General features: G+C 39.9%; 2 protein-coding genes across 2 annotated transcripts; one reads left to right on the top strand and one right to left on the bottom strand.

The window, feature by feature from the left end:
- Positions 1 to 10,547: 10,547 nt before the first annotated feature.
- On the top strand, positions 10,548 to 56,038 carry Dhx36 (DEAH-box helicase 36). Its single transcript, XM_036190134.1, has 25 exons — positions 10,548 to 10,881; positions 13,798 to 13,922; positions 14,844 to 15,078; positions 18,409 to 18,447; positions 19,640 to 19,810; positions 20,968 to 21,047; positions 21,989 to 22,063; positions 22,421 to 22,587; positions 23,821 to 23,902; positions 27,872 to 28,012; positions 28,260 to 28,362; positions 28,711 to 28,798; positions 29,980 to 30,035; positions 33,023 to 33,087; positions 33,811 to 33,954; positions 36,915 to 37,032; positions 37,760 to 37,858; positions 39,122 to 39,295; positions 39,438 to 39,524; positions 46,627 to 46,710; positions 49,286 to 49,385; positions 49,522 to 49,612; positions 51,964 to 52,084; positions 52,670 to 52,822; positions 53,327 to 56,038. Exons 1-25 carry the CDS (start codon positions 10,654 to 10,656, stop codon positions 53,510 to 53,512), a joined length of 3,012 nt encoding a protein of 1,003 aa, XP_036046027.1. The 5' UTR covers positions 10,548 to 10,653; the 3' UTR covers positions 53,513 to 56,038.
- A 6,190-nt stretch (positions 56,039 to 62,228) lies between these two features.
- Positions 62,229 to 176,559, bottom strand: Arhgef26 (Rho guanine nucleotide exchange factor 26). The gene is made up of 14 exons (XM_036190071.1): positions 174,914 to 176,559; positions 174,007 to 174,046; positions 170,220 to 170,365; positions 153,111 to 153,167; positions 150,073 to 150,233; positions 106,713 to 106,865; positions 103,368 to 103,497; positions 100,435 to 100,509; positions 98,106 to 98,195; positions 94,435 to 94,589; positions 75,037 to 75,246; positions 66,428 to 66,495; positions 65,059 to 65,163; positions 62,229 to 64,219 (listed from the first exon to the last, which is right to left on the bottom strand). The coding sequence occupies exons 1-14, from the start codon at positions 175,988 to 175,990 to the stop codon at positions 64,077 to 64,079; spliced, it is 2,610 nt and encodes an 869-aa protein (XP_036045964.1). The 5' UTR covers positions 175,991 to 176,559; the 3' UTR covers positions 62,229 to 64,076.
- Between the last annotated feature and the right edge of the window lie 68,084 nt (positions 176,560 to 244,643).

Raw genomic sequence — 244,643 nt, 5'->3', positions numbered from 1 at the left:
GGTTTATGTTTCATTATACTGAGTCAAAACTCTTAAAGTTACTTTATGGAAGCTTTTATATTGTTACATTCTCCAGAGAGTATTTGTCATCAAGAAAATATACTTTGAAAATGAGTACCTCAAAATAAGTAAGTAAATAAATAAATACATAAATAAATGGTAGTTGTGATGGCTCATGCCTAAATTTCTAGTACTTAGGAGAAACCAGAGGAGAGATGCAAGTTTGAGCAAGCCTGGACTCTACAGTGAGTTTCAGGCACCTAGACTATCAAGTAAGACCCTGCCTAAAAAGAAACATAAAATATTGCAAGAACAACAATAAAATTCTAATAAATGACCTCAATGAAATTTTTCCATCTCTCATAACTACTCAATATCTCATTATCTAAATTTAAGGAAAGGTAATGTCACTATTAATGTTTTTAAAAGCAAACCTATAATAAGGCATAGCATATAAATTTAAACTTACAGGAATTCTCATTATAATTATATATATATATATTGGTGAACATTCTTCACCAAAGTGGAGAGTTATTGAACACAATGATGGTTGGGCAAATCTGCTTAGCATGCAGCTGCATTGACAGTCAGTCTTTCCAAGTATGCACCAGGCGTTGAAGGTCATCATCTACTTCCTGGAGTTTGAAGCCAACTTTGTATACAGGAGATCCTGTGTCCAAAGAAAGAAGTTTTCATAAAAAAGACAAATCGAGCTGGGTGTGGTGACAAACACCTTTAATCCCAAAATACCAGAGTCAGGCAGAATTCTAGGCCAGTCTGGTCTACAGAGCAAGTTCCAGGCCAGCCTGGGTTACATAATGAGACCCCATGTCCAAAAGAAAAAAAATAAGAAAGAAGGAAAGGAGGGGAGGAAGCAAGCAAGATCAAACTGAACATTCCAATGGTGCTTCCTAGGAGATCATTTTTGGTAAATCTAGACGTCTCATTTTCTTTTTTGTTGTTGGTTTGTTTTTTGTTTTGTTTTGTTTTTGAGACAGGGTTTTCCTGTGTAGCTTTTCGCCTTTCCTGGAACTCACTTGGTAGCCCAGGCTGGCCTCGAACTCACAGAGATCTGCCTGCCTCTGCCTCCTGAATGCTGGGATTACAGGTGTGTGCCGCCGCCGCCGCCGCCACCACCACCACCACCACCCAGCTCATTTTCTTAAAAAGTGATACGGCTATCTTAAATGTAACTTCTGGCTGTAAGGAAACTTAAAAAAGAACACAATAAAGATTTGAATGCAAATAAACCCTTTTTGATAGGATGGGAGGCCTTTAATGAGATGATGGAAATCAAGGTTTAAGAGATTAGAAGACAGTATATTCAGATTTCTGACTATCTTCCATTTTTTCTTTTCACTGACTAAGCCTAGGCTGGAAGAACGAAAAAGTAAAAAATCAAGTATATCCTCACTTAACTACCCTTGGTTCTTAGGCTATACAGAGGATATACTTCAAAACATTCTCTGTGTTAAAGAGTACTGGGATTAATTATCTGAGACATAATTTAAAAGGCTACTAGGGATTATGTTAAAAATGTGTAACACATTGGCTGGAGAAACGGAGCAGCGATGAGAGCATTGGGTTGGAATCTCAGCACACACATCCAGTCCTAGGAGATCTGATGCTGACTTTTGACTTCTTCAGATACTGCATGCACGTGGCGCAGAGCCGTACATACAGGTGAAACACCCATACACATTAAATTAAACTCAATTTAAAAATAAATTGTGACAGACACAGCATTCTTAGCCATCTGTGTTGAATTGAGGAAAAAACACAAATGTGGCCATGCAGAAGCATAAATGTCACCTCCAAATCCTTGTGATTAATTACACTGGCCAACTCAAGTTCATTTACTCTTTAGAATGACTGTAATCATGAAACCCTCTTTTGACACAGGAAGTATCTTGCTATTTTGTACTATATTTAAATGTCTTAACTTATTCTTGTAAGATAAAGTTATAAAATTCTCATTAGTAATGGACAGTAAATTAGACATAGCTTATCTGTCTATAAACAGATACACCTGAAGATAAAAACTGGTTCATTGTTGGTGTCACCATCTGGTGGTGACTCCTACCAACTGCAGACACACAATGCCTGTAAAAATTAAATTAAATTTAAACACATACTATATAACCCCTAATACTTTGGACAGCTGGTCTTGACTGAGGCAACTCATTCTAAAGCAGAAAAGCATGTTGTATTTCTTAGAGCACAAAGGGAACTTGGTTGTGCATTATTTTGAAGCTCTTCTGATAAATTTCTCTGATATTAGATTTCATAAGCAGATTTTCTCTGACTCACATCTTTCAGCTTATTTTATTCATTTTTCATTATAATTGGTCACTATTATATAGAATAAAATTTTCTAAGTACGTGGGATTAAAACTGCAAATAAAACAAAACACATATACAAGTATACATATGACAATTTAAGCCCAGTATAAAGCTAGTGGATAGAGTCCACACAACATTGCCTTACCCCCAACACCAATTTTTACATTCCAAAGATTCTCTGAATTACTCTCAGTTCCCACAGTTCATCAGACACTCATATGATGCATAGATATCTTCTATTACTTATATCTCTTTGCCTCCCTCTTCAAAGGTCCTGAACAAACCAGACAGTAAGAAACTGATTTGTAGTGAGAGCTTTTGGGTCTTCTCATATCAACTTGACCACCTGAGGGACTGGAAACTTGTATCTGTCACCTGAACGGCCTATCAGTCCTGACTCTCTTCTTCCTATGGTGGGGCCCCAACAAGCATTCAAATCAGCTTTCCCTGCGTGGGTGCGTGCGTGTTGTCACACATAGAAAAGGAATACTGTCCATGACTCCATGGGAAAAGCACAATAACAGTTCCACACTTGCAACTTTTCCTGGAGTTTGCTCTACTCATTTCTTCCCCTAGCTGATTCTCCTTATATATTTTTTCCTGTTTTAATTTTCATCCTACTTTTAAAATTTATAATTAATTATTTGAAAATTTCATACATGGGCATAGCAAATCTTGTTCATAACCACCTTCAATTTCCCCATCCCATTTTCCTCTACGATCCATGAAGGTTGTTTGAGTTCAGAAAAACAGAATCTGCAATACGTGATCAGAAAACATGTAAATAAACGTCAGTAAGCACGTACTAAATTTTAACAGAGCAGCCCTTCCCCAGAACTTTCTTGGGACAGACTAATTTAAACACAATGTTCTGACATCCAATAAGAATAAACATGTTTTATAAGTTGAATGTCAACGTTCGTCACAGGAGACAACTAGCACGAATCTTTAAAGATCTTATTAATAAAATCAAACCTGGAGTCAGGTATTGGGGTGAATGCTGAAAGATCAGAAAAGCAGAACAAGCCACAGCCACTTCACCTTGCCAATTCCTCAGCTGATCCTGTTTCCTCAGACTGGAAGCTTCTGAGTCCTCATCCAAATAGATCTCAGCTGAACTGCTGCTCAAAAGCCTAAAAGCTTAACTAGGCCCAGTTCCTCATCTTCACACCTTAAATACCTTTCTGCTTCTTGCTATTACTTCCTGGGATTAAAGACTCTTGTTACGACATCTGTCTGTTTCCAGTGTGGCTTTGAACTCACAGAGATCCAGATGATCTCTGCCTCTGGAATGCTAGGATTAAAGGCATGTGTGCCACCATTTTCTGGCCTCTGTATCTAGTGGCTGTTCTGTTCTCTGACCCCAGGTAAGTTTATTAGGGTGCACAATATTTTGGGGAACACAATATCACCACAGAGACATGATATCACATCCAAGAACAATCCAGGGAACAAAGTACACCTGAGGTAAAAGCCCTCTGCCTTTCCTCCCCCTCTGAAGCCTCTCTCACAGTTCCACTAAGGTTAGATAAGGCAACTGGGAAGGAGGAATGGGTCCCCAAATCAGACAACAGAGTCAGAGACATTTCCCACTCTCAATGCGAGGAGTCCCACAGGAAGACCAAGTCACACAAGTGTAACATATATGCAGAGAACCTAGGTCGGTCCTATGCATGCTTCCTGATTGTCAGTTCAGTCACTATGAGCCCCTATGAGCTCATGTTAGTTGGTTCTGTGGGTTTTCTTGTGGTGCCCTTGACAACACTGGGTCCTATAGCCCTTCCTTCCTCTCTTCTGCAGGATTTCTCCAGCTCCACCTAATGTTTGGCTGTGGGTTTCTGCATCCGTTTCCATCAGCTTCTTGGTGAAGCCTTTCTGATAACAGTTGGGTTAAACACCAATCTCTGACTATAGCAGAATATCATTAGGAGTTATTTCATTGATTTTTTTTTTGCCATTCCTGTTTGGTTCTATACTAGGTCTCTGAGGCATCCCACTTCTGGGTCCTGACCCTAAGTAGGGAGCTCCCTCTTGGGGTATAGGGTCTCCAACTATACCAGTCATCAGTTGGTCACTCCATTTCTGTGCCATCTTTACCCCAGCACATCTTGTAGGCAGGACAAATTACAGGCTGAAGAGTTTATGTCTGGGTAGGTGTCCCAATCCCTTCACTGGAAGTCTTGCCTGGTTATAGGAGATGGCTGGTTCAGGCTTCAGATCCACTAATGCTAGGAGTCTTAGCTAGGGTCACCCTCATAGTTTCCTGGGAGTTTCCATTGCTCTAGGTTTCTAGCTCATCTTAGAGATACTCCCAGATTCCACTTGTCTCTCCCAGTACTCTCTCCCTTGTCCTCCCCTACCTGATTCCTACTATTTCCATCCCCATTCTCCCTTCCTGATCCCTCCTCCAATTCACTGGCAATGTCCATTCTATTTCCCTTTTACTATGAGCTTCATGCATCCTCCCTTTACCTTTCCTTGTTACTTAGCTTCTCTGGGTCTATGGGTTGCAGCATGGTCCCCCTTTACATTATAGCTAATATTCATTTATGAATGAGTAAATACCGTGTTTGTCTTTCTGGATCTGGGTTATTTCACTCAGGATGATCTTTTCTAGTTCCATCCACTTGCCAGCAAGTTTCCTGATGCCATTGTTTTTTAACAGCTGAGTAATATTCCATTGTATAAATGTACCACATTTTCTTTATCCATTCTTCAGATGAGGGACATCTAGGTTGTTTCCAGTTTCTGGCAATTAGGAATAAACCAGCCTATTTTCTTATAGCACCCAGGATCACCAACCCAGGGATGGCATCACCCACAATTGGCTGGATTCTCTCATATCAATCATCAATCAAGAAAATGCCTCCTCACAGTCTTGCCTTCTGGCCAATCTGAAGAGGGCATTTTCTCAATTGAGGTTCCTACTTCCCAAATGACTCTAGCTTGAATCAACTTTACACAAAACTCCCCAGTACAAATTGTAATAACACTACAAAACTTCCCTCAACTCTTAAATAGTTCAGAAAGGGTGTGGATGCTCCTCTCTAGTACACAAGAGGTAAAGAGGCAATAGATGATGGTTGGTGGCACAAGGATTACTGGGATAGAGCCAAGTATCCATATGGCTGAAGTCAAGTGAAATTTCTGCCAATAAGCCAACAAAGAATGGCAGCCATCAGAACACCAGTTGCGGAAACAAGGTTGAATTAGCTGGACATATTCACTAGACTCTGATAGTCAAGGATTCATTAGCATAGATTTTTGTTAATGAGCCCAAATATGACATAAAGCCAGCAACTTTTAGAAGGAGAACACACATGCAAGGACTATTTTCTACAGTAACATATCTTCCAGATTTCTTGCATAACGCCTTATCTTAAAAAAGGAGGAAAAGCCTAACAGAGTAAAATCTCATAAGGACCTGAAAGAAGAAAATGAAGGGTTCTGATTCTCAAGGAGAATGTTAACAAGACCTACTTCCAGGCCTTCATATCAACCTGCAAATGGGGCAGTGTATTGATATAAAGACTATAGAGCATACCAGATTTCTTGATACCAACTAAACTATGTAGTGTCTATTTTTACTACATTCTGTGATTCTATGTGGCTCACTCTTGCTACATTCTAATTGGTGAGTAGAGTAAAGGATGGGGCAGTTGGATGTTTGTGGAAGTGGGCACCAAATATTGTCATTTTGAACACAATATGCATTCATGTTCTAGCCTGTGAACAGTAAAGACAGCATTTGAGAAGGATAGTATTGTAAGCTGTTGAATGCATAGCACTGTAACATTCTCTCTCCCAACCAGTAGTCTGGATTCCAAATTTTACTTATTACTAATTATGTTTTTCTGTAACATCTCATAGTTATTCAAAAGGAAAACATTCCTTAATCTTCTTTGTTCAGTATCTGAGGACATACAGATTAAAGTGACAAAATGGATAAACAACATTAAAGATACACATAATTGGATCACATATAAACTTAGAGGGGAAAAAAGAGACTTGAGGTGAGTAGAATTTGAGACATTGACCATTGTGCTCCCTTATTTGTGTGTGATATGTTCTAAAATACCCATGGATGCCTGCCACCCCAGATATCACTGAACCTTTATAAACTGTTATTTCCCACTCGAATTTTCCATAATAAAGTTTAATTAATAAACTGGGCCCAGTAAGAGATTACTATCAATAACCAACAAAACCTTCTAAAAGTATGTGAATGTGGGGACTGGTGAGATGGTTCAGTGGATAAACATGCTTGTTGCCAAGACTGACAACATGAGTTCCATCTCCTGACTCCACGTGATGGAAGGAGAGAACTGACCCCAGGTCGTCCTCTGACTTCCACTCATGTACACACACACACCACATAGATAAAGTGTAATTATTTTTTTATGTGAATGTGTTTTGCCCTTTCTTTCCTTCTTTTCTCCGAATAGCTTCCCCAGCTGTGCCCACCCTTCTAACGATGACAAGGAAAGGGTGGCTCAGTGCTTTTGGCACATTACATTCTTGTCAATCAGAACATGTTTTCTGTTCCTGTCTTCCTTATTTAAATGTGATGCCTTTTCATCTTAATTAAGAGTTTATCTTGTATTGTGTACATAACATATCAACTTGAAGTACAACAGCAAAATTATTTTGATTGTTTTTACTTCTTCACAATTTTACATAGATTCCTATTTATCATTTATCTTAGTAATCTCTGCATATAATTTTCTTTCTTATAAAACTAAGGACCTTCACCATTTCTTTTAAATTAAACACTTCAAGCCTTCCTTTTTGTACATATTATTACCACAATTACTATGGTAATAATCAAGGGAAGGAGTCCTTATTAAGTTAAATAATGGTTACTTGAACACAAACACTGCAAAGCCATCATACCTGTTCTGAAGAACTAAGAGACACAGGAAGTAAAGGACAGGAAGCTTGTTGCACAGTCTCTTAAACCTTTTCCATTCACAATCCTTTTTTGCTCAGGAAATGTTTTTGTAATTTTGGGTATATAGGTATACAGAGTATTGGACACCACTAAGAAATAATAAAGAAATTTATCTTAAAACAATTCCTTGATTTGTGCATGGTAGTACATGTTGGGAGGTGATGACAGGAGGATCAAGAGCTCAAAGACATTCTCTGGCTCTATGACAAGTTCCAGACAGGTCTGGGCTATATGAGACATTGTCTCAAGAAAACAAGACAAGCCAGGAAGTGGTGGCATATGCCTTTAATCCCAGCACTTGGGAGGCAGAGGCAGGCGGATCTCTGTGAATTCGAGGCCAGCCTGATCTACAGAGCAAGATCCAGGACAGGCACCAAAACTACACTGAGAAACCCTATCTAGAAAAAAAAAAAAAAAAGAAAAAGAAAAGAAAAAAAAGAAAGAAAGAGAAAAAGAAAATAAGACAAAACAGCCAATTCTTTGCAATAATATACTTTTACCATTTATTAATGACAAAATCAAGTATGTATACAGATGAGGTTGGTGTGCTAGTTTACTTTTACATAAATAAAACTTCACTGCTGGATGTACAGCATTATCAGTAATTTCTACAGTTATCAATGTTTTGACTTTATAAACACTATTTCACATAAATACAAAGCACAAGATGGCAGAAGTATATTTAGAATTATTTCCAAAATTGTTGGAAATTCCATGTCATCTCAAGCCAAATTCATTAATTGTTTTTTATGAAACTCAGATTGGCAATTGAAACAGAAATTTTAAAAATCAAACATTCTAGCACATTACAGTCCAAAGATATAATAATGTGGTAATTAATGCTAAGGAATGATGTAGTGGGTAGCCATCCCAGCATTGGCCTGGAAGTTCCAACCCCCATCGAGGCTTCGGTAATGGTCATGCCCACAAGGCGGGGTGGAGGAGGAAGCAGAAGACCCAGGATTGAGAGGAGGTCTCTCTTGGTTCTGGGACCCTGGACACTGGAGGTAGACCAAGCGGAGTTCTCCAGAGAACACCGCCGGACTGCACCATACCTTTCCCAGACCCTACAACCTATCCCTTCATTTGTAAGTTACCCCACAAAATAAACCTCCCTTTTAACTACGTGGAGTGGCCTTAATAATTTTACCAATAGAATGAAAATAGCAAGCATTGTTTTTCTACAATTAAACCATCATTTTTCTATACAGCAGTTTACTTTTATGTATTTTAAGAACACTACAGTTCATAGCATACAATAGTCTTGACTGAACCCAGGTATTTCAGATAATGTTTACCACACTGCATAGTGATTGTATGCCCATCACAGTGTGTGCAAGTTGACGTTCCAAATCAAAGCTACAGTGAAGCTGCATAATGTAACATGGGCTCGTGTAACAAAAATACCTTGCCTTAATTACACGCTTGATTTCATATTAATTTTGTTTTGTTTTTGTCTTTTCAAGACAGGGGTTCTCTATGTAGCTTTGCACCTTTCCAGGAACTCAACAGGGTTTCTCTGTGTAGCTTTGAGCCTTTCCTGGAACTCACTCTGTAGACCAGGCTGGCCTCAAACTCACAGAGATCCGCCTGCCTCTGCCTCCCGAGTGCTGGGATTAAAGGTGTGCACCACCACTGCCTGGCTTCATATTAATTTTTTAAGTGTTGCATGATCAGAAAACTTTCTTTGTTGCCAAAGTTTTCACAGCCCTAACATTCAGTTACATGACCTCGGATGGGGTTACAAACTTGAGTTTGGGAAGCTGGGGCCCACAGAACATAGATACAATGAACAAAGAGATGATTTAAGTACCATGCAGAACACAAACAACCACAACATTTCATCCCACTAAGTAGAACAATACACAATTTAAAACATACGAATTCATTCTGTAATTTTCTACTTAACAGTTTGGGAGTATAATTGACTTTGGGTAGCCAAAAGTATGGAAGTGAAGACAGAGGACAGGGTTATATACTACCTAAAGGGAGAACAAGGACATTTATGGAGAACACAGAGATGATAAAGGCATCCTTATACTAGAGAGGAGATGTGGATGTTTTGTGACAAAGTCTGTGTAGGTGCGTTGCTGACTTCCAATCTCCAGTGATGAATCAGTCTTCCCTGGCTTTTCTAGGAAAATTAGAACAAAATTCTTTGGGAGGTTCTGCCTTTTCATAATAAGAGATTTCAGGAACTCAAATGCACTTAGTCAAAAAACTTTCAGGCTACAGTGGATTATTCTGTATTACTTCCTGTTAGTATAGCATTTCTCTTTCTAAGTTAATTGTGTGTGTGTATATTCTTCCCTTCAAGGAAAACAACCACGCAATTAAAAACTCATATATATCTGCCATTTTGTGTTTTTTTTTTGGTTTTGGCCAAGTATCTCTGTCACCTTTAACTCAAAGGTCTAAACAAATTAGAGAATCTTTGGTGATAATTAAGACCTCATGGCTCATTCACTTCATTACTTTGTAATAGGTGGCACAAAGCACTGACTAGCCTTGTTAATAAGCAGCATATGGCTTCAAATCAAATTGTGAATCTTCAGCTGTGATTCACATTTCTCAAGAGTTCTGCCTTGACTCCAAAGACATATGCTTATTTTATGCTATAGGTAAGATAGTAAATAATAACTATAATTATTACTCATTATTAGACATAGGTATCCTAGGCTGGCCTCAAATTAATTATGTAGACAAGGATGACATGAACTTCCGGCCTCTTTGTTTCCATCTCCTGATTGCTGAGACTACAGGTCTGGATCACAACACCATTTAGACTGTGTTTGGGATTGAAACCAGGGAGGGCTTCCTGCATGCCAAGCAAACACTCTTACCAACTAAGCTGACACCCCAGTTCCGGTAATGAAGATTCTTTAAAGAGGGCAGATTCGCGTGTAGACTTATATGACTGAACAAGGTGCCGGGCAGTTTCTAAGACCATGACGAACTTCTTTGGTCTTAGAGGAGAGTACACATTGGCCCATGATTTTGTTAGGTATGTATTTAGTATAAACGGCTTTGCAAACAAATTCTACGTTTTACCAACGGAATGAAAGTTCACTCAAACTGCCACACTTTTTCAGGCCAAGTTAAAAACGCTGCCGTCCTCTCCCCGCCCTCCCCGCATCTAAGCAGCCAAGGCGAACCAGTACACAAACTTGCACGTGAGCCGCACAATCCGCCTCATCCGTTCGTGACGTCGCCGGAAATGCCTGCTTGTGACACTCAACGGCCCGCCCTCTCGCGCTGGGCGCCGGAAGCAAAGCAGACGCGAATGTGCGCCCGCTTCCGGGCCCGGACGCCATTTTCAGCGGTTTCGTCTGGCCCGGCCTGGTGCTCTACCCGGGACAATGAGCTACGACTACCATCAGAGCTGGAGCCGCGACGCCGGGCCGCGAGGCTCCGGCCAGGGCTCTGGCGGCGGCGGCGGAGGCGGCCGGGGCCCGGGCGGCGGCGGCGGAGGAGGAGGAGGCCGCGGGGGCCGGGGACGGCATCCCGGACACCTCAAGGGTCGCGAGATCGGCCTGTGGTACGCCAAGAAGCAGACGCAGAAGAACAAGGAGGCCGAGAGGCAGGAGGTATGGAGGTCGAGGTGGGACGTGTTTGCCGGTTGCCCCCGCCGCCCCTGACCCTTCGCTGGCGTTTGCTCGAGCTAGGGGCAGCCTCTGCCGAGCCTCCGGTAACCGGTGTCCGGTTGGTTGCTCGACCGGCTGCGCTTCCTAACCCAAGCCATCCCTGCTGCAGCCCCGGTGCATGCTCTGCCTAAGTACTTGAGAACTGGGGGTAAATGCTGAATTCAGATTGCAGCCGAAGCAGACTTCATGAGGGATGCCCCTCGTTTCCTTTAGAAAACTTACTGTCACTTTTAAGTTCTTTGCCTGGAGCAGCCAACAAAAGCAGTAGCGCACTGTCTTAAAATGTAGATCTTTGAGAAAGTTAGTTTAGCTAATGGTATTAGCGTTAAAGTGAGTCACATGCTTGTGTTTTTCCTCCTCCCGTTCGTTTCTGTATCTGAATTTTCTGTTGATAAGTAGCTCCTCTTTTAAGACGGAGACTTTCCGACCCTAAAAGAAGATTCTGTAGGGGCAGTATTTGGCCAGTCTCATCAGGGGCTTGTCAGTTTGACTTGTATCGTGAAGATCTCTAGTATAGGAAGCATGTTTTTTTGAATGACCTGTTCTAATAAAATATAAATAAGTCATTGCACAGAAGCATTTGGGATGGCATTTTAGTGACGTAATGAGAAGTGCCTTTTATAATAGATACGTAGGTAATTAAATAGATAGGTAATTAAAACAACCCATTTTATTCATTTTCCCCTTAACCGTCTCGTTCTCATAGAAGCTTTCTTGGGGCTTTTAAAATTTATCTTAATACTTTATTACATTCTTTCTGGAAAAACTTTTTTTTTGACCCTTTTTCATACGCGATTTTTGAATGCTGCTATAGGGAGCTGAACACCTTTGCAATTTAATAGGGGGAAAGAAACACCTAAACAAATAAGTTCAATAAGAGAAAGTTATTTTTTTCCTTATGTATGTAAAGTGTGCACTTAACTAGTGCACTGGATTTTAATGCTATAAAGTGCAGGTTGACCCAAGTGCTGGCATTTCATGTGTGTGTACCTCAGGGCTGGGCTTTTATTAGTGGAACTCTTGACTCCAGCCGCATCGCCAAATTTCCATTTTAGCAAATGTCAGTGCCATTTATTCTATTGAGCATTGACTTTCTCATTGGTTTTGGCAAATCTGTTTGCTCTACTTTCTTGCTTATCTCTACAGCAATTATGGGTCCAACCCAGTATTTGTTTTCTTTCCATAGCCTCTAAACTACTCTTTGAATTATAGTTGCGCACCACCCCCCTCCATGTTTTGTCTCTTAAAAGGGATCTTTAGATCGTTTTATTCTTTACTTCCCAACTTAGTCATTGAAGCCACGCTCATTGGTCTTTTCCGGAAATCATGGGAATATGGGTTTAACATACCTCCTTGAGTTGATCATTCTGATCTGAAGCTCTGAGTCTGATACAATCATGGTCAACATTAACATCTTTTATTTCTGCTCTTTAAATTATTTTTCAGTTGTGTAATTCTTCCTTTCTCCACTTTCAGCTTGTTATGGTTGTACCCTAGAATTTCCATTGCTTTTACATTAAAAAATAAAAATAAAGGCTTGTACTTTCAAAATGAAAGTACTGCAATGGTCCTTCATTGTTCTTTCAACGGAGATGTATGGAAAACTTAATTTTTATGAGCTGGTGTCTTAGTCATTATGTTCATAATATGTGGTACCTAATTTACAGAGATAAATGTTCTAGGTGCCATAGACAGAATACAGTGTTATTATATAAAGTATATAGACTGTTTATTCAAATGAAAGAATCCTAAAAGATTGATATTGGACATGTAAGTGAGGATTTCAGGATGGCTCTGATAAGGTAGAACAGTGGTTCTCAACCTTCCTAATGCTTCAACCCTTTAGTACAGTTCCTCATGTTGTGACCCCCCCCAACCATAAAATTATTTTCGTTGCTACTTCATAACTAATTTTGTTACTGTTAGGAATCGTAATATAAATATTTGTGTGTTTGGTCTTGGATGACCTCTGTGAAAGGTTTTTTTGACTCCAAGAGGTCGTGGCACGTTGGTTGAGAACCACTGACCTAGAGAAATCTTTGACTAGAGTTAGCATTTGGTAGTGCAAGGGCCCATGGGTATTATTGAAGTGAGGGTACATAATGGAAAGAACGCCTATTTCTGAAGTCCACATGTGGTGTTTCTCAAACTTGAATATGCATGGGATTCACCTGATACCTTGTTAAAGTATGTGACTGAGATGGGGCCTGAGAGAGGCTACTTTGCTAACAGGCTTGTTGTGCTACTGGTCTGTAAAATGTGCATCACTGAGAATTAGAGGAAGAGAAGGCTGGAAAAAAAAAAATCAAAGGTGGAATATCTAGAGGTGGGAAGAAGAGTATATAAATTGATAGTGGCAGGCACCCATGATTGGGTGTCAAAAAGATCTTATGAAAGCCAACTCTGGAGATGGCTGTCAAGAAATGGTAGAATGAAGAAATGGAGCATTTGCCAGTAGGTTTCTTGGGAAGAAAGAAAACTAGAACATTTGCTTTAGGGGTGAGGAAATTGAAGGGATGCTTTTACTTCATATGCTTGGTGAAGAAATTGGACATTAATGACCACTTATTTTCTGTTTGAGGCCTGAGAGCATAAGACAAACATGCTCTCCTTGCTGGCCGTCGTTAGAGCTGATTTTATAGACATGTGGTAAGCAAAAAGGTCTAGAAGGGCACACAAAAATGTTGCCATGAATTTGTCCTAGGAAGTGAGATTAGGTTAGAAGGTAAGTGTGGGTAACTGTGACTTTCTTATATGTATTTGAGTATAACATTACTTTCCTTAAATTTTCATTTTAGATGTAAAGTAACATATGCATGTTTGTATTAATAGATACGATTTTTCTTTTTGACAAAATAGAGAGCTGTAGTACACATGGATGAACGGCGAGAAGAGCAAATTGTGCAGCTGCTGAATTCTGTCCAAGCTAAGAATGATAAAGATTCAGAAGCACAGATATCCTGGTTTGCTCCTGAGGATCATGGGTAAAATAAAATAAAAAATGTTCTCATAAAGAATAGTAAAGAGTACAAAATTTTGTTATAGCTTTGGCTAGACAAAGCAAAAGCAAAAAAAGACAAAGCTATCATCTTTAGTCTTTTCACTAAATTAAATTTATTATTCAAGAGTCTTTAAGTGTGGCGTAATAGATTTGAAGAAAGAAAACATTTATTTAATTTTTTGAGACAGTATTTTTTTCTGTGTGGCCCCTGGCTGTCTGGAACTCACTCTGTAGACCAGGGTAGCCTTGAACTCAGAGATTGCCTGCCTCTTCCTCCTGAGTGCTGGGATTAAAGGTGTGTGCCACCACACCTGACTCCAAGAAAGGAAAATTTCAGATAGTATACTCTTTTTTTTTTTCAGATAGCATATTCTATAAATGTCAGGAGTGGGCATTGGGTGTGAGATATTACTTGTGTTTCCTACCTATCATTTTCTGTTCCCAAAATTCTCTTATTGGGCTGGAGTATATAAAGTTAAATTGCTGCTATTTCAGGAGGTTGCAAAAACCATATTATTTATAGGGAAAATTAGAAGTATTTTGGGGACTGTGCAATGTAGGTTTCCATTTACATCTCAGAAAGGATAACAGGCAGAAAAAAGTTGTAAAATAAACCAAATCCTCGACACGAAAAGCAAAACAGTAGAAATGACTGCAAAGGATGAATGATTATTGTGTGGGTTTTAATTTAAGTACCTCGGGGAATTAATTTTCTGGTTATAGTTCATGTAAAAATAGGGAAAAGTCTGAATGTGTTGTAAGAATCCAAGCATATTTCATAATTGCATTGTACTGCTTTAGTGTTGGAGGTTTTGAAATATTTGGAGAATATAATGCCTTGTTTTGTTCTAGGCCCTGAGTAGCTCTTCATTTGGTCCTTTTGCTCTTTATTGTGTGCTTATAGGTATGGTACTGAAGTGTCTAAGGAGAAAAAAATTAACTCAGAGAAGAAATTGGACAACCAGGAAAAGAAATCGCTGAACCAAGAAAAAAAGACATTTAGGATCACAGACAAATCATACATTGACCGAGATTCTGAGTACTTATTGCAAGAAAATGAGCCAAATGTAGGCTTAGACCAGCAATTAATGGAAGATTTACAAAAGAAAAAAACGGACCCTCGGTATATAGAGATGCAGGTAATGGAAAGCAAATGGTAGAGAATTAGTCATTCTCGTCCCTCCCTTGAGAGAAGTGTGTAGCTCGAAATGTAATAGGTCTTTTAATAAAAAACTTGGAGTGAAATATTGAGGTAAATGCTGAAAGATCAGAGAAACAAAGGAACAAACTACAGCCACCTCTCACCTCTAGGACTCCTCAGCCTGAAAAGGCTTTAGCTGACAAAAGCTTCAGCTGAAAGAGCTCCAGCTGAAAAGGGATGGTTCCTGTCTCCTCACGCCTTATATACCTTTTTCAGCCCAGCCATATCACTTCTTCTTAGTGCTGGGATTAAAGGCATGTGATTCCCAAGTGGTGTGCCACCACTGCCTGGCTCTGTTTCTCTCCTAGACTGAGGGTGGATTTGAACTCAGAGATTCAGAAGGATCTCCACCCCTGAGTGCTAAGATTAAATGTGTGTGTCACCATTGCCTGGCATCTGTGTTTAGTGTAGTGGCTTGTTATGTTCTATGATCTTCAGGCAAATTTTATTAGGGTACACAATATATCACCACAGAAGTGGGTTTATGATCGAAGGTTAAGTGCTTGGTACGGTTGAGTGTGATTACTCAATCAGACCCCTCTGTGGAAGGACTTTCTTTGGTGACAGAGAAAAGCAGGGTAGAAATTCCATACAACCTGTGGTGTTGTATCTTATTCACAGATGCATATGTGTTGAGACTGCTAATGCCATTGGGAACCCAGTTTTCTAGGCCAGTCTAGTGACAAATCCTGAGTCCAGACAAATAGAATTGTGAAGTTTCTTAGAACTCCTTCCTTTTATGGATGATAACATTTAAGTTTTCAAAAGTTAGATGATCCATTTTATGTTTGCCAGCATTTAAGTGTATAGCTGCAATGAGACTAAGGTTGTACAAATTATTATTTGTGTCAGACACACTATTTAAAGTCCCCCCTTCAGTCAAAATGTAAAATTGTATGATTTATGGGTGTTCTAGATATAGATGTGATAAAATCTTCACATGTGCATACATATTTAGAGAAATACCAAGGGTATTCTGATAATATGTGTTGCCATTTTTGAGAAGGCACACTATCAAATCCGTGAGAAAGTACTAACCCATAGGCTGCATTGATCAAGGTTGACTTTCCTATTAGAGTAGTTTAGATGAGGTTATCCAGGGTCCAAATTGCGTAGCTGTTTGATGCCCATGAAGAGCAATATGATTTGGACACTGGTGAGACTTATGAGGTGAATTAATTCAGAATCTTTTGGCTGAAAGAACTTTTACATTATGAATAAAAATCGGTTACTGTCTCTGCTTCTATAAGGCACAAAATTCAGATGGGTGACTGTTCTAGCCTAAAAAAAATAATCTTTCCCAGTCACTAATACATGTTATAATACATATAATATATTTCTATTAAATTTTTTGTTAATTTAAAATTCAGCTTTTTAGTTGGTTTGTGGGGGCGGATATGTACATATGGAAGCCAGAGGTGTCAGTACTTAGAAATCATCCACCTTGGATGTTTTGTTTTTTGAATAAGGGTCTTCCACTCTTTTGGAGTTCAACAAATAATTTAGGTTGGCTGGTCAGCAAGCCCAGTGACCTGCCTGTTCTGGCTTCCCCAATGCTAACACACCACAGCTGGCTCCTGTTTCAAATGTTGATTTTGGGGATTAAACTCAAGTCCTCATGCTGGCAAGGCAAACTTTTATCAGTATTGAAGTATTTATCAATATTTATCAATAGCAGAAATCTTCCTATTTCTAAAATGTTTTGAAGATTTATTATTTATTAGAGAGAGAGTGAGTAGGTGGTGGTGGAGGTGGAGGTGGAGGAGGAGGAGGAGGAGGTGGTGGTGGTAAAGGTAGAGGTAGAGGTAGAAGTAGTAGCAGAGATGGTGTAGTTAATGTGCTTGTGAGTGCAGGTGTCCGTGGAGGCTTAAAGAGGGCATTGTAGTCTCTTGAGTTGGAATGACAGGTAGCTGGTCAACAATGTGGGTGTGTGAAACTGAATTTAGGTCTCTGGAAGAGCAAGAAGCTTTCTTATTGGCTGAGTCATCTTTCAAACCTTACCCCTAAAAAGCAGTTTAATACTTTTTGGTGATGCAGAGTGTGTGTGTGTGTGTGTGTGTGTGTGTGTGTGTGTGTGTGTGTGTGTTGTATACAGGCATGCACTTGCAAAGGACAGATGTTGATGGACATTGGATTTCTTCTGTGTTAATTTCTGAAGCAGGGTTTCTGAATCTGAAGCTCATTCATCAAAAGGGATTGTGCATTCTAGTTTGCAAGGCAGTGTAATAGTTTATATGTTAGGGTGGCATTTGATGACATTGTGTATTAGTATTTTTTGATATTGTGAAATAATTTTTAAGTAATTTAAAAGTTTTCAAAAGAAAATTTTAAGTAATATGTAGTGGCTTTATAACTTCTAACCCTAAGCTCATGTTAATCCAACACATTGACATCTTATTTATGGTACTGAAAAAAAAAAAAAAATCTTACCACAAGTGTGGTAATACTGTCCTCGATTACTTAGAACAGTTCCAGTTGTAATTTGCATGTTTTAATACTAGTTTTTAAATTAAAAGTTGTTTTTCAAAAGAAGGATGTTAAAACTGCCTTGTTTCTATACTGCTGAAGATTCTTTTCATGTTACAGGATGTATTGAATATAAATTCTAGTACTTCTTAGTATGAGTATAGGGTTCCAGAATAGTTTTGAAAATTCACAAGAAAATTCACATCAATCAAATAATTTGTTCTTTTTGATATTCTACTTGCTATATAACAAATTATAAATTTGTCAAGAAGCTCTGTGTGTCAAAAACTGTTACTTTTATATATATATAAAGACTTATCAGTGAACTCTGTGCCAACCCTATGAAATAAAACCCATGAGGTGTTGACTAATAAAATATTATTAGACTAATAAATTGACTAATAGAAATTATAGTTCTGAAATGAAATACTAAATTTTCTATAAGCATTGGATCTGCTCCAGTGCCTATTGCATTAGTAAACCGTGTATGAATGAATAGAGGAAAGAATGATGTAGAAATCATCTATGCTGACCATGTAGGATAGAACTAGAATAAAGTGATACAAGAATTTATAGATTGTTACTATATTACTAGATGATGGGTCACATAGCATTTTCTAACCTTTAAGTAAATGTAAAACTAACCTCTAGTAAATATTTTGTAATTAATTCTGTTTAAGTCATGGTATTTCACATGCACTATAAAATAATGAAACTATTTGTCTAACACTTTTACCTATGATCTGTTCTGATTATAATTTGATGATGTTTATTCTGAGTATGGTTTTTGTTTAAATTTCAGTGTTTCAGAAAAAAGCTGCCTTCATATGGAATGCAAAAGGTAAAAAATGCTTTGTACTTTTGAATTTGATTTGTACAAAAGTTAGCCATTTTTTTTTTTTTTAAAGAAGCTCCACATTGAGAAGAAATAACAGTTACTGAACTTTCTCCCTTCAGGAAGTTAACTGAATGCTTTAGAGTTCTTAAAAAGATATGAACCAGTTTTCTGATTTTTTTTTTCCAAAGACTGTTAAATTCTTTGGAGTTTAAAAAGTAGAATATTCATATGTGTCTCTGGAAGATTGTGTTGCTTTTAGCTCAAGACCAAGCACATGAATTAAAATTGAGGAACTACCAAGAATAGTGTTCTAATGGATTGGCCCCATTTCATCACACACCTCCTACATAGAATAGCACAGTCCTTTATCTGGCTCTGTCCTCCCAGCCTTATTTCTTTTTCTTTGCTTTTCATGACACTTATTGCCACCTGACTTCTCTGTGTGTCCCCTCCTAGTCTAATGTAAGTTCCTGAGGTCAGGGTCTCTTTAGTTTATTCTGTATCTCTTAACTTGGAACAACACCTGCTGATACATTGGCAACCAGGAATTATTGGTTGAATGAATGAGTTATATTACACTGCTGAGCATAGTCCTCAGTATCTGTGGGGATTGTATTTGGGTACTACAACCCTCAGATATTCAAGTACTTTATATAAAATTGTGTTATATTTTCTTATAAGCTATAAACGTTCTGTATAGGTTAAATCATCTCTAGATTACCCACAATACCTCTAATTATGTAAATGCAGTATAGTTATGCACTGTATTGTTTAGGGAATTATGACAAGTTCAGTATAGGTATAATAGCTTCTTCAAAATCTGTGCTTTAGTTCTGCAGATGCAGAAGCTGTGGGTTTTGAGGATCAAATGTTTACCAGCTGTTTTAGTGTTCAAACATGAAACATGTTCTCATGATATACATTGTTAGACTAGATAGGAAAAATTTAAATGTACATTTTATATTCTTGAAGTAGCAGGGTGATGGTTTTGTTAATACAGTGAATTGTTAGTATGAACAATATTAGTATGTACCTAAAATTTTTAAAATGTTATTTCCTCTAAGATTTTCCTAGATACATGATTTACTATTTAATTTGTCTTTATTTACCTTCAGTTGGAGAGAACTTTAAATATTTTTTTTTGAGACTTAAGTCAGTATGTGCTGCTGTTCACTTACTTTCTCCTTTGAACTAGGAGCTGGTAAATTTAATCAATAACCATCAGGTAACAGTGGTAAGTGGTGAAACCGGCTGCGGCAAAACCACTCAGGTCACGCAGTTCATCTTGGATGACTACATAGAGAGAGGAAAAGGCTCTGCCTGCAGAATCGTGTGTACGCAGCCGAGAAGGATTAGTGCCATTTCAGTAAGTACACTCTCACTTGTGAATGTGTTCTCTCTCTCCTAAGGAATTATGATTGAACTTCACTGGCTTTTAAGTTTGCAATGATTCTTTATTATACTTAGGAATTGTCCTTAGGAGAGCAAATGCTTAATTGGCAAATGCTTGATAATGAATACCTAAAGAATGGATATCATCTCCTTCATCAATAGTAGATACTCACGAACTCAGGTTAGTTCCAACACAAATCTAAAAACTGAAAAGCCAGTAAAATGTTTATAAAACTGACGAGACGCTGAAACAGTCTTCCTCAAACCTGCTTTACCTTCCGCCACTAGGCTCACTCAGAGTAGTGGTGAAATAGGAAGCCTTGTTTTGTATTTGAGCCTGGAGTTCTATTGACCGAGTTTTGAATGAAGCTCCTCAGAGGAAGCATTAACATGAAAGTAAAACATTGTTTCAGACATCCCTTGTTAGCCCAACATTGCAGGAAGTGAAGGAAGTAGGCAGTGATTATAATTAAATTTCACTTCAGCCTTTGAAAACAACCAGCTAAGGACCAGGAGTTAGACACCAGTCTCAGCTACACATAGAAAATGATAAATAGAAATTATCAATGTGTACTTCATTTCTAATTACAATTTTCAAGTTTGGACTGTAGTCTTGAACTGTTGAAGACAAATCTAAAAGAAAGTAGTTAGTCAGAGAATTACATGAAAAGATGTTTTGAAAATAGTGATGAACTGAGATAGAATTTGGTCTTGAAGGTCTTTCTACAGATAAATAAGAAGTAAACAAAAGAAGCTGGTAGCATACCATGCTCAAAGAAAACACCACATGGTCTTAGGTATGTTAGACATTACTGAGGGTCTAGTTTCTAACCTCATTTGAAAATCAAATACTTTATTATTTATTTATTTGTTTGTTTATTTATTTATTTTTTTGAGACAGGGTTTCTGTGTATAGTTTTGGTGCCTGTCCTGGATCTCACTCTGTAGACCAGGCTGGCCTCAAACTCACAGTGATCCGCCTGGCTCTGACTCCCGAGTGCTGAGATTAAATATGTGCACCACCACTGCCTGGCCTCAAATACTTTTTAACAACTTCAGATTTTCATGACAGTTAAGTACATTTGTCGGAAGGAATTTGTATTTTATTTACCACTGTGTTTTCAATTAAAGGTTGCTGAGAGAGTAGCCGCAGAAAGGGCTGAGTCTTGTGGCAATGGTAATAGCACTGGATACCAGATTCGTCTTCAGAGGTAAACAGTGTTCACTTTGGTTCTCTTTTTGTATACAGGTAGATTTTAGTGAAACATTGGATGAGTTTTTCCCCCTCTTTTATGTTGATTCTTGTTATTAGAATTGAGATTTTACATATTTTAAGTTGTGTGTGTGTGTCTGTGTGTGTGTGTGTCTGTGTGTGTATGTGTATGGGAGAGAGAGATGACAACTTGGAGGCGTCAGTTCTGTCTTCCATCTAGGTCTTGGGGATTGTACTAGAGATCCACAGGCTTGAAGGCAAGGTCCACAGGCCCTTTTATAAGTTTTGAAGGACAAGCGAGCAGAATTAATTGAGAAGTAAAGAACCTGTTCCTTGTAGGTGGTAGAAGATTGGAAAATGAGCTCCCCTAGAATTAATGTTTAAAACACTTTCAGTATTAGTTGGCTTGCTATCATAAATGCATGTTAAACCCTAAAAGTACCATTTTTAAACATGTTCTTTCACATTAAGGAATGATTAGAAATAGTGTTTCAATAGTGGATCATTATTCTAGTTATATGAACTGGTGTCTTGTACCTTTTGATATCACTTGTCTACCGTTTGATAGATTCTATTTATTGATATTTATGTCATTAACTCTATTATCTGTCTCTGCTGAATTTCTTTGGCCCTTTCCTAGGACTCAAGTTGTTTGATCTGTTTAAATGCACAGAATTCTGTTTACCAAACTAGAAACTTAGGGTTTATAAGTTCATTCAAATCTTTGAATGTTAAAGGTTATACCTGTAAAAAAGAGATAATTTTAATATGAAAGTAAACTTAGGGTAGTATGCCCTATTACTTTATTGTGGTAGATGCTATTATAACTAACTATTATTATGAAAAATAAGTATAAAGATTTTTCTCAAACTTTTGTGGAACTCGATACTTTCTTGGAAAAGAAAACCAAGAATTAATAACTTGTATCTTTGTTCACAGTCGGTTGCCAAGGAAACAGGGTTCTATCTTATATTGCACAACAGGAATCATTCTTCAGTGGCTCCAGTCAGACTCGTGAGTATGTTTCAGTAAAGAAATAAAAAATAGGACTGGAGAGATTAAAGACTAGGCTCACAGCCAAAAATAGAAGAAATAAAAAATATTAGCAAGGAACTGAGTATGCTAGCTTAAGCTTGTGAACTGAGTATGCTAGTGTAAGCTTGTAACCCCAGCATTTGAGAGATGAAAGCAGGAGGCTCAGAAACTCTAGTCCGTCCTTGGCTATAGGAGACTCTTTCTCACTCCTCTCCAAAGTTACATAAACAAGCATTTCACAGATAGCCAAAGATGTAAGAACTAAACAGGACTGTGTTGTTAAGAGGGTCGTTTTCAGTTTTCAGCTCAGTTATACATTTTACACCTGTCTTCTAGGCGTTTGTCCAGTGTTAGCCATATTGTGCTTGATGAAATTCATGAAAGGAATCTACAGTCAGATGTTTTAATGACTGTCATTAAAGATCTTCTCAATTTTCGATCTGACCTGAAAGTAATACTGATGAGTGCAACATTGAATGCTGAAAAATTTTCAGAGTATTTTGGTGAGTAAAATTTGATAATTATGCTAAAAGAGGTATCAGAAAACCAGTAAATTTAACTTCAAAGCAAAATATATATATATATTACTGGATATAATAAAATTGAATGTCTACTAATTTGTTGTATTTTAACTGTGTTTTCTAGTTTCCTAGATAAAAACGCAAGCCTGTTTTTAAATGGTAGCATCACTTCTCCCACTCTGCAGATAGCTAGTTTGTTGTCACCAGACAGTGAGATAGCATCATTGAAATCAAACCACAGGAATGAGAATTTTTATAACCTTTTTTTTTTCTTTCTGTGCATGCAAATCTTCTGTAGCATTTATGTGCTGTCACAGGCTAGGTTGACAGTTTGCTAATGAAAATATCAGTGCTCACTTAGCGATTTCAGTGTGCCGGGTAGTAGTTAGCAGTCTGTCTTCACTATTTCTTGTAAAATCTTACAGGTAGGTACTGGTATTGCTTCAGTTTTCCAAATGACAATGCAGCCTCAGAACTGTTAAATAACTTGTCCAAGGTTATATAATTAACAGGGATTATCATTGCATAATTAACAAAGATTCTGAAACTAGATTTGACTGCTTGGAAAGGTACATTCTGAGAATTATTCTTCAGTGTCTTTCTTCCTTATAATAATAACAAATATTTGAGGGAAGGACGAGAAATTGAAATATGGTATCAGCATACTTAATTATTTTCAGTTTTTAAAAATGCCTATAAAATACATCCCAGTTCATTCTTCATAGCATTGTGATACAGTTGCCAAAGGTATTGTCTTTCTGATTGTTAATAAGGCACCTAGACTTGATATGAATAACTCAGTTTTATGCAGGTGAGATGCAGTGCGGGGACAGTAGCTCAGGTCCTCTGACCTCTGGTGCTGCTTGGGGTTTGTTTAGTGTGTGCTTGATTTGCTTGTTTTTTTTTTTTTTTTTATCTAGTTTATCAAACTAGGTAACCATCAGTTTTCAGTTTTGGGTAATAGATTTTTTAGTATATTTTGAGTTAAACATAATGGTTTTGTTTAGTACTCAATTGTGAGCATTTTATACAGCTTGTAGAAGTAAAATATCTATTTTTTTCTTTCTTTTTTTAAGTTGAGTGGGAAAAGTAGAAGATGTAGTACAGAATTGTTCCTTGGGTTAAGAATATTGTGCTGTCTAGTTGTAATGTGTTGATTTTTAATTTTGAACATTGAATACAAAGTCATGATTATGTTTTTATCTACCATTATAGGTAACTGTCCAATGATACATATACCTGGTTTTACTTTTCCAGTTGTGGAATATCTTTTGGAAGATATCATTGAAAAAATAAGGTAAACATTAGGCAATAAAATCAGTTAAAAAATACTAATACATCACTTTTCTCATGTCAGATTTATTCTTATAATTCATCATTGACAGAATCCTCCTAAATCCGTTTATCATGGATTGCTAAACTTGGCTGCAAATGAAAATAACTTGATGTCTTAAAAAAATCCAGATTTGTCCTTTATCCTCTCTATTTTACTTAATGATATTTTCAAGTTTGGGTGGGTAGCCAGGAAGTGGTATTTTTAGAGATCCTTGGGTAGCAGTGTCTGGTTTTCCGTTTGCACTGCCTCGCCCTCTCTTCTGTTCCATTCTTTCCTAGCTTCTGTTGTCTGCCTTTTAAACAAGGTTTCCTACTATGGTTCTTGTGCTTTTCCCAGGTGGTTTGTTGTTTCTTTCAACAGGGTCTTACTAGATAGCCTTGGCTAGCCTGGAATTCACTATGTGCACCAGGCTAACCTTGAACTCAGATTGTCTTGCCTTTCCCTCTTAGTGCTGGGATTAAAGGCATCTGATACCATGCCCAACTATTTCCAGTTTTTTTTTTTTGTTGTTGTTGTTGTTTTTCGAGACAGGGTTTCTCTGCGTAGCTTTGTACCTTTCCTGGAACTCGCCTTGTAGACCAGGAGATCCACCTGCCTCTGCCTCCCGAGTGCTGGGATTAAAGGTGTGTGCTACCACCGCCCAGCTCTGTTTCCAGTTTTTAATATTTTCATTGTATAATCTTGTCTGTCTGTCTGTCTGTCTGGCCATAGTTCCATATATTCTTTTGTCTGATTACTGTAGCTTGGAGACTAGCACTTCTAAACTCTAAATCAGTTCCTTAACCAGAAGCATTTCCATAAGACACCTTACATCCAGAGTTTTCAAGCCAAAACCATTGTCTTGTATTTGTTGACTGCCAGCTTTCCACCAGCACACGGAAAACAAAGAGTGTGTCTTGCCAAGTATCTTATGCTGAATGATAGTCTTCTACCTAGTTTTCTAGATTATAAATCTGAAAGTCTTTATCAAGCTGCATGGCAATAACTTACTTCTGTGCTGAGTGGCCGGCTGGCTTATGCCACATTTTGTACCTCCTCCCTGACACGGCCAGCTTCTGTGAGCCTTACCCTGTGTTTTCTCATTCTTGTGTACAAGTGGTTTACTGTCAGCTCTGTTGGAATGACTTTCGTTTGGGTGTTAGGATACTTTCTACTTTCTCTTCACAAGTCTTATGTGAATTCTTCCTCCCCCCCAAGAGAGATCTTTGCACTTGAAACTTCTCTTAAAAGAGTCTGAGTAGGTTGTACACCAGAGTGCCTCCAGTAGTGTATCTTTCATTGCCTCTCAGTACTGACTGAGAACCAGTACCAGCTTTGAAACTGCCGGCAGTGTCCTTTAGCAAGCTGAACACAATTGTATGTGTTCATTAATGCGAAAAGGCGAGGAAAGCCCAGGCTCCCAAATGCTTACTCATCCACAGCCTCTCTTTTAGTAGTATCTCCTTGTGATGTCTCCTGTAGTTTACTAAATGTACTGTTCCTGTTAGCCACTCCGGGCCTTTCTTCATGACCTTTTATTTTAGTATGTGCTGCTTCTTTCAGATCCCATTTGATACCTTCTTTGTAATTTTATCTGTAAACTCCTAAGTCAGAAAAACCCCAATTTCCTCCTGTCTCCCACTTTATAACACTTGCGTTCGCTGTCATGACTATAGTGTGTATTTGCCTCTTGCAGAAGATTTTTAAGTTTTTAAAGTCAATGATTTTGTCTTACTCATCTTGGTAACTTGTACATTACAGTGCCTAACTTAAAATACACACATGAATAAATAAGCAAATGACAGATGTAGAAACATTTGTAAATTTTTTGAAGACTTTATAGCCCACTTGTTAATTAAAACTAAAATTGATAGTGGGAAAGAAAGAGCAAAGATCTACAGTTTATTTTACATGGAGAGAAGTCAGCTAAATCTTGGCTAGACATTTATTTAACACATACATTAAACCTGTACTTCACATTAAAGAAAAGGGGAACACTTGGTGTATGTACACCCTTTCATTTTGTATCTTGACAGGGTAAAGCTGTTATATAAACTCCGGGCAGTGTTGTGTAAGAAATTAGCTGCCATATTGTGAGTAGATTAGACAGACAAGGGAAGCAGTGAAAGTTGGTAGGAAGTGAAAGTTTGGAGGAAGGAATGTTCTAAAGGAGACAGAATACAGTAGTCTGTGTTCCGGTTTTATAGTCGGCCATAAACTTTTTATGCGTTTAATTCTACTTTCAGTTCCTTGTTCTCTACTTACTTGCTTGTAATTTTTTAAGGTATCTTTTCTTTTTAATTCAGTGTCTATGAATGCTCTTATCTAAATGCTTGCCTTTATGCCAGAAGAGGGCATCAGATCCTACTGTAGATGGTTGTAAGCCACCATGTGGTTGCTGGGACTTGAACTCAGGACCTCTGGAAGAGCAGCCAGTGTTCTTAACCACTGAACCATCTCTCATGCTGTGTTTAGCATTACTTTGTAAGATAATGCACAACAAACAGCTGGACAGTGTTAAAATGATGGAGTATTGGCAATCTATATTTCATAATGAATTGCTTTCTTACGCTTGCTAGAAGACAGCAAAGGATGGAGGAACTCGAGGAAAGGGGACTGGTGTAACAAGAAGAAGGTTTTCGTGCAGTTCCCCATCCCCTGCCTAGCTTCAGGATGTGGGGAGCTGAAGGAGGATGGTCTTTGGGTAGAAAAGCCCCAGTTGCCTCCCTTGAGAAGGAAGCCCAGCAGGAAAATTGGAGGAAAGAAATACACTGGCTAGGTGAAGATAAGATAGGATGCGGAGGGTTGTGACTGTACTGTGAGTGACCACGGGGTAGTTAAAGCTTACCTCTGATTGTTTGATGCACTGGGAAGCGAGCCAGCTCTCTGCTTATGCTTCTAGTCAGGATCTTTGTCAGTCTCCCATTCCCATACTCAAGTTGGTGCCTTTTATGTATTAAAAACTTAGGGAGACTCTGGCCAATGGTACTGAATAGGAAAGGTGATTTCTACATTTTGGTATTTACTATATGCCAGGCACATAATAACTTTTTAGATTCTCATGCTAGTAATATGGTAAGAATATGGACTGTGCAAGTGTGTGACTAAAGCCTGGAAGGTTAATACCTTCTGCAAGACCACAACTAGTTAGTGGTGGAGCTGTGACATGATTTCCATCTGACTCCACTCACCCATTCCATCTAGATGCTATCCTCTGAACTCTGAGAGCCTTTGGGGTTAAAGTAGCTTCAGTTTTCCTTTGCCTCTTTCCACTCTCTGTTTCTCAGAGCTCACAATACAAATGAATAATTCTTGGACACATGTACTTCCTCGGTTTTGAAAACTCACTATAGTGCCATGGTCTCACTATAGCATGAAACAGGACACATACAACATAAATGCTACTTCTGGGGCTCCCCTTCACTGTAACTGTGACAGCAAGGCTGTGCAGTTTCTAGGATGAATCTGATAATCCTGGAGTTAATAATTCAAATCCTTGGGTTGAAATCATTGCTAACATTTAGGAGTCTTATTTTATATGCTCTACAAGGGATCTTATGTGCAGTTTGGTTTGGAAAAACTTTCAAAGTAAGTCCAAGTTATTCTCTTAAGCCATCATTAAGTCTTACTTTGGACCTTCTATTAAAAAAAAATATTTTGGAGCAAACTTAAGATTGAGGATAAAAGTTAACTGAGAAATCATTTTTCATTTAGATTGTTTAGATTGCATGCAGATCTTATGTGCTTTAGTAGGGAGTACTTTTTATCTTAAATGTGAAGTTTTAAATATTAACACTTAAAGTAAGTTAATATTTTGGGCAGCATTTGCTAGAAAGTATAGTGAAGATATTCTTTAGAATCTGTCTTGAAATCTCCAATGTAAAAAATCAGGCATACTTAAAGCCATACCGTTTCAAATATGGGAAGATACATAATACTTTTTTATTTTAGATATGTTCCAGAACAAAAAGAACGTAGATCCCAGTTCAAGAGGGGTTTCATGCAGGGTCATGTAAATAGACAAGAAAAAGAAGAAAAAGAGGCAATCTATAAAGAACGCTGGCCAGTCTATCTAAAGGAGCTGCGGACAAGGTGAGTGTGTGCTGGAGGCAAGAACATAGTGGCTGGATGACTGAACGGAGAATGTACTTGAAGGGAGAGAATCTCATTCCAGCTCAACGTGCTGATTTGGCTTACCTGTTATTTATTATCCCAGTAGTTTTAATTTTCTCTATAATTGTTTGGTCATATGTAGACTGAGTTCACTTTAGATTTTATAGGTGATTAAGCCACAGAAAACTTACCAAGCATTTCATGACTTTCTGTGTAATCTTGGTAGATACTCTGCAAGTACCGTAGATGTTTTGGAAAGGATGGATGATGATAAAGTTGATCTGAATTTGATTGCTGCCCTTATTCGATACATTGTTTTGGAAGAAGAGGTTAGTTTTGTTTAGTTTTTCTTCAAGTAATGCAGTTTTTAATTTTATTAACATGTCAAAGCCATGAAAAACTCACTTTCCTAAATGCCTTTTGAAAAGTGCACTGGAAGGAAATCTCAAAATACCATATTTAGGCATTTAACCTATAGAAAGAAAAGACTAAACAAATTATCTCTGGATTTTAAATCTGAGTCTTTAAGGGGCTCTGTATTCATTTACATAGTAACTAAAATTCAAAGCTACTTTAATTTTAGTGAGGATTTAGTGTGCATAGAATTGATTGTCAGTAATTACTGATGTTGTGATTATTGATGTGGTCCTCTTAATAGTGATTTCCTGTCTATATAGGATGGTGCAATACTGGTCTTTCTACCAGGTTGGGACAATATCAGCACTTTACATGATCTCCTGATGTCACAAGTGATGTTTAAATCAGGTATTATATAAATATATTGTAATTCCAAGATTGCTGCTTGAATTCATGTAGTATGTGTTATCCTCTCTCCTTTTTTAATTTGAAGAAATAGTTACTTATGGCGCTATATTAGTATAGGATTTTGACGGTATAAGGCCTGTTGGGTTTTTTACTTTAAGTTGAATGTTTCCTAGAAGTTCTGAGTCATAAGTGAAGATGGGACACACATTGTGAAGCTTTTTAGTTGTTTGTTTGGTTTTTCAAGACAGGGTTTTATCTTTGTAGTTTTGGTTCTGGATCTCGCTCTGTAGACTAGGCTGGCCTCGAACTCAGAGATTTGCCTGGCTCTGCCTCCCGAGTGCTGGGATTAAAGGCATGTACCACGACCACCCAGCTTGTGAAGCTTTTAGTTTTATGAGAGTATTATTTTACCCCTTCTCTGAACTTCCTTAGTAAGATTGAACTTTAAAATTAAAATATTGGTATTTAGGGACTTGCAATTTTTTCCCCTCTCATTGGTTTTGTTAATAGTCCAGATGGACTTTTATGGATGTGATTTAGAAAGATGACTCCCACCACTGTGAATTCTAAGAATTTGAGCAGGGGCTCAGTGGTTAAGAATGCTTGCTGCTCTTCTAGAGGATCCGAGTTCAGTTCCCAACACTGCACATCAAGTGGCTGACAGGTGCCTGTAACTCCAGTTCCAGGGCACCCATCTTAGTCTTCTGGCCTTCACTGGCACCCATACATGTGGCATATACACACAGAGAGACATATACATATTAATAGAAAAAAATGTTTTAATCTTGAAAAGAATTGATAAGCAATCAATATAAAATAGATTTTGTTTGTTTGTTTGTTTGTTTGTTTGTTTGTTTGAGACAGGGTTTCCCTGTGTAGCTTTGTGCCTTTCCTGGAACTCACTTGGTAGCCCAGGCTGTCCTGGAACTCACAGAGATCCATCTGGCTCTGCCTCTCGAGTGCTGGGATTAAAGGTATGCACCACCACCGCCTGGCGATATAAAATAGATTAACAAAGTAAAATGTTAACTGGAACTCAATTGGAGCACTCAGAAAACTATTGTAGAAAAACTCTGGTTGACTGTATGTAGAAATATAAATTAAAAACAGTATGATTCAACAGCTGAATGTGCCATATGTGTTTAATGGAGCTTTAATTTAATTTACTTTTTAATTTTCAGATAAGTTTCTTATTATACCTTTACATTCACTGATGCCTACAGTAAACCAGACACAGGTATGTGTTCTTAAATTTGTTTTCAGTCTCGGATTGAGGCAGACTTTACAACCACTTACTGTGTTTTGTTTATTTTTTTGAAATTAAAATGTACTTACATTGTTTCCCCCCTTCCCTTTCCTTCCTCCAACCCTTCCTGTATATGTGTACATACATTCTTAAGTCTATAAATAGGACCTGCTGAGTTCCTATAATGTTGCTTATATGTAACTGCTTGGTATTGGTTAATCAACTGGTGTGTGCTCTTCCCCGAGGAAGGCTATTTCTCCTGCACTCAGCATTCCTTAGGTGCCTACTTTAGTTCTCTTTCTAGGGTTGAGGCCTTTCCCCTTTCCATGTTAGTGTATCTGTTGATGTTGTCCTTGATCAGGTCTTGTTTGGGCAGTCATGTTGATGAGACTTGATAGGTGTAGCTTCTCTGACATTTCTAGGAGATGATATCTCACAGCAAACTTTCTGTTCCTCTGGCTCTTAAAATCTTTCCATCCCATCTTCTGCTATGCCCTCTGAGCCTTCGGTGCAAGAGTTGCCTTGTAGATGGAACAGTTGGGACTGCAATACACAGTCTCTTGTTCTCTGCCTTTACATTGGTTATGGCTTTTGGTAACAGTCTTCTGTTGCAAATAAATGTTTCTTTGATGAGGAGTGAGGCATATTGTATCACAAATCCTAATTGGTCTTAATAATAAAATCCCAGAGTCAGATATCATGGTGAAAGCTGAAAGATCAGTGAATCAGAGTAGCCAGCCACTAGAGAGATTTCTTACCTCTACCGAATCCTCAGCCTGAAAGGGAGGCAAGATCTTGTCTCCACAAATACTCAGACTAAATGCAACGAGCTCCTTCTTGCCTTATATTCCTCTCTTCACCCAGCGGTATCCACACCTCCCTAGTGCCGTGATTAAAGGCGTGAGATCCGAATTGCAGGGATTAAAGGTGTGTTCCACCATTGCCTGGCCTCTATGGCTAACTAGTGGCCAGCTCCACACTGTGATCTTCAGGCAAGCTTTATTTGTTAAAGCACAAACAAAATAGCAACATATCCTATACTTACCTGTGGGTATAAGGGTAAATATTTAGAATGTAGTTCAGAATTGTACTGTTTTAATAAGGTGGTAGTTGTAGCTTTTCTTCCAAGATCCATGACCTCACTGTTGTTGGATATTTGGCAGGCATGCTTTACCTATCGTTCAGTCATTAATTCCAATTAGAGTGATGTTTGTTGGGTACTACCGAGGTATGCCACACTGGTCACTATTTTAGTTTTATGAGCTTTATAGCTGGGAAGAACTATTGGTTTCTTTCCTCCCTCATATGCTTGATGGTGCCTTCTGGTACCGAGAAAGCTGGTTGTCAGGGAGGAGGCTTTCAGGTCCGAATCAGCTGTAATCCTCTGGGTTATGTGTCTGAAGTACTTTGTGTCTTCAGCAATAGGAACTTCAGTCTTTGAGAGACAGTCAAGGGCAATAGCAATAGCCTGTGTTTGGTGTGTGTGTGTGTGTGTGTGTGTGTGTGTGTGTGTGTGTGTGTGTGTGTGTCGGGAAGTCTCTTAGACAGCCTTGATCTGACCAGCAACTCAAAACAAAAAGGGGTTTTCTAATATCTGGTGTTGAAGTTTTCTATGGCTCTTTGCCGGGGCGGGGGGTGGGGGGCATTGTCATCCCAGATGATAAAATTTCATTTAAACTATCTATATGTTTTTACAGACTTATCTGTATTATATGTTATTTACCTTAAAAAAAAAAAACACTTTAAAGTTATGATCCATGTTAAAAAATACTTTATATAAAGAATCATTTCTTTGGAGAATGGTTTACAAAAACTTAACTAGGATAAATTGCCAATCATATTAGTTTTGTTAGTGTTAGGAACGTTTAAAGAATGGTTTCATCAGTAACTTGTTTAGGTTTCCTTAATCAAAGAAAAAAGTATGTAAATATCACTAAAAAACCCAACCTAGAAATTACTGTGACATAGTTTGAGACATGGTGTTTGAGATTTTGATTATCGCAGTTAGTATAGTAACAGGAGATTTCCTGTTTTACCAATAATGTGTTACAACTGTTCTGGCTCTCTCAGATCCAGGGTTTTCTTAGTAAGAATAATAGTTTCTGATACTACAATGTCTTCAGACCTTAGTAGAATGAAGTGAAGTGAGTCAGAATCTATCTTTCTTTCCAATTTTCTAAATTTTTTTAAATAAGAAAATACTGTGACTCTTTCAATCTGTTTGATATTTTGATGGAAGATTCAACCTGTTGTATAAAAAAAAAAAAGAATGCTATGTAGTGGAAGAGAATGGGGAAGAATGAACTTTTATTATTGAAGAATAGGTAAAAGTGTATTTAATGTGGAGGTTCTTCCATCTTTGACACCCTAACCTAGTAGAATATGCATACATTTGCTAGACAATATGTGCCTGCTACTTCCTGGTTGCTCTCTTTTGCAAATCAAGGATAAATGCATTCTTTTGAGTATGTGTATGCATTACAGCAGTGGTACTTGACTGCTTCTCTTCTTTCCACTGTGGTAGGGGTAGCATTATTTGTAGGATTTGGCATTTGAGTAGGATATTTTACTCCAGTCTAATCTCAAGCTAGTCTACCATGCTGCACTACTTGACACCATTCTGAGGGCAGGGTTTCTGCCTTGTTGGTTGATATTTCTTTGTTTAGCTTTGTAAATCCTGTACTTGATTAAGCTGTTTTCCTTCGCTTTTTACTCACCAACTTTTGTTAAGGATGCGCTTAAAAGTTGGAGTGACTGTTTGCCCCTTGTTTGTGATACACTTGTAACATCTGTGGGAGCTGATTTACCTACCAAAGGAGAATTTCACTATGTTGAAAATGTGTATGCTAATAATAGACTTATAAACAAAACCCATGTATTAATAAATAAACATAAATGCTAAAAATGATCAAAATATCTCAAGAAATAACATTGTAAAATATGTCAAATTTGTGTACTTGATATATTTATTCTTACAGGTATTTAAAAAAACTCCTCCCGGTGTTCGGAAAATAGTAATTGCTACCAACATTGCAGAGACTAGGTAAAAACTATTTAACTATCGGCTATTGGTGATTATATCAGCTTTGAGTCCCATACATTATTAACATAGCTAAACCTTTATGCTCTGTAAGATACTTGGTAATCCATTTAAAAAACATCACTTTTTGACATTAGTCATGGGTGGCAAATATAAACTATAGTTTTCCTTTTAAAGCTCTTCTGTTTTGTTTTGTTTTTTTCTCTTTTTCAAAGTAGACTTTTAAGAAGTTGGTTTTCAAAACTTCTCTAAAGAATCATGGAAGCTGATGTAGTCATTTTGTCTGTCTCCAATTAGAATTGGTATTATTTTAGAATTAATTACAGGCAGTCTTAAACATTTCTAATGTTCTTTTGGAGATATTTACAGCTCAGTTGCTGAACTAGATTATTTTATAGAAGTTGTTGTTAAACCATAGTCTTTAGAGCTCTCAGAGCTGTCATAGTTTAGTGGAAATACTACAAAGATGGCTGCGGGACATGAGAATGTAACATGTAATTGAATCATTTTACTCAGCTTACATACTGATGCTGCCTACTGTTAGGTGCTTGACTACTGTAAAACTGAGGCATGTGAGAAGTGTAATAAAAGTCATGAACTACTAAAATCTGTTTGATCCAGTAAAAAGTATTTTAAATAAATTTAAAAAATATTAAAAACCCATCTATAGGCTTGGTATAAGTTAGATGTACTTAAAACTATTATATGTATCTATTTTCCAAACAGCATCACCATAGATGATGTGGTTTATGTAATTGATGGAGGAAAAATTAAAGAGACACACTTTGACACACAGAACAACATCAGTACCATGTCTGCTGAGTGGGTCAGTAAAGCTAATGCCAAACAGAGGAAAGGAAGAGCGGGAAGGTAAGATGGAAACTCTCCAGAGCCTTGAGAACATGGGAAAAATAATGAGCAAATTATATTGTATAATATATGTATTATTACATATATAATATATGTAAATTATATGCTATATTGAACTTAACACTTTTTGGGCTGTCAATATTTGATTTTTTAATTGGCATATAAAATAATAAGTCTGTAAAATTTTTATACATTTGTATGATTATACTTCCTCCTTATCCTTTTCCTTTACTCAGATAGTTCCTCTTCCATGTAACATACACCCTCTTCTCTGTACGCCATGCCTCCTGTATTTAAACATCTTCCTTCCCACTCCTCATCCCTTTTGTATTTTCGTATGACCATCCACCTATCTATCCAACCATCACCTGTCTAACTCAATATATGAGTTTACACATAGATTCTGCATAGGAGAGAACATTTGGCATTTGCCTTTCTGAGTAGCTGACTTACCATTTTCTCGCAGATATCATAATTTCATCTTTACAACGGATAAAATTCTATTGTGTATGTGTACCATTTTCTCTTTATCAATTCCTTTGTGGGGGCAGTTAGTCTGATGGTGTATCTTGGCTATTGTTATTAAAGCAGCGCTCAGTGGGCTATTTGAGTACCTCTGTTGTATGCTGACTTAGATTCCTTTGGATATGTGTGTGTAGTAGTTTTTTGTAGTAGTCTACCAGTTTACATTACCACCATAAGTATCCTAAGTACTCCTTTTGCCCACATCTCCACTAACATCTCTTTTTTTGGTATTAGCTATGAAGAGATTAGAGGGGATCTTACACTTTCCCATGTCTACCTATTATATTACAACAACACATTTTTGTAGATGTAACCGGCTTGTTAAATAAGAAACACAGAACCAATTGTAGAGTTAAAAACCAGAGCGGAAAACCTTACCCTTCACTGCTTCTGCTGTTCTTCCTCTCCGCAAGAGAGCTACCTTTCTGTGTCCTATCTTTTTTATAGATTTTCTGTTCTGTTTTCTCATTGGTTGTAAACCCAGCCACATGACCTCCTCGGCACTGCCTGTTTGTACAGACCTCCAGGTCTTCTATGGTTGCTATTGAGATTAAAGGCGTGTGTCTGCCATGCTGGCTATGTCCTTGAACATACAGAGATCTACCTAGTTCTGCCTCCCAAGTGCTGGGATTAAAGGCGTGCACCACTACCACCCAGTTTCTGCTCTGGCTTGCTCTGACCTCAAGGCAACTTTATTAACATATAAATAAAATCACATTTCAATACAAATATCACTGTACATTTTTTAAATAAGAAAATAGGTTTTTTCATACTTTTTTGGAAAGTGTCTGCCCAGTTTTTTATTTTATGAATGTTTTCTCCAAAAACCTAGTCTAGTTAATTAAAATTAATAACCTATATTAGTTACATTACTTACAGTTTTGTTTCCGTGTCCTTAAAGTATGCACTACTTAATAAAAGCTGAGTGCCAGCACCTCTTCTGAATGCTTTATATGCTTAATTCTTACCTCATAGCTAAGGGATCAACTATGTGTTTTAAGAATAAGGGAATTGAGTTAATAGAGAAATTAAATTAACTCATTCAGAGTCCTAGAGTTTTGCACATAGCAGAGACAGAAGCAGCCTAGCTCCACAGTCTGGGTTTCTAGTTACTGTCTTTTTCAGCAGTACTGATTCTGACCATTCATTACCAGTAAAAGCACAAGGGAAGCACTTTTTCTCCATTGATGACAGAGTTGTATCTGGTGTTGCAAAAGAGTTTTTCCTTTACCTCTGAAAGGTGAACAAATAAATTAAGAGTCACTACTCTTACATGGAAAGGTTAAGAACTTTATTGGCCCTTATATCCTCCCTATGTTTAAATGTGTGCTGAATCTATAAAGCTCTGTCTTGTTTGCTACTACAGCCTTTATAGTTTGTCCCTCTTTAATCTAATTTCTAGACAGGTTCTTGTGAACTTGATACTTCACAAAGCCTGATTAGATTGATAGTTATTTTAGAGACCAGAAAACAAGCAAACAAACTGCTATATCATGTGGTCCCTTCTGGAAATGTGGTTAGTTTCTTTGAGGTGATAGATAGTATTAGGTCTGTAACACTAGAGAGATGTTAGATAATAGATACTGAATCTTTGTAGACTTAGGCAAAAAAAAGCAAACAACTAAAAAAACCTGAAAATTTTAGAACTTTTATTCTACAGTGGCCAGAGCTTTTGAACTATTATTCTGTTTAGAAATACGTGAATTCTGTCATTAGTTGTGGCATTAAATTATAAACATAAAAAAGTTTCCAATGTCTGAGAGCTCACTAAGTAGAATACATTTAAATATGTTCCTTAATTAATAAATACGGGTTAGCTTATAGCAGAGTTTGTTATAAAGTGTGCTTATAAGGTAAATTGATTGTTGCAACTCTAACTCTGATGAGAGTAGATTGCTGCAATTTGAGCAAGGTCAGGAATTTCAGACATAGGGAACTGAATTGTGGATGCGATTGTCTTTCATTGCTTTCTAAAACTGGAGCACGGAAGCTGCCAAAGACATGGGAGTGTGTTCTGGCATGCTGTAGTACTGAAAGACAGCTGTCTTTCAGAGTTGATACTTTACCAGGACCAAGAGAGGTGCTAGGAGGCTTATATAACAAAATAAGGATATACAAATAGACTGATCTAATTAATGCACATATATATTCAAATGTATTACACTGTACTTAAAATTATTAATATGTTAATTGAAAGAAAAATTGTTTAAAACAGCAAAGAAACCAGAAGTACAAAAACAAAAGTAAAATTTGGACATTGGGTTAGGGTCTGTCCAAATAGATAGGAAGGAAATAGAGTTTCACAGACATGGAATAATAATTATGTGTGTAACAGGCTTGTGAGAAATGGGTACTGGGTACTTTCCCTTCCTGTTCTTTCTTTGGTATTCTAAAAGTCATGCTCTTGTTAATTTTTTTTCTCTTTTTCTTTTAAGAGTTCAGCCTGGTCATTGTTATCATCTGTATAATGGCCTTAGAGCAAGTCTTCTAGATGACTACCAACTACCAGAAATTTTGAGAACTCCTTTGGAAGAACTTTGTTTGCAAATAAAGGTATATTAGTTGGGAAGACTAACAAACTAAATGGAGGATGGTATTATAGTTTTCAGCGTTTTTAATAGGAGAACGTATAGTATGACTCTACAAAAAGGGACTGTTTATGAACTTCATTTTGCTTGTGTAAGGAAACTACTGAACTTCTTCTGATGTATATTGAACAGTTGTTACTGTTAGGATCAAGGTACCTGTGTTTGATTCTCACTTCCTACCTGGAAACTTTGTTCTGCTTCATTGAGCAATTTTTTTTTAACTTAAAATTCCTGTATGAAATTCTTAAAACAGTGTTGGACATATAATAGTCAGTACTGTTACTTAATTTTTGTGGTTTAGAGAATAGAAGGCAAGCTGTCTACCACTTAACCAACTGCATTCTCACAGCCCCCCTCCTCTTTTTTTGGCTTTGAGATGGTCTCAGTAATTGGCTCAAGCTGACCTTGATCATCCTGCCTCAGCCTCCTGAGTAGCTGGTATTATAGTCCTTGCCATCAGGTCTGGCTAGCTGTTGTTGTATCTTCAAATGTTATACCTTGTGTGTGTGTGTGTGTGTGTGTGTGTGTGTGCTCAACTAACCCTATTTCTAAGGTAATCAGTAGTCAACTTGTTGAGATTTTTAATCTGATAACTTTCCTCACTAATTTGCTCTTAGAGAGTGTTATATAAGCTTTTGAGTTAATGTTTTTATGTCTTTTTGATTCATATTTAATTATATTTATCTCCACAGATTTTAAGGCTAGGTGGAATTGCTTATTTTCTGAGTAGATTAATGGATCCACCATCAAATGAGGCAGTATTGCTCTCCATAAAGCACCTAATGGAACTGGTAAATTTGATTCTTTTTTAAAAAAGTATAACTTGTATTTAGCATGTTACAGCATGTACACTGCCTGCTTAAAAGCTTTTATTACTCCAGAGTAGAGCATTGTCGTATTTGATGACACTTTTCTTGTGTTTTTAAGATACAAGTCTTCATGCGTTTTGTTCATTGCAAGACTGATATAAAATTACATGAAATCTTGAAGTTTTCTTTAGTGGTCTTCACATCCGTATTCTTGAACTGGGTTGGCTTATTTTACTTTTTCTGATTACCATAATGTTCTCTTGTCAAATTCAAGTAGTTTAATGGTAATATAGACATTTGACAGAGGCAACCCGTATTTATGTATATATGTATACACATACAAGTGTTTTTTTTCCATGATGCTATAAAATTTTTGAACTGTCATTCACCATTATAACATTTCCATAGATTTTCTGGTTTTGTTGTTTTCTTTTTATGCTCTGAGAAACTCCTAAGTGACTGTAGTTACAGTCATTCCTCCATAGGACCATGTTGAGAGGTCTAGGACTGGCCATGAATTAATGTCCAGAGTAGTAAGAGAAGCACAGGAGATGAACAGTGCTGACTACTGTTGTTTGCAACTGTGTGTGCTGATTTAAATTATGAGTCAATTAGAAATTCATTACCTCAGTTGTACTTACACATATTGCTTTACAGCACCTCTCTGTACTGTACTGGACCATGGAGAGAAAGAACAGTTTTGTTTATCCATGGAGATAATTTTTAAGAATTTGGATTTTGTAGTACTGAGATAGGCTTTTAAACTAATAAACTGCTTAAAATAGCACTGTAAATTATGCAACCATATCCTTATATTTCCTTGGTGTCTTCAGGATACTTTTCTAGCTGTCCTTATTTGAACCAGATTACCCAGGGAATTGGAACAGAAGTCATTTCCATGTATGCCGCTTACCTCTTTTTTGCATTATAGCACCTAAACTAGACTGTAGGGACTGTGCATTTCACCCACATGTTGTCTTTTTTAACTGTTTTACCACAGGTGATTTTCTTTATTTCCAACGTAACATTTCCAAGTTGTAGATTAATTGTATTAGTTTGAATAAGTCACTAGCCTTTGCTGACATTAGAAATTAGTTTTTTGTTGAAGGCATCTAAAACAATGCTTGGGATATTTGGGACTTAAGAAGAGAGTGATTAGTGGCCTGTATGTTTACAGCTAACTATAGTAGCTTTTAGTGGAGTGCTTTGCTAGGCCTACTGTAAGAGCAGATTCTTTCCTTTCAGAGTGCTTTGGATAAACAAGAAGAATTGACACCCCTTGGCGTCCATTTAGCCCGATTACCTGTCGAGCCCCATATTGGAAAAATGATTCTTTTTGGAGCTTTATTCTGTTGCTTGGATCCAGTGCTCACTATTGCTGCCAGTCTCAGCTTTAAAGACCCCTTTGTCATTCCACTGGTAAGATAGACAGACAAGACTGGGCAGTTTTAGTGCTCTAATTAGTTACTGTTCACATGTGTTTCTCGCTAGATTTTCAGTAAAATACCCATCATGATTATAATGTCAGAAAAAATTTAAGTTACAGCTGTTACTTTTTTAGGGAAAAGAAAAGATTGCAGATGCAAGAAGAAAGGAATTGGCAAAGGAAACTAGAAGTGATCACCTGACAGTTGTGAATGCATTCGAGGTAAGAAAAAACCTTGTTCTGCTTATAGAAGATTATTTGGGAGCATGTTTTAAAATACTTTGAAGTGACCATATTTATATCTCAGGAATAAATGGCTGATAAATAGTTCAAATTTGGTGAACATTTTATAAAAATGAACTTTGTCTGTTATACAAGAGCTCATCTTTATCTTTTGGGGAAAGAAATATAAAAGTAAGACTGAAACAGATGACTACATTATCTTGTTTGTCATATATAATGCTTCTTGTGTCTTTATCTTCATGACAGTCTGTGTATTAATACTCTACTCTTAACAGCGATACAGCCTTTTGATAGAATAACAAAATCATGTACATTATGTGTATAGTGTATGTGTGTATGTATAAATAACTCGGGTCATATAATGTTGCTTGTATATATATATATTTTTATATATGATTATTAGTGCTGACCACTTGTATTTGATATCCAATTTGGGGACTTTTCACTGGAAGGACTATTTCTTCTCTCAGCATTTCTTAGTTCCCTGTAATTCTTTGCCTAGGGTTGAGGACCTGTGAGATTTACCCTTCCGTGTTAGTCAATGGGTGCTGTCCATGTTCAGTTCTTATTTAGGAAGCCTGTTGATGAGACTTCATGGGTATAGCTTCTCTGACATTTCTAGCAGATGAAATCTCACAGCAAATTTCCTGTTGGTATGGCTCTTAGAATCTTTCTCCCTCTCTTGCTATGATCTCTTAGCCTGAGGTGCAGGTATTGTGTTGTGGATTTATCAGTTGGGATTGGGCAGCACACTGTCCTTTGTTTTCTGTCTGTGGTTTTCTGTAATGGTCTCTGTTACAAGAGACATCTCTTTGTTGAGACCTATACTTCTTTAGAATGTAGCTGGAAATTATGTTGGAGAGGTGGTCGTAGGTTCTCCTCCAGGATCCATGACTTCACTGACTTGATTTCCAGTAGCAGGCATGTTTTCCCTCTTGTTGATCAGGCATTAAGCCCAATTAGAGAGCGTTAGTTACTGCCAAGCTATGCATGCCACTATTGCAACCTTAGGGATATGTACCGTGCTGGTCATTGTTTTAGTTCATAGGCATCATAGCTGGGTAGAATTCTTGGTTGCTTCTCTCCCTTGGAAACTTGCATAGTGCTTTGTGGTACTGTGAAAACTAGCCCTCAGGGAGGAGGCTTCCAAGCCAAAACTAGCTATAGTCTCCTGGGTTCTGTGTCTAAAGTACATGGTTGACCTTAGTAATAGGGCTTACTTTCAACCTCTAGGGACCACCCAGCAGTAGCCTGTCTTGAAATGTCTCTTGGACAACCTTAACCAACAACTCCTAAAGGGGCATTTCTTAAGCTGGGTGTTGGGGTTTTTGTTAGACTATGGCTCTTGAGGAAAATATTTGTTTTCCCAGATGAGAAATTTTATTTAAACTGTACATGTGTATGTTTACACAGGCTTACATATATGTAATTTTAGATAACAGGATTCCTTATGACCTTCTGACTGTTGTTATTACTGTTACTTTACCATTCTCTTTTATGAATAATTCAATTAAATATACCACACATATTTTTAAATTGTAATTTGTAACTTTATAATGTCCCACTTGTCAATTATTAGCCTCAGTTCCTGGACAAATAAGGTCCTATTCAGACAGTCCTTTCCGACACCTGTGTCTTGTAGGATGCCTATGTTTTCTTCCAGCAGTTTTAATGTTTCAGCTCTTTGATCCATTTAGAGTTAGAGTTTGTGCAAGGTGATAGATACAGGTCTAATTTCATGCCCATGGACATCCAGTCTGGTTTCTCAGCATCATTTGTTGAAGATGCTTTCTTTTCTCCAGCTTATGCTTTTGGCATCTCTGTCAAATATTAAATGGCAGAAGTTATATGTACTCATATTTGGGCCTTCGATTTTGTTCCCTTGGTCTACATGTCTTGTTTTGTGTTGGTACCATATTTAATTATTATGGCTCGGTAATATATCTATAAGATCTGGAATTGTAATCCCTATGACATTGTTCTTTTTTGCCCAGGCTTGTTTCAGCTATGTAGGGTCTTTTATGGCTCCATATGAAATTTTTTTTTTTTTTTATGTTGAGTGAGATAGGTATTGTAGTTGGGATTACATTGAATGTGTAAAAAGAATTTTTGGTAGAATAGTGATTTTTCACAATGTTAATTCTAATAATCTATGAGCACAGGATGTGTTTCCATTTTCTAGTGTCTTTCTCTTTTTTTGGAGACAGAAAGACTTAATTGTAGAAGTCCTTCACCTCCTTGGTTATTCCTAGGTATTTTATTTTCTTGGATGCTGTGGTGAATAGAAGTGTGTCCATGATCTCTTTCTCAGAATGTTTGTTGCTGTGTATAGGAAAGTTATTGAAAAGTTACTGGTTTTTGCTTATTGATTCTTCTTGATCCTGCCACATTGTTGAACTTGATTATTTCCAGAAGCTTCCTGGTATAATTTTTGGAAATAGTTATGCATAATATCCTGTCATTACAAATAGGGATAATTTGATTTACTGCTCTGTTTATATCTCTTTAATTTTCTTTTTGTTTATTGCTGTAGCTAGTGATTGAAGCACAATATTGAAAAGTGGGGAGTGAGGATAATAGGTCCTGTATTACTCCTAATTTTGGTGGAATTGCTAAAAGTCTCAATTTAGGATGATGTTGACTGTGAGTTTCTCATAGATTATATTATGTTTCCTCTAGTCCTACATTTGCTAGGACTTAATCGTGAAGACATGTTGGATTTTGTTAAAAGCTCTTTCTGATCTGTTGAGATGACAGTGTGACTTTTTATCACTAAGTTTTTGTTTTTTGTTTTTTTGTTTTTCGAGACAAGATTTCTCTGTGTAACAGCCCTGGCTGTCCTGGAACTAGTTCTTGTAAACCAGGCTGGCCTTGAACTCACAATGATCCACCTGCCTCTGCCTCCCAAGTGCTGGGATTAAAGGCGTGCGCCACCATCGCCCAGCTTATAGTTTATTATATTTATTGACTTATATATGTTGGATGGTCCCTGTATTTCAGGGATAAAGCCAACTTAGTCATAGTGTATAATCTTTTTGATACATGTCTTTATTTTGCTTGAAGTATTTTGCTGAGTATTTTTGAGTCTGTGTTCATCAGGTATATTGACCTGTAGTTTTCTTTGTTGTTGAGTCTTTACCTGGTTTGAGTATTACAGTGAAATTGGCTCTATAGGAGGAGTTTGGGGTGGTCACTTTGTTTCTGTATTGTTAATAGTTTAAGGGGGCTGTAGATTTTCTTTAGACGTCTAGTAGAAATCTGCTGTGAATCCATTGTAGCTTCAACTTTTTTCATTAGAAGGCTTTTTTATTACTATTTTTATATATCCTCATTTGTCACGGACCTGTTAAGGTTGTTGAGCTCTTAGGTTTTAATTTTGGTGGCTTGGTTGGATCTAGAAATGCTTTATTACTATTTTTTTTTTTTTTTTTTTTTTTTCAGATTTCCAATTGGTGGAATCAGGTTTCTGCACATTTCTTTATATAGTCTGACTTTCTTTGTTGTCTGTTATAATGCTTCTCTCTCCATTTCGGATTCTGTTCACTTTTGTCCTTGCTTTCTTTGATAGTTGGGCCAAGGATTGTTTAATTATCTTTTCAAATAGCCATCTCTTAGATTTGTTGATTCTTTGTTACTGCTTCATTATAATATTGGCTGTAATTCTTTTTTTTTTTCTTCTTGGCATTAACTGGGTTTGGTTCTTAATTTTTCAAATTTTGTGTTTTATCAGGTCACTTGATTGTGCTCAGATTTTTTTAAAGTTGGAGATGCAATTTTTTCTTGTAAGACTGCTTTTCACATGCCCAGAGGTTTTTGTTATATTGTGTTTTCATTTTCATTTAATTCTAGGAAATTTTTTATTCTTTGGACCCATGCATCATTCAGTCATGATTTGTTTGATCTTCGTGAGTTTGTCTCTTTGTTACAGATTAGTTTGAGTTGATTTTTAAATTTCATTATTTTGTGGTCAGATAGGATGCATGGAGTTATTTCAGTATTTCTGAGTTTGTTAAAATTTGTTTGGTGTCCTAGGATGTGGTCTGTTTTAGAGAAGCTTCCATGTGCTGCTAAGTAGAATGTGCATTCAATGGTGTTTGAGTGGAATATTCTTTCTGTTCAGTCCATTACTTAATTCTGATGGTTCTTTGCTTAGTTTTTTTGTCCAAATGACCTATCTATTGAGAAAAGTGGGTTATTGAAATCATCTATTATTGGATTAGTCTGTGTCTTTAATTCTAGTAGTAGAGCTCAATATTTAAGGTTATTATTGAAAGGTATGTGTTAATTACAGTTGCTTTTGATGGTTCTGTGCCCTTGATAGTATTTTCTGCTTCAGTGATTTCTCTTGACTGCGCTTACTTCTCAGAGTGCTTCCTGTATTTTCTTTGGTTTGCCTGCTCAGTATCATTTTTTCTTAGGCTGTGTTGTAGAAAGTTTTTCCTTCTTCAACCATGGTGATTAGCTTTGCTGGGTGTATTAGTCTAAATTTGCTGTCTTAATCTTTTAGAACTTAGACTATATTGCTCCAGACTTGTCTGACTTTCAAAGTTTCCACTGAGAAAATAACTGTTATTCTGATGGGTTTTCCTTTATGTGTGAAATCCATTTTCTTCTTCTGCTGCTTTTGATACACTTGCCTTGTTTTGCATACTTAGTGTTTTTAACTATGATATGCTGTAGGGATTTTCTTGTCTTGTCTTGTCTGTTTGGTGTTCTGTGTGCTTGTTGAATCTGTGTGGGTGTGTCTTTCCTTAGTTTGGGGAAGTTTTTTCTATGATCTTGCTGAGGATCTGGTCTTTGCAGCTGACCAGGGATGCTTCTTCCTTATCCTTTCCTGTAATTCCAAAGTTTGATCTTTTTAAGGTGTCATACATTTCCTGCATGTTCCTTTCTTGTACTTTAAAAAAAAAATTTTTTTTCATATTCTTTGTTTATTTGATGTAGATCCTACTTTATCTTCTGGCCCTGTATTCTGTTTTCTTCTTAATTCATTCTACTTGTCAGGCTCTCCTTTAAATTTGCTGGTTGGGTTATTGGGTTTTCAATTTTACCTTCATTTTAGCCCGAGTTATTGTTTCTGTCTCTTTGTTGAATACTGTTTTTAAGTCCTGGATTGTCTTTGTCATTTCCATCAGCCTTATGTTTCTGTTTTCTTAGTCACTCGGGTGTTTATTCTCTTTATGTTCATTGAGCTCTTTCCTTGTGTCTTCTTTAAGTTCCTTTAGTTCTTTGATATTTGTGATTGTTCTTTTAAATTCTGTGTTCTGGGGTTCATGGAGGTAATTCTCATGGGCAAATAGTTCTATAAGACTAGTAGATTTGTGGGGCAAGATACTGCCTTGATCTTTCATATTGTTTGTAATTTTTGTCATGTGATGTGGACTTCTTTTGTTGAATGTGTCTGATATGGGCAGAGCATATTGGGGCAATAAACAGGATGTGAAGGCTAGTTGGGGCCTAAAGCTTGCATATAGCTTAGGTGGAATGAAGTCAGGTTGACAATAGGAAACAGGGCTGGAGTACAGGATATGTGTCCCAACCCAAGCCTGGAGTTCTCGTGTAGATCTGGGGGTCAGAGAGGGTGTATGGAGGAAAGAATTGAGTAGACTCACAGACTAGACCCTGGCACATGATATGGGGTCTGTATGGAGCCTGAAGGTTGATGGTGGATGAGTATGTCAAGGCTGGAATCTAGAGGTTGGGAGGCTACACAGAGTGGTGGCCAAACAGGCCAGGGTACTGGGTTTGGCACCTGTGCTCAATCTAGGGGTTTGAGAAGGGTAATAGGGGGGACAAGGTCAGATGGGCTCTATAGTTGAACGATTTCCTGTGTCCTGCCTGGCCTGCAGTCAGGACAAATCTCTCACCCATAATCCCAAAGCCACTTATAAGATAATCACTCAGAGGCTTAATATTAATTACAAACTGTATGGCCTGTGGCTAAGAATTTTTGCTAGCTAGCTCTTTCATCTTAAATTAACCCATTTCTATTAATCTGTAAATTGCCACATGGCCTTGGTGTTACTGGTCTGCTGGCATGTTATTCCTTGGGTGGCAGGCTGCATCTCCTCTACCTCTGCCTTTCTTCTTCCTGTCTCTCTCTTGGATTTCCTGCCTGGCTATAACCTGACTCGCCAGAGCAGCTTCTTATTAACCAGTCATAGCAACACATATTCACAGCATATAGAAAGACATTCCACAGCAGGGCTCACCCAACTAGATTCTCATAAAGGATATGCAAGATCTGGCTTGTCCAGAACTCATTTAATCTATCTCTTTCTCTGTTTCCTTTTTCTCTTTTTAGCTTTTTTTTTGGGGGGGGGGTGATGTTGCTACACATGTCTCAGCATTCATATGGGGCAGTCAGAACAGTTTGTGTGAGTTTGATCTCCCCTTTCGCAATATAAGGATCAAAGGATCTAACTCTGGTTGTCAAACTTCTTGGATGAAGGGTCTTACCTATTAAGCATCTTGCTGACAACCCCTCCTCCCCTTTTCTCTCTCTTTCAACCCCCTTCCTTCCTTTTCTTTCTCCTCCTCTGTTTGTTTGTTTATTTATTTTATATGTATGAGTGCTCTATCTACACATATGCCTGCATGCCAGAAGAGGGCATCAGATCCCATTATAGATTGTTGTGAGCCACCATGTGGTTGCTGGGCATTGAACTTCTGGAAGAGCTACCAGTGTTCTTAACTGTTCCAGCCTCCCCCCTTTATTATTCTAGTTAAGAAAACCATGTTTTTGAAATTGAAAATGTATGCTAACATGGAAATTTATTTACTGATATTCTTTTCTGATGAATACTTGATATACAGTGGAAAGATTTTGTGTAAAATTCACAATATGTTTGTATAACTTACATTGATTTGTACATCAGTAGCAGTGTTACGTACTGGGATTGTAAGGAGCTTAGGGTTTTTGTTTTTGTTTTTTGTCAAAAGTTAAAGTTCTATGACATTTTCTCAGAGAATATGAGACATCAGTGAATTAGACTGTTAATAAAATGAAGATGGAAACTGCTAAGTAGTCTTTGGCGTAGAGAACCATGTAAGTGAGTTTTGTCATTTCTTTGTCCAATAGGGTTGGGAAGAAGCTAAGCGACGAGGTTTCAGATATGAAAAAGACTACTGCTGGGAATATTTTCTGTCTCCAAACACACTGCAGGTAACACTGGAAGATTTGATGTATACTAGATTAGGATATATGCAGATATTTTGTCCATTCATATCTGTAGTAAAATTAACTACATACAGAGTGTATGTGTGTGTCAAGAAATTGACATTCTAATTTTAAAAATGCCCAGTCATCAGCAGAGTGAAAAGAGACAGGACAATTCAGAAAGATACTACAGAAAGAAATACAAAGGATATATTTCAGTAGAAATACCTTAACAACTACTTCATAGTATATATAGGGTTACTGAAAAGATTATTCATTCAGTAAAAGAAAGAAAAGAAGGCAGTAAGAGCAAATTTTAGGCGAGTAGGGGATGGGGGGCTGCTAAGAAACCAAATTGAAAACCAAAGAGCACAACAAAACAGACTCCTAGAAAGCAAATTATTTGCATAAAGGAAAGCTTTAGGGATTCAGAATATGAATGCAGCTAAAAACCACAAAATTCTGCCTCCCGAGTGCTGGGATTAAAGGCAGATCTTTGAGTTCGAGGCCAGCCTGGTTTACAAAGTGAGTCCCAGGAAAGGCGCAAAGCTACACAGAGAAATCCTGTCTCAAAAAACCACAAAATTCGTGATAAATAAAAGTTAAGGACAGAACTGATTTCATTAGTGCTGGGAGTATTAATGTATAGGTATCATGTGTAGTGGAGACTTACCCAGACATGTATCAATGACAGTTCCCTGAAATGGAAAAATGAAATGTACTGTATTGTAGAAAGATGGCTAAATCCAAGTTGAGACATATGTCAAGTGTGTGACAGATGATGAGCACTCAGGGAATGCTGTTCTCTTGAATTCCTGAAAACAGTCACTGACTCGTGACAATTTCAGCGGTGGAGCTAGCATGCCCCATGATTGACAGTGCGTGCTGAAATTGTTTAGATATAAAAGGAGCACAAGGTAGTGAGGGAACTACACATGAGGACTGTACGTAGAGATGGTTTCCCTAAAATTACAATGCCATAATGACCAGGAGGAGGTGGTTATCAGACTCATTTAGAAGAATTACATGAAGAAACCCAAATTGTACCTTTTCTCAAAAGAAACACTTGCGGGGCTGGAAAGATGGCTCAGTGGTTAAGAGTACTGACTGCTCTTCCAGAGGTCCTGAGTTCAATTCCCAGCAACCACATGGTAGCTCAAAAACCACCTGTAAAAAGATCTGGTGCCCTCTTCTGGCCTGCAGGGACTCATGCATCATGCAGACAGAGCACTGTATACACAATAAATAAATAAATAAATAAATAAATAAATAAATAAATAAATAAATCTTTAAAAAAAGAAACACTTGCATGTAGCTAGTTTTATGTATTATAATCTCTTTGTTAAACTTGAAGGAATTTATTAGAAAACATTTCTGTGGTAATAAAAACAGATTCATTTCCATTTCTGTGGAACTTCTTTAATTTGAACTAAAGTTAGTTCCACTTTATAAAACCTTGTTTTTGAGACAGTCTTGCTTGCAGCCCAGGCTGTCCTCTCTCTTGGTCTCCCAAGTGGCTTAGATTACAGACTTGTATCATAATGCTTGGTGAAAAACAGCTTCTAATTCTAAAGGCTGATCTCAAGGTAGAAGTTGTATGACATGCCTGTAATCCTACCACTCAGGAGGCGAAGACAGGAAGAGGATCAGGAATTCAGGGCCAGCCTCAGCCACATAGTATGAGGCCAAACTGGGCTATATGAAATTCTGCTTCAAAAACCCAATAAGCAAAAGTAAGAAACAAAACACAATAGATCTCATCTTAAGCTATGCTTCTTTCTGATACTTCTGTTGGTGTGTATACACAGTAAGTGTCTACAGTATTAATGATTATGAAGATACTTTTCTTTCGCTGTACTGAGCCACCCATCATTTCTGCTTACCTCATGGTTTTTCTTAAGAAAAATACTTCTGTGTCAATATGTTAACAGTAGTTAGTTGATCTTGGTAATTGCTTTGTTGTTGTTGTTTCTGCTTGTTAAGAGCAATTCCAAAACTCATGTGTCTTTCAAAATGGATTAATTCTTTAAACATTAGTGGGTTTTTCCCCTTTTATTCATTATTTTTTTGCGGGTTTTCCCCACCCACCAAATAATAGTTTAGACTTGCTGGCTATGTATTTTAAAAAGCGTTCAGCTCTGTTATTAGAGTACAAAAACAATTAAAAAGAATAGACAATAGAATACAGTTATGTTCTAGTAAAATTTATTTACAGTTTTGTGATTTACCAATTCCCTCCTTAAATGATCACATTTAAGAGCTGAGCTGCAGAGATAACTCAGCAGTTAAAAGCTCTTGCTGCAGAGGACACAAGTTGGTTCCCAGCACATGTGTGTTGGTGGCTGTTAACCACCTGTAACTCTAGCTATAAGTGGTCTCAAGCCTTCAGGCCTCTGCAGGCATTCAGACTCACACAAAATATACACATATATAGCTAAAACTAAATCTTGTCTTGAATGTATCACATTTTTATACCAGGTTTTTGTAAAGCAGGAGAAGCAGAAAACTAAATTGAGTTGCTTCTGATTTATAGGCTTTGTGTGTGAAGGGTTTCTAGCTGTTTGTTACCATTACCCTCTAGATGCTGCATAACATGAAGGGACAATTTGCTGAGCATCTTCTTGGAGCTGGATTTGTAAGCAGCAGAAGTCCCAAAGATCCTAAAGCTAATATAAATTCAGGTAAAGCAAAGCAAAACACACACACACACACACACACACACACACACACACACACACACAGTGTAAATCACTTGCCAATGGTCCACTGTCTAAGTATTTTACTTTTTTTCCCCCTCTACTTTCCTACTCCCACTAGATAATGAGAAGATAATTAAAGCTGTCATCTGTGCTGGTTTATATCCCAAAGTTGCTAAAATCCGACTAAATCTGGGTAAAAAAAGAAAAATGTAAGCATTGAAGATTGTTATGAATGACTTGCAGCTCTTCCTTCAGCTTTGGAACCCTCCAATAGAAATGTATTCTCACTCTTGTTACTGGATTCTTGGCATATCTGATAATTTAGATGCATAGGAATTATTGAGCATAGGGAACTAACTGTTCGTACACACAGATTTAGTCACTCATATGATCGATCACCCATTTACAAAACAGGTTAGTAAAACATGGAACTTATGTAAACATTCAAGGCTGACCGAGCAGTATGAGAAGCAGATAGATAGATAGATAGATAGATAAATGAAATTCATTCTTTGGAGAAGTGGAATCTATGTCCACATAGCCTTAGTACCAGTTGGAGATAACAGGAATTTTCCTGCTTCATGGTGTACTCTGGTGAGGGTACTGAGAGTCAGAAGAGTCCAAGGGGTATTGAATTGTTACCCTTTGGAAGATGTTCAGTGAAGTAGTCATTGGCTTAGCTCAGTTCATTGATTAAATTCAGATTTTAATTTGAGTTTATCCGAAGGAATTGATTACACATACTTTTTAACAGGTGTATAGCAAATAGAATAGGTGTCTAGTAGCAGTGGGAAAATTGTGGTTTAAAACTGTGTGGTAACATGTGAAATATTAGGATTAATGTAAATGAAAATGCTGGGTATCTTGTGATTATAAAAATGGAAAATACAGACTGCCAAGAATGACCATCATTAGGATACTGTTCTAAGGCTGTGATTCTTAAATTGTGGAGCCCTTCCTTAGCTTGGCTTGTTTCTAGCCTCTTTTCTTAAATTATCCCATTTATCTTGTACCTCTGGGCTATTACCCTTTTCTATTTCTGTATATCTTCTTTTCCTTACTTACTCCATTGCTGGTTGTGAGGCTGGGTTGCTGGCCCCTCATGGTCTCCCCTCGTCCTTTTCTTGCTCTTTCTTTTTCCTTAATCTTCTTTTCCCCAGATCTCTCCTCCTATTTATTCTCTTTGCCTGCCAGCCCCACTTATTCTTTCCTGCCAAGCTATTGGTTGTTGAGCTCTTTATTAGACCAATCAGATGTTTTAGACAGGCAAAGTAACACAGCCTCACAGAGTTAAACAAATGCAACATTAAAGAATGCCACGTACCTTTGTATTACTAAACAAATGTTCCACAGTATAAACAAATGTAACAGATCTTAAAATAGTATTCCACAACACCCCACCCTGAAACTAACATCTTGATGGGAGAGAATGGTCCTAGTTGTCACCTTGTTGTCACACATGCACTCCTGCCCTACACAAAATAAACCACTGTAATAATAATTCAAAGAGTAAACTGCCAAAATGTATTATTTACAAATATACCTATTTTTGAAATTGAGAAACTTGAGTGAATGGAAGGCATTTAAAAACATTTTAAAGGGACTGAAGAGATGGCTCAGCAGGTAAGAGCACTGGCCGCTCTTCCATGGGACCCAGGTTCTTTTCCCAACACCCACATGGCCACTCAAAACTCTCTGTAACTCCAGTTTTAGGGGATCCAGTGCCCTCCTCTGACCTCTGGGCACCAAGCACACAAATGCTGCACATAGATACATGCAGGCAAAGCACTTAGGCACATAAAATGAATCTAAAAGAAATTTTAAAAATCAGTTTTTATCAAAAGTCTCTTTTTAACAAAATTTTAATTTTTAATTTTGTGGTCTTCTGGGAATACAGTTAACCACTGGAAGTTTTTAGTTGATTATTTCACAGTTACCATATAACTTGAAGGTGATGTTTATTATCTTGATGGTCATAGTAAAATGTAGACTCTTAAAACAAGCTCCTTCCTAATCATTTCTCATGTTCTCTTCTTTATCCTTTATTGTGTACTGTATACTAACACCATTAAGGAATAGTCTGTCACCTGTCTGCTGTGTTAAATTATTAAAACTGTAAGTGGATTCATTGTTATGATGTAGGATATTCATATTTTGCTTATGTACCTTTCATCTGTCCTTTATAAAATTCTACTTTCCTCAGGAGCTGATTTTGAGATGTATATATTGTAGACATATACTAAATTCATGTGTGGCACATTTTTTTATTTTGTTTTGTAATTTGATTTTACATATCAGCCACGGATTCCCCTGTCCTCCCTTCTCCCGCCCCCCTCTGCTCTTCCCCCTCCCCCCAGCCCACTGCCCATTTCCATCTCCTCCAGGGCAAGGACTCCCCTGGGGATTCAGCTCAGCCTTGTAGTGTGGTCCATTTTTAAAGATTGCTTCCTTTGTTTGATTTTTACTAAGCTACCTATTATTTTTTAAAGTAATTTTTTTTGTAGTAATGAGGGAAAACTTCCTTAAGACACTTATGAACTGTATTATAACTTTTTTAAAGGGTAAAAGTTCACACAAAGTCTGATGGTCTGGTTTCTATTCATCCTAAGTCTGTCAATGTGGAGCAAACAGACTTCCACTATAACTGGCTTATCTATCACCTGAAGATGAGGACAAGCAGTGTAAGTGAACATTCAACATAATTGTAAATCTGAATGTCAGTGTTATAGATTGATAATTTTCTACTTTCAAAATTCTACTTTTTCTGAAATAAATCATAGCTTTTTTCTATGAGTAATGTATTTTCATGAAGTATATCAGTTATTTGATTTATGTGGTTTTTCTTTAGAGCCTGCTTTCAAGATGTGCTGTCAGGAGTGTGCATTATGTAGAGATTTGTTGGCATGACAATATATCCATCTATATAATAAGTTAATAGGCTTAGTAGTGATCAGAATAGTAAGTGGATTCTATTTTTCTATGTTGATATAGAAATAAAATATTTTTAGCTTTATTTTTTTTCCATTAGTTTTTGACATTCAGAAAACATTCAAGGGAAATCATATGCTTCAGAACAAAAAAAATCTCAAGGAATTAAGAATGGTTTACTTAAAATGTTATTTCTTCAAAATTCATCTTCAAAATCACATTAGCAAGTTAATACCTATTTTGGAAAGAAGCTGGTCAACGCTTGTGATGTTGAATTGGTATGGTAGTAGTCCTTTCCTGCTTCCTCATGCATCTATTTATGTTAATGCTCTTTACAGATTTACTTGTACGACTGTACAGAAGTTTCACCATACTGCCTGTTGTTCTTTGGGGGAGATATTTCCATCCAGAAAGATAATGGTCAGGAAGTTATTGCTGTAGATGAATGGATTGTGTTTCAGTCTCCAGAAAGAATTGCCCATCTTGTTAAGGTGACTAATGAATGGTTGTCTGTAAGTTTGCATGCAAATGAATATGTGATCTTGGGGGCCACCAGAGGGCTAAGCATGTAAAGCAGCTCTCAGCTGAGCCTGAAACATTGTCCTTGATGCACACATGGTGGAAGTATATGTAACCGACTAATGAAAATTGTTCTCTGACCTCCATACACAGTCCATGGCACATATCATGTGGTCCTCAAGATAAATAAATGTTTTTAAAAAGAATGTTTCTTGCTCTATTGCAAAAGAGCTAGTAGTGTTGACTAATTTTAGTTTTCCAGATTCTTTTTGATGTAATAATATATTCTTCCAAAGACTTTTAAGGATAAAAGTTTGAATCTTTTAACCATACATTTAGTTGGTGCTCTACAGATAATTTTTTTGCCTTTCTTTCTAATAGCTTATAAAAATCCTTGTGCTACAGTCACATTTGTCTTTGATATTGTCTAAAAATCCATCTTCCCTGATGAGCCTGTCTGCTTCCTTCAACCTTAGGGGCTAAGAAAGGAACTGGATATCCTTCTGCAAGAGAAGATTGAATGCCCTCATCCTGTAGACTGGAATGATACTAAGTCCAGAGACTGTGCAGTACTGTCAGCTATTCTTGACTTGATCAAAACACAGGAAAAGGCTGTTCAAAGGAACTTGCCACCACGGTCACAGGAGGGATATTACAGCTGACAGCTTTCTGTGATGGCCTAAAACTCATCCTGATGTTCATGTTTCTCTCCTTTTTTTTTTTTTTCTTTTTTAGTTTTTGGCAAAATGTCAAGCCTTGGGTTCTGAATCGTTGTTGTGTGTAAGATAGAAACTTTAAGTAGGTAGTAAAGAGTTAATGTGCATGATTAAACAGTGTCATCTATAAAGACACTGGGAAAAGCAGTATGCTGTCTGATCATATACTCCATTGTAGATATGTCCACATTTCAGGAGTATTCTTCCATATATTAAGTGTTGTAACATTGACAAATTCCTTTATGCCATTATGCAAAATTAATTTTCTGTCCATAGTGACTGTCTAGAGACAGTAAAAATAGAATGTTTGGCCAAAAAGCAGTGTGAAGTAAGAATTTGAATACAACCACATTTTTTAAAATGAACTTCTATTACAAATAAATTTGTTGTAATAAAGCTCAGTATTTAATAAAATGTATAATGTGTAAATCTCAGCAAACTTCTTGGTTTGTTTTCTAGAGTTCGACCTATCTCTTGGCTCACTTAGTGTTATTTTTGTTTGTTTCTTTTGTTTTTAAAAAGTGTTCTTATACCAAATTCCTGCCCTGTGTAGCATAGTGTAGCAACTGAGCACATGTCTGAATGTGATGGCAGAGGTTCTGTCTCAGCTCAGCCTCTTTTCCTTATCTGAAGGGCAGGTAAACGTGTGAGGATTAAATGTGGTAATATTTGTGTAAAAGACCATAGACTAGTGTCTGATGCATATAATTCTCACATAGTCTTTGTTACTATTTGTCCATGAAATATTTTTTAACATTTAATAATCTATTTTACCATTTAATTTTTGTACGGAGGATCCTGGAGATGGTTGAGCCAAGGGCTTCACGCATGTTAGACAAAAGTGCTGGAATACTGAGCCACATCTCCAGCCTATACTACACCATTCTTCTGCTCCACTCTTGGTGGAGCGTGACAAAACATGGCTAATTTCAGGCTGGTTAGAGCTGTTGGTTTTTTAGTGTTTTGACTCTTTTCTTGGTTTCTTGTTCAAGTCACTAACTCTAGCTTAATGATGTTGGTTTTCTCGTTAAGATAATCAGGTTGTTCTTATTTCCCTCGTTTAGTGAGATGACCAGGGTATATGCATAATATGGCCATGGATTTGCTGACTGCACTGGTTCAGCTACTGCTCCCATGTCTGAGTGTATGTCACCTGGCACTGTGTACAAAGATTTGATTGTATTGCATTCTAATTTTGTTCTTTTGGATTGTCTCACCAAAACTGTTTGACTTTGAACTCTTAGAGTGATAGTGGTGTTGCAGTGCTATCGCTATTAGTTTTGACCCTGAAGTCAAGGTGTATTTCAGGCAAGTGTGTATTCTCCACAGCAATGAAAGCATATTCCAGAACTGCTTACAGATGAGCACTTCACAAAGATAAGCGTGGTATTGCCACTGCCTGTTGATGGCTCTGCCAAAGCCAACTAATAGGGGGAGGGTGAATTACAGGTGCTCTGAAGACTTTTTGCTTCTTTTGATTACAAACTAGGACTGCTAACTGGAAAGTGCATTCCAAGCCTCGAAATGACTTTTGTGATGTTCTTAAAAAATAGGTCATCAAGAATGAAAGCCTGTGTGCTTTATCCCTTTGCACAACAGAGAATAAGTTGGGAAAACACAAACAAACTTATGAGGAGAAATGAAATATATCACTGCATAATGCTTTAAGAGCGTTAAGTACATATGTATGATACCTTCCTAATTAACTGCCTGGGGGGAGCTCTAGATAATTTCAAGTGAATTAATTGCAAACTATATCTTACTGCATTTCTAAAACAAAATCTACTTTAAAATTATTTCAGTATCCGTGCACCTAGACTAAGTAAATGGTGGCACATTTCTTCCCATTCTCAACACTGAGTTTGTATTTATTAAGTAACTATAATTATGTTGTATATCCATATATTTGTAATCATCCTATTTGTTAAACAGCATTTTATTCTGATTTTTTTTAAATATCTTGACAATATTTGAAAATGTGTCCAGCAAAGTAAATCATGTTTCTATTATTAGTTTTTGATATATTCCCATACCTTCTTGGAGCTTTAAGGATTATATATAATTAGCCAATTTGAGTAGTTTCAGTGTATTTTATCTACTGTATAAAACATGTAGCTAACACCACCATCTTGATGTAGAACATTCCCATCAACTAAAATTTTCTCTTGTTGCTTTTGTAGGCAAAATTGCCCTTGCCTCACTTCTGCCCTGTGGCACCCAGTGATGAGCTTTTCATCAGTAGTTTTGTCTTTTCTAGGATTTCCAGTAATGAATTTCACACAATCTACATGACCAGCCCTTTTCACTTAATATGAAGCACCGAGATAACATATATACTTACTGTACATATTAGTAATTTTTATTGTTTAGTATTCTCTTATGGTTATGTCATTGTATCCATTTACCACTTGATGGACATCTCACGTATTTTCAGCATTTTTGCTGTTAATGAATAAAGCTGCTTTAAATGTGTACAGTTGTCATGTAGTTCCATGTTTTCACTTCCTGCGTAAATATCTTGGATTAAGATCATTTCATCAGATGGTAAAGTATGTATGTCTTTTTTTTTTAAGATTTTTAGTTTGATTTGTGTGTATATGTGCCTTTGTAAGTTATATGTACCACATATATTCAGATTTTCGTGGAGGCCAAAAGAAGGCATTGGATCCCCTGGAGCTGAAATTATAGGCATTGGGAGCTGCCTTGTGGATGCTGGGAACTGAGCTCAAGTCTTCTGTAAGGGTTCTTTACTCTTACTCAGATGACTGAGTCATCCCTCCAGCCACCTGGTACAGTTTGTTGGTTGGATTTAGCTCAGTGGTAGAGCGCTTGCCTGGCAAGAGCAAGGCCCTGGGTTCGATCCTCAGCTAAAAAAAAAAAAAAAAAAAAGAAACTACCAGACTACAACCCACAGAACCAGAGAGGCTATATAGCAGGGGAGAACCTAGGATGACTGTGGCTTATAAGTTTTGGTTTTACCCAATCACTAGGCAAGCCTCAATCAAACATTTCACTATTAGGATAAGAATTTATACTGCATCAAGCTGATAATAGGAAAAAAAAAAGACAGGCCTCTCAGTTCCTTCTCCAGCACCACATCTGCCTGCATGCCACCCTGTAGTACCATGCTGATAATGGACTGAACCTCAGAAAATGTAAGCCACCACCACAATGAAATGTTTTTTCCCCTTTTTTTTTTGTTTTTTTTTTTTGTTGTTGTTTTGTTTTGTTTTGGAGCTGAGGATCGAACCCCGGGCCTTGTGCTTGCTAGGCAAGCTCTCTACCACAAAGAAAGAAAGAGAGAGAGAGAGAGAGAGAGAGAGAGAGAGAGAGAGAGAGAGAGAGAGAAAGAAAGAGAGAAAAAAAGAAAAACAGCCAGGCGGTGATGGGCACACGCCTTTAATCCCAGCACTCGGGAGGCAGAGCCAGGCAGATCTCTTGAGTTCGAGGCCAACCTGGGCTACAGAGTGAGTTCCAGGATAGGTGCAAAGCTACACAGAAATCCTGTCTCTGAAAACCAAAAAACAACAAAAAAAAACTACCAAACTTTCCTCAAGTGGTTGTGCTACTTTTGCCTGCCTAATGGCTTGTTTGCACTTGATAATTTCCATTGGTTTTTCGTTTGATTTTTAACATTCAGTTAAGTGTTCTGTTTTATTTTGGCTTTTATGATTAGCGATGAGCATCTTTCCATGTGCTTAGTTGCTTCTTTGCCTAATTGACTTACACATAGAGTGTTTTGATTCTTCACCTCAGGTCAAATGATGGGTTTTAAAGTGTTTCTTTCTAGGGAGAAAATTAGTCACTAGATAGATATGCTGTTTCTTGACCTTGAAAATGGTCCAATGTGCTGCTTTTCACATGGAAAGCAAGTGCCAGGAGAAAATGGCACCAGTGAATGGTAGGGCATGAGATCAAAACTGGGTGTTGAGAACACCATGAGAGCAACTGTTTTGGAAGCATCACCCAACCAGTCTGCATTGTGAATGGCATCCAGCCAGTCTGGCTGAATGAGGGGACATCTTTTAAATTGTGACTTTCTCATTCTTAAATTTAATTCATGGGCTGGAGAGATGGCTCAGAGGTTAAGAGCACCGACTGCTCTTCCAGAGGTCCTGAGTTCAATTCCCAGCAACCACATCGTGGCTCACAACCATCTGTAATGAGGTCTGGTGCCCTCTTCTGTATACATAATAAATAAATCTTTTAAAAAATTTAATTCATGTCAGTAATTTTCAAGATAGAATGAATGCTGTCTTTATTGAAAACAAAGCATGGATAGGTGAATCATTCCATAGAGCTTTAGTGTAGTAGAATTTTGGGGGTATTTTTCTAAGCATTCTTATTGTATTGCTGACCCTTGAACAACATGGGTATGAAGAATTTGATAAATTTACTGACCCATCTTGGAGGGACAGGGGATCAAGAAGATTTGATTTGAAAAGGTTGTGCATTTTATGAACTAGAACTGAAAGTTTCATAAAAAGGTATGTCAATACATAAAATAGATGTATATAATTATCAAAATGTGTACAAATCTATTATAAAATTTAAAATTTACCAAAACTAAGATTTACCAAGACTAAGATTCCCAGAGTACAGAGAAATGTAAGCATTAAATCTAAGACTAGTAGGATCATGCTAGTATATAGTATAGTATGCTATACTATAGCAACCTTGCAGTCACTTCTGGTTGCTCTTGTATGAGCCTGCTTCCAGAACACCTAGACCATTAGTGCTTAAGGATTGAGGGTGTTAAAACTTCACTTTTCAACTAGAAAGGCTGCCCCATGGTGGTCTTAGGGTTACTATTGCTGTGATGAAACACCATGACCAAAAGCAAGTCTGGGAGGAAAGGGTTTATTTTGCTTGTGATTTCACCTTGTAGTCCATCTTTGAAGAAAGTCAGAACAAGAACTCAGGGCAGGATCCTGGAGGCAGGAGCTGATGCAGAGGCCAAGAAGGGAAGCTGCTTACTGCCTTGCGCCTTATGGCTTGTGCAGCCTGCTTTCTAATAGAGCCCAGAACCAGCAGCCCAGGGCCTCCCCGATCAATCACTAATTAAGAAAATGTCATACAGCAGGATCTTACAGTAGCATTTTCTCAACTGAGGTTCCCTTCTTTCAGATGACTCTAGCTTGTGTCAAGTTGATATAAAACTATCCAGAAGTGGCATTCAAGGGTCAACTATATTTTCCATATTTCTTTGCTTATTCTTTGCCGTGGCTTCCAGTCAGCCTCTCAGAACAGCCTTTTCTCTTTATTTTCAGTTATTCTTAGAAGCCAATTGTTTCCTTTGATTTTAAGATAAAAATGGATGGGTGCATAGCTTATCCAATCACCTACTGACACATCAAGTCTTGGTGATTGTGAAAACAGTTACTATAAACATACTCATTTTTATGTGTATGGACAGGTTTTCAACTCACTTGGATAAAACCCAAGGCCTGTGATTGTGGGGTCATATGGTAGGGATATTTAGTTCTGTCAGAAACTGCCAAACTGCCTTTCCAGGAGGTTACTGCGTTTTTGCCAGCAGTAAGAGTTCCTGTTTTTGTTTTCTCATCTTTTGTTTGGGGTTGTAAGGGACCTTGAACTCGGAGAATCTATCTCCATCAGCTTCTCCAGTGCTGAGACTGGGATTATAAGTTTCCCTCATATACTGCCCCCTTTTAGCCATTTCGTGTGCTGGCAATATTTAGTCTGCAGCTCTGACATTCCAGTGTCTTTTCATAGGCTTATGTTCTGTTTGAACTCTGGTGAGTTATCCAGATCTTTGTCATTGTTTAGAGCTGAGATTATTTCTGATCTTTGAGTTAAAGTCAGATGATATAGTTTTATTAAAGCCATTTTTAATGTTAAATATATTTTGATCATATTCTTCCCCTCCCAAAACCTTCCAGATCCTCTCCCCCTCCACACCCACCTAACTATAAGTTCTTTCTCAAAAAACAAAACAAAACACCAGTATACAAATATCCCCCCAAACAGATAACAGAATAAATCACCCCCTTCCAAACAAAATAAACAACAACAAAACACCAAACTGCAACAACACCCAAAAAACTGTGGAGTCCATTATATGTTTAACTACTGAACATGAGGCTTATCCTGGAGTGGTTGATACACAGTGTCACTCATTGGGGAAAACTTGTTTTCTTGTGTGACAGTGCAGTTCTTAACCTTTAGCCTAGTGGCTAGGTTTCCAATCATTCATTTCTTAAAAAAAAAAAGAAAAGAAAAAGAAAAAACATAAGATAAAAATTATCACATCAAATTTGGACAAGACAAACTAACAGAAAGCCCAGGAGAAGTCACAAGAATCAGAGATCCACTGGTTCCCATTGGAATCTCGCCAAAACAAACTGGAAGTTCATATGAGAACCTGGTGTAGACTTATGCATGCTGCTTCAGTCTCTTGAGTTCCTAAGAGCTTTCCTCCTATTGATTTAGAGGGCTTGTTTTCTTTATATTCTCTATCCCCTCTGGCTTTTTAGACACTTGCTGCCTTCTCTTCCATGGGGTTCCCTGAGCTCTGTGGGGGTGGGGAGATTTATCACCAAAACCAAACTCACCTAATGTTTCTTATATGACATCTGAAGAACTTAAAGTTTTACATTTTACATTTGGGTCTAAAAGTCAAATGGAATGTCCACTTGAAAGCATATGCTGAAATTTTTGCAGGATGTTATATTGTCATTGTCTGTGCTTGTATGGATCCTTTAATAAAATACTAAGATATGGTGGTGTAGTTTATGCTATATGTGGATTTATATTTCTCTAATTTTTATGTATGTTTTGAGACCGTATCATTGGGAGGATTTATATTTAAATTATTTTATTCTCTTGACTAAATTCAACCTTCATTGAAATTCAGACATTATCTTTAGGCAGACATTTTTTTTTTTATCATAAGGGTCACTTATCTAATGCTGATGTACACATTCTGAATGCTGTGACAGTCTGGCCTAAAGTCTTTATTCATGTGGGTCCTGAGAGTGTTTCTCAGTTGATAAAACTTCCTTTAGCTGTCTGTTCAGGACATGTGCTTGGCTGGAGGATCCCCTTTAGCCAAGATCACTCTCCATTTCTAGAGCAGCTTCCTTCCTAGACTGGTGGGACCACCTCGTATACACACACACACACACACACACACACACAGTCCTTCTCTAGGACTCCATTTAAACCCTTAGAATCTCCATGGCTATTGCCTCCATGATTCCTTGTACACTTTCTTCTAGCCTCTCTTCCAATTCCCTGGGATCTTGGTAACTGTGTAATCTGAGGGTCAACTATATAATTTCTGGTTGTTTTTCTTTCTGTTAAATTTCTGTAGTTACTAGATCGCTTCCATTTTCAAGTGTGGCATTACCTCTATGAAATAATGTTTACAAATACTGTTGTGGCCTTATGATTTTAGCATCCAGAGTCCCTGGGTTGGTTGTTTCTGTCACAGTGCCATGTTTGAGTCTTTGCTGAACCTACGAATATTTGATCATACAAATAACTGAGTTCAGTTGGTGTTTGCACCAGTGAGGTGTTAGTTTCCCTCTGCTAGGACATTAGAGTTGAGGGAGTATAGTCTTGAGTCTTTCAGGCTCACATTCCCACCCCAGAATAAGCCCTGAGGGATGTCTACAGAAGTTGTTACGACACATACTACACTCTGACCTGCATTCTTAAACTGCAGATCAAGGTGGCTCAGCTTCTCCGCGGCTTCCCAATGCTCCTGAGAAATGGAGCAGAGGATGTTGTATTTTGCTCCTTACTGGAAATGTCATACCTATCTCTTCATCTAACAAAAGCTTGAGTAGAAATATAACAAAGATGACTTTGACTGCTGAGCTGGAAGCAGACAGATCTTATGGGTATTTGCTGTCTCATGATATACTTAAGCTACAAGAAAGCTGGAAGTACTTAGCATTTCAAGGTTTTATGGTGGGTGATGGAGGCAGAATTTAAGATGGCTCTGCTGACTTCCACTTCTTTGTTGTTCACATCATGTATTATGTTGCACAGTCAAGGAATTGTTAGGTCTAACCGAGGACTAAAATTAGTTAAATCTGAAACATTTATTTGCCTACTTAAAAAAAAAAAAGTTAGTTTTGAGTTAACCATTGAGGAAATCATTCCATGAACCTAATTTAACCATGAATCCTTTAAAGAAGAGTTTCCTCCCTCCGAGGGCAGAACAGGGAGTTAAATTCCAAGTACCAGAATCGGCATTCTATTGCTGCCCTGAAGATAGAAGGATTGTGTGGCTGTTGCAGCCTCAGAGACAAGAGAACCCTAGTATCCACATACCCAGGACTTCGGCCTTTCCAGAGGGAGATTCTACACAGACAGTGATTATGGCTTCAAGTCACTCACGTTGTAGCGATCTTATGAACTAGTGGGAAAGTTACATAGAAGGGTTTGGATTTTTTCTTCTACCATGATTTACTAGATGATACAATTTCATAAGCACACAAACAGTAGGACCCAATTCTCAAAAGTGCCTGTTTGCTAGGACAGCCAATGCCAACACACACCCAAAAGACAAGATGAATCTTTTGTAATGCTAGCTATAGATGCCTTCTCAGCACATCTCTGATTTAACCACAAATTCCCCAAACCATAAACGTCACACTGTAAGTAAATTAAATCACACCAGCACAAAAAGACAAGTGTCTATAAAATCTTTATAAATTCACAAGCTTTGTTGAAAGTGGACAAGCAGGTTCAAATTATTGGAATGAAAGTAACATTTCTGTTTTGCAGGCATGAAGTTACTGTACATTTCAAAGAAGGAATTTTTAAAAAAGTAGGTTTGAAAAAAAGTGTTAAAAACAATCACAGTTGAAATGAAACACTGTGATTGTTAAATACCTGCTACACAGGGACACTTTAATAACGGTGTTCAGCTGCTTGACATACATATTTCCACAGTTTAACACTTATAAATTAATTCACAGGATCCATAGTGTTACTTTATAGCTCCAAATCGGTATTAGCAAAAATAATACAAAATGATTCCTCTTGCAAGCAACACCTTTTGTCCTAAGTAAAACATGACATAGATTAAACTATAATTTGTTAGCATTTCTTCTAAGAAGTTTGTGACATTGAAGAGGAGAGAGACTTCCTGTTTTATACTCTTGGGACACCTCTTGCTGTGGACCACGGCTATTGCTTCATTCCCATACTCACTCACACCTCAGAGAATGCAGGGCCTGGAATGTCTTTTGCAAGGAATACATAAACAGGCCAAAGGAAAGCAACCCAAAGGTGAGAAAGCCCCTGGGATCTCTATTCTGGCTTACTGCTGAGGTGGATGGGTTGCAGGGTATAAGCCAAGCACACCTACACACTGGACTTCTGGACCGTATGGCTTAGGCGCTGTATAGACAGAAGCATAGACACAGGATTAAGATCTGAGCCCTCCAATAATGTATACTTAGATTTTACTTGGTGAACAGAATAGAGGGGTTATAGCTACCAAATGAAAATAATTTTTCCTGTAAATCTTTTAAAACTTCATTACTGTTTAATGAACTCTAGTGTATTCTGTTATCTCTTTGTACGAGTGGAGAATAAAGTCCTATAGGAACTCATAGCTAAAAGAGACTCCAAACCAAGCCATTGGGTATTGAGTGCAACAAATTCCTGTTAAGGTCAAAATATTTCAAGCAAGTACCGTGTTGGCATCTTGATACTGTCTATGCTTAATTTTCTCTTCCTTAAGATTGTTAACATGTGTTCCAGCCACTTTCTACTTGAAAACAAGTGGAGCAGTCAGGAACCATGTGTTACTGAAGGCAAAGCAGTCTTATGTCAGCTCTTCAGCAGTTGACCCATACATAATATCCTGTCTTCCGGATGTCCTCACATATGTGAAGTGTAAAGCCCATGTCATTTTAGTAGCTTAGGTTTATTAAGCTAAAGTTATCTAAGACCAATATTGAATGAGATAGATTTTTAAAAATCCTCACTGGGTGGCTCCTCACTTTCCTTCTAATGAGGAAAATGGTAGCCAAGTTCAAGTGTCAATTTCCCTTTCGTAGAAAGAGGTGTACAAAACATGACAACTCACCTACTGAACTCTTATTAGTTCCTTTTGGAATTAACAGCGTTAGACTAAGACACAAAAAGTATTTACAAAGTGGACACTCCTTACAGACAAACTTGCTGATGCTGTGGGACCATACAAAGGAGAAAATTAAGGGGGAAGAGCAAGGTTCTAGGTGAGCTGAGGACCGAGAAGCCCCAATACAGCATCTTACAGAACAGTGGAAGAGGAAGGAGCCAGAGATTGTGGCTCTCCCTGAAGTAGACTGTTCAGTGGACTCAAGGAGGTTTTCAGGAGTGTCATTATGAAAAAAATGAGCTTTGTGGACTAACTGCATCTGGTAGCTGTTCTTCCGAGGGTACAGAACAACTTGGCAAGCTTACAGGCACGTGTTTCCGTGGTTTTAACTAAGCAGACTGTGATCGGGAACATTAGCCCCCATTCTGTTGGCCATCTGAGAGGTTACACATTGGTTTCCAGTCCTAACAAACGTCCCATCCTCTCCACGTTCTTATCAATAGTAGCTTGGCATGTTATCTCCTTTGCACATTCCGTTGGAAACCAGCCCCTTTCTCCATCTCGAAGTCGTTCCCCTTCATACCAGCCTGCAAGGAAAACCAGGTTGCATCAGGCAAGACATGTCTAGAGGAATCTTAACTGTGCCAGCTCACCCTGAAGAAGAGATGCCCATTCAGAGGTAGCTTTCTTCTGTGGGTTGGGTTACCATAGATAATAGGCAAGAAGAAACTTTAGTGCAACACATTCCTGTGAAGGTCAAAATACTTGAGGTGAAATAGGACCAGGTTTCAAGAGAGAGTGAGTGATGATGCACCAGAGATTGAATAGGAGCAAAAGCTCTGAAGGGAGGGGCTGAGAGGGTGTGAACTGGCTGGGGGCTGAGGTTGTGAACTGGCTGGGGAGTGATAGAGTGTGAACTGGCTGGGGGCTGAGGTTGTGAACTGGCTGGAGAGTGATAGAGTGTGAACTGGCTGGGGGCTGAGAGGATGTGAACTGGCTGGGGGCTATGAGGGTGTGAACTGCCTGGGGGCTGAGAGAGTGTGAACTGGCTGGGCTTGGAAAGGGAATTCTTTGGACATGAGGAGCAGGAAACCCTTTCCTTTTTAATTGAGGGAGCAGGGCCGAAAGCCTTCGGAGTTGAGAACTACATGACTGCAGGGTGGGGAAGAGAAGGAAACTTCATGGTGATGGCATCATGCTTCAAAAGTAAACATGGAGAGAAAACAGGATGCATGGGATCTGGGGGTGGGGGTGGGGTTTCAAATGGATCGCTTTGAAGCAATCATTAGGGCTCTGAGAAGCTTCTGGTTTGGGGCATGAATTGCCAGGAACATGGACTAAGGACTGGATGGAGGAGCTAAACTGGGTGGCCCTGAGGCTCTGTGAGTGCCAGTCCACCAGTGCCTATGAGAAGAATCCTACTCACCGTCGCCAACACTCTGGTAAATGAGGACCACATCCGCCACCTGTAGGGAGAGTTCATCTGGCTGCTTGGCAGTAAAAGATCTAATGATTTCCACCTGGGTCAGTGCTGCGGAGGAAAGGGGACACACTGAGCTTCCAGAGTCTGAAGAACAGAACTTGTACAAAGCAGCAGTATGCATTCCCTTCCTCAGCTCTGTGATTCCAGGACTGGCACTGGCAGACTGAGCCGGGCTCCTATGGGGAAGTTACTTTAAGAAGCCTCATGCTTGGTTATGAACTTTTTAATTTTTACAGTTGCCATCAAGAGGGTTCTTACGATGCATGAATATGCTCAGCAATAGCCTTGATCAGGAGTCCTTCACTGTATTACACATTGGAACTGCCAATAGCCATTGCACGCTGGGGACGGAGGCATGAGAGTAGGTCAAGATCCTATAACTGATAACATCCGCAGTTCCCAGATCTCTAACCACAGAGCAGTTGTCCTACCTGCAACTGGACATAAAGGCTGTGAAAAAGCTTGGGAAAAGTGGGAGCTGCAAGCAAATGCCTGCCAGACTAATTCGGAGTGTCCCAAAATGCTGATTTGCAACAAACAACACAACTTCAGCAGAACTGACTGGCATGGCTTCATTCCTTTTTTAAATATAAAATGCAGTGTCCCACCAACCACTTTTGCTTTGACTCTAAAAGCAGTGATCATTAGCTTCAGAAAACCATGTTTGCGACCTTCATTCTTCAGTCCTCCAACTGGCCATCCAGAAACCAGGCATTACAGTGAAAGGATACGCAGAATAGGGCACCAGAAGGATAAAGTACATTTTCTTGACATTGTCACTTACACTAAAAAGGATCAGGGGAAAAAATGTAATTTTCTTTAGACCAAAAACTTGTAATGAAACATGGTAGTCACACCCTGTCATCCTAGCATTCGGGAAGCTGAGGCAAAAGCCTGAGTCCAGTGCCAGTCTGGACTAGTGTGAAACCAGGCCAGGCAGAGCTACACAGCAAGTCTTTTCCTCAACACAATAAAAAGCAAACACACCCTCACACTTTTCTACGTCTATTCAAACCCATTAATAACAGCTAAGTGTAAACACTGAATGATTCCAGCAGGGTTTTGCCCTCTATAATTTACCATACTCCTCACAATAACCCATGGCTCACCCAATGTCTCTGTCTCACGGATGAAGAAACAAACTCAGGAAGGCTAAGCAGTGGTTGTTCATGTTTATCTAACAACTACATCTGGGAGGAACCTTGTAAAGCAGGTAGAGATGAAGGTAGCATGACCAGTCAGTAACCATGCTGGCCAGCAGAGGGCAGAACCCCTCCGTGTTCCAGGGGAGCCACCTCTCCTGGAAACTTACTGGTTCGATCTGGTGACTGCTTCCCACTGCTCTGTCCCAGGGCTGTGATCCAGCGGGCTCGCTCACTCCTAAACACAGAGAGCAGGTGCAATTCAGATTTGTCCCCCAGACACTGAAAGTAGTTTATCCCAGATAGCCAGTGCAAATCCATTCCCAAAACATATAAGGGATCCCGGAGGGTAGAGGACTGGCCTTTCAAACAGGGGAAGGGGTGATTTTTAAAAATGCAGAAGAGACGTCATTTTCAAGCAAATATAAATCTGGCTCCTTATTGGTTAAATGGGACTTCTCATATGACAGTTGGACATTTAATGAAGAGCTGATTATGCACATTACATCACAGAATATTTAGCACACGTCTGGTCTGAAGTTTAACAGTTCAAAGGATCAACTTCACCTGTAAGGCAAGCCTGTAAAGCAGGATCCCTTCCCTCACACACTCAGCCATTTTGGTAAAGCAGGCAGTGGGGCTGCCTGGTTAACTGGATTATCTCCAGAGCGCTGCTTAGTGAATAACAGGGGCTCAGTAAGCATCTGCTTACAAGAGAATCAAATTACTAATCACACACTGAACCTTGATCATTTATCAAGTTGTTTGCTTCTATAACCAGATCATAAACTCTGGCAGGGCAGGAATCAGGTCTCATTCTTGAATACATAGAAAACTGTCACAAGTTAAAGGTCACTCTAAGCTATACAATGAGATTGACTCAAAAAGCCAAAGATCAATAAATTGATATATGCTTAGAAGTAAAATAAACAGGCTAGGCAGTTAGGGTGAAATGGGTATGCTCAAACCATTTTTTTTAAAGAGTAAATCAAGGGGTTGAGGTGACTGCTAGGGGGTATAGCTCTTGCCATGCATGCATCTGGATCCCCAGAACCTATTAAAAGCCAAATGCTGTCCTGTGAGTACCTGTAATCCAAGCTGTCCTACAGGGACATGGGAGGCATAGACACCAGCATGTCAGGAAGCTTTGGGGCCACCTATCCTGGGGTACACAGTGGCACTAAAGTCCTAGCTCGGACATGAGGGATTACCACCGGGGATTGTCCTCTGACCCCCACACAATGGCATGTGCATGTTTACATCCACACACAGAGAATGAAGGAGACGAGGCTTCAGGCAGTAATGCATACAACTATTAGAAGCTGATGATACCATCTTGCTTTTGAAAACTTTGTCTCTCATACAAAGCAAAATGCTTTATTAGGAATAAGTAATATACAACTTCCTTTAAACCAGTTCCTAAGTAAATACTTTGAATTCTGCTGTTGATGGGAAAAGATACTTATTATGCCACAGGCTCAACTGGAATTTCCAAAGTACAATGCCAACTGAAAGCTAATGTCTAGCAGAAGATGACTGGTTCACCAAGAGCCATTCCCGCAGCTCAGGATCTGTGTCTCCTTGTGGTACCAAAGGCATGGCAGGTTTCCCCACTGTGTCTATCCTGCCCAAACTGCTGCCTTCCTGGAGCATTTTGGTACTGAATCTTTTACATAGGACTTCCCAGGCAAGGCCACTCTCCAGATCCAGCAGCTGTCCCCTGCCACTGAGTTGAGCAGTCCAGATGAAATCATTCCCTCCCGTGCCATGCTGTCTGGATACTAATGGCATCCTGTAGACAGTGTGGCCCCTTGCTGAGACTCTAGAGGACAGAACAAGACACTTGTTGTTGCCCTTGCTGAATGGAGCTGTTTCTTGAAAATGTTCCCATTGAGCCAGTCCCACCCCCTCTTAGAAGCTGTCAAACCACACCACTTCCCCTGGGGCTTCAAGTTCCTTGCCAAGGAGCTGGCCCCACCACAAAACTGGAAGGACCGTATCTCTAAGGCAGGCGCAGAGCACTCGCTTTAAGACAGAATCCTAAAGACAGGAAAACTATTATTAAAGCCCATGGCTCACTCTCATCTAGTCTCTCCAGTGACAGTATGATACAAGAGGAATATGCAACCTACCACACATGCAGTTCAGACTTTTCCCCCTGCTCAGAGTAACTGAGTAGGAAATGCTGGGCTAATGCAAACTCATACTCATGGAGTATCAAATTCCACAGCACAACCAACCCTTCCTCCAGCCAACCTTCACTGAGTGCACAGGCTCTGCATTCGGCTTGCAGTACAGAGTGAGTGGACAAAACAGCCCTTAATACAACGGAGCAGACAGAATGGATCATATTCAAACCCCAAAGTGGGCAATGTGCTGGGGAAAGACACTTCTTACACCACATGTGACCCCAGAGGAGAAAGAAAACTAAGTGGAGGAGAGACTTAACAGTCCTTCCATTACCACTCAGTCTTGTATGTGCGGCACTATAGTTGCCATGACAGTTCCAGCGCCATGAGACGCCATGACAGTTTCGGCACTATGAGACGCCATGACAGTTTCAGCACTATGAGACTCCATGACAGTTTCAGCACTATGAGACGCCATGACAGTGTCAGCACTATGAGACGCCATGACAGTGTCAGCACTATGAGACGCCATGACAGTTTCAGCACTATGAGACGCCATGACAGTTTCAGCACTATGAGACGCCATGACAGTTTCAGCACTATGAGACACCATGACAGTTTCAGCACTATAAGATGCCATGACAAGTTTTAGCACTATGAGATGCCATGACAGTTTCAGCACTATAGTTGCCATGACAGTTTCAGCACTATAAGATGCCATGACAGTGTCAGCACTATAGTTGCCATGACAGTGTCAGCACTATGAGACGCCATGACAGTTTCAGCACTATGAGACACCATGACAGTTTCAGCACTATGAGACGCCATGACAGTTTCAGCACTATGAGACGCCATGACAGTTTCAGCACTATGAGACGCCATGACAGTTTCCAGCGCTATTAAAATGCCATGAGGGATGTTATGTCATAGGGATGTTAGCAGCTGAGCACTTGTCCTATCCCTACCAGGTAGCAGGCACAGCAGGTTTAAACTTGATTGCAAAAAGGATACAGACACAAATCCAGTTTCTCACTGTATCTACTAAAGGCTAGATTGGTATTAAAAAGGAAGGCACATTGCATCCTCAGCACTGCCAGCAATCCTAGCACTAGGTTGAGGAGGGAGCATCACAAGTTTCAGGCTAGCATGTGCTACATAGTGAACTTGTCTCAAAAATAAACAAGTATTGAAAGGCAGTCTTATTTTTCCAACATTTTTAGAAGTGATTATTTAGAAAATAAGAGATATTAATTCAGACTTACAATTCTGACACATATACATCCCCCCACACACACCAAAAGTCAGGCCTGACTGTGAAGTTGTTAATATGCTTCATCTGATATGACAGTGTTCAATATAAGTGCCACCTGCTCAAGTATCAAATGAAGGCTTCCTTATTTTGGTCCTCCACCCAAGGAGGGCGTCATTGTTGTGTGCTATTAAAAATGTTCTGCCCATAGGGCTGGAGAGATGGCTCAGTGGTTAAGAGCACTGGCTGCTCTTCCAGAAGACCCGGGTTCAATTCCCAGCACCCACATGGCAGCTCACAGCTGTCTGTAACTCCAGTTCCAAGGGATCTGGCACCCTTACACAAACATGCAGGCAAAACACATAAAATAAAAAGAAGTACATCTTTAAAAAATGTTGGGTCCATTTCTACTTGAAATAATCTTGTTTGTTTACTAACAGTATCTTTAATAAACATGGCTATAATTTGGCTTAGAAAAGGAACAGGTTTTTTGAGAAGTACTATTCAAATGTGAAAGATCATGTTTGGAACTAGAATCTAGATTCAAGGAGGAAAAAATAATACTGTAACCTGAAATATATTTTTTCCATTCTAGACTGTCTACTTAATATTGTGATTTTCCTAAAGGAAAGAAGAATATGATTGACTCCAAGATACCATTTACAATTTTATTCCATTCTTTTACTTCCTGTTGTAATTAAATAATTACTGAAGCAGGAAGAGTGCAAAGCTCCCTGCAAACAATGCCTCTTTGTCAGTGGCCTAGCACCGGGTGGTCTGGATGGCTGACAGCACCAGCCACATTCATTAGACTCTCAGCTTTCTCTGTGAAAGAAATGCAAAGAAGGATCTTTGAGCATGCTTTATGATGATCCTGTCCTACAGTTACATGTAACAGATGAAGAAAGCTTGTACCTCTCACTGAACACATACTGGATGTCTCACCCGTACACACACCGGACATAAAGGACATCCAAATTCTACTGGAAATGCAGGAAGCCAAGGACATCACTTGCTACAGTCTGCTGCCTTTGGAAGCTGCAGCTGTCTGTGCTTCATTTTAATGGAAGCAGACAATGGGGACTCTCCATCTCCCACACTCTAAGTCTAGAGGGAAAAGACATGACAGTAGAACATTCTTCCCTTGTCTTTTCATGAAGAGTCACTCTTCATATTTTTCAGACTCTTGTCGGATTAGCAGTGCTGTGGGGATATATTGTGTACCTTGATAAGCTTGCCTGAGGATCAGAGGACAGAGCCAGTCACTAGATTAGACACAGAGCCAGGCAGTGGTGGCACACACCTTTAAACCCAGCACTTGAGGTCTCATGCCTTTGCTTGGGAAGCACACACGCCTTTAGTGCCGGGAAGTAATATGGCAGGGCAGAGAAAGGTATAGAAGGCGTGAGGAACAGGAACTCGCTCTCTTTAGGCTGAGGATTTCAGGGAGTAAGAACTGGTGGCTGGCTTTTCTGCTAGTCTTTCAGCTTTCACCCTGATACCTGGTTCTGGGTTTTGTTTTGTTTTTTATTAAAAGACCATCTAAGATTTGAACAATACAGTACAATGACTTAAGGTTTGTGACTGTCAAACAGATATAATATTGTATACACTACTAGCTGTACATCCTACAAAATGGTCAGCAGCGTCCTTAAGAACAAAGGTTGAAAACCAGGAGGAATTCACAGGGGGCGGGGGGAGTGGCTCTAGCAGCAATTCTTTAGATGTCAGGAAACCAGGAAGGAGCCAATGGGGAACGGGACATCATAACCGGAGGGAGACTAGTTAGCAGGACAAGAGAGTAGTGGTGGAGAAACAGGTGGGGTAGGGATTGGGAAAATGAAAGCATGAGGAAGGGTAGCTAAAGTGAAGAGTGTATGAAACAGCAACAAGGAAACTTACATTTTTATACGCATTTAAAAGTGTAAATTAAAATAAGTAAGAGTTAGAAGGGAGATATCCACTTAGCTAGATAATTCTGCTCCTAGAAGCAATGGTTATTAAATAGGTATCCCAGTATCACATGGGAAATCCCTCCTGTGAGTTTTTGGTCCCAAGGGACCACAGATAATGCAGGTTCTTGCTATTCTTCCTGGTTACCCACCAGAACTGGATGATAAGACATTATTACTGAAGACAACATGTCTCTTGACTGCAACACACAGAGAAATAAAGGCAGAACTGAGCAGAAAGCTTCTTCCCTGATGGCTAGCTTTCATAATGCCAGAGAATGCTCTATAGACTGCTGGAAAAGAAAGGGCATCAACTTTGAACCCTATGAACAAGAATACCAACCACTAGGCAAGAAGGGCCCACTGCTACAATAATGGTACAACCATTATAGGGGCAACCAATGTTCTATGACTGGATTTGGGCCTGTTCCACAAGAGGAAATTCATGGTTCATACTATGAGCCCAATCAAAAACCCATAACTGGGGAAAACATAGGCCATAAGAGGCAACTTACTGCTGATGTTTATACTGACATGAGTCAAACTGCTTTCTAAACACATATGTTTATACCCATAGACAAATTTTACTCTCATCCTTAAATAGAGAAGCTTCTCATTACAGCAAACTTTCATGAATGCAGAGGCGTTTGGTTGCTTGAGTAAGGGACAGTTGAATGTACAGCCCTACATGGGACATTTATACCACCCCCTTTAGGGCTCAGAAAATACTGAGGTAGAAGTGATGGAAAGAATATAAGAACCAGATGATAGGGCAGAGAAGAGCTACAAAATGGCATCTTCTAGACATGACACAGCCACTGTAAGCATGTACTCATAGCAGCTGTGGTTGCTTTTCACTGGGCTTGCACAAGGCTCAACCTGTCCACAGTTATAGACAGAAAAGGGGCTAATGGGGCACTACCCACCCTGCTGAACTATTGGCCATTGGTGGATTCTGGGTGAGAACCATTTGTCAGCCCACAAATCTAAGATGCAAAGAACACTCCTTACACTGACCCAAACTGATTATTCAAAACCAGATAGCCCACACCATAAAGAACTACTAAGTGTTTTTTTTTTTACAAGATAAATATATTTAAGTTGATTTAAACAGATCATAATGTGTACATTTTATAGTACTCAATTAGTATGTTCAGCTTTTATGTTTCCAGGTGTAAGTTTAAAATACAACAAAACAGAAGAGCCAGTAACTCATGACTGATCTAGTCCACTTGCAGGATGGAATAATTTGCTAGACATTTAAACAACTAATTGTGAGAGTGTATGTATGTTTTAAGGAAAGTGCATTTGGGAGTCATTTATTTTTATCTCTACCAGTGCTATTTTGTATCTTGCCAGCATCTGTCCATTTATTTATTTATCTTAAGAATTATTATTTTTACCTTATGTGTTTAAATGTTTTGCTTGTGCATATGTAGGAACACTGCAAACATGTCTGGTACCCCCAGAGACCAGAAGAGGGCACTCTGGATCCCTTACAAATGGTTGTAAGCCATCATGTGGGTGCTGGTAAGTGAACCCAGGATCTCCACATGAACAGCAAGTGCTCTAACCACTGAACCATCTCTCCAACCCCGTCTAGTCATTTATTTCTCAGCTGTAATTGAGGGCAGAAAAGGGAAGAGAAGAATGACAGTCACTCCTTCTGTTCCCAAAGAGAGACTTCTACCCCCTTGTCCCTTCTCAGATGTTCTCTTGCTATTAATGAAAGAACTATGAATATGAGTCATACTCATGGGTTTATGGGTGACATAACTAAATATTCTGAGAACATGTCTGGCTAAGAAAATGGGCAACTATTCAGTCCAAGGCAAATCAAAGGCAAGGGGGTAGAACAGATTCTACAGTCTTGGGAAAGATCGAGCCTTGGTATGAAAAGAGCAGGACATTGCCTTGGAATATTTATGAAACAAGAGATGGAGATTTCATAAATTATGGATGAGCCAGTCAGGAAAAGCTCTGTAGTACACTGGCAAAGCCTGAATGAAGAGAGCCAGCTGAATAAAAGAGGAAAACACAAGCAGAAGCAACCCTTTCTGCATTCCTAAGTACAGAGGGGGCATTTCCATGAATTTTCCAGAATGTCTGGGCAAGTATTAACCGCCAAAGAGTTTACGCTTTTCTTAAAGTTACACAGAATGCAGCCTATCAGTTCCATTTTTTAAAGAGGTTCCCTCACACAAAGGAAGGCTAGTTCTGCCTCTGCTACCCAACGACTTCTAGGGTTGAAGAGATGCCTTTCCTCAAGCCTAGCCCTGGGTGCGTCCCATGCTCGATCCTAGAAGCACAACCCCAAGGATGCTCTCAAAGGCAGCAGCCGTGGAAGGCAATGCTGGCTACTCTCACAGGCTTTTCTACAGCTCCTGGGCAAGAATTGCAGGACCTTAGAAAAAGACTTCTGTAAGAAAATACCTTTGCATAAAGTCTTAACTATGGTTGGGGCTGTTATTCACTGCTATCTGCTCATCTATTTGAACCACTCTATACAAGTGAATGCTAACAGATGATGGTAGGAAACATACAAGGACCTGAGAGGACACAGATTTAGGGAATTCCTTTTCCTCCATGGCTCTGTTCCCTGACCCAACATAGTACTTGGTCCATGATGATATCCAAGTGGTTTCTTGTTTCCAAACAAGTTGGTCAACAATGTCAAAATGAACCAAATCCCCAAGGTAGACTTGCAAATTAAGCCCTAATCCCAGCATTCAGTGTGAAAGTGGCCTGTGTACTAAGTGCGGATACAGCCACCCGTGCATGTAGAATGTCTGCTCTGTTTTCAGAGACTGGCTGGAAAGAGGAACCAGGAAATGCTTTCCTAAGTCAAGTATGTCTCTGAGAGTCCTTGTGCTCTGTTTGACTGAAGGCAGATGATTCAGAAATTACTTCAAATTCGATACCGAAGAAAGAAGAGTTTGCTTAGAATCGCTACCATTCCACCATTTTGCCTAAAGGAGATGAGCCCTTTTTCAGGGCTATAAGGAAGAGCGACTACAAGGCATCCATGTGAAATGTTAAGTGGTGTGTTCCAGCTTTTAGCATTAGAAGCAGAGTCTTAAGGGCTACAGAAAGTCAAGGACAGGTTGATGTAAAGCTACAGAATATTCCAAATGAACCCGGAGGAATAAGCAAAACAGCTTCATCCTAATGTTTTCGTTTATGAAAATGTCAGTATTTAAATAAATTTTTTATGATAAAATTCAAGTAAAATGCATCCATCAGGACTTATTAGGGCCCAAATAGCAAGATCCTTCCCTAGAAATACTGAGGAGATTATATCTGCTAAAAGCATCTGGATGCTGTCCTCAGCGCACAGTAGGTGCACAGCAGCGGAAATAAAGAGCAGCACTGTCTGTAGAGAGGAAGAGCAGAGGGGTAAAGCAGAGGGAGGTCAGATAACTCTGACCCTTTTGCCCGTGTGCACTTACTGGGTCTCAGCCCCGAGCAGCATGTCCACCTTCTCATTGGCATGGTTGCTGAGGACAGTCAGAGTAAAGAGGTGAGTGGCAGAGCTCTGTCTTGAGTAAAGCATTGTGGAAGTGTTCTTCCCTGGAGAAGAATTAAGCTCTTCATTGTCACAGGATTCCACCAACAGCTGATCCCTTAAGGAGTAATCATTGACGTTGTAACTTTCTTCACTAAAAGAGAGGGGGAAAGAATGTGTTAATCAGTAGCTATGACTGTGACACTGTCATATGTCAAGTCACACTTTTTTTTTTTTTTTTTTGAGAAGTAGGCAAGACATCCGGAGGAAGGAAAGAATGACCTGTTTTATAACATGAACTGGAATCTGAATTTTATCTGGGGAAGCACCAATACTATGTGTGTAGCACACTAAAGTACATTCTCAGATAAAAGAGCGATGTGTTTTTGAAAACACAGATCATTTCTTCCATAGACTTAAACATCAACACAAATCAAAGTTGGACACTTCTTGAATACAAACTATGAGAAATTTCTACCAAACATCCAACTATCTAGGTGGCAACACAGTTGAGACTTACACTGCCTTTTTAGGGACAACACACCAAGGTTAGAGCACTGAAAAGACGAAGCACTGAGTAATTAACCCAACACAGAGCTTCCGAGGCTACATTTGCCACTATGCAGTAACTACTATGATCAGTGAGACTTGCATGCATAGTGACTCATGAATGGTGCATCCCCCAGCTTTTACACCCACCTCCACCCCAGAATGAAGCTGTAAACACTTACCCATGCTCAGCTAGCTCAAGGCTTACCCCCTCCCCACTCCCCCAAGGAGAGAAGGAACACCCCAAAGGTCTGCTTGTAGAAACTGAACCTCAGGGATCCTGCTTATAAAGCAGAACCCCTGAGGAGGTCTGCTCGCTTTGGCAAAATGCCCAGTGTATCCTCTCCCACATGATGGCGTCCTGTTTCAGAAGCCACCAGGCTTAATCCTGCTGTGTTCCCATCCTTGCTTATCCACCCTCACACTGTGAACAAGGTTAATTCTCTCTCAGGACAATTTGTTCCTGAATGCCTCCCACTGTGCCCTTCTGGAGGGCCCTTCCTTAGGAAGTTCAGGAAAGCCTGAGGCCTCAACTTCGGAACTTTCCTCCACCTTCTAATCCATTACATTGTTTCTTCTAACAGAATCTTGGTCTCTCTCTAGAGGATGCTGTCCTCATTCCCCAACTGGCACTGCTCACTTCCAGAAAATGATCACTTCCTGCTCCTAAGAAGGCCTAGACTTTGGAGCTCATGCTATTCATCTCTGTCCTAATCACAGACTTTGGAGTCTCCCAGTGACTCCCAAGCTTATTGTCTCTCTCCAGCACTACTTTCTTCTTTGCATTACATGAACAACTTCTCTTGCTGTGGTTTCTCTCGGTTCTTTGATATCTCCAGTGGCTGTGGGCTCAGCCACCTACCCATGCTTATCATCACCATCAAACACAGCCTCTCATCTGTTCCAATATTAGCCAAGGCACACTGTGCTCTACCTGGCACCCATCTTTCTAGCTCACCAAATCCTCATCCCCAAAGTTATTTAACATACCAGTTCCTGCTCATTGACTCTATGACCTTTTCCTTTATTGATTAATTCCTCACGCCCCCGCCCTCATGCATGTCAAATTTCCCAGCCTGGATTCCTTGTACCTAGATAAAATCATTTACAAGCTCATCTACCTTGGCTACACTTGCCTGGCAAATTCCAAATCTACCTATATACAGCCCTCTGTTCTCTTCCATTCTTGTAGATAAACCTCAGCTGAACTGCTAAGTAAACAGATAACCTTACAATAAATTCTAATATACTCTAAGAACAATGCCATTCTCTCACTTAATAGCAAATAAAAATATATGAACTTAGAAGAGCTGAAAGAAAATCCCTGTGTCCAAGTCCAAATATACTAGAGGTTTTAGAACAAAACATTTTGTTCAAAAGTTCTAGGGCCTTCTTTATTCAGTAGTAAACATTCTGCCTAGTAACTGTCCTTGGAAAATGTTAGTCTTTTTTTTTTTTGAAGTTTAGTTTGATAGATTCTCCACTCAGAAAACAGCCTTCAGACCAAATCTGTGGTTAGGGTCATGTCTGTATTCACTAAAAGTTCCCATGGCAAGAAGATCTCCAAAGCTGTCCTGGGGCTGCCATACCCAGGAACATAAGGATGTTTTCACGTTTTGGTCAAAGGAAGAAGGCACAACAGAACACCTTACAATGGAACATGGTTGTATCTTTAAAGAATCTTGTTTACTAGAAACAAAGAAATCAATTGTTAGCAGGGCAGAAAATGTTTACAGTGTCAAGGCATCTCAGACGTAAATCTAACAGCCTGGGAGTCAAGATGTATACACACACACACACACACACACACACACACACACACACACACACACTGGGGGGGGGCAGGGGGCAGAAAGAGACCCCTCTAAGACAAAAAAAACCCAAAACATTAAAACAAAAGCAACATCTCAATAACAGTTAACAAAAACCAGGTAGTAAAGGATTCTAAGCACCTCCAGCTTCAGGTAGTTTTGCTCTTTAGGTTGTCCCTGATAGAACTCAAGGACTGTTTCCAGGAGATAAATGTAAGCTATAATGCTTAGTCTTTACTCCTCTTCAGTTTTAGAATTCATACCTTCCAGTGTTTACCTAAATATTAAAAAAAAAAAAAAAAAAAACTCCAGCTATCAAATTTTATTTCATCAATGCTTTGAATCTTTTTTAAAGATACTTATTTTAAAAAGAACAGACAAGCTTTGGTATTTCAAAAGCCAACAACTATCCATTACTAGGAAGTTAAACACCTTTCCCAGGGACCCAGAGTACAAAGCACAGGTCCCACCGGCTCAAGGTAGGAAAGAGGCAATGTGCAAACCAGCTGCAGGCAGGAGAACCACATCTTCCCAGGAAGGGTGGCCAGAGGACTGTGGGTGAGTTTTCATTTTTTAGGAATCATTAAAGCCAGAAGCAGATACATTTGTTGTTGTTGTTGTTGTTGTTTTGAGACAGAGTTTCTCTGTATAGCTTTGCACCTTTCCTGGAACTCACTCTGTAGCCCCGGCTGGCCTTGAACTCACAGAGATCCACCTGCCTCTGCACATCGAGTGCTGGGATTAAAGGTGTGCGCCACCACCGCCCGGCAGAAGCAGATACATGTGAAAAATGTTCATTAATTGTTCGTTTAAGGAACAAATACAGTGCCACTGATCACAAGCTAAGGGAGTTGCTTGACCCAGTTTAGAACAGTTAGCCCTTCAAATGTCCACCGTGGATGATAAAACTGGTCATCCTATTCAAAGCTATGGAACTTCACCTCCAGTGTTTGTCGGAATGAAGAACTTAGCTTCGTTTGGATATCCTGAACCAAAGCAGTCTCCAAGAAGGATGTTTTCTGTCTTTTAAGTGATTTTTGGTCACACATCCAAGAATTACTGTTAGTTAGATAGTAAACTTTTGCATTATATAATAATATAGAACCTAACACTTGACTACTTTTAAAAGTGGGCTTCATATGAAAAATACTTGGTATCATGTAACAGTAGTAAAATTAAGTTGGTTGCCTACCTTCAAACCCAGGGAAACAAAAACTGCAAAGTGGCTGGCTCATTTTCCTTCCTTCCTTCCTTCCTTCCTTCCTTCCTTCCTTTCTTTCTTTTTTCTTTTCTTTTCTTTTTTTTTTTTTTTTTTTTTTTTGTGTGTGTATGTGTGTTGGGAGGTGATTTTTGAGACAGGGTTTCTCTGTGTAGTCCTGGATGTTCTGGAACATGCTTTGTAGACCAGGCTTCAAACTCACAGAGATCTGCCTGCTTCTGCCTCCCAAAAGCTGGGATTAAAGCCGGCTTGCTTGCTCTTGGAAGATACTTCTGGTATGTTGTGGTAACATATTGTGTACTCTAATAAACTTGCCTGAGGGTCAGAGGACAGAGCCAGCCTCTAGACACAGAGCCAGGCAGTGGTGGCACACACCTTTAATCCCAGTACTTGAGAGCTCATGCCTCTGCTTGGGAAGCACACACGCCTTTAATCCTGGGAAGCAATATGGCAGGGCAGAGAAAGGTATATAAGGTGTGAGGAAACAGGAACTCACTCTCTTAGGCTGAGGATTTTGGGGAGGTAAGAACTAGTGGCTGGCTGTTCTCTGATCTTTCAGCTTTCACTCTGATACCTGGTTCTGGTTTTTTTTGTTTGTTTGTTTGTTTTGTTTTTGTTGTTGTTTCGTTTTCTTTTTTAATTAAAAGTCCATCTAAGACTCGGACAACAGTATGTTCTCTCATACACTCACATACAGATATTTAATCTCCCAAAGGTTCAGAATAAAGGCCATTACACCTCTGAACTTGCTGACTATTGCATGAAACTCACTCTTCTGTCAATCAGCACCTGCAATTTCTCCCCAGTTCAGGACAAGTGACCACAGTTGTTCTGGTGAAGGAAGAAAGAGAGCCTACTACCAGGCACCTCTAGTCCAGGCTTCCCCTTCCACTCCCTCAGGTCCCCAGCAGCTGAATGGAGTGGGAAAGAAGTTCCCGTTCCTCAGGGAAGTTGACTCTAATCAGACTTCCCCATGTTTGTCTCCATCATCCAACAAACATATGGTTGACACAGTTTCTGGAACAATTTGGCTCATGTAATTAGGAAGTCGAATTGCTCAGAAAAAGGCAGATGGAAAAGCCACCTTTCCTTGCTTGAACGAGTTTACAGGGAGACTTCCTTTCATTGTGCCACATGAGCTCTGCACTTGCAGCTGCTCACCACCCCCTACCCCCCCCCCCCCCCCCCGGGCTCTGTGCAAGCCACAGGGGCCCAATCAAGTCCACGGAGCTCTGTTGCTCTGTGTCTTAAACAACAATGAGTCTCCCTGTTGAAACCCACTGGAAGGCCTAGTAACCTCTATCCACACTCTCCTTCTTTAAATTATTATCTTAAACAACCACAAAATAACTATCCACAGAGAACAGGATATGATGCTAAACACCTATCACAGTTATTTTCCTTTCTGGAAAGAATGCTGTGTTCAGACATGCAGGCAATGCATGAATGTACATCCACATGGCTGTGGTGATATGACATAAGCCTGATTGTAAAGAGATCCTTTCAGCTATTTTGTGGAGCTGGGAATGGATCCAGGGGCTGCACACATGTTAGGTCAGCACTGAACCAATGATGAGCTCCGTCCTCGGCCCTCCCTTTATTAGGTGAGTCCTTATGGAGCACTTTTACTTCCTGTTCCTTAATTTCCACAAAGGTTGGCACACTTCTCATAATGGAAATTTATTTATTTATTTGAATATTATTTCTTTTAGATCAGAAAAACCTTTAAAGACCACATACAAAAAATTCATGTTTGAAATACCCCAAATGACAGATACTAGAAAACCTGCAGCACTGAGCACAGAAATAATCAGCCATTTCGGCCCAGTCAGTTTGGGAAGGGGAAGGCCAGCATGAGGGCAAAGGGATACTAATCTACAATCCTGTCCAACTTGGGGTTTCTTTTTGGTTTAAGAAGAAAGTGTCTAATGTTAAGTCCTGTGGCAAGTTTGGGCAAGGAGTCTGTTATATATATATGATGACTTTCTGAATATTTGACCTCTTTTAAAGTAAAAGTAGAAAGAAAATATGGTTTAAATCATAAGTGCATACATGTGAAGACTATCAGTATTCTCACCCCAGGTGTCTGTGGATGTCTAAGTGTGTGGCTCAATCAACTACTATGTAATGGGATGTCTTCCCTGTTTCACTAACTGCTGACTGTCTGTAGAATACATCACTAGCTGAAATATAACCACAAAGTGACTATGAAACTCAGTATGACTGAGAAAAGAACTCCAAATAATATCTCTTCTATATATTAATGATATCCAGTTAAATAATATGATCAATGAGGGCCAGTGAGATGGACTCTCTGAGGACATAAATTTGGTACCCAAGCCCATGGTAGTAGGGGAAAACTGAATCCTACAAGTTGTCTTTTGGCCTCTACACTCTACACACATGCTATGGTACTACACACACACATACACACACACACACAATAAATGAATAAATAAATAACTGTAATAAAGTTTAATGTGAAAATATAATTGTACCCATCTCATTTATAACATCAGAAAATCTTTAAAAATATTTATGATGAAGCTTATCAGAATTTTCTATATGAAGACAAACTTACTATAAAAAGGTATCTGTTATTTCTAATGTAACTTATAATCTTAATGCAATCGATCTAAATGCAAATCCAAAAACGGTTTTGTGGGGAGAGTTGAGAAGAGGGGTTAGATGCATTATCTTTAATCATGTGGGAAAACAGACATGCCAACTACACAGAACAAGACAAGAATGAACTGGCCTTTGGACATGCTAAGACATTTAGAAATCTATAGTAGTTCAAGGACCAGGACTGGGCAAGAGTTGACAGATGGACAGTAAAATAGACAGACGAATTCATAAACTGATTTAAACACATTTAGGGACTTAATGTATGATACAGATGGTTTTTCAAACCTGTGAGGAAGTGATAACCAATAAATAATTTTGGGAGATTTAGAGAAACATCTGACATTGCTTAAAATTTTGCATTCAAATCTCATTCCTTAAGGTGGGCTGAATCCTTAGACTGGGTATGTCCAGGTCAGTAGGAGTCCTGACGAAGTGGATGGTGGGTTGACAAGACAAGTCAGGCCTGCCCTATGTTAAGACAGAGGCTTTCAAATATGCACTGACCTTGTGGAAGAGTCTCACTTGGACCCTGATTAGCTATCATTCTAGATACTTGCTTTTGTTGGTCAGAAAAGGAGAAATCATGCTTGACCAAGATGGATCCATGGAGTGAAGGAAAGAAGTGTTGGCAGGGAAGGCCAAGGGTTAAACCACAAAGAGTAGCTTCCCTGCTGCTTTTAGCACCAGGAGAAGGCTTGCATACTGCACATACTGTCCTAAGAACTCTATTACATGGACCAAGGATGATTGATGGAAACCTAAGCAACACTTCCAATTTTCCTTTTTATAAAGAAGTTAAATTAAGAGAAAGAGGTGTTAACAGAGATTTATCCAAAACAGCACACTGACTCCCAGCATATATCCTCAGGGGAGTGGCAAAGTTTTTTGTTTTTTTTTAAACCTATTCAGTATGCCTTTTCCATAGGTTTTGTCTAAAACATTCATACAGCTTCTGCCCTAAAACTCAAACAACACCTGAGCACAAAGACAAATGATGTCTCTTGAGCCAGCAGTTTGCCTGTGCTTCCTCAGACAGCACGCATGGGCTAGGGAAATGGTTCCCAAGGTCACTATGGTCCAGCATCCCATGAAATACAGCGCTCGGGCGTTGGCACTGTTCTGCTGGATGTCAGCACAGAAGTCAGTGGTGGCATGCACCTGTGACATTCTGGAACGTTCTGTCTCCTAATGCCTCCCATGCCATTTCCCAGGCATTCTTCAGAACCATTCTTCCATAGCTACTTGATGTTCTCATAGGGATGTCATGGTTCTGCCACTCGCCCAGGAGTGCTGAGGCCAGCCAGGAGCATACAAGACTGCAATTAAGGAAAAGCACTTCTTTGTGTTTTCCTCCAGGGCTTGTACAAGAGCACTTCCTCTGCAGATTTCAACCTGTTCCCCTTGCTCATTCAGTAGTATGATTTCAAAATCCCTACATTTGCTTTTGTGCTTAACTGGCATTAAAATACTCCAGTCAAACACTGCTGAGACAGAGGACATTGAATAATGCTGGAATTTACTTTAAGTTAAGGGATGAAAGAACAAAACAAAACCAACCTGATGGAGACTGATTTCGTGTGTAAAGTGTGGCTTAGGACACATCTAACAAGTAATTTTGTGGACTTTTCAGAAGGAATGGATTTCAGCACAGCAGGAAGATTACAGAACTGACTCCAAAGGCCTGCTTAGAGGTAGCCCATCCATACCTCCTTTGTGAACTTGGACAGGGTCCCAATCCTCTCTCTGCTTCCCTGTGCTCATCTGTACGATGGTGGTAACAGTACCAAGGCACCGGGTTGTTGTGGGGATTAGGTGAGATAATATGTGGATTATCTCCTTGTCATGTATTGCCCTTCTAATCACTCCTAGATCATACCAAATGTTAGCTATCATTTTTCGTTTTTCTAATAGAACACCATCCATTGAAACTGCCTGAGAATTTTTTAAAGGCCTTGATAATTACATATACCCTGCAAATGGACAAGCAAACTAATAAGCAGGATTCGAATTAAATACTCAATCATGAGATTCACAATTTGCCCAGAGCTCTGACTAGCAAAGAGGCAATATTTACACTGAGACTGATTTCAAATAACCTTTCTTATTCAATTCCTCAAAATAGCTCTCAAGACTAACAAACATGCCCCACACTTCCTATCCATTGTCCGGAGAATAACAAAGGGTAGAAGTGACAGCAGGAAAAGCATCTGTTGTGATTAACTGCCACCAAAGGGGGTGGCCAGAGACTGCCGGATGGTCCGGAAGGTCTGGATGGTCCGCTTCCACAGCGCAGCGCTTGCAATGCCTATCATCCTTGACTAAGAAGAGGCAGGCATCTCTAAGAGCTGTGAGACCCTTGCTAGAGCTTCCTACCTGCAGTGATCGGGATGCAGCATGACCAGGGAGCAAGCAGACAGCCTCTCACATGGCTAACAAGGTTACCCCAGATTATAGGAATCACCCCCACTTTGGTTTAGGCTTACCATCATTGGATTTACACCACAAAGGTGAAAAATGCGCAGTTGGGTCGTTCTTTACTATCCTGAGGGGACTGGTCCCAGGAACTCTCAAACCTGTGAATAAATCACTTCTCTCCTTACAAAGCCACATATTTGCCTATAACCTTCACATATGACATTTTTATTTTTATTTTTGGTTTTTTGAGACAGGGTTTCTCTATGTAGCTTTGGCGCCTTTCCTGGAACTCATTCTGTAGCCCAGGATGGCCTCGAACTCGCAGAGATTCGCTTGCCTCTGCCTCCTGTGCGCTGGGATTAAAGGCATGCACCACCACTGCCTGGGTACATATCATCTTTTTAAATATGCTCTGAATGACCTATAATAACTGGCATACTATGAAAATAATTGCTATGCCATAGCATCTAAAGAATAACAATAGGAAAACATCTGTACAGCTGTGCAGTACAGCAACCCCCAGCCCTTGCTTTCCACCTACCACAGGCTGAATTCATGGAGTCTGTAGGAAGGAATGGTGATAGGAAAAATCACCTCCACCAAAGCACTCACTATTCACACCTCTTTGTGAAGAATGAGGATATGTCACTAATTATCTTTCCTTTGATGGCTGTGGTGGGAGAAACAGGCATCTACTCCTAAAGCACTCCAATTTCGAAGACCATAAATGCAGGCCTAGTCCTACTGTATGTCACAGCCTTCCGATGGGAAACATGGCATGAAGATTTTAGACTAGTTTTTTAAACAGGAAAATGTCGTGCAGGGGTAATCACTTGACTTGTGCCAAGAATTTTTAGAGAGATACACACAATACTGAATTAACGTCGACAGCATCAGTAACTTCATAGGGGTTACTGAAACTGCTAACACTCGTGTGCACTATCTTACAGAATTTAAACACATTCCACCATAAAGATGACGTTATTACTCCCACTTTACAGAGGCTGAGAGGCTGAAAACACCTTGTGCAAGGGCACATGACCAGGAACTGAACCTCACTCTTTCTGACCCCAGGCATTGATACACTGTGTGGCTCAGAGATGGTGCTTCAGGGAGTAGCAACATCAATTCTCCTTAGAGGCACAGAAGAGATACTTTGTGATGCTAGTGTAATAAAGAGTGTGGGGCAGCGAGGAAAATAAAGATGAAAACCATTCTTTCACTTCTTGCCCATCTCACTATCTTCAGTGTAGATGCTACAGTGATCAGCGGCACCCATGCTTAGGGTACCTGGAGCAAAAATGATTTGAATCAGGATTCTTGAAGGTGGATCTCCCAAGAATTTTTTTTTTTTTTTCTGCAGAGAAAAACAACTGATGTCAGGTGGTTTCAGTTTTCTATCCTAGGAAAGAACACTACCATGGAAAAACTTATGACAGGCTAGAACCAGGCCAGAACAGTTCCTGGGAGCCTACGCTGCCTGAAGCCCCTGGGCATTTAAAGCTACTAAGAACCGAGTTCTAGAGTAAGACCCTGATCTCATGATGGTGATCTGGTGGTCCCACTGCAGTGAATCCACCCTCTGAACCCCAGGGGCTTGTTACAGAGCTGAGTTATGTCTCCAAGACCCAGATGTAAGAAACAGACCCCAGGGAGAGAGATCGACAGGGGTGCTGTGAAGGAGAAAGCCCTCACACTGGCGGCTCCGGAACGGGAGTGTGGTGGGAAACCTGCAGACACGGCTCAGCACCAGTTTCTGTTTTCTCCGGTATAGAGATAGGGAAACTGGAAATCAAGAGAACAAAATGACCTAATTTCCAAACAGGAGCAAATGAAGAAAGAAAAATGGCTAAGAAATGTGTTGTGTTCAGCATCCCTAGTGGCTAGGGAAATGGAAAGTAAACTACTTTGAAATTTCATCTTAGCCTGGTCATAATGCTGAGATCAAATGAAGCTGATAACAAATGTGGTGGGGATGTGAGGAAAGGGAACCCTCACTGACTGCTGGTAGGACAGCAAAGTGGTGCAGCCACTCTGAATTCAGGGTGGAAAACTCCCAGAAAGCCGTAAGTAGCTCTACTGTATGGCCCAGCTTTACCACTCCTTGGCACATGCCAAAAGGACTTGATACTCCTCTACAGTAAAACTTGCCCAGCCATTCTCAGTCTTGCTTTATTTACAGTAGCTAGGAAATGCAAACAACCTACATGTCTCTAGACTAATGAAACGGTAGAGAAAATGTGGTACACATACACTATGGAATATAAAGAAAAATGAAATTTGCAGGTAAATGCAAGTTTATGATGCAATTTTGCATAAAACACAAATGCAGGAACTAAAAAATGTTGTACTGATTGAGGTAACCCAGACCCAGAAGGATGAATGTTGATGTCTTCTATTACTTGTGGATCCCAGCTCTGAATCTTTAGATGTGTATAACCTGGAGTAACCATAGAAACCAGGAAAACAGAAAGGGATCACGAAGGGTAGGAAGGAGCTTTAGAGAAGGGGTACTGGGATGCTCTGAAGAAGCCAAAGGAGAAAATGGGGAGAGGCTTTATTAGGGAGGACAGAGGAAGGGTAATGCAGAGGGGGATGGAGAAAAGGAAGATAACACTAAGGATGTTTTAAAAAGATGCACGGAAACACTTTATAAGCTTACTTAAATATGCATGCGTAATGTGTGTGCTTGTGTGTGGGTGGTTTAAATGGCAACAGATAACCTAAAAAAACCCTCCAGGGCTAAGCAAGGAAAACTTCCCTTTTAGTTGTTGGTCAGGGGGCTCCAAGAGACTCCCAAAACAATACAGGCTATTGCTGTTGCCTTTGCTTGCCTCCCAGAACTTGAAGGTAAAACTATTGTTGAGGACACTGCACACAGGACTTAAAGAGCTACAACTGACCCCTAAATTAAAGGAAACAGTACAAAAGAGGGGCAGAGAGACTGTAAGAGCCGGAGGCTGAGAATGCCCGCCTCAAGATAGTAGACATGGCCAGGGAAGCTGCACCCGTGAAGCTTCAACAACATGGCTGCCCAAATAAGACCTTCATATGGCAATATCAGTCACCATGCCAGTGTGGATTGGGGAAATGTCACAAGGCATCTAGTTCTCAATGACTGCAAAGGCAGGGGGAACCAGTTTTCTCCAGTTAGGAGCCTCCTGATAGGCTACCTAATCCCAAGAAGGCATCCCTAAACACACATACAGTCATGCAACACAAAATTAACTCAGTAGTTTGAAATATCATCTATTATTCGTATGTATAGCAACAGTAAAGAGAAAGTGGTCATGAATTGGTGAGAGTATGGGGTGGAGACACGGAAGGAGTTGGCCAGGGAAGAGAGATGGGTGGAAATTATATAAACACAGTACTCAGATCTGAAATTCTCAAAAGAATTTAAAAAATTTTACAGATTTCTAACACTACTTTTTCCTAGTGACAACAAAGAATGTGGGAAAATATTTTAGGAAAATGAAATCATGAATTAATGAAAACGAATTGAGCCTTAGGGATTAAAGAGACTTGGGCCACCAGGGCTCTGATGAAAAGACTTAAGAATGCATAGGTTGAGTGCACTGGGTCCAAACAGCATGGTCAGAAGTGTTTTAGAACTTAGAAGTTTTCATATTGAGAAGAGTAATTGCATATATTGAATGAGCTATTGGGGAGATGGTACTAAAGGCTGAACCAAAATTACTAATATCTCACATACACCTTAATACACAGCTGATGGTTTATATATAATCCTATCCCTTAGTTTTTATATTTTTAATTTATTCTTTAAGAATTTCATCAGCATACACAATGTATTTTGATCATTTCCACTCTCCAGTACCCTGTTCCATCTTTTACAGGACGTAAGTACCCACAGCTATACACTTTTCTCCTGGGCTGGTGACAGGGATCAATGTGTAAAGGTGCTTACTGCCAATCCTGGGACCCAAATGGTGATAGAACAGAGAACTGACTCCCGCAAATTGTTGTCAAAACAATACTCCCAACCATAGAGTGCACAAAGCATGTGTTTTCTGCTCACCAGCTCTCATAAAACTTTTGATTTTCTGTAGCATTTTAGATTTCTGAATGAGAGATACTCAGTTTTATATATTTTCATCAGTGTCGTTATCTGTAACATGACAGTGACTAGGTGACTGCGGTAATGGTGATTTTTGCACACACATTCAGAGTAGCGTGAACTGCAAGTAGCATGTACTGAACAACACATGCTTTGATCTGTGACCACTGATCTAACTAGAAGTAATATCTGAAAATAGCATGGCTCAAGGTGTAAGGGTAAAAAATTAAGAGATGAACTGAAAATAAATCAAGACGACGTAGGTTTTGGCATGCTTTTGGTATTACGCCTAACACTCTGTCTGACAAGGCCCATCTACCTGTCTGCCCTAAGTGTCTGGCAGATGCACCTGGGCTGCTGGGAACAAAGGAGCCCTGCCAGGCAGATACTCAGTGAGCCATAGATAAATGTTCAACGTTAGCGAAAGGACGTGAGTCTAAATCTTCTGTCACTGTCCCTCATCATCCATCTATCCTAAAGGCAAGGTGTTGGGACTTTCAAAGAACTCTTCTCATTCTTCCAGGCAACTTGTGTTACGTGGTTTCCTATTAGAAAGGGGTCCTGAGATGTGACTGTCTCTGTCTACTATCTAGACAGCTCTGGCTTCACTAAGCCAGCTCAAGGACATCACCCACCTGAACCAAGAAAAGCACAGCTCTTCCATTCCAGCTTGCTCTGGATAATGTCTGGGGAGTTTTCCCCAGCCAACACAAAAGGAGAAGCCAGTTAAGAAAAGCTGCCTTTGGTCAGCCTATTTCTACATAGCTTCCTATCACTGGCTGACACCCTCCTGCTGCAGACATCAGCAAGCATGAGATGTCGTCAAGTGTGTGTGTGGGGGTGATAATTCAGTATTTTTACTGCTTAAACCTTTTATATGAGGGCACATTTACTGGTAGCCTAAAACATTCGTCAATACTATAATACAAATCAGAAGCAAGTAAAAATTACCTCTGTGGAGTAGTTTTACAAATAGTCTTAGGTTTTGTGAATTGAAGCTATGTGGTGGCATTTACAGATGAGTGATGCTCCAGAAAATGTCAGAAGCCTTGTCACTAACAAGGCACAACTCTGTTTTTATCAAGATTAAGTTATTAGTGTTTATTTAGGAACTAGCTGAGTTGGTAGAGTGCCTGCCTACCCTGTAAAAAATCCTGGGTTCTATTCCCAGAAGCATATAAAACTGTGGTGATCCACATCCATAATCTCAACCCTCTGAAGGTGGGAGGCAGAAGGAACAGAAGCATAGTGTCATCCTTGGTGACAGGGTGAGTTAGAGGATAGCCTGTGATATGTGTTGAAAGAGAAGGTAGGAAGAGAAAGAGAAATACAAAAAGAGAATGAAAGTTTATTATTTATAAAGACAATACTCAAGACAAAGAAAGACATAAATATCCTTCCTGAAGTCTGAGCCAAAGCCAAAGTAAATGACAAAAATACACAAGGAAAGGCTCACAGAGACACACACAAAAAGACAAACCCACACATCAGCCACATCTCAACTGCCTAAGACACCCTAGCTGTGATTCAACTCACATACCCTCAGAAGGACCCCCAGAAGAAATAATCTGGATCATTGCCCCATCAACAATCTCCCTAGGAATACCAACTCCATGGTGAGAAAGACATAAGACAACTTATTCACATTCTGGAGGGCAAGGCCAGACCAAGACTCCAAGAAGTTCCAGACATGAGACAGAATGAACAGTGCCTCCACGTAATGGGGCTTCTGTTTGGTCACCTGTAGTGGTCTGGATGAAAATGGTCCTTACAGGCTCATAGGGAGCAGCACTATTTGAAAGGATATATGGCCTTGTTGGAGTAGGTGTGGCCTTACTGGAGGAACTGTGTCCTGCTGGTGGGCTTTAGGTTTTCAGAAACCCAAGCCAGGGCTAGTATCTCTCTCTCTGCCTGCCTGCTGTATGTGGAGCAGATGTGGAATCCTTAGTTCTTTCTCTCATACCATGTCTGCTTGCATGCTGCCATGCCCCTGCCATGACAACAATGGACTAAACCTCTGAAACTGTAAGCAAGCCCCATTCAAATTCTTTCCTGTGTAACTGCTGTGGTCATGGCATCTCTCCACAGCACTGAAACACTAAGACAGCATCAGTCTGACTGGTTCATCCTCAACAGAGGGGAAGTGCCTGGTGCCAGGTGGGTCTATCTTGTAAAAAGTGGAAAGGGTTGGCATAGGGCAGTGGTGATAGGAAAGAGAAGGCATTTCATGAGCTGCACTGAAGGCTGTGACGAATCACCTGTGGTAGCCAAGTAAACACAGACAGGAAGGTCATCTTTTAGGTCATTTTTTACCATAGCACCCAAAGGACAGAGGGACTGTTTACTAAGAAGGGAATGGATCCAGAAAAAGGTGACATTTGACGGAGAAAAACGGAATATGAGAGTAATCTGTGAAACCACCAAACAAAGAAGTTTAAGTCACATGACCATGGGAACACTCTGAAAACTATTCTAAAAAAATGGAATGATTTGGTGTAAAAGAAACAAGTGGCCCTGGAACTATCTGAGGCCATCACTGTGCATTTCTTAACTATGTTTAAGTACGGTGATGGCAAGTGGCCAAGAAGGATGGAGTCCTAACTCCCAACACTTTGCAAGTTGTCTTATTTAGAGATCCAGCCTTTGCAGGTGTAATGAAGTCATGGTGTACTGAAGTAGGCTCTGCATCCAAGAACTGAGTGATGAGAGGTGGGGGACTCAGAGACACACAGAGGCACAGCGGAGAAGCAGGTCATATGGAAACACAGGCAGACTGGAAAAAATGTTTGGAGCCATTGGGAGCTAGACGGGGCAGGGCTGGCCCTTCCGGACCCCTAAGCCACTCACTGTAGAACTATAATACAGCAGCTGTGAAGAGACCAACCCAGGGACACAGCATCTGCTCTCTGCTTCAGATAGAATTAGGAGAAAAGACCAGGCATATACAAGGCACTAAATGAAAAGACAGTAAACTGCCTCACAATCGTTGGGAGTTCTAACCAACTAAGGTCTTAGGAAATAGGACCAATCGTACTTAACCCCATAGGGCTGCACATGTGTGTAGAATTAAGAGCCAGCTTATTGTGTTATCATTGGCACATGTCAGCTACTATATGAGAGGACACACTAATCCACTACTATCTGGTACTATTACTGTTATGTCAAGGCATGCACTGACATGCACCAACGGTGCTTAGAAAGCAAAGCTGGCTTAGGGTCTGGGGTTGTTCTGAAGTGGCATTCTCCCGGGAAGGCAGGTGAAAACTCCTGGAGATGGTTTTGTTATCACACTGGGAAGAGGTGCTATTAGCAAACAATGGTGGAGAGAGACCAGAGAAACTTCTCAACACTACATCACAGGACCACCCGGAAGTAAAGGCGCACAGGCCCCATGGCAACGCTGCTGAGGTCGGGATCTAGTGGGGCCCAGGTGGCTCCCAGTCACAGCTTCAAACACCAAAGGATTCACTTTCCCATCAATAGTAGTCAAATTAGATGCATCCCTTTGAAATTTTGTAGAACAGAATAAACTATTAACAAAATGACTAACGAGCAACTTAGATCTGATAAAAAATTTTGTTTTCTTCTAATCTAAAAAAGTAAAAAAAAAAAAAAAAAAAAAAAAGAAAAAGAAAAAGGGAAAAAAAAAAAAACACTGTCTTTGAAGACACCCCCATGGGGCTAACTGCCAAGCCTGGCTCTGCAAACACCAGCTCTATGCTGAAGGGCCACACACTCAGCCAACTAGGAAATGTGTACAGTGCACTTTACTGCCAGTCTGGACTGGAGGAGGAAGAATAACGATCCTCCCATGGAGTCACTCTCAGCAGCTGGAAAGAAAGCCTCCTTATGCTAAAAACTACTGGCATCCCAGCAGCTAAGCTCCTTGCCTAAATCTTATAATTTCAGTCCGTCCATGGGTGGTTGGATCAGCCCTTGAGGGTTGGCACAGATAAGGATCCCTTATCTCTCCCTTGTAGACGCGTCTGAATCACTGCCTGACTAAAAGCGGTTCTATCTCCTTCGCTGCTGCCTCTGGCATGCCAGGCATCTGCAGTTGCCTCCTTGGAGCTACTGTGTAAATACAGCAGCACATACTGTACATTTCAAACCCAGCCTGTTTATCAAGCCTCTTTCCCACAGACGCACGTCATGAGCAAGCAGTCTCTGATGGTATTTCCTCAGTGGAGAGGGCTTTAGACACATGATGAACTTACGGATGGGGCAAGAAAATACCAGTCTTGACGAAAGTTAATTAGGTGCTCAGGTTGCCCTCTCCACTGGGAATATATTCCTTGCTCTTTCTGTCACGGAGATTACAATTTCAAAAAAAAAACGATTTGAGCACATGAATTTGGCATAACTGGATAAACATGAAATATAATGGCAAAGCCACCTGTGAAGAGCAAAATCAGCTGCTAAGTAAAATAACATCTGCCTTAATTCTGTATTTATTGACTAGTTCTGTGCAGATTCAAGAATAAAAGCTGCACTACCCTGGTTTTAGAACTGTCTTTAAAGATGATAACTTTCATCAGTTTGTCAGTCAACACAGTCAAAATGATGCTAATATTTAAAACTGGCACACTATTGTCAATCATTATTTTATCACTCAACTCAAACAACTAGTTCAAACTCTGAGTCCACTAAGACAGTGGGAAGATGTTAGAAGTCAAGAGTTCTGACACTTGAAGGGGCACACAGAATTGTGCTCCCTAAAACTTACCTTACGTTGAAAGCCAAGCATGGTAGTACACTGTGTAATCCCAGCATTAAATAAGCCAAGGCAGAAGTGATGGACAGAGGCCAACCTGGCTACACAGTGAGCTTCAGGCTAGCCTCAGCTAACCAGAGAAACTGTCTAAAACCCCAACAACTCTGAGGAAAAAAAATCTCTATAAAAGTCAAGAAAACATGATGTGCTTGCTAGGCCTTTGGGAAGAGGGAACCTCACCTAAGAAAATGCCTCTCCCCAACTGGCCTGTAGACCAGCTTGTGGGGGCATTTTCTTGATTAACAATTAATGTTGGTGGGTCCATCCTATGACAGGCAGTGTCATTCCTGGGCAGGTAGTACTGGGTGGTATAAGTATGCCTTGGCCTAGCCAGTAAGCAGCACTCCTCCATGGCCTTTGCATCAATTCCTGCCTCAAGGTCCCTGCCCTGACTTTTCTCTATGCTGAACAATTAGGTGGAAATGTAAAATAAAATAAACCCTTTCCTCCTGGACTTACTTTTGGGGGTAGACCATCAAAGTTCCTGTTCTACTATCCTAGGTATATGTGGTAGTTTGACTATAATTGGTCCCCATAAGCTCACAGGCAGTGGTACTATTAGGAGGTATGGCTTTGTTGGAGTAGGTATGGCTTTATTGGAGGAAGTGTGTTACTGTAGGGGTAGGCTTTGAGGTCTCATATGCTCAAGATATCACCCAGTGAGACACAGACCACACTCTCTGTTGCCTGCAAGATGTAGGACTCTCAGCTACTTCTCCAGCATCATGTCTGACTGCATGCTCCTGTGCTCCCTGCCATGATGAAAATGGACTGAACCTCTGAACTGTAAGCTGCCACCTCAATTAAATGTCTTCCTTTGTAAGAGCTGCTGTGGTTTCTTCACAGCAACAGAAATCCTAAGACAGTATACAACTGAATAATTCATAATATATTCTGATTAAATAAGAAGCTCAATCTCTGTTTTGTTTAATTTTGACTCATCAGTCAACAGTCAGCAACTCAGAACTAGTATTAGAATAAATATCCCATGATAATTTTGGAATTTATTTAATATTTTCATAGAAAGTCTATTTCTACTGTTGAAATTTTACTCTGTGAACTATCCATTCTATCGTATGCCATAAGTTCATCCCATTTCCTTCATACATGAAAATGACCCAGTTTTCCATTTTTATTTCCAGTCTATAGTCTAACAAAGATATAAAATGTATCTTATACCAAAAGCTGTATGTGAGTAATGTCATCATGTGATACATGTGACAGAAATTGCTCCCTGGAGAAAGGCAGAGATAAGGAGTGTGTGTGTGTGTGTGTGTGTGTGTGTGTGTGTGTGTGTGTGTGTGTGTTGGTGTGTCCTATGAATGGGAACTGTTTGAGATAACAAAAACTTTAAAGATAAGGCTTGTATGGCTTTCCTCCTGGTCATCTCCTCAAAGAAGGACATGAATGCAGAACAGAAAAGCAGAAGGAGAAAAAACACTTGCCAATCAGCTGAGGTACTTCATCCCCTGCAGGATGGGAGCACATTCAACACCTTTCCATTTAGGGGCACACTTCTTAGGTGAATAACCATTAAGGACATCTTTTAAATTAAGTCACAAAGCACACCCAAATGGCCCCTAGCATGTCCTTAACCGTTTATTTTGATAGAGTGCAGCTGCCTCAGGCATGCAGGAGAGCTGAGGGGTGTGGATCCATCAGATGCCCAGAGCACTGGCTTGAACCCGGTAAAAGCTCAATAGAGGGCGGCTGGGATTACGAGGGTCACAACGACGCATCTTAACTGCACTTGTACTTAGAGACAGTGAAGGACAGATGTGACTGTGACTCAGCACTTAGGATCTATCCGTCGACCACTCAGGCTTTTGGGGGATGGTGCCCTAACAGGCAACATGTGACCAGCTCACCTCTTCTTCTTCGTGATAATGAGCACATCGTTGAAGAGGAAGAAGTAGACTTGCTGTTTGGACATCCTCTTGGAGAACAGCACCGTGTCTTCCACGTAGGCTGTCAACTCCCCTCTTTTCACCAGCCACCGGGAAGAGGAGACGAGGGGAAAAGGCTAGAAAGAGAGGAAATCTCAGTGCCCACCTCCAAGTGAAGACCAGTAAGACATTATAATGAAAAGGCGCAAAATCATTATTTTATAGGCAGACAGTGGCAAAATGCAACTGGATATGGCTCCTTCTCCAGGAGAAAATACAGATTTATTTTTCAACATAAAAACTTATTAGCTTGTCCATACAAAATTGAAACCACAAGAAAATGTTATTGGGTCACAAAATTATGACTCTTCTATTAACTCTGAACTACAAAAGAAAACTGGAGTCACTTAAAATTTAAAAAAAAAAAACTTAGTGGTGAAATCTATAAGTTATTGTAAATATCTCAAAGAATAGAAACATATGGACATCTGTAGATACCTGTAGTTACCACAAGACATCTAAAAGTCTGTTTTCACTTTATGAACCACCAAAGGATTTTTCAAGAAGAAAAAAAACCCACAAAACGTATGTTTTGTCTACAGAAATCTACTCAGCCGTTTTCTTAAGAGCACCTGTTTTTAAGTTTATGGAGTTTACACTGTGTAAACACATCCCTGAAAACCTCACTCATTCCACTTTCTGGCTATGAAAGTAGAATTCTTCTAAGGAACTCCTGAGTCTCACATAAAAGGCTGCATCCAAGGAACTACATTTTCCTTTTCCTCTATTCAGTTTTGTACAAGCCAACTGGAAAACTCTCAAAACCACAGGATAATTTGTACCCTTTCGAGTTCTTTCTTTTTTCAAAAACAAAATAAGGTTACCAGAAATTCATACTGCCAAAAAATGTGATTTAATAACATATATCCATAAAATAGGCAAAAGCTCTTAGATACACAGAACACAAGCATGGTAACACAGTACAGCGGATGTCATCCTGTTAAGTGAAGAATGATTAAAAATGGCTAAAGGAAACTGAGGATATTAAGGAGGAAATGAAGAAGTTGAAAAAGGGTTTCATACTTTTCCAACATTAAAAAGGGCTTTTATTAGAAGGTTGTTCATCAGCTACGTACAAATTCAACAAGGAAGATGAAAGCTTATGGCTAAACCATACTTTGCATACTGGCTTTTAAGAGGGGTCCTGGGTTTCCAGCTCCTAAAATTGAATCACATAATTTTCTAACAGGAACAGCAGAGCCCTGTAGGGCAATAGAGAAATGATTGCTTACAAGAACTCTGACCAGTGTGCTTAAGAATTGCTACAAACACACACGTGTCAGGTTAGGTCCTGACTGTTGCACCTGCTGGAAGCACAAGGCCGCCCTGCCATTGCACATCAATCCTGAGTCCAAACGAAGGACAGTTAGGATGGTGTTCCACCATACATGTCACCCCATGACAATTCTTTGTTTAGGAACTAGGTAAAGAGTTTTTCATTGCTTTGTTGTTTTAAAGTAGATTGATTTTTGGAGTCCCTGTATTCCACTAAGAAATAGTAAAATTTCACTTATTTACCCAAAATTGAGAGTAGCTTTCAGAATGTCTTCTTCCTTTGAAAACAAAAATATGATGTGAAGTATTGTGTGAAAAGCCTCCTGCTCCCGCTCTTTCTCACCCACCCAGTTCCCACACACTGACTCCTGCCTCTACAGGATGCTAGATCTTTCCATGCCTCTCCAGAAATTTCTTTGGCAAAAACTACTTTTTTTTAACAACTTAAAAAAAAAAAACTCAATGATACATATGATTACTTTCATAGGTACCTAAAACCTCAATCATCTTTTGTTTCCCCCAAAGTTGAGTGGTTCTATTCTGCTTCATGTAGATGTAATCAATCTTCTATGATAAACAGCTGGATTGTTTCTGATCCTCTGCTAAAACAAATGCTATGTGAATAGCTAGAAAATCTTTATATTCACCAGTAGAGAATAAACTCCCAGAAGCAGAATCGCTGGTTTATAATAACTAGCTTTGTAAATCTGATAGTAAGCTCCAGGACTGTGACAATCATTTCTAGCAGTAGCCTGCAAAATGCTGATCCTATAACTTCACCAATACAAAGTCTTCTCACATTTCTGGATTGCTTGTGATCCTAATGCCCACTAGCAATTTCTTTCTGAATGAAATAAAGTCATCTTTAAAAACCTTAATCATCATTTGCCAAACCCACTCTGGCAGCGGCTCTCTAACTTGTCATTTCCAGTGTGTCCCCTCTCCTTTCCTCGACACTGTTTCCATGTGAGGTAAGGTATGAATACTGGATGAACAAGGCTGCAGCTACTCCTTCCCCTTCTGCAAGCTGCCTCTATTGTCTGTCTTTACTGTTCCTCTGTAATGAAAGGTTTATAGGTTTACACATTTTTACCTAATGAACTAGGCACTGTTTTCCCTTCATGACTCTAGATTGTTCTATGTTGGAAGACCTTCATTACACCACGGGTGTTTTCTTACCCAAGCACACCAGATTGTGTGCATAATTCTGGGACAAGTCACCCAACTTCTTTGAACTTCTAATTTTCTCATCTTTAAAATGAACTGAATAAAAATGTTTAGTATTATCCACCAAGACAATAAGGTATTTGTCTTATTATCCAACTTATAAGGTTGTAAGTTGTGCTAAATGACATTTCTAAGTGGTCTGAATTAGTCAATAATTTGTTTTATGAATATAAATCTGCATTTACATGACGGCAGTCAGGATCTTACAATGGAAGGGTTTACACCACCTATCAGTCAGGACACCTGGGGACCTAGCCTGATTTCACACTCATCGGGATGTTCACTACCACTAGTTGAGTGACTTTGTTGACAGCTTTTCTCTGGGGTTTGTTTTCTTTGCTTATACAATAAGAGGCTGTGGCTGTCCCATATCAGCGGTTCCCAAACTCTGTACCATGGCAGAGAGTGTGCCTTCTGCAGAATACCATGACCTGTTGATCATCAGGAAACTACTGTGAAAGAAAGTTTTGCTAGGAAAAATATAGGGCCATTTTAAATTGCCCCAAATGTGTGTGTTATATAACAAAATACAATTGCAGTTGTAAGCTTATTCATTATGAACTCCAAACAAAGAACGAGCCATGACCCAGGTTTGCCATTCACTGTCACTTTCTGCTTGTCTGCGCATCCTGATTATCTGCTCACGGGCAGTATCAGACAAGCAGCAGCAGGAGGCATGAATGCAAAACAGAGCTGTATGAGAACACATGCTTGAAGATAAAAGGTTCATTAACTATTTTTTCTGCAAAAGCAAAGTAGCATCTTCCTTGGTTTAGAATATCCTGATCCAGCCCAGGGGATACCATTATTTAGCAATACCTACTGACAACACTCGAGGACTCTCCTTTATCAACCATCAGCTTCAACTAGTTTAACTGTTCGGTGGTGTCCTGGGGAAAGCCATACTGTTGTGGCCTGGAGAAAAGCCTGGAGACTCCCCTAGGCATCTGGGAATTCCTCTGTCAATTGCTCTCTTCAACTGATAGTCCTTCTTTGAAAAGCTAGTTCCAGTTTACTTAGTTAGACTCAGCTTTCTCTGTTTAGGTAAGATTTAAGCAGCAGTAACACAACAAACACAGAGAGAAGGCTACCTTGATTTTAAATTCCAGCTGGGAATTAATGGTGTACATCATCTCCGTCCTTTCCATCTTCCGGGCTCCTTCATTGCACAGCCGCACCAACTGGAACACAGCACAGCAGGGTGAAGAAACAGGAAGAGACACCTCACTTTACTTTACTTTCTATGGCCCCTTCTCCCCAAGAAACCTCATTTTCAACTTCAGATCTCTCCCTGAAAATCATCTACTCTCTAGAAGTTCTGGGAACCATTTCTGATACAGAACAAACAGTGTCACCCAATTGGGACATTGTGCTCAGATATGGAGCAGGCAACCAGGAGTGAACAATGGGGTCTGGGGGTTGGCTAAAGGACTCTGAAGAGTTTCAGGGCTGTTTCCTCTGTGGCTCCACAACCACTACATGGGGGTTTCATCACAGACTCTAGGTCTCCATCTATTCTGCTCCTGTCCTCTGCCTAGCTTCATCTTTACCTATGAGAACCCCATTCCACTTCAGGGCAAGCTACCGCTCCTCTTTCCCAGACCAGACGGCAGGAAGCAGGCTACCAACTTCAAAGGCAAAATCTAAACACAGTGTTACACGTAAAGCATGGGACCACAAAGAGATGCTGGAAGAGGCAAGTCTAGGTAACAAGAACACCCAACTAAGGGTAGCTCTGTTCAATCAGGAATACTGGATTATCTGCAAAATGGATTCATGGTCCTTTGATGAACACTTAGTACATATTTGGGACTAACCCTAAATTTTGCAAACTGGCTTTCAAAAATAGGTAAGATAATGAGTGTATTTAAAGTCGATAAAAAGAAATAGTTCTTTATAATAAAGTGGAGTAAAGATCTTTCCCATTTGTGCAAGAAGCAAGCAAAAGGAGGTAACTAGGAAGTTTCTGGCACTCACAGTCTCCACTCATCTGTGCCCTGTTCATATGCCACCCACATGGGGGACCACACTTTTTTTTCTGCTTTCTCAGCTACCATGTGCCTAACTGCAACTAAATATACATTTTCTATCTTTAAATAAATATGACTTCCCTTTTAGCCACAACTCTTTCTCTTTCTATTCCAGGCCTGATTCCTGAAGTAGCCAGCCACCAGGGGCAGCTGATTGCACTATTGCACACTCCAGTCATTGCTCAACTTATTTCAATGAGGATGAACCCTGCAAATGGCTAAGTCATACTCGTCTCTTTCTCTCTCAGGAGCGTCCATGATCTAACTGTTTAGCCATTTTCTAGGCTGTTCTGTTTTCCTTTACTCTGGCATGTCTCATTTGTTTTTACGTCCTGTGCTGGTTACTTTCTTCCAAATAAGACTTCATATTGGTGTTCCCTGGTTTTTTGTTTGTTTGTTTGTTTTTTTAATCATGGGCTGCTGGATTTACCATTCTGCATCTTCATCCTAGGTAAACTCAAATGTCACCTATGCTGAGGGTCCCCGAACCCAGGTCTCCAATTTGTGTCTCTCCCCTGAGCTCTCATGCAGAACACAAGTTTAATAGGATCTGCATTATATGTTCAGAATGGGACTTGTCTTTCCATAGTAATAAAAACTGAAAATGTCCCAGTTTTCTAATCAAGGATTATATTTTCTTGATGCCTGTCCTTCAAAGTACTCACTAATTCCAAGTCTACTGCGCGCGCGCACACACACACACACACACACAATTTCTTTCCATCTTCTTACATGAATTCATAGCTTCATCCTCATCTTTGATTATAGTCCCCAACTCCCTAACATGTGTAACAGGTTCCTCCCATGTCCTTCCTCCCTCCCTTCCTCTTTCTGTCCTTCCGTCCCTCCTCCCTTTCTCCTTTCCTTACCTCCCTCCCTTCCTTCCCCTCTCTCCCTCTCTCAATGAGTTCTTCAAATTCTCCAACACCTACACTTGAGTTTCTACACACCCAAGACACTCCTTCCGCCTCCTGGCTCACAGTTATTTTTGCTGTAGACACATTAAAACATCATTCTGTACTTGCCTCCCATATCACTCACCACCCTTATTGTAATTCTATTTGATATATGTCTTTCTCTTTATTTTGCACATACCATGAATGCAATAACCACACCTGCATTGTCACCAAATATTCAGAGGCCAGTATTATTCCTGGTATAGTGGTTTATGTTCAATAAATATTTGTTGAAAGCGAGAATCAACAAACAGCTATTAACACACCAGACAAAATGAGATATGGATGAGCACGTAACACAAAACCATTCTGAAACAGCCAACACAGCAATTTATTTGAATACAACTGTGTGAACCTCAGTCTTTTTTAGCAAGCACAGACCGGTGAGATTCTTCCGAGCTTGCTACATGTTTTCTATCATGGTAAACAGTTACCTTGCTTACTTCCTTCAAGGCCCTTTTGCAGACTTCATACTTTGGAGAGTCCTTAGGTGTTTTCTGACATATAGTCTAAGAAGTAAAAGAAGTAAAACCAATTGGTTTGTCACATGAGGCAAAATAACTACTCAGCCATTTCCTCTTATTCAAACAAAGCATGGTTTTTGGACACAATATTGGGGATGAGGATATCAAAATGCAACTAACAGAACTAGAAAATATTCTTTAAATACATAAAGCCGAAATAAATCCAGCTAAAATAGAGAGAAGACTTCAGAGGTCAGCAGGTTAGGTGGCAAATCTCAGGCCTGCCTTATGCTAGCTATTTAACCGTGGGCAAGTGACTGGCCATAGATACACGTATTTTCCTTCTCTGTAAACTGCAGCAATGCCAGATACAATATAGGCTATTGCAAAGAGGCTGGTGCTTTGCCTCGTTTTGTTCCCTGTTCAGGGATCCAACCTGGCCTTGCCCATGCTGAACAGATGCTCTTCAGAGCCACCTCCCCAGCCCTGTTCCAAGAGTTAAGTGATGAATACATCTTATCTAAGTGCCTGGTGTATGCTTGTCTACCAACAAGAGTCCCAACTCTGATGAGCAATTAAAGATAAGCTGAAATGTGAATGTATGAAATATGAAAATCTAAAATCCTAAATCTTTAAAAATGCAAACCTTTTTGATTGTCAGAACACCGCAAATAGAAAATTCCACACCAAGAAACTGTTTCATGCACGATATTATTAGATACATATAACTGTCTTTAGAATATGTATACAAATTATGCTTGAAACACAAATGAATTTCATGTTTAGTCTTGGGCCCCATTCCCATGACACCTCATTATACATATGAAAATATTCCAAAAGTATTCAAAAATGTAAAACACATCTTACGGCAAGCTTTCTTAGTAAGGAACACTCAGCTTGTACATATAACTTTGAAAGCTCAAGGAACCAATCTAATTGTTTTAAAATGTCCATACACTTCAACACATTTAAGTAAATTTCTTAATGAAGTGAAATTTAAGAGACAGTGCTGGACTCTGCCTGGGTTCTCACATATGGGAAACAGATGAGGGCAACAGGCATCGGGCAGGGCAGAATATGGTTGAGAACTAGCAGGCCACTGTCCCTTGACTACCAATGAATGCAGTCTGTAAATCTGGAAGTCTGGCAGTGGGACTGTTGCATGAGAGAAGTGTAGAGTGCATCATGTGTGGGTTTATATTAGTGATTCTTCCTTTCAAATGCTGACCTATTATAAAGAATGCACTTATATTACAACCAGTTCCTATGTACACATAAATCAGAAAGGCTTCTAGGAACAATACTTAATCACATTATAAGTCATGTACATATCAAGTACTTCATATTCTGTTCTATTGCACTTTTAAAACTCTGTTCCTGGTTCCAAAATCAATTTCACACCCTTTAATGGATATAAAATCAATAGTAAAAAAAAATATTGGGTTACTTCCACGAGGGCAGACATACTTCACTGGAATTTCTATGATAAAAATGTACATAAAATTGTGTGCATACATTAATTATCTGAGAAGAAAGACTACAGCTTCACTCAGTATCTCAGGCAGGATTATGATACAAAAGCATAATGAACCCAGTATGTAACCATGCCATAAATATCCAACATTGTGTAGTTTGGTGTGTTAGAAATAGGAATACCATTCTGGTCTCCAAATTTGATTTTGCTTAATTAATTATTAATGCATTCTATGTTTAGATAGGATAGATACTGATCTAAAAAATCAATCGGATTTTTCGAAACTCCAAGTTACTCATTGGACCAACAATGAACCACATAGAAAACTTACAAGATTGTTTCTCCTAGGGATGCTGAGGTTGTATTAGTAGATACTATTAATTAATTAAATTCGGTGATACTACAAGGCACTGGCATTGCTAACCATGCTTTTCTCACAATGTTAACCAGCTGTGACTGTTTATGCAGGAAATAATTTCCTAAATTACGGGAGTAAACACAGTAGGCTGTGGTGACTAAGAGAGGACCAAGGAAGGGCTTATGAATTGGAACTCTGAAATAACTGAGAAAGTTGTGTAATCACACAACTGTGACATAGTAAAAGTGACCATCATGTGCACTTTCACTTTTGTGTGAGAGCATCTCAGCATTTCACAGTGGAATATGGAAAAAGGAACCTATTTTTGCAATTTTGCTCAGTTATGTATCTCTGATAAATTTTCATCCTGTGTTTTGGTCTGTAAGATCAAATACATAAAGTCTGATATGGTGCCAATATAACGACCAATTTTAAAGTACATCTGTGACAAACTGTCCTAGTTAGATCAAAAACTACACTACCTGCCCGCTGGCTAAGCAGGCCCTATCACAGGCCAGATGGTCTCCTTTCCCTGCCCTCAGCATGCCTTGCCATTATTCAAAGTCAAACTTTCACCTAATGTTATGACTGTCACCTAATACCAAAAGGATGGTGGCTCCCCCCTCCCCCACTTTACACAGTGCATGGTTGAGACTAGTTTATACCTTATCACATCAGGAGAAATTGGGCCCAAAGCATCTAGAAGTGTTCAAGACACGAGGGGTCTAAAACAAAGTGACTTGTCCAAGGTCTCATGCTTAGTGGCTCAGGCAGAAATGGAATCCCAGCCTCTTGACCTCAAAAAGCTAATATTATTCCCATTCCAAAAAGAAGAAAAAAAGTGGGTAATGTAAGTAAGTTTCACCAGAGGGACCACACAAGGCTAAACTAACAATAAACTCCAGTGATCTCAAACATAGACAGACTTTCCAACTGAACAACATCTTCTCAATTAAGGGGTTTTATAAAAGAGATATGCATCCATCAATTTAAGCAGAATAACAGTAAATTAGTTAGTCACATTTGTAGCGGCTAATATCCAGAGGACAAAGCCATCAAATCCTGCCTTACATCCATCAGCAGGGGAAGGCGAGTCACTCTCTGCATGGGGAGAATGAGGAAAGAGATCATGGGTAAGTTCCTGCAGTCTTCATGGGACTCAATCCGTGACAATACTTCCTTAAAGGAGGGGTTGGTGGCTCTGTGGGGAGAAAAGCAGGAAAAAAACCCTTCAAAATATTTCCTTTGCAAGCTCAAAAGCAAACAAAAACATATTGCCAAATACTGAGGTCAATTCTCACATTACCAATGATTCTTAATATAAGACAAACAGAAATCATAATACACTGGGAAACACTGTTGACTTTTCTGCCTTTTATATTTAATGCTGAAAATAAGATGTGGTGCCCCATAACAATATTAATAATAAAAAACATATGAAATAGATATTTATAAAATTGGGATGTAAACAAGATGACACAGTATTGTAACAGAGAGCATGTCAACTATGAGTTAGCATAAACAGATCAGATCTCATACTTGATCATGTACAAACACACTCCACCAGCACAATAATCATGCTTCATACCACTGTTCTGGCCCTGGGCAGACCCAAGAAAGAAATATCACTGAGCTAAGATTTTCAAGAGATGTTTGACCTTTCCAAAAATCCTCTTTCTAACAAAGAAAACTTTTTTTTTGTCTGTGTTTGCTTCATTGTTTGAGGGTTGCAGGTTTTTGGAGGGTGATACTCTTCAGGCTTGCCTCCAGCTTGAAGTCCTCCTGAGTCCTAGGATTACAGACACAGACGTCTAGCCAGGAAACCCTTTGGCCACATAAGCCAGAATATTTCTCTTCATCTCCCACTGAGTTGAAAATGGCCATGATACTGGCATGTATCCATGTAGTGCTGCCAGGTACTCAGACAGAATCTCAGTGGAGCTGTCTGTAGAACCTTAAAGGGGGGTGAGGAAGAGATTCCAAGAGAATGGTGCTCACAAGGATTATAATTGCCACAACTTAGCAAAAACAACAGAATGAAGTCAAATTGAAGTTTTCTGACTCTCAGTCCCACCCATTTCTCTCCTCACTTTGCTCCTATGGAAATCTGTAGCATTCACAGCCCTCTTCCAATGGGGTTTCAGAATAGTTCAGTTCTGGACTCTTCAGAACTGGGAAGGGCAGTGGCCATAATGACCATTTTATAAAAAAAAAAAAAAATGTGATTTGAAAATTGATGATGTGGTTCAAATCTACTAAAAATAAAGTGTGAAACATCCAGAATATCAAATTAAGAGAAATTACACAGAAATGTCTTATTTTTATTTTCTCACACTGATTACTTTTAAATATCCTATCCTCAAAAGTTTTAAAAAGATTTTTAGAAAATTAAAAACAAGCTTCATGTAGGTTGCACATTTAAGCCACACAGGTAGGTCTCAGGCTCCTCCCCACGCCCAAAGGGTTCTGATTAAGAAGTCTGGGGTGGACTTGAGCATCTTTGCTGACTGGGCTTTGAAGATTTCTGGGGTTTCTAACATACTGCTGAAGTGGGAAGTTACTGCCCCAACCTTGAATGCCCCTAAAGACACAAACACTAATTTCCAAGGGAAAGATCCTTCCCATGATGCTTTGATTAAGGTAATCTAGACAAAAATCTATTTTTGAGAGTCACATAATACATAGCAGTAACTAGTCACATATTTTTTAAAATCCTGCAAAACAAGATGAAAAACAATGTCCTCCCTAATTCAGGGCTTTGCTTTCAAGCATGAACTTGTATGTTCAGCTACAGGGGCCTAGCCAGGTTTGGGGTAAAGGAAAGAGAAAGGCCAGACAAATCTGGAGACATTTTTGGCATTAAGTGGGTAGAAGCCAGGTATTGGGCTAAATACTCTGCAATCCCTGAGAGGCCATCACAACAGACGTATCAGGCTTTGAAATCCCCAAAGTGCAAGATGAAAGATGCCAGCTGGGGTTTCTGCCATACCCATGAAGCAGGACATGGGGATGTGGCAGGGAGACAGCATTATCAGCCCTCCTTAGCAAGTTGGGAACAATCATTCTTATCAGGAAAACTGAGGCCACCTTTGGGTTATTAGTCTCACTAATAAAATAGTTTAAAAGTAGACTTGGAAGGAAGTTCAAGGGCAGTTGTTACTTTGAGAGAAAAATACCAGGGGTAGGCAAGTGGAGATCTTGGCAGGTACCTGGAGGACAGAGCTAGGGAAGAGGAAGACAGAGAGTCTTGCCTTTTGCAATGGCAGTTGACAAGGAGCTGAATGGAGAAAAGGTAAGCCCACTTCAAGTGCTGAGCCAAGGATGAGTTCAGAGGGCTCCTGATTCCAGGCTGGATGTATGCTTATAAACAGAAACACAAACAGCTCATTAAGAAAGGAAAAGTGCTTCCAAGGGTGGGAGTGGGCGAGAGGGAAAGTGTTGAGCCTCCAGGGGCATGATTCTTTTGTAGGATATTCATGTAACAGCAGCTTCACCCAAGTTTGTATCTGAAGAGCTGTTCTCACCCATGATGTTGGTCACAAGAAACCAAGGTGGGGGAAGTTTCCAGTCTTCCTCTGGAAAGTAGTGTTTTTTCCATATGTTAATCTTGATGTTTTGGTCTCTAGGTCCCCATTCTCCTAACACTTTGTCACCATTTCCTAAGCCTCTTCAAAGATCTCACACTGAGCCTGGACTGACTAAAGGCTAATGTCACTACTCAAAAAAAAAAAAAAAAAAAAAAATGAGAATAACAATAGCCAGGAAGTCCCAAACTGGGTTTAGGGTGGACAACAACAATACAAAATAGCTACTTATGACAACTGGGGCCTCTGAAAATAAAAGTGTATAACTACTCAAGAATAGTTGATTCTTCTGAACCTCACAGCCAAACTCTCATAAAGGAAAGAAGTGTGGAGAGTAACAGAATGCATGGCTCCTAATTGTGGCATAATTCAAATCTTCAAGCTTTTCTTTTTCTTCTCTACTTTTAAACTCCCCAGCGGTAACGCATCCCTATCTACCCAGAGAGAGGGAGGTGGACCCTACAATTCTCGTAAACAGCTTACAGAGGCTAGAATAGTAAGGGAAAGCCTGGATCCTAGAGTCTCGCTCTGGTCCACTTAAGAACCCCCTAGGCCTCTGGCAAACCACTTAATGGCCACTTACTTGCTTAGAAAAATGGGAGGTTGAGTTAGGATAAGTCAAGTCTCTGGACAACTAAGGGGAGGGGTGGGGGGACATAACTTCAGCATACTTTAATTTTCTAACTGTTTAAAAGAGAAATCTCTCCAGACTCTTACACATTTACTCAAAGAGGAAAGAGTCTACTAGGAGGCATGTCTATGTCTATGAGTAATTAATCTCTTATCAATGAGTTTTAATCAAAAGTAGGTTAGATGATCAAAGCCTGCTTACAACAACTTCTGTAGCGTTCTCTGTTGGTAGACTTCATTGGTGCAGTATTTCACATAGGGATCAAATGTGGATGCCGTGTGTTTTTCTACAATGTCACTTATATCATCTATGAAGATGTTATTCTGATGTCTTGCTTCTAACTCTGTAAAGAATCTGGAAAAAAAAAAGGAAAAGCATTTATATTTCTTCTTTAAACTTTAGGAAACAACAATTATCCTCATAGAGGGTTTAAAAATAATAACACTACACAGTGTTTAAATAAAAGCAATCCCCCTACAAAGAAAAAGCATTGAAAATTTTGTCTGAATTTAAATCTACTTTAGACATTATTGTCTTAAGCTTTGATCTTAAAACACTGATAATCCTGGATATTTTTCTGCCTTTGGGAACATTTTAAAAATAAACAGATATTCCTATATCTTAAGAACTCTCCCAATGGAGGAGGGAAGGTCAGGCTTACAGAGTGTCTTGCCGCTTACAGAAGTAGGGCCATGCATGTTTGTAATCCCGGCACTGGGTGGTAGAGGCAGGAAAATCAAGAGTGCAAATAGAACCTAGGCTGAGTAGCAGGTTTTATGGCCAGCCTCTGAAACACAGTGAGGCCCTGTCCCCAAAAGAGACAAGAGGAGGAAATGTACACACGCAAAGCACCCAAGTGAATGCTGACAAAATGAGTCTGAAAAGAACTCAATCTCACATGCCTTTGCAAAATAAAAATGTTATCTCAAATACATTAATATGCACAGTATTTAATATGTCCACAACTAAATTAGGCTGTAATTAAGAGTAATCAGATCTTGTATATGAGACAGATGGAACAGTAATTTAGGGTTGCCTGATTTAGTCACTACACATACACTTTACACACACGAGTATAAGCACTGGTTGGACAATCATAGTTGATGGTTCCTAAGGCCACCATAAATGAACAGTTACATATATATAACCATCTGCTTGAATCACTGTTTTCAAATCTTTGTGGGTATGAACTGGGAGAGTGGAATTCAATAGTAAGAGTGTACACCAAGACATGACCATGTACTACCAAGAACAAGCACAGAAGAATCTGGGTTATATGCCAGGGGAAATTAACTCACTAAATGAAAGCTGAGTAAAAAAAAAAATCAGTGGCTGATGGGAAGCACGGAGGCAATTACAATAAATCAGAGGTATGGTAGAATAAAGAAAAATAAAGACTTGGTTTTCTTCTTTTTTTTTTTTTTTTAAAAAATTTTCTACTCACTCCACATACTATCCATAGACCCCCCTCCTCCCTCCTCCCATCCCCCAGCCCTCTTTCCCAAGCCACCCCTCATCCCCACATCCTCCAAATCAAGGTCTCCCATGGAGAGTCAGCAGAGCCCAGCACACTGAGCCTAGGCAGGTCTAAGCCCCTTCCCACTGAACAAAGGCTGTGCAAGGTGTCACACCACAGGCACCAGGTTCCAGAAGCCTGCCCACAGGCCAGGGACAGATCCCAATCCCCCTGCCTAGGTGCCCCCCAAACAGTTTGAGCCAAACAACTGTCTTCCATATCCAAAGGGCTTAGACCAGTCCCATGGGGGCACCACAGCCACCAGTCCACAGTTTTTGGGCTTCCACTAGTACGGCTGGTCATCTCTGCACATCCTCCCATCATGATATTGACCTGCAGTATCTCTCCTCTCTCTCATCAGTTGGATCCCTGGAGCTTAGCCTGGTGCCTGGCTGTGGATCTCTGTATCTGCCTCCATCTGTCACTGGACAAAGGTTCTATGATGACAACTAGATTATTTGCTAGGCTGGTCCAGGCACCCTCTGGACCACTGCCAGCAGACCAAGGTGGGGTCAACCTTGTGGTTGATTCCTGAGAGTCTCCCCAGCACCCTGCCTCTTCCTATTCCCATGATGTCGTCATCTATCATGGTATCTTCTTCCCTGCCCTCCCATTCTGTCCCTGTTCCAGCTTGACCCTCCCATTTCCCTATGTTCTCATTTCCCACTCCTCACCCTCTGCCACCCCCCACAGACACCCAGTCCACTCATGTAGATCTCATCCACTTCTCCTTCACAGGGCCATCCATGTGTCCCTCCTAGGGTCTTTCCCTGTTAGCTAGCCTTTCTGGAGTTATGGATTGCAGTCTGGCCATCCATTCCCTCACATTTAGTATCCACTTATGAGTGAGTATACACTATGTTTGTCCTTCTGAGTCTGAGTTACCTCACTCAAGATGATATTTTCTAGTTCCATCCATTTGCCTGCAAATTTCATGATATCATTGTTTTTTACTGCTGAGTAGTACTCCATTGTGTATATGTACCATATTTTCTTTATCCATTCTTCAGGTGAGAGACATCTAGGTTGTTTCCAGGTTTTTGCTATTACGAATAAGGCTAATGTGAACATAAGTGAGCATGTGTCCTTGTGATAAGATTAAGTATTCCTTGGGTATATGCCCAAGAGTGGTATAACTGGGTCTTGAGGAAGACTTATTCCAAATTTTCTGAGAAACTGCCATACTGATTTCCAGAGTGGCTGTACAAGTTTGCATTCCCACCAGCAGTGGAGGAGAGTTCCCCTTGCTCCACATCCTCTCCAACATAAGCTGTCTACAGTGTTTTTGATCTTAGCCATTCTGACAGGTGTAAGATGGTATCTCAGAGTTGTTTTGATTTGCATTTCCCGGATAATTAGGGATGTTGAGCAATTCCTTAAATGCCTTTCAGCCATTTGAGATTCTTTTGTTGAGAATTCTCTGTTAAGCTCTGTAGCCCATTTTTAGATGTGTAGGTTTTTCAGTTCTTTATATATTTTGGAGATCAGCCCTCTGTCTGATGTGGGGTTAGTCTTTTCCCATTCTGTAGGTTGTCGTTTGTTCTTACTGACCGTGTCCTTTGCTCTACAAAAGCTTCTCAGTTTCAGGAGGTCCCATTTTTTTAATTGTTGCTCTCAGTGTCTGTGCTACTGGTGCTATATTTAGGAAATGGTCTCCTGTGCCAATTTGTTCCAGACTACTTCCTACTTTCTCTTCTATCAAGTTCAATGTAACTGGATTTATGTTGAGGTCTTTGGTCCACTTGGACTTGAGTTTTGCGCATGGTGACAGATATGGATCTATTTGTGATCTTTTGCATGTTGACATCCAATTATGCTGGCACCATTTGTTGAAGATACTTTCCTTTTTCCATGGTACAGTTTTGGCTTCTTTGTCGAAAATCATATGTTCATAGGTGTGTGGATTAATGTCAGGGTCTTCAATTCGATTCCATTGGTCCACATGCCAGTTTTTATGCCAGTACCAAGCTGTTTTTATCACTATAGCTCTATAGTAGAGCTTGAGGTCAGGGATCATGATGCCTCCAGAGGTTGCTTTATTATACAGTATTCTTTTAGCTATCCTAGGTCTTTTGTTTTTCCATATAAAGTTAAGTATTGTTCTTTCCAAGTCTGTGAAATATTGTGTTGGGATTTTGATGGGGATTGCATTGAATCTGTAGATTGATTTTGGTAAGATTGCCATTTTTACTATGTTGATTCTACCTATCCATGAGCATGGGAGATTTTTCCATTTTCTGATATCTTCTTCAATTTCTTTCTTCAGAGACTTAAAGTTCTTATCATACAGGTCTTTCACTTGCTTAGTGAGAGGTACCCTAAGGTATTTTATATTATTTGTGGCTATTGTAAAGGGTGATGTTTCTCTGATTTCTTTCTCAGCCCCTTTTTCATTTGTATATATGAGAGCCAGTGATTTATTTTTAGTTAATCTTGAATCCTTTCACCTTACTGAAAGAGTTTATCAGCTGTAGGAGTTCCCTGGTAGAATTTTTGGGGTGACTTATGTATACTATCATATCGTCTACAAATAATGAAAGTTTGACTTCTTCCTTTCCAATTTGTATCCCCTTGATCTCCTTTTATTATCTTATTGCTTTAGCTAGAACTTCAAGCACTATATTGAATAAGTATGGGGAGGGTGGACAGCCTTGTCTTGTTCCTGATTTTAGTGGAATCGTTTTGATTTTCTCTCCATTTAATTTGATGTTGGCTGTTGGATTGCTATAAATTACCTTTATTATGTTTAGGTGTGTTCCTTGTATTCCTGATCTCTCTAGAACCTTTATCATGAAGGGGTGTTGGACTTTGTCAAAGGCTTTTTCAGCATCCGATGAGATGATCATGTGTTTTTTTTTTTTCTTTCAGTTTGTTTATATTGTGTATTACAGTGACAGATTTTCATATGTTGAACCATCCTTGCATCCCTGGGATGAAGCTAACTTGGTCATGGTGGATAATTTTTTTGATGTGTTCTTGGATTCAGTTAGCCAGTATTTTATTAAGTATTTTTGCAACAATGTTCATGAGGGAGATTGGTCTGTAATTCTCTTTCTTTGTTGCATCTTTGTGTAGTTTGGGTATAAGGGTAACTGTAGCCTCATAAAAAGAATTTGGTCATGTTCCTTGTTTCTGTGGTGTGGAACAATTTGAAGAGTATTTGTATTACCTCTTCTTTGAAAATCTGGTAGAATTCTGTGCTGAAATCATCTGGTCCTGGGCTATTTTTGGTCGGGAGACTTTTAATGACTGTTTGTATTTCCTTAGGGGTTATTAGTCTATTTAAATAGTTTATCTGGTCTTGATTTAACTTTGGTATGGGGTACCTATCCAGAAAATTGTCCATTTCTTTCAGATTTTCCAATTTTGTGGAGTACAGGTTTTTGAAGTATGACCTGATGATTCTCTGGATTTCCTCATTGTCTGTTGTTATGTTCCCCTTTTCAAATTTCTGATTTTGTTAATTTGGATGCTCTCTCTCTGCTTTTTGGTTAATTTGGATAATGGCTTATCCATCTTGTTGATTTTCTCAAAGAACCAACTCTTTGTTTCATTGATTCTTTGTATTGTTCTCTTTGTTTCTATTTTATTGATTTCAGCTCTCAATTTGATTATTTCCTGGTGTCTGTTTCTCCTTGGTGAGTTTGTATTTTTTGATGTTGTTGAAATCTAACTTTAAGCCATGGTGGTCTGATAAGACACAGGAGGTTATTTCAATTTTTTTTTTTTATCCATTAAGATTTGCTTTGTGACCAAGCATGTGGTCGATTTTGGAGAAGGTTCCATGGGGCATATTCTTTTGTGTTAGGGTGGAATATTCTGTAGATACCTATTAAGTCTATTTGAGTCATGTCTGTTAGTTCCCTTCTTTCTCTGTTAAGTTTCTGTCTGGCAGACCTGTCCATTGGTGAGAGTGGGATGTTGAAGACTCCCACTACTAGTGTATGGGGTTTGATGTACAATTTAAGCTTTAGTAATGTTTCTTTTACAAATGTCGATGCCCTTGTATTTGGGGCATAAATATTCAGAACTGAAACTTCATCTTGTCGGATTTTCCCTGTGATAAATATGCAATGTCTTTCCCGATCTCTTTCATCTGATTTTAGTTTGAAGTCTATTTTATTAGATATTAGGATAGCTACACCAGCTTGCTTCTTAAATCCATTTGATTGGAAAGTCTTTTCCCAGCCTTTTATTCTGAGGTGGTGTCTATCTTTCAAGTTGAGGTGTGTTTCTTGCATGCAGCAAATGGATGGATCTTGTTTTCGTATCCATTCTGTTAGCCTGTGTCTTTTTATAGGTGAATTGAGACCATTGATATTGATAGATATTAATGATCAGTTACTGTTAATTTTTGTGATCAGTCCTGTTATTTTTTGGTGGTAGTGTTGTATGTTTCCCTTCTTTGGTATTTGTTGGTATGGGACTATCTATTGCTTGTGTTTTCATGGGTGAATCTAACTTCCTTAGGTTGGATTTTTCTTCAAGTGCTTTCTGTAGGGCTGGATTTATGAAGAGATATTGTTTAAATCTGGTTTTATCATGGAATATTTTGTTTACTCCATCTATGTTGATTGAGAGTTTTGCTGGGTATAATAGTCTGGGTTGGCATCCATGGTCTCTTAGTATCTGCATAACTTCTGTCTAGGACCTTCTGGCTTTTAGAGTCTCCATTGAGAAGTCAGGTGTTATTCTTATGGATCTGCCTTTATATGTTACTTGGCCTTTTTCCTTTTCAGCTCTTAATATTTTTCTTTATCCTGTATGTTTAGTGGTCTGATTATTATTTGGCGCGGGGACTTTCTTTCAGATCCAGTCTATTTGGTGTTCTGTAACCTTCTTGTATTTTTATTGGCATTTCCTTCTGTAGGTTTGGAAAGTTTTCTTCTATGATTTTGTTGAATATATTTTCTGTGCCTTTGAGTTGATATTCTTCTGCTTCTTCTATCCCTATTATTCTTAGGTTTGGTCTTTTCATGGTGTCCCAAATTTCCTGGACATTTTGGGTCATGACTTTGTTGGCTTTAGTGTTTTCTTTGACTGATGAATCTATTTCCTCTACCATATCTTCAATGCCAGAGATCCTCTCTTCCATCTCTTGCATTCTGTTGGTTATACTTGCATCTGTAGTTCCTGTTTGTTTACTCAGATTTTCCACTTCCAGCATTACCTCAGTTTGTATCTTCTTTATTGACTCCATTTCAGTTTTGAACTCTTGAACTGTTTCCCTCACTTGTTTAATTGCTTTCTCTTGACTTTCAAGGGATTTACTGATTTCTTCCCATTTTTTGTTTGACCTTTCCTCAATTTCTTTAAGGGAATATTTCATTTCCTCTTTTAAGATCTCTAATATCTTCTTAAAGTCATTTTTATGGTAGATATCTTGTTTTTTCTGTGTTGGGATGTTCAGGTCTTGCTGATGTAGGTTCTGATAGAACCATATTGTTTTTTATGTTGTTGACTGTATTTTTGCACTGGCATCTACCTATCTCTTTCTCCATTTGTTGCAAGTGGTGTCTGTGTCTGAGGGAGCCTCTCTTGATCTGATTGATACTCTTGATCCAGTGGAGGCCTTTGGTTTAGTCGATGCTGATGGACTTTTTGTCTTAGGGAACAGCTTTTACTCCAACTGGTGCTAGTGGGCTTTCTTAGTCCAGTTGGGTGCTGGCAGGCTCTGTCTCGGAACAGCTGCAGTCTCGGAACAAACTGAATTTATTCATTCTTTCCCACAGCATGTTTTCATTCCAGTGAAGACAGCAGAGAGTTTGCTGTCCTCCATAATGGCATCTGGTCTGTAGATGAAATGAGACGGCTTGTGCTTTCTAGTTTGTCCTAAAATTAGTTGTTTTACACAACTCTAAAAGATCCTTGCCAACCTCTCAGCTGATCTTGTTTCCTCAAACTGGAAGCCTCTGAGTCCTTACCCAAATGAATCTCAGCTGAACTGCTGCTCAAAAGCCTAAAAGCTTAAAAAGCTTAAAAGAGCAAGACTTGGTTTTCATTCCTAGTTTTGTGTTTTTTTTTTAAATGGCCCTTAAAACCCTTGGGATCTCCACACCAATATACTTTCATACGTGGAGGAGGCACTTGGAGGTTGGGGAAGCTTAGGTAGGTTCAGGATGCAGGCTGACAACTAGAAAAACCAAGCCACCTCTATAGAGTTGGGATTCTTAGGCCCTCTCTCCTCACCTCCAAGGAAGGAAGGAAGCTAGCTGAACTTCAGGTTCATTTACCAAGGGCCTATGGTCTAGAATGCCTATACAATAACATCTTTACAAACACCCTTAAACAACAGGCTTCAGAGAGGTCCAGAGGCACTGCAGGGTGAGCGGCATGCCAGAAGAGGGTATGGAGTGTCACCTGCCCCATCTCCTGCACGAAGGGCTCCCTGAAGTCCTTTCCTTCTTAATGAGCTAGTAATGATAAGAAAAATGCCTTCCTGCATTCTGCGGGCTACTCTAGCAAACCAGCCACCAAGAAAGGTGTTCTAAGGGAAGCTCCATCTCAGCCCCTGGCACCCATATACCCAAAGAGTCTGGAATGTTCTGGTAGAAGCTCCATCTCAACTACCCTCCCCCATCTCTCTTTCTCCAAACCCTGCCCTGTCTCAGAAAGCCAACCAAATACCATTCCTTCTCCAGAGATGCTCACGACCATTCCCACAGGGTATTTAAATTGCACCCCAGAAAACAGACATGTGGTTTTTCGGTCTCCCTTTCCCATCTCCTTTCTCGGGGCTGGAAAATCACCCACGAGCGTTTTACCCATTAAACTTGGTCTTTTTCTTAATTCGGTTTGATTTGGTCTGATTTGGATTGCTGTGTCGGTAGAGAGGCTCATGGGGTGCAGAAACTTTTCAAAAGGTGGGGGTTTGAAGAAACCCCTGACTTTGCAGCCAAGTAGGACAGAGGTAGTGATAACTGAAGGTGGGGTGACTGACTACAAGATAAGCCAAGGTGAGGAGGAGGCATGAGCTTCTCTGTCACCCCTGAAAACAGGACATGACAGTGGAGGTCAAGGAGAGAGAGAGAGAACTACGTGGCTACAGTCTCTTATTCAGGAAGTGGGGAGTTTAGGGGGCTGAAGTGCAAGCCACAGAATAAGTAAGCAGACAGAGAAGCCTGCAGAGCAGATGGGAGTTACACTACAAAGGTTTGGCTGTGTGTGACCCCAGATGTACTAGCGAACAGAACCAGTAAGTCATCTATCACAGACAGAAGTGGGACAGAGAGCAATGACAAGACAGAAGACCAGTAGGCCAGGAAGGTGGACTAGAGATGATCCAGAGGGGGAACACAGATTGGGCAATGACATGGGGGTAAAACGAACAGAACTGAGAAACTCAAGGAAGATGTGAGGGTTTCCAGGAAAGGGTTCCACATGCAGAGCAGGTGGCTCATTAAACTCTGAATAGAGACAGAGGCCTTAGGAGGAAGGAGAAGCAGTAAGGAAGCTATTCATTCCGCCTGGGTGATGTCTAGTGGACCCTTGAAAACACACATCTGTGAGAAATCAGAGGCAATGGAATTCTAGGCACAGCAGGGCAAGGACCCATTCATTTTTAGCTGATTTCATATAAATGCAAATAGGCATACTTTATTTTAATCCAACTGTTTTAAGAAAATATTCAAAGAAAACTGATAAAAGAAGCTACTATAAGTAATCACCATGTAAATCCAGGATATAAATATCTAACAGGTGAAGCTCCTTCATAGCTTCTTGCCTTTTGCAATTGTAAACAGCCTAGAGAACGCAACTCTGAAGCAAAAAACAAGTACTTTCCCTAATGTAAAAAAAAAAAAAAATCCTTTATTATTTCAAAAAGTTCGCCAAAATACAGGATTAAAAACAAGGTACTAATGAAATACCTGTTAATGCGGCTTACTTTAATACAATATAATCCAAGGTATATACCCTTTATTTTGGTATTAGCATAATAGGGACATAATTCAAGGCTTTGAACATTAAAAGATGTGTTGGTTATTTGGAAAATTTACATACTTTGCTAATCAAGCTAAACTGCAAGAAGACCAATATATTTCTAAAGAAGGGGCTGTCGTCTCAGTAGCCAGGAAGGCTGGTGATTCAAATCAAATATGGAGCCAAAGGAAAAGCGCTGAGGTTCTGAATGAAGCTGGACTAGGTTTAAGAAGCAGCCTGGCAGACAGCTCTGAAATGGAAATTCGGACTTTGGCTCTATGAGGTTTCTTCCCACTGCAACAATAACATATTCTTCCCTCTTTACAAGCACCACCAGCCAGACTGTTTTACAACTAACAGAGCTGCAGAACAGCCACCCCCACCACCAAAACAGCACTCCCTGACAGTCTACTCCATGAAAGACATCAGGGGGTCAAAGGGATCTCCTCTGAACACCGCCCTCACCAGAAACCCTAGGTGGCCGGCCCATGTGGCTGTTAGCAAGTCATCTCCAGAGCTCTTCATTCTTGTCGATTCCTCCAGTGCTTCCAGAGACTGCAGCCTTTTCAGGAGAGTTCCCTGGCCTTTCAGTGGGTAGGAGTTCCAAAGGACTCAACTAAAGAATCTGTTTTGAAGAAAGCCTGGTGTGTATGTAACCTGTCGCTTGACATTTCCCAGAACTAAGGGAGCTAGATAGTCTTCAGTCTTCCTAGGTTGTGTTCTTATAGATGGCACTACCCTTCTGAGGAGGGAACAAATTCAAGGGCAAAACAGTAGTTCCTTGGATGTACAGTGCCTGCAAGCTTTAGCTCCCTTTGCCCTGGGAGAATAGGTAGAATAGCACCCTAAGTGTGACGTAGCAATGGCCTGCAATCCATTCCTGAACAATAGACTTCTTGATACCGTGAACTTTGCAGGTAAATGGATGGAACTGAAAATTATTACACCAAGTGAGGTAACCCAAACCCCGAAAAACAAACACCATATGTCTTATTTGTGGACCTGACCTTAGCTCCAAAACTCTATATTTGAGTATATAAATGAAATATCCAAAGAAGTCAGGAAAATAGAAAGGGAATGTGGTAGGGGCTGCGGAAAATGGTGAGGAGAGAGAGCTCTAGAAAGGGGAAGAGTAGGAGACAGTCCCTATGAACATGAATGAGGGAATAGGAAAATAGAGGGCTGTAGTTTGGGAGGAAGGGGAAAAGGTAATACAAGGAAAAGGAGATAAATAGCACTAATGATGTTTGAAAGAGCCATAGGGCTACATATTGTTTTGTAAGCCTAATTTTAAAATGTGTGTGTGTGTGAGTATTTTTATGGAGCTATGTCACATGGAATAACACAGTCATGCAAAAACCTATGCCAGATTTGAAAAACTTCCCCACCTTTCCAGTTGTTGGTTGAAGGAATACATGCTCTCTCCCAAAGCAACATGGCTTATAGGCACTACCCTTGGTTGCCTCCCAGAACTTGTAGTTAAAGACACTGTGCTGAAGATACCACACACACTGGACACAGAACTTGAAGGAATCAAGCTGGAACTGATCAGGAAGCCATCTTAAAAGGGACGAGTTCTCAGAGAATTTGACGGTCTATGCCAGCTGCCAAGGGAAAGGAGCAATGAGAGGTCCTCGGTGGTGTAGCAGTGGCACTTGTACACTGGACCTCAGGCCTGCTCAATAGCAGGGAATTCATGTCTGGTATTGTAAACCTAGCCAGCGACCCATGGCTGGAGAGACCATCGATATGAGAAGAAAACCTACCACTGCCACTTGCCGAAAACCAATATAATTTCTTACTGCGTTCTAAATACCTGTACAGACAGATGGGCGTAGCTTTCACCCCTCATCCAAAAAGCTTCTTTCTATAACTAATAAAGACTATCAAATAAATCTATAATTGGTCAAAATGCAGACAGTAAGTGACTTTGGATACTCAACCCCAACTACTACATCCCCAATGCAACTCTTACACCCAAGGCTCAGGGAAAATTGAGAAAGAGGATCCAAAAGCCTAGGGAGCCTGTTGCTAGGCAGTCTTCCCTAGGGATGACAGGGAAGACATGCCCATAAAATCTCAACCAATATGGCTTCTTGAACAAAACCAGAATACTAACCCCAGTTGACGTGCCCACATGGACAGAAATTTCCCATGTGGCCCATCCCTATATGAGCTAAAGATGGTCAATGGCTGCTGAGAGTAGGAAGATTAGTTTCCTCCAATGATGTACACCCACATAGGTGATGCCCAATCCAAAGTGACTAATCCTGGACACAATGATAAATGAAGATGTGAGTACTTTTGTCACACACACACACACACACACACACACACACACACACACGAACAATTAGAGACCATAAATGAGGGAGGATACAAGAGAAGTTGGGGAGAGAGCGAGAGTAATTATATATATATATATATATATATATATATATATATATATATATATATATATATATCATATACAGAGTTTAAAAAAAAAAAAGAAAGTCACCTGGTGATGAAGCTGGCATAGCAGATGGCAGCCCTGGGAAAGACTGCACAGTAAGGCCAGCCATCTACAGAAGAAATTAAAACACGTAACACAGACAGACCTAAAGTTTGCTTTTCAGAATATCCTCTAGTGTCTAGCACAGGGCAGCAGGCTTTGGTGATGTCAGGGAACAAACCCCTCAGTGCTTCACGCTTCCCATGTTGTCTCCATGTCATTCAGTCCTCATGCTTGCTTCACAAGACAGCTACCTGACCCAGTTTAAAGATAAGAAAGCCAAGACTAATAGAGCACAGGTAAAAAAAGTCTAAGCACCTGATCTTGAGTTTGAACCCAGACACAAGAGGCCTTCTGCATCCACAGCCTGTGGTCACACCAGTAATCTGCTGCCTCCACTCTCCTGTGAAGGCTCATCTCACCTACCTGACAGTCCTGGCCAGCCCACAACACATACATCCAGGAAGAAGAACAGCTGGGACTGAGAAGTGTTACCTTCCAAGGACAGCTGTTGACTAAGGGTGTTATGCAATCAAAGACTGCAAAAGCCTTTCCAGGAGACCTAAGCCATGGACGTTTAAGAAGACAACACCATGCTCGCTAGGCTCAGCCTCCAGGAGTGGACTGCAGCCAACAATGGGAGACAGACCTGGGCCAGAAAGTATGAGTGCTGGCCCACAGTGTCCTGTGGAGTTGCCTAGGAACCATTCCTCCCCCACCCCCCTGTCCTCTGCAGCCCTTCCCTTTGCCCAGTGCAACCCTACGCATATCTCAGACTACATTCCGTATGCTATAGGAAGCCTTCTCCAACTCAGCTGAGTTGCCTACGCTCCTTGTCTTGGGACTTTATTAGACAGTCTTCGACTATTCTTCACTCTTCCTACTGTTACCACAGCTAAACATTTTAACATCTCTATTTACTTCTGTATGATTCAAGTCAAAGGGGGAAGTGTTGTTTTGCTGTGTTCACTGTTATATACACAAGACCTGCAGTTAGGTAATTGGAGACAGTCAGTGTTTGACAAGTATATAAATGGAGAATAAATATAATTTATTGTTTTAAATCGGACATTATTATAAAGATGAAATCTACTTATTTTTTGCTCTGTTGTTATTTTACTAAGAATGTGCTAAGCAAAAAATACAAAGTTCTCTTTCTCGTTTTTCTCACTAGTAAATCAAGTCAGCATATATTTATCGACCGTGGCAAGTTGGGCTGTCCGAACTACCTAGATGTAGTTATGTTCACCGCTAAAGATGCAAACTAGATATAGTTCTGCCCACCACCGAAGACTCCCAGCAGGAGCTTTTACGGTCATATCAAACTGAGCCACAGTGAAACCCAGTGCAGCCAAAGTTTCTTCAGTGCCAGCTGTACTTTCTGAATAACCTGCCCAACCAGCCCTTCCTCAGCAGTCTAGGAAGGGTGCCAGCAAGGCTGAGCAGTCCAACTCTGGAAGAACAGCAAGTGGAGCTCTGGCAATCATCAGCCCTGTCTTGTGTCCTTGGAATGGCATCCTTTAAAGGACTTTTCCTTCTTACACATCCTTCTGCCTAAAGCAAACCTAGTCACTCCTGGCCTTCTTCACATCACTGAACTGTCTGTCAATCTAAGCTGTCTGTCACTTTCATCTGGTGACAGTGGCTCATCAGACAGGATCACAGTCAGTCAGGATGAAAACACAGAACACACCAGACAGGTTCCACATACTTAAGTTGCTGTTATATAATAAAGTATCTTCTCTAAACAGAAAATGTTTCAACACCTATGTGTTCCTCAATACTCTAACAGCACCACTGAAGCACTCTGTACTCCATCAAAATGAATTTAAATTCTTCTATGGATAACTGGTGTGTGTGTGTGTGTGTGTGTGTGTGTGTGTGTGTGTCTGTGTGTTTTAAATATCCTTGGGTATATATGGTTCCAATGGTAAGTATCAATTTGTTTTAACACACCAGATTGAGGACAGCAAACATGGCAAGAATTGCCACCACCAACCCACAACAGCCATCATTAAGTATTGAGGGACTCTGCCCAGGTAGACAACCTACACTCTAGGCAACCATTCTCAGTCAATCCAAATCAAAGACAAACATCATATTCACCACCAGACTAAAGCTGAGAAAGAAATGTGTTGGGCCTACAAAAATATGGGGCTGCTGTTAGTATTTAAGCGGCGCTAGGAACACGTCCCGAACACGACAAGACCACAGAAGAGTTTTATTAAAGAGGACAGAGGTGACAGGCCTGCGTGAAACACACGTGAGTGAGGAGATAAAGGGGAGAGAGAGACTGAGAGACTCATGCAAGATGGCACCGGCTTTTTAAAGGTTGGGCCGTGAATGCGTACAGGAACTCCTGTGGGTACTCCACGCATGCATAGATTACATGGCTGTGCACGCGCTTTACGCAACCACGTAAGGCCACAGAGTCCCGGTCCCGCGAGATGTCTGGCCCGGAGATGGCTATTCTGAACTGGAAATAGTTAGGCGGTCCGCCGGGAAAGCCCAACCGTGTGGACATGTAATTCTCTATCAGCTGCCACATTTCAATCAGAATATCATATATTCTGATCTGGAAAAGATCCAAAGAGGTTTTCCCTCACTAGAGACAGACATAGACACACACATACACACTCACTCCCCCCCCACCCCCGTGCTTGAGTGTGTGTGTGAGTGTGTGTGTTTCTATCTTCTTACATTCTATTTCTGCTTTTTATTTTGAATCTAGACTGATAATAAAACAATAAAGCTGAAACTTAAATTCGTTTAGAATAAGAAAATGTTCTCAAAAAAACAAAAACAAAAACAACTTGTTCCAGTAGTCTGCATTCTAATTTTATTTTGTTTATTTAATATGTGTATAGGTAAGCATGTGTTGCATTTGTATAGTGTATTTGTGTGAATGCACCTACAAAGGTCTTCATTGGGTAGCTTTATCATTCTCCACTGTATTTTTGAGACAGCATCTCTTGTTGAACCTGGAGCTCACCCAGTGGGTAGACTGGGCTAGCCTGCAAGTCCTAGGAACCTTCAGTCTCCACCTCTCAGCTCTCGTATTATGGGTGCATATTTCCAATACCACCACTCCCAGCATTTTACATAAGTGCTAGGTATCTGCACTCAGGTCCTCATGTTTGAGGACTGAGTCATTTCCCAGCTGAGCCTTCCCATTTCAATAGCTACTGCTTCCTCCTTTAAAATCTCTGTGCTAATGTTTGCTAGGAATTCTTTTTTTCCCTTTAGTTTATTTAAATTTATGTACACACATAGGTATGAGGGTATGTACACACACAGTATGAGGTTGGTAGACAGAGTGTTAGATTCCCTGGAGCTGGACTCACAATGGTTATGAGCTGCCTGATGTAGGTACTGGGAGTCTAACTAGGGTCCCCTGGAAAAAATGGCAAGTGCTTTTAACTACCACACCACCTTCCAGCCCCCTGGGAATTCTGATAATTTAGTTAAAACTTTTAAGATCTGTCTGAATTGTGTGACTGCATCACAGAGGTCTATATTATGCTCCACTGTAGCAAGAAAACAGAAGACTGAGGTAAAAAGAAGCAAACCAAGAATGTTTCCCAGGTACAGATCAAAGGGCTTCTTACCATTACATTACACAGAGCAAAGCTTAGGTTTAAATTCAAGTCCATACAGAAAAGTACACTTTGCAATTCTCCTTCCCCCTGCCAAGTCCACAGAAAGGTGTGACTCAGGGCTGGAAGAGGAGGGGTGAAGACAATAAAATCCAGGTGTCCCAGGAAGCTCCCTAAAACTCAAACTTAGTTCATACATTCAGGGATGACTTATATTCTAACAGGAATATATACACAGGACCATACAAATATAACAACATTTAAAGTCCTTGAAACTTAATGCCATTAAGTTTTTACTCAAAAGTAAGAATTCAAAGTACTTGTCATCTGAAACTTCTTTAGAAAAAGCAGACACAAAAATGCTGGTTCCCATGGTAACTTTTGTACACACTTGTACCTAGTGTTCTGTGGTACTCAGTCCACTCATTCATATTCTAATTTCTTCTGGAAAACAGGATCAACTGTGGGGAGGGCACAAAGCACATGGTAACACTCTTATTAAAACGTCCTTAGCAGAGATGGAAGCCTGGGTGGCTCTGGGTGGTTAGGAAGTTGTTCTTTCTGATTTTGCTCATTAATATCTATTAATGAGCTCATTAATAACCATAATTAAAGCTTTGCTCCTACAGGTGTATATGACAATGAAGATTTAGACCAACCACGCCTGGCTCAGGCAAGGTCGAGGACCTAAGAAGAAATGAACGCTCAGAGAACACGCTAAATGAGTTAAACTAGCACTTTCTTCCTCTTTATCCCTTTGCTGCTTTCCAAAGAGAGCAATTACATCCAGCAACACCAAGCAATCACCCATCAGGCACAGCATAACTGCTTTAGTAAAATATGAGGGTCCTGAGGCTGGGGTGGCATAGAGTGAAGAAGTGCTGAAAGGCTCTGTCTCTGTAGCCAGGCCAGCCTTCTAAACTGTCCTTATCTCCCTACACAGCATCTGCTATGAAGAGCGAGGCACTTCCCAAAGACTTCTACCAACTCCTTCCTGGTAAAATTCCTCAAAAAAACCCAAACCTAGAAAAGGCTTATGACTTTAGAAGGGCTGTCTCCTTTTAGTGGGTGATGGCTACATAAACAGTAATGTGACCTTTTTGCCTTGGCTGCCTAGAAGGACACTGCTGTGTTTAATCCTCACTCAAGGCAACTCCCTGGGGAGAGGTGGCTTGGCATGTAGGCTGTCTGGATCCCTGCTGTGTTTTCCACTTCCCACTTTAACAGACTTATTGTATACACGTCAGGGACTATAAGTTGCCTGAAGCTGTTCATGGGTACAATTGGGGTATAAATTAAAGGCAAACTAGGCAAATGAAGATTGTTGTTTGCTGCCTGGAAACACTGCTAACAGACTGGAACAAAGAAATAAAACAAAAAAAGGCCCCTCATGCCAGTGGCTTCTTTGCTACTATGCGTTGGTCATTCTAGGATAAAAATCAGCATAGGAAAGAACACACTCTCTCTGAGCACTACATCCATATCCTTGGGAGGGTGTGTATACAGTATTTTAAATCACAATTTAATCAACAGGTACAAAATAACATGTAAAATCAGCTCCAAGTCTAGTTCATTGATGTTTTCACGCTTTACTCACAAACCTATCTTGCTAAAGAGCCAAGACTTTAAACATTGGTGCTCAGGCTCCTAAGTTATAAACATGAAGGAAAAATAATATACTGTCCACAAAAGGGAAACAGAATTCCCAGTCTTCCCTGCATTTCAGACCAGCTCCCGTTTAAGAGGCAGTTAGCTCCTGTTAGCCCATTCCACACAGCCAGTCCTCTCCTTCAACGCTCATCAAAGACTTTAACAATGCTCCTTTTTAGATGTCTACTATGGTAGGCTAGTGAAGCACCACAAAAATGGGATTTGTGGCGAAGGCAAGTTCTTGCCCCAACTGAGGAAAAACAATAAATTTCCATTTTTTTTATTAAAGCACAATAAGCAACCGAGTGCAGAAATCAGAGTCAACAGCCTCTAGGTCTGGCACAGCCATCAGCTCTCAGAAGTCAACTGGCAATCCAGACAGGAAAGAAACAAATCAGGAAGAAAAGACCCAGTAACCCAGCAGAGCCTGCTGGAAAGGAGGGGGAAGAGGCAGTGACTACTGAACATACAAGCCACCAGCTCAAAACCCATTCTACCTCTCCTCCCAGCCATCACGCTTTCCTTCCCCTTGGGTGCTGATACCCAGAACCTCTTACTGTGGGAGTGTACTGAACAGGATGACTACAAGTGAAGAGCTTCTAGGGAAGGCCAGTGCTACAGTTGACCCATTGCTTACAATACAGCAAGGCTAATTACTTACCCTGTCTTGAGTGCAGGCCCTTAAAGCCAAACCACATGGCTCAAATCCCAGTCCCTTTTATGACATATGAAACCCTAGCAACTTATTCAATGTCTCAGTGTCCCTAGTTCCCCATTTTTAAAATGGAATGATCATGATTTGACCTCATGTGGTTCTCAGGATTAAACACTATCAGGTAAGTATAATATACTACCTCCTCTCAGACGAACTCACATGTCTTACAGATGATGCCTGCCAACTCTCTTCCCTTCCTGGCCCACTTGGTTCAAGTATGGCAAGACTCGTCTCTCTATTTCTAGAAATTAAATTGGGGCAGAAAGAAGTGTTAGAATCCTGCCATCCACTAGATCCATGCTTCATTACAGCTTTACACTTTCTCAGCAACTTTTAAAAACATGACAGGTACTTATCAATGATAAAACTAGAAAAGGACCTAGCACAGACTTTTTCAGGTCCTATTATGTAGGCTCTCCACTGTAAGTTATAGATGGGGAAACAAAGGACCATGGAAAACCAACTCTTCTCTGAGCCGAGAAGAAGGGATCACTTCCTAGAAATGATTATGGTTCCTGGTCTTGGACCCGAAGCATAGTGAGGAAGAAGTCATGTGACAATGGAGAGGTCTCCGAGAGATGATGTACTCTCTCTCTCTCATATTTGGCAAGGACAAAAAAAAGCTACATTTATTCTTAACTCTTCTCGTTTATGGTTGGGTATGTAATTGCCCCTGACAACGTCCATGTCTGTGGAGTGTGTTATTTTCACTCTGCAGAAATAATTCTGAATATTGAAATGGGAAAAATCATCTTGGGTAACCCAGTTTGTCCCATGGAGTCACCAAAGTCCTCGTAAGAGGCAGGCAGGAAGGTCAGCAAGGGGGAGAAGGAGTGAGGGAGGAGAAGATGCTATTGCTGGTTCAGAGGAAGAAGAACAAGTCATAAGCCATGGAAGGCAAATGGCCCCTAGAATATGGAAAAGAAAGGACAGGGGTTCTCCCCAGAGCCTCCTGAAGAAGCCATCTTTATTTAGTAACCATGAAACTGACTTACACATCTAACCTTCAGAACTATAAGGGAATAAATCTCAATGTGGTTTTAGATCATGAGCTTGTGGTAACTGTTACAGCAGCAGTAGCAGATGAATTTAACTCATCTGGAATTCTTTCTTTTACCATCACCTCCATTCCCTCACCAGCACCTAATACCTAATGTCTGCATTGGTGTCCCTTGGTTCCCAAGGGCTTGGTTCGTCAATCCCTTGGTTACTTTGAGCTTGGTTACTGTACCCCTTTGCTACTGTGGGCTTGGCTACTGTACCCCTTGGCTACTGTGGGCTTGGTTACTGTGCCTCTTGGTTACTGTACCCCTCAGTTACTGCACCCTTTGGCTACTTTAAAGATTGTACTGGGTCCTGGAATTTTTCCTTCGTTTTTATTTTTTTGCCCATTGTGATTAAGAATCCATACTCCTACAGCCATGTTACTTCTCCATAATTAACAGAGACAAGGGCTATGAACCAAGGCCTCTGAAACTAGGAGCCAAAATAATCCTTCCACCCTAAAGGTGTTTAATTATGTAAAGATGTGTTACACTTGTCTGCTGCATTTGTTTAATTATGTAAAGGTGTGTTACATTTGTTTGTGCTGCATGTGTTTAATTAATTATGTAAAGATGTGTTGCTGTTTCACCTTGCTTGCCTAAGGCACCTGACTGGTCTAATAAAAAGCTGAATGGTCAATAGCTATGCAGAGGAGGGATAGGTGGGGCTGGTGGGCAGCAAGAAGTAGGAGGAGAAATCTAGGCTTGAGAGGGAGAAGAAAGAACAAGGGTGAAAGAGAGGGAGATGCCTGGGGCCAGCCAGCCAGGCAGCTCCCAGCCAGCCAGACACACAATAGGGCAAACAGAATGAAAGAAAGGTAAAAAGCCCCAGACAAAATGTAGACGAAGAGAAACAGGTTAATTTAAGTTATAAGAGCTAGTGGGACAAGCATAAGATAGGGCCGAGCATTCATAACAAATAGTTAAGTCTCTGTGTCGTGATTTGGGAGCTGGTTGGTGGCCCAAAAGAAAGTCTGTTAGAAAAGTCTGACTCACTCATTCAGGGACTATTTACTGAACACTTTCTACATACCAGACTCCATTAGATGCATTCAATAGTATAAGACAGTTCTGAAATACTTCCCACCTGTATAGGAGGCGAGCTCTTTCTCTCATACTTCCTCAGAGCCCTGCTACAGGTACCAATGCGACGGTGGAGCCTAAGGCTTTCTATGTTCTATGACAGACACTAAAGGAAGCATACTACACCAAGTGACCGCCAAGAAGGATGCAGGAGGAAGGAGATGGGAGAGGTGACAGAGTGGCATAAGTGAAGACACAGACACACATGTGCCTAGGAATGTGATGGTGGGCGTCAGGGTTTGCTAGTGGTCTCCAGCACAACAACTTTTAACCTTGCATGCCACATCTGTCGCATCAGCAAAAACATACAATTATTGTAGGAGTTCCTAAAACATATGGCTTTTGAAACATTTGAAAAGAAATTTAGAAGTCTATAACATGAAGAAATGTATGGACCTCTGTCTTGAATAATGAAACACCTAACACAGAAGGGTATGCAAACCTGGTAAGTAACTAGAAGATAATTTATCATTGCAGCCTGGGCCTAGACTGTACGCAAGTGTGCTGCCATGAGAAGCAACATGTAAAGACACCGGTAAGCCACAAACCACGTGGCAAAGTATAGATTAATAGAAATGAGCTAAATATAAGAGTAAGAGCTAGATAATGGTAGGTAGGCCTGAGCTAATGGCCAAGCAGTTTAAATAATATGAATGTCTGTGTGTTTATTTTATAAATGGGTTGTCGGACTAACAGGGCTTGGTGGGGGCTGGAGAGAAGCTCTCCAACTACACAAGTGTTGTACTAAACAACTTCAGCTCCTTTCTAAAGTAACAGGACCATCAAACTTTCTGATGTTTTTACTACGATAACCCTCTTAGCAGCAGGATGAAGGGCAGGATGCTGGGCTGGGCAAGGCTGAGCCAAAGTGCAAAGGAGAAGCCACGGAGACCAGTCACCAGCATCCGTGTGGTGCACACTAAAAGGAAGAGGGAGCACTTCAAAATATTAGTTTCCACAAGCCCAAGGAATTCCACTCTGAGGAATGGACCCAAGAGACATGAAAACCTGAAACACAAAAACTTACACACAAATGTTCACAGCAGCGAATTTACAGGAGCAGAAGGAGAAACAGCCCAATACCCAGGAGCTTTTGAATGGGTAAGTAAAATATGGCATATTTGTCAGCAGTAAAAATGAAGGACTGGTCTGTGCACATCATGGCTAACTTTGAAAAGATTGTGTTAGTAGATGAAGCTAATTATAGAGTCACAACTGTATGGCTTCGCTCACATGAAATACCCCAACAGAAAAGAAGGCAGAAGCTGCCTAGAGCTTGAGAAGTTTGGGGCAAGTGGAGAATGCATGTTAAGGAGCCCAGGATTCATTTCTGAGAAATGATAAAAGTTATTGTGACGGTTGTGCAATCTGTGACTACAGCAGAAAAACTGTGAGTTATGTAACTGAAGTGGGATATTTGTATAGTACGTCAATTACTCTCTCAACAGAGCAAGCGCTTCAGTAAAGGGACCAGGAAATGCAGAGGGACAAGAGCTGAAGTCAGCTAATTCTGTTCATATACAGAGGTCTCCTTTCTGCTGCCCAGAAAGGCAAATGTAGTGTGTTTCATCTCCTTGCGACTGACTCTAACGAAGTCCCACGACAAGCAATAAAGAAGAGCTGTTCTGCTTGAGGCAGGGTCAGGAGGCCCAAACCCAGTTGTTTGCCTTCTCTGACACCCAGGCTGGCAGACGTGAAAGTGCCTTTAGGCTCATGGGATGCCATCTGAAGCCATTCCCCACAGCCACAATGCTGAGATATGTGGGAATGTCAAGCATGTTTGTAGGGAAGTCAGCCAAAAGCCCTGTCACACCCAAGAACTGGAGACTGTATGTCCTTATGGAAGCCAGGCTCATTCCAGCAAGCACAGCCCTTCAACCTAAGACACAGCCTTCAGCTTCCAGCTCAACCACCTTCCTGACACCAGCGTCAGGAGAACCAGTGGCATTTATAGACAGTTGGGGAAGTTTGTTTCTATGCCTTCTCATAGGCTTTCTCAGAGCTTCAGTGGATGCAACAGTCTAAAAATGTTAAAATGTTCATAAAATCTTTTTCATATCCCAGTCTTATGAAGTATTTAAGCATAACCAAGGCCCTGGTAAACTTTAACTTTCTTCAACAATGGTGAGTTTTTGAATTGCACATAGCTTACCTCCTCCCTTAGAGATATGTCTATAGGATGGATACTCTTACATACGTATTTCCTGCTTCCTGACCTCATTTTATAAGTTATAAAAACTGAATGTTGCCTTTGTTTGAACACACACACACACACACACACACACACACACACACACACACATATATATAACCCTTTCATTCTCTTACTTCTCGTTAAACCCTGCTCCCAAAGCACACAGATTCTCTAACAGGCTCTTTGCGCTAAGCCCAATCCCCCATTCTGCTCTGACCCACTTTCCAAGTCCCACTGAAACCTTGCCTTCTAAAACCTTCTCTGTAGTCATCACCTTTCACCTTTGAAGAACGGGATGACCCAGGTTTCCAAATCAAATTCCTAACTACCAGTTTCTAACCACAACCCACCCAGTGAGGCCTGTGGACACAAACCTTATCTGGCTTCCTTCCTACTCAGCCCTCTTATCCACTTTATTTAGGTCAGTCTAAATGCCTGGACCTATCTAAATCATCATGGACTCTTATCTTCATAAGGATGCTAAGGAGGGCCTTAGCAGGAAATGATACAGCCATGGTGGGTGTATCGTTCACAAAGATACAAAGTGTTTGGTCCACAGCCAGGTGATCATTTACCAACTTGTAAGCAATTCACCATTCTCTAGTTCCACTGATGTTTCTACAACTCACATCTTAATGTTAACAAACTGGAAAAGGCTTGTCTGGACTTCGCACATGCGCGTGAACACACACACACACTTTGCATTTGGTCCCTTCTCCACCCAAGCATAGTCCCAGTGCACTTTCCATTCTCACTCTACTGCCACTGGAGCAGAGCTGGCCCCAGTTAGTAGCAAGACTGGAGAAAGAGCAAAGAAGCCACCTACTTGTCTTTTACCTGGGAGGGCTGCCCTGGAGTCCTTCAGAGGGATGGAGGTAGGCCTATCTGTTTGAAGGAAGGGGCGGGGAACATGATGTGTGGCTGGACAGGAAGATTCGGTAGCTGCCAGCTTGTGTTAAGGCTGTAGCGGCTGGCGCTCTTCCCTCTCTCAAACATAAGATTCTGAAAGTATCTTGGTACTTGTGCTAACAAAGCCAGCATGAACTTGCACTAACCATACTCCACTGTTATACCTGATAACTAAACCTTGTATAGCGTTTTCTTTTCCATGTGGATTTTTACACATCTTACTGTTAAACAGCGCCATTTCCAAGTGCTTTCCTTAGAGTCCATTAGAACCAGGCAAAAGAAATACTCGCTGGTTTCTTTCTCAAATAAAACAGGGTAAGATAAAACAAATGTGAACGCTTGTGAATATTATTCTATGGGATTCGAGGAGAAGATTAAAAGCCTGGTTTAACAACAGAGAGTGGTCTCCTCATCTGGGCCATTACAGGAGCAATGAAAAGCAGTTGTCTCGACTAGGACTTCAGATCCTGTAAAATATAATTTCCTAAAGGTTGCTTTCTTTTACAAACCTCCAGGTTTATGTAAATTAATCCCTTGAAGAACTTTTTTTAAAAAGCTAATTTAAAGATTTACAGGAAAAAAATAAAAGACATAAAAGAGGGAAGTCAATGAAACTATTTAGTTTTTTTTTTTAATTGATTTATTCTTATTTTATTTGTATGGGTGTTTTGCCTGCATGTATGTCTGTGCACCATGTGCATGCAATGCCTGCAGAGACCAGAAGAGGGCATCAGATTACTCTGGAATCGGAGTTACAGAGGGTTGTGAGTCACCCTGTGGATGCTGGGAATCAAACTCCTCCGGTCCTCTGGGAGAATAGCAAGTGCTTCTAATCACCAGGCCCATGAAACAATCATGTTTTAGATTTAAAAAAAAAAAAAAAAGGATGGGGCAAAATGTCTATTTCTTTCCAGCAGCAGCTGCTGCCTGTCCTACCTGCCAGTTCTGACCACAGAGCTACGCCCTCAGCACTGATTAAATGTACCTAGCTGCAGGGGCAAGAGGTCTATCATGAAGCCATCAGTATCTACAGAAGCCTGAAAACAAGAAGAAAGGGAATGCCTACCTGTGTCACTTTCCCCCAGACTTTCAAAATCCAAATTTTCCCTCCACTCTATGACACAGAACGGTGAACTCAGCATTTTAAAAGAACAGAGGATAAAAGTATTACATGCAGGATGCCCAATTGAGGACCTGGGGATTCAATATGAAAATGGTCTCTTTATCATCATCTTTTTTCAGTTGTTTACACAAGGGTATTTTTTAGTCCATGTATTTATAAATATTATTTGTTGGAGGGTTTTGCCTTCTACTTCCACCTGGAACTGACAATATCCCTGCTTCAGCCTCCTGAGTGCTGAGACAATGACACTCATGCACCACACTCACTGTTTTATTCATGTGTTCTCTAATTCACTAAACTCCAGTATTTGTAATTATTTTACGTTCCTAATAGGCCAACTCAATTACAATCAGAAAAAAAAGTGAGTGTGGGTATACATACATACAGGGATAGATGCAGATGTGTATACTTGATACATAAAATCTTCCTGAGAAGTATTACTCAAAGTTCTCTATCCCATGTTTGCCAAGAGGGTAAATGAAATAAGGTAAGCATTTTACCACCAAAAATCATACAGATGTATTTTTCTAATGTCTCATATTATATAATATTAGACATAAGCATGCTGGAAAGTATTTATGCTTATTTTCTCTAAATCCTAATGGCAGAATTTACCCTAATACTTTAAGACATGTCCCCACTCCCAACCAACTCTGGCTGTCGAAGTCCTTTAAGAATGTGACTCAGTGGCACAGGCTTTACCCACTTATCAGGTTACCTTAAACCAGCACAGTATACAACAGACTAGTAACCCATGGCAGAAGGACTCAAGGTGTATGCAGGAGGACTTATTTATCTCCCACCATTAAAAGTGAAGAATGCACCTACACATCCAGATTTCCCAATTTTCCTGAAATGTTGGGATATATGGCAATACTGAGGTCACCAAGGCAAGGATGGTGAAGGCTGAACTCACAACCTAGTGTATGGTGATCCCTTGCCACACAGCACCATCCCATACCCATCTTAACTTCCTCAGCCACGAGACCAGCTAGCTGGTTCTGTCTCCCTATAGAAAGTGAGCTTGACTCAGATGCGGGTCTGAATGGTGACCTTAGTACTTGGGTACCATTACTTCAACCCCTGCTTCTTGTCTACTAAAGAAGCTATCTCCTCTACAGGTGATGGTAAGATTTGAAAACATAAAGTGAAAAGAACTGAGCATAGTATGCCCCTCACTGACCTATAGAAATGGTGGCTGACATATTATCATCAAATGACTAGGCATGGAAGCCATGCTAGTGAAGGACTTCCATTGAAGCCGAAATAATTATGGAAATCTGTTTCAAGTCCTCCAATTTAGAAGTAAATTCAGTCATTAGGGACTCACTAGACTTTTACTTCTGCCTGGCAGGAACCTGTAAGCACCAGTTCTCTGTTGGAAAAGAAACACGCTTATTTGCAACTTCTAGTTTCTGTTTAGTTATGAAGAAAAGCAACACCTCATTCATCCGAAAGAATGACATCTATGTCAAAATCTGTCCCATACCTGAGGAGTTTCTCACATTAACATAAATGAAAGCAACGACTCTTAAGCTTTCATTAATGTTTAAAGTGTTATTTTTACCATGAGCAAGAATTAATTACTACAATTACCATCACATTTTGACAGATGTATACTTGTAAGATATTTGTCTTTCATTAGGAAGGCTTTGAAGTTTGCAATTTTCAGTAATTGATTGCATTGTATGAAGTCTAATTAATTGGGAACATTTACAGTTCAATTACAAATGGGAGTAAATGAAAGAAAAAGTGTGCCCGGCCTTTTCTTCATAATCTTAATGTGGCCTTGATGAACTATTATCAGTAGAAAAATCTTGTCAATGTATATTCATAATCAGAGCCAGAATAAACTGTATCAGAAGCTAAGTCCAATTATTTACATCATTCTGGCAAAACTCTAAGGCAGCAACATAATCAATCTTCAAGGGAGTGTGGCAAAGAGTCCACAAAACCTTGAGGATAAATTTTCTTAAAATATGAAAAGATATTAATGGCACCTGGCTGAACACACTATATTCTGATTTTTAAACTATGCTGTAATAACAATCTCTCAAATGGCTGTTTTGACTTCAGAATATATGTAAACACTGGTCTGGACAAAGGCCTTGTTTAGTTGACTGATTTCCATGTACTAGCTAGTTACTACAAAACCTGGAAAGGTCGGTCTACTTTCATCTTCCTTAACTCAATGTACATGAATGCTGAGACATGCAAAGCCAGGCATCGGGTCCTCAGGGTACAGATGGTGAAGCAGAGACTGGGAACCAGGCAGACCCCATGGCATATTTAGCCAACAAGCTAAGCTGTGAGGACACCACTGCCAACATTCCAATTGTCAGTCTTTAAAATGTTTAAAACAAGCATCTAAACATTAATTAGAGATTTTAAGAGTCCTGAATTACTTCACCACAAGGGTACTGTTTTCCTTCTCATTACATCTAAACTAGTTATTTCTATTTTTCCCTAGGATATAATGAAAGACGAAAAAGAAATAAAGGCAAGTAGCTGGACGTTTCTGGTTTTACCATCATTGTTGGTTCTTAATATCCACAGTACTTATGGTCCACAAAGTTGCTAAGAACAATGAATGAGTGAATACTGAACTAACTAAAGCTGCAACTAGAATCCTGAGTCAAGCTTTGAGAAGCCTCTAGTCACAGGATTATCAAATAATCAACATACAACTTTGTTTAATATGTTTTAACACATCTTATTGTATATGCATATAGAGAGACACACAAATGCCCAATTCTTTAATATAAACTAACACCAATACGACTGTACCTATAGTTAAAACTACATAAGTGTAATGATTTTCTGACATTGAACTCATGCCAATAGCATTAAAAATGTAACTGGAAGCACAGGAAAATTTATCAAATGTACACATTTGTACCATGGTCTTGCTGCTGTGTGGAATACTAAACACTTGACAGCACTCCAGCCTGCTGCTCTGAGACTGTTTTAAGGAGCAGAAACCACAACTGAAACATAAAGTTGCAATGAACGTGTCATCAGCTCATCAGATGGACCGTAGTTAAGGGTATGATAGCAGGTGATGGGTTTTGACTATAAGCGTAATTGGTCATGCGTGAGGTACATCCTAAGGTGTGTCTGTGAAAGTGTTTTTAGAGAGGATTAACTAGGAGAGGAGATCCACGCTGAACATGAAGAACATTATACTCCATGAGCTGGGGTCTTCAACTGAATTAAAAGACAAAAAGGAGAAAGCCAGCATTCATCTCTTTCTACTCCCCAGTCCACCAAGATGTGAGGATCCTCAGCTATGGACTTCTGCAGCCATGGACCTTACCAGGCCTTCCCAGCCACGATGGACTGTGCCTTCAAACCGGCTACAATAAACCTGTCCCCTTAGGTTGCCTTTTGTCAACAATGGGAAATTGTTAACATTGGCAGGGTCCTACCTTGTTCAACTTCAAAAAGCTGGGAATGTGTGCATGGAAAAAGTTAATCACAAAGCAAGGTCAAAATAAAATGAACTCAGGTGTGCCATGTGATTTATTATGAGAGCTAAACTAACCACAGTGAGTGCTGCCTTTGCCCAACTAGTGATGTGCTACCCATACGGTTGGCTGACTTTGCTATTTACATTTCCAATTTCAAATACGTTAACTGAGTATTTTAAAAATAAAGAGAAATCTTGACTTACAGAAATTTTAACAAAACTAAGCATTCCCTGAGGACATGATGTAAAAGGAGATTTTAGTGAGCCTGCATAAGCCAGATGCCTTTTCCTTAAACTGTATCAACTGCCTGATACCAAACCCTCCAAATGTATAAACCCTCCAGAGACAGGGAAATACTGAAAAACTATGCATTCAAACGAGACATATGTTTAGTATTTTGAACTGCAGCATTACTCAGCTTTGGGTTTTCTTTAAATAATACACACACACACACACACACACACACACACACACACACATGTTTTTTTGAGAAAGAGTTTCTTTGTGTGACCTTGGCTGTCCTGGAACTCACTCTGTAGAATAGGCTGGCCTCAAACTCAGAGATCCGTCTGCCTCTGCCTCTTGAGTGCTGGGACTAAAGACATGTACCACCATGCCCATCTTAAATAATGTATCTTCATATTGTAGCTAAATAAATAATTTATTTGCTGCATAGAAATACTGGTTTATTATGTAAGTTATATTCCATACATCAGTTGTCTAATTTTAATTGAAAGTATTTTTAAATATAAACAATTAACAATCCTGAACATGATTTCTAGATAGCTGAAGGCCATTACATTATGAGGTCAATCTCATGAGTAACAAAGGCAGGAAGGGTAATTATGAAGTAAGGAAGGTCACTTCATGGCTTCCTGAACCAGGTGAAGCTCCCTGTCTGGCATCTGTTCCATGCATGCTTATCTCACCAAGTCACAAGAATGGGCATTCTGTCTACTATGTTTACTCTTATATTTTTAGGGCCTGGGCCTATAGTAGGTGCAAGAACAGATAATTCTTGTTTTTTTTGTTTGTTTGTTTGTTTTTGTTGTTGTTGTTGTTGTTGTTGTTTTTAGTTTTTCGAGACAGGGTTTCCCTGTGTAGCTTTGTGCCTTTCCTGGAACTCACTCTGAAGCCCAGGCTGGCCTTGAACTCACAGAGATCTGCCTAGCTCTGTCTCCCGAGTGCTGGGATTAAAGGCGTAAGAACACATAATTCTTAAGAAAAAAAAATTTCATAGTCTAAATATGTTATGAAAGAAAAAGATATAAATGCTTAAAGGAGTCCTATACTTACAGAAATGACTATTAGCATAGCTATTCATGACAAGTTCCTAAAGTGAGGCCCATGAGATGGGTAAAGGCATGTGCCAAAAACCATGCAGGCCTGATGATCTAAGTTCAATTCCTCTGAGTAAAGCTGGAGGAGGGAACAGAGAACTGTTGTCTGTCTGCTAACATTCAGATAGGCACCATGGCATCCTCTCTCTCTCTCTCTCTCTCTCTCTCTCTCTCTCTCTCTCTCTCTCTCACACACACACACACACACACACACACACACACTAATAATAATAATAATCTTTTTTTAAGTTCCTAAAGAGAAAAGAATAGAAAGTACCAGCATACTTGGGAGGGGAGAAGAAAGCAGAAAAGGAGACTTGGTGTTCTTTTTCTTTGAAAACTCTGGCTATCTGATAGAACTGAAAGCGAAGTCACCAGCATTGTGCAAAAACTCTCTGTGCAAATCTGGAAGCTATAACAGAAGCTGCTTTATTAAGGACTTATTTCTCACTGCATTGTCCTCGATAGAATTTGAATTTTTCATGCATCCAATTATCATTTTGAGTGGTCAAAGACAGAGCCTCTAAACCACTGTTCCTGGAGTTGTAAAATGGAGGAACTTCCTCCAGATGGGCAAATGCTAGGCCAGCCCCTGCGGAGGAGCACACGAAGGGAAACACAGGCACCACAACTAGTCAAAAGCAGTTCTGGCTGGTGCAAATTTCCATGAATTCAGACTTTGCCTACAAGTCAATGCCAAGGTCTTTTCAAAGAAAACCATTAACTAAAATTATCAAAATTTTATGTTGTATTTTCCTGGAAGAAGGTGCAAAGCCCTCTGATTTGCCTATAAACCCCTCTTTCCACCTGCTTTAGAACTTTGATGTTCACTCTCAGAAAATAATTTTCAGAGTTATCTCCTATTAGGACAGTGGTTCTCAACTTGTGGGTTACGATCCCTTTGGGGATCAAAGGCTTTCACAGGGGTCACCTATCAGATAACCTGCATATCAGATATTTATATTACAATTCATAACAGTAGCAAAATCACAGTTATGAAATAGTAACAAAACAATTTGGTGTGTGTGGGGGGGGTCACCACAACATGAGAACCTGTATTAAAGGGTCACAGCATTAGGAAGGTTGAGAACCACTGTATTAAGAGATTATTTACTGCCTCAAGCTCATCTGTCCCAAATTTTAAAAATACTATAGTGACAGGTATGGCTATATTTTTTCAAGAGATCACCAAGGCTCCCGCCACTTTCAAGCCCTAATACAATACATTCATGAGCCTTAGGTAAAGTTTGCATATCCTATCTCTGTAAGGGTCACTGTCTGAACCACATGCCACTGAAGGAATTTACAGCTGAGCAAAGGCAGGCGCTAGCAGTAATTTGGAATTCTCCAGTGGGAGCTGGTGATAATGTTGCTTCAGCAAAGACCTAAAAGCCATGGCTTTTAATCCTGTGGTTATTCCGATAAATATCAGCTCTTGCTGAGGGAGAACTCACTCAACAGCTGAGAGGCAGAGGGAGAAGTGACAGACTCAGGGATGAGATTGAGATTCCTTGCTCCCTCCGTTATCAGGAAAAGAGATATGAGTAACAAAAGCCAGTCTTTGAAGTTGGGAATTAGTTAATGCTTCAAAAGCTAAATAAAACAGGTAAAGACAAGTGTTTCTTCAGTGTACATCCCTAAAGAATACAGAAAAAAAAATGTGATTTTTCTTCATATGTTTTGCTCAACAGCTTGTAAGAGGAGAGAGTCTTGAATCTATTTGTTTGTTTGTTTGTTTGTTTGTTTGTTTGTTTGTTTGTTGAGACAGGGCATCTATGTGTAGCCTTGGCTGTCCTAGAACTAGCTCTGTAGACCAGGCTGGCCTGGAACTCACAGAAATCCATCTGCCTCTGCCTCCCAAGTGCTGGGATCAAAGGTATGCAGCACCAATGCTCAGTTTTGAATCTAAATAATAATATTTTTCAAGGATAATTCATGACAAATAGAAATCACCTGGTCCAAAAACAATGCTGAGAGCGCTCTTAATCTACGGCTCTATGAATAAGGTAGTAAGGGTGCCACGGCAGTGCAAGCTAACTCCATTCTGGTCACAGACGGAGTTCTATAGAACTAAACTAGAAACTGGCCAGGAAAGTGGGAAAGGGTAAAGGGATAAAGGGTAAAGGTCCAAATCCGGGGGTGGCATTAACACAGCCGAGGCAAACCAATTCTTCCCTCAGAATGAGAACGTCTTAAAACCTGCCCCAAAGTATCAGTTGTTCAGAATTAAAGACATGACAGCTGAACTTGTGTCAGAGAGCATAAAAAGTTATTCCTCCTAAAAGACCTTTATCGTAATGTTAGAGACGTCTAAGAAAGTAATTTAGGGTGGGAATAACTTCTGGCTTTGTTTTATTTTTTCAATAAAATGCAGTCATGTAAAATTTCAATTTGTGGGATGGAGAGTCGAGGAAGGAGATTTCCAGCATATTCTTCAGGGGCTCCACATGCTCACACAAGTGCAGACCTGTGTCTGCATAAGCAAATGTGCATCAAGAGGCACGCAGGGCCCCTTCCACAGGCGAGCACAAACACTGCTATTGTGCCCTGTTCTGGTTCTCCAGATGGGTCCCCTCTGCAGAAAAGACATTCCAATGAACTCCCAATACAAAGGCAGTTTGCTAGTTACAAGGAGACCTTTGTCTGAATCCCCACAAGTGACAGGGTCAATCTCAGCCAATCTTGACATTTCCATGGAACCTTTCCACAAAGTTCTCTTGGAAGCCCAAGTCATTTCCCGAAACCTTTTGGAAATCCAAAGAAAACACTGTGAAGATAAAGGCCCTGTTAAGACCCATACCTAAAGACATTCACTAAACATACAATCCACTCAGAATATTCTCCTAGACATACAACGATTTAATCCAGATCCTGGAAAATTGTAGAGAATGGTAATAATATGCTGAGTTGATACTTAAGATACTATTCATCTCTCTTCCTAGAATGCAGAAAATGAATGTTTTAAAATTTTTAAGGGAAACTGTATTTTCACAGATTTTTACACAAAGCCGAGATCTTAAAAAATTAAAATAAAAATCTGACCACAGATTGCTCAATATTTACATTACCACTTAAGAGTTAAAGAATCCGTTCACTTAAATCCTGGGAAGCTTTCAAACTTTTCTACTAAAGTTTATTTTGGAAATATATTTTTCATACTGAGTATCAGAAAATTATAAATCTGAATTAAGTTCTCGCTTTCCAAACATACATTTTTCTTTTCTTCCTCCACTCAGTGGTGAAGTTGAAGGAATTTAACACAAGCTATTGAGATGCCTTTTTAATACAGTGAACTACAAACTGCTAGACACTTATACGATCTCTTCACTTATGTTCAGATTACACTATAGCACTGCAATGGGGCGGGACCACATTCAGAGACAGTTTATAGTAAAGACAATGGACAACCGCCCTTGCTTACAGTGGCCATGAGGACATAACAGGGTAATGAAACCAGCATGTCACAGAGCACACAATGCCTTGGCTTGTAAGGTCTACATATGTGGAGAGGTCAAAGCCGTTCAGATATAAGAAAAGCATTTACAATTCTCCACAGGAGGATGAATGCCAAAAGAGTAAATCACAGTAATTTCCTGTGTGTGTGTGTGTGTGTGTGTGTGTGTGTGTGTGTGTGTGTGTGTTCCCTTGAACCGTAAATGGAACTTTAGTTCTTTTATCAAAAAAAAAAAATTATTTTTATTTTATGAGCAGTGATTGGTATTTTGCCTGCACGTATGTCTGTGTGAGGGTGTCAGGTCCCCCGGAACCAGAGTTACAGACAATTGTGGGCTGCCATGTGGGTGCTGGGAATTGAACCCCAGTCCTTTGGAAGAGCAGCCACTGCTTTCAACCACTCAGCCATCTCTCCAGCCCCTGAACTTCAGTTCTTTAAACTAAACTCTTTGGTTTTTCGAGACAGGCTTTCTCTGAATAGCCCTGGCTGTCCTGGAACTTGCTCTGTAGATCAGGCTGGCCTCAAACTCAGAGATCCATCTGCCCCTGCCTCCCAAGTGCTGGGATTACAAGCATGTGCCACCACAGTCTGGCCAGACAAAATTCTTACCTTCTACACATGTTATTTTTAATAGGTTGTCCAGGGTAAACACATCTGAAGAATCAAAAACCTCACTTTTTTTTTTCAAACCAAATTTAAGCATGAGTTTAAGTAGATTCACATAATTAGTTTGGGCTCAACATCTTTACCTGGAAACATAAAATGATAGTTCTTGATAGTATCCTAAAAGGATCCAGTCAGAAGGACTGGTGTTGGGATATGGAAAACTCACACAACAGTTTAGAAGCAAACAACTAGAACACTCACAACAGCTTGGCTTTGCAACTTCATTTACCCACCATCCCTCTTGTGCTTAAACCAAGTGCTAGTTTTAACTTGGCTAGACCATCAAGTTTACATTAAGATCTTTTCCATTGCCAAAAAAAACTGGGTGGTCTTGCTTGCTTTAGTCACTACTGGCGGAGTCAAATAAAAAAAAAAAAAAATCCATGAAATGGTTCAAAATCCACAGCTGCAAATGGAAGGCAGATGAAATACTGCAACTAAACCCCAGCCATTGTTTCTTTTTCCATAGATTTCTCCTCTAGTTTAAGGTTGGTCTCGGTGAAACTAAGTTGCTAACAGTGTAGTGGGCTCCAACTGGTATCTTTATCTGAACTTAAATCTCTGTGTGATAACTCAGAACTCATGGGCTTATGCAGCCAATGCATAAAGATGAAGGGGAGGTGTAGTTCCAAATGCCCACATAAAGGTAATCGCAACAGCCCAGTTGGCAGCCGGAGCATGCCAGAGCCTTTGATAAACATTGGTATGAAGACCTTGCCATTTACATGGAAAACACCAGGTTTTAGTTGCCAACTAAATCCTGGTTAATATATCCTATATGATTACAACAGCCTCCATTTGCTTTGGCTTTGATGACTGAAATGGTATGATCATATGCTGTGACCCATCACCATGGTCCTAGGTTCACATCTCTGTTGCTGTGATAAAATACTAACTAAACCAACTCGGAGAAGGAAAGAGTTCATTAGCTTACACATTCACATCACAGTCCATCACTGAGGGAAATCAGGGCAGGAATCTGTGGACAGGAGCTGAAGCAGAGGCCATGAAGGAACACTGTTTTTGCATGACTTGGACTGCTTATACAACCCTGCCTCAGGGTGGCCCTGACCACAGTGGGCTAGGACCTTCACATATAGATTATTAATCAAGAGAATATCCCACAGATATGCTCACAGGCCAATGTTATGGAGGCAATTCCTCAGTTAAGGTTCTCTCTTCCAGATGACTCTAGTTTAAGCCTACTCTTAAGCCTTGTTCTTGACCAACGCTAGCAGAGACAATTAAATAGAGAATATTTTTTACAAAGCTGGAAAAACGAAATCTTGACATATTTAGGATACCTCCATGGGTAAGGATGCCTCCCTCCAAGACTGGTGACCTGAGTACCTGAGTTCCATCCCTTGAAGGAAAGAAGAGATTCCTACAAGTTATCCTCTGACCTCCCTACACAGGCTGTGGCATGCACCCCCACCCCCACACACATACTCATGCCTCCCACACTACTAAATAAATGTTTGAAAGTATTTAAAAATATTTGCAAAGGAACTGTTGTATGATCGTTTGCATGGTGTTGTCCTAAAGACTTTGCGTGTAAGTTTTAATTATCAAAACAATTCACAGAAGGTTAAGGATACAGATTTTCTTGTAGAAAGCGGGAGGAAAAACGAAAAGTTTTAGATTTTAGAATCAGTAAGCCCTTGCCTAACATTTTACTAAGATGAATGTATCTTTGAAATTTGAGGGTTACATGTAGGAACTATATACTAAATACTCATAATAGCAATAATATATTTGAACGTAAATACTATTGAAGTTTATAGTATAGAATGGAATCAAACCTATATTATGCTGATTATGACTTGACAAAAAAGGGGGAGGGGGTCAAGGGTCCACAGGTACCTGGCTAGAGGTGCCCTAGGTAAAGAATGGGAGCAAAATGTTCCCACTATCATAAGATCCTAAGTCCGCACCTGGGCCTGCATCATCCATCCCGGTGTTCACCTATTTTTCCCTTGTCATTGAGGTCCAGAGGAGCATCATGCAGACATGTAGAATCAAAGACGGGTCCAAGGTGTGACCACTTCTCAGTCTTTCACCAAGTTCCCATCTTCAGTCACTCAAACTTTCACCTCAACTTCACCTACCTACTTCCGCCCTTTTCAGAGAAAAGCGTACTAAATGTAAGTAGGGCCTCAAGAGAATTATTCGGGCTTTAGGGCTGGCTATTTCTCGGCTTCCTTAATTGCCAATTTCAATTTAAACTTTTTGAGTTGCCTGGGTTTTCTAGGCTGAAAATTTCACTGCTAGTGCCTGTCCCCGTGAGTTTGCTAGTTGATGGCCCACCTCATCTTCACCAGGATTTCAGAATGAATATGGTTTCCAGTTACCCGTATCTGGTCACTTTTTCAAACCCTCGGCTCACCACCTGGTTTTCGAATTCATAACTAGAGGAACTGCATCCATGGAGACTTGAGTAGCCCTGATTCTTCTGCCTGAAATGACTACTTATTTCTTCTGTTGTCACTTCCCACACATTTGTGTGAGAGGCTTGCGGAGAATTTCAAATAAACTCCTTGGGCATCTGTCGCCAGGTAGGGAAAAAGCCAATAAAGGTCACAAAGAATGGCTTCTATGCTTCTGTCTGTGAAGTGTCTGCTGAAGAAATTGGTTTTAGAAAAGAAAAGGAAAGGAAAACACAGTTTATCTGTTTACTAAAGACAAGTAAAGCATTGGGCTTCCTTTCTAAAGAGTCTCTGGTAAATTATATTACATGTTGAGTAAAGAAAGAACATTTGCTAACAAGAAACTCCAGAACAGCCATTACTTCAGGGCAAAAACTAAACAGATCCCTTGATCTAAAGAGTTCTGTATTCTCTGGCCTAGTTGCATTTAATGTGCTTTTCTTTTAGAAGTTAGCTGTATGAATCAGATAAAAGGGTGAAATGCTAATATTAATGCCATTAAAGACTTGGGAGGTTTACTGTTATTTGGTTAATGCACTAAAGTTTAGAATTTTAATACCAAATAGAAAACATATTTCAGCATACATATAGGCTGTGCCAGTATTTGAACAAAATGCCATTTTTGGTACTATTAAGCAATTTCATAAGGCATGTGTACTTAACAATAGTATTAAATGTCCCTTGATATCTTAATTTTAATATAACTTGATTTAAATGGACAAGCGAATCAGGTAAGTACTGTTTCGTGTGTTCATTGTTGTCATAGTTTACTCCCTAAACAAAGCAGGAACTAGAAGAGCTGGGGTCAGCTGCTCATTATATGCCAGGAAAAAAATCATCTCCCCAGGACACAAAAGCACACTGAAGGGCATTCTGACGGAACGCTGCAAGAGACAGGCACAGTTTTTGCTTCACATGGCGTTCCGAAAAAATCGGATGTTGCAATTTCTTTAATGGGAAAAAAGAAATGGCTTTTTCCTCTTGCAAAGCTCTTCCACTACCTATTTTACAGGATGCAAATAATTGCACACAATGACATAATGTTGAAAATGAAAGCATGGAATTGGAGGTAAAAATATAGTACATATAAAACATCAAAGAATCGTCTAATTTTCATTGTGCAGAAAACTTTCTAACACAATTAGCCTTTGTTTAGACCTTATAGTCTCTGACCACAAATGGGTAGCTAGTACGTAGCAGCAGCAAATGAGTGAATTTCCTTTGCTGACAGTATCAGCCTTTAATAGGGAAGTATTTTAAATTCATAAGTAGAATTGGACATATTCTACTGCAAATTGACACAAAGCAATAACACTTACCATCAATACAGCAATATTATATGTACATTATTCTAAATGGACAACCAAACAAGAATTAAAGGGAAACAAACAGGCAAAGCACATGCATGTGTGGTTTCTATTTATGACACAAACGTATTTGTTTTTCAAATTGAAGCATACATCAAATATTTCTATTTTCATTTTTCATATCAGGCTTTTAGAACATCATTGATCCTTAAAAGAAAAAAAGACCATGAGTCAAATTATCTCACAAATTTGAAACACAGGCAAGATGGTCACTCAGTTAGGGTACAAGAAAATAGATCCAGGGTTGAGAGTCAAAGACTGTCCACAGACTGGCCCAGAGCCATCCTGGTACCACAACTTTCCAGACTTTTCTCTAGTCATCATCCTATGAAAACAAAGTGGCATTCCTTCTAGGAGAGATCACATAGAGAGTCAACAGGAGGCTAGCTTTCCCTCCATATAGACTTTTAACAAGGAGTTAGAAAGCAGACAGTTGGCAGGCCCATCACACCAAGAAAGATGCTATCAAGAAGTAAGTTCTCTAGGGCCAAAAGATCAAAAGTCAGTACCCACTATGTAGTTCTTATACTACCTAGCTCACTTATTCCAACCACAGCCTCCTCCAGTGTTTCCGGGTCAAAATGCTGACATTCATCTTTGTACTCTGTCTATAAATTCCAAGGCAGCCATTCGCATTTGTGGAGGGCTATTCCAACTGTACCAGACCCCATCTACTAATGGCAAGTCACAGGATTACTCAAAAATACATTTCCTTGGGGGTACATGGTTTCATCATCACCACTTTAAAACCTCTGCTATAAGGTCAATAAGTTACTTAAACCCACAGTGATAGGAACCACCTTTGTGACTCAATTCTACAGCACCATTCTGGTAGAGCAGTTTCCTTCCTTCCTTCCTTCCTTCCTTCCTTCCTTCCTTCCTTCCTTCCTTCCTTCTTCCTTTTCCTTCCTTCCTTCCTTCCTTTTTCTTTCTTTCTTTCTTTCTTTCTTTCTTTCTTTCTTTCTTTCTTTCTTTCTTTCTTTCTGCTTCTCTCTTTCTTTTTATTGGTTTTTTTTGGGGTGGGGCACAGTCTCACTATGTAGCTCTAGATGTCTTAGAACTCACTGTGTAGGCCAGGCTGGCCTCAAACTGAACTCACAGAGATTTTACTGTCTCTGCATCCAAGTACTGGCATTAAGGACACTTCTTTCAACCAGACACCTTCTCACTGTGTGCCATATTCCAACGTTTAACGTGTTCCGTACAGGAATCTTTTCTCTCTCACTAAGTTCCAATGGTACAGAAGCTCCAGCCATAGTCAGCCAGGAAGAAACCGAGGAAGCAAATGAAACTGCTCTTTCTACCAAATCCTCCAGAATCCACATTTTGAGTTCTTGCTCTTTGTCTGTCTTATCATGTTCCCACCATGGTTGACTATGTTACTGATGCCTCAAGTCTCTCACCATAGGTTGTTTCTCTCTACAGCAGGTTCTACACAGTTCTTTCCAACACAAACATTTAGCCCCCTATACAAATGCTAAGCGTGAAATTCCTCAGCAAACAGTAGAAACCTAGCCACATGAGCCTTCGCCATCCATTTCCTCTCTTCCTCTCCTTTGACCTCACTGTTGCCCTTTAAGCCCATGATTTCTAGTGTGACCCAAACATTTCCATTTCCAGACATGTGTTCGGCTTTGAGGTGCCTTGGCACACATGCTAAGGTTGTTCTACAGCCCCACAATACCAGCATCCACCAGGCAGACACTGGCTAGAATGTGGTGTAGCCCTTAGCCTAGCAGAACAGGAGGCTCTGTAAGAGTGACTGAAATGAGTGATTTGTCACATAGAAGAGAATCTAAAAGGGACACACCACTGACAGGTCCTATGCATACACTTAAAATCAGAATGGTCATTGTTCTTGCTACCTGTGTGCAAATAATGCTCTCTCACATGGAAGGGCCTTCTGGTGTTTAATCAGCAAACAGAGGGGCCTGAGGTGCCACAAAGGGTACCAGATGCCACACTGTCAACCTGGATGTCAACAACGTTCTGACCTCAATCTACACTAAATATGCTATCACCTACGGCTATCTATTTCATTACATAAAAGAACTTGCTGATAGGCTTTTCTGTATCCACAATGCTCTGCTTCATCAGCACTGTCCATTGTCGGTAATGAGCAGATACATAAAAATTTATCTGGGGTTTTACATTTTATCACACTGGAGACCCTTCATGAGTGCCATGTTTAGGATCTTAAGAGTCACTCCTGATGTTCATCAAGTGGCCTGCTGCATCACAAAGGCCCCGCAAGTCTTTGAAGCATGCTCCTTTTGTAAAAGGCTATCTATGAAATGACATTCCAAATTTAATCAAATAAAGGTTTGTAATTCAAATTATTGTAATACAAATGCAGAGTTATCAAGCAGAAGGGGCTAAGTTGAAATGTGACAGATCCCACAACATGGGCAGCTATCCAAATCAGAGTACTGTGTTCCAAGGGAAACAAAGTAGATATGTGACTAATGAAAGTACATCTGGTTTTATTTTTGTAATGAAAGCTGAGAAGTTCTACAGTTAGGTTTTTTTTTATGTTTTATTTTAGATTTATTTATTTTGTGTGTATGAGTGTTGTGCCTGCATGTGCACACGGAAGTCAGTAGAGGGTATCAGACCCTCTGGAACTGAAGTCATGGGTGGTTGTAAACCACCATGTAGATGCCAGGAATTGAACCTGGGTTCTCGGCAGGAGTAAAAAGTGTTCTCATCTCCTGAGCCATCTCTCCAGACCCCACAGTTTTATTTTTTTTTAAAATAAAATTCAAGTGTTAATGTTCAGAATAGCTATGTACTATGTGTTATTACAGATATGGAAGCCTTCTAATAAATTCATGAAATATTTAAACTGTGTGAATGGTTAAAATTAAAATGGAATTTTAATCCGTAATTCAACAAGCTGACTTACTTCAGGGTTAACTAGATACGGACTTGTCAGTCATGAATTTGTTCCATGTCTCTGTTGTATTTTAGGTACACATTTCAGGCCACTGGTTTCATTTCTCCTTTCATGGGCTTCTGTGACTCACTATTTAAATGTGGTATGAGTTATATGAGGTAAACTACAAAAAGTAAAGAAAGAATTCTATTAGACAAAGGTAATTACTTTTTATGTTTTCAATTTTTTTATTTTGAGACAGGTCTCATGTAGCTCAAGGTAGCCTCAAGTTAAATATGTAGTCAATGATAAAGTTAACTCTTGTTGTCCCCTCTTGAAAGCTGGATTGCAGGAGTGGACCACCATACCCAGGTTATGTGTTACTTGGAATGAATGGGTCCAGTGTGTCTAATGCATGCCAGGTATCAATGAGATATAACCCCAGTGTATCATTTATGTTCTGATAAGTTTTACCTTTCAAATAATTAAAATCTAACAATTTAAAATCCTTCTCTTTGGATATTTCTAAAGTTTTTAATTGATCGCATATTATTCCTGATATATACCTGTAACTCAATTAAACTCACATTACTGAATTCAGCAATCTTTCAAGAAAATTTTGACTTCCAGATTCCTTTTTTGATTGCTTGTGTTATATGTTAACCACAAAACTGCACTGTGATGCACCATGGAACTTTCGGTCAACAACAGATGACATAGAAGATGGTCGTCTCATAAAAAAAAATAATAAAACTAAACAATGTCTAGTGTCTAACCACTTTATAGTGGCCATGTGGTCATAGGACAATGCTTTACTTGTGTTTGTGGGGACCTTGTTACAAACAATCCTAAGGTGCTGCCATCTGTACCAAAGCGGACTAAGAACAAACATTTGACAGTGACAAAACTATGTCAGCAGTTGGTGCATTTCCTTGTTAAACTTTCATCACCAAATTATACTTCTTTTACTTAAAGAACAAAAGCTTATAAAGTCATATGCCATGTTACACTGGCAGCAGCATCTGGTATCACGTATTTCCTGTGTCTTATTTTTTCTTATGCTTACTTAATTCTGTTTTGTTCGTGGCTCTAGGAGAAAAAGCCAGTATCGTTTACATTACAATTTCACTTAGGTGTGTAGTACAGGCTACACCATCTAGGTTTGTGCAAGTGCACTCAATCAGAGGCATTTTCACAATGACAAAACTCCCCCTCCCGGTGATGATTTCTCACATCTCATTCTGTGAGCAACATGTGAGTACACACTAATGCTCTCATTATTACCCTAAGGCTTCAATATCCTATGTTCATTACTGAGAATAGTCTACTTACTGTGCTGAAAAATACCATTAGTTATCAGTTGGACTACAGTATGTTCCAGAATGTTTTAATTTAAAAAAAAAAAAAAGTTTAAGATAAATGCTAAAACTACATTGAGATAACACTTCTTGCTTAACAGATTGACAAAAATCTAAAGATTTGTTGACAGGCTGCTGGAAAGGCTGTGGAGGTGCAAGGACTTGTCTGTTCTTAGTGGTAAAGCAAGGTGATTCAAATACTTGGAGGGGAATTTAGCAATACAGTACAGAAGCGCATACGCATTCACCCTTTGACACTGCAATTCCTCCTCAAATTTTTTCCAAAGATAAAATAAATGAAACACAACAAAGCATATGCACAAAGGGCAATAGTGAGGGTGAAAAAAAAGCCTATGTCCATAAACAGAGGGCTACATGAGTAAGCCATGACACAGCCTCTCAATGGAGAACCAGGCAGGCAGAAATGAGAATAGATGTCTTTATAAATGATTAGGGAGCAACCTCTAGTCCATCTCATTATGTGAAAAAAGAAAGATTGAGTCAAGTGTAAGGAATATGCTTGTAGTATCTACAGGGAGAGATAGAATGTGTGTGTGTGTGTGTGTGTGTGTGTGTGTGTGTGTGTGTGTTTATATGTGTACACACACATTTACATTCAAAGCAAAGATTAAACAGTAACTTTTGAGAGGAGGGTAGTGAGATGGCTCATCAGTTAAGGGCACTTGCTACCAACCCTGACAACCCGGGTTCAATTCCCTGAACTCACAGGGGGAGAAGAAAACTAACTCCTGCAGGTTGTGCTCTGACACACACATTATGGCACACTGCACCCCTACCCCAAATAAATGTAATAAAACTCAGTAATTTTTAAAATTTAACCATACAAGGAGGGAGCATGTGGTTGGGACAATGACAGAGAAGCTGGGCCTCTTGGTTTGATAAAACTGTGTAATAATACACATAAAAAAATTGCACATTTAATGCATGTATTTTGATGGGCTTAGTGTACCTACAGGCTTTTTTGAGTGTATCTTGTTCTATAGATTTGAATTTGGACCTTTTGTTTTTTGGTTATCTACCGAAAGTCAAAAGCCATCCAGCAATGAGCGTCTCATGAATTCTTCAAAAACACCAAAAGACACTAAGGCTCTTAGGGCAAACAGCTGACTCCTGATCTAGAGCAAGAATTATAGACCATGATCCTGAAGTACTCTATAGCAAGAACATGGCCAAAGATTAGTATGGCTAAAAACCAGAAAAACCTGGACATCAACAAGGAGAGGAAGTACATCACAGGTACTCTAATAGACAAACGTGTATTTCCCTTATAGAAATATTCATTACCGGATAAATAAAGCCGGGTGGATTAGAGGAACATATTTGCAGTCCTCACTGAACTGACAGATCTGAGAAGGATCATCAGCCCCATTCTCTGCTCCTTGAAAACTGCTGCCCAAGTGATAATTTGGTGCTTTAATTGCAATGAAAAGGTATTTTTAAAAGGGGAGATACTTTTAATTACAGACATGTAACGGCTTGTAAAATTTAGGTGAAAGGGTTAAAGGGAAGAATGGTTCCCCACAGAGTGTTACCATTTAAATAAAAATGAGAAAAAGTATACTTCCTCACATAAATTATAATCTATTTTGAAAGGTACACAGGAAGAAATGTTTGCTGTAGCTGCTTTCCAGGTGGTCAGCAAGCAGTACATAAAGGGAATTCTTACCATATAACCCTTTGTGACATCAGCATTAAAAAAAAAAAAAAAAGAATCTATTACACACATACCTATACACACATTAAAAAATCAAATAAAATAAAATTATAAACCAAATTTCATTATTAAACATTGAGGTATTTATCCACCAAATATCATATGTGTATACGTGGAAATACTTAAATGAAAAAAAAAAACAAATCTGGAAAAAATGATAAATATAAGTTTTGAATGTATGGAAATGTAGTACACAAATGTATCAACTTCTCAGGACAAAACTCTAAGTGACATAATTAAAAACATTGTTACAGTCTACCCAACTATTTGTACAGAAGACAAAAGCTCCAAGCCTGTCCTTTTTTTTTACTAAAATAGACAAGTGTCACAGCCTAGCCTAGAACAGGCGCCTGCTCCTGTAAACAAAGAAACAAAGGAACAGATGCAGGGGAGGAGAAGGGCTGGGGAGACCTGAGCTAGCTCCCTGCTGAGACAAGGGGCAAACACAGATGCTCAATATCTAAATCACCAGCTCACAGCACATCCTGAAACTGACTTCACGGTGAAGACACCAGCCAGTTGTGTGGAGACAGATTTCCTAACCCCAGCCACTCCTCTGTCAGAGGACACGGTGTCCCTGGTAAGTACTGTTCCAGACTGGCCACAGGCAAACTGAAGAGCACTTACTTTTTGCTGGCCTCACAGACATCTGTAATGTTGGAGAAAAGGTGATGCCTCTCGGTTTTAGTCATTGTATCACTCAACTCTTTAGAATCTTTAAACATCCGTATCAAGATCTCCAAGCTGAGTAAGTAGGAGTGCTCAGAGGATATGACTTCAAAGATGGCCTGGCAAAGTGAGAAAATAAATACTATGTTAATTACTTTAACTGAAGAATCAAATACAATGTTCACTGTTGTCTATAGGAATGACATGGGAAATGCATCGCCAAACCACTGTGTACCTAAACCGAGAACTGTCACTGCTTGTACAAAAGGAAAAGTTAAAGAGCCAGGATGACTTTCCATGGCATCCTGAGGTCATGCCTTTGCCACAGGGTACAATCTATGGAAGGAAGTAGGGCATGTCATAAAATCTCACTGTGACACTAATTAACCTTTGGGGTCACCTTCTTGAGCCCTCCTTTCAAAGCACACTGCTTCAGGGACACTAAGAATTTATGATCACTGGCTCACAAATAGCTCCCCCCTCGCTCCCTTCTTGTATTTGTTCCTTCTCTGTGTGATTTAATATGACTGACTAACTTGCAGTTAACAGCAGCCAGTACTGTGTGACATGACCGCACCTACCCTTAGAAGGTTCTTAGCAGCCACAGGAATTCTTTTCTATAACTTAAACAATTGAAAGTAATTCCATCTGCTCAACAAGCCACCCACTCTACTCTCATCAGTGTCTCAAGAAGGAACAAAGCACCCTCGGCAGAGACCCTTGGTGACAAACACAGAGGTTTCTGATAACTGTGAATGATGAAATGCTAGACCACATCTACAGAGACACCAATGCCCTGTGTAAAGAATTCGTCTACCTCTTCAACAAAGTCAGATTTAGATTCTCTCCTAATGAGAATGCTAGGAGAATTTCTTGGTGGGGTGAGGGGATGGGGAGTGTAAACATTCTTACAGGCCTGGGTACCATGACCTTTAGGTCTTGTTTCCTTCAAGCCTCTGCCCCAAGAGCACAGAGGATGATGGCTGGGAGGGAGAACAGACATAGGCAGGTGGATTCCCAGATGCCAATTCCTAGCTGCCAATGGCTGGGCTACATCCTGCATATCAAGTTAGCAGAGCCAAATGTTCAGAGCTAACACTGTTCACTGCCGCTTCCTCCCCCCTTTTTAACATCTGTATGGTTTTGGAAGTCTTGACCATAAAGATTCTGTTCTAGCTTCAACTAAGCTCCAAGGAATTAACTGACATAACTATTTAAAAACTAAAGAGTAAGAACATGAAAAGTTAGTCTGTACCTTGTACAAGTCTATACAATCAACACAACTGTCCATAAGAAATATAAAACAAACTCATGAAAATTTTCCATTCTTGAACAAAAATAATAGGTAATATAGGTGGTTGATGGATTTTCTGCTTTGGAATGACTTCAAATATTTCCAACAACAAAGGCTTCTGTAATCACACCCAAAATACAAAGACAGACTAAAGACACACAGAACTATGCAGAACAGATCATATGCAAAGGTAAGTGCAGAAAAGTTTAAGGTAGTAATGGTTGACTAAATCACTAAAGAGGCATTGACTACTGGAGAGCAAAGAAGGGTACGCCCAAGAAAGAGAAAGGAGTTAGAGCATGAGACTTAAGCTGTCATGGTATTTGTATGAGAAATCTCAATAAAGATATTTACAATTCAATAGAAATAGGCCAAATTCAAATGCATAAGATATAAAAGACAGATTGTTTTAACAGACTTAAGACTTCAGAGAAATCCTTGAATTTGTCAACAAAGAGAGAAATATCATTTATTCCATAATAAACAGCACAAAAAAAGGCCTAACTTCGGCTAGCCCTTAGTAAAACTGATATAGGCATTCAGAGAATGGAGCACCACACAAAGGCTTAAACAATGACCAGAAAGAATGTACACCATCACAGATAAACTCCTAAATATGTTGAGTGTAAAAAGTAAAGAGTCTAACCTTTAATGTATATGTATGTATATGGAATACACAGCAATATGTCACTGAACTTCTCTCTGGGGAAGAGAGAAAGGAATTGAATCAAAAAGAACGTAAGATTTTATTAAGCTTTATTGTCTTTTAAATGTGAAAAAAAAAGAAACATGCTGCACTTGTTAATTTTCACCTGTGGGCACCCTCAAGTGCTATGCTATATTCTTTAACCTTTTTAAACTTAAAAATGTCATTATTATGAACCCACATATTTTTCTTTTATTCCATGTCATTTGTGTAAGACAAGGACACCTTTGTATCTGTGTAGAATTAATGTACCTGTATGTAAAAGCACATGTATGTAAACATACTAAGATGCATAAGATGAGACAGAGTGACAGCTTCACAACATTGTAAGAATGATGAGCAAAGCAGGGTGTGGTGGCACACATCTTTGATCCTAGCACTCGGGATGCAGAAGCAGTGGATCTCTGCAAGTTAAAGTCTACATAGTAAGTTCCAGGAAAGCCAGAGCTACATAGAAAAACCCTGGCTCAAAAGAGCAAAACAACAACAACCAAATTAAAAAAAAGAGCAAAAGTTTTAAACTGTATTGATTTAAATTTCAAGTTATAAAGTCCTATTATCTGCCTTTTTTTTCTTATGCAAACTTCATTTTTGGTGTACTTCTTAATTTACAGAAAATTTGTGAAGGCAGTTCACAAGTCCATGTCTCCCTCTCTCAGTTTCCCCCACGCAGTGTGCACTACACCACCAGGGTATATTGTGTAGAGACTTATTTAAGCACTAGATCCTGCTTTTGGCTCTTTCACCTCAAGGATCTACCATCTGTATTTCACCATATTTCTTCCAGGTGCTTCGTTGCTTAAATGCAAATGATATTATGACCTTTATACTATTGTTTTCTGGGAGCTAAGATGTGTGAAGCTTTATTCAAGGACAAAACTTGCTGTGCTCATAGAAAGAAAACAAATATGTTGCCAAACACAGCCCAAGCACACACAATAGATGAAGACAAAAGGTCTGAGTGATGCCATACATCACTCAGAGCAAGGAACATACCTCTTGTCTCTTTCTTTCCTCCTGGCTCACTGTTTGAGACAGCCCATTTCTTTTCACCTACAAGAAAAGGCAAAGTAGAGTTTATCTCACTGACTTTAATGGCTTACTTTCTACATAAGGCACATTCTTTTAAAATGAATTAAAAGAAATCAGAACAAATGTAGGATTAGCATAGTTCAGTGTAAAAAATAAAAACAAAACAAAACAATACAATGCCATCAGTTCAAGTTTTTGTTTTAGTCTAGTTCTGGCTATTTCCAGTATATCCAATTACCTCCAAGTTGTAAAGAATAAACTAGAAATCAAAGAAAACAATGGACAGCTCTGAGTGTTAACTATCCAAGTTTTCACACAGAAGTCACTCTATCACTTAACCATTGGACTGTTAGGGCTCTTTAGAGAGCGCCAATTCAGGAAAAGCTCTTCCCACAACCTTGCCAAACACCAAGCATCTCAACAAAGATGTTGCTCTAAGTGTTCTGTGAGAAGCCACAGTGTCTCCAAGATGCATGAGCACCAGCAGTGTAGTTGATATAAAGCAGCATAGTTGATATAGCACTGTGGTGTCATCATCTGAGTCACAGACGTACTCATCTCAACTACCACCCTACTTGACAGCTGTAACTCCCATTAAAATCCAGTTTCTAAACTCAAGAACAAAGGTGGCCCCCAAACTCCAAGAATCAGGGGTCTGGTTTTCTTCTGAAATACCCGACACTTCCGTCAACATAGGAAAGATAGTCCTGATTTTCCGTCAAAGATTGACTTAACAGAAGGTTGTCATGAAGAGGAACAGTCACCTTTGAGCATAACAGACAGAGCTGCAAGAGAGGAGCCTGTACTTCTTCAAGGATAGAAATCTACAGCAATGAAATGAGGCCATCTTTACACCTTTTGTTGTCTTACTTCCCCAAAACATAAAAAACTGTTTCTCTAGACTCATTATTAAATTGACACCTAACATTTTTCATCATAAGCTTAAAACCCTAAAAGAACATGTCTGATATTTGCTTCATCTTCACATTTTAAAGTGCATCCACAGTAATCTGAAAATTGTAATCATATGGTATCCACTAGCATCCATGCAAACAAATTTCCTTAGCAGTTGGACAGTTCACCTTGTTCTCATCTCTTACTGAAAGCATATTCTTATGTCAATTTCCCACCAAAATTTCAAAATGTAATATGAAAATCTATATGTTTGGGTCTCCTGTTAACCACCATTGGAGTACTATGAAACCAGAGTTATTTTTCAGGTTTTATTTTCTAAAATTCTCCATATTCCCTATAATCCCTATACTGAGCCCCAAGTATAAAGAAACTCTCCAGAAAAGTGAAATCCCCACAGGTATCATTAACAACCTATGACCAAAGCAGCACAATTACTACACATTGGAGGGGTTGTTTGTTTTGTTTTAGTTTTTTTAAGGCAGAGTCTTACGATGTATCTCTGGCCATCTTGGAACTCACTATGGAGACCAGGCTGGCCTCAAACTCACAGAGATCCACCTGCCTCTGCCTCCTGACTGCTGCCATTAAAGGTGTACACCACTACATCTGACAGCTACTAACAACTTTAATTCATTAAGTATAAAAAAGTAAAATTTGTTGTGAAGACATTTCTCATTAGGAGGTGGACTCATGATGCCTTTAACCAAGAAGATTCCATTAAAACCAATATTTCGAACTTACTCTGTCGTCGGGATCCCTGGTTTTCACCTCAGGACAAAACACCATGGAAAGATTTGAGATGGGTATGAGAATCTCTGTGTATCAAGAGGGTAGGAAAGCAACTGTGAAGGGGAAGGTGAGAATGAGGCCCTATCATCATGCCACGTACAAGTGGACTTTTAGAAAAGTACTCAGACGCTGAGGGTCTAGAAGATGAAACCTTAGAAGTATTCCTGGCTATCATCAAAAGATCTTCACAGGGACCCAAGGGAGTGATGCATACACTATCATGAGGCCAGTGGAACATAATTCTCTCTACACAGTACCGCTGTGGAAACTGCAGACACACCATTGTCTTTAATTTGCTTTTGATAATTTAGAGAGCAGCAGAACAGAAAGGAATCCCAAATCAATAGTAAAATCAATAGTCATCTCACATTCACTACACGCTAGGAACTGTGTTGAGCATTTTATATATTTTCCCATTGGATTCTCATAAAACTTCTGGAAAATCAATAGTGTTCACAGATGGTGACAACCGAGGCTTCAGACCCCAAAGAACATAGCTAGTAGGAACAAAGCCAGGATTGAGTCTATGCCTGTCCAATGACAAGGCTTCACTTTTGATGATTCATAGTGACCCCCTGCTCTCTATGAAAAGCACTCCATTTCTAGGGCTGGGCTATCATCCCCAAGACTCCTTCTCATGTCAGCTCTGCATCAAAGTTTCCATGTGTTTTTTGGACCATTCCCATCATGAAACACTCTTATCTTTACCTACCATCATGACCTGAGGTCAACCTGTCAGCAAGAAGTCATGGGTAAAAAAAGGCTTCCGTACATGTTTTAATAAGGCAGGAGACCAGCCAGAAGAATGCAATCCTTCAGAGCTCTATTTGGTAAGCCTGGGCAGGAACTTCACAGGATTTCCTGCCTGACAAAGTCCTGGCGGATGGATGTGCAGGCAGGCACAGGGCCTCCAATCCCTGCAGGTGAGGTCACCAGCAAGCCTTTCCCCACTGCTGGCTTCTCTATCCAAGTAGAGTCCAGATCTCAAATTCTGCTGGGCAGGAAAATTAAATACCCACAGAGATGACAGCTTGTATTTCTGAGAAGTGAAGAGTATTTCATCCTACCAAGGGAAGGAATCAACAGCTAACACAGTCACCCTATTGAGGGGGAAGACAAGTATTTTGAAGAGGTTCAATGATCAATGCAAAGAATTATCACTTCTCTGTAATACTAATGCAATGAATGGTAAAATATTCCTTTCACCAAGTCATGTATAAAAACCAGTGGTGTCCCAGGCACTCAGAGTGCCAAAAAAAAAAAAAAAAAAAAGACTCCAGGAAGTGTTCCTGAATTATGATTAAGGAAACTGAACTGGAGCATATTCAAGGAGGCTGAAAGTTCACTCTGGTGAGTTATGACTAAGTGGCCCCTTGTGGCTGGCTGCCAAGATCACAGGACCTGTCTTCCCATATCAGCCACTGACCCCATGGAGAGAATGCCAGGAGAATCGTGTTGTCTACATGAAGGCACTTCCACATTCAACTCTAAATTAAGCAGCACCTGGGATGTCTAGCAGCCTTCTGGAAGCACAAGGTCCAGAGCAGATGAGCTGAGAAACTGAGGAGTGTGGGGAGACGACCAAGGAGAGAGTGAGCTGCCGAGTGGCTCAGAATGAGTGACAGAAGCCAGAGAGAACCAGAGGAGAGCACAGGAGCACAGTGCAGGAGGGAGGGGAGGAAGGAAGGCATAGGAAGGGAAAAGAATGAACACAGACAAAGTGCTTTGAGAAAATCCTTCTACAATAGATACTCAAAATCAGAAACTGTGATCTTGTCAGTAAACTTAAGCCCAAGTGACTAGAAAGTCCAAGGCTTTTTTTCTTTTTTCAGTTATAAACAAACAAACAAACAAACAGAAACCTGTGCAGTTTTAAATGTTACAAGCTTTCTGAAGTTTGCCAGCTTTTTCTAAGTCTTCCTAAAGAACAGTCAAGTTTATTCCACGTCCCCAAGTGATTTCCTTGTTTTGGTGCTTTTTCAACATGAGAATACCGGTGGCCACTTCATTGACTTTCTTGGGACTACTGCCTGGAGGTTGGGCTGAGTCCTGTGGGCAGTTTCTTCTTCTATCATCCATCCCTAAGCTTAACATTCACACTCACAAGACGCTGAACAAACAGCTTCCCAGTCCAGGTCAGAGCCTCCTGGCAAGATTCAAGCATGGCAGCCTCCTTTGTCATTTCTTAAATAGATACCTCATAGCCGAAGCCCCAGCTGGATACAAATGGAAACACACAGATGGCCAGATTAACTGCATGCAAACTTTCTTGCTTAATTAAATTTACTTATCATCCATAAGTAGAATTCTCAAAGTATCTCTCCTTTAAGTACTGAAGTCAGTGTGGGGTTCTTGATTTTGTACAATCTAACCAATTTGCAAAACTGCTCAGATCTGGTCATGCAGACACTATACACCGTCAAACATGTACATATCTTTAACATTTTAAGTAAATAAAAAGTTTTTCAAACAAAGCACCAGAATGTGCAAGACTGAACTTCTGACCTATTAAAGATAGGAAAACGTATCTGTGGTTTAAGGCAGAAAATAAAAGAAACTCATTATGTTATAATATGTCTAATTTCACAGTTGTAAATTATATGTTCACTGTTCTACTCAGTACTTAAGTTCTTTTCCTTTGATCTTTGTGACCTATAAATTTTGGATATCTTATAAATTAACAAATTACTAAACTTAAGAGCACTTACTTGAATACGGAACTCTCTAGTTCTCTCCTAAAACAGAGTTTACCAAATTCCTAAAGGGTAAATACCTCAAAGCAAACACCCAGATATTAATTCATGCCAATTTCCTTCTTGAAGTCTGAATGTTGGGTCTCCCTCTAAAATTCACATACTGAAACCCTATCCTCCAAGCCGATGATATCAGTTGGTGAAGTCTCCTAGGAGGTGATAAGATCATGCAGGTAGGGCCCTCAGGACTGGGACTAGTGCCTTTAGAAACAGGCCAAAAGGAGATTCCTAGACCCTGACACCCTGCAAATGTGCAGCAAGAAGGAACTGATTCAGAAAGCAGCCCCTCATCAAATATCAAACCTACCTTGAACTGAACTTCTCAGCCTTTAGAACAATAAGGAACACACTTCTGTTTTGATAGTCCACCTAGTTGTGGTATCTTATAATAGTAGCCTGGACCATGGCACTCTGCAAGTCTAAGCTTCTCAGATAGCTGTCATGGGAAAGGGCAGAGAGGCTTCTCCATCCATTTCACTTCTGCAGTCAGCACAGATACACTAAGCATCTTCACATTGCAGAGAGCTGACGGGAAATCCATAGACTTTATTAGTATTTTATGCCCTGAGGCAGGATTATCAGCCAAGCTCTCTAAGGAAATCCCTTAACACTGAACCTATCCATGACCCTCTCTGGGCAGAGCTGAGACCAAGAGCACCAATATTTGGCTCAGTAGACCAACGTTTTCAGTGGTGCAAAGGCATGTTCTTGCCCCTCTGTGATGTAAGGCTCATTCTGGATAAGATGAATGTCTGTATTCCTTTGATTTCTCAACAACTTAGGGAGAATAGGGGGACCCATGTAAACGGACCAACCAAGAAGACTAAGGGTGGGTGATGTCATTCTGCATGCTGTGAATGTGTTGCTCTGATTGGTTGATAAATAAAATGCTGATTGGGCAGTACCCAGGCAGAAAGTATAGGGATAAGTAGACAAGGAGAATTCTGGGAATAGGAAGGTTGAGTCAGGAGTCACCAGCCAGACATAAAGGAAGCAAGATGACAAGGCAGAACTGAAAAAAGGTACCAAGCCACATGGCTAAACATAGATAAGAATTATGGATTAATTCGTGTAAGAGCTAGTCAGTAATAAGCCTAAGCTAATGGCCACGAAGTTACAATTAATATAAGCCTCTGTGTGTTTACTTGGGGAACGCAAGTGGGAAAGATTTGTCCCAACCACTGGCAGGCCAGGACACAGGAAATCATCCCACTACAAACTCAGAAATGTAGTCAGTTAAAAAAATGATACTGTATATTTATAATCTAAAAATCATTCTGGTTTCACTAAGCACTTTATACCAAATTCCTATTTGAGCTAAGCCAATTAAACTTGCCAATGTTTACTCAATTACTGAAAATAAGCTAGTTACTCACACTTAGCTGCTGTTCCTCAGGAGCCAATCACCTTGTTTTTTAAACAGTCTCTCATTGGCTTGAAGCTTATGGGTAGGCTAGGCTCACTAGCCATCAAGATGCAGGGATTGATTCTACTTCAGCATCACCAATGCTGGCACTGAAGTATACACCACCATCCCAGCTCTTTTAAAGTAGGATCTAACTCAGGTCCTCATATTTGTTACCAACTGACTTGTCTCCTGGGCCCCTCAAATTTCTTTATTAAGGTTGGAGTCATGATTGGCAGCTACTCCTGCCCAGGTCCTCCCCCTCAATGCCCCAGAAACCACAAGTCATTGGATCCCCAGCATCAACTGCATCAGGAGCTGAGTTGTCATCAGGGCCTCCTAACTGAACTACTTGATTGGTTCCGACATTCCTCTCACAAAACAAATTCCTCTCCTTTATTTACTGTTCTCTCCACATCCCCCAGTGTGCTTCTGAGTTTGAGCCCAAATTTATTCATTTTCTTCTCCCAAATAAGTGTGAGACGTGCTTCTTATGTATACATTAGTAATTAGAAAAGGATATGAGGTTAGCTAACACATGGAAGCTAGAAACACAGAAGTAGAAAGGATGTAAGGGTATAAAAGGGAAATCCTATAATGTCATTTAACAAAAAGGAATAATTTCAAAAAGGGTCCTATTTATTAAAGTAGTGAGGAGCAGAGCAGGAATAGCAATGAGCAGTTGAAAAGCTGGGTTATGAGTGAAGCTAAAGCAGCTGCGAGTCTAACAACTTTGCTAACAGGGAAGTGTTTTTGTATTGCTTTCTACAATAAAAAAACAAGCCAGGCAGCGGTGGCACACACCTTTAATCCCAGCACTTGGGAGGCAGAGGCAGGTGGATCTCTGTGAGTTCAAAGCCAGCCTGGTCTACAGAGTGAGATCCAGGAAAAGGCACAAAGCTACACAGAGAAACCCTGTCTCGAAAAAAAAAAAAAAAAAAAAAAAAAAAAAAACCAAAAACACAAACACAAACACAAACAAAAAGAGAGAGCTTAAGAGCTTAGCTGTTAGCAGCATTTGCTGCTCTTGCTGAAGAGCTAGGTTCAGTTCCCAGCACCCATGCAGTGGTTCACAACCCTGTGTAACTCCAGTTCCAGGAAACCCAAAGCCCTCTTCTGATGCCATATGCATCAGTCATGTATGTGGCACACATGCATACATATAGATTTATGAGTGTTTTAACACTCACATACATAAAACTTTAAAAATAAATATTTTAAAATAATTTTTAAAGAAGTTAACATTATATTTTTAAATGAATAATTAGAAACTAATGACACACAATAGGAAACTAGTTAAAGGAACTAGATTTCCACTTACTTAAAGAAATAATATATGGGCTTTTAGAAGTTCTATAGAAGAAATTTTGATAATAGTAAAAGCCATTTAGGAGAGTGTTAAATGAAAACCATGCATTATACAACTGCAAGTTCATAGACACTGTTAAAGGAAAAATTACAGCTGATAAAGTGACTTCTACATTACTGAATTTATGCTTAAAAGAAAACATCCATCTCTATATATATTTTTAAAATCTTTTAAAGATTTCTTTTACTTTTAAGAATGTGTATTTGTAGGGGCATATATACATGAGTGCAGGTGCTCATGGAGTCAAAAGAGAGTTTCCAATTTCCTGAAGCAAGAATTATAGGCAGTTGTCGGAGGCACTAAACGTGGGTACTAGAAACAAACAGTCTACTGCAAGAGCAATATGTGTTCTTAAACCATTGAACCATCTCCCCAACCCCTCAATATACACATTTTTTAAAGAAGTTATGGACCAAATTTTCAACAGTGATTAGATGAGGAGAGATTTCAATTAATTTCAATTTCCTTTTGTCTACTAGTAATTCTTGACTTTCCTATAATAAATATGTCTTCACACTGGAATGAAAAGATCATTTTCAAAGGCAAAAACTAAAATATGTTTTAATATCTTCCATCCAAAAAGGAGAAATACAACAAGTCACACATCCAAACAGAAGTGTTTAAGGATGCCAATAGTAACAGTACTTCCTTGGAAAAGGGAAGCCAGAGAAAGAAGGCGTGGCCATTAGCAGCTGGAAGACATGAAGACAGTAAGACAAAGGGAGGCAACAAGAAAGATTTGAATCAGGTCCAAACCAAGCAAGGCTGATGAGGCTGTGTTGAAAGTGAGTGATGACAGACAGAGCCGTGAGTAGCACAGATAAGGAGAATGACCAGGCTGGAGTCAGCATACCTGAGAATGATGCCATGACACATAGCAAAGGCCTGAGTCAGGAGCGGCCGGGGAAGACGGGGTGAGATGCCTTTCTTAACAGAAGAGAGAATACCTGCTTGTAGAGGTTGTGCCAGCCTCTCCGCTGCTATTTTATTTGTTCTTCTAGTAAAGTGGCGGTTGGGTAGGAATGGCGAAATGCAAATAATGAGTTATTTAGAACAACGCAGACTGAAGTTACTTTTCTGGGTTTGCAATAGATTTAACTTGAGCAAAATGTATTTCAGAAAAAAAATGGGTGATAAAACTTGATGCTTTCTATTTGGTGTATAAAGCATACAATGGTTTCCTTAGAAGTGAAGTAGCTCATTGTACAGAGACCTGAGGAACAGACACCAAATTCTGAATTCTGTCTCCCTTCTTCCACTTGCCTATGTACCAAACTTTACTGACATACTTTACACCTGTATTGGATTTACTCTTGCTTTTCTGCCTCTGTGGACTGTTTGACCTGTGATGTCCTATAAACAGAACTCTCCTAGTCTTTCCTGATCTCTTTGATTTCTATGTCACTCATGCTCACATTTTTTTTATAAATTCTGAAAACATAATTTAGGCTTCCCACATTCATTATCTTCTAAATGATTCTCCAAGTCCCCAGAGTACAGCTGGTTTCAGGAACATTTTATCTGTTCCATCCACTAAAGTGCAGCAGAACACAAGCATACCTTGTCATGAGTAAATACTCCTAACATTTTCCAGACAGTACAACCTTGTAGTGAATGTAGTGACTTTATTACTTAAACGTGTGTGTGCGCACATGCGCGCACACACACACACACACACACACACACACACACACACACACTACCTTTCCACATCCTACTTTTACTTCAGAAAAATCAGTAATGTGAATATTGGCACACTCAGCCCATAACAAACCAGCTCCAAACAGAATAATTTAGTTTTCTATTTCTCTGCATTTTTCACAGGATGGATACATAAAGTCCAACATGACTAGAAGTTAGATAAAGAAAACATTTTTCTTGGTCATAGACATTGAACTCAGAGTCTCATTCATGTTTAGCAAGTTTTCCACCACTGAGCTACGCCTCCTACCCTGAAGTAAAACTTCAAGTGTTTTATTACGTGTGTGTGTGTGTGTGTGTGTGTGTGTGTGTGTGTGTGTGTACTTATAGGTGCCTGTGTCATGGGGCATGTGTAGAGGTCATTTCTCTCCTCCCACTATGTAGGTTCCAGAGATCAAATCTGTGTTGTCAGGCAAGTGCCTTTGCCCACTGAACCATCTCTCTAGCACAAGAAAACCCTTTGGATGTGATTGTGAACAATATTCAAATGGTATACACACAATATATAAAGAGGTATAGTAAAATACTCCTAACATTTGCAGACTAAATAAATCAATAAAATTCTCAAACTGAAATTGGAAAATCACCTAAGTAAATATTAAACATATATGTGTGAATTCTAAATAAAAAGCGATTCAGAACTTTTTTTTTTTCTCAAAGCATGAACAATCCTTCACAAAGGATGGCAGCTATATTCCGAATATGGCAGAGGATACCTATACATAGGTAACTTAGAATCTCCGGTAAAAAATATGCCAGGGTTGGTATCACTTCAACAGATGCAGGAAAGAGCTTTGATAAAGTCCAGCATCCCTTTATGATCAAATTCCTAAAGAAACTAGCAATAGAAAGAACCCAACCAACATAATGAAGCCTGTATACAATGAAACTACACCCAACATTGTAGTAAATGGGAAAAACCAATGCATTTTTTTTTTCATTAAACTCAGGAATAAGTTTTTTTTTTTTTCACTAAACTCTCTCTATTTGCATTCAATATAGTCCTCTAAACCTGAGCTTAAGCAACGACACAAGAAATAAAAAAGGACACCAACAGGAAAGGGGAAAGTCAAATTACTCTTTACAATTTGATCCTTCACATAAGAGACCCTAGTGACTCCATCAGAAAACTCGGAGAAGTGATAAACAGCTTCAAAAAGTAGCAGGATACAAAATCGACACAGAAAATGAGTGGATTTTTTATAAGTAGGTAATAAAGATTTTGAGAAATTAATCAGGAATATAATCCCTTTCATTATAGCTTCAAAAGTATGTATGACCAAACTAACCAAAAGGTCAAAGACCTCACAATGAAACATTTTAAACACTTAAGGAGGAGGAAATTGAAACTTTTCTTTGCTTCAAAATGAAGACATTTTACACTCCTGGGTCAATAGAATAAATGAAAAGAAAACGACTACCAAAAACAATACACAGAGTCAATGCAATTCTCATCAAAAGTCCACTGTCATTCTTCACAGAAATAAGAGTAATAGTAAAACTCTCCTAAAATTCATATGGAAGCACAAAAGGCCCCCCATAGGCAAGCAATCCTGAGTAAACAGAATAATGCTGGCAGCATCACAAAAGCTGGTTTCAAGTTATACTACAAAGTCATGGTAACCAAGCAGTATGGCACGGACACAAGAAAAACCTACATGGAATGAAGTGAAGCGGAGTGGCATGGAGGAGCGGAGCAGAATGGAACGTTGCAGAAATAAACCCACACACCAACAGCCACCTGACTTTTGAGTGCTGCGGAAACATGCAAAAGAAGGAAGCTTGATCTCACTCAGTCTCTCGTCCTGTAGAACTCAAATCACTCAAAATGGATCAAAGACTGAGGTCAACTGAAACTATTAGTGGCATGGACACAGACTTGGAAAAGAACTCCAATAACCTGGAAATAATTATAAAAATTGACAAATGGAATTTCATAAAGTCAAAAAGCTTCTATCCATCAAAGGAGACAACTCAATGAAGGGACAGACCATAAGATGGGAGAAAATCTCTCTTCCCTATCCGTCGGAGAGACTGCTGTCTAAGGTGTATGAAGAACTCTCTCTATTTGTCAGAGAGACTGCTGTCTATCGTGTATAAAGAACTCTCTCTGTACATTGGATAGACTGCTGCCTAAAGTGTTTGAAGAACTCTATATATACATCGGATAGACTACTGTCTAAAGTGTATAAAGAACTCTCTCTATACATTGGATAGACTACTGTCTAAAGTGTATAAAGAACTCTCTCTCACATACACACACACACACCAAACCAAAAAAAAAAAAAAAAAAAAAAAAAACAAAAAAAAAAAAACTCAAAAATCTAATTATCAAAATAAAACCCAACAACCTAATCAATAAATGAGCTAAGGCAATGAACAGACAGTTCCCAAAAGATGCAAAGCAGAGAGTTGATAAACATATGAAAGCACATTCCACATCTGCAGCCACCAAGGAATATACCCTGAAATGACCACGAAAACACAAGTGCCGTGAGAGTTCAGAGAAGAGGGAACACAGGTAACAGGCATGTTAGTTAGACCGCTGCTACGGAAACCAGTATGGAGGACCCACATACAGCTGAAAATATGACCCAGCTTAATCAACTCCAGATATGCCCAAAGAACTCTTGAGTCAGTATACCAGAGATACTGTCACATTTGTGTTTCTCGTGACACTATTCCTAACAGAGAAGTAATGGGATCAGCCTATGTGTTCATCAACACATAGATGAATACATAAGGAAAATGTATATATAAATAAATGTAAAAAGGTTAGACATACACAATGGAGTTTTACTCAGCCATGAAGAAAAACGAAATCACATCATTTACTAGAAAACAGATGCAACTTGAGATTTTGTATCAAGGAAAGTCAGTTAGACTCATAAAGACAAATATCATGTTTATTCATTAGTGAATCCTAGATTTTCTAGAGAGACACATAAAGCCATTTCTATATACACAATATATACATATATGGTATAACAGAAGGAAGGCTGGGAGAAACGAGGAGACTAACACAAGTGAGATAAAAGGGAGTTATGGAGGAAATAAAGTCAAAGTACATGACATACTGAAAAGAAAGCATCTTTAGAACTCCAACTCCACACGTAATGAGCGCAGGCCAGTAAAAAGGATATGTCAAAGTAAATACATGAATACTACAGGATAATGAAGCAATTACGGCAATGTCAATCATTTCATTTGTGGACCTCAAATGTCTGTAAGACACATAATTCAGAAAAGGGCAACGTTATGTTATAAACTAATTATTCATGTGAGTATATATAACCTATTTTTCTTAAATATGTATGTAGATTTTAAAAAGTGTTACCAAACTTAGAACAACTTAGCTGTGGGAAAGAAAACTGGGATTAGAAAAGATTAAAAGAGACTTTAGTTTTATTTGAACACTTGGATTGTTTTTTGCATAGGGGCCATGTTACATATTGCCTATGTAAGTTAAAATTAATTTTCAAAAGTTCTAAAAGAATACTTCAACATAATTACCGTGAGATGATAAGACTGTCTAGAGGTCCTACAATCCATCATGGACATGTGCACTGGCACTCAAGATGACTATATAATGATGAGGGGTAAAAGATCGAAACGTAAAGGATGACTATTTCCTATATTTTAAACATAGATGACAGGCAAGAGTTCAGAAGGCTCTAGGACTGGCTTACCTACTTTCAATCCCTGGGACCTGAGAAAACCAACTCCCAAGGTTGTATTCTGACCTTCACTGTGTACTACAGTGTACATGGGCATGGGCCCATGAGTGTGGACACTAGATAAATGAGTGTAATAGAAAATTATGCTCAGAAGATAGAGTAGACAGCATTAATTGCCATCTAAGGAAAAAGAAATAACTTTATGAGATTGCTATCTTACAAAACCATTAATAAAAACTTATTGGACCACAGAAGCTACTATTTTAAGCAACAAGTGTGGGCAAGTGCTCAAATTTAAAGTCCAAGAGGAAAGTTTTCTTTGGTTTTTAAATGTACTAAGCATTTCTCCAAAAGGGAATGATATTCATGGTTTTTACAATGGTTGACTTCTAGGTTTTAAGCAGAAACAGTATCTTCTGCAATACATACAGTCTAAATCCTAAAAGAATAAGTCCTATCAGATGAAACTGCTAAAACTCAAAAGATATGCTTTATCTTTAACCTAACAAAATTATTCTTGTGAATGTCCTGGTTTCTCTTTCTCATTCCTGCAAGTTCCAAAAAGCCTCCCAAAGGTGAATCACACATGTAGAAGCAGAGAATATAAGGTCCTAATTATGGATTCCCCATCACACCATTAGTCACTAACCCAGCCAAAGCACTCTGATGAAAATATAAAAAATTAAAAAATTAAAAAAAAAAAAATCAGTGACTGGAGAGCCTGAATTCTGTAAGCACTCGGGGGAAAAAAAATCTAAACTGATGGATGATGACTGATAAAGCCGCATGCCAGCAAGCCCAGAAGAGTCCATGAGAGGGTGACTATATTAGGTGTGGAAAGTATGCCGGCATGTTCCAGCTTCTGCCCCTGGAGCCTGAACACCCTTCTCAAAGGTACCTGGCATTTCAAGGTAACAGAAATTACACAAACACACCCCACTGCAATGGGGTCAGGGCACGGCTGGCAAGTATTACTTTGGTGCTGTCACTGAATGTAACTGAATAAACACCAGTTTCACAAATCAGTTCTTAAATGTCCCCAGAGTGTGCCTGGAGTAAGAGTTAATGATGAAACGCAAAAGTCCGTGCAGAACAGAGGGACACTCCTGTGTTCCTAGTAATGGTAAAACTTTGGAGGAAACCGGAGCTCACTTTCCAGCCAGAGCTCGACAGGCAGTGCACCCAGCACTCAGCGTAACAAGTACCCAGTGTTCTACCCCTGACTAACACAATCGTATTTTCCTCTAAACCCACAGCTCTTCTCGGAGACCCAAGAACTGCAGGCTCGGGTTCATGCCTCGATTGTGGTGAGGCACTGAGCTATTCACCTGTGTGCAGCAGGTTCCCTGATTCCAGGCACAGTTCCAGATAACCATCTCTTGAAGTCAAAACAACTTCACAAGCTCAAAACCCGAACTCCCTTCCACTTCTAAACCACTAAATTCTGGATACTGAACTCCGCTAAAACCCTGAAGGGAGGAACTGACATGTCGACAGCCAAGTGAGTGAGGTCTGAGCCTGTCCCATCCTAAGAGATGAATGAATATGGCTACTTTCAAGATGACAACAGAACATGCCACTTGCACATGGGGAACTTGGGGGCTGAGACACCACTGACAAATGCATATACCAGTTCACTTGAAGTCTGTGCAGTCTAAATGCTCATTCCAGTGAGGGATTGATTAACAACGTCTCTCTTACACAGATCTACCTTTCCTTTATCCCTAAATGATCAGAACACCACAGCTAAATCTGTCTCATCCCTATAAATGAGGACCACCTGCCACCTGTGCAGTTGAGCATTTTCCTACCTGGCACCATCCAACGCAATCAAAGGAGTTATATGAATAAAAACACTACAGATAAATTACACTACAGAATGAAGGCTTAAAGAGCTTATATAACAGCCATAAATTACTTCAAATTGCTACACATCAAAAGAGACTTTGGCATACTGCATGCTTCGTACAGTCAACAGATAAGAAAATTGCATCATACTAGAAGGCAGGCAGGTGTTCGCAACAAAGATAAGAGACTTTTCCAAACTAAACATTCAACAGTGGCCAAGGTGCATGTGCACCCACACAGAGCCCTCTTAAGTAAAAAGTTAAATGTATGCCAAATTGAGACCTGCCGAGTGTTAGAAAACTGCTTGTCTTACTATCTTTCAGGAATCAAGGCCACACTCAAGTAAGAGTTGGGATACATGCAAGGATGTTAGGTGGGGGCTACTCTGTTAACCCATTAAAAGTTAAGCATGGCAAGATGATACCAAAACCAGTCTCTAAGACCTGCCTCCAACGTTGCCATTGCTCTCTAAGAAAGCATCAGGTCATTAGGGCAGACAGATAAGGAACGACCATGACCACTCATCCTGACAAAGGTTACTTATGCAGCCTCCTCTACCTATGGTCCTGACTGAAATTTCTACATTTATTAACAGATAGGTTCAAGTAACTGCCTTTTAGTGTTATAGTCCAGAGCTAGTTTCATCTTTGTGCTAGACAGAATTCCCACTTCCAGTGATCCCAGCACTCAGAAGACAAGATAAGATAAACTGAGGACAGCCTGGGCTAAACAGAGAGAGTGTATCCTAACAAGTATTTTAGAAAAAGGAAAAACATATGAAAAAAGCAAAGACCCTTAGGATAGTGATTCTCGGGGGGAGAAAAGAAGAGAATGCAGGAGAGCAGGGGTGTTGAACTGAATTGCCTCAAAAACAGAAGCTGAAAAATGTGGGTTAAAATATTAATATTTGTTGTTTATAGCTGGTGGGTACATGAAGATCAACTATCTTTATGAATGTCTGCTTGGGGTTTTTTTGTTAACTTTCCTATATGTTAACAGCACTTCATAATATGATAAAGAAAAATGTGAATGAAAGGAAATATAAAAGATACCAAGAAAATGCAGATTCATACCTACACACAGATTTGGGTGGCAAAGTCCAATCACGTGGCAGCCAAACAATTCAATAAATACATGTGAGCTTCCTGGGAATACTCAAATCTAGGATGCCACACTCTAAAGTTAAAGGTATAGACAGCAGCATCTTTTCTCCTGGCCAAGTAAAAATACAAGCTGTACTGAAGGATACACAGGTTCATGCTCCCTGATTTAAGCTAAGAAGGGTAAGAAGTGGTTGTTCAATTGACAAAGGCCTTCCTACCACAACCCTCACAACTCTCTGTCACCCATTCTCAGAAGAATCACTGATTCACACTGACTGCCCTGGTGCTATCAACATTGTAATTCTGGGCAGAATTTCATAGGTACCACTGCTAGGAAGTGCCAGAAAGGAACAAGGTGAGGAGTAGCAGACAGTCAGGTGCGGTGGTGCACACCTTTAATCCTAACACTGAAGAGGCAGAGGCAGGTGGATCTCTGTGAGTGCCACGGTAGCCTGGTCTACATAGAGAATTCCAGGTAAGTCAGAGTTACATAGGAAGACGGTCTGAAAGAAGGAGATGGGGAGAAAGGACTTGATTCCAGACTTTGAAATTGCATAGAGGTTAGACAAGGAGAGACAGAGTTTGAACCAGGAGTTGCCCCCCTACATTTAGCATAGCATTTTTATGATCCTAGATGTACAGCACTAACACAGGCAACTGCTTGCTCTGCTGGTGGCTTCCCAAAGGCCACGAGAATCATGACTGAACAGCACTCAGCATGGCTTAAGAGGGAGCTGCCTCTGTTCCGGTAAAGCCTAAGATACTCCGAGCTTCATGGACCTGTTTTTGATGCAGTGTCTTTACCACCCATGTCTAGCCATGGAAACTCCTTTCAACTTGACAATGCATCAGGCAGTCAGACATGGTATGGTCAAACTCCATCAAGAACATGAAGCAATACATGGCATTTTAAGCCAGGGAGGAAACTGACTATGGCTAAAAACCAAGTATGTTTGATCCAGAAAGAAGAAATTACAGATGACTGCAAAGGTATTAGAACCACATATACAGAAGATGCATAGAGAAGGGATTCTCAGTAACTAACTTCAAGAAAATATCAATATGATTATATCAAATAAAATGTCCAAGAAACAACTGTAATTAACTCCCCATTGTACATAAACACACAAATATACATATATACCCATACAACACATTGATATACATATATATAGCCAATTATGAAAACACCTGGGATATATTATCACTACATGCACACTGTATTAAAAAGTAAAAGGAAGACACTGAATGAGAATTTATTGAGTCCACTCTACATCAGTCTGAAGGTATGTCATGTCATTTTATCAGACCTGCTTTTCCTGATCAGAAGTGCCAAGGTCTATGTTCTTATTAACGTCTGCAGAGTTTCCAGAAACTTTTTACCATCTGAAGAGTCTTTTTTCTTAGAATTACAGGATCATTGGTAGAGAAAAATAAAGGCCACATTCATGCACGATTTCCACAAATTGGCCTTTTCCGCCCACAGATAGAAAAGAAGAATGTAAACACTTACCGCAGAGAGCTGGCTCCATGTGGATCTCAGTGGCTTATGGTGAATCACAATTTTTTCCTCTGGCTTCTGTTCTTTGGGCTCCGATTCTTCATCAGAGTCGATATCAAGGGCCTTTTCTTTGTAGTTTTGATACAGGACTGCATTTTCTTCAAGAAAACAAGTCAGATATGTTACTGTTTCCAGTAGCTATGCTATTTGCTCTGAACAAAGGTCCGCATCTATACAAAGTTTAGTGCTGGATTAATTAATATCTGGGAAAAAACATATTTTGTCACCAGAGAATATATGACATTCCAACTGAAGCAAAGTTTCTGTGTCTCTATCCACAACTTATGAAAGACGGTCAGTCTCAACCCATTGTCATTCAGGTTAAATTATCCATGCTATGTTTTCCTCACTGTCTATCACTTGTTAACTCATTTATCTATTTGGCAAACATTTACTATACATCCATAATGCTTTATTTTCTAAAAATACAGGAAAAGATACTTGTCATCCCTTCATGAACCAATGAGTTGGTAAAAAGAATGAATTTCATACTCATGCATTTATTCATCCAACTGACATTTAGGAAATGTCTACTAGATGCCAGCAACTGCTAAGCAACTAGGAATATAATGGACAAAAAAGATTAAGAAATTTCAATGCTCATGAAGCTGACATAAAATGAAGGAGAATTGAAATAAACAATTAACCTTCATAAGTATTTTATATATGGCTGTGTTGTCATGGAGAAAAACAAATGATGGAAAGGGGCAGGAATTCTGGGAAGAAAGTAAGTTCATTTTAAGTAGGGTGGTTTAGGAAGGCCTCAGAAGACACAATTGGGCAAGACATAAGAGGTAAGAAGGCAAGCTATTTGTACAGCTAGAGAAATAGGTGTGTGTGTGTGTGTGTGTGTGTGTGTGTGTGTGTGTGTGTGTGTGTATGTTTGTGTGTTACACGGGCATGTAATAGTACACCTGAGAAGTCAGAAGGCAACTTCTGGTGTCCATCTACACTGTCCACCTCCTTGGTTGACACAGACTTTCTTGTTCACAGCTGCATATACTACCAGCTCATCAGAGGAAGACTTGGATTACAGATGTGCTCTACCCACAGCTGGCTTTATGTGGGTTTGAGTAATACAAACTCAGTTCCTCATGTTTGTGCGGCAAGCGCTCTATCTGCTGAGCCATCTCCCCAGCCCAGGAAAGAATTTTTCACGTGAGTGAACTGCAAGTACAAACGAGGGGCAGGAGTCTGTCTGGTATGTCTGTGTGGACAAGAAGCAGCAAGGCCAGTGTGGCAGGAGTACCAGCAGAGAGCTGAAATCGGAGAAGACCTTTCAAGATCCGTGTTACAGAGAGTGAGTACGGGGCAGGTCATGTTGGGCCACTAAAAGGACCCCGCTTTTTACGCCAAGTGGGATCACAGGTTATTGAAGGGTGGAGGGCACATGACCTCACATAAATGTGTCGTGACAAAAGGGAAGATATGTGTGTAGAGTTGCTGTGACAGAAGTGCCAGTGTATGATACAGCCCCGGGGGTCAGAGAGGAAAATCTAAGCTCTGCGAACAGAAAAGCAGCAGAGCTCAAGGAAAAATCAGATGGACACACTCTGAAGCAAGAAGAAATATAAACCTTAGGTGCTCCTATGAGTGGGTGCGTACAGTGGTCAAACAAAGCAAGATGTGTTTACAGAGATGAGCCCCATAGTCCAACTCTAAATAACCAAATCTAAGTAATCTAAATAAAAGAATTAGATTTGACCCTGAGTTCAAAAGGATTTAGCTTCTTTCACACTGTAATGATTGTATTTTATCCTAAATGCAAGGGAACCCACCAGAAACAGATTTGCTGCCAAAGGCTAGTCAATGATTACCCAGGTGACTAAGTAGGATGCCAGTGGAGTAGTCACGGATAGGTAATGGAGAACTGAGCTGTGCCACTTAGAATGGACTGGTGACAGTCTGGTTGTGGGGTGGGAGAGAGGAGTAGGTTCTAAGCTTTCAAACCCTTCCATTATACAGACGGAAAGCAGAAGACAGCAACATCAGAAGAGATCCAGGCATGACGGGGAAGATTCTGACTTTGGTATAGCGCTTAGGGAGTTAGAAATGCTTCTCCCACGTCTGCATTTTCTCTTGGCAACCACCTATAACCCTGTGTGTACTGTGTCTACAGTAGCACTGGAGTCTATGCGAGACTTTACTATTCTGTGATTGTTCTACATAGGAAAACAAGTAATATGCATAATGTCATTGACACGATTTCTCACTAATTCTCACAAAAGAATGGGCTGCAGCAGAATCACTCTCATTTCACACATGAGACAGGGCTCGGTGATGCAAAGTTCTTGCATCCCTGTCACTCAATCGATGACTACAAACATCAAGAACCTGGCACCACAAGTTCTCACCACCAGACAACACTGCCTTATAGGTGCATTCTTTCAAGCCATTAAGTGTTAAGAATCTCGCATTCTTCGCCTACATGTGTAAAAAAAAAAAAGGATGTCTACACCATCATGTATAAGAATAGATAAGATATTCAGAAACTGCTGATACAGGAGATAAACATGAAACTGCCTGTTCTGACTGTAGAACACTCAAATTTATCAAATTTAAGGCATAAACAGAATCAAGTTCAAATTCCAAGAAGCAGAAAGCCTCCTCTGAGGGAAATATAAAGTGGAGCGTTGTTGACTTCACATTCACACAACAGTCCAGGAAACAGCAAAATGTAGCAGTTTTGTACAAGTGTCAGCAGGGACAAGTTACTAAAATTCTCAGAGCTTCTGATTTCCCCAATTCTAAAACCAAGGAGACAAATTTATCCCAGCTAGTCAAAATACCCGTATCTGGGTTTCTTCTCCAAATAACAATTACTTTCTACAATTAGTACAATGGCTTCATTAATTACCCATTCAGAGTTATGCAGGAACTATTTTACAATCACCCAAATTACGTACTTATTTCAAATCGACATGGCTTCCCAGGAGCTTTCCTTGTGGAAGGGCACACTTTCCTTCACTATTCAATTAAGGGTGGAAACTCTTAGCATTTCAAAGCATGACAGAAAGTAAGTCCACTCACTGTCCCCAAGAGCCTTAGGCTGAGACTGCTCCCTTCATGCTCCTCCAGTTGGCTGACACTTGACCCACCTATTTACAGAGTCCACTAATCTGATTAGCCTGTGAACACCTGGCTGAAGCCGCTTTTGCTTTTGAAATCCTTAACAACAAATAATATACAGGTCACAAATTTATCTTAAGATTATGGTATTTGGCTTTGTTTCCACCAGAAAAGGCGCATTTCCCCAAAGGTGAAACTTAGTAGGAAAACAGGAAGTCAGAAGTGAAAAATCGAAGGTGGACATATGGTGACACTAATATTAAGAAAGAAAAAAATGTGGCCTGAGGAAATACCACATAAGACCCAGTGTCAGTCTCAGAACGCTTGACTAAAAAGCTAGATAGAACTTGCTCTGTTTTGAGGCAGGCGGGGGTGGAGCGAGGGCAAAGAAGACAGAGAGCTCCCAAGTTGTAAACTGCAAAAGTAGCCACCTTATAAAAATGCTCCCCCCTCCCCCCCACCCCCCACCCCCCCACCCGCCCCGCCACCAGTCAAAGAGTAAAAACCTTAGCTTAGTGAACACAGTTTCGTACTGTATTAGTCCAAGCAACACTAAGCAATTTTGCTTTTTTCATCTCAAGTGTCTTTGCTACTGCAGTCAGGTTCCAACTTATAACTGATGTACCATATTGAAGCCGCGCAATAAAGGTCTGGAAAATGAAGTGCTTACCTTCCCCATCGAATGTTCCTTGTCCTTTCAGCATTTTTTTCTAAGAGAAGAGAAAAGGGAGAGAGAGAGAGAGAGAGAGAGAGAGAGAGAGAGAGAGAGAGAGAAGCAAACTATGCGTGAATGAGCCAAGTAGAAAATCCAGCTACTGTAAGTAAATGCCCCTTTTGGTTATAGCCCTCGAATTTCCAAAAGCATGCTGCAGAGAATCCCCATGCCAATCCACAGCAACAGTAAAATAAGATGTACAGTGTCCCCCACATCTTGTTAAACTAGACTAAGGGTCCCCAAATGACCAGCGGCCCCACTCATTTCACTACCTGATTCACTCTCACTGTTTGAACTTTGCTACCCTTGACAGCAGCGGTGGGGGCGAGGGGGAGTGTGTACATAAAATGTTAGGTAATGTCTTTTCTTTAAGACCGCATGTCTACAACCAAACAGGCGTGCTTGTGTATGTGACATTTATAGACTGGTTCCAGTTCTCTGAGTAATCAAGAAACAAATGTGACTGTCAAAGGCAGTCTTTGCCATATTGCTTAGCACTGTCCTGTTTCTAAGAAAGCGGCACATACTCCAAAGCATCCCTCTCTACTTGTCTTTATTTCCTTTAAATCCCGGTGATAAAAATATTCAGTAAGTGCAACTGCTAGGCCTGGTTCAGCGTACAGTACCTCACACTCTCACTCAAGTTCTAAGCTACTGGTTTGTCAAATACACTCACTGATTAATAGTAATAAAATATAAGCAGGGAACATGGTGGCCAGCAAACAACTGCTCCACGATTAAGGTACTGATTTAAACTCATTTTACCTGAAAGGTTATCAAATGTGCCATGATCATTTAAAACTTGTCCCCAACACGTTCCCTTTGACTTTAATGAACGGCATGCGAGCCTGCCCAGTCCTACCTTTATCCTTCCCAGACTAGAGAACTTCTCCTTGTCTTCCATTACTGCCTTCAGAAGAGGCTGGGACATTCTGTTCTTCTTCTTTGAACTGGTGGGGCTGTCAAAATCAAAACCGCTGACCACTGCCCTTCGGTAAGAAGTGGACCTCAAGCCTCGCCGGAGAGAGCCCGGGCTGTCCATGTCGTTGTCGACTTCTCCTTCCTCCCCTTCGTGGCCCAGGGGTGCTCCCAATCCCTCCACCATGCTGCGCACCTTGAGGAGCCTCCTGTGGGGCTCTACATTTTGACTGTTGGATTTACTCAGCTTAATTTCCGAGGCAAGGCTCTTCGGGATAATCTGCTGCTTTCCCATCTTGAGGGCGGCCGGGCTGTTGGTACTCAAAACCACGGAAGGGTTCGGGAGCTCATTCCCTTGGGAGGACAGCCTTTGGAGCGGCAGTTTTTGTTCTGAAGACCTGTGCTGGGGGACAGGAGAGAGTCTCGAGAGACTCGGCTCCATGTCCTTAGCCGTCTGACCAGTTTGTGAAGCTGAGCCAGGTGAGTCGATTTTAGGGACAAGGCCATTGGCAACGGGCGAAGATATCTTACTGGCGGTCACCCGGGTGCGGTCCTCCTCGGGGTCGTATGAGGCAGGAGCGTCGGGAGTCCGCGAGGCGCAGGGCACCAACGCCGCGGGAGAGGCCACCTTGCCATTAGCAGGGGACTTCTGGGAGCCGCCCGACGCCGCGTGAAGAACGAGGGGTGATTTGGGCCGTCGAAGTCGAGGAGAAGCAGCTCTAAAGTCCGGGGACACCGTGCGACCATTGGTCACCGGCCTCCGATGCGCGCACAGAAGCTGGGGGCTTCTGGTCACCGTCCTGCCCTCCGGGGCGGCGGGCACGCGGGCGGGAGTCTGCGGCGCGGGCAGAGCGGCCAGCTCCTCCACCGGGAAGTCGGTGATCAGCAGCCCGCTGGGGCTCTGGTAGGACTGTGGCCTCGGCTTGCTCCGGCCGAGCAGCTGGAGAGGAGGGGTGGACCGTCTCCGCCACAAAGGGGTGACGCCGTTGCTGGAAAAATCCACCTCGCTTTCGCTGTCCATAGCGGGGCCTTGGGGCCGGCCCCGGGAGAAGGAGAGCTGCTCAGGTTGCCTAAGGGGAAGGAACTTTGCCTCCGGACAACTGGTCTCGTCTGGGAGCCCAGCCGGCTCCCAGGTTGGCAGTCACTCCGGTGTCGCGCGGGAGTCGGCAGCGCCGCACTTACCCGCCCTTTCTCCGGCACAGCGCCTCCCGCCACGCTGCGCGACCGCAGGCAAAGATCTGAGTTGCAGCCGATGGGATGAATCTGGTCTCCTCTGCGTTCTTCTCGCGCCTAACGCCCGTCTGCATCTAGAGAGCCCGCCACTTACTTGAAGAGGGTAGCCGATGCGCAGGACACTTGGGAAGAGTTCAGCTGGCTCGGAGAGCTCACCGCCGGACGCTCCCCGGCGTCTCCATCCAGCCGCTCGCCCCCAGCCAGTCCACCGGGCCCCCGCTGCACGGCCCGCGGCGCGCTCACCCTTCCGGGTGTCCAGGGCGCAGACCAAGGAGTGCTCCCGGCCCCGTGGGTGGCCTGGGTCCGCACCAAAGCGCCCTAGTAACAGCTCTGCGCCGCGCAGCAGCGGCCCGAGGCGCTGGCTCCGCCCCCACGCCAGGGCCAGCCCCCTTTGGCCCCGCCCCTGTACGCCCGGGAATCTTGCCTAGAAGAGCCCTGGAAGTTCCCGCCCCCGCCTACACCGAGTGCGTATTGGTCCCTTTGCCTGGACGACTCGCACACCTGAGCCGGGTTCCTAGACACGAGTACCGGAGTGCTAGAGCTCAGACGGCGGCCGCCGGGGCTAGCTGGAGGGCGCGGTCGCGACTCGGAGCACAGCGTGGGAACGGTCGTGAGAGCAGTGCCAAGGTGTACTTTCTGATCCCCCGAGCCCGGGAGGAGGAGATTGGAATGGTAAACGACGTCGGAGCATGCTGTTGTGCCAATTGGAATGGTAAATCATGTCGGAGCGTGGTGCTGCGCCACTAGCGATCTTCAAACTGGATCTCCCTCTCCTATTTAGAATGCTGTGTGGACTATAGACAGATTTGCTTGTTTACACTCAGGGGAAAACGGGCTCAGAGGCCAGGTGGCATTCATTTCATAATCTTTGGACTTTGTGTGTTGGAAAGTTACACAGTAAAAGTAAACAAAATACAAAATATGTGTTAGTGTGTGATTGTGTATAATATACACTGAAAATGAATGTGTAGAATCAAAGAGCGTCCAAGGGGTAAGTTCCAAATCCTTATCACAGATTAAGAGGCCGATTTGAGGTGGGCCTGACTCTACAGCCCAGTCCCCTCTAAGTCCAAAGCCTTAGAATCCTTGCTTTCCTGGCTGTCTAGGTTGTCAACTCCATTACATAGGCCCCCTGAAGTGGAACACTTTCTGCTGTTTATTTCCCCAACCACCTGGTCTCTTTCTTTTCCACACTAATCAAAATTTGTAAATCTATGTTTCTGTATTAATGATTATTCCATTCTGCCTTTACATTGTAATCTTGAGGAAGGCAGGGCCAATGTCAGTGGTCCATGCCCACAGCAGATGATGAGTACCTGCTGAGTGAGCAGATGAGTAAGAGAAACGAACATTCTTCCCTTAGCTGTTGGCTGCCAAGTTGACCATGTCTTGGTGAAAGTCCTGGTATGTGAGAATAATGAGGCAACCTGAGAAGAGAGATGAGTTTGTTTACTTGATTAGACCTGGAGATGGGAGTCTCCAAGCTTTCAGCACTCCTGGGAGCATCCACAGTCTACAAGCCATGCTTGTTTCTGTTTAAGGTGGTGAAAGGAAAGTTGATGTTTGTTATGTGTCTTTTTGTTTTGTTTTGTTTTGTTTTGTTTTGTTTTTTGTTTTTCGAGGCTGGGTTTCTCTGTGTAGCTTTGGAGCCTGTCCTGGATCTCACTTTGTAGACCAGGCTGGCCTCGAACTCACAGAGATCCACCTGGCTCTGCCTCCCGAGTGCTGGGATTACAGGCGTGTGCCACCACTGCCCGGCTTGTTATGTGCCTTTATACTTTTCTATTTACTACTATTTTCTACTTACTAAAGCTGGAAGGTCTTACTTTGATCTGAGAACGTTTTGTGACCTAGGAGAAATGGCAGCGAAATGTTGACCAAAGACCAAAATAATTTTTAAAAAGAAATTTACCAACAATTTTACATGGAATAAAGTGTATGTGGTTTTTTGTTTTGTTTTGTTGTTGTTGTTTTTTGAGACAGAGTTTCTCTGTGTAGTTTTGGAGCCTGTCCTGGATCTCGCTCTGTAGACCAGGCTGGCCTCGAAATCACAGAGATCTGACTGACTCTGCCTCCTGTGTGCTGGGATTAAAGGCGTGTGCCACCACCACCCAGCATAGTTTATGTGTTCTTTTACAGACCCTTAATATAGGGATTTTTTTTGTGTCAATAATATTGGTTTTAGGTAATAAAATAAATTTAATTTCAGAAAGTGTGGAAATTGATAAATGAAAGGTTTAATATGGATCAGAATACAGTCTGTAATCAAAGTTAAAAGGCTATAAATGATGATGTGAGAAATTGGCATCTCTGCAAATTACGTTGGCTCTTCAATTGTGACGGCTGTTTATGAAGAAGTCCCAGATTCTGCTTCCATCCTTCCTGAACAACAACCTAATCCCCAAACAACAGGGAAACACCAAATGCTGTTTTTTCACTAAGGAAAGTTTGGGGACACTGAGCGTGTATTTTAGCACCCACTTAATTTATTGTATACTTTCAAATCTTAACACATAGCCAATTGGTTGCCAAGCTAATAATTAATTAAAATATGACACAATGTAGTGTTATGGAATTCTTTATAATTACTGAAAAAATACTTTTAGGTTTGCTTAGACAGATTTTTAGTACTGTGCACATATAAAAAGTGTAAAATATAAGCAGAGTAAATTGGTTGAAGTTTTGTAAACCAAGCTATTTCTTCAGAACACTTTCATTTTACACACAGCTATTAATATGTGTGGCTTTTCCCCCATGAAAGAATACCAATAATACAGTATTTCTTAAGGGCATGTTGCACTCTTGGATCTGGGATTTTCCTTCTAGCTGTTAATAAACATATTGCAAATCTGTTGTCTTCATTATTCTCTAATTAAAGCACAGAATTTTTATTCAGTATAATTATATGGATGTGTGTGTGTGTGTGTGTGTGTGTGTGTGTGTGTGTGTATGTTGTTCACAAATATAGAGGTTATGACGACTGTGTCATCATCCTGGTAACTGTCAATAGCTAATTTTTTGATAGCAAGAAAATTTCCAGTTTCAGAGAAATTGAAAGGCAGGACAAAATACTCTTTAAAATTGGTGTAAAGAGTGCTTTGAGTGGTGTGCTTCATTAGTATATCCAAAGGCCATATTGAATTATTGAAATAGTCAATGCTACACTACAGGATATATTTACTTTTATTGTTGTGTTTAGCTAATTTAAAGTGCACTATGTTGTTGTTTTCTTACTCTTTGTCTCTTTTGGGGGGCCCACCACCCAGGTCCCAAATAAATCACACATGGAGGCTTATTCTTAATTATAAAGACTCAGCCTTAGCTTGGCTTATTTCTTGTCAGCTTTCCTTAACTTTAAATTATCCCATCTACCTTTGCCCCTGGGATTTTTCCCATTCTCTTATTCTGTAAATCTCACTCTGTGGCTTGCTGTGTAGCTGAGTGGCTGGCCCCTGGAGTCCTTCCCTGGCCTCTTCTTTTTTCTTCCCAGATTTCTCCTTCTATATATTCTTTCTGCCTGCCAGCCCTGTTTATCCTTCCTCTGCCTCACCATTGGCCATTAGTTCTTTATTAGAACATCAGGTTTTTTAAACAGGAACTTCACAGAGTTAAACAAACGGAACATAAACAAAAGTAACACACCATAAAAATACTATTACCCAGCAGCACTATGTTGGTCAGACTTAATATCTTTGCTGGTATGTCCATGTACCTTTAAATGACTTAGCAACACTTTCTACAAATACTTACTTGGGTGCAGTTGAAAGTGAAGCAGTGGCCTAGGTCTGTGTGAAGTTTACAACTTGCCTCAAGTGGTTGAAACATTAAAATGACAACAGAAGACACTCAAATTGGGTAAGCTATGCTGAAAGCTCCCTGTTCTATGGAGACCTCTGATAAGAGGTTACAACTGGGCCAAACTATTTCTAGGTAACAAAGATGGAATGGGCTTCTGAAAGAGATGTTCCGGTGTGAACAAATGTGGGACAGTGTCTAGACTGCTGACGTTTCTGCAGGGCCAACTAGATGTTAATCTACTATACAGATATAATAATTCTCATTTAGAATTCTACTTGGAAGATACATAGGGCAGCCAAGTGTGACTCCTTCATAGAGACTGAGAGGAAAGGATGTGGGAATTCGCCGAGGGAATACAAACAAGCATGCTGCTTCTTTACTGGAGAGCCCGGGCATGGCCCCTAGGTAGCTGTAGCACACACCTACAAAATTGCAATGGTTACCAAATAATGCCATACATAGGTACTATGGATTGACAAGTAAGCTAAGGGTGTGGAGGGGGGGGGTGTTAGACAAAAAGTCCTAATTCCACTGAAGATCCTGGCATTTAAAATTCCAAATTAAGAATTTAGGAATTCTAATCCTTTCTGCAGTAGGCCTGGAGCTACCTCTGGAATGCAGGGCACGGCAGGAGGAAGTGCATAGCCCAGGCATCTTGCAATATGTGTTGCTTTCTAAGTATACCTGAGTATGCACTAAATCCCTGTACTGCCCTCAGTGCACAGAGATAAGCACGTGTGTGCCCAACATAGAAAACCCTTCCATTCCTCAGGCTTTCCATCAGCTTGATGTCAAGGGCTTTCTGGACAGTTTGGATACTGCTGACAGTCCTAAGGAGTGGACAGGATTGTCCTTCTGATTTCTAAGTCTCTGATTTGGACTTTTCTGATACAAATAAAAATCAGAAACGAGACCTGGATATTAACCGTATCACTTTAGCTTAGCCAAGATACAGAATTCTCAGTTGAAGTTGGTGGGGACTATAACATGGACCATCAGGAGAAGGAAAATTCAAAACTGACTGTTTTCCAGGGGTCCAGCAATCCAGTGATTTCAGTGCATGTGGGAACAAGACCCCACCTTTGGCTTGGTGGAGGCCCTCTTTCTTTCCCCCCACCCAGCGGTATGGGCTTGGCAAAGGACAACTTGGCTTTTTAGAGGTGCTTAGGATTTAGTTATGATCCTTGGGAAGATAGTAGAGAACTCTGCAATATTTATTTATATTCTCTCTCTCTCTCTCTCTCTCTCTCTCTCTCTGTGTGTGTGTGTGTGTGTGTGTGTGTTTATGTATGCCTGCCTCTGTGTGTCTGTGTGTGTCTATCTATATCTGTCTATCTTTGTGTCTGCCTGTCTATATCTGTCTGTTTCTCTGTCTCTGTCTCTCTGTCTCTGTCTCTCTCTGTCTCTCTGTCTCTGTCTCTGTCTCTGTCTCTCTCTCTCTCTCTCTCTCTCTCTCTCTCTCTCTTTCTCTGATCCACACTGGATATAAGTTTTGTAGAGTGGTCCCTTTCTACTCTTCAGTCCATGGGTCTGATCATGTGTCAGGCCACTGCCTGCCTCCTACTCCAGAGACACTAGAAAAAGCAGCATGGTTGAGGAGGTTATGTGAAATTGAACCAGAAAGGGAGCTCTTCCTGTTGTCTTCTCTACTGTGAAGGAATTATTGCTAGGAGGCAAGGGCCAGGCCTGGGTCATCTCTTATCCACTATGTTGCAGAATCCTTTAGCTTGGCAGCCAGAGCTCTGCTATTGTGAGCATTCTCGTCCCACCCTTCAGAAGGGACAGGTTTTGTTGTTGTTGTTGTTGTTGTTGTTGTTGTTGTTTTCCATGTAGGCCCCTTTGGACCTTTTTGGTAACAAGAACTATCCTATTTTTGGATAAAATCTGCCCATAGGAAATAGTTTAGGGGATGGGAAGTGACAGCCATGTATAAATTCTGTCCTCTAGTGTATCAGTAAGGGTTTATGAGGGGAAGAAGGGTGGGGGTGCTGAGGTTAGCAAATGGTGCTGCTTTGTTTGAAATCCTTTTCTTACCTCATCCTGTATCCCAGGAACGGGTAGCCCCATCTGTCTGGCATGACCTTCGGTTCTTACCAAATGCACCACCTGCCTGCCACCACTCTAGGAGACTCAGGAGAAACTGTCACCGGTCCTTATATTTGGGTTGGAACGGGCAAACAGCTTCACTGTTTTTGACTTGGTAAGGCAGTATCCTGCCTAAGCATCGGTTCCTTGCTTGACGGCCTTGCTAGTAGATCTTCCTGCTTTGCCTCCTCAGTCACATCTCCCCTTCTCTATGTGGACACCCACTGCCCGCCTCTTGGGTCTTCGGCAGAAGCACAGAGACTAGAACAGGAGAGGAGTCGGTTCTGATTTATGTTCTACAGTCCTTTCTGTTGTGTATCTTTCTTGTTCCACACGGAACTATTTGGGCTGCACGGACTGATTTGGGTGACATAACCTAGAGACCTAAGGAAACCACAGTGCTTAGGCTTTGGCAGGATTACCGCCTTTCAGAGTTTTCCTCCACAGGCTTAGGGCTTGGTCACAGGCTGCTTTTCAAGCTAAGAATGATGGGAACTTTTTAAAAGGTCAAGTTTAGTAGAAGCTAGAGTAATTTAGAGTTATCTTTGCCCTTGATTGTTTGTAAATATAATCCTATAAGAGACTTCCAGGAAAAGAGGGATTCTAATTGGAAGTCTGGTCTATTTCCTAACAATAGTTTAGAAGCAAAATGAAAAAAAGGGGACTAATGCAATGCTCCATGGTCCATTCTGTCTTCCTTCAGAAGGGACTGCAGACATCAAAGCTTCTGGGTTGTTTGTTTGTTTTTTTTTGTCACAGGAGGAAGATGTGGGAAGGATTCTTGAGTGATAGTTGGTTCCTATCATTTCCTTCTTGGGTTATTTTGGTTTGGGATTTTTGTTCTACCACCACCAAGAGAACAACAGCCCCTAATCTATAAAGGTATAAGTTGGGCTCAGTCCAGCAGGTGCCAGAGAGACAAACTACTTTTAAAGGAGTAGTGGTTCCTACTATAGTTGACAATGGTTAGACACACTCCCTTTTCCTATTTGGTATTAACTGCCTACATAGTTTGGAGTGGTGGGGGGACAGCCAAAAATATGAAATCTCAGTTGAGTGATTACTTTTATCAAGTTGGTGTGTGAGCATGTCTGTAGCTGGAAGTTTTCTCCGGTCCCACCTAGCCTGCGGTCCCACAGCCACTTATAAAATAATTACTCAGAGGCTTATATTAATTACCAATTGCATGGCATATGGCAGGCTTCTTGCTAGCTAGCTCTTATAACTTAAATTAACCCATTTCCATTAATCCATAAATTGCCATGTGACCGTAGCTTACCAGTATTTTTACATCTTGCTTCTTTTGGTAGCGGCTCACAGCATCTCTCCAGACTCTGCCTTTCTCTTTCCTGTCTCTCTCTTTCAATTTCCTGCCTGCCTTTAAGCTGCCTTGCCCCTTTTCCATCTAATCAAAAGGAAGTGCTGTGGGATATCTTTCTGCATGCTGTGAATGTGTTGCTCTGATTGGTTGATAAATTAAGGTGCATTGACATATGGCAAGGCAGCTTGGAGGCAGGCAGAAATTCAGACAGATAGACAAGAAGAGAAAGGAGAGACAGAGAGACACCAGCCATCACCAAAGGAACCACATGCCAGCAGACTGGTAAGCTGTGGAACACGTGGCAAAACAGATTAATAGAAATGGATTAATTTAAGATATAAGAGCTAGCTAGCAGGAGGCTTGCCATAGACCAAGCAGTTTTAAATAATATAAGCCTCTGTGTGTTTATTTGAGACCAAGAGACTGTGAGACACAGGAGGGAGAGATTTGTCCTGACAGCAGCCAGGTGGGACACAGAAAACCTTCCAGCTACACATGTCTGTGAGAGATTGCCTTGATTGTTAATTAATGTAAGAAGGCCTATTCCACTGTGAGCAGTACCATTCTCTGGGTAGGTGGTCTTGAGCCCTATAAAGAAACTAGAGAATGAGCTGGAGGGAGCCAGCAAGCAACATTCCTTCATGGTTTATGCTTCAAGTTCCTGCTCTGATTTTCTTCAATGATGGACCATGACCTGAAAGTATAAGCAAGATCAACTTTCATCTCCTAAGTTGCTTTTTCTTATAATGTTTTTTATCATAGAAATGGAAAGGAGCCAGGTAGTGGCGGCAATGCCTTTAATCTCAGCATTTGGAAAGAGGCAGGCAAGTCTTTGAGTTCAAGGCCAGCCTGGTCTATAGAGTGAGATCAGTGACAGCCAGGGCTACTACACACATGGAAACACTGTCTAGAAAAAAAAGCAAAAATAAAAATAAATATTAAAATAGTAAGAAGAAATGGAAAGGAACTGTGGCTGCATTCCTATCCTTCCCCTTTTAATTAGCTCTATCAATAACCCAATAATCCTGTTAAGAGCTGAGTGAGTGTATAGAGAAAGGGTTCTCTCAACTTCCTGTGGTTTGTGGACCTTTCTTCCATGCATTCCCACCATTGCCTGGCCAGGCGCTACCCCTAATCAACATTGCATACTGAACTCCTTGGGGAATGGGGCAAGGTTAGTGTGAAACTCACCACTGTTTTTTTTTGGGGGGGGAGATTTTTTAATTTTAATTTTTTTGCATAAATAATCTATCCTATATAGAGAACTGACTAACTCTTTGGGATCCTTTTGTCTTTAAGGCTGCCCATGAAAATAAACTGCATCTGTCCATCACTAAATAGAAATAATAAGCAACTTTTTTGAACCATTTCCTCCATTCTTGGTCAATGGTTGACTTGGATCCTAGCTCAGTTTATTATACTCCAGAGCTTGAATACTGAAGCATACAAACATATAAAATAATCAATCAGAGGCTTATATTAATTAACAATTTCATGGTCTATGGCAGGCTTCTTGCTAGCTAGCTCGCTCTTTTAACTTAGCCCATTTCATTCAATCTATAAGTTGTCACATGATCGTGGCACTACCAGTCTGCTGGCATCTTGCTGCTCCTTTGGCGATAGCTGGCATCTCTCCCTCCTCTCCTTTCTTTTCTCCATATATCTGCTTAGATTTCCTGCCTGCCTCTAAGTTTCCTTGCCATTCCTTTATTCATCAACCAATCAGAGCAACGCATATTCACAACATACAGAAAGACACCCCACAGCAGAGGAATTATCTGACAAGGAAAAACGAGCAGATTGAGAAGAAGCTACAAATGCCCACTTGTTAAGACACAAAATATACTAAACCAGAGTGGTGAAATCAGAAGTAACAAGATCATAAATTTCCACGTGTTAGATTAGCACAGATTTTTAAAAGTCAGTAGATTTGGAAGCTGGATAGGGTGGCTCACGCTTGTCATCCCAGCATCTGGGAGGCTGAGGCAGAAATGTTGCTATGAGTTCAAGACTACTTTAGGCTAAAGAGTGGGGCCCTCTCTCAACAAAACAAAAAATAGGGCTGGCAGAATGGAGCATCACATGAAGATGTCTGTCAGCAAGCCTGACAACCTAAACTCTACGCCAGGGACACAAGAGGTGAAAGAAGAGAAAAGTGATTCTCACAAAATTGTCCTCTGACCTCCATATACCCATGTACACACACACACACACACACACACACACACACACACACACACACACACGTGCACACACACACACACATGCACACACACACACACACAAACACACAGACACACACACACACACACACACACACACACACACACGTAATACAAAATTAAAAGAAAGTAAAATGGATTCATGATCCTTGTTGTGGTGCACCAGGAAAGACCAGCCACTATGGCCCCTAACACTAACAATGCTTTCCATTTAAAGCTCTGGAACTAAAAGGATTTTACCTTCATGGGCATAAAATCCAGCTTGGAGGGCTAATAGACAAATCAGTCAGTAAACAGGCAGGTGTTTAACTACAAATAGGGAGGGTTTGGGGGGTTTAGTTTGTTTTTTGTATGTTTGTTTAATTTTTTTTGTTTTGTTTTGTTCCTGTTTTTTGAGACAGGGTCTCTCTGTATAGCACTGGTTGTCCTTGGACTCACTCTGTGGACCAGGCTGGCCCTAAACTCATAGAGATCCACCTACCTCTGCCTCCAGAGTGCTGGGATTAAAGGTGTGCACTACTATGGCCCTGCAGGAATTTTCACAATAAAAGAGAGAACGAAAACAGGGCAGAAGTTGCAGGGGAAGGGAGAAGTAAGCGGTTTTAGTTTCAAGGCAGACGGCACTTGGCTGGACATTAGGAAGCTAGGCTTAGGTGTATTTACTACTTCCCAATTGTTAGAAGAACAGTCACTTAATCTTAAAGACCATCGTTTCTTCAACCACAAAACAAAATCATTTCTCTTCCCCAGTGCCATTTGCAGAGAACTGATATAGATAAGAATAATTTTGTTGTAGCTGATCCAGTGGTTGGAGGTAACTATGAGCACAGAAGTGAGCCTAATGAGAGATGGGGGGAAATCAACCTGGTCATACAAAAGGCTAGACTTCATGGAAATAGTCACAGAGGACTCTTGGTGATCATACCTAGGGAAAATTAGAGGCGGATTTGATCAGCAGGGCTGCGTTTTTCCTTAATACCCGCTTCCTGGAAGATGAAGCATCCACTTGGCTAGTCCACAACCACAGTGAGGATGATGACATTTGAAGTATAAGAATTCCTATTTTGAGGAGAAGATCTTAATTTATTCAGAGAAACCTCTGAATTCACATGACTAGCAGCCCCAGTCAGGTTTATGAGCTGTTCTTGAATCCCAGGGATGAGCTCAGCATTTCAGCAGCTTCTGTCTTCAGTGGGCTCCAGTCTGAGCACACAGCATAGATTAATAAGATCTTCATCTCTTTAAACAGCTATGTTCTTGTGGCTTTGTTATGTTTACTTAAACACTTTATCAGCAGGGATTAATTATACTTAATGGCTTTGATTACAGTATTTTCATGCACACATGTATATAATGTATTTTAATCATATCCAGTCCTCATTACGCTCTCTTTGTCTCCCTTCCCATCCAATTGATGCCCTCCCTTTCCCCAACTAGCTCCCCTTCTATTATCACCCCCTCTTTAGGGATGACTCAATGGGTTTAATTAAGGTTGCTTACAGGAACCTGGATGAAGGGCTCTTTACAGAATTATGGGCATCTTACCAACAATTATACAACTGAAGAAAGTGTCTCTCCCAGCCATGGTTAGTTTTGTGAGCTTCTCTCCCCTCCATGAATAAAGTAGAGAAGCCCAGTGTCTACCAGTCTTATACAGGCAATTATACCTGTTTTGAGTTTGTGAGTGTAGGGGCCAAGATACGCCTCAAAGTCAAGGTTTAACAGTACTTCACCTGCTTCCTCTAGCTTTACATTCTTTCTATCCCCATTTCTGCCTTGTTCCCTGAGCCCTGGATGGGGTGCTACAGATGTTCCATTTAGGGCTTGGCTTTCATCAGTCACTTATTCTCTTCACTTTGACCAGGTGTTTGCCTCTTCAGCAACTGCTGCAAAAAAAAAAAAAGAAAAAGAAAAAGAAAAAACTTCTACAGCAAAAGCTGAGAGTATCTTTAATCTATGGTGATAAGACACACATGTAGTAAAAATTGGGATGGTACAATAGTGAAAAAAGTAAATAAAACAAAACAAAACAAATAACAACAACAAAAAAAACCCTTTCCTCCTTTGCCTGTAGTTTCTTCCCTGACCCTTTAGAGATATCCACAATGAGCAATTTATGCTAGTTTACAGATTTCTGGCAGAGGCAATAAGCACATAGATCCCCAGATATTTAAAGCATACACCATACCCTCTGTATTAGAGTTCTCTAAAGGAACAGAACTGATAGAATATATAAATATACATATAGGTATTTATGCATGTGTATATATACATGTATGTGTGTGTGTGTGTATATATATATATATATATATATATATATATATATATATATATATGTATGTGTATGTATTGTATGTATGCATATATATGTGGAATTTATTAGACAGGCTTGTAGACCGGGTCTAGGTAGTCCACAATGGCTGTCTCATGAAAGAAAGACTGAGAATCTAGTAATTGTTCAGTCCATGAGGTTGGATATCTTAACAGAATCAATATGGTTCATTAAGGGGAAAAAATGTGAAGTTCTGTCAGTTTCTATTTTCCCCATAATTCATTGTTTTATTTATTCTATGCCCAGGGTACTAGGGCAGGTAAAGTAGTAAAATAAATCAATAAATAAAGTGACAAAACCTGAATACTTTACTGAACCTACAGTTTGGTTATGATGTAATGCAGATATACTTAACATACAGACACACAAATACCCTCTAGGCCGGTCTGGTTCTTTTTGTGAATATTTCCTTATGGATACTGTCATCAATGTCATTTTCCTTTTGGTAATTATTTCCCAGTGTCTATTCACTTCATTTTCTGTGCTTTCTTGTAGTCTAAGTTTTCTTCTGGATTAATGAGTCAGCATGTAGAGTAACAACTCTTGTTCTATGAACCTTGATAAGTAATTTGAACCACGGCATATCTGAATAGGCCACACTGTGCCTTTGTGTGGAGAGTTCTACTTGCAAAAGAACTCAAGATAAACCAGATTCTGTGTGTGCATTCTATTTTCCAGATAAAATTATATCACGAATAATGTGGGGATATTTAAGACTGGTGGGTACTTTCAAGTCTTCTCCTGCCCAGATTTGTTTGGAAGAAATCCGTTCTTACCTATCAGGAAAAAAAAAAAGCAAGGGGAAAAATAATAACTGAAATAAATTGAGCCCTGTGATTATTTAGTTCTTTGTTTACCTAGGCATTCAAACATTTGATACAAAAAGAAAAGCTCTTTAGAAGTACTTTTCAAGCTCTCGTTTGCCATCAAGTTTTAATTGGACAGAAAAAGGTAGTACTGGGGTAAAGCTTTCTATGCTGTACACATCCAGGCTCACTACCCAAGCTACTCTCCTCCAGCAGCGACAATCGAGTTTGAAAAATGCTTTCCCAAGTGGAGAGCTGCCACCTAGCAACCACTTTGAAATGCTTCCTGCGCTAAGATGATTCAAAATGCCCAGTTTTGAAACTGATGGGCTGTTGTACAGACCAAAGCCATTAAAGGATTAGAACTTTGTTTTGAGGGCAAAGACATGTAGATTAGAGGGGATTGTTTAATTTAACTGCTCAACTGATTCTGGAGTAAGGTTGGCAGATAAAATACAGATGAAAGGTTGCATCAGATGTCCTACACTAACAATTACTCTTACTACTTATGTAAATTTAGATTTGACTAGGAATAGGGTATTCCCATTCATTAAACCTGGCAATCCTATTTCAGAGAGACTTTTACGGTGAAGTGTATAGTGACATTTGTAAAAACATGTATCACATATATTGATTCAATTCTTGCAGGGCCACTAAACTTCTGTACTTAGGACACCTGTCTCAGAACACTTGCTACTGGGCCTGTGAAGGAGCCTGAAGCAAGAGGCCATGAATATCGATCGGTGCAGCAGAAGCTCACCAACTGAGGACAAGCAATCACTCCAGGGTTGGTATTCAGGAAAGCCAAACTGAGGAGGGCCCACGAAAAAAGATATGTTGAGCACACAGAGATAATGGTATTCTCCAAGGTGAAATGGTGAGTAATGACATAAGAGAGATTTACTCAAAGCTAGGAGGAGTGGAAGTCACAAGAAATCAGTAGTTACTTCTGAAGAGGGAAGTGGAAGCTGAGAAGTTGGGCCATCAGCATAAATGTTTACTCTGAAACTTTGGCTGAGGTGGGAGAGATGAAGCCTGTGATTGGCTGGAAGGTATTGCCATATAAGCGCCCCAGCATTTCCCAGCCTGTTTGCCTTGGCACGAGGTGTCCCATTTGGATCATAGAGGTTTTGTCAAGGTCCTCTCTTCCAGCTTTCCCTAGCCCAGCTCTAAGCTTGGGAGAGGCTATCACTTTATTCTCCGTTTATCATTCTCTTCATGATCCGCAGCCATTCTTAGCTAACCGAATCCAGCAGAGCAAAACAGTTCAAGTACTGAGTACACACATAACCTCTGAAGGAGGTAGCTAGCTGGGAGAGGTGGATTAAAGAAATAAGTCTAGAAAAGTGTGAGAAGGATTTGTGGCACACACTTTGCACACTTGTTGATTGTTCATTTTACTATGGGTCAATGTTGTTGACATTATATTTAAAGAGAATTTGAATATAATGATTATGTATAGACAAATTTAACCTAGAATCTGACTCAAGTTTAGCTCATGTACATCTTTGTTTTAAAATGGCTAGTTATGATAAGAAATTTTTAAGTAAATTTAGTTTCTATCTGCATCTGTGAGAGGGGCCTAGATCTGGTATTGAATAAACTTCCTGGAAAATGTGTTGCTTTAATCAGTGATAACCCAATAGCAGCCTTCATAAAATCTTTCTGGGCAGCTTCTAGGTGTTTCCTTTGATGTCTGTTTCAGGTTGTTTTATATATAGATATTCAATAACTAAAATAAGGGTCACGGATGTATGTAATTTAAATATGTAAAAAAAGGCATTATTGGGTAATCTTTGGAAATGGCATTAGAAAACATCTCTTTGTTCACTGTGGATCTCTGAGAATTAGAGTAAGTCTTAGCTCATATAGTCATTATAAAATACAAGCATTATGCACATATACACTATAGAATGCATAATAGTGCATCTCTCTCAACTAAATAACCAATTTCTCTGCCTCTTAATAGATAAAAATAAGTCATGAATTTACTGATGAATAAAATTTTCATTATTAATATGCTTTCTGAAAAATTAACACCTAAAAGAATGAGCAAACCAGCCTTGATATGTGGGTTTGTGCCTAGCCTTGTTGTAGCTTGTTATGCTGTGTTTGGTTGATGTCCTTGGGAGGCCTGCTTTTTGCTGAAGGGAAACAATGGAATAGTGGAATTGGGAGAGAGAAGTTTGTGTGTGTTGGGGGGGGGGCACATGGAGGAGTGGATTGAGAGAAAACTGCAATCCATATGTAATGTATGAGAAAAGAATCAATAAAAATTTTATTGATGTAATCACTCATTCAATATATATTAATAACGTTTTACAGGTTTTACAGTTTAGATTGTTATCATAAAACACATTAATTCCTAATTACATGAAACTATAACTGTAATTATGACAATAATTGTGAAAAATATTCTTTGAGAGTATATGGTTGATAATGACCACAAAGGACTATGCCAAGTAAGACCTTAGGTCATCCCCAACTCAAAGCAAATATTCAACTAAAAGTGATTGGACAAACTTCAAGATGTTTTAAAATTGTATGGTCAACGTGTTCTCATTTAGGATATATTCAATACATTACATAAAGCATGTGTTGTTTTACTAATAAAATAGCTTGATAAAAATTTTAAAATGCAACAGAATAGAAGAACATGTTTGAGAAATAATGGGAGAAAATGTTTTGTACAAATATAAATGGCAAAGGGCTAGGGTTGAGACAAATAGAAAACACAGTCCAATCATAGAAGAACAGTGGCAAAACTCTTGGGGAGACAATAGAACACATACATACAGAAGCAAATTCTAATGGCTTTAACACGTGTATGTAGTGTTCAGTCTCAGTAGTCGTGAGAGAAGCAAAAATTAAAACCACGCACACCAATGACCATATGGCTATCTCACAATGTTAAATGACAGAGATCTCCCTGAATTTTGTATCCTGTTCTTCAAAGTGGAGTTGATACTCAGATTGTATGTGAGCCTCGAATGGAGAATGTTTGGGAAAATACCTTACAGGTGCTACAAAACAAAGCAGATGTTTGTTGATCACAAAGGCAGCATTCTCTAAGTCAAGTGAGCATGTAGATTGATCTAGAAGCATTTTCAAGGCACTCAATTCCAACCAGAATACCCTTGTTCTTTACTTCTGATCCTATGTTCTGGGCTAGGACCCATAAAGCTGCAGGTAAATGGCATCCAGGTAATTTTGAGGTACTTGACCTTAGACCTGAGCTTGAGGAAATGATAATGTGAAGCATTTCACAGGCACATGGTATTCCTTCAAAGAAGCCTTTAGTGTTTCAATGTGAATAAAGATATTGAGACTACCTAGTTAGGGATGTCAAAGGAGTTGTAGGGGAAAGACTGAAAAGCCTCACATCTTTAGGATAAATAGAATTAGAATAAGTTCTGTCCAAAGCTCTGATGTGTGTATGTGGGTATAATATACTTTTTCACATATATTTCATACATTAATTTTTCATATCCTTTCTGTGTTTTTTAAACTCAATATTTACTCCAGGTATTTAGGAAAATAACCCTTTGCTCACCACACTTTTTTGCAGATATTTTCTAGTTGTTCTGAGTATATGTGTTACCCAAAATATACATTAAATTTGGTCTTTTTTGAAATGCCTACTATATGCTAATTATTGGGGGGGTACCCAGAGTGTTTTCTCAGATATATATGGTCAAGGGAGTGTTTTGCTGTGAGCATTATGGATGTTATAAGAAGGCCCTTGAGTCAGTCACTTTTCCTGTTACTATGACAAAATTCCACAACAGAAGCGGTTTAAGGAAGGAAAGGTTTATCTTGGCTCAGATTTCCAGAGTATAGTCCATTGTGGTAGGAAAACATGGCTGCACAAGCCTGAAGGACTTGATTATATTTTATCCACAGTGAGACAAACACAGGCTTGAACTTGGCTAGCTTTCTCCTTTTTAGTCTGTCTAGGATCTACGTCCAGAGAATGATGCGACCTACTTTATAGTATGTCTTCCTACCTCCATCAACCTATTTAGACAGTAGTGCCTCCTAGACATGGCCAGAGGCTAGCCTATCTAGGTAATCCTCCCAGTGCCTGAGAACTTGTTGCCTAGGTGACTCCTGTCAACATTAACCATCACAGACATCAACAAATGCTGCTCTTTCTCCTCCTTTCTTGTCACAGTGCACAAATCATGGCCACAGTTGGGGATTGTTGACTCTACTGTACCAGGATACATATGAAAGTCTTGAAATGTTCCTTATACTTCATATTTTCCTCTGAGATTGTTTCAGTAGCTTAATATTATTCTGCCTTTTTAAGCTGAAAAACTTCACAGTAAAAATTAGGAACCAGGCTTCATTTGAGAGCAGTCCTTAAATTTATGTATTTCCTTTTTTTGGTTTGAGAACTCCATTTAAGAGTACCATATTTAGATCATTTTCACCCCCCTTCTCCCTCCTCCAACTTCCCTTATGTCTTCCCACCTCTTCATGACCTACTTTAAAAAATATTTATTCATTATTTATGTATGTATTGAATGTGTATGAGTGTTTTGCCTCCACATATGGAAGTCCACTCTGTGTATAGTGCCCATGGAGGGCATAAGAGGACATCAGATCCCCTGGAACCAGTGTTAGGGACAATTCTTTGTTACACTATGTGTGCTGGGAATTGAACCCCAATCCTCTGCAAGAGCACAAATGCTCTTAACCACTGAGCCATCTCTTCAGTCACAATGACCTCTTCTTTAATTATCAATGTTACACACATACATAGTTAACACACACACACACACACACACACACATATATACATATATGTATATATGTGTGTGTGTGTACATAGATATAAATACAGCATGCTAAGTTCATTAAGTATTTCTCATATTTAAATGTGTTTAGAGCTGACCATGTGGTATTGGATAGCCTATCAGAAGGCTCATCCCTGAAGAAGTCTGAATCTCCCTTTTTCAGTGGCCATTAATTGCCTATAGCTCTTCACTAGGAACAAGGCCTTGTAAGCTCTCTCCCATCCACACTGGCGTATCAACTGGGGATGTCACTGTGTAGGTCTTTAGGTGACCATATTGTGGATATTTGATGAGTGCAGTTTGCCTATCCATACAGAAGATGCTCTGTTGCAGCAGACCTCTGACTCTTACAACCTTTCCACACCTTCTTCCCCAATGTTCCTTGAACTTTAGGTATAGGAGTTGTGTTGTAAATGTATCAATTGTGGTTGAGTACCCCATGGTCAGTTTTTATCTACACCATGATTAATTATGAATTTTTGTAATTGTCTTCATCTGCTGAAAAAAGAAGTTTATTTGATGAGGAATGAGAGCTATACTTATCTCTGGGCATAAGGATAGGTAGGTATTTAGACTGCAGTTAAAATTTATGCTGGTTTAGGGAAGTGGCATTAATTAGGTTTTCCCTCTAGGGCCTGTTATCTCACCAGCCATGGGTAATTGGCTAAGCTTACAATACTCAGCATGAATCCCCTCCTATTGAGTGGCCCTAAGTCTAATTAAATGGCCATTGGTTATCTCCAAGAAGTCAGTGGCACTCTTGGAGATATCTTACCATGTTGGTCATGTTGTGGTTCATGGGCTTTACATCTGGGTAGGACTACTGACTACTTTTCTCCCTTGGGACCTTATAAGGATAGGTTTAGAGGTAGTTCTTATGGAGGAAATTTCTGGATCAGTTCCAGCTTGATTCCATCAAATCCTGTGTCCAGAGAGTGTAGGGTTTGCAGCTACAGGGCCATACCTTTGAGTTTTGGATAGTAAACCAGGGCAATAGTATTGGGAATAGTCTGCCACCTGTTGCAACCTACACATCTTCAGAAACATACCCAATGAAGTGGCTTCATTTAGAATATATCAATCAAACAAGATATAAAGATTTTTTTTAAAAAATAGACATATAACTTGAACATTTTATCAGAAAAAAAGATGTACAGATGGAAAGTAAGGACAAATTGATGCATACCAATATTTCATACAGAAATGCTAATTAAACAGATATGCATCAACAGGCATCTTAAAACCTCTAGAGCTTGACAATACCAAGTGCTGGCAAGGTTTTAAGTAATTAGAACTGTCATAACTTTGATAGATAATGTTTGGCAGCCAACACAAGCCCTATGACCTAATAAGACCACTTCTCAGAACTGAATCAAAAACAAAAACAAAAAACAGAAACTACGTTACTAAAAAGACCTATGAATAAATATTCACAAAAAGTTTTAATCATAGAAACTCTGAGCTGAAAAATTAGCACCACTTAAAAATACTAAAAAAAACCTAAAGAGTAGGGCAGTGGATAAACAAATTATAGTGCATTATACCATGAAACAGAACAATCTACTTATAGATGTAAAATATGGAAGAACCTCAAGCCATTGTATTTAAAGAAACAAGTAATGCTGAAGGGTTTGTCTATGGTAAAGGTAGAACTATAGTGACAAAAGAGACAGTGGTTTGCAGGGGCTGGCGGTGGGGCTAGACTGACTCAGGAGGAGGTGGCAGGTCTAGTGTGGGCTGATGGAAATGCTCTTGTTTGCTGTGATGTGGCTAGAGCTGTGTATGTTTCTCCAAAATCATGGACAGCTTACATTTAGAAACCATGATTTATACTCTACAAACTAAAACTCAAACTTTGCTTAAAGTCAAGATAAAAATAATTTGATAGTTACTATTCTGTGTGTTCAGAACTTTTTTCTAACTCTGGAATATACTGATTTCATTGAAACAAATACCCCTTTCATGTTCATTGAGACCAGGAACAGGAATTGTTTGTTGGAGTAAATTTTCTTCCTGGAAAATTAGTTGTGATTCTTCAGAATAACCTTTTTTTCTTTGGGGAATTTGTTCTCTTTGTTTGACTATTGAACATTACTCTCATCATATTTTGCCAGTGCAGGATTAGAATTTGCCATTTAAAAATCACATTAAGCCATTCAATCTTCAACAGAAAGGAAAATGAAGTTTCTATTTTTGGCAGACTTATATTTATATATTTCTGTAGCTGACTGTGCAGATGTGTCTGGGAGGCTGCTCTTGACTATGCTTATGTCCTGCCCAGAATTCACAACTTGTTGCCATGTGGAGTGCAGGGTCAGTCTTGGGAAATCTCAGTTGTTGGTTGACACATGGAGCGTGTGAGCACAATGGGCAGGCAGGTGTAACACCAGCTCTAGGATACAGTGCAGACTCACATGTACATGGGGGCTGAAGATAACTGGCCTGTGCAAAGTGCTTTAGTAGGTCTGTAGAAGCTTGGAAAACACAACAGATTCTACTCAGTTTGTCTCTTGTTACCATGGAGAAACGTGGGCTCAGCATGGCCAGATGGAGATTATGGCTTTAAGAAAAGCTAGAAACTTGAATTTTTAATGCAAACATCTCCCAATTAAAAAAAGTGTTTGTGTGTAATTCAAAAATTTAAAAATATTCTATGGAGCAACAATGTGTGGTTCTAACAAAGCCAAAGCCATCTGTGTCCTACAAGTCCACAATCTTTCTACCGAGAACTGTTCCAGAAGGGGCTGGACATTCAGATGAGGTGGTGGAAAGCTGAAATGTATTCATTCATTACTAGGATTAATGTTATCAAGTGCTCAACAGCTTCACTATCCAAGTGGTTGTTTTTTTACACTATCAGAGACACTTTCTAAAGTCACATTGTACTGCTCTTCACATCTTTTCTTCTGTCCAAATGTGTCATAGCCATGCAGTTTGTGTGTAGAGAGACTATTTCCACTCCCACTTCTAGTGTATCTCCCTAACCCACTTTAGCATGCAGCAATTTAGGCCTAACATAATCACCAAACAGTATTCATCAGAAAAACAACTTACATGGCCTTACTGGATAGGCTTTCCAAACTGTAAGAGACAATATGAGTAAACTACCTAGCATTTCCATATGAGAAAATGAAATTAAAAGAAGTGCTCTCCTGTGCTCAGATGCATAGAGGTAGAATCCAGACAACCAGGTCTGTTCATTCTGTACCTTTTATTTTAGTCCAGGGATGTTCTAGTTACTTCTCTGATGCTATGATGATAAAATATTCTGACCAAAAGCACCTTAGGGGAGGAAAGGGTTTATGTCAGGGTACAGGTCCATTATTGAAGGAACTCAGGATAGAAGCTCAAACAGGAACCAGATAAGATGGCTACTTCCTTATTTGCTCATAACCCTCATGCTCAGCTAGCTTTCTTACACATCCCAGAACCACCTGCCCTAAGAACACTGTCACCCATAGCAGGTATGTACCCCAATTAATCTGTTAACAATCAATATAGCCCCCCACAGACATGCCCACAAGCCTCTCTGATCCAAGCAATTTCCCAATTAAGACTTCCTTCTCAGATGAACTCTAATCTGTGTCAGGTTGACTGGAACATATATGTTTAAAAGCAAGCATGGTGGCACACACTTTTAATCCCAGCACTCATGAAGCCGAAATAGGTGGATCTCTGTGGGTTCGAGGCCAGCCTGGTCTATAAAGTGAATTCCAGGACAGTTAAAGCTGCATAGTGAGATCCTGTCTTCAAACAAACAAACAAAAATAACAAATTTCTTAGGGGTATTTTGTATTGATTGGTTATGAATTCTTACCATATTGCCATATATTTTATTACTGTATACCTCCCTTCACTAAACTCATCATCCATTGATAATACTGCTAACTTTATAACTACATTGATAAAGACTCTACATTACTAGAGTCAGAAACCCCACCAAGCTATCCTTAGCCAAAAATAAGTTTTTGCCAGAGTTCATTTGTAGCTTTGAAATCAAACACTGCTAAGTGGGAGGCTCATGGTTTTGCTGGCTCTCTGGATTTTCTCATCCTTGTTTCTGTGCTGTATCCAGCTCACTGTTTTCTGGATTAAACAACTTTCTCTGCCAAGTTGCAGAAGATGGCTGCCAGAGGCACCAAGCTTCGAAATCACAATTTAGTTACCACAGGAAGGGAAGTGCTATTTCCCAAATTTTGTAGATTGGCCTTACAAGAAGCCTTGAGCCTTCTTTTGTCCTATGTCTGCTCCTTAAACCAATTTCTGTTTCTGAAAGTTGGTACTATTATAAATCAAGACTGGTATTGTTTCTAGAAAAGCAGTTGCTGGGGGTAAGTGGAAATTGGTTTAAACTTTCTTGTAGCATGACTCTTAGAGGTTTTATTAATGAAATCAAAACGGAGGCCAGTTATTGGGGTGAATGTTGGAAGATCAGAGAAGCAGAACAAGCCACAGCTATCTCACCTCACCAGTTCCTTAGCTGATCCTATTTCCTCAGGCTGGAAGCCTCTGTGTCCTCATCCCATGAAACATTCTTTTGGTTTTGAGTATATGTTTTTGAGGATGAGCAGACAGCTTCATTCCTAGATTCAGAGTTGCTCAGCAGTACTTTATCTTCTTGACTAAGTTGCTTAAAATATATTTTGCATTAGAAAATCACTACTTGCATACACACATTGATGTGCAATATACATAGAAATAATCATTTGCAAACTGATACTTTGCAAAAACATGGACTTAAGCTGGAGAAATGGCTCAGCAGTTAAGAGCATTGGCTGCTCTTCCAGAAGACAAGACAATCCCTAGCACTCTGTAACTGGTTCTATTAATGTAACTCCCTTTCCTGGCCTCCTTTGGCACTGTACACATGTGGTACACAGACACACATGCAGGCAAAACACCCGTACACATAAAATAAAATAAATAAATCTAAACAAAATAAAACAAAAACCCCATGAACTCATTATATTTATTTTGGATCCTGCCAAGAGGTCAAGTTTCCATGATTGTCAAGAGTCCTGAGGACCATAAGAATGAAAAACAGGAGGGTCATCTGAGGAAATAAGGATGCTGCTACCAGATGGAAAGAAAAGAATTACAGAGGTGTCTACCACAGGAGGTAACTATTCAGAACCATACAAAGGACCAGAAATCCATGCACGTAGAGAGCAGGTCCTAGAGGTCCATCTATCCCTTAGTTGAATTAGTAGTTGATGGCTCAGGGGAGGAGTTATTTTTCATTGGGTTTGTGGCCAGTGGTACATTGCCTACACCTATGGCCACTAATTGGGCTCGGGGGTTATTGAAAAAAGATGACATGAAATTGGGAGTGTGGGGGGTTGTTGGAGGGTGGTCTGAGGACAATTGGAGGGAGGAATCAGTTATAGGTCTGTTCACAATACATTGTACATATCTACGAGGTTCTTAAAGAATAAATAAAACATTATATATATATATATATATATATATATATATATATATATATATACACACACAAAATATATACATATGCAAAGTCATTCATACTAAAATTTAGACATAAGCCATGAATGAAATTTTGAGCAATGATCAAAGAAATAGAAACTTCTGTAACCTATGCTCTATGTAAGCAGAGATATCTAATCAGGAGTACTTTCAAGCTATAAGGAAGAAAAAGATGTAGCCTTAGGTAGATGGTAGGATTTCCATTCAGACACATACAGACCCATAGATACACAGACACACAGTCAGCTAGAAAGTGGGTTACACAGTCAGAAGTGAGAGCCAGAATGTCAACACAGCTTTGTCTTAGTCAAAGCACACATTCATGATCCTTGCTAGAAAAAAATGTTCCCATTATTTTCTGACTTCTGGATTGTAAAATACTTAATGTGAATTATGTATCTTTCATCTCTCATAACAAAATTCACACTATCATTGTAGAATCTTTCAATGCCATAGGCTGATTAGTCAATATTGTATACAGTCATGAACTATGTATTGGTGTTTTGTTCAACAGTGGACTGGGTTTATATAATGATGGCTAATATAGCCTAGGCTGTCATTGCAATACTTTATGGATCTGTGTAAGTGCATTCTATGGTGTTATCTTAATGATGTATCAAGTAATATTATTTTAATATGTCCAGTTATTATGTGATACATGCCTTAATTTATAGTCCTAATGGTCAAATTTTGAAGAGTATATGTATTTCTAATTATTTATATCTGTATATTTATACCATGACAACTGAATGTCTGTAAGTTGAATGTTACTATCCACATTAGACAATAAATCCATGTAAGGAATTCCTGAATGATTAATCTCTGTCTCATGTTTAGCAGAACATGTGATATAGAGCCTCAGTGATGAGATTCTCCATTAAAACATTCTCAAACATATTTTCATATATGTTGTGCAAGTACCCATTATCACTAAATAGTTGCTGTATGTTGCCCCAGAAAATATAGTCCTTACATTAGCTCTAAGTGGCTCACACTGCTTTTCACATTTTACATGAAAGGAACGTGAATTCCAGAGGACTAAGAGTGCTTGCAAAGCTTATAATCCACTCCATCAGAACTCACAAAGATGCCACAGCTAACACTAGACTCAAACCCATTTTAACATATGGAGTGACAATGAATCAAATTTTTCTTTAAAAAAGATTCTTTTTTGAAAGTTTCATGCATGGACACGGTGTGTATCCATCCTATGCCTCCACCACTGCATCTCTCCACCACTCTCTCCCAATTCCATACCCTCTTTTTGTTGTTGTTAATAACCTTCTGAGTTCAATTAGTGCTGCCCACTTGTACATGGGTGTGGGGCCATCCTCTGGGGCATGTGCAGCCCACCAGTGGACAAGTCTACAAAGGAGAGTGAGTCAGCCTTTTAAAATTAATGTCCTTCTGGAAATTCATAACACAGGTTTAATATCAAACACGTAATTTTGTTGTCAGTAGCCTCTCATGAGTGATACTTCTTTCTAGCTAGATTGTAAAGTTTTAAAATTGATTACTTATTTCATGTGCATGTGTGTGCCTGTGCCCGTCACTTGTGCTACAGCACACATGTGGAGAGCAGAAGGAAACTTGAGGGAGCTGGTTTTCTTCTTCTGCCATTGGGTTTCTAGGGTTGACCCACGGTTTCTAGGGTTGACCCCCGGTTTCTAGGGTTGACCCACGGTTGTCCGACAATTGCCTTTACCCCCAAGCCACCTTGCCATTTATACCTCAAAGGTATTCCTAATATGTGAGTTTGGTTTTGCTTTATATTGCTCTATCCTTTCGTACATTGCGCAGATATTCAAGAGTCTTTAGTTAGATTTTAGAGAAGGACCCAGGAATGGAATATGTAAGGTAGTGAGGATGTAGGGGTGGAAGCTGCTGGGTGGTGAAGGTGACCTAACGGGGCACTGGCAACAGGTCTGTCTGTAGCCTGTCTCCACACACCTTACAGGCTATGGGTGCAAAACTGCCGCGAAGAAAACTCTTGCTGCTTTGATTAACAAACAGAACAGGAAATTTAATTGAAAACAAAAAGTTCTAAGGAAAGTCGTAAGATCCCAGCATTCTGCCAATCATCGCAGCACAGGGTGATCTCCTGTGCGAGTAAGATTGCTTTCCTTTTATTATTTCCTAAGGTTAGTTACTAGTTGAAGCTTAAAAGAAATGGGAATGTACCATCAAGGAAGTGGTGTCTGCAATGCAAGCCAGCAGGTAGAAAAGACCGAACAAAAACACCGAAACAGAACTTTAAAATGAGTAGATATATCACTTTGTTTTTCACGTTAAAGCATAATAGGTATGACTTAGGAACCAGAAAATGAAACAAAACACGTAAATAACATTAGAATCCAATTAGTGCCTAATCTGCTGATGGAATTTTTTCTCCCACTACTAAACTATCTGTATCCAGGAAATAAGATGGGCACTTTGCCTTTTTTGAAAATCAACATATTTAGCTGTGTGCTTCAAAAGTGAAATGACACTATAAATTCATTTTAGATATAAAATTGAAGGAACTTCCTTCTATTGATACATCTGAGGCTGACCCAGCTGTGCCCTCTAGTGATCATTTCACCCTGTTGCTTTATTAGAACATCAACATCATATCAATCTCAGGAATCTGCTCTCAGTGGTACAAAAATAAATGCTACTCTGCAAGCAGGTATTGAAGGCCAGCTTGGTGTAGGTGGGCATGGCTCTGGCAGGCCTTGCCCTTCTCCCTCATTCCCTCTTCCTTGCTGAAAACTGTTAGATTACATTGCTAAAACTAGCCACCAAGGTCTATTTGGTCCCTTATTTGGCCACTTCCTCCTCCTGAGACTGACTACCAAGATCCAGCTATCAAAGTATTGAAGTCCAACAATCAAAAGCCCCCTTTGGCTCACCTAATTAACATGCCCAGTTAAAATTAAACACCTCATCCTAACAGAGGGTTTTCCCCTTTACCTTTATAAACCACCATTTTTCTATATGCCACATCTGTCTCCTCTCTAACAAGAGGCAGTCCCTTGTCCCTCTGGGACAAATACTCATTCCCTCTCTCGTCCCTTATGGTGATATTTTATTTTGTGCTGAAATGTGATTTTATTTGTATGTTAATAAATAACATTGCCTGGGGTCAGAGCTAATAGCAAACCCTAGCAGAAGCCGGGTGGTGGTGGTGCACACCTTTAATCCTGATCGCATGGCAGGCAGATCTCTGTGTGTTCAAGGACACCACCAGCATGGAGACACACGCGTTTAATCTCAATACCAACCACAGAAGACCTGGAGGTCTGTATAGACTAGCAGTGACAAGGAGGTCATGTGGTTGGGTTTACAACCAATGAGAAGGCAGAATAGAAAGTCAATAAAAAGACAGATACACAGGAAGTAGGTCTCTTTCTGAGGAAAAGGACGACAGTGGCAGCGAAGGGTAAGAAAGACGGTTTTAAGTCTCAGCTCTCCGCTGCTGCTCTGACCTCCTTAGACTTTTAACTCTACATTTGGCTCTGTGTTTCTTATTTAATAACACTGTTCATCTACAGTCCCCTTCCCTTTCTCCTTCGTCATCTGTCTCCTGATACTTTTCTTTATATGTATAGTGGGTATAAACAAATAGTTCTTTATGTTTGCTCTTTGGAGCCCTGTTTCATTCCATTTTTATTACTTTTTTTTGTCAGTGTGTTTTATTGAGCCACACATACAACAGATAACCCCAGTTCTATCTTGGTCAGTTATAAGGGGACAGACTTTGAGCATAAAGAATTCTTAGACCTAGTATTGCATATAGACTGGATCACATTAGGGCAATCATATTTAAAGAAGTAGTGACTTGCTGGGCAGCAGTGACACATGCCTTTAATTCCAGTACTTGGGAAGCAGAGCCAGGGAGATCTCTGTGAGTTCGAAGCCAGGCTGGTCCACAGAGCAAGATCCAGGAAAGGCACCCAAACTACACAGAGAAATCTTGTCTCAAACAAAACAAAACAAACAAACAAAAAAAGTAGTGACTTTCTTTGAAGGATGTTGTGACCAGAATCAGCACAAGACACACCAAGACCAAGTTCTCAGCAAAAAGGAATTTTATTTGCCCCAGAGGGAAAGGGGGCAGAGAATAAGAGACAAAGAGGCAGCTGGGCAGTGGTATTGTACGCCTTTAATTCTAGCACTAAGGAGGGAGAGGGAGGTGGATCTCCAGACCAGCCATGTCTACAGCAGACATAGTTCCAGGACAGCTAAGGTTATACAAAGAAACCCTGCCTTGAAAAAAAAAAATGAGAGAGAGAGAGAGAGAGAGAGAGAGAGAGAGAGAGAGAGAGAGAGAGAGAGAGAAAGGAGAAAAGGGGGAAGGGAGAGACAAAAGATTCCTGTGGATAGAGTGGAGACAGATGTGGCCCATAGACAAATGCCAGTTTATAAAGGAAAAAGGGAAACCTTGAGTTAGGATGAGTGCTTTGTCTTGATTGGGTAAGTTAATTATGGTGGCTAAAAGGGGGCTTTTGAGTGCTGAACTTGAGTACTTTGGTAGCTGGACTTTGGTGGTCAGCCTTGGGAAGGGTAGGAAGTGGCCCAATAAGGGAACAGACCTTGGTGGCTGGCTTTATGTATTTAATCTAACAGCTTAGCAAGGCAGAGGGAATGGGGGAGGGCAGGGCCCCCCTGAGCCCTGCCTGCCATGCTCAGGCCTAATAGAGCCCTTCAGAAGGTATGGCAAACACCGTTGGAAATGTTAAGACAACTTTGAGTCTCAGGTCAATATGATAGACATAAACGGTGTTGCAGATTTCAAGAGACAGAACCTTCTGAGTAAAGAGTAGATCCTCATGATGCCTCAATGAAGCATAGTATCTTGTATGCTACTCTGTTGAGAGGGACAAAGTCAGTGAATAGCCTCTAAAAGATTTGAGGAACTCTCTTTTTCAGTTCCAATGCCCCGAAGCAAATAGATCCTGCCAGCACCTATGCAGAGCAGGGAGTGGATCACTTACCACTTGAGCCTTCAGATGTTGTCTCACTTGACCATCATCTTAATTGTTAAGCCATCTCTCCAGCCCTTGACCATCACCTTTTTTTTCATTTTGCTTTATTAAGAAATTTTCTACTCACTCCACATACTATCCACAGACCCCCCTCCTCCCTCTTCCCACCTCCAACCCTCTTTCCCATGCCACCCTGCATCCCCACATCCCCCAAATCCAGGTATCCCATGGGGAGTCAGCAGAACTCAGCACACTGAGCCTAGGCAGGTCCAAGCCCCTTCCCACTGCACCAAGGCTGTTTAAAGTGTCACACCACAGGCACTGGATTCCAGAAGCCTGCCCATAGACCAGGGATAGTTCCTGATCCCCCTGCCTGGGTGCCCCCAAACAGTTCGAGCCACACAACTGTCTTCTGTATAAAGAGGGCCTAGTCCAGTCCCAAGGGGGCTCGACAGCCATCAGTCCACAGTTCATGGGCTTCCACTGGTGTGGCCGCTTGACCATCATCTTAATCATAGCCCAAACCAGGCATTCTAGTTCATGCCTAGATTCCACACCCACAGACACTGTAGAATAACAAGTGTATGTTCTGTTAAGCTCTTAATCTTGTGGGAATTTGTCAGGCAGTAATAAGAAATTGATCTGAAGAGCTGAACTTTTACGAGTCTGAAAGTGTTGTGTAGCTGTTTTCTCTAAGACTGAAAGCGTCTTTAGCCATCAACAACTCAAAATAACTTCAAGTCCCTGAAACTGACCAGACTGACTAGGTTCTCTCTCTCCCAAGAGTAAATAATAAAGACCATGGACAGTCACTCTCAGATGAGCTAAGCTGCTAGAAAGGCTCTCAGAGGAGTCCACCTGCCTGTGAGAAACAGAAACCAGATGAGCAACCTGAAGGTAGCAAGAACCAGCCCAGCTGCCTGGACCAGGTTTAGACCAACTGAGGCACATGGAAAGGATACTCTCCAACCTGTTGAGCTGCCTACAGGCTGTGCAGTGTGCTCCAGGTTCCCAGCTTTTGTGAGCTGTTATCCATGCTGGGGTAGACTTTATGATGCAGCTGTCTCTGAGTCATTTCTGCGGCTGTAAGTAACTCCTCACCCATATTCCTGTAAGTAATCCCAATAAAGCTCATTGATTCACTAAATTGGACTTTGGTGGTATACATACATTGGTCTATCATGGGCTTCCTATCTGGGGTGAGTAGACATGTGGGTCTTGCATCTCACTAGAAAAAGTTTTGTCACATAACAGACAGTTTTTTTTTTTCTGATATGCCTAGAAGTACAATAAAGTAGTTTGAGTATATATAGAATTCTATATTTTCTGTTAATTTGTAAATTAGGGTTGCATATCTTTTAGTTTTATTTTTGTTAGGAAAAGTCTATCATTTTGTTTTTGCAAATAATGTCTACCTATTATTATTATTATTTTATTTTTGATGTGTTTCACAAGGGTATCGCTGGGATTATCTGTCTGTCTGTCTGTCTGTCCGCTATTACTTCCTATAGGAGGACTCTTGTTTTGCAGTTGTGGAAACATAGCTAATGTGACTTTGCAGCTGTTGCTCCATCTCTGTCATCCTGATATCTGCAATTTCCGTTATATCAGATCTTCTCAGTCTCGTATTTCTCTTTTCACTATTCCTTTTATTTAAAATAAAACAAATCCTTCCCAGTGTTTTATTCTACCTTCCTCCTCTCCCTTGTCCTCTATCCCCTGTCTTTGTCTCTTATTCACTGCCCTTTGTCCCTCCTGGGCAAATAAATCTCTTTTGTGCTGAGAACTTGGTTTTGGGGTGTCCTGAGCCAATACTGATCCCTTCACTATTGACACTGTACATTTTTTGACTATGCTTTTCTTTTTTCTTTTCTCTTCTTCTTTTTTTTTTTCAAGATAGGGTTTCTCTGTGTGGCTTTAGAGCCTGTCCTGGAACTCACTTTGTAGATCAGGCTGGCTTTGAACTCACAGAGATTCTCTCTGCTTCCCAAGTGCTGGGATTAAAGGTGTGTGCCACCATTGCCTGGCTGACTATGCTTTTCTTAACAATATGTATGAGGTTAAGGTGTCTTTTCTTTTCACTTTGTCCTATCCTGTTTATGCTTTTTATCTTCAGTGTTTCTTGTAACTATTTTTGTTTGTTTATTTGTCTTTGTGAGACAGAATCTCTCTATGTAGTCTTGCCTGCCCTGGAGCTCACTCTGTAGACCAGGCTGGCCTTGAACTCATAGAGCTGGATCAAAGGCATGCATCACCAAGCCTGATGCCTGGCTCTTGCAACTTCTTAAAAGCTCCCTTTCTTTTCATATGTTAAGGTAACCCATCCAGGGAGCCTGGCTCCAATTCCTCTAGCCTTAATCCCTTTAAGTCACTATTTATCATCAGAAGCCAAGCTCTCCACAGTCATTTTCTACTTCTGTCCCAGGAGCCTAAATGGTCTTGAATACACTCATTATTTTCATTTTTGCTCCATTTCTGGTCTATGGGCAAGGTTTTTTGATTATTCAGATTCTCCATTTACTCATATTCGTTGTTTTTGTTAATATTTTGGAGGAAGAGAATATTATTCCATTTTAAAGACATTTTGCTGTCTAGAAGAGTTAGTATTAATAAATAACTAGGATTTTAAAGTCTTTACCTTTAATCTGCACTAATTCATTTAATCATTCCAAGAGCACTTCTAGGTGAATGACGCTTCTAGCATTATTTGTTTCTATATTACTTTAAAGAGTGCTAAGGCTAATGGATAACTTATCCAGGGTAGAGTATTTTGCTCATGGAACAACCAGGATGCAGCCTGGCCAGAAGGACCAGAGAAGAGCAAAAGGAAGCAGGTTGAGATCAAAGGATTGAATGGCAGGTGATTGATTTAGTGCTGAAGCCTTGGGTGAGAAGATCTGAAGGACTTGGAGCAGAAGAATGCTTTAGGGTTAAGGAGGCCATTATGATCTGAGAAAAGGTGGCTCTCTCAGCACTGTGGCCCCCAGAATACAGCAGAAAATATAACGCACTAGCATTAAGAGATCTATTAGAGACACAGGGAGAAAAGGGAAGCATTAGCTGTTTTTCTTGTTGCTCTGACCAAATGCCTGACAAAATGCAACTTAAAGATAAAAGCAACTTCTGGAGGAAGCATTTATTTTGGTTTGCAATTTAAAAAGGGATAATGTCCAGAGTAGAGAAGGCAGGGGTGATGGGAGTATGGCACAGTGGTTATATTGTGATTATAGTCAGGAAGCACACAGCAGCTCCATAAACCTCAAGACTGTCCCCAGTGACTCACTTCCTCCTAAGAGGCTCCATCTAACCTTTACAGGTTCCACAAGCTTCAAAACCAGCACAACCAGCAAACACGGAAAAACAGGGGACTAAGTGTTCAAACTCATTGATATTGAGGGAACAGTTCTTATTCAAAGCACAGAGCAAGATATTGGAGGTCTCTGAAATGAAAGATATGAGGTGTGTGTGTGTGTGTGTGTGTGTGTGTGTGTGTGTGTGTGTGTGTGTGTTATATGAATATGCATGGAGGCAAGGGGACCACTTGGGTGTCATTCCTTGGTTGCCATCTACTTGTGATTTGAGAACGTGTCTCTAATTGCCCTGGAACTTGTCAAGTAGGCTAGGCTGGCAGGGAAGCTAGTCCCAGCCATCCTGTCTGTCCAACTCACTAGGATTGGAATATAAGTGAACACGACTGCATCTAACCTTTTAAATGTGGAGTCTAGGGTTCAAACTCAGGTCCTTATGCTTGCTAGGCAAACATTTTACCAACTGAGCTTCTTCTTATCCCCAAAGACACGAATATTATATAGGTTAAGCTATTGATCAGTTCTGTTCACCATTGGATGTGTCACTTTTTGTAGTCTGTTTTAAAATGAGTTGCCAGCAGACAACCTGGAAAGAAGTTGCTATTTTATTTTACTGATTTATTTGTTTAAGTTCATATATGAGTGGTTTATTTATATCATTTACACACCTTCCTTTTCCCTCTCCAACATCTCTTATGCCTCCCACTTCCTCTCAAATTTGTGAACACACACACACACACACACACACACACACACACACACACACACAGCTAAACCTATTTAATGTTGCTTATACATAAATGTATATTTTTAAGGTTGAGCACTTGGGATTGGATAGCCTATCAGAGGGCTCATCTCTGCAGAAGACTAAACTAGTGCAATTCCTAACTGTATTCTAGACACTCATGCTCACCCCCTCAGACAAGTCCAGTCCTCATCTGTCATCAAAGAAGCTCCTTTTTGTGGCAGACAGAGATCATTTCAGAGCTCAAAACACAGAGAACAGCTCACCATGGGGTACCCAGGCCCAGCTGATATATCTCCAACACCACTCTTGCTACACCTGAGACTCAGACAACATCATAGAAAAGGGAACAGAAAGATTTTAAGAGGCAAAGGACCAGGACATCTGTTGTGAGATAGTGTCTTCTATCTAGGACAGGGAAATTGTAGCTGTGAAATCTCAACGATATGGTCATCTAAACAGGAACTGAACAGTGACAACACCAGTGGACATGCCAATATGGATCGGGTAAATTTCATAAGGTCTACTCTGAGAGGAAGTAGGCAATTTATGATTGCTGAGAGAAGAGCTATGAGTCCTTCTTTAAGCTCTATTTTATTTATTGTTTGTGAGTACATGTGTGTGCATGTAGTGGTCAGAGAACAACTTTGTACAATGGGTTCTCTCCTTCCATCTTTATTTGGATTATTACTATGGAACTCATTTTGTCAGGTTTGTATGGTAAACACTTCACCCACTGATTCATTTCAATGGCCTGACATTTTTTAAGCAAAATAATATTGCAAAAGAGCTTGGATTAACTGTCAACATTTTTTTTTTTTTTACACTGGGATCATATAACTTCTGGTTTCTCTTGTAAAACTGGAAAATCCAGAAATACCAGCTCCTGATTTTAGAGTCAGCAATATGCTTCACTCTAGATAACAGCTATGGTACCTTTAGCCATGTCACTACATCCCTCTCTCCTCACTTCCTGTTCTGTAGGCCTGCTCAACCTACCCCCAACCCCTGGAGCTGAGGACCCATCCAAGGGCTCTACCACTGTGCTAAATCCTCAACCCGGCCTGCTCAATCTTACTAGTTACACTGGCATAGTTTGGATCTTTTTTTTTTTTTTTTTTTTTTTTGGTTTTTTGAGACAAGGTTTCTCTGTAGCCTTGGAGGCTGTCCTGGAACTCGCTTTGTAGACCATGCTGGCCTCGAACTCACAGAGATCCACCTGCCTCTGCCTCCCAAGTGCTGGGATTACAGGCATGCGCTGCCACCACCACCTGGCATACTTTGGATCTTGAGTGTATATCAAAGACCCACATGTTGAGGGCTTGATCTTCAAGTCCTTGACACTACTGGGAGATGACAGTAGGATCTTTAAGATGTGGGCCCTAGGGAAAGCAAGCTAGGTTACTGAAGAGGTGCCCTTAAAGGGGAGATAAGGACCATAGGCCCCCCCTTTTTTTTTTGCCTTTTTCTTTACTTTCAATCTGTCACGTGGGGAACAGACTTCCTTTGTCACAAACTCATTCCAGGACATTCTATGCCCCTCAGACTAAGGCACCAGGGCCAAACAACTGTAGACTGAAATCCCTGAAGCCAGGAGCCCAAATGAAAAATTTCACTTTTTAAGTTGATAGTTTCAGAGGTTTTTATCACAGTAATAGAAAGCTGATATCCTTGTCTTTGATGTGGAGATGTTTTTAGCCATGGGATATAGATTTAAACTTTTTTAAAAATGAATTTACAACCTACATTCATATCTTAAAAATGAGGAAGGGATTTTAATAATTGAAAGTATTTGTTGTTGTTGTTGTTGTTGTTGTTTTTAAGACAAGGTTTCTCTATCTAGTTTTGGTATCTGTCCTGTGCTGTGGAATAATGCTTTGTACACTGGTTTAATAAAACACTGATTGGCCAGTAGCCAGGCAGGAAGTATAGGCAGGATAGGCAGACAAGGAGAATTCTGGGAAGAGGAAGGATGAGTCAGGAGATGCCAGCTCACTGTCCAGGGAGCAGCATGTAATGACACACAGGTAAAGCCATGGAACATGTAACAACATATAGAGTAACAGAAATGGGCTGAGTTTAAATGTAAGGGCTAGTCAGTGGTTAGCCTGCAGCTACTGGCCAAGCAGTTTTAATTAATATAAGCCCCTGTGTGTTTACTTGGGTGAGTGGCTACAGACTGGGTGGGACATAGGAAAACTTCAGCTACAGTCCTGGATCTCGCTCTGTAGACCAGGCTGGCCTCAAACTCACAGAGATCCACCTGGCTTTGCCTCCCAAGTGCTGGGATTAAAGGTTTGTGCCACTGCTGCCCAGCTAAAAGGGTTTTTAAATAGCATTTTGTATATTATTCCTTCAAGTATTTTACAAATATCTCATTTACTTCTTATAACAAATTTTAACATTTATCATATCTATCTGTTGATCCATTCATTCATCCAGCCATCCATCCATCTATCTACCTATCTATCTATCCTCTCATGTTACAGGGAATTAGAAGTTAATTTTCCCAAGGTCATGTAGGGGCTAAGTTACCCCAGAGCTAATTCTTGTAATCTTTTATTTTTATTCTTCTCTCATATTTTATACCCTGAATACAGTTTCTCTTCCCTCTATTCCCCCAGACTCTCCCCCTACCTCTGCTTTCCCCCAGATCCACCCTATAGATGTAACCGTCTTGTTAAATAAGAAACACAGAGCCAATTGCAAAGTTAAAAGCCAAGAGGTCAGAGCAATAGCTGAGAGCTGAAAACCTTACCCTTCACTGATGCTCTCTGTCTTTCCTCTCCCTCATCCATCTCCCCTCAGAAAAGAGCAGGCCTCCCAGGGACATCAACCAAACACGGGCATAACATGCTACAATATGACCAGGTACATACCATCATATCAAGGCTGGATGGCTGGATAAGGCGACCCATGAGGAGGAAAATGGTCCCATAAGTAGGCAAAAGAGTCAGCAACAATCCCTGCTCCCACTGTTAGGAATCTTACAATAACACCAACCTATTCAGCCATAACATATAAGTAGAGAACCTAGGTCAGACCCTGTGTTAGTTTGAATGTAATTGGCCCTCATAAGCTCATAGGGAGTGGCATTATTACAAGGTGTGGCTTTGTTGGAGGAAATGTGTCACTATGGAGATGGGTTTTGAGGTCTTATACATGCTCGAATCACAACTAGTGTCTCAGTTCACTTTCTGTTGCCTGTGAATCAAAGATGTAGAATTCTTAGCTCCTTCTCCAACAACAAGAGTCTGCCTGCATGCTGCCATGTCCCACCATGATAATGGACTGAACTTCTGAAGTGTAAGCCAGTCCCTAGTTAAGTGTTTTCCTTTGTAAGAGTTGCTATGGTCATGGTGTCTCTTCACATCAATAGGAACCCTAACTAAGACAGACCCTTATAGGCTCCTTGATCTCTGTGAGCTGCATGAATCCCACTCAGTTGATTCTGTGGGCCATGTTCTTGTGGTGTCCCTTACCCTTCTGTTTCCTCTGATCTAGCCTGATCCCCTCCTGCACAGGAGTACCGGATCTCCACCTAATGTTTGACTGTGGGACACTGCACCTGCCCCCACTGGTTGCTGAAAGAAGGCTCTCTGGTCTCTTTGGTGATGATTCTGCTAGGCTCGAGTCCCAGAACACTCTGCAGGCAGGACACACACTGTAAATTGAAGATTTTGTGGCTGGGTTGTTGTCCCATGCCCTCCACTTAAGGGCTTGCCTGGTTACAGAAGATGGCTGTTCAGGCTCTGTGTCCTCCCCTCCCCCATTACTAGGAGTCTTTGCTAGGGTTACACTTGTAGATTCCATGGAATTTCTATTGCACTAGGTTTCTACCTTGTTCCTGAAATGACCCCCAATTTCAGTCATTTCTCCTAGTGCCCCCCATAGCCGATCTCCCCTGTTTCCAACCCTACCAGCTCACTTGTGGAATCTTATATTTCCCCTTCCCAGGGAGATCTTTGCATCCCCCCCTTAAACCCTCTTTGTTACTTAGCTTCTCTGGGTCTGTGGAACATACCTTGATTATCTTTTACTTTATAGCTAGTATCGACTTATGAGTGAGTACATACCTTGTCTTTCTGGTTGTGTGTTACCTCACTCAGGATGATTTTTCAAGTTCCATCTATTTGCCTGCACATTTCATGATGTCATTATTTTTAACAGCTGTAATTCCTAAAAAAATTTAAGTTTGTTTACAATGGAAAAGTGAGTGAATTTTGGAGAAAGGATAATTGTTCCATGTGTTTATGAGATAATGATGGGAAGGACATCATTGTGACTGAGAAGGAAGATGATAAAGATTCTTGCTATGATAGAGAAGTAAGAAACTTCAGTGTTTGAAATTATCCACTCCATAGTTGAAACCCTGGAAAAAACACACAGTCCCATTCTATATCCTCTATGAAACACTAAGAGAAGAGATGAGAAGGGCTTTGAAAATGACTTAAAAATTGAAAAGAGACTGAGATGGGGGACTTTCTGTCTCATTAAAATCTCAATTAAATTTCAGACTTTCAAAAGCAATGGGTTTGACCTGTGGGTAGGTGTGCCAATCTTTCTTCAATGGAGATGTCTGGTTTACCTGTTGGATGAGGCTTTTGTTATTGCCTCCTTGCTGTGAAACCATATAGCTGGAGCTGTGTGAATAGCTCTCTTTATTTTCGTGTGTGTGTGTGTGTGTGTGTGTGTGTGTGTGTGTGTGTGTGTGAGAGAGAGAGAGAGAGAGAGAGAGAGAGAGAGAGAGAGAGAGAGAGAGAGAGAGACTGACTCTCAATGGCCTGGAACTTGCCAAGTAGGCTAGGCTGGCTGGTGAGTGAACCCCAGTGATTCATCTGTCTCTACTCTCCTGCCCAGGGATTCCAAGTACGTGCGCTCACCTAGCCTGAGCCTCTTTTCTTTTTCACAGCTTCTGGTAAGCAGTATACTGCTGAATTCTCCTCCTGGCCTTCGTGTTTCCTTTCACCTTCTTTTCCTCTGCACTATTCAGGGGTGCTGTCACTCTTTGGGATTTCGGCTACTCCTGGATTCTTTCTCCCTTAAGAACACTGTTGGTTGCCTTGTTTTTTCCCCACTCACCACATCGTGTGGAAGCTCCTAGAACTCATCATCTTTCCCTAGCAGTCTCTGTTGTTTTAAGATTGTGATGACTGCTTCAGGACAAAGGGTTCCTTACCTTTGTACGAAATATTGAAATGTGTTTGTCTATAGAAACTTTCAAAAATTTCATCTTATGAAAATTTTAACACTTTACTGTTTTGGAACTTGCTATGTAGACCAGACTGGTCTTGAACTGACAGAGATCTATCTGCCTCTGTCATCTAATTCTGAAGCCATCATTAAATGTATTTGCAGTAGAATCTTTTTTCTTTTCTTTTTCTTTTTGGTTCTTTGAGACAGCATCTCTCTATGTAGTCCTGGATGTTCTAGAAAAAATAAAGGTGGTAAGTAGCAATATTTTCTTAAAACTTAATTATGAAATTACACAATAAGAGACAAATGAGACATATATAGCAATATAAAAGAGACTCTGTGACAGATGCAATGATGTACTGCATAACATTGTTCTTTTATAAGAGATGATAGTAAACTAATTTTGGGAGAAATCTTTCTGTTTATAACTAGTTACTAAGCACTTTGTGCTGGCATTGGAATTGGAGGCAACTATAAAAATGTGAATGAAATTAAGTAACAAACTTTTAAAACATGATTTTCTTTAATTTTCTGGCAGTTTGGTTATTCTAAACTGGCTAATTATCCATTCCACAGTATCAATTGATCTACTTCCCCAAATATCCTCCAGTTCACTTGATGTTGCTGGCTTTGCAGCAGGATTAAGTCAGGCAGAATCCAGGGTTAAGGTCATATATATCTCTGGTCTGAGAAGCAGTATTTTGCATCTATTCATTCTACAGTAGACAAAATGTAAGTAAGTTTAAAATTAAGTTTCTGTTTCTCTAGTCAGTTCTTAAAATGGAAAACTGGTTGAGCCAGCTCTGAATAGACTGGCCCATTTCTTGTGTAAAAAATGCTATTAAAGGCATATACCGTGGCTTGTTTTCAGTCATCCTCCAAAGCTTGTACGTTTTTAAACTCTGGAAAAGATTTTGATATCTGAAACGAGAATTGGCAGGGCAGAATTACATGAGAAAGTAAGAAAATAGTTAGGGTCAATGCTTTAGATCAAATATTACCACTTTTAAAAAGAAAATTGCTGTGTATAGTCAAGGGTGACGGGATGTGGGGATGGAGAGGCTTGATTTCCATCATTGTCCACAAAGCCACTCCCAGTAAATTTCCTGTGTAATCTTTTTAAAGCAAGGAGTTTATGAGACAAATACTCTTAAAGCCCCACAGTAAAGCATCCAATAGAACTACTCCATTGAGTGCTTTTACACAAAATTCTGAAGCAGCCAGCTGCTAAATTTCATTATACGGAAGTTTCAAACTTGAATGTAGGTACCCATCCTATTGTGGAGCTACCATTAAATGTGTTTGGAGGACAGGGTCTCTCTATGTAGTCCTGGCTGTCTTGGAACTTGCTCTGTAGACCAGGATGGTCTCAAACTCACAGTGATCTATCTGCCTCTGCCTTCCGAGTGCTGGGATTAAAGGTGTGTGCCACCATGCCTGGCTCAATAAAACTCTCTTAACAAGTCAACCCATCCACACTGATTTCATTAATGCAGATATAGTCATAAATTATACACCTGGAAGGTGCCTATATTCTGATAATGGAAAAATATGGCTCTTTGCAGACCACCTTTGTTAAAATAGGCCAGTTTAGATACCGGCCGGCAGAATATATTTAAGGTTGGTGGACTCAAATGTCAAGATATGTCTGCTTCATTTAAGAACTTTGAATGGGAGGTTATAGTTTTATATACTTACATATATCCACACACATCCACACACATCTATGGTATGTTTGGTGGAGCCAGCAAAACTTACATTTAAAACGTAATATAGCTGCCACCTAAAGGTTACTGGACCCATCCATAACTGGTTGTGTGGTCACTCATGATGCTTCCTTCACTAATTTATATATATATAAAGTATAAATACATATATTTGGATGAATAATTCATTTAACTGACAACATCTCATGTCATATGTGTTGTTTCAGGGACATACACTTGTCCTTTGTTACCTTCATTAAGGAGGCACATGTGTTGGTTTAAATGAGATGACCTTCATGGTCTCTGGTGTTTAACTACTTTGTCTCCAATTAGTCACACTGCTTAAGTAGGTTTAGGAAGTGTGGCCTCGCTGGAGGAAGCATTTCACTAGGGGCAGATAGAGACTTCAAAGCCATGTGTTGTTTTAGTTTGTTCTCTCTGTGTTTATAGATAAAGATGTGAGCTCTTAGCTTCCTGCTCTAACTGCCATGCCTCTGCTCTGCCATCATGGACCCTCATGGCCCTGGAACTGTTAGTGCTAATGAACTCCTTCTGTAAGCTGCTCTGGATATGGTATTCTATCATAGCCATAGAAAACTAATTAATACAGCATTCCACCTCATATCAAGTACAGGAAGATGACTACCTGGTGATTTCTCCCAAGGAAACACTATTCTCAGGAAGTTTAACCTTGGTTTGATGTTCAGTTGCCAATTTCAGGGAACACACAGTCACCATTATAGCAAGGAGACGTGCCACCCTATACTATGCTGGGTAGGGTCACCCCTTTGGATGTTTCATCATCAAATAGATCAGCTTTAGTTGCATTTCCCAGAAACAGCTGGAAGAACTAGTCAACAATTCATCTACAACTCATCTTTGGTTCTGTTAATTCCTATTTGAAAGCCAGTTGTCTTGTATGACTTTTCCTGGGGAGATGTGAGGAAATGTCTGTTCACCCCAAAGGTCAGTAATGACAGACCAAGGAAATTATCCCATTCAAGTCTTAGTGAACAAGTAGATTTGAGATTAGTTATAGGAATATGGGTGAAGAGTTATAGGAGCAAAAGGCTACCCTAGCCTGAGAAAATGACTCCATAAGATTGAGCTGTAGTCAAGGCTGTAGGGCATTGGGTCCAGTCCATTGTGGTTGGTAGTCTAGGGTTCAGTAAGAAAGCCAGCTGAGCAAGCCATGAGGGGAAGTCTGCACTTCTTCATGACCTCTGCATCAGCACAAGTCTGTACGTTCCTGCCCTGCTTCAGGTCCTGTCCTGACTTACTTCAATGATGATCTATGATATGGACGTATAAGTCAAATAAACCCTTTCCTCCCCAAGCTGCTTTTGCCAATGGTATTTCATCACAGCAATAGAAACCCTAATTATGACAGGAGGAATGGTACTTACTGGTTTGCTACTCATAGCTCACTTAGCTTGCTTTCTTGTACAAGCAAGGACCACACTCCCCGGGGTAGCATGGCCTACTGTGAACTAGACCTGCCTCACATCAATCAACAATTAAGAAAATGCTCCACAGACATGTGCAGACACCAGTCTAATGGAGCCCATCATTCCTCACTTAAGGTTCCCTTTCCCAAGTGACTCCAGTGTGTCTCCTTAACAAAAGTAAGCCACATAAGCAGTGTTATTGACCTTGGGGATCACAGCCTGTCCCCAAGCCAGGTCTCTAGAGAACCAGTAAAAAGAGCTAACTTAATAATAGAACGCAAGAAAAAGGAGATTTATTCAATGTGGACACATTGGGACAGAAAGACACAGCACACCTGACCCCTAACCCTGCTGTCTTCCAGGTCCTGAAATGAGATCCACATTTAAAAAGAGGGCAACGATATGTGCATGCAAATAGTGATATCTTCCTACCATCCCATCGACTCGTCACTGGCTGGCCTTCAGTTTCATCCCATGAGGTGGTCTGATAGGTTGCTAGAACTGTGTGAAACCTCCTTTCTTTCTCTAAATGAGATTCTGGGGAAATTCCTTTAGGATTTTAGGGTCTACTGTTTCAAAAGTCTGATAGTTACATCGAGAGACACAAGTATCTCTATGTCTGCCACATGAGTTACAGCAGGCTTTGCAGTTTGATTTAAAGTTTTCAAAGTGAAGAAAGTTTTTTTTATTTTATTATTATATATATTCAAGGACACAGGACTGGTGAAATCGTGGTGAACTCATAACAGGAGTGAAGGAAAGCACAATTTAACGAACTGGAGGTTTAACTCAGCATAGAGCCCTTGCCTAGCATGTACAAGTCTTAGATTTAGCCTTTCATACCACAAACAAACAAACAAATCCAACTTGTTTCAACCCCTGAAGAATAAAATAGGCCATATCAGACATGTTTCTTTGGGTTTTAAAGACCATCAGTTTTTACTTAAAATACACGAGTTCTTTAAGTTGTTTTTAATTTTGAGAAATAAAAAATTTCATACCTAAAATCCTGAAAATTCATGTGGTTAAAACCCCTTGCTTGTGCATTTTAATGTTTCCTTGCTCTGGTTATGCTAAATCAGGATCATATAAGTAATATTGTGAGAATATGGCAAATGGGGTGGAGGAGGAAATAGTTTATAAATTCTAGAGTGCTGTAATTAATAGACAGAAATACACAAGCCATTTTCATGTAATTAAATACACATGAAGACTCTCTGCTTGCATCATGGGTATGGATCTGAAGGGATAGAGAAGGAAAGGGGCCAACTTTGAAGACGTTTATTATTTCAGCATATGGAGAACATGTGGAATTAACTATACAGAGCATATATCTGAAACCTAAATAACTACATCAACAAGATAATATTCAATTCTTTAAGGCAAAAGAGAGTTTTGTTCTTTTATTTTTCAATTATTGACAACAGTGCTAACTACCAATTTTTTTGTTACATTTTGAGGAAGGACTTTTTCCCCATAAAATAATTGAGGAACCCTTACCTTCGCTTGAATATGAAAAAGGACTAATCATTTCTCCAAAGTACTAATAGTACACAAATGAAAAACAGTGCTCTTTAGTGAGTACACTTGAAGTCACTCTTTTAACAAATATTTGCTCCAATATACTTGGTAATATAACAGAGCTAAGACTACTAAGAAGAGAAATAGGACTCTCCTTCCCCTTAGGGAATATTTGAACCCAAATGGAAGATAAATACACACAAACAAATGTTAAAAACGACCCACAGTGATATAAAGGGATTTTTAAATGTTTTGTGAATATTCAAGGCTGTATTGCTTTGGGCCAATTAATCCTGTTACATGCTAGCCCCTTTAAAAAATCTTTTCTCACCCATGATGGACTTTATTAACTTTGCTTCATGGTAAAATAGACTCAGAAGAGTATGTTTGTGAAGAATTCTATGCTGGCACTTTGTGCTGGATGCACAGTGGGCATTAATTTCCCCCTGGGCTGCATGGCCTTTTAATTACCACATGATCCTGTTCAGGATCAGAGCAGGTTAATGCAGAAAAATGTGCAGATTCCTGTTTACTTTCTCTCCCTCCTCCCCAATCCCTAAACTAGGACAATTAGAGTAACCTTTTGAGAATTCTCAAAACCAAATTTTAGAGAATGAATTAGTCTTAGTCAATGTGGGGGCCATAAGAAATGTATCCTGGAAACTCTTGCCTATAGGATGCAAACTGTGTAAGAGATGTTGGACCACAATGGGGATGCAGATGAAAATGTGAGCAGAGAGCACTGTTTAGTTTTAGCCAGACCCAGCTTTAGCTCCTCCCCATGATACAGGAAATATTCCTGCATCCTGTTAATCTACTCCATTAACATGAATTCATTTTTCTATCTATTGCAAACAAAAATATGAGTAGTATCATCCTTATCAGAAAATCTCCCTTTTGCAGTGGATTGCGCATAATACAAAGACTCACAACAAGTCCAACGACAGAAAACAAGTGTCTGCGGAATCCCCAGTCATAAGTAGGACCACTGTAACAGCATCCCTCCACCCCACAAGATTTAGGAAACATTATGGAAGAGGAGGTGAAAGATCCTAAGAACCAGGGACTTCGGAGGACTGTTGCAAAATAATCTTTTCTGGATGTGACAGGACAGATGTGCTTATGAACTCACAATAGCTGAGTTTACCTGCACAAGACCATAGTAAAATCAAGGGAGTAACAGTCCAGAATGGATGTGGAGGGGATCATGAGTCCCCACCCATAGTGACAGTTGATGGCTGCTGGGGAAGAAGGAATCTGTTTTCTTTGAGCGAGTAACCCCTGGTACAATGTTCATATTTCAGTGGATGGTCCTACACCCATGCATACATGGACAACACTAATTAAACTCAATGAATTATTTAAAAAAAGAAGAGAGGGAGTTAAGAGGAACTTGAGTGGTGTGTGTGTGTGTGTCCCCAGGAGGAATTGGAGGAGAATACTATGAAGACATATTATATGCATGTATGAAATTCTCAAAGAATAAAAAAATATTATATAAAACTACTAATATGGTAAGCAGTGCCATCGTGTTAGAGTGCTATGAAAGGAAGAAGTCAAGGGAGGTGAAGGAAGGTGAGGTGGACCCACTTTCTCAGAGGAGGAACCTACTAGCCAATTTCCACTGCTTATTTGTCACTACTCTGTGATGGATGATGAGCTTGCTCTTCTGAGTTCTATTATATATATTTCTGAGAGTCAGCAACAGAGAAACCTTGGGCAGAAGTACAAAATGAGAAGTGCAAGGTGAGTCGTTTGAGTGACTTGTGCTCCCGAGTTGTGTGTGAATAGAGTTAGTAAAAGGTCATGCAGAATTGCTATGGATAGAACCTACCATGCATAATTGACATTAAAATAAAATATCAACACAGAGTCAATAGAACAGTTTGGGAGAGTTAGTCACCAGCAGCAGTCAGATATCAACCGCCACCGCTGTTAGTACTATTATTATTACAGTTGCCACTGAAGACCTTTAAAAAATAGCAACAGCATCAGGGTAGAGGGAATGGATTTCAGGAAGAGAACACAGCTAGGGGACCAGTCGGACACATTTGAACATACTGAATGAATTAGCCAGGACACTGCTAAGATAGCTAGGTTAGGTGAGCAGATAAATAAAACAGGTTGGTGTATTTTTTTAAATCATGTAGCCCTTGATATTATCTTTGGTTTTCTTTCCTTTTCCCATCTTGTCTTTGGTTACACAACAAAATAAAAAATGAAACAAGGACATAGAAAAATATTTATACCAATAGAAAAACAGTGCAAATAGAGTAGGGAGTAGTATGGCTTGTGGGAAGCTGCAGAATCTACACCCTGCATAAAGAGATATTTGCACAGTAGAAATGGACTGACACCATGTGAGAACTCAACCCCAGTGCAGTCAAGATCTTTTGGCGTTTGAAGAGGAAGTGAAGTTCTGAGATTCCTATGAAGACACCCACATTGGATATGCTGGTTCAAACACTCCTGAAACAATACATAACTCAAAAAGAAGAAGGAGGAAGAGGAAGAGGGGGAAAGAAAAAAGAAAGGAAAACACATATGGAACCTTTCTAAGCCATGCTTGCTTACTTTGTAATTGTTAATCCTGAAGATGGTAGGGAGAAGACCAATGGCCCAAATCATCTGACCAAGTTAATTAAAACAAACAATTAATTAAAGAAAGCTTTTTCATTCATGTACATGGGCTGCCTCTGCCTAAGGTGGGGTTTGAGAGGTCAGCCTGGATGTGAGGAAGACACAGCTTTTATAGCTCAGGGGTAGGGGGTTTCCAAACAGGAGATTTGGAGGGGAAAATAAGCAGAGTTATAGGAGCAGAACATCATAACAAGTTAGTCCTAAGGACCTCCTAAAACAAGGTGATTGCAAGGTAGGCATAACAAAGTAGTCATAACAACCTTTCTGAAAAAAAAAAGGAAGAGTTACAATAAGGTTATAAACAACTTTTTGAAACAGACATAATTTCCATTCCTGGAACAGGAAGTACAGACCAGTTTAGTTAAGGTTAGAGGTGGGGCGTAGCCTAATCCCTGAGAAACAGAGCTTTAATCATAAACAGGAATGAACTGAGTTTGTCTTTATTATATTTAAGCCTAAAATGGAAGCAGGCTGGTTCTTCACAATCTTTGTGAGTAGAGGAGAAAACTCAAAACCAGATTGTAAGATTATGATGTCCCTAGGTATATGACTAAACCTTGCTGACATTTGTAGGGTAAGTATTGTTAGTATTTTAGTGGCACAGGTATCAGTAGAATGAGCCTCTCTCTCATGGTTGTTGTTGTTGGTTAACTTGGTTACAACAGGAATTAACTAAGATGAAAGCATCCGTGTACACTTATGAGGTATTTTTCTTGGTTAGTTCTTATGAGGTAGGAAGACCCAACCTAAATCCAGATAATTTGGGAAGACCCACCTTAAATCTGGGCCACACCATCTGGTGGCAACCTGTACAAAGGACATGGAAGAAGGAAGTTCTTGCTTTTCGCTTTCTTGCAATCTCTTTCCCTGTCAAGTTGGTTCCTTCACTGGTACTGGAGCCTACTTCTTCAGCATTCCCAAATATGACTGAAGATCACCTGAGACAGGTAACCTCATGGTCAGAACAAATATCGGATTCTTGGACTTTCCATCAGTAGATAAACATTTTTAGAATAGTAGAAGAGTTGGACCACAGACTGTAAGCCACTCTAATAGGTTGTGTGTGTGTGTGTGTGTGTGTGTCCATTCTATCAGTTCTGTTTCTCTAGAGAATCCTAATACATTCTCCTCATAACATAATAACATAGGTGGAAAGGCACATGTCCATGAATATCAGATAGAGACACATACTGTAGCAGTATGTCCATGGCATTAATATGGAAATAAGGGAGCATATTAAAAGCACCTACAAACAATGGGACTTCTTTGTTAGATAGCTTTTAAATTAGTGTTTAAAAAGTTCTAAGAAGTTAAGGAATGCATTAAGAGTATTTACTGTAAAATCATTGAGATCACACATTGAAATTTAAAGCAATATATTGTCAGGACTCATCTACTCAGTTTCATTCATGAAAACAAGAGATGCATTGATGTTTTCCTTTCAGGGAAGCAGAAGAAGATTGTTTGCCAATCCATGACATATTTTAGTTTCTTAGAAAGGGAACAAATGACTGGGCAAGGGAGATGGCTCAGCAGGTAAAGGTACTTGCTATGAAGCCTAAGAATCTGGGTTTGATACCTGGGACCCACATGGTGAAAGCAGAGACTGGCTCCTAAAAGTTGTTTCCTAATGTTCACATGCATAATGGTGTCCCTACCCCCATGAGATAAATAAAAAGGTAATTTTAGGTGAAGGAAAATGAGAATATGACCAAACTGTGAAAAATATATCGGAGTTACAAGATTGCCTATGCAGCTATCCTGAAGTGGTCCCAACACATTGTGTTCATTTGTATTTACTTTTCAGCTTGGAAAGTTTGTCTGGCTTTGTTTTCAAATATAATTTACTTCTAATTTGTAAAAGACAGATTTTTATCTTAGCAGTTAGTGGAGAACTTTTATATTGTAACAGTGAGATTATAAAAAGCTTTAAAGTAATGGCATCAAAAATAAAATAAAAAGCTTTAAAAAAACCTTTGAAAAGCCTTTTATACATAGAGATGCATCTCAAGATCTTCACAACATCTTTGAGATCAGAAATTTATTTTCTTTTCGTTCAGTATTTTGTTCTTGATTAAGACATAACCTTTAAGAAGAAAACAGAGCTGGGTGGTGGTGGTGGTGCACTCCTTTAATCTCAGCACTCTGGAAGTAGAGGCAGACAGAACTCTTGAGATCAAGCCCAGCCTGGTCTACAGAGTGAATTCCAGGGCAGATAGGGCTACGCAGAGAAACCCTATCTCAAACAAACAAACAAACAAAGAAGAGAGCAGAACAGATATGTAATCTCGAATGCTGAATTGCTTTAACTGGCACCTGTCAATCACCGCTGAACAACTTGAAGAATCTGAAACAGAAGGGTTGCAGTGTTTTGAAAGAGCCAAATTTCCACTGTACATTATTGTTATTTGGTGCTGGAGACTGAACCCAGGCATTGTGCACAATATTTTGCACTACCATTGAGCTGCTGTGCCAACTATCTATCATTTTTTTCTTTCCTCTTTTAAAACAATGTCTCATGCTCACTATGTATCAAGGGAAGACCTCAAGCCAGAAGGTCTTTTGACCTCCACTCTTTAATGCTAGGATTGCAGGTGTGTGTCTCCACACTGGGGTTTATGTTGTGCTAGAGAATAAATCCAGGGCTTCATGCATGTTAGACAAGCACTCTACCAACTGAGATACATCTTCAGTCTCCCCACCCTCTACTTTCTTTAATAAAACATAGAAGAGAGCAACACTTTAGAAGGAACATTTAGCTTGACGGAGAGACAGAGACAGGGAATCTGCTTGGTATACCTCAGCTACTTGTATAATACTAGGCTAATTCCTGGTACTATAAAAATGTTAATGATTCTGGCTTTGGCTAATTCATAATTTATATTAACCAGATGGGACATGGGGTAAAATTTGTTTTCAAACCACTTAAAAGAGGGTGGAAGGATTTGAAAACAGCTTAATGTTATAAATGAATTGGCAGATGAAATGTTTATGATGATAAAAAAAGAACAAGCTGTTCCCAAACCTTCTAGAAGCATGGACTTTAATAAACACATGAGCCACGGGGCAAGTTATTTACAGGCATTCTAAATCTTCTCCTATTTGGAAAGCACCTAACCTTCCATGTTCATTCACTGGTATTCTAACTTTGCCACTTGCCATATCTTTATTTCATAACATTTTACTTAAAATCTTACTGGTAAATAACAAAAATGTTAAAGCACTATATGATTCTGGCTCTTTTTTCAAGAACATGAGATAGGAAGCTGCTAATAGTATTCTGTAAACCACGCAGCACAGCAGAACATATAGGCAGGTCAAGAAGCATGGGTTGCATTGATAATCAAGACATCTGTTGATTTTTTTTTCCTAGCTTTTCTTTCCTACCTACTAATTAAGTCCATAGCATCTCCTTTTCATCTGGATCTAATGCTTCTCTAAGTGATACCTTTTTGGTGTGTTGGCCAATTAACTGACAATCAAGAGAAGGTTCTCTGAGTTCAAGTGACTGAAGTCTTCTGTAGCCACCTGTCCTTTCCAAGACACAGAGGAAGTCATATGCAGCCAGAGAGAATGACGCCACCACATTTAGAAAGGTGCAAAGCAGCCCTGAGAGAAGGCTGAGTTCTGCCAAGCAGTCATTCCCCAAAGCTGACCTCTCAGGAAGGTATGCCTGGCTAGTAAGTCTTGCTAGGAAATTGGTTTTCTACCCCACTTCCCACTCCACTTTCTTCCTTTGCATATGTGAAATAAAATTATCTCACAAACAACAACAACAACAAAAAACATTAGCCAAATATTGGGATGTGTGTGTGTGTGTGTGTGTGTGTGTCTGTGTGTGTGTGTGTGTGTGTGTATGTATTACAGAATGTACCAGATAGTTAGTTAACATAAAACAACCATTGTTTTCTAGGAGACTGAGAATCCTTAAATGAACTACATATACCTCTTCTACACTAGTGAATAAGTAACAGCCAAGAAGGAAATAATTATCTTATCTTTGCTCTAGGGACAGAAGAAAAGGGACACAAATCTTGTGTGGTCTACAGAGAGCAGCATCTCTAAAGGAGCAGGGTCTAGTGCATATAAGGTGGGTTTTATATGTAAGTCTTAGTTTGGACATCATAGCACACAGGGGTTGTGGCAGGTGGAGACTGTCAAGAAGGGCTGTGTTCATGACTTAGTTTTACTGTCTCCACTATCTTAATTATTAAGTAGTACTTCACAGTGACATCTCCAGATAAACATTTCTGTTTTCCTTTCCTTGGGGCTTTAGGCATTACAAAAAGCTTAAGAATTAATTGCTTGACAAGGCCATAAAGTGGATATATTTTGCAAGTTTTTCTCTTTTTTTCCTGTTAAATAGACATTCCTATACTTATCTCTGTCTGCTCCTATAGGACTGTTTATTTACTATTCAATTTTTCTATTTGATATTTCCGAGATCCTTATCCAAACAAAACTCAGATTCCAGGGCTGCAGAGATAGCTCAGTGGTTAAAAGCACTTGTTTTTGCAGAGGACCCAGGTTCAGTCCTGCACCCACATGGTGGCTCACTACTGTCAGTAATTCCAGGACATCCAATTGTGTCTTCTGACCTCTGTGGGCACCAGGCATCCACATGATAAGCATACATTCATGTAGGCATACACATAAAATAAACTGGTCTAAAATAAAAAAAAAAACTTCACCTTACAATATAGCATGTGGTCCTATCTTCTCAGATATTCTCTCTCTCTCTCTCTCTCTCTCTCTCTCTCTCTCTCTCTCTCTCTCTCTCTCTCTGTGTGTGTGTGTGTGTGTGTGTGTGTGAGAGAGAGAGAGAGAGAGAGAGAGAGAGAGAGAGAGAGAGAGAGAGTCAAATAATTTGTACTTACATCATTTACTATCTAGAATATGTTATAAAAACAAATTGTTTTTTGGAGAAAATATAAAAATTGACATCTGTGATTCTGAGAATAAACTATGGCATTCAAACAATTAATCAAACTTTTGAAGTGATTATATTGGCAAGGAATTATGATGGAAAGAAACTGTATCAAGGGAGTAAATAAGAGAACAGTAAGAGGGTTATAGTCTTGATTTTCTGATATGTGGTTCTGAGAGCTCAAAGAAGCCATTTAAAAAGGGACATCTACCTGTATGGGGTATATTACTTTTGTGACTCTGTGACAACAGAAACAACTTAAAGGGGGGAACATTCCCCATTATAGTAAGGAAGATGTGGAGAAGTAGTTCTTTTCACTCCATGGTGGGCCAAGATGCAGAAAGAGGGAAATGTATGACCTTAGCTTGCTTTCCCCCTTTCCTTTTCTTGCATCCTTAGTATGCATGGGGTCCTCCTCTTTCAGTTAGTTCTCTCTGGAGCAGTCCATACAACCACACTTTTATTAACACTCTATGTGTTTCTTACCTCAATTAAGTTGACAAAATTGAGTATCATAGGATATATCATGTAATTAAAACCCAAATAGAAGTAATCTATTAATTGACTTATAACATGCCAAACAGCTTCTATAAGTTTTCCCAAAGTTGGCTATACCAACTTATAGTCTACTTGTTGTATATGGAATTCCGTTTACACCACAGTAGTTTAGATGAGAGCCAAATTTGATATCAATTTTTGAATGGTTTTAGTAACTAATATTTGAAAAATTATGAATCTCATGAGGATCCGTTTTCTGCAATACAAGAGAATAATATTATTTAGAGGAGAACAGGTCATGACATGTAAAGTAGACATGGGAAAATTACTGAATCTTTGTGTTAATTAATCCTTCTTTTGAAAAGTAGGCTAGTATTTTGCTAGGTTATTGTGCATATGTCAATATGTTAAGGCTGCAGAGCACACTGTGTTTGTACTGTTAGTTGCTGTTACTATAACTTTGCCATGGAATTAACTAAACAGTGTGCAAACATTCCTGAGCACACTCTTCTATGGGTTGTGTTAAGGAGGAACAAATGCTCCTGAACTCTACAGTTGTGCCAGCTACCAACTCATTTTTCAAGCACAGAGATCCATACATGGCATTTATGTGGTCATTATGTGATGATACAAGAACTTCCCCTACTTCAAAAATATTCATGAGAAAAAAAATGGTTGGCTAGGAGGCAAGAGAAAATGAGTATGTAGATAATCTTTATAATTTCCATCAATTTAAAAATCTTCACAAAATTTATGAGTCATTAAAGACATTACATTTTTCTCAAATTTAAACTGATATCTTAAAATAATTGACTTAATTTTCTAAAATTAGGAACTAGACTATATAAACTAAAATTTAAGTCATTTTTTATTATATATATATATATATATATATATATATATATATATATATATATATAAAGATAATATACATCAAGTCATACACTTTCAGAAAGGTTGCATGTAATTTTACAAGATGACATGGCAGATGCTATTATTGGGGATATTGTAAGGAAAACATAAATATTAAATTTATAAAAACAATTGTATATCAAATAAAACATTAAACATGCCACCCAAATTGGGAGCATCCATAGTGATAAGCAAGAACCTAGTGTGCCAATGTATCAAGTATATTTTAAAGCAAAGACAGCATATTTACTTGCTTATTGCTGCCTGGGGACCAGCCTTGAGACAGCCCAGGGCTGGAGAGGAATCCATGGCATTGGCATATACTAGACTTTACTATCTGAGGGGGCTGGGAAAAAGACCCTCACACTTCCTTTCTGGCTTCCTTCAGACCTTCTTTTATTCTACTTTTGCATTCTCTATTTTTTTTTTTTGTGCCTGGTGATTTCCTCCTCTCATTCTTGATGTTTTCCTTCCAGCCCATTTTAAATCTTCCTATCTCTATTTCTATTCTTTGCCTTACAACTTATATACTCCAGCAAAATCTTTTAGGTAATATAAAAATTACAATGTGGCTACATTATGTTTTTTCAAGTGAATGAATACAAGTGAAAAACCACATGTTTTCCATATCCCTTACATGATTAAACATTTTACATATTACAGGTGAAAAACAAATTATCAAATGAACCCACATACACTCATACCCATGCAACACGTTATAGATTAATCATTTAGGCAAGCAAGGTATTCTTCTCAGTCAGGTCTTTTACTGGAAGGCTGCATTTTGCAGTTGCAACTAAAGGGCCAATTACTTTATTACTTATTTTGAAAGATGAATCAATCTTATAATCTTATAAGGAATTACAAACTTAAACTTTTATATATGAAAAAGGATCAGTCAACTCTACTTTAAATCTTAGGGTAGATACCCACTCATCAGTAGTTTCTTACATCAGGAGATTGAGGACAGAAATTGGTATGAGGTATTAATCATCAGCTTTGATCATCAACCAATCCTCACAAGAAAAGTGCATCAACTAGTAATAATTGGGATGCTTTGTTCTTGTTCCCTGACATGAAAGAGTTCAGCATTCAACTATGTGTCTTGCTAAAACTTTAGATTATCTTGGGTTTTTCACCTCAACACTATTTAACAAAAATATCTTAGTCTAACTTCAAGTTATTTTCAAAGCTTTGTTTCAGCTGTGATACACTCCCAAACCTGTGAACACATCTCCCAACATTAAGGTTTAAAGAATTTAAGCTAGCTGGGCTAATTGGGACTCAGTTGTTTTTCCTAATCATTGACCTAAGGCACGGACTATATGGCTCCTCAATAGAAACTCATGTGTTGTAGCAGTGTGACACTTCCTTGTTTATATTTTTAATCATTAAAACTCTACTTAAACTGACATTATTATTATCAATTAGACAAAACAGCTAGGGAAGAAATCATCTTCATAATAATCCACAGGTAAAAATGCCCAACATGGGATGTTTCCATGAGATAAACATACTACATTACAGGCAGTGGGGATCTCCCCACACCCATTCACACCATGCCAGATACCAGAGAAAGATAGCAGCAGCAAACATGTAAAGGTACAGTAGAAGCAAAAGACATTCCAGGGTCTGTGGTCTCAGGGCCTTCCCTAACTGAGATTCACCCATCAGGGAGTTTCCTCCTTGTGGGCTGACACCTTGAAATTCAATTGCTACCTGCTGCTCCTCTGCCACAGCTGGGGTGATATTTTATTTGTGCTGAAATGTGGTGATATTTTATTTGTGCGTTAATAAATAGAGCTTACCTGCAGATCAGAGGGGAAAGGCCAGCCATTTTAAGTAAACAAAGAAGTCAGGCAGCACACACTCTTAATCCGTTAGCAGACAGGGTCTCTGTGTGTTTAAGGCCACAATAAGAAACAGAGCCCAGCATGGTGACATACGTCTTTAATCCCAGTACCAACCATAGAGACCTGGAGGTCTGTACAGACAGACAGACAGACAGTGGCAGAGCTGTGTAGGAAAAGGAAGTGAGGTATCTGGGCTAAGAGCCAATGAGAGGGCAGAAAAGAAAGGCATATAAGCCTGGGTAAACAGGAAGTCACTCTCGTTGGAAGCTGTGGAGTTGGTGAGGTGAGGTTAGCTGATGGCGTTCCATATTTCCCTGATCTATCTAAGGCTTTAACCCAAATTTCTGGCTCTGTGATTTTTATTTAATAAGATCATTTAGAAATTCGTCTACACATGGCCACCAGCACTTGTTGTTATTCAGCAACCAGGAGCAAGTATTAACTATATTTTACTTCTAAGCCAAGGTTTCAAGTCTGTACTTTTTGTCACCTGCTGCATAACCTTTTGGATAAATTAGAATTAAAACATGCTTTGCAATTTTTGTCTATTCTGATTTTTAAAATATTATTTCATAAATAATTTGAAGACATTAGCATGTGATGAAACTCTGGTATCCTTTATTTTGGAGCTTCATGTTTGTATGTTTTATAGATTCTAAGAGTTTAGATCTCACCATAGGATCCCCATGTGCTGAGTTCAGTTAGTTTCAAACATAATGCCCTAGGATAGCTGAAACAATGTGCCCTGCTGTTGATTCCTCTCTCCACCTATTCCTCCCAATCTTCTTTTTAAAAATAATTCATATTTCCTTCCCAGGTTTGGATTATGTTGTCTTTGATAGCCATAAGCCAATCAGCATGGGTCCCAGATGGATGTGAATAAGTCAAGCCTGCCAAAACCAACTAGATTGTGCTCCAAGATTCCAGTTATGAGAAGCAGACTTCCTCTTCCTCATATAAGCAGGTGGGCTGGAGTCCTTGACATCTCAGAGAAAGCTTGCTGGGGATGAGCTACCAGTCAGGGAACAATGCCAAGAAATAAGAGGCATTTCAGTCACACTGAGTGAATCACCAGACTCTAAGACAATAACTTACCTCTGGATTATCCACATATGCAAGGTAAAACTTTCTTTACCTTCAATTACTTTAATGCAGTTTGAATCAGGCTTTCCATTATTTGCAAACAAAGCCATTTTCTAAACTATACTGATATGCCTGCAATGCTGCTTTTACAGTCACTCAGTTCCATGAAGTGGGCAGGAGAGTTATACAGATGTCCTGTTCTTGCATGCAGTCTTACTTCTTTCTTGGAATCACTATGTCTAAAAATGAAGACTGAAGGAATTGACTCCCAAGTTTGGTGTTAGAGGAAGTAGGTTTCAGTCTTGGTTCTGACAATGACTAAACGAATTGGAATGTGTCCAACTTGTTTCTTTGTCTATAAAATGAAGAGATGAGTCCCAATGAGTCTGTCTGGCTATCTGTCTGTCTGTCTGTCTATCTATCCATCCATCCCCCTCTTTGATTCATCTAAGCAGAACACTTTTTAAAATGAAATCTCATGTGGTAACCTTAAATAAAGCATCTAATTGTGATATATTGGAAGATACTGTTTTTCTCATCTGTGTCTCTTCTATGTACAGCCAGACAGCTGGCAAATATATGTACTCAGCAAGACACTGCTAAATGATCAAGTATAAAACAGATTTCCTGTTGCATTCCCACCATGTGGTCTGTAATTCTTCCCATCACTTTCTTGGGCTTCCATTAGTCTCCTTAGCTATTTCCGAGGTCTCACTGAAGAATTCCAGGTTAATAGGAGCCAATAACTAAATGATCTTGAAGGCCACATCAGTTCTAATAAGTTCTAGTCCAACTGAATAATTTTCAATTGTGACAGTTGGGGAGTGCCTGTTGATTTTCTTGTCAGAATTATGAGAACTTTCAAATGATTTTTCCTTTTCTGTCATACTAATTGGTGGAATTCTTCTATTAGATACTATTTCAGCTAATTACCATTTGGATATTAATCAACTAGTATTTTATTATATATTGACAAACTATAGATGTATACATTTTGGGGTGAAAAATCATGTTGTGATTTTGAAATATAATATCAAGTGAACAAATCAACCTACAAACCCATTCATCACTTGTAGTATTTGACATCTATTAAGAGACTATTTGAGAGCTACTCTTTCAAGACATTTAAATGTACTTTAATGAACAATACTTTATACTATTAATAACTACTAAGCTGTTCAATGACTTTTTAAAAAATCAAATAATTCCTCCTACTTAACTGAGGCCCCTTCCTTCTTTAATTATCACTTCTCCATTCTATCCATTCCTACCACTGGGCATATACTTGGAATATTTGAAATCAGTATGTTGGAGAGATATCTGCTTGTCCATGCTTATTTACATTACCCAAGTTATGGAATTAGCCATATCCATACTATTGGAAATAACTCTATCCATAATATTCATTGATAGATGAATGGCAAGAGAGACTGTAGAATACATACACAATATAATAAATACTTTTCAATCACTAAAAAGAAAAACAATCTTGTCATGTGGCAGGTTGGGTGGAATTGGGGAACATTACAAGTGAAATAAATCAACTAGAGACAAATATTGCATATTCTTACTTATGTTTAGAACACAACACAAGCAGATAGAGGCAGAAAGTGGAATGGTAACATGTTTGTGAGCTTCATATCACAATAACAGACACTTGAGATCATACAGCAGCAAGGTCACAGGTTTACTTGGGCTCATTATTTGTAAAGTTTATTCTCTGATCAGATGGACTCAGTGATTTTGGGCCTGTGGTGAGGCTGACTTCATGGTGAGAGGGAAACTCTTTTCTTCATGGCTGGGAAGCAGTGGAAAGAGGCAGTGACTCACAATCTCCTTCAAACATGTGCCCCTGTGACCTCAAAGCCACCTCTTAGTTTCCACATCTTCCCATCATACTTCCACATACTAAAGATGCTTTTGTAGGACATTCAAGATACAAACTATTTCAGTAGTTGGTCCCATTTACAGCAGACTGTGCTCAGGAACTGTGCTGCTCCAGTTTGGAGACGGGGATAAAATCAAGGCAGCAATGTTCTCCTGGGATTTCCATGATTGGAAAGTAGACTCTTCCTGAGAGTTGTCACTGCCCTGGTGCTTTGGGCTTCACTTCCAGAGAATCTGACTTTAAAATAAAACATATGTGTTCACAGTGGATACTATGATTTCCTAAATAACGTTGATGGAAATAATTCAGTTCCTGTTTTTTTTTTTTGTTTTTTGTTTTTTGTTTTTTGTTTTTTTTTTTTAAAGGCTTGTTTAGAACATGCTGAGATGCTGAGGGCCAGGCTTGTTGGTAGCACACACCTTTAATCCCAGGACTTGGGAGGCAGAGCAGCCAGGACTACATAGAGAGACCCTGTCTCAAACAAAAGAAAAGAAAACAAAACACAAAGCAACAACAACAACAAAAACATGCTGAGAAGCAATTTGGATCTCTGTTGTGAAGTCAGTCATAAGGGAGTGATTTTATAAGACTTAGGCTATCAAAAGTGTATGGGTAGTATATTTTCCTATGGGCTATCAGGATATAGGATAGTTTCACAATGGTGAGTTATCTGGGTATAGTGTTTTGTTATTCCTCCAGAGACAGTGCTGTGTGTGTGTGTGTGTGTGTGTGTGTGTGTGTGTGTGTGTGTGTATTGGCACACATGTAGAAAACCTTGTGCTGGGAAGATAGAGATGAAGAAATCAAAGGCCTCAGCCTCTTGGGAGAAATTACTGTACAGAAGCTAAATAGAAAGGAAGTACATGAGGTGCTGGATGACGGAGAACCATAAAAATGTGGCAAGCACACCTGTAAAACATACAATTTTCTTTCCTCTCTCCCTCCCTCTCTTCCTTCCTTCTTCATTTTGTTTGTTTTTTCAAGACTGTGTCTGATTGTCCTGTAACTCACTACGTAGGCTAGGCTGGCCTTGAATTTACAGAGTTCCCTCTGCCTCTGCATCCAAGTGCTAAGATTAAAGGTGTATACCATCATTGCCTGGCTTTGAAACACCATTTTCAATCATGATTTCATCCTTATCTGTGGTAAAATAAATGTGTTTATGTGACTTTGAAATTAAATAAAGAAACAAACAATGAAGCCCAGAGTGCTTACTTGTCTTGAAGGTCGGGAATCAGTGTGCTAAGTTAGGTGACGTTCAGTGGCCTTCCTGTTAGAACTATTTCTAGTCTTTAAATTTACCTGAAAACAGTGAACCAACAAGTGAATAGAGTTGAAAACACATAGAAAATACTGTTGGACATCTTTGAATGCCATGTCAGAATTCTTGTTTGTGTGCTTTAAGTCAGCTCAGTTGGTATTTCCTTCTAAGAAGGCTCTTAGGATGTTGCCGGTACAAAGGAATATGTTGGACAATCAGAAGACATGCAAAATGCTCACTATTACATTATTGCTGTTTCTAATAGTAAACTCCTCCTCCGTCAGTGGCAGACTCACAGAGGCTGGATTTTGAATCATATTTTCCTCAATCAGTCCGAACTCCATGCTTTGGCCTCACAGATCCTCATAAAAGGTTTGGTATAGCTTTGTTTACTTTCCCTAGCCCTGTTAAGGAGATATATGGACATAATATTTTGTCATCAGGCCGATTATAAGAACCAATCACTACAAATTCCTCCACAAACATATCACAAGCAGCAACTTCTGAAACCAAATCAGGAAAGGTCACCGTGAGTAGGTGGCAAAAATTCACTATGCTTTGATTCTAAATACCTTCCATTGTTCTATTTTTTTCCATTTATTAAAGGAAACTTTTTCATGTTTCAGCTTTAAGAGAGAGATCAAGCCAATGCAATCTAATTATGCAACTTGCTGGCAAGTGCAATCCAAATGGGAAACACGTTGCTGGTGGAAGTTCACAGTTGCCACTGGAAACAGAGACAAGTTTGGAAAACTGCAAAGTCAAGTCTTAGCTCTGGCATTGTCTTGACTCAGGGAAGGCATTTCCTGGGCCAGCTCTTTTTTTCCTGTCCTCTTTGTATGCATGGTGTGTGTGTCCACTGGGGTTCCTTCAATGAGTTAGAAGTAGAAACGGATGTGTCAAGGTGGAAATACTGTAGACGGAACAGAAAATTTCTTAATAAAAATACTTTAAAAAAGTGAAGGAAAGCTTTAAAGATTACACAAAACTAGTGAGCAAAATCCAACATGCTATGGAATCTGATGCAGAGGGTTCAGCCTTCGTTAAGTCAGAGAGACTGGGAACGAGATGCAGAGTCGGCGAGAAAAACATACAGCCTTCTTTTTGGGGGGACAAAAGCTTCTTTATTTTATTACTCTTTCTGTCCTGATTCTACCCCCCCTTTTTTTTTTTTTTGTTCTGTTCTTCTATCTTGTAGTTTCCCTTCAGCTTTCCTGATGACTTCCTTCTACTCTACTTCCTGGTGTCTTCCTTCTACATTTTTTTTGTTTTCACTATTTCCTGGTGTCTTCCTTCTAACTTCTTGATTTTTTTCCCTTATAGCTTTTATACCCCAGCAGAATCTTTTAAGCAAATACAAAAATTACAATGTGGTTAGATTCTGTTTTTCAAATGAATGATCACAATGAATACAAGTAAAAAACAGCATATTTTCCATGTCCCCTATATGATTAAATGTTTCACATGTATTACAGGTAAAAAAACAAATTTTCCCAAGAATCCACATACATTCATGTCCAAGCAACTTGTTATAGATTAACAGAGTGTAAGGAAGCAAGATATTTTTTTCTCAGCCTGTTCTTTCACTGGCAGGCTGCATTTTGTGATTACAAAGAAAGGACCAATCATTGCATTATTTGTCTCCAAACGTAATGTTATAAAAAATCTTAAAAGCATCATCATAGATCTTAACTTTCATATATGAAAAACAATGTCATTACTACTTTAAATCCTCATGAACAGTTTTTATTAAATCATATCAGGAAGCTGAGAGCAGAAATGGGTACAAGGAATTAGTCATCACCTTTGATCACCAACCCATCTTAATAAGAAAGGCTGCATTGTTTTTGTTCCCTGACCTCAACGAGTCCCTCACTCAACTATTGAAAGTGTGCCTTTCTAAACTTTTTTTTTCTAAATAGTTCCCCAAGATTTTCTACTTCAAAGCCATTAACAAAAATAAAAACATCTTAAACTAACTTTACATCATTATTTAAACCTTTGTTTTAGCTATGATGCACACTGAAACCTGTGAACATATCACCTAACAGTAAGATTAAAAGAACTTGAGGTAGCCTAGTTTCTGGGACTCAATTGTTTTCCTTAATCATTAACCTAAACCGTAGTCTATATGGCTCTTCAAGAGAAACTCATAAGTCCTATCTGCATGACACTTCCTTGTTCCTATTTTCTACCTTCTACAGTCTGTGCCTTACCAGGGGAAGGGGTGACAGTATATCCTACCTTTACCTGAAATAATTTTACCACTAAAGTAACCTCTATCATAATCCCTTACTACATTTGTTAAAAACCTCTAGTCATCAAAATCCTATTTAAACTACCACTATTATTGTACACAAACATTGCTTCAGTTAAACAGTACAGCTTAAGAGGAAATCATCCTCATAATGGTCCGTAGGTAAACATGCCCAATAGAAGGTGAGAGTTCCATGAGATAATCACATAACATTAAAGGCAGTGGGGGTCCTCCCACATCCACTCATACCATGCCAGATACCAGAGAAAAATGGCAGTGGCAATATGTAAAGGCATAGCAGTAGCAAGAGACATTCTGGAGCCCAAGCGCTTGGGGCCTTGCCTATCCAGATTTACCCATCAGTGACTTGCTTCCTGGTGGGCCAAATTCCCGAAGCTCAATTTCTCAAATTGTCCTCTGACATGACCACTAGCAATCTGAGATAACTTCTATAGATAAAGCATAAGTCACCTGATGTTTGTAAGCAGCAGTTGTCACAGCGTTTAAAACATTCCCAACTTCCTTGGAAACAGCCCAAGTGAACCCAACCTTTCAAGCTACAGCTGCTGTCACCCTTGTCTCCACCTAAGAAAGCAAGTTATAGTCAGACAGGAAGTCCTAGGTCTCTGTAGGAAACAAGGTGTTAAGTTATTTTTGTTCATTTGAGGTTAAAAGGTAAAACTTTTCTTTCTAAAAATAAATCTGCAGATTATTTTGATTTATTGACTGGGTTTGTGTGACAACTCCAAAACATTTTGAAAGTGAGGGGAAAAGTGCTAGATCTAGTGTGAGGAATATTAAAATGCCCAGAACAGTTTCCCTGCAATGAAAGCATTGAGCCATGCCCACAACCAGTGTGCTGTTTCTCTTTCTTGGTCTCTACAAGTTCCCATGTTCCTTGTCTGATTGGAGTCTTTACAGGTGGGCATACCCGTGCAGGACAGCTTTTTCTAAAACCGAGGTCCCTGCTAGTGTCCCTGTCAATTCTGAGCACTCAAGTCAGAGGTTCTCAACCTGTGGATCATGATCCCCATTCTATGTACATTGTGACCCATAACAGTGGCAAAATTATAGTTATGAAGCAGCAATGAAAATTATGTTATGGTTGGTGGTCAGCACAACATGAGGAACTGTGTTAAAGGGTTGCAGCAGCAGGAAGACTGAGGGCCGATGCCTTAAGTATCCCTCCTCCAGGCAGCTCTCTTGAGCAGTGTGAGCAGTGAGAGTTCTTTCTCTTTTCCGCCGGGAGTGCCTATGTTCTAGCACGCCTTCAGGCTGGGCTTGCCTAAGGCGTTGCTTGAAAAGACATGATTTACACAAATCTTGAAACCATTAAATTTGGTTTCTACATTCTAATTCACATCTTTCTGTTGTACTATGATCTTTCCACACAGACCTCCCAAGCTGGAATCTGCCCACCCACATACACACATAAAATACATACAAATAATTACAACTGAAGAAAAAAGAGAAAAGAAAGGAGCCTAGATTTATTGAGCACATATTATTTGTTACTAATTATAGCTTCTCTTTTAACAGTACATTTGTCTGTGTGCCCATTTTGAAAATTGGATGCAAAGATGCTCCCAGAAGAGGAATCATTGGCTTGAGGAAGCACAGCTAGTAAGTGGTACAGTCCACCTCTTTCCTCCCATTTCCCAGACAGTCTCTTGCAAGGAGTCAAGGGTCATCTTGAACCTTTGATCTTTCTGCCTCCACTCTTACGCTGCTGAATGTCCCACCACATCTGGTTTACACAGTGCTGGGAATCAGTCTCAGGGCTTTTTTTTTTTTTTTTTTTTTTTGTACATGAGCTCAGGAGAGCACTCCATCAACTGAGTAGCAACTTAGTTCTAAAGTCCAAGTCTTAACCTTTCTATCAACCTATCTGCTCAGCTTGTAGTTATGGGACCAGGTTTTGCTGGGATTTCAGCCTGGACTACTTGTTTTTAAGGCTGCCATTTGACCATGGAGGTGTTTGGATTGGACAGGGTGTGCTGTGGGATGTTCTCTATGCTGTAAATGTATTGCTATGACTGATTGATAAATAAAACACTGACTGGCCAGTAGCCAGGCAGGAAGTATAGGCAGGACTAGCAGAGAAGAGAATTGGGGAAACAGGAAGGAGGAGAGAGGGAGACACAGCCAGCTGTCCCCATGGAAAGCAAGATATGTAAGGTACCGGTAAGCCACGAGCCATGTGGCAAGGTATACATGAATAGAAATGGATTAATTTAAGATATAGGAACTAGATAACAAGAAGCCTGAGCCATTAGGCCAAACAGTTTAAATAATGTAAGCGTCTATGTATTTATTTTATAAGTGGGCTACAGGACTGCCAGGGCTTGGTGGGAGCTGGAGAGAAAATCTCCAGCTACAAGGCTGTGTTCTTCAGCGAGAATATTTAATTCAAATAAATTGTTTATTTATTATTGGTGTTGTGTGTGCCTATGTCTGCCATAGCTGGAATGTGGTGTTGATAGCCCACCTTTCAGGAGCTGTTCTCTTTCCCTCCATGGGTTCTACAGTTGAACTCAGGTGGCTAGGCTTTTACAGCAAGTGCTTTTTACCTGCTGGGCCATCCTGGGGACCCAGCAGGATTAGCTTTAACTGTTTGCACTCACTCACATATTTGTTTCTGTATCTAGGCATCTGTTCTCACCCCATTTAGCAAATGTCTGTTGGTCACATACCACTCATATAAGCACAGTGCTGGGAATTTAGTTCTAAGCAAAAGTCGACATAGTCCTATTTACATGGTTCACATAGTTGAGTGAAGGTCAGGCTATCCATTCCCTCCATGAACCTAAAATGAGAAATGAGGTCATTGAAAAGGAGTGACACACTGTGACAGTGCTGCAGATTGGGCTGAGAAAGAAGCAGGAAATATTTCTCCCAGATCTGTGGTCTGGCAAAAAGATATGGAATCTGCTGCCAAAGTGGGAGGTATAAGAAGACCTTTCCTACTGAGGAAGCTGAGAAGGCCCAGCATCTCCCTAGGAATAAAGGTGCTATGAAAAGAAGAGAGAACAACAGGACCGAGGAAGGCTTTGCACATCCCTGTGAGGATTCTGACCTGGAACTAAGAAGCCATAAAAATCTTTAAAGCATCTTGTGAAGAGTTGACTTAGGAGTATCTTTAAGGGTCACTTTGGCTGTGGAGTTGACAACATGAGCATCCAGGTGGGAGTAAGGCCGGCAATAGGAGCCCTGGCATGGGGAGAGGCTTGGTGTTGGTGGGTAAATAGTAGCAGATAGATGTAAGAGATTTCCCAAGGCGGAGTGTGAATGAAAGCATCCTGGACTGTAGAATGTCTGACTAGTCATACATGGGTTAGAGGGGAAACACTGGGAAAGAGTTCCTTTTAGAGACGATCAAAGCAGTTTGGGAAATTTTAGTGTGATACATTTCCCTTGAGTCCTAATAAACACATTGCTCCCTAATTGCTTCCGCTCAAAGTATTTTCATCACAACAGAGAAGCAAACTTATACAGTAACTAAGAGCAGTAACAGTCTGTATTGCTTGGGGGTGTGCTATGGGACCCCTCTAACCAACACAAATTTTGGGGCTATATCTTCACACCCAACACTGAACTTTTTATTTGTCTATCTGTGCCTTTTGGAAGAAGCATTATTCCCAATATTGTAGCTGGTTATTTGTTTTTGCTTTTTTGGCTCTTTACTCTTTGGCTCTTTTGGGAGGGGGGCTGCCTCCCAGCTCCCAAATACATCCAAACACAGAGGCTTATTCTTTCTTATAGCTGCCTGGCCTTAGCTTGGCTTGTTTCTTTCTAGCTTTTCTTAAATTACCCTGTCTACCTTTTACTTCTGGGCTTTTTCTTTTTCTTACTTCTGTAATCTTACTTTCACTCTTAAGTTTGTGGCTCGCTGTGTGGCTGTGTGGCTGTGTGGCTGTGTGGCTGTGTGGCTGGGTGGCTGTGTAGCTGGGTGGCTGTGTGGCTGTGTGGCTGTGTGGCTGTGTGGCTGGGTGGCTGTGTGGCTGTGTGGCTGTGTGGCTGTGTGGCTGTGTGGCTGTGTGGCTGTGTAGCTGGGTGGCTGTGTGGCTGGGTGGCTGTGTGGCTGTGTGGCTGGGTGGCTGTGTGGCTGTGTGGCTGTGTGGCTGTGTGGCTGTGTGGCTGGGTGGCTGTGTGGCTGTGTGGCTGTGTGGCTGTGTGGCTGGGTGGCTGTGTGGCTGGGTGGCTGTGTGGCTGTGTGGCTGTGTGGCTGTGTGGCTGTGTGGCTGTGTGGCTGGGTGGCTGTGTGGCTGGGTGGCTGGGTGGCTGTGTGGCTGTGTGGCTGTGTGGCTGTGTGGCTGTGTGGCTGTGTAGCTGGGTGGCTGTGTGGCTGGGTGGCTGGGTGGCTGTGTGGCTGTGTGGCTGTGTGGCTGTGTGGCTGGGTGGCTGTGTAGCTGGGTGGCTGTGTGGCTGTGTGGCTGTGTGGCTGTGTGGCTGGGTGGCTGTGTAGCTGGGTAGCTGGGTGGCTGGGTGGCTGTGTAGCTGAGTGGCTGTGTAGCTGTGTGGCTGTGTGGCTGTGTAGCTGTGTAGCTGTGTAGCTGTGTGGCTGTGTGGCTGTGTTGCTGTGTGGCTGTGTGGCTGTGTAGCTGTGTGGCTGTGTGGCTGTGTAGCTGGGTGGCTGGGTGGCTGGGTGGCTGGGTGGCTAGGTGGCTGGGTGGCTGGGTGGCTGGTTGGCTGGGTGGCTGGGTGGCTGGTCCCTGGCGTCCTCCTCTCCTTGTTCTCTTGCTCCTTGATGTCTCTTGCTCTTTCCTAATTTCTCCTCATACTTATTCTCTCTGCCTGAGAGCCCCACCTATCCTGTCTCCTACCTGGCTATCAGATGTTCAGCTCTTTACTAGACCATCAGGTGCTTTAGACAGGCAAAGTAACTCAGCTTCACAGAGTTAAACAAATGCAACGTAGAAGAATACAATACATCTTTGCATCATTAAACAAATGTCCCAGAGCGTAAACAAATGTAACTCATCTTAAAATAATATTCTACAACACAGTATCACAACATTGCATTTAAACACGCATGCACACACACATAAAATATGAGGTTTCTATATGGCTGTTTCAAACATTCTTGGTGTTAGCCTCTTGTCCTTTCTTCTGTCCTGCTCTTACATCCTCCTGGTGGAGGAGTCTTATCTTGGGAAGTTTTAGCAACAAAAGTAAAACTTTGAAAATAGCTAAGCCATCAGGGTGGTGGTGGTAGCTGGGTGGTCACAGCGCATGCCTTTAATCTCAGTAGTCGGGAGGCAGAGTCAGATGGATCTCTATGAGTTCAAGGCCAGCCTGGTCTGCAAAGTGAGTTCCCAGGGCTACACAGAGAAACCCTGTCTCGAAAAACCAAATAGATAAACAAACAAACAAACAAATAAATAAAGGTTTACCCTTACTTTAAATGAGAATTACACATTCTGTTGAGTCAAAACAATGAACTAATTCTAAAGTTACTATTTACATCTTTCTTTTTGACTCATTCCTGATCCTTGAAACTGAGAGAAGTAGAAAGACTTAACTCGGATCTAGCTTCCCCTCTTCTGCTGTTGTGTCTCTCTTCATTTGCTCATCTGCAGCTTTCGGCTTCTTCTTTGAACACTCTCCATCTGTTGCCAGTGAGTTCAACATGTGTGGTGTCAGGAGCTTCATTTCATTTACTTTGTGATAGGAAAGTAATCTGCTGTTTGAATCTGACTTGGAGAAGTCCCCTATTGTGTAAGAGCGGTAACTCCATGATTATATGGCATCATCTGTTGCCCTGCCTTCCTTCTCAGAAGCCCTGAGGTGTAGTAAGCTGTGTTAGAAACAATATCACATGGGTTATGTAGATAACAAAGATTAGATATGTACCTAGGACTTTATAGAAATAGAGCTCAAAACTGCATTGAGAATGTAGAACCTGACAGATTTCAACCCTTCCTTTTCCAGTTTCTTTTATACTGTTTATGTCCACTTTATACTACACTACACTTTATCATTCTACGTTGTTTTATGCTGAATTATACTCTTATCAAGTAGTGCTGGTAATTATTATCTTGATAAGTTCTTTTTGTTTGTTTTTTTGTTTTTATTTTTGCTCTGGTTTGTGGGTTTTTTTTTTTGTTTTGTTTTGTTTTGTTTTTTTGAGACAGAGTTTCTCTGTGTAGCTCTGAATGTCCTGGAACTCACTCTGTAGACACACTGACCTCAAACTCACAGAGCTTTTTCTGCCTCTGCCTCCCAAGTGCTGGGATTAAAGATATGTGCCACCATTGCCCTGCTGATAAGGTTATATATGGTAGTAACAGTCCATGGAACCAATTTCATCTGTACAATCTGGGAACAAAATAACTGATGAATCTGGATGGGAAATTACCCTTCTGCTTTAACATTTTTTTCCTGCTCATCTTGTGGACTGGTTTCTAGGTTATCTAGTTATCTGCTTCCTGATTCCTTTTCATTAGCTAAAATGACTTGGATTTTACTTCAGCCTGTACTAAACACTATCAGGTCCTTTTTGATGACTTTAAGTTCCAAGGCTTGGCCCTTCATAGTTAAACAAATTAATAACAGCAAGGTAACATGACCTGGAAAGATAATGAATTTAGATAAAGTTATAGGGGGACACTGGGGCACTAAACAAACTAATAAAGCTTGTTTCCATTAAGAACAGTTGAGCCGAGTGGCGGTGGCACACGCCTTTAATCCCAGCACTGGGGAGGCAGAGGCAGGCAGATCTTTGTGAGTTCAAGGCCAGCCTGGAGTGAGTTCCAGGAAAGACGCAAAGCTACACAGAGAAACCCTGTCTTGAACCAAAAACAAAAAAACAACAACAAAAAAACCAAAACAACAACAACAAAAAACTCTGTTCATAAGTAGTTGTATTTCTTCATAAAACAGAGTTCATAGCGATCATACAAATAAATATTCGTTTTTTCCTAGCCATTATCAGTAGATAGATTGCTACAAAACTACTTGACTCATGTTTGCAATATAAAGACCTTCATAAAAAATTAAGTACTAAAATTATTTAATTGTTCAGTCATTCAAGTCATTCAATCTATATGAACACACCCATTATTTACAATTAAATACTATAAGGGAAGTATTATCAATTGTTGATTTTCTGTTATTATTGAAGCAAAAGTGTCTAGCTCAGTGCCAAGTAGAGTTGTCATTTTCTGCATGTCTTTTCAAAAGCATATTTGCAGATAATTATGAACAAACAATTTGGAGGAAATGAACTATGAGAAAGCAAGCATTTTCAGATGTTAATGTATTCTAGGAAGAAAACATGTAAAATTACCAAATGCTACATGTTCTTGTAATTGACCAACAAAAAAAGAAACTCATTTTTTATTCATTTTCTACTTAAAGTTTTTCTGCCATGAAAGCAAAAGCAAAAGAATATTTTTGTCAAGGATATTACATGAGTGCTTTCAATTGTTTATTCTGTTAGTTTAATAGACAAATATCATTAAGTGTCTGATTATTGGTGATGCCGTTTCATTACATGCTTACGGTTGTGACTGCAAGACTTTTCCATTATAAAGATCTATGCTTCTTTCTAAAGCTATTAGGGATTTTGTAGGGATGATACTTTGACATTCATGATGTAATCTTTCACAGGATTACAAGCCATTGTTTTTGTAACACTTGAGGATCTTTTTCCTGAATCAAGTAATAAACTAAGCTTGTGGACTTCTGATTCTCATTCCTTCATTGTTATTAGCTAGAGTCTCTTCCCCCTCACATTTTTGATTATCATGCAAGGGTGCTGCTTCCTGTACTGTGAGTAGTAAGTAGTGTCGTGTTACAGATGACTCTGCCACACATCCTCAGTCCTTGTGTTCCACACAGAATAACCCTTCATAGTTCACTCTCCCTTCAATGACTATCCCTTCAGTCTTTTGCTTAAGTTAAAGCAGTTTTAAAATAGAGTTTTTATGCATAGTAATTTTGTAAAATGCTAAACTACAATACAGATAATTATATTTTTAAAAGAGTTGTACCCGTTGGAATGCAAGCTTTAATTATAATAAGGTAGAATTATTTTTTATTGTTTTCTGTTCAGTTAATCAACTTCATGCATAAAACAGGAAGTATAATCTACTTAGACATTCTCACAAATATTAAGAATGTATTTTGTTTTAGGGATAAGAGTTGTAATAATGAATTGGAGCGAGGTCTTCTTTTTGTAGCTTCTGGTCCAGTCTGAGATAAATATTTAAGCATGTGATTGTACTAAGGAACCTGAATTTCAGTGAATCTTCGATGTTTCGATGCCTTTTTTATTTCCTTATATCCTCCTGTAGAATGCTTTCATTCATTTGTCATGATTGCTCTATGGCTAGCAATACTGTATGAAAGGAGACACTCAGCTTGGAACTGATGAGATGTAGCAGATCTTTGTCATTTGAAACCATAGCTTTAGAGAACAGAATTGTAATTTAGTATTTTGTTTTTAGCAGCAATACATCTCTAAAGAAATTTTGTCCGGATGACTAATAGACAAAACATATAAAGAGACAGTTGCTCTGATCAAGAGTATAGTTCTTAGTCTTACACTGCATTCTCTCTTGAGGAGGCAGCCAGCTGTATCATTTGGAAATCACAGCTGGTCTCTCTTGCTTAGGCTATAGGGTGATGTGACAGGCTTGTGTGGATACTGTCTGAAGCTCTTCCATCTTTAGTATACCATACAGCTGGTAAGTGACAAAGGTGTGTTCAATACCAATCTGATTCTTTTTTTTCTATAGTTTTTCTTTTATTGAAAATATTCTTTCCTCATGCAATATATCTGATTACAGTTTCCTTTCCTTCTATTCCTCCCAATTCCTCCCCACTCCCTTCCCAACCATATCCACTCCATTTCTCTCTTTCATTAGAACAGAACATGCTTCTAAAAGATAACAACCAAACATGACAAAATAAAATATAATTCAAAGCAAAAACTTCCAAATTGAAATTGGACACAGAAATCAAGGAGGAAAAGAGTCCAAGAGCAGGCCAAAAAATTAGAGACCCACTCATTCTCACAGTCAGGAGTCCTAAGTGATAATGCGTGTGTAGAGCACCTGGTGCAGACGCACCTAGGCCTTATTCTTGCTGCTTCAGTCTCTGTGAGTTCTTATGAGAACTGCTTAGTTAATTCAGAGAGCCATTTTCTCCTAGTGTTCTCTATCTTCTCTGACTCTTACAATCTTTCTACCTCCTCATCCACAGGATTCCCTGAGCTCTAAGTGTAGGAATTGTAGATTCTCTTGTCAAATAGTGTCTTGCTGTGGATCTCTGCCTCTATTCTTAACTGCTGCAGGAGGAAGCCTCTCTGATGATGGCCACATCAGACACTGATCTATGAGTATAGCAGAATATCATTAGGAATAATTTTATTGATAT

Source organism: Onychomys torridus, chromosome 6, assembly GCF_903995425.1.
Source record: "Onychomys torridus chromosome 6, mOncTor1.1, whole genome shotgun sequence".
NCBI classification, from domain to species: Eukaryota; Metazoa; Chordata; class Mammalia; order Rodentia; family Cricetidae; genus Onychomys; species Onychomys torridus.
The sequence above is the reverse complement of the archived record's forward strand: the minus strand, read 5'-3'. Positions and strand labels throughout refer to the sequence as shown.

Excerpts from the sequence above, each read along its gene's own strand:
- Arhgef26 (XM_036190071.1), bottom strand. The coding sequence starts at position 175,990 with ATGGACAGCGAAAGCGAGGTGGATTTTTCCAGCAACGGCGTCACCCCT. Across the intron at positions 150,234-153,110 it reads AGGAAAGAAAGAGACAAGAG|GCCATCTTTGAAGTCATATC; the intron begins GTATGTTCCTTG and ends TCACTTTGCCAG. Across the intron at positions 75,247-94,434 it reads ATTATCACGAAGAAGAAGAG|TGAAGAAAGTTACAACGTCA; the intron begins GTGAGCTGGTCA and ends CCTCTCTTTTAG.
- Dhx36 (XM_036190134.1), top strand. The coding sequence starts at position 10,654 with ATGAGCTACGACTACCATCAGAGCTGGAGCCGCGACGCCGGGCCGCGA. Across the intron at positions 37,859-39,121 it reads TAAAGCACCTAATGGAACTG|AGTGCTTTGGATAAACAAGA; the intron begins GTAAATTTGATT and ends CTTTCCTTTCAG. Across the intron at positions 49,386-49,521 it reads TAAAGCTAATATAAATTCAG|ATAATGAGAAGATAATTAAA; the intron begins GTAAAGCAAAGC and ends TACTCCCACTAG.